This window comes from Ambystoma mexicanum, chromosome 5q (genome assembly GCF_040938575.1).
Source record: "Ambystoma mexicanum isolate Mex_15411 chromosome 5q, UKY_AmexF1_1, whole genome shotgun sequence".
In the NCBI taxonomy this organism is placed as follows: Eukaryota; Metazoa; Chordata; class Amphibia; order Caudata; family Ambystomatidae; genus Ambystoma; species Ambystoma mexicanum.
Window position 1 is genome coordinate 568166281 of NC_090933.1, and position 288358 is coordinate 568454638.

Sequence of the window (288358 nt, forward strand, 5' to 3'; positions counted from 1 at the left end):
AGGTTTATTCGTTATTGTGCACAAACTAGGGCAAACATATTAGCTTGGGAGAGCCTGAACTAAACTGAAGTGTTCAGGATGTTTAATCTCCAGCATGTGAGAAGTCCTTTCTGAGAACTCAAAGTTAATGTCCTTTGGGGAACTACAGCAATGTCTCAAAAAAATGTAATAATAAACAAAACAGTGAATTAGTTTCTTGTTTTCCAAAAAGTAAAGTTTCCAAAACCGAAAGTCCCTCAGGATCTTAATGGTATACAACATTGTGTAGTAATTGGCATTTTTGCCAGGTCTGGAACTTTGGAGAAAAGGAGATAACATTAAGCTGCTCACAAGGCTCTCACTGCATCCCCTTAATATGTCTCCCCCTTCTCTGCTTATCCTGTACCTCCACAATGTTCCACCAGAATCACATCTCTCTGTCTGTCCCAGGGTTATTCCTTAGGGCCCACTGGCCTTATCTCTTCATTACTAATTTCCTTCTTCTCACCCAATATAAAATCTCCCTCCTCCTCCTAAATGCCACTCCTCTCCTTATTCACATCAACCTCTTCTTTTATATCTTCCCATGTATATCTCTACTTCTTTGATTCCTCCTCTTCTCTTCTTCACTGCCTTCTGGCACCCCCACATTCACATCTTTGAAGAAGAGGAAAGTGTCCCCTCTACTTCTCTCTATCACCTCCTTCTTAAAATTCTGGATATTTCACTACTTCACCAACTCACTCAGTTACTCTTCTAAAAACATGCTGTATCCAAAGGTATGGTACGAAGGAAGGTGTGCGCGAAGAGCTGAGACAGGTGGAAGATGGAGTCAGAAAAGTGTTGTGGTCAAAGAGAGGGCAGTGTGTTAATATAGCAAAAGTGTCACCATATTGAAAGTTGAGGCCTGGTACATTATGAACAGAGCAGAATGCAGGCCCTGATGTGGAGCTGCTGCTCTGTGCAGCTTAGCTCTAAAAACAAATCCCCTTTACCATTCCCCAGGAGAGAAGCCAAGGTAGGAGTCACCTGTAGTGTGCAGATAACTGGTAATTCAATCCAGCTGAAGAGCCTGAACATGATGGAAATGGAATGTGAGCTGGTAGGGATGTGCTCTTTGAAGGACAAACTCACGAGAATAATGTTTTGTGCTGCCAAGAGACTAAGCAAACATTTGAGCACTGCACACTCCCCAATGAGTGGTCATTCCATATGAATTACAAATAGGCACATAACAAGAACAAATAAATCCCTAAAATTCAGACTCAAGAGCGGTGCACAAGTCACGTCATTACTGGGCACCTGGGGTTTGAAGGAGATAAGGTTGGAGTGTTGTCTGGAACATCCTGCGATTTGGGATAGCAGGAGCAGATGTGATGCCAGTAAAGTAAGTACAAGGTTGGGTAGGCAGCTTGTGTGTGCAGTGGCGTCTGGTATAATGAAAAGGCCTATTGTCTTATCAAAGCAGAGTAGGCCGCACCAGTTCACTTCAGCTGCATCTGAAACGGAGGGATGCACATCACACGGCAGTCTCGATTTACTAATCTTTCAATACATTTCTTGCAACCAATCCCGTACCCGGATGTATGATGTAGGAAACCATGTTTTAGCGGAATGGGTTTATATAGTGTCTGGCAATCAGTCCAGGCACTATTGGGGGACATTAGCATGTTCTATAGGTGGTAACACTTATCTGCATTTTGTACAGAGCCTGTCATTTCTGTCCCATGGAATATCTGTGTTTCAAAATACTCCTCAGGTGACTGATCTGCATCCGCCTTTTGGGCAATTTTTTCCGCTATGTGGATATCAATAGTATTTTGATTATTAAGTAAAGATAATCTATCTGTTGATCTTAATTCTTCGTTTTGTGTTTCACTTTCACATTTGATATTCTTTTAAAATCTGATTCTCTGTTCTTCATCTTCACACACCTGAATAGTCTGGTTCAACTCTAAATTGAACCACACTCCCTTTTTGTGTGTGTTGAAATTCCCTGTCTCATTTTCATTAATTTGTTTTCTAATTTTTAAATGAGCAATCAATTCGGTATTTTAATTCAAAGGAGATTTATAGGCATGTGTTTTGTTCTCATCAGGGCAGAGGTCATTAGCTAGTCAATTGTTGTCGCTATGCCCAACATCACTCCCATGGTCCTCTGCACCTTCACTTGGCTGTTGCTTTTGGACTGCACATAATTTTCCAATCTGTTCACACAACATTTTGACTTGGGCCTCTAAGCATTGAAACCAGTCCATGTCTCTGAAATCCTCTCTTTGTGGCCTGGGCCAGTAACAATTACTCTAACCCTGATTAGGTCTGTTCTGATATCTCTCAGGATATTGATTTCTATTTGTGTTACCTCTGAATTTACGTGACACAGGAGGAGGAGAACGTGGAGTGACCATCCTTTGAACATGGTCGACCAGTGGTGGTGATTGATTATATTGGCGAGGGACATAATTCACATTTTGTCTTTCATTTGGTGGGAATTGTTCCCTATGCTGGTTTCCATTTTTAATGAATCTATCCACATATCTTGACCTTTCCTGGTGGCCATATACCATTGTATAAGGGTAAAATCTACTCTGGACCCCCAGTGTCTGGTATGGGCCATTGTACGTTTGATTTTGATTGTTATTTAGGCCTGGAATATCATGGCAAAATCCCACTCTGAGAGAACTACCAAGATGTCTACGACGAATGTAAGAACTTCTATCGCTGGGATGAGTGGATTGGAATATAGGAGTTTGTGGTGATGTCCTCTGTGGAGGCACGCCCCTTTGGCTAGGTGTTATGTCGTTCTTTGCCTGAGTTTGTGATGATTCTAGCAGCATCTTTACCAATTTTACCTCCAAAATCTCTGGTGTGGATTCCTTAGACTTTGTTTTTGTCTCTTTATTATTAGGCCCCTCCTCTCTGACCAAATATCACTTCATAAAGTTTAGTCCCCTGTTCTATTTTTCATTCCAGTGGTTTTTCCCCTGTCAAATTCACTGATTAACTGGGAGTCAATTTCTTTTTGGAGCCCATAAAAGTATGCAGTTTTAAATTCTACAGAGTTAGGGTTAAAGGCCACATCAAAGCGTGAAAATGTTCTTTTTAAATGCTGAAATAATTGACGTGGTGACATGTCTGGCTTTGCTGTCATAGTAAAAGTGGCTTTTTTGGTGTCCTGTATAGACTGTTAAGTTGAGATATGATGTCTAACCTCTTTCTCAAAGTCTGCCCATGACAAATATTCTTGTTCATTGAGGCCACGAATAATACTAGCAGATGCTGCATCTAGAGTGAGTTGAAAGTACTGTCTATATTGTTCCATAGGGATATGGAGGGCTTTGAATATATCATGAACGGTCTCTAAGTGGTCTTCCATGCAACACTTGCCTCCCTTTTTGAATGGTTTAATCAAAGTCTTGATAGATTTCATAATTTGTATAGGACTACATGGTGTATTCTGGTATGTGTCATTGTGTCACTCCTTCCGGTTCTCTTGTGGGCAAGAATGTGTGTGAATATTTGCAGCTGATTCAGACCCCACCATTGGGCTATAACCAGGTCTGGCTGAAGGGACAGCTGTTGGTACATTGTTTCTTTGGCCAGAGTTGTGATTGACTTCAGCTCCAGTGAATGTGGTACCATGTGGCTTTTCCAGAGATTTGAAATTAAATATTTGCTGTTCCAGGTTATTGCAGTGTTCATGAGGCTGTTCTGTCTCATGACAGAGATGAGAGTTCTCATCCCTGGCCTTATTGATTATATTCTGCAAGCCATTGATTTGTGACTGAGAATGATAAAGTGCTTTGGCTTTTTTGACATTTTCTTCCAGTAATTTAAATATCTCCTGGTCCATATCATTACGTTCTTTATCTTTCTCCATGCCATCTTCCCCAAGAGCTTGTATTTTCTGAAATTGCAACATCTTTATCTTGTCTTATATCATCTAATATTGCTATTAAGTGGGTTCATTTGTGCTCACTTTCAATAAATTGTATCTTTCTCTGAGCCAATTGAGTAGCAAGATAGCTGCATTTGGCTTGCAATTCCAGGTCTAGCTCTCTCTGCTTTAATTCCACTTTTAATTGAGGCACCTGATCACATTCATTGTCCAAGCTGTGCTGTAATGTGTTAATGTCTTCACTGTCTTTCCCTTGCATCTTTCAGGATCTAGGTAGCAGAAACCACAGTTGTGTGCACTGTCTGATGATGTCATTTTTCTCCTCGGTGTGTTCTGTCGCTCAGAATAACCTAACGAGACACACCTGCACAATGATTCCTTCATCAAAATTATTTTCAAATGCCTCTTTTTCTACTTCTGTGCCAATCCTGTTTTTCCATATTGTCAAATTTCCTGGGGCCCAAACTGCATGGGCATAAAGCTTTACCTCGACGTAATCTGACAATTCAGAAAACTCAGCCTGAATCTGTGACACGGTGGCACTATTGCCAATGAGCCTAACAATAAGAGTCAAGTAAGCACACAGTACTGCACTACCTCACAGCACTAATGGTTATGCTTTAGAATGCAAGTCCATGCCCCGTAATTATTTTAAAGGTTCCCGGCCAATTCACCAACTCTGGCCAATGCAGAAGGCTAATTGCTGGGCTGACTGTCTGCTTGGCTGAAGCTGTCTCTCTCCTGTGGGTTGGCAATCTTTAGAAGAGCTTCAAAGTCTCTAGCTACCTTAGATGTGAATGACCCTAGATCACTGCCAAGATGAGTCTGGGAATATCGCTAGTTTAACCTAGGTAATTATGAGGTTAATTGAGGTGCGTGTGAAGTGAGTGATAATATGTAGCACAGATTAGATAATTCAGTTAATTTGTAGGTGCTACATTATCAATGAAAAGTTAAATGTGCATGTAAAACTGTGTTTGTATTTTACTAAGCTTTGCTGCAAGTCAAAGTATATTTATCCTGTCAACTTTTGGGGCGAAACCAAGGTTAATTTGGCAGAGCTTTGCACATTATCGCAGATAGAGCGTTAAAAGCATTTGCAGGAAAAACTTCACAAATGCTGTGAATTATAACGTGGTGCATGTGTAACTCTGTGTAACTTGCATATTTCTAGTTTATGATACAAAATATACATTCAAAATGGTAATTTAGTCTCATTGTATTTTTTTGCATTTCAGTCTCAACGATTTTGCATTTATAGGGAGTTAAAGAGTGCGCTAAGAAATCTAAAAGCAAAATGAGTCACAATAAATAAGAGAGGCTGGATGAATATTTTGCATTTTATTTGCATATTTTGTATATATTACAAAAAAAGCCAAAAGGGCATACAAGTGATGTTGTAAATAAAAAAATCACAGGAGAGCATGAACCATTTATTCAGAGTGTATTAAGTCCAGTGTTTGTTTACTGTTGAAATAATTATTAGGCAGTATTCTGAAATTAGTCTCACCACTATAGAAATACCACCATAGCGAAATGCTACAAAATACTTGATATAACCTCAAAATATTTTCTACACACCCTTTACTTATGGCCTGCTGCTGTCGTGCTGCTCTTTCCTGCTGTCATCTAAGTTTTAAGTTGAAATACTAGACTTTCACCAGTGAGACTCCCATCCATGGTGATGTCATTCTGTGAAATGTGCCCATGAAAATCCCTATGACTCTCAGGGCAGGATTCTCCAATTGTGCCCTACCATCTGCATACACAAGCAGGACACCATGCTCTTCTTTTTGTGCCCCTCACAGGTTCATACCAACTCAAGCCAGCCAGTGCATTTTGATAATCAAAGTTGCTGTTATGCTCACCTGGTATCCACGGGGGTGCCACATGATACTGGATGGAGGTCTAAGCGCTATCCCAGACCCCTCTCTGCTTGGTTATGTGCCAGACGTTGGGTAGCACCTATAACAGGAGAATGGAGGGTTAAGATACTGGTTCTGTGATGGGTGGACTCCCACCTCCCTCTGGTCCAAATCCCCTCCCTTGGGGTTATTGCTAACCTTAAGTTTTTGTGTGTTGAACTCTCCATCCTGCGTCTCTGTGCAGGGGCGCGTGTTAGGTGCAGGCGTTCTGTGGACTTAGTTGCTTCACTGGTCCGTGTGCCCTTATGTCGGGTCAAGACCGGCTGTGACTCCGACTCTGCTTGCTGTCTTCCAGGTGTGTTATAATGTCTTTTCCGTCTTTATTCTGTCTCTTTCTTTCCCTCCGTTTTCTCTGTCATCTCGGCGTCTTGCTCCACTACGCTGTTCCCTAACAATGTCTCTTTTTGTTTTCACAGGGATGGTTGCGATCTCTGAGTTACCGCGCCGATGGCGAAGACCATGGTGAGTTATTGATGCGCGGAGTGCTGCACTGTTTGTTGATGTTAATTGCTAACCTGTGTTGTCTTGTCTTTGTACAGGTTGTGGTGATGTTCCAGAGTGATGAGCGATCGAAGCGCTTCTTGCCCAGGTAAGTGCTTTGTTAATGCTGACCTTGTTCCTTCTCCCTTGCAGGTTGCAGTGAAACGCGGAGATGGGCGAGGTAAGAGAAGCGCAGGGTGATGCCAGGACTCGCTGCTTGTCCAGGTGAAAATTGTTATTAATGCTGTCCTTGTTTCTTTAACTTTGCAGGTTGCGGCGAACTCCGGAGATGGGCGAGGTAAGCGAAGCGCAGGATGGATTCAAGACCGGTTACTTCACAGGTAAGTGTTCTTGGTCGCTAATGTTGTTCTTGTTCTTCCAGGTTATTGATGGAATCCGGATCTAGGGCTTCAGGATTGGGCCGCTGGAGAAGCAGATGAGCAGGAGCTGGACATGGTGAGCGTTACGTTGCAGGAGTGCAGAATAACACGAAGCGTGTTCTGCTGTTTAGGTGTGGTTTAAATAGCCCAGGTAAAGTAGTTCCAGGCCAAGTAGTTCAAGGCCAAACCACACCCAAAACACTAGACCACATGGCTTGGTTCTAAAGAACTAAGCTGTGTAATAGGCCTCCATGTTGGATTAAGGTCCAAAACTGGTATTGCTTTATTCCTGATAATGAGCATGGCGCCATAGGCGCCAGGACTGACTCCATGTATGTTTCTGATGGAGTTTTAAGGCCCTTGGGGCCAGTGTGAAGGGCTTTAGCCCCACTGCTGCGAGGGGGGCTGTTATACCTGAGGGGGTCAGGGGCATTCCCTACATGCCTTTTCCAAAATGGTAAACTGGTTTTAGAAGTTCATTGGTACCATACAACAAGATTGTGATTACCCTTACAGCATGGAAATTAATTCACACAATAGGCCACAACCTTCCTAACACATCAGGACAGAAGCTTAGTGTAGCTGTGACCACATTTGGCTAGATGCATGAATGGGTGCCTGTGATTCCCATTGTTTTGATTGCAGAGGAAGAAGTCCAGGAAGGTTTGTATGTAGGGATTGCAGATTAAATGACCACCATTTGTGGGAATGGCTCAGTGCACCTAATTGGAATCTCAATGTGCATTCAGCTTTCAAGAGTACTATAAAGATACGAGGTTCTGCACCATAACCTTGTAAATCGCAGTGACTCATCCTGGAGCATTTGAATAAGAAAAACACTTTGCGGAGGCTTCTACTGTAAATCTGCAGCTTAAGGCAAAGTACGTATTGGCTCTGCACATTCCAGCAATCTTTAGCAAAATCAGAGAGTACTAGAGTCACACTTCCTTCATCTGAGCCAGTGGGCTGAGCTAGGATACCTAACTATAGAACAGCCAATTCCCTGAAAATCACCTACAGGATTCAGGGCATGTAACCTTTTGTCTCAAGCACAAAATTGCCTGAAAGGACTGGTAGTCGGTGGGATTTGCAACCTACAACTACCAAGACATGTACACCGTATTCAACGATTGCCAAGAATTCCTGACATACGTGCGGACAGACTGCTAGATTGCTTCTGAACTGGTGTGGCCATTCAGATTTTCTTCCAATTATCTAAGTAGCTGTACCATACCCTAGTATCAGATGCATCCTTCCTCACTTCAACAATGTCATCGAGGTTGCTTGATCCATCTTCCTAGGCCAAGGATTGCCACCTGCACACCCTTTCCTCTTTGCCGAATGACAACTACAACAACTCTCTGATTGTATATCCCCAATATTAGTCCCATTGGGTGGCATTGTCTTTTAGGACAAATGTGGTTGCAAGCTGTGGAACCTCTGATACTTAATGATGATAGTAAACGTTCACTGTTCTGCTATGCCTTAACCGTGGGGCTTTCCTATTAACTTTATTTCATTGGATAGCATTGGGCTTTGCTTGTGATCTAAAAACCCAGTTTCTAACATTGGATTTTGATCTCCAACTGAATCCCTGAACATGGGCATAAATATAGATGGGCTCATTTTCCAAATACCCACAGCATCAATGATAGTGCTAAATACAGGCATAAATGTGTTACACTTATCGTAACACCTTTATTTACCTGCCGGGGGTTTTGTGGTTTTTAAAGGTGAGCGATGGCTGCAGGGAAAAAGAGCTACGTCTTTGCATCCCTTTTTGACTGCAACTCGAAAAATCACTTGGTTTTAAGCCAGCAGGATATTTTCATGCTGGGTTAAAAAAAAATGTATTCCTATAGATTAGACCAGCATTTTACTCCACCAAAAAGCAGACAGATTGCATACGATTTCTTTTATAAATATTGCCTGTGATGCATCAATAGCAGGCAGCATTTGCACTCCAAAGTGCAAAAGCAACAGAATACTGGTGTTTGCAGAAGCATTAACACATTTGTTTTGTTCTTTTCAGTGCAAATTAATAAAGTGCAAACATAACTGTTCCGATCCATGTAATTTATACATTGGAGGACAGTTGACCACCAAAGTGTCTTTTAGGAAGTTGCTGAATTCAAAATGTGAACTACCTGTGTTACACTAGATTTGCCGACCTGCTTAAACCTATGCAAACAATATACTTGTAGAGAAATATTGTTTGGGCATTCCTTTTGTGTATACCTTTTTACCACCCTTCTCCCTCCTACATGTTTGTACCTAGGAGAGATAGGAAACACTTGCAGGGACTGTTGTTCCTTTGTTTTATACATAGATCTTCTGAAAATCCTTCTAACATTCTTTGTCCTGTTTGCCTTATCCTCACCACTGTTGACTGGGTCTGCATACAATATCCCCAGACTCAGCAAATGCTAGTCGGTCATATGGGACATCATAATTTCCCTTCTGGCTATCAAGGTGCATCGCTATCAGAACTTCCTCTATAATCACTCAACATGATCTCTGTGATCCCCCCTTTTCTTATCCTGTGGCGTAATGAGCCATACCATGTCCTGTTGTCACAACAATGTCTGGGTGTTGGTTTCTCTGGTTTTTCCTGGTCCTGGTTGGCAGTTCACTAGTGCAATAATGTACAAATAACCTGCTCAGTTGACATTTTCCTCGAAGTTAGCGAAGCAAATGTCCCTTTCAGAACTAATACTACCTCGTGGTTAAAATCCACTGACCACTAATCTGCACGATGCACTATCCATGCCTGTGTAAACGAAATGCAACTAGTAATACCTACCTGCTAACACCATGGCGGTAACTTCATTTTGTGTACAATGCCTGTAATATCTGTAAATATCTGTATATCCTGTTTTGTAAAGTAATGTATTTCATTATATAATTCACTGTAGCTAAGCTTCGCATATTCTTGTAACATATTCTTGTAACTGTTGCTCCCTGATACCCTTGGGTCTGGTGCGCATTACAAATAATAAAACAAACATATGCGCACAACTCCTGCGGCTTAAGGTTTAGTAGCTTACCTGTTTGCCATGACTGCACTGCTGCATGCTGCATCAAAGACATACTTCTGAGTGAATCTTTAGTTTTCCAATTTCTATTTTCAATAGTAGTCACTCACCTGTTTTCTAAGACACTCAAATAAAGTGAAAGAACTAACAGGTCATAATAGTGTGGCCAGTCCCATTTCAGAGAATTCATTGCCAGAAGGCTTCCAATGAGAGGATAAGAACTAGAATAGTGGGCCAGCATGCAGGTTGCTGTGCATGGGCGGCACTGGCATTACCAACATCATCGACCTGCCATTGTGGTAATTATCATCAGTAGCACCTGTGATTCTACAATGTAGCTGCAAAAACCATTATTCAATTACAATTAAAAAGAAGACAACCCATGGGTATCTGTAATGCTGTGGGGCAATTAGCAAGGGAGGCGAGAGGGAAAAAGTAGAGAAGCAAAGGGTCTTGAGAAGCTTCTGGAACTTAAGGAGATCTGAATCAAGTCAGAGAGGGGCAGAGAGGCCATTTCACAGGGAGGCACCTGCTGAAAAGAGAGAGATCTCCCCCCAAATCTCTGCTTGGTGAAGCGTCTGATCTGCGGAGAGTTGGAGTTAGAGGATCGAAGGGCTCTAGCCAGGAGATATTTAGGGAGAGAGAGTTGGATGTAGTGGGGTCCCAGCACCCAGATAGCCTTGTGGATGATGCAGGGGGTCTTGAATTTGGTTCTTGCTGCCACCTGGAACCAGTGGAGAGATTTTAAGGCTGGAGAAATGTGTTCCCTGGGCGTGAGACCAAGGATAAGTCTTGCAGTCTTATTCTGGATAAGTTGAAGGGGGGCGAAGAGAGGAGAGAGGCAGATTGCAGTAGTCTAGTCGAGAGAGAAACAGCTCTGGAGACGTTGAGTTTCTGGGGGAAGTTAAGGATGGGGAGAATGCCTCTGAAGAGGTGAAGTTGAAAGTGGGCATTCTTGGCATGGTCCATAATGTGAGGGGAGAAGGAGAGAGAGGAGTCAAAGAAAACACATAGGTTTTTAGTCTCAGAAGTTGGTGCAGGTGGGGCCCAAGTAGGGCGGCCAGATAGAGGGAGGGAAACAGTGGGCAGGGGACCCAATGAGAAGGATCTCAGTCTTGCTTGCATTAAGCCAGAGATCATTAGCCATGCAGCATGCCTGAATAGCGATCAGAAAATCGGGAATGAGAGAAGAGGTAGAAAAGGTAGTGGAGGGAAGTTTGAAGGAGAGCTGAGTGTCATCAGCATAACACTGGACATGCAGAGAGAAGGATGAAATCAATTGGGCCAGAGGTGCAAGATAGATGTTGAATAGCCACGGCTATATGATAGAGCCCTGAGGGTTGCCACTGGTTGAGAGTGAGATGAAGGAGAGGAAAGTGCCAAGTTGAATCTGGGAGGGGTAATTAGAACGGAAGGCAGTCAACCAGTCCAGTGCACTGTCTATGATACCAAGGGTATCATGGAGCCATTTTATGAGGGTGCCATGATTGACCGTGTCAAAGGCAGAGGACAGATCAACGAAGAACATAAGGAGAATTGGAGTGAAGGTTTTAGAGTAGGTTTTCACAGGTGTTCAGGAGAGAAGTTTCTGTTCCTTGGGATGCTCTGAAGCCAGACTGATGTCCATGGAGACAGGCAACAAATTCAGTGTGGGGGATCAGTTGGGAGATGACCAACTTCTCCAAGAGTTTGCCCAGGAAAGGGGTAATGGAGATTGGGCAGTAGTAAGCTTGGCAGGAGAGGTCGGATGATGGATTTTTTAGGAGAGGGTGCACAAGAGAATGCTTGATGGGAAGGTGGGAAGAAGCCAGTGACAAAGGAATGGTATCAGAAATCGGTCAAAGGAAGGTGCGAGAGAAGAAATGTCCTTGATAGTTCTGGAGAAGCTGTGGAGCACCTTTTTGGAAGAAATTTTCATAGAGCGGCCAGCTTTAAAGACCTTGTTCAGAGCTATGTGGGAGAAGGAGGAGAGAATGGGAGAGAGAGGGGCCAAAGGATGCCTGAATCAGGAGGGAGAGTAGGGAGGAGGTAGAGGAGAGAGAGGACAGGATGTCCCCGATTTTGGTTGTAAAATGAGAAGCCAATGCAGTACAGAGGGCCTGGGATGGAAGAGGAGAGGAGGAAACTGCAATAGGATTGTCGAGTTCCTTACAAGATTTTGAAAAGTTCAGCGGTAACGCTCGTGGGTGCGAGGTTGAAAATGGGCCTTTGTTTTGAAATGGATGGAAAGATGGTACTGCCTTTGAGGCAGGTGACAGGCTAGTTGTCAGTGTATGTGTTTGAGACCTACCGTTCTCGTTCAGCAACAAAGAGGATGTCAGTGATAGTTTGCCTTGAGAAAGCATTGACATAGGTGTTAGCGATGGGCAGGCCTGGGTTGGAGACCGGGTGTGCTTTCTTAAACTATTTCCTTCCAGGCTTTGAGAGAGCAGTAGAATAGGTGATATCATAGCAGTTGGAGTAGATAGGGGAGATGGAGAGCACCAGGGAGGCAGGAGGGGGGAGAGAGGATTCATAGGGAACTGCACTGTGCACGAGAAACAGACCAGACGGCCTAGTAGCAAGACAGGTGAAAACAAATCAAGGGAACAATAACAACAAGTGTCCAGGAACGCACAGCAAAAAAAAAAAACACACATCCAGGTAGATTTTTTTTAATTTATTTAGTTTACAAAAATGCTTAACAAAAGAAAAAAGAAAGATCAAAGATATGAACACAATACCTATCATTATAAAAACAGAATAATTGGTACTTATTAACTTCAAAAGAATCAAATACGATTCATAAACATATAACACATTCAAAACTTCCACCAGGTTAGCAGCATCATATTATTTCCCACCAAATTGCAAATTGCTAAAAAGGTGAATTGCCCCCTATAGAACAGTTAGACAGGATACATTCAAGCATACGTTCAATAATAAAGCATGATTCTTCATACACAGCCATTCCATCATAAAATCGCAGATAAATATAGCTGCGTCTATTTTACCCACATTCAGAGATTTCAAAAATGATGCAGCAGCAATTCCATTTAAAATGTGATTTATACTAATACATCGTGTCCATAGGGACTCTGTTTCCATCCAATCCATGGAGTACAATAATTTCCCAAACAGGACTACACTCTTTGCCTTTAGAGCATCACACTTCAATAATAGGTTCAGCATAGTTCCTAAGGCATCTTTCACACCACAGAAGTGACATGCAGCATCCGTCTCAGAAATTATTATTCTTTTCAACAAAAACTCATTGGTTATAACAAGTTCCAATGTAGTCTTAGCAGCAATGTTCAATAAAATCGGTTTGGAAATGGGTTTAAAATCATAGAGATTACGCCTCGCATTTTATGTTCATGTGAAAGATGGTACAGCCAGGATACTGATGAAATAGATCAAGTATCACAGTCCATCTCTGTCATATAAAGTGTTCATGTGAAAGATGGTACAGCCAGGATACTGATGCAATAGATCAAGTATCACAGTCCATCTCTGACATGTAAAGTGTTCATGTGAAAGATGGTACAGCCAGGATACTGATGAAATAGATCAAGTATCACAGTCCATCTCTGTCATATAAAGTGTTCATGTGAAAGATGGTACAGCCAGGATACTGATGAAATAGATCAAGTATCACAGTCCATCTCTGACATATAAAATGTTCTTTACTTTGTCTGGGTTTAGTATTAAATGAGACCAATTCACTGAGAGCTCAGTCAGAATGTTATCACAAGTTCTTGCAATGGATTCAGCCGCATTACTCGATTTACCCGATTGAAACTTGTAAGCAAAATGTACCCCCAAAACCTCATACAATGAGTCTGGAATACGATCAATCAGTTTCTGAAATAATGCTAAAACTCTCCAACACACAAAAACACTAAGTGAAAGCAAACCCAACACAAAGCTATTAGCAGAGACTGGGATATAATTTGAAATGTTTAAAACCATTCTCCATAGTTTAGCTTCAATCACATCCAGCCGTTTCATAATTACATGAGTCTGTAGTTCCAAACCATAGATTAGTTTGGGCACAATCTTGCCTGCATAAAGGTTAACTGCAGGTTTAATTGAGAATCGACCAAAATTCCGATCAATTTTAACCAATTGGTTAGACAAAGCAGGGGCTTTGTTTTAAAATTTCCCAAACATTTTTAAAAAAGGCTGCGCATAAACATTAAAGCCCAAATAAAAAAATCTATTGGAGCACTCAATGAAAGTCTTCAGAAAAAGCCACTGTCGGGGCCTCTGTATTCTCCCCCTCAACAGCACCGGGATCTTTGTTTCACTGGGATAAACCTTTAATTCACGCACACTGGTGTAGTTTGAACCCACCCCCCGCAGAAGTCAATATAGACAAATCTGTGTGTTGTCGAAGAGGAGAAAATCATCAGAATCATCAGCATATGTAATCCATGGTAGCCCAGCATTGACCAATTTTGATGAGACAAAAGCCAATTTCTTCAAATGCTCATCAACATCGAAAACATAAAGAATGAAAATCCAGGGGGCCAAAACGCACCTTTGCCTGAGCCACACATGGGCCTCAATCCTACGTGATAGATCTCCTTCTTGTTTAAGTCTCACCCAATTAGAGAGTTTATACCAAAGTCTATTATGATTTACACTGTCAAATGCTGCTGAGAGGTTAACCGAGGCTACCAAGGTTTGACCGAACAACCGTGACCAAGCCTGTTCTTGGATTACCCTAAGAGCCAGGAAATTTAGAGTTGTTGAGTGGCCTTTCCTAAAGCCTGTTTGTAATTTGTTGAGTCTGTGTGAGGTGACCACCCATTCTTCTAGATGAAGGAGAACCACTGAAGTGAAAACCTTACAGTCAGCATCGATCAGCGGAATAGGCTGGTAATTCTTCGGCTCAGATCTAAAAACACGCTTATAAATAGGGACCATGTTAGCCAATTGCCAGGAATCTGGAAATAGACCTGTAGAGATTATATTCTTAAATAAGAGAGACAGGACCTTTTCCCAGTTATTCTGCCTTAAAAGTGTTATTAGTCAGTCCATTTGGACCTGTTGCTCTTGAAATTTTACATTTTTTAATAAGACCCAAAATAGTTTATGTCTCATTTGGCACTTCCCACTCCGTTTCTATTATGCAGACACCGATATTCGGTTTCTCAGCAGGTACATATTTTGTATAGTCATAAAGCTGTTGAAAAAATACCACCCACTGTGGTTCTGAAACCGCATTCAAATGCATGATTGAACAATTAGTCTCAACAATGTGGGAGTTTAACACAGCCAAAAATGCCCAGAAATCAAATTTTAGCAGGATTGGTAACATTAGTTCAGCATCTTTCTATGCTAGCAGGATTACGGAAGCAGATTGCTGCTCTCAGGAGCAATTTAAAGTGGTGATAGAGCTCTCCTCCCTTCCTAAACTAACTATCAATTGTTCACTAAATCCACAAACTCAATGTGATGCAATTGGTGCGTTCTTCTCAGCAAAGATTCCAAGCTTAGAAACGGTTTCTCTGCCATTGGCAAGTGGATGGTCATTAACTGGCTTAAATTAAATAGGGAGAAAACTGAGGTACTGAGGGTCGGTTCACAGAATGATGCAAGTTCGTTGGGTTCTCAGTTCTGGCCTGACTCCCTTAAATCTGTCCTTGGGCTTTAGTTCGTGCTCTACAAGTTCTGTTACATTACATTACATTACATATTTCTGCAAGAGAATAGCCCAATGAGATTTACCAAGGTTTTTATTCCGTTGCTTTACTTATTTTTACTGCCATTAGTTTAACTACACTATCACCTGAGCGATTATTGAGTGCCCTATTTGATCTCTGCATTCTGCACTTTTCCTCAGCCAAGGCAGCATCATACACATGTTGGCGCCAAACAGTTTTCCTATTCAATTTGGGAACCTGATCCCAGAAAGCATATTTCCTCAATACAGAGATAAAGGCATCTGATATCTCTGCATTAAAGACTTACATTTCCACTCCAAATTGCTTTTGTTCATCACATCAGACAAGGCCTCATTTAATATATTAATATTCCCAGGAGACCAATGAACAGTCCCACCCGAATATGTACTTAAGGCTACTGGGCCACATGGAGATGTTGAGCTCCATGTGGCATACAAGTTAGCTATTACAAACGAGTGGTCACTCCAATCATTGCATTCAATCAATAGACTCAGACAGTTGTCAAACATCTCTAAGTCCACAAACATGTAATCAAGAGTGGACTTACTGTCTCCCCTCTCCTGCCCAGTGGGATTAGCTACCTCATCCCCAGATACATTACCATTCAGAGTTATTAGCCCTATGGAAAGCATTGCAAGAAATCACTTTCTACCGGCTTGTGTTTTCGCATCTTGTCTAACCATATCTTATGTTATTTCCCATGGTTCGTGCTCTATTTCTGGGTTAAAACAGTTTGCATTCAGGTCCCCGGCAAGAATAATATTCCACTTTTCAGTGTTACTTTGCCAGTTGTGAATACATTGAAGAATATTTGATAAAAAATCATCTCAATCTGAAAGACTAGTGTGCCAATAGATGTTTATAAACAGGAGGTTTATAGAAAGTTCAACATTGGAGGCTGAAATGACCAAGGCACCAAAAGGGAGATATAGCAAAATCGCAAAGGAGAAACCCTTAGTTGATTTAAGTGCTGTTATAAGACCACTTGAGGGTCTACCATCCCTATTTGGCTTTGCAGATTGACAAACAACCTGGAAACCATTGAGCACTGGTGAGTCTAATAACCAGGTTTCTTGCAGCATTAAGCATTTGCAATCCATCAAGTGTTTCATAAATTGAATATTAGCGAACAGGTGCCGGTTTCCCCTTGAGTTCCACAAAATGATCTTTATGTCTACAATAGGAACATGCGTCATGGAGCTGATCTTTCCCAAAGTGCAGATGTAACAGCAGCACAATGGTATTCATTCCATTGTTAGGACCCAGTAATGTAACTTCTCTAGGACACTTACCCACTAAGTTCAGGGTGATGTTATAGTCTTTCTTATGAACTCCACCTTTGTGGTCAAATCTTATACTATCAAAACCAAGATTGTTTCGTTTCTCTCGTTCAGAGAGTACCAAATCGAATACAAATCTTGAATCAAAAAGCAAAATACAATTATCCATGGACTTGCAGTCCTGAAGCTCAACCCTGCCCACATCAACAGACGACAGTAATTTCAAGGACAGGATCTCAGAGAAGATGGTTAATATGTTACCCAGATTCAGACATATTGGGTAATTCCCAACTAGCAGGTATGTCATCTTTAATTTATATGCATGCAGATGCGTATTTAGGGGGACCCTAGTGCTACTAGGCAAAGTATTTTTTTTAAAAGAGAACTTTTATACATACTAAATTCCAAACCCACATCGTTGTTCCTAGCTTGTCTCAAAATACTGTATGGTTTGTATGTGACAACCTCTTTCATGATCTCTCAATGTTCGTATAGGATTCCTTTGCACTGTTACCTTCCTTATTGTTAAATCTAAAGTGGCCTTCATTCTGGGTCAGTGCCGATCCCAATGTTCGAATTGAGTCACAATATATCACCATTTTAGGGGTATAAGACCTACCCAGTAGACGATCTACATCGTTGCTCAGAGGTTCACTCATGGGTGCAGGAGAAAACCCCTGCTCATTCTCGTTCACCACTGCAAGGACTATTCCACTTTTCCCTGGTTGTGCAAGGTGTTGACCAGTATTTTAATGATAAGGTGCAATTGTTCGACAAGGCCCTCTCTGGGCCTAGTAAGACAAAAGGGCAATTAAAAAAATACTCTGTTACAACCTATAGCAGAGTCACAGGAGATAAAACCAAGACCAGAGACCAAACATTTAGCATCCAATCTCTCAGAGATTCATTGACCGGAAAGGTGTAGCCAGTATAGCTAGAAGTTTTGATTTTCAAAAGAAAAGGAAAAAGGCATAACAATTAAGTACTTCCTGGGAAAGCACACACGTGACCCTGTACTAGCCCGAAAAAAAGAGGGAATTTCCTGGGCAGTCCATTACCATTAAAGTAACTTTCTGACCTGGCAAAGCAGAAAGAAGGTAACAGGATAAGATGGCCTAGGAACAAATGACAAATCTTGTGGCACAGCAATGTTGGGAAGCTAGCCACTGTTAGTAGCCAAATGCCATAAACAAGTGAAGGCTAACAAAAAGTACAGGACAAATAATCAAAATGTAACTAATACCACCAGTTTGTCCTTAGGCACATCTTTTTATTTATTTATTTTTTATTTGGATTAGCTGATAAAATCAACTTTTCAAATACAATTTTTGTTTTGTTTCACAATTAAATGATATTATTATCTTTACATTTGTTTTGTAAATAAAAATGAATTAAGTCTTAATTAGAATTACATGATTATACATTATATCAATTTCTAAAATTCAATAAAATATTTCTTTAAAAAAACTAGCAAAACTATAAACAATTACGCTGTACACTCAATTGGAGGCACAATATCACTATATGTTGTAGTGTTTCCTTTTCAGTTGCAACATTACAGTGGCGGCAAAAATTAATATCAGACGATATTCTTTTCCCAGAGCTAGAATGTCCCTTGTGGGCCACAAATTAACAGGGTAATTCATAGAATTTCGCACAAAAGTGGCGCACACGGCTGGCGCACAGTGTCCCCGTGCGATACACTGCGCCAGCCCCGTGCGATAAAATCCTTTTCAACGCACAGCGTATTCATGGATTTTAGCCTCAAAAACCAGCCGTGATGCAGAGTGGCGCAGCGACCCTGCAGCAGCGCCAGTTACGCCCCCAAGAACGCCCTCACGCAAGGAAAAGCCTTCAAAATTCCCAAATCATCGCAAAGGGCTGCGCTAACCCTGGACCAGTTCACAGAGCTGCCAAACAGCAAACGCCAAGCGGGGAACGTATATTTCAGTGGTTCGCGGGAAGTTTCACACGCGATTGTCCTGGGTACGTGTACATCAGGGGTGCGCGGGAAGTAACACACGCGATTCCATCAGGGCATGTGTATTCCAGGGGTGCGCGGGAAGTATCACACGCAAAAACAGCAGGGTATGTGCATTTCAGGGGTGCGCAGGAAGTATCACACGCGATTCCATCAGGGTACGTGTATTCCAGGGGTGCGCGGGAAGTATCACATGCAAAAGCAGCAGGGTACGTGTATTTCAGGGCTGCGTGGGAAGTATCACACACGATTCCATCAGGGCACGTGTATTTCAGTGGTGCACGGGAAGTATCACATGCAAAATCAGCAGGGTATGTGTATTTCAGGGGTGCGCGGGAAGGATCACACGCGATTCCATCAGGGTACGTGTATTTCAGTGGTGCGCGGGAAGTATCACACGCAAAATCAGCAAGGTACGTGTATTTCAGGGGTGCGCGGGAAGTATCACACGCGATTCCATCAGGGTACGTGTATTTCAGTGGTGCGCGGGAAGTATCACACGCAAAATCAGCAGGATACGTGTATTTCAGGGGTGCGCAGGAAGTATCACACGCGATTTCATCAGGGTACGTGTATTTCAGTGGTGCACGGGAAGTATCACATGCAAAATCAGCAGGGTACGTGTATTTCAGGGGTGCGCGGGAAGTATCACACGCGATTCCATCAGGGTACGTGTATTCCAGGGGTGCGCGGGAAGTATCACACGCGATTCCATCAGGACACATGTATTTCAGGGGTGCGCAGGGAGTACTACACGTGAATTGGCCGTGTGGGTCCTCCCAGCTGTTCCCTCCACACCCTCCACGGCCCCTGCAGGTGGCCCACACCACAGCGGACTACCCTGCACCCCTGCACATGTCCCGCAGGCAGCCCATCCACCATGGCCATGCCCCCCAGCCAACCCACATGTCACCTTGCACTACTGCCCACCAACGCATGTCTCCCAGCACCCCCACCCCCCAGCACTGTGGGGCACCCTTCACCAGGCCCCCACTCATGTCTCCCAGCACCCCCACCCCTCAGCACTGTGGGGCACCCTCCACCAGGCCCGCACTCATGTCTCCCAGCACCCCCAACCCCCAGCACTGTGGGGCACCCTCCACCAGGCCCCCACTCATGTCCCCCTGCACCCCCACCCCCCTGCATCCAGGGGCACCCTCCACCAGGCCCCCACTCATGTCTCCCAGCACCCCCACCAGTCAGGGGCACCCTCCACCAGGCCCCCACTCATGTCCCCCTGCACCCCCGCCCCCCAGCACTGTGGGGCACCCTCCACCAGGCCCCCACTCATGTCTCCCTGCACCCCCACCCCCCACCAGTCAGGGGCACCCTCCACCAGGCCCCCAGTCATGTCTCCCTGCACCCCCCACCAGTCAGGGGCACCCTCCACAAGGCCCCCACTCATGTCCCCCTGCACCCCCGCCCCCCAGCACTGTGGGGCACCCTCCACCAGGCCCCCACTCATGTCTCCCTGCACCCCCCACCAGTCAGGGGCACCCTCCACAAGGCCCCCACTCATGTTTCCCAGCACCCCCACCCCCCAGCACTGTGGGGCAGCCTCCACCAGGCCCCCACTCATGTCTCCCAGCACCCCCACCCCCCAGCATCCAGGGCCACCTCCACCAGGCCCCCACTCATGTCTCCCAGCACCCCCACCCCCAGCACTGTGGGGCACCCTCCACCAGGCCCCCACTCATGTCTCTCAGCACCCCCACCCCCAGCACTGTGGGGCACCCTCCACCAGGCCCCCTCTCATGTCTCCCAGCACCCCCACCCCCCAGCTCTGTGGGGCACCCTCCGCCAGGCCCCCACTCATGTCTCCCAGCAACCCAACCCACAGCACTGAGGGGGACCCTCCACCAGGCCCCCACTCATGTCTCCCTGCACCCCCACCCTCACCAGTCAGGGGCACCCTCCACCAGCCCCCCATTCATGTCCAACTCATGTCTCCCAGCACCCTCACCCCCCTGCATCCAGGGGCACCCTCCACCAGGCCCCCACTCATGTCCCCCTGCACCCCCATCCCCCAGCATCCAGGGGCACCCTCCACCAGGCCCCCACTCATGTCCCCCTGCACCCCCACCCCCCTGCAGCCAGGGGCACCCTCCACCAGGCCCCCACTCATGTCTCCCAGCACCCCCACACCCAGCACTGTGGTGCACCCTCCACCAGGCCCCCACTCATCTCCCGCTGCACCCCCACCCCCCAGCATCCAGGGGCACCCTCCACCAGGCCCCCACTCATGTCTCCCAGCACCCCCACCCCCCAGCACTGTGGGGCACCCTCCAACAGGCCCCCACTCATGTCTCCCAGCACCCCCCAGCACTGTGGGGCACCTTCCACCAGGCCCCCACTCATGTCTCCCAGCACCCCCACCCCCCAGCACTGTGGGGCACCCTCCACCAGGCCCCCACTCATGTCCCCCTGCACCCCCACCCCCCTGCATCCAGGGGCACCCTCCACCAGGCCCCCACTCATGTCTCCCAGCACCCCCACGCCCCACCAGTCAGGGGCACCCTCCACCAGGCCCCCACTCATGTCCCCCTGCACCCCGCCCCCAGCACTGTTGGGCACCCTCCACCAGGCCCCATTCATGTATCCCTGCACCCCCACCCCCCACCAGTCAGAGGCACCCTCCACCAGGCCCCCACTCATGTCCAACTCATGTCTCCCAGCACCCCCACCCCCCTGCATCCAGGGGCACCCTCCACCAGGCCCCCACTCATGTCTCCCAGCACCCCCACCACCCAGCACTGTATGGCACCCTCCACCAGGCTCCCACTCATGTCTCCCAGCACCCCCACCCCCCAGCATCCAGGGGCACCCTCCACCAGGCCCCCACTCATGTCTCCCAGCACCCCCATCCCCCAGCACTGTGGGGCACCCTCCACCAGGCCCCCACTCATGTCTCCCAGCATTTGCGCTCCGAGCGCGTTGTTGTGCCTGCTCTCCCCTCCCCTACCACTTCCTGGTCCTCCTCTCCCTCCCGCCTCCCTGCCCGCCCACCCCCCTCTGATTGGCTGTCTGGCTGCCTCCCTTCTGGGCTACTCGACTCCTGCTCCCCTGCTCGCTTCTTTGTTGAGCTGAGCGTGGGAGAGCGGTCGCCGGTAGCCAAGAGGGAACTGCAGGCCAGGAAGCCCTGCCTGGCCCTAGCGGGCCTCTGTGAGTGATTTCTGTGTTTTTTAAAAAAAATAATTTTTGCATTAGCGCTCCGAGCGCGTTGTTGTGCCTGCTCTCCCCTCCCCTCCCACTTCCTGGTCCTCCTCTCCCTCCCGCCTCCCTGCCCGCCCACCCCCCCCTCTGATTGGCTGTCTGGCTGCCTCCCTTCTGGGCTACTCGACGCCCGCTCCCCCTGCTTGCTTCTTTGTTGAGCTGAGCGTGGGAGAGCGGTCGCCGGTAGCCAAGAGGGAACTGCAGGCCAGGAAGCCCTGCCTGGCCCTAGCGGGCCTCTGTGAGTGATTTCTGTGTTTTTTTTAAAAAAAAAAAGAATTTTGCATTTGCGCTCCGAGCGCGTTGTTGTGCCTGCTCTCCCCTCCCCTCCTACTTCCTGGTCCTCCTCTCCCTCCTGCCTCCCTGCCTGCCCACACCCCCCTCCCCTTCCTCTATTCCCTCTTCCTATTACCACCCCGCTCCTGGGCAGCCCTCTGCCCGGCAGCCCCCTGCGGCTAAGGGCCCCAAGGCCAAGGGCGACTCCTGCAGTTGCGGCTCCCTGTGTGTCTGCAGGTGTCCGCAAGGCGCAAGTAAATTTCGCCTTCTCCACCTTCTTCCTGCCCACCCCCACCCACACCTGGCCACTGCATTCGCACGGTGTCTTCACCTCACTGTGTTCCACAGTTGTGGTAACTAGGGTTTTTCTCTCCTTGCAGGATTCTCAAACTTAGGTGGCCTCTCCACTGTGTTCCTAAAACACAATACTGTTGTTGTTCTGAAATGTGGTAACCTGTCTTGCCGTTCCTTCCTGTCTGTGGGCTCTCGCATCATCTGTCCCCCCCCCTCCCACTCCATGGTGCTCTCTATCTCGCCTATCTTCTCTAACTGCTTCTCTATTGACTATCCTGCTCTCCTCAATAAATCTGGTAGGAAAAAGTTTAAAAAGGACATCCTGGTCTCCAACCCAGGCCTCCCTATCGCTGACACCTACACTAGTGCCTGCTCTAAGGAAACTCTCACTGACATCCTCTTTTTCGTGCCTTCACCTGACCTATGGACCCTTCATATGGTCTCTGTGCTCTCTCCTTTTTCCTCTTCTCCCATTAATGGTGGCACCCGTTGGGATGTCCGCTTGGCCCCCTTCCGCTCCTCTAAGGCCATCATTAATGTCTACGCTAATGGGACCATCTTGGTCCAAGGCCCTCAGGCCAACCTTCACCTCTTTGATAGACGCTTCCCTCGCCTCATCAACTTCCTTTCCTCCCCTGCTGTCCCCCCCCTTTCTTCGGCTACCTTGCCTCTACCCTCCCTCCCTGCCCCCTCTCGCACTCCCTCTTAACCTCCTTCTTCTACACCTCCGCAGGGCGTACCTCTGATCTGTACCCCTCCCCGGAAGTCCTTCAAGGATGGCAACCTTCTCCACTTTGCCACTCTTAACTCTCGCTCTGCCATCAAGCATTCCTCCGATATCTGTCGCCTTCTTGAGGAACTGGACCTTGACGTCCTCGGTCTCACTGAGACATGGTTCACAGCCAGCTCTGTCACGAGCTTTGACACACTCCTACCTGAAGGTTACAAGATCCTCTCTGTGCCCAGGCCCAACCGTGCAGGGGGGGGTGTTGCCCTTATCTTCCCTGAGTGGATTCCTGCCACTGTCACTCCTACGCAGACCTACTCCTCTTTTGAATGTCTTGTCTGCCGACTCTCTCTCTCTCCTAGCCATTCCCTTACCGTGGCTACTATCTATCGGCCACCTGGTCAAATTTCCTCCTTCCTCTCTGAGTGGGCTGACCTCTCCTCCTCACTCCTGTCCTCTACCACTCAACTCCTCTTTCTTGGGGACTTCAACATCCACCTAGATGCCTCCTGTCCCCCCACTGGACTCTTTCGTGACCTCTGCGACTCTCTCTCACTCTCTATTCTCCCATCTGGGCCTACTCATTCTGCAGGGCACACTCTTGATGCTCTGATCTCTTCTGACCTTCCCCTCTCTGTCCCTCTCTCCACTCCTCTCTCCTGGAGTGATCACTTTCTCCTATCCTCCCACCTCACCCTCCCTACCCCACAGGCAAAGCCACCCTCATCATTGCCACCCACCTTCTCGGTCATCCGACCCATGAAGCGCGTGTCAGTTGCGGCTTTCGCTGCCACCTTCTTGCCCCCCCCCCCCCTTCGGCTGTCTCCCACCCTGACACAGCCCTCTCCTTGCTCCACTCTGCTATATCTGATACTCTTGATATCCTTGCCCCTGTCATGAAAATCCGCCTGAAGTCCAAAGCCATATGTAACTCCTGGTATGATTCGGATCTCGCCACCCTAAAACGCAAGTGCAGGGTGGCAGAGAGGAAATGGCGTGCTTCATGTTCATCCTCTGACAAACTGGCCTGCCGCCTGCTCCAAAGTCAATACCGTCTCTCTGTTCTCACCAAGAAGAGAGCCCTTATCCAAGCCTGCATCTCTGCGGCATCTAACAACTCGGCTGAACTCTTTAAAATCTGCAAGGAGCTTGCCAACCCTGCTGCAGTCTCTACCTCTCCTGTCCCCTCCCAGGCCCTCTGCACTGCACTGGCCTCCCACTTCATCTCTAAAACTCAGGACATCCTGTCCTCACTCTCCTCCTATCACCTCCCACCCTCTCTTACCTGCTCTTCCTCTGGCCCTTCTGCAGCCACCCCTCCTCCCTCCTTCTCTGCCTTTCCCCTTTTTTCTGCTGACGAGGTTTCCAGACAAGTCCGATCTATGAAAGTCTCGTCTAAACAGATTCACCCCTGTTCCTCCAAAACTATCAAGGACCACATCGACTCCCTGGCTCCTGCCCTGGCTGACTTTTGCAACCACTCCTTCGCCTCTGGAGTCTTCCCATCCCCCCTCAAGCACTCCCTTGTGCACCCTCTCCTTAAGAAACCATCTGCCGACCCCTCCTGTGAGGCTAACTATCGCCCAATCTCCATCACTCCCTTCCTGGGCAAGCTCCTGGAGAAACTGGCCATCTCCCAGCTTAACCTCCATGCTGAAGCTGTTGATAGTCTCCATGACCATCAATCTGGCTTCAGAGCGGCCAGAAGCACGGAAACTGCTCTCCTGAACATCCGTGAGGACCTGCTCTTGAACCTCGACTCCAACACTCCGTGTGTTCTCATTCTGCTCGATCTCTCTTCTGCCTTTGACACTGTCAACCATGCCATCCTGCTCAACCGTCTCCGTGATAACCTGGGTATCACTGGTCAGGCTCTGGCGTGGCTGACCTCTTTCCTTTCCAATTGACCCTCCCAGGTCCATCATGGGTCCTTCCTCTCTGACATCTTTTTCTCCACCTGTGGCGTTCCCCAGGGATCTAATCTCTCTCCCTGGCTGTTCAACCAGTATCTGGCACTCCTTGCCCACCGCATCGCCGCCCTCTGCCCCAACTTTCAGTGCTGTGCGGACGATACCCAGCTCATTTTCAGGCTACCCTCGGCCTCCTCCTCTCCCTCCCTCATCTCTGACTGTCTGTCTGCTATCCAGGAATGGTGTGCTGCCAATGACCTCTGCCTTAATGCTAGTAAGACTGAGATCCTACTCAGCGGCACACCCATTCCCTCCTTCCCTGCAGCTCTCTGGCCGGCCTCTCTTGGCCCTCTTCCTGCTCCTACCTGCAAGGCAAAAAACCTCGGGGTCATCTTCGACTCCACACTCTCCTTCTATCCTCATATATCTGACGGCTCTAAGAAGTCACATTACCAGCTGCACCTCCTCAGAGGTATTCTTCCCTTCCTCTCCTTCCCCCAGAAGCTCACTGTCTCCGGAGCCCTGGTTCTCTCGAAGCTGGACTACTGTAACAGCCTCTATCTTAATCTGCCTGCCTCCACTCTCCGCCCTTTGCAACTCATCCAGAACAGAACTGCGAGACTTGTCCTTGGCCTCAAGCCCAGGAATAGTATCTCTCCAGGACTGAAGTATCTACACTGGCTCCCAGTGGCTGCGAGGATTAAGTTCAAAACCCTCTGCATTGTCCACAAGGCCTTCTGGGGCCTGGGGCCTAAATACCTTCAACTCTCTCTTCCTAAATATCTTCCTTCCCGAGCCCTACGCTCATCCGTCTCCAACTCCCTCAGGGTCAGCCGCTTCTCGAAGCAACGAGCTGGGGGTAGATCTCTCTCCGCGGCAGGGGCCTCCCTCTGGAACAGCCTTCCTGCCTCCCTGAAACTTGAGGAGAACCATCTCCGGTTCCGGAAGCACCTCAAAACCTTCCTCTTCACTTCTGCTTTCTCTCTCCCTCTCCCCTGCTAAATTCTTCACCTAAACTGCACTGATTCTGCAACTGGGCCACTCTCACCGACCTCGGTCCTGGGCCCAGTCACTCTTCACTTGCACTGCCTCCCTGGCAACCCCTGCACTGCGGGACTGTCTCTGTATCCCTACAGCCCCCCCCCCCCCCCAGCACTTGTCTGCACTTACCTTGCACTTGCCACCAGCTGGCCCTATTTATTTATTATTTTAATTCTATTCTACTTATTTGTACTGCACCCCCCCCTCCCCCTTCCCCTTGCACTTTTTCCCTTACCCCTACCCCTGCACTTGCGCGGTCTGAATGACACCTGGCCTAGTAGGATCGTTGTCTGTCTTCCCCTTGTTCCCCCCTCCCTGCCTCGTCGCATCTTGAAACACTTGTGTATAGGCGCGTTACAAATGCCATATCATATCATATCACCCCCACCCCCAGCACTGTGGGGCACCCTCCACCAGGCCCCCACTAATGTCTCCCAGCACCCCCACCTCCCAGCACTGTGGGGCAGCCTCCACCAGGCCCCCACTCATGTCTCCCAGCACCCCCACCCCCCAGCACTGTGGGGCACCCTCCACCAGGCCCCCACTCATGTCTCCCTGCACCCCCACCCCCCACCAGTCAGGGGCACCCTCCACCAGCCCCCCACTCATGTCCAACTCATGTCTCCCAGCACCCCCACCCCCCTGCATCCAGGGGCACCCTCCAGCCGGCCCCCACTCATGTCCCCCTGCACCCCCACCCCCCAGCATCCACGGGCACCCTCCACCAGGCCCCAACTCATGTCCCGCTGCACCCCCACCCCCCAGCATCCAGGGGCACCCTCCACCAGGCCCCCACTCATGTCTCCCTGCACCCCACACCCAGCACTGTGGTGCACCCTCCACCAGTCCCCCACTCATCTCCCCCTGAACCCTCACCCCCCAGCATCCAGGGGCACCCTCCACCAGGCCCCCACTCATGTCCCCCTACACCCCCATCCCCAAGCATCCAGGGGCACCCTCCACCAGGCCCCCACTCATGTCTCCAAGCACCCTCACCCCCCAGCACTGTGGTGCACCCTCCACCAGGCCCCCACTCATCTCCCCCTGCACCCCTACCCCCCTGCATCTAGGGGCACCCTCCACCAGGCCCCCACTCATGTCCCCCTGCACCCCCACCCCCCTGCATCCAGGGGCACCCTCCACCAGGCCCCCACTCATGTCTCCCAGCACCCCCACCCCCCAGCACTGTGGGGAACCCTCCACCAGGCCCCCACTCATGTCTCCCAGAACCCCCACCCCCAGCACTGTGGGGAACCCTCCACCAGGCCCCCACTCATGTACCCCTGCACCCCCACCCTGCTGCATCCAGGGGCACCCTCCACCAGGCCCCCACTCATGTCTCCCAGTACCCCCACCCCCCACCAGTCAGAGGCACCCTCCACCAGGCCCCCACTCATGTCCCTCTGCACCCCCACCCCCAGCATCCAGGGGCACCCTCCACCAGGCCCCCACTCATGTCTCCCAGCACCCCCACCCCCCAGCACTGTGGGGCACCCTCCACCAGGCCCCCACTCATGTCTCCCTGCAACCCCACCCCCCAGCACTGTGCGGCACCCTCCACCAGGCCCCCACTCATGTCTCCCAGCACCCCCACCCCCCAGCACTGTGGGACACCCTCCACCAGGCCCCCACTCATGTCTCCCTGCACCCCCACCCCACCAGTCAGGGGCACCCTCCAGCAGGCCCCCACTCATGTCTCCCAGCACCCCCACCCCCCAGCACTGTGGGGCACCCTCAACCAGGCCCCCACACATGTCCCCCTGCACCCTCACCCCCCTGCATCCAGGGGCACCCTCCATCAGGCCCCCACACATGTCCCCCAGCCAACATGTCATCCCAATCTAGATCCCTGGCCCTTATGGTCAGCCTCCAAATGCCAAACACCCACCCGAGTATTGCATCCACCCACTTAGAAATGGCAATAACATGATAGAACCCCAAAAAAGTTTGGAAATGAACACATGTCTCTCACATACACCCAATGGTTGTCAGTGAATGTCAAAACCCATATCATGATATGCATGAAACCAATGAGATGATACTACACATTGAAGTTTGAAGAAAAAATATGTATTAAAAGCAACATAAATTGAATCAAAAATAAACAAACAAAAATGGGAATTTAAAAAAAAAAAAAACAGCATGTCTGTGAAATAATGCAAAACCACAAATCATAATCCAAAGGAAAGGTGTCCAAAGTCACAGTCCGAAAAAAGTAAATCCAATGGAAAATAAAAATCGAAAACCATTGCTCCATGGGTAAAGCATAAAAAAAAATGAAAATCCAACAGTCAACTATATACAGACAAAAAAATCCAAAAAAAATGAAACCTATCTAATAACACTACCTAATAAAAAAAAACTATATACAGAAATGTGGCCCATTGTCTAAAAGGTCCAAAAAAAATGCAAAACCAAAGGGAACCTAACACTAACTACAGAACTATTTACAAGGGCAGCGGGCTAGTCCGACGGCTCACTTCGGGATGTTCCGGGCCAGGGCATCATCGAACTCCTGCTCAATGTCCCAGAGGCAGTCCTCCTCCATGGCCCTGAGGGTCTGCAGGGCCGTCGACATGTTCACCTCCAACTCCCTGCGGATTGCTTGCTTGATGTTGCGGGTTGCTACCCCCTCCGCGTTGATGGCAACCACAAAGTCATCCCAGATCCTGTCCCGTCCTTCCTTGTTGGTGCGTGATGATCCGAAGAGGGCATCATACTGCCCCAGGACTTGCTCCACCAGGACACCAACTTCGGTGGCAGTGAAGCTGGTGCCCCTCTGCCTCTCTGGCCGGGGGTTGCCAGTGGTGCCAGATGTTGCAGTGCCCGACATGGCAACCCCAGAGGCAGGAGTGGGTGGGCAACTGGGTCCTGGGGCTGGGCTGTGGAGCGATGATATACCAGTCGGGAGTCTTCTGTTCCAGCAGGACGGGAAGTGTCTTCCGTGTGGCAGCGGTTGGGCCACGCCATAGATGCGGAGCGGCAGCGGGCGGAAGAGGCACGGCTCACGATGGTCAGGGCGGAGAACTCCATGCGGAGGGCCCTGAGGCGGGCCGAGTGCCTCGAGGCAATCCGCAGGGATTTGGAGGAGAGCATGTCGTCGTCCCTGCGGAACTTCGGGGCCATGGAAGTGGACCGCCTCCGGGATATTGACCAGGAGTTCGATGATGCCCTGGCCCGGGACACCACGGAGTGAGCCGCTGGACTTGCCCGCCGCCATTGTATATAGTTAGTTAGTTAGTGTTAGGTTTCCTTTGTTATTTTTTTTCTTTTGGTTGTGCTTGGACTATGCACCACATTTTTGTATATAGTTTTTTTCTTGGGTATTAGTTTTTGGTAGGTTTCATTTAGTTACTCGGGGTCATGGACCCTGGATTGTTCATTTGTACATAGTTCAACATTGGATTTATCTTTTCCTGATTATTTTTAGTTTCACCATACAGCAATGGTTTTGTTTATGGTTTTTCTCTTGGATTACTTTTTTTTTTAATTTGATTTTGGACTACATTCATTTGGATTCTGATTTCTTGTTTTTGATTTCAAAAGGGACAGGCAGGTTTCATTTTTTCATTCCCACTGTTGTTTTTTTAATTTCATTCCCATTCATGTTTTTTTAAATACATTTTTTGGATTCATACTTTGATGTGTGGTATCGTCTCATTGGTTTCATGCATGTCATGATATGGGTTTTCACATTCACTTGCAACCATTGTGTGTGTGTGACGGACATGTGTTCATTTACATACTTTAGATTGGGGGTGTATCATGTAATTGCCTTTTCTATGTGGGTGGATGGGATACTTGGTTGGGACTTTTGGCTGGGGAGGCTGGCCATAACAGCCATGATTGAGGATTGTCAGGACCTGGGTGCAGGGGGACATGAGTGGGAGCCTGGTGGAGGGTGCACCACAGTGCTGGGGGTTGGGGGTGCAGGGGGACATGAGTGGGAGCCTGGTGGAGGGTGCCCTGCACTGCTGGGTGGTGGGGGTGCAGGGGGACATGAGTGGGACATGAGTGGGAGCCTGGTGGAGGGTGCCCTGCACTGCTGGGTGGTGGAGGTGCAGGAGGACATGAGTGGGACATGAGTGGTGGCCTGGTGGAGGCTGCCGCTGGATGCTGGGGGTACAGGGGGACATGAGTGGGACATGAGTGGGGGCCTGCTGGCAGGTGCCCCACAGTGCTGGGGGTGGGGGTGCTGGGAGACATGAGTGGGGGCCTGGTGGAGGGTGCCCCACAGTGCTGGGGGTGGGGGTGCTGGGAGACATGAGTGGGGGCCTGGTGGAGGGTGTCCCACAGTGCTGGGGGGTGGGGTGCTGAGAGACATGAGTGGGGGCCTGGTGGAGGGTGCCCCACAGTGCTGGGGGGTGGGGGTTCAGGGGGACATGAGTGGGGGCCTGCTGGCAGGTGCCCCACAGTGCTGGGGGGTGGGGGTGCTGGGAGACATGAGTGGGGGCCTGGTGGAGGGTGCCCCACAGTGCTGGGGGGTAGGGGTGCTGGGAGACATGAGTGCAGGCCTGGTGGAGGGTGCCCCACAGTGCTGGGGGGTGGGGGTGCTGGGAGACATGAGTGAGGGCCTGGTGGAGGGTGCCCCTGGATGCTGGGGGTGGGGGTGCAGGGGGACATGAGTGTGAGCCTGGTGGAGGGTGCACCACAGTGCTGGGGGTTGGGGGTGCTGGGAGACATGAGTGGGGGCCTGGTGGAGGGTGCCCCTGAATGCTGGGGGGTGGGGGTGCAGGGGGACATGAGTGGGACATGAGTGGGGGCCTGCTGGCAGGTGCCCCACAGTGCTGGGAGACATGAGTGGGGGCCTGGTGCAGGGTGCCCCTGGATGCTGGGGGGTGGGGGTGCTGGGAGACATGAGTGGGGCCTGGTGGAGGGTTCCCCACAGTGCTGGGTGGTGGGGGTGCTGGGAGACATGTGTGGGGGCCTGGTGGAGGGTGCCCCTGGATGCAGGGGGGTGGGGGTGCAGGGAGACATGAGTGAGGGCCTGGTGGAGGGTGCCCCTGACTGGTGGGGGGTGGGGGTGCAGGGAGACATGAGTGGGGGCCTGGTGGAGGGTGCCCCACAGTGCTGGGGGCTGGGGGTGCTGGGAGACATGAGTGCGGGCCTGGTGGAGGGTGCCCCACAGTGCTGGGGGGTGGGGGTGCTGGGAGACATGTGTTGGTGATCAGTAGTGCAAGGTGACAAGTGGGTTGGCTGGGGGGCGTGGCCATGGTGGATGGGTTGCCTGTGGGACATGAGCAGGGGTGCAGGGTAGTCCCCTGTGGTATGGGCTGCCTGCAGTGGCCATGGAGGGTGTAGAGGGAACACCTGGGAGGACCCACACGGCCAAATCACGTGTAGCACTCCCCGGCACCACCGAAATACACGTACCCGGCTGAAATCACGTGCAAAACTTCCCGCGCACCTCGGAATACACGTATCCTGCTGAAATTGTGTGTGGGACTTCCCGAGCACCCCGAAGTACACGTACCCAAGCCAATCGCGTGTGGAACTTCCCGCGCATCCTGAAACACACGTACCCAGGCCAATCGCGTGTGGAACATCCCGTGCACCCCGAAGTACATGTACCCAGGCCAATCAAGTGTGGAACCTCCCGCGCATCCCGAAACACACGTACCCAGGCCAATCGCGTGTGGAACTTCCCGCGCACCCCGAAGTACACGTACCCAGGCCAATCGCGTGTGGAACTTCCCGCGCATGCTGAAACACACGTACCCAGGCCAATCGCGTGTGGAACTTCCCACGCACCCCGAAGTATACGTACCCAGGCCAATCGCGTGTGGAACTTCCCGCGCATCCCGAAACACACATACACAGGCCAATCGCGTGTGGAACTTCCCGCGCATCCCAAAACACACGTACCCAGGCCAATCGCGTGTGGAAGTTCCCGCGCACCCAGAAACACACGCACACGGTATTTTTCACACAGCGGGTGTCCGTGTTTGTCAGTACCCCTTTGCACCTTATTTTTCCTAGAGGGCCACTTTATGGGTCATTTATCATGGCTGTATATGAGTGCTTTTTGTTAGCGCACATTTTGGCGCACATTTATTTCAGGCGCAGGGACGCTACCGCCTGCTTTCTTGTGGCGTACTTGTTTGGCCCTGTGCGTTTCTTTCACCGTGCGCTGGTTTGCCCTATTCTATTCCATGAATACGGTTGTAGGCGAGCGTGTGGGCGTTCCGCGCACTTTTCTCCTGTACATCCCCCGTGACACCCATATTTTCACACGTTGTTTCCCATTCCGAGTGTTAGGCCCCGTGTTCCGCCAACTTTTGAAATGTGCGCCACGCTATGTGCGATTTCCGCAGTGGCCGTGGCGCACGCTGTTGGATGACCTGTGCGCTGGCGTGCGCCGCACACTTTTTCAGCGCACATCCAATGTTTTTCTCGCGCACGGACTTCCATGAATCGATGTGCGCTGGTTTACCTGCGATTTTCGCAGTTGCACTGCGATTTTCGCACTTTTACTGCGATTCGCACGTTTTGGCACCTCTGCGCGGGAATTTTCGGCGCACATTAATTCCATGAATCGACCAGTAAGTCTAAAGCGTAAATATTTGTTCCTTATGTCTGGAGAAGGACGTTTCAAAAAATAGCCTGAACTTTGTCATAATCTTTTGTAGCCGAAACTAAGCGTATCAAAATCCTTATAATTCATGCATTTCTCTCTGTTTTTTATCCAGTCCCATTGGTCAAATTTAATCTTGGCTCGTGTAGGATTCTCAACTAAAAGAGCTATAGTAATGTCTGCTTCTACCAAGGCATCCAATACACAATTGCGCCATTTCGATGCAAAAATGTGGTTTGATTAAGTTAATTGGTATGCTAGAATACTCAGAAGGTTATTAGCTTCCAGGCCTAATAGGCATTTTCGAAAGAAGGTACACATTCGCCATAGGACATGCCCAGCCAAGGACACTAGGCCCAATTCAAATTGTAAAATCGGCATCAGGGTGCAATTTGGAAGTCTTAATGCTTTCTTCCAAAAGCGAGCTTCTATTACATTCCACATCTTGTGTTGAGTATACAGCATAGTTTCAACTCCATAAATCAATGCAGGAATGACTTTTTGTTCGTAGAAGAGAAGTATGTGTTTGTACGTGAATTTCCCAGATTTAAAAATTAAGATCTATGCTTGCGAAATCATGGCTGTCACTTTAGTTTGTATATTGGCTAGAAACAGTGAGTTGGATATGCTGTTCTGTACCGTCAAACATAAATATTTATATTCAGAGACAATCTTCATGGTCACATTTCGAAGAGTCCATGTGTAATTACTGGATTTGGTCTTCCTTGAATTTTTACATACCAGTACTTGTGATTTCTCTAAATTGACTACAAGCTTATTTGTCTCAACATAACTAGCCAAGGAGGATAGTACATTTTGCAAGCCCTTTGGAGTTTGAGATATATGTACTAGATAATCAGCGTTCAGCAACCAGGCTATACGCTGATTCCCCAGTTTAGGAGCATCAGACACGATGTTAAGAAAGGATTCCCCCATAGCCAAGATGAAAAAATGAAATAGAATCGATGCCATGATACACCCTTGTTTGAGACTCTGAAAGGTATTAAATGATGTCGACAGGAGCCCTTCTAAAGTCAAACGGACTTGCATGGTTGTATCGGTATGAATGTTAGGGAGAATTCTCTGTTTAGGCCGAATTTCCTAACCTAGTGAGTCCCCCAGCAGCTTTGCTGGATTTCTGGGGTTTGGTTTTTCCATCCTGCCAAGAGTGAGACTCTTTTCCCCCACTCTTGGACATGAATGTGTGTAATTCCTTTGAATGTCAATGTGTTCTATGGGCTATGGGGTCTTTTACTCCATAGGGTCTCATATGTTTTGCTATGTGTGTTACACTGCACCCTCCGTGCCGTAGCACTGGGGCGTCCTAGCGGACCTCCATCATAGACTCCATACCCGGGGACTGACTACTGTCTCCCCGGGCATGTAAAGTCACCATTGGCTTTACTAGACCTAAATTTACTAACAGAACTAGTACAAACCATCCTATTGTGGACGTATTAGTAGGGGTAATTCGATTACTCCTGGGTCTGTTATTCGAGGGGGCACTGTCCCGTCCCTCCTCGTCGAGTTTTGGCTGGTGGCAGTGGAAACTACTTGTTATATTCGACCCCGAATGTAACCCTATGGGATTCGTCCCATTGTTAGAGATTGATACTTTTTCTCGTTAATCTCTAACATACCACCGGTTTACTTATCTTAAATAAGTCTATCGGATGGTATTTTCTGCCAGAACTCGGCTTTTTAAAATGGCGTCTGTGTTCGTCTCTGTGACTCCTAAACCAAAGGTTGAGCCCTTTGTTCCACTTTTGGCGGGCTTCTGTACAGAGGCCCTCCAAAGTGGTGCCATTCTGTCTGGGTTACCACAGGTGTGTGGGAGGGGGTTTAGGCACCCTGGACCGAGTTGCCTTGCCAACTCCAGTCGCACTCTGGTGTGATTGGCCCAAGTGGAGAGCCTCCCCGCTCACCACTTAGCATGTTATGAGTGACAGCTAGGCTGAATGAATGGGGGTTTTCTGCATAAAAGCAGGGCTTTTGGGACTGGATCTTCAGAAGTCGCCACAGGACCTAAGAATCCGACGAGGGTAAAGCTGAGCCGACCTGCAATGACGACACCTCTGGTGGAGCCCTGCTGAACCGACTCACCACTTACCGACGACAGAGGAGATCTCCCTGCCAGAGAGTCTCTTCCCCTGACTGGTGGGAACAACCAGTCCCCTTTGCTTTTTCTTCGCCTCAGGACACAGTGGTCGAATTGCCCGTGCAGAGCACCTCCGTAACCGGATAGCCACTACCCCTGTACCGCGACCAAAAGGGGGTGCCTTGTGACGGAGCACTCCGCGGCTGGTCTCTTCCCTGGTGGTGCAACGATCTTCAACTTTCCTTCGACGACGAGATCATCTCTTCTCTTGGCAAATACCGGACGTGCATCCACCACCAGGAACAACTGCCCCCGCCGGAGCTGTCTGTCCACAATCAAGGTACTGTGTCCGCCTGGCTTCCCTTGTTGCCGGATAGAGTGAGGTGTCTTAATCCTCGCCTCTCCATAGGGTCGCCTCCAAGCTTTCTCAAGCGTGTTGTTCTGAACTGGTCCAATCTGCCGATAACAATTTGCTACAAAGACTCAAACGCATTTCCACTAAGATACTTTTTGGGACATATCGCCTTGCCTCTCTCCGAGTGGGCCTGGCCTCTGAACTTTGGAATCTGCAGTGGTTCTTGTCTTCTTGCCTTGCATCTTTGTTCTTACACGTATTGGTATCGAGTTGATTTCTTAACCCGCCTTTTTCTCTCCCAACCTAACGAATACTAGAGTGCCATCTAGGTTAAAGCATACACCTCTGTCTGCAAATAAGTGATGCCGTTGAACCTAGACTTGTCGAACTATTGTTAGAGGGATTGATCTTTTTCTTATAGTAATTGCGATTGAAGTTGTTTGCCAAAATAGTGCCAGAGTGTTTTTATATAGATGTGTCGTTAGAAATAAATACCTTTATATCCTTACACCGAAGCCTTGCTGCGTGTTTGCTTGTCTTACTGTGTAGAATTGCCCTATTTTGTATACTCCACATACTGCCTAACTCTTCTTGAGTAAAGTCTGACTGCTCAGCCACAGCTACCAAGTGAATCTGTGTGGTACAGACTGGTACCAAGTGGGTTTACTGCCAAACACCTGTAGTCCTAAATCTTTTGCAGTGGTCCCAGAGGGAACTGCACAGGTTTCCGCCTAACAATGAAGTTGTTTTCTCAGAGCCAGTAATGATTACGGGCAGCCAAAAGATTTCAATTTTTTGAATAGCAAATTTCTATCTATTGAGTCAAATGCCATCTGGAAATCAATAAAAGCTAAGTACAAAGGTTGTTTCGGGATGGCACATTGTGCCTTTAGCATGTTTAAAGCAATCATGTTACGAACGGTACCCAACCCACTAACAAAACCTGACTGAAAAGGATCTCTCTTAAAGTGTTTAACAGACCAATCATTTAGATCTCTTAGGATGATGCGACAAAAAATCTTACCAGGAGCATCTAATAAAGATATTGGTCTGTAACTAGCTGGATTTGCACGCTCACCCTTCTTGCATAGAGGAATAGTGATCAAATGTTTCCAAGAGGTTGGGATTTTTTGAGAAGATATTATGTTAGTAAAAATCATTACTAAAATATCTGCCCAAATTTCAGGGAATTTTTTCATGATCAAGTTAGACAAAACTTCAGGTCCAGGTGCCCTATATTGGCTGACTTTATGGATATAATACAATATATCATCTCGATTAAATTTTAACTGAAAAACAGCCTGCTCTATAGGCGACTGAACACTCAACAAAGGGTCAGGTAAGGAGTATAAGTTTTTATAATACTTGATCCAATCCTGCTCTTTTACACTATTTGATTGTACTGCTACCTGGTGTCCGTCTGTTACTTGATTAATGATATTCCAGGATTGAGAGGAATTTTTATTGGACAGTATTTTTAACATGTTACTACCGTCACTTTGATAGAGCTCTGATTTCATTCCCCTTAACCAGTTTTTATATTTTGTTCTAATACATGTAAGGGCTATGACTCTACAATCATAGGGTAATTTCAGTCCTTCTCGTTTTTCATACCTGATTTGAGTTCATTTTTTTAATTTCTTGATTGGAGTTTGGCTGAAACATTTGCATTAAATCTGGGTAGACTACTAAAAGCTTTAGACTTGCACTTTCGACATAGTTTGTCTGTAAATCATAATGATTTCTGAAAGCTTTCAGTGAGGACTCTGTCCAAATTAATCTGTTTTGCGCAGTGTTTACGCAAACTGAGCCTTGATAATAACCATTCTTTACTGCCATAGGCATACACCATTTGGGCACCCAAATCATGTTTAGAATATTATGATCACTCACATCAGAGTGGATAACTTGAAAACATAATATTTGAGTCAGAAGAGCAGCAGTCACATAGATATAATCAATAATCCCGGTACTAGAGCCTCTATGCCAAGTTGGTTTCGGTGGGAGGTCTGACAAAAAGGATCCGTTTAGAATGAAGAGATTTCTGAACTTGATAAATGTAGATCATTTTAATAGTCGAGTCCGTTCAGTTTGTCTATTTGAATCCAAACAGTGCAAATTTAGATCTCGAGCTATTACTATATGACGGATTTTGCTGTCTTGTGCTACCATATCTAATGCTTCATTCATGGATTCCAGAAACTTGTCATCAGACAACCCCAAAGGGTTCCAATATACATTAATGAGAGCGTAAAGGGTTTAATTCCAAGACAATTTAAGCATTTATACATACGGGTTTGGAGAAAACCATTTTTCTGATTTTATAAAGGAGCTCTGTTTGATAGCTATTAATAGTCCACATATCGGTCTACCGTGACTACCTTTGTTTGCTGGAACCAAATGAATATCATAATTATTCCAGGATGGCTTGGTCATGAGCTATGTTTCTTGTAATATGACAATGTCATGAGACTCCAGGTTAGATGTGTTATTATTAATTAAATGCCTAAAACCTCTAGACTTCCAACTGACCAAGGACAACGTGGTACATTCCACAAGAGATAGTTAATGTTGGATAGTTCTCTGACCACAGTTGCAGGCTCAATTAAATGCTACTTGCTTTTGAGTTGTCTGATTTGCCAAAGGTTGATTGGACAGGTCAGACGGACTACTATCTGAAGGACCGGGACCTGCTAAAATAACAAACCTCAGATCAAAAAGTTATGATTTAACAGCCCAAATGGTGTTCAATACTGCGCTGGAATTTATCCACAGTGTCACTGATGTTCTTTTGGACACCTCAGTAAATTTAACCTGTTCAATATCAATTGTGCCAAAATCATCTAGGGCAGAAATCTCACCAAATATTGACAAAACCGATGCTCAGTTTAAATTATACTGAGTCGCTGGAAGTGGACGACATACCGTAGTCAGTAAGTGTACTGCTGGGCGTTTTATTGTCCGAGTCATTGCCTTTGGTTTTTGTAGATTATCTGGTAGAGCTTGATTTATCTGGGTATTTGCAGTAACTCTTTCTTCTAAAATTTGTGATATAGTTGTTTTTATCAGGTTTTTTATTTCAGAGCCTGTTATCAGTTGACCTGTTGGGTCTTCAGAGTTGTTTCCCTGTCGCACCTTAGTCAGATCTTGGACAGAGTTTTCTATATCAGGCACTTGAGTAACTATGTTTTGTTGGAGCCGTTGGTTAAACAATTGCAACTTATCTCTAATGGGGTTTACATCTTCATTCTGTGCTTTCTTATCATTCAAAGATACTTTCAAACATCTTAATGCTGGTTGAGCTGCCATATACTAATCCACCGCTTGTCTTATTGCACTACGACAAGTGATTAGTTTTTCTTTTTCAAGATCAATTATACTGTTCTGTGCCGGTGATGTTACCTGTCTCTGTGCTGTTACTTCATTTAGTTGACCCTTTGTACTTTCAGCAGGGTCAACCATGAACGCGGCCACCAATGTATCAACGGGGCCATATGATTGTACATGTTTGTTCTTGTCTAATAATGATTGATTTCTCTTAGAGTGTGTCGGTAACATATAATTTTTGGCAATTGCCTTAGACGCCGTGACGGCAGCAGTTCGTGGTTGATTACGTTTTTTAATAAATTGTTTCATCTGTGATGACGAAGTTGATCTAATGTTTTTTATGTTTTGGGTTTTCTTTTTTAAATCAACCTTTATGTGTTTAGGTTTAGCTTTTACTTCTTATGCATGAGCACTACCTCCTGCAAATAAGGCATAATTCAGTTTTCCCTGCAAGACAGTTTTTACACCTATTCCGGAACTTTGTAGTGGTTCAATATTTATATCACAAGCTAGGTCAACAATAAGCTCTGGGATAAAAGGAACAGGATGAATACACAGCTTACTTCTATTGCACACCTCTGCTTGGGTATCAGTCTGGGAATTTACTGAGACCATTATGGTTTTAGAGCTAAATTTGGTCCCGAAAGTTCACACTTCTTTGGCAATTGTTTGCTGCCATGTTATAATATGGTCAAGTTGCAGTGATTGATTATCTGTTTTTGTACTTAATGTTTCAAACAGCCTTGCCAAAGAATGAATAGCAGAGTTCATTGATGTTAGTGCTATTTCAAATAAACCTTTTGATGTTATTCACTTATTCAATGTCACCTGGGGGTGACAGATTTAACTTTAATTTCAGAGGAGTAGGAGCTGCAAAAGAGAGCTCTTCAGTAGAATTTGAAGGCCATTGGTAAATAAATCTGGTGATTTAGATACATTTTCTGGCAATGTATGTGACGAAAAACACGACACATTCAAATCTATGTCCATAACTGCCAAATCGACAGAAGCATTCATATGAAATTCCTTTGGTGGTGGGGCTCCTGGGCCAGTTAAAACATTGCAAAGCAAAACACTATCTGTAAGGGAAACATTTTCACTAGCAAATACAACGGGTAAACCAGCTATAACGTTTTTTACCTGGGCATTCTGTACCTCCTGATCAGAAATGTTTTGTCTTTCTTTAACTTCTAGCATATCATTCGAAGACACATTTTGGGAAGAACAGACAGTTCCCAGCATTTTTGCTGGAGATAACACTGTAGATATAAGCCCGCATTCTTTGTCCATTTGGGAAGCTCCACCATTAGCTGTCTCCTGGCAAAATGAGTGAATGTCCATGCCCATTAACTTTTTAGTTCTTTTAGTCTTAACTTTAGAAGTCTCTGATCGAGGTGTGGAGCTTATCCGGGTTCTTTTCAGAGGGCAATCCGGTGAAGGTAACAAAGTAGCAGCGACGTTAGTGTAATGCACAATAGTTACCGGAGGCATGCCTGATTTCAGCGACACCAAACCCTGCTTCATTGTCTAATGCAACAGCAACGATTTCCCACTGAGAAAAGGCTGTTTTACATGGGAACAGGCACCAGGAAGCACAGCCCGCTGCGATTGACTTGTGACAAGCGCAGCAAAGCGGCCAATCAGTACTTCCTGGTACTTGCTCCGGTGCGCACGGTCGGTGTGCATGAGTTTCGTATTTTATAGCCCCGCCTCCTCAGACCGAGCAAAAGCCTTGTGGGCTATGTAGTCCAAAGTAAGCAGAATAAACAGTATAAACGCGATTTGATTGCAGAAACTTGATCCTCTGAAGATAGAAACACGGCCAAGTGGTACTTCCTGGTACTTGCTCTGGTGCATTAGGCACATCTAAAGTAACCAGAAAATCCCTTTGAGTGTAGTCTAGGGTCATAGAAAAGAAACTCTATTGCACTGCATTAGAAGATGCATTGTGCAATGATAACAAATTTACCCAAAACATAGATAACATGTAAAAAGAAAAGTTTCCTAGTACTGACAGTCAAAAGGACTGGTCAATTTCCCCATAACAATGAGAAAATGTGCAGTGGAGTTAAGCTCAAGGCAAAGTACACAAAAAAAACAAAAGGTTTTTTTATTTTTTTATTGTTGCATTAATGGTTTACATAAAACCTTATACAACCTTTCATACACAATACAGGTATACATTTCATTTATTTTTTATACAAAAATAAATCACACAAATACACAATTGTTCCTAATAAACATTTCAATAAAATCCTCTCTCAGCCCTTAATTAATATTATTCTCTATTTACTTTGTAAATTTTTGCCTATTAAATTCTTTTTTTCCAATTTCTCTATTATATTTTGAAGCAGTAAATTCAATGCTAAAATTAAAGAGACATTTACTCCCCACATACAACAACTCCAGAACAAATGGCTAGACATCTCACTATTAAATCTATCTTTAAGACAGAATGCTCGTTTGGACTCAAAATGGGTACAGGATAGAACAAGGTGCTTTAGAGTTTCCAACATGTAAATTTTTCCACAGAAGTGACATGTTAGACTAATTCGATTTTGGTTAAGCACCTCTTCTTTGTGTCCCCAGTGCTGAATCCTTTCTAAAGTCGGCATCTGATTAAACCTAAAGCGCATATATGTTAATCTAGCCTTATCACATGGGAATCTTTGTAAGTAGAGAGGAATACATTCCCTTGCATGACCAAAGTTAGCATACTCCTTATATGAGGAGTAAGACTCTACTCTGTTTACTGTGTCCACCCAATCTGCCTTAAATAGAGATCTCTTGACTAATCCGGGTCACTCTTCCAGATCTTCTAGACAAAGACCTAGACTGTCTAGTAAACAATTCATTTTATCACCGAATTTTCTGATAGATTTTACTGACCCGGATTTAACAACCCTATTCAACAGTTCATAAAGGGTGTTTACAGGTGGATCATTTATCTTTCTATACAAGGATAGCTGTCTCCATAAGTATCTTGCTTTGAGTGAAGTAAGACAAAACTCATGTCGAATAATGGCATTGGGGACTGCCATAGATAGGCCAAGTACTTCTTTCCACATTTCCCCCTGAGCCACATTCAAACATAAGCTCATATCATGGGTACAGATGTCCAAACCATACAAAAGGACCGGCTCACATTTTGCAAGATAGAAACGTTGTAACGGTAGGAACGAGAACTTACATACCCTGACCTTCAAAAATGTCATTTGACCCTTTAATTTAGACACTTTCTCTTCCAGGTTCATTTTCCACATCTTCAGAGTAGATTTGTTAGTAAAGTTATAGCCTAGATATGTTATTGCCTTGTCCTGTTCCACCTGTTCATCTCCCATCTTCCAAATATAGGACTTTTCTTAGTGACCACAATCGTTCGAGATTTGGATGCATTCGGGGAGAGGTTATTCGCTATTGCGTACTGATAGAAAATATCCATCTTTCTACGCAGGCCAAGTGGAGAACGATCAAAAAGAATAAAATCATCAGCAAAGGCCATTCACTCAATAGCCAAGCTCCCCAACCTAACCGGCGCAATGGAAGGGCCCTGCCACATGTCCTCCACATCGCTGACGTATAGGTTGAAGAGCGTGGGAGCAAGTGAACAGCCCTGCTTAACCCCAACCTTAGTGTCGATGGCATCAGATATCGTACCTTCCTGAGTCAAACGAACCCTGACCGAGGTATTGTTATGCAGCAAAGCCAGGAGTTGGACAATCTTACGAGGAAAATTCATTCTTAACATTTTAGTCCACAATCTTGTTCTGATAACCCCATCAAAGGCTTTGGAGAGGTCCAAGGATGCCATAAAAACTTCACCCATGTTAGTTTGATGGACAATATCTCTCAAATGGGCCAAAATGTTCCCATTTAAGTCAGTTCCTAAACCCTCTCTGAAGCCAGCCTGAAATTTGCTAAAGCAAGCATTCCTCCTAATCACTTTATTAAGATCCCTTAAAAGAAGAATGCCAAAAATCTTGCTAGCTGCATCTAAAAGTGCTATGGGTCTATAGTTCTGGGGGTAGAGGACATCTCCTTTTTTTAAATATGGGTACAATAATACTTTGAGTCCAAGATTTCGAAATGGTATGGTTTTTAAAAATATCATCAAATATGGGTTTTAACAATTTAGGCCACATTTCAGGTGCTGTCTTTATTACAAAAGGAGGAATACCGTCATGGCCCGGCGCTCTAGATGGTTTAAGTTTGTTAATAGCCCACATGATGTCCTCAAAATCCCACGAGCAGTCGCCCACCTCTGGAGGACCTAAATCCATATCCTGTTCCCCAGAGAAGGCGAAAGGCAATGCAAACTTTTTCTTGTAGTAAGAGCACCATACCTCTGCTTGGAAAGGGCAATCAAGTTGATCTTTAGTCGGCCTCAACATGTTGTTAACAGTAGCCCAAAATGTAACCTCTCTGCCCTTACAGAGATTATGCATCCTCAACTGATGAACTTCAAGATGGTGTTCAATTTTCAGGGACTTAATCAAATTTTTGTGTTTCATGATAATTTTTTTCTTCCTAAGCTGAAACTCAGCAAAAGAGATGGGTAATTTCTTCAGAATCTTTAGATCCCTATTTTTGATGCACTTGGATCTTTGGACTCTAGAATCACTAACCCTCTCCCCAAATTTCAGCGTCTCCATATCACCTATCCTACTAATTTTGTAGACACATGACAATATAATATTATTGTAATAAAATCCCCCAGATGAGGGATTCTCTTCCCCACTAATTCGGTGCAACTCTAGGGTGAAATTTTCTAACAATAAAGTATTACATTTCTTAATCATTGTCTTGTTCCATACAATCCTTCTCCTATTAATTGTCACCTTTGCGCCCATGGACATAGGGCTAATGTGCATACCAAGACCTGAAAGCAATAAAGAAAAACACAGGGGGATGTGATCACCCAACTCTACCTCCATGAGTGCCAATTTTCCACATGCTTGTTTCCAGCTATTAAAACAAAAGGTTTGTGGGTCCTTAGAAATGGAGATACATATGCTAAAGAGAGAAATCTTTCCAAACACACAGCACTAGAAGCATGGAAACTGCTCTCCTGAACATCCGTGAAGACCTGCTCTTCAACCTTGACTCCAATACTTCCCGTGTCCTCATCTTACTTGATCTCTTTTCTGCCTTTGACACTTCAACCATGCCATCCTGCTCAACCGTCTTCGTGATAACCTGGGTATCACCGATCAGGTCCTGGCTTGGGTGACCTCTTTCCTCTCCAATCGACCCTCCCAGGTCCAACTTGGGTTCTTCCTCTCCTCTACCTCTATCTCTACCTGTGGTGTTCCCCAGGAGTCCAACCTCTCTCCCTTGCTGTTCAACCAATACCTGGCACTACTTGCCCAACGCATTGCCGTTCTCTGCCATAACTTTCAGTGCTTTGTGGATGACACTCAGCTCATTTTCAGGCTCCCTTCCGCCACCTCTTCTTCTTCTCTCAACCCTGACTGTCTGTCCACTATCCAGGTGTAGTGTGCCTCCAATGATCTCTGCCTTAATGCCAGTAAGATTGAGATTCTTCTCATCGACACACCTGCTCCCTCCTTTCCTGTCACTCACTGGCCGGCCTCTCTTGGCCCTCCTCCTGCTCCCACCTATGCTTCCCCCAGAAGCTCACTGTCTCCAGAGCTGTGGTTCTCTCTAGGCTGGACTACTGCAACAGCCTCTTTCTAAATCTGCCTGCTTCTTCTCTACGCCCTCTGCAACTCATCCAGAACAGGACTGCGAGACATGTCCTTGGCCTCAAGCCCAGGAATAGTATCTCTCCAGGACTGAAATCTCCGCACTGGCTCCCAGTGGCTGTGAAGATTAAGTTCAAAACCATCTGCATTGTCCACAAGGCCTTCTGTGGCCTGGGGGCTCAATACCTTCAACTCTCTCTTTCTAAATATCTTCCTTCCCAAGCTCTTCTCTCATCCGCCGCCATCTCCCCCAGAGTCAGTCACTGGTCCAAGCAACAAGTTGGTTGTATATCTCTATCTTTGCCTGGGGCCTCCCTCTGGAACAGCCTCCCTGCTTCCCTGAAACTTGAGAAGTACCATCTCCAGTTCCAGAAGCACCTCAAGTCCTTCCTCTTTGCTTCTGCTTTCTCTCCTCCTCTTCCCTACTGAATGCTTGACTGAAACTGCACTGATCACTTGGCTACCCTCTGATATCGGGCCCAGGTCCCCTCATCCACCAGTTGCCACATTGCACTGCCTCCCAGGCAACCGCTGCACTTGGGGGCTGTTTCTGTTTCCCTACAGTCCCCTACCAGCTCTTGACACTTGATGTCTGCACTTACCCTCTGTACTTGCCACAAGCTGGCCACACGTTTTATCTATTGTTTTTATGTATTTCTTTTGCACTGTTGATTCTATGTTTTGCACTGCCCCCTCTCTCACTGCCCCCTGCCCCCTGCACTTTTCCCTGTCCTCCCCTCCCCTGCACTTGCTCGATCTCAATGTCACCTGGCCTAGTAAGATCACTGTCTTTGTCTTCCCTCTGCTCCCCCTCCCTAGCCTCGCCACGCCTTGAAACACTTGTGTATAGGCACGTTATAAATGCCATATCATATCATACCATATCATATCACTACTGGGTCCAAGTTAATCCTGTTCTTCCTCAAGAAGCCTTTCGGTAAAGAAAAGCCCCAGAACTGCACTGTCTGTTGGCTGTGATCTAGTTCATACATGCCAACCCTCCCGATTTAGGCGGGAGACTCCCGATTTTCCTGTGAAAAATGTTGCTATTTTTCACGTTCTCCTGCCTAAAATAATCCCAGCCCCAATTAATTCCAATGGGAAACTTTATGTGTCCCGATTTCGGTGACTAAATATCCCTCCCAGGTACCTCAGAATGTTGCCATGTATGCTAGTTGTGCTCCCCAGAAGAGCAAGGAAGTGTTTTAGCTGTGCCACAGTTTCACCTTGTAAACAACGCATTGCAAATTTGAGAGGTGCCGGATTGACCTTTTTTGGGCACTTTTCTTCGGCAGAATACTGGCAGAGCACGAGGAGAATATTTTCGCACAATGCCTGTGACACATTTGGCAGTTAGTAGGGCTGTTTCCAGGCCGTAAAGCATAGACAACCAGTACAAACAAAATGCGGCAGATTCCTTGGGGACTGCCTCTTTTGAAAATGTAATAATGAATGAGGTGCAAATAAGAAATGTGCCATTACACCGTGAAGCAACACTTTTCTTATTTTACACAGAGAACAGGATTGGGCCCTGAATTGTAATTTTAAAAGGGTAAAGACTCACGAACCCAAAACAAACTGACATATAAAATGGCCCTTTACCGTTGCTGTATTTTGCCCACAAACAAAGGCTATTTCTTGATAGAAGGGAACAACCTTTGATAGAAACTTCTGCATTTACGACTCAGGTTGCACAATACTCCTTTGGAATGTAATGTATGTCTTTTTTCTAAAGTATTAAAGCAAACTACATCTCGAATTACTCTAAATGCCCGCCATCTCCTTTCAGGAGGTGTATCTTCCTTCAAACCAAGTGTTGATCCTGCAAGTCTGGGCCCAGTTATGTCAGGGCAATGTGGATTCATGTATCGCCTGGCTGTCTCCACACAACCCAGTGAGACAATAGCCAGGAGATGCCTTTATTGCTTCCCAGGAAGAAGGAAAACACTGTCCCTCAAGGCCCTGGACCTGTCTATAATAGATCACCTAGTAGTCAGTCTGTCAAAGATAGCACTGGCATAAGAACGCCAGCCTCACACCAGGCCCTGCATTACAGAGGGCCTTTGGGTTCAGCAGGCATCGGAAAGGGGAAAAGTACACAGAGAGGGAAGGGAAGCGTGAGAAGGGGTTTCAGCATTTTGATTTTTTTTTAAAATGCTCTCTACCTTCCTATCCCCTCCATTTCCTGCAGAGCAAGGCTCTCTGGGTATGCAAGGGTCACTTGTTATACCAACAGGGATTAGTTTCCTTATAGCAGGCTTGCTTGGGACCAATCCCCTGTGACATCCTGCCTTTATAAGGAATGCAGTCTTGAAACCCTTCATTGATTCTACTTTGGACACCAAGAAGAACAACAATATGACTTATGACCTCTATTGGGAGTAAAGCTCATTGCAGAGTCCCCTGCAATAGAGGTGATGGTAGATGCCATCCACGGCACAGGTAACGGTCTGCCGCCTAACCATTCTCAGGGAGCAGTCTGGGTGAATTGCTGTACCCCAATGCGAGCTACTCTACCAGATCCACTAGAACCAGGCTCATCACTGGAGGTGGGGGAACCTCTCTAAATACCAGTCAAGCTCCCTGGATTGGGATTGAAGAACACAAAGGGCTCAACTCTTGCTAGAGCTTTTGGATTGGAACTCACTGTCACCTAGGAAGCCCAAGAGCAGATGAAAACCTTTTTATCAGTTTCAAACCTCCTATGAGCCTCTTTGACCAGGTTCAACACCAATGGAAGACCTTGAGTTCACCATCTCGAATGCTGACTAGACTCATTACAAGCCTGGTCCTTCTAACTGACTCCATGCCAGCTGTCAGAGGGATCACTTCCATTCGGACCATCTTGGCGTTAGACCGCAGCTAAACTGCCCAGAAGCCTGATTTGACACTGTCAGTCCTCCTAAAGACAACAACAAGGTACTGTTATGATGCCCTCTCCTTCTGGTCCACTTTCCTGGACCCCAGTGACTTGTTAGCCCTCCTTGCTGCCTTCTTCTTAAAGCATATCCTTTGAACTGTGACATTGCTGCTAATTTTTGCCTGAATACCCCTGCTCAAGTACATAGGGTGTCATACCATCTTCATCTCCTGTGTTCTCTTACAGTGGTGAATTGTTATATCATTATTTGCAATGGTATTGTTAAATTAAATGTTTATATTTGTACAGCACCTTCATACAATCAATGAAGGTGCTTTTTTTCTCTTAAAGGAATAAACATTCTTTTATTTTCAACCAATGTACTTAAGTTGTTTGGGTTGCCAATGCTAGTAGCTTACACCACACCTGAGAGTACAGCCTGCCCTCAGACCACGTTAACAAAAAGGTGAATACACTCCTCGGCTGTGTCTGCTTTACCATTATGATTGGAATGGCTGCTGATTTAGTAGTAGTGTGGGTCTGTACTCCTGCATCGCACTTCCTATTAAGCAGTTGTAAAAATGCACTGCTGTGTTGTGTGTGTGTGTAGGTATGGTAGAAAGAAGTCTCAATGCATCTCGCTGCCGCCCATGATATGGGAACACTTGATAAAAATACCTGAATGAAAAAGCCAGAAATGTCATTCTTCACTTCATCCAGCTGTAGCTAACCATGAAGTAGCCGTGGAAGGGAAGTGATATTAAGGGCCTGATTAATTGAAATAGGCGCATTGACCCCGCAAAGTTCACGCCTCAATTAGGCCTTTGCGTGTCCCAGTGCAATTAAGAAATCTGCACACTACGCGTATTTGCAGACTTTCCCACGCAAAACAGCTCTATGTGCAAGGAGCGCCTAAACGCCCATGACACCCCCCCACGTATATCAATTCCAGCCTCACATACAGACCTGTGTACACTCCTCGACTGAAAGCAATGCACGCCAGAAAAACAGCATGCAAACCTTCAAAACCAAGGCAGAACACCAGCGGCACAGTCCCTCGTAACTATTCCAAGCACCCTATCAACATGCGTAACATGTCTCGTTGAAGTTGTCATTTCCCTGTAAATATGTGTGCAAACCCCTATAAACCGTTCCTGCACTGCGCTATACTGCTTACGTGTACTGCTAACTTCTATCAGCAGCCCAACTGCATGCACCCACCCCTAAATCCAACATGCAATTTTACCTCTGCGCAGTGATTCCTACGTGCAAGTGTCTGTACGCCTGCCTTCGGTGGCAGTTACATCGAGAGCTTTGCATGGTCATTTCCCAAATGTGAGGTTGCCCGGTCATGACCATGAATACGATTTTTCTCGGAACTCAAACAATTTTCCTTGTTCTTCCTCATTCTGCATGTTCCATCCCCTGCTCTGTTTTATGCGCAGGCCACGCCCACGCTCTGCGAGGTGTCTCACGCAATGCAATCTCCTGCATGCAGGGAAGCGCCTGACCTGCACGAAACCCCTGCAGCGTTCTGATTTTTTCTGCACATTAGATTCAATGAATCGATAAATGGGGTTCATGCAGGGTTTGGCATGCAAAGTAACTATTTGCCACACATGATTCAGGCCCTTAATGTGATAGGGGACCTCATGGGAAATGGGGAAAAGGAAAAGTGTGGTAAGAGAGTGCTCAAATGATATGATATGATAGATTATTTATAACATGCTTTATACCCAGAGGTTTCTACGTGCGGACCCGAACCTGTAGTGCTCCGTGTCATCTTGCTTCCAAGGCGAGCATGTTGCCCCTGAGCTATCCTCCTGAGATGGTGTAGATCACGTAGGTCTGGTGAATCAGAAGAGTTATTACTGAATTCATCTTATCCCCTAATTGATTTCCGTCACCAATACTCTACAATCACATTTGAATATAATCGCTCTGGCAGCCCATCATTATAAATGAAACTTCTTCATAGCATATTTAAACTTTGTAACATCTATTTTGCTTTCCTGCGACATACTTGAAAAGTAAAACACCTTGCTATTTCTGTTAAGAATTACACCACTAACTTAATCATTTAATGGGTATGTTTTGCATTTGCGTAAGTGAAATGTGTTTTACACAACATTTGCAGTCAGTATAACAGGTCCTGTCCTGCATTGATTAATTTTAAATGCCTTCAAAATCCAAATGCCAAACTATTTTAGTCTCAGTATGTTTATGTGATGTGTGTGGCATTCATGTGCAAATGAGCAAATGAAGCATTTTCTGTTGGTTATAGTTTACACATCGCTTTTCTTAGGAATTATTTAATGGTACCTCACATTCTACTTATATAACAATGGAAGCCTGAAGTACACTAGACTTATGTACTGGAACAGGGATTGCCTGATGTAATTTTCATTTATTTTGGATATATATGTATGTATGTATATATCAAAGAAAATACTTTGTTAAAGGGGTGTTATGGTTACAAGTAAAACCGAAAAAACCCCAGAAATTCACAAGTTATGATAAGCTAAGCAACCATAACTCACGCCACCACTGTGCATTGCTAAGAATAATGTTCAGGACATGAAAGATGACATCACAAATGTCAGTGATGATATCACTGATGACATCACATTTCTGGGCCACATGTGTTTACTGACATTATTAGGCTTGTTTTTGTTTTTTACTGTCAATGAGAATTTCCAAAATGTAAAAGGTGATATATCTACACATTAACCTTTTTATATGTCCTTAAATCACTTTCCTTACAGTTTAATCTGAGCTCATAGTCCACTACTTTGCACTGATTTTGTTGCCTTTAAGTGATCCAGCTTTTGTTTAGAACTCTGCGCTACACTGCTCTTTGGCCCTTCCAAGATGGCCTCAACTTTATTGCTGGCATAAGGCTCTTTGCCTGGCCTGCATTTCCTCCCCTCATTGGTTGCCTGGACCCTGACAGCCCAATCAGCGTAACTGGGAGACGGGAGCCGGCACACCAATGAAGGCCCACGACGAAGGCCCCTGTATGCTCCCTGTCCGCTACCAGCAAGCTACTTGGGGTCCTCTATGCACCCTAGCACCTTGAGTTCAATGATGCTGCCACCTCACTCTCTATGAAATCCAGACTGCCTTGAAATTATCTCCTCCTGAACTATGGGTTAGTCCCCTCCTTTCTGGACTCATTCCTACCCCCTTTTATGACTTTCACTGTCCCGTCTGCTTGTTTCTCCCATGTTTACATCCTGATTTGCACTACGTGTCTAGACCCTTCGCTAACATCTGAACCCAATCGGAAAGTCAAATCTTGCTGTTTTTGCTTTTTGAATAAAAGTCAAATCTTGCTGTTTTTGCTTTTTGGTAAAAGTCAAATATTGCTGTACCTTGCTAACTTGCTCTGCACTTCGCTTGGAACTGTTGCTTCTCTGTAACTTGCAGCCCAATGACTTCACTGCTCTCTTTGGTCTACTCCACCTGCCTTCCCCCTGCTTCTCCCTCCTTTCCTCGGTACCACTCCCATGGCGCTTTCTGTTTCTCCTATCTTTTTAAACTGTTTCTCCATTGACTATCCTTCCCTTCTCACTACATCTGGTAGGAAGAAATTCAAAAAGAATATCCTGGCCTCCAACCCAGGTCTCCTCATCGCTAAAACTTATTCCAGTGCTCCCTCGAGAGAGACTCTCACTGACATCCTCTTTGTTGTTCCTTTGCCAGATCTATGAACTCTTCATATGATCTCTGTGCTCAGTCCGTTCTCCTCCTCTCCCATTAATGGTGGCACCCGCTGGGAATTTCTCATAGCTTCCTTCGACTCCTCTGAAGTCATCATTAATGTCTACCTTAATGGCACCATCATGGGTGCCATAAGGGTATCCCACGGGTCCGTTCACCAAACCAAAAGAGAGAGAGCTGCACCACCAGGAGTCCCACATGAACTCCTGTGCGGAAAACACGACAGAACACACGATAAAAAGCAGTAAAGGACAAGGATACGGAGGCCCTGTCCCTCCGATGCATTTCCAGCATCACAATCGTCTAAGGCCTTCAGGCTAAAATCCTCCTCTTTGATATGCGCTTCCCTTGCCTCATCAATTAGCTTTCATCTCCTGCTGTCCCCTCCTCTTCCCCCTTGGCTACCTTGCCCTCTCTTTCCTCCTCCTCTGCCCCTCTTCAGGCTCCTTCTCCTCGCCAGTGCGTACCTCTGATTTGCACCCCTCCCCAGAAGGTCTTTAAGGCTGGCAACCTCCTCCATCCTGCCACTCTCAACACTCGCTCCACTTTCAAACACTTCTCTGTCATCTGCCACCTCCTTGAAGAACTTGACCTCAATGTCCTCTGTCGTACCAAGGCATGGTTCATAGCCAGCTCTGTCACAAGCTTTGACACTCTCCTCCCTGACGGCTACACACTTTCTACTTGCTGGCTGCACTACCATTATTTGTTCCTTTTATTATTTATGTATTTATTTTATTATTTCTCTGTTTTTCCTTTGCTCTGCACTTTCCACCTCTCCACCCCTCCATTCACTTTTTTCCCTTTCCCTCTCCCATGCACTTGCGCGTTCTCAATGTCACTCAGCCTAGTAAGATCATTGTTTTTGTTCACCCTTGTCCCCCTCCCTTGCCTTGTTGCACTCTGAAACACTTGTGTATGAGCGCGATACAAATAAATTATCATATCATATATCATATCACATACATGGGCAATAAGTAGTCCTCAAACACACAATTAATTTGGTTACATGATGATTAACTCTAATGTTATTGTCATTTTTTGGTCCTGTTGTTTCTTTCTTCCTTTCTTTAGTTTCCCTGTATGTGCCTCTAATTTATATGCATTGTGGGTTTTTATATGCATTTTTTCTACTAACTCAAGTGTGTGGTAAATTTTCAATTGTTACTTATTTATTCCATGTTTAACATTACTCAAAACTCCCATAAGGTAGCATTTATTATTTTACTATCGGAAATTACCATATAAAAATATTGTGCTTCTATGGTGCATAATGCAAACATTGTAGTAGTTCCTCCATTAACAACAACACTCGAATATGATGTTTTGTTTACATGAGTACCTTATTTAAAACATGAAGTAGTTCATGATAGGTCTCCCAATCACCCCTAACATTCTATTGCGAACATTATAAACACAACCCCTTGTAGGGACTTTTCAGCTAAATTAATTTCATATGTGAAGTCATCAGTGATGTCATCAATGACATTTGCAATGTTATCTTTCATGTCCTGGGTGTTAGTCTTGGCAGTGCACGATGGTGGCGCGAGTTATGGTTGCTTAGCTTACCATAACTGAGGAATTTCTTTTTTTTTGTTTTACTTGTAACCATAACGTCCCTTTAACAAAATGTTTTCATTGGATTTGATAGGTTTTTATTATTGCAACTTAACCATAATATCCCTTTAACACATTTTTTTCTGTGAATTTCATGGGTTTGTACCAGTGGGCCCTAATTTCCTACAACTTACTAATATCATACTTACACGAATATAGCATCATTTGTGTACAATTTGGAAAGTTTCATCTTAAAACTGTGCCATTCCCTAACTTCTAGTATAATTGCTAACACTTATATACACTTTTTGCAACTTTTTCCACCGAATTTGTGCTCATCAACGCTTGCGAACGTCTGACGTAATCGCAGACTTTACGGGCAGTGTCACGTGACAAAACATGCCCACGGCATGATGATGTGTTCGCAAACGTATCTGTATTTCTTGGACGCGTACCTGCTTCGCGAACAGTTCGGAACTGCTTTTTTCAGCTCATCTAGGGACTTTGAAGGTTAGAATGCACCCTTGCACAGCTCTTACATATACTCTAACTAATTATCCATTAACAATCTAGCACACAGCACATACTTAAAAGAATATAAAACAAAACTGATAGTTATCTTAAAAATGGCATCAGTTATTGTCATCAGTCCTCCCCAAGAGCCACCACCACCAGCTGGAGGACCTACACAATGAAAGAAGCGCAATACTTCAAAAGACAGTTAACATGACTAGGACGATGAGGTAGAGGAAGTGTCTACCTCTAGCACCCAGAGAGAATCATGGGTATGGCAGTTCTTTACCACTGTTGGGAATGTACCAATAGCTAAAGCTACCAAAGTGAAATGGTCTGAGTGTACTCAGTCTTGGACTATCTGGGCAGTACTCCTACGGGACCACCTCCAAGCGCCGCCACACCAAATCCAACCACTGCAATGCTCTCAGAAAGGCTGTTCCTTCCTTAGGAATCTTCCTCAACCAATACTGTAACCACACAGCCTATTTCTGTGGTACACAAAATCCCACCAGCTGCCTTGCAAGTGATAAAAGAGGCTGTTTATCCATATCTTTCAAAGACAACAATGCTCTGTATATACTGCAACACACCATTCTGCACGGGGGAGCATTTTTGAAGTGCTTTTGAAGCTGTAATCAAAGTGCATATGAGAAACTCTGCCTCCTACCTTAGATGTAACACACACGCAACATCCTCCCCTGTCACCTGCCCCTCCATATATGTGGTTGGTGCCCATTCCCTCATTTCCCTCCCCACCTTACTTTCTGGCCTCTCCTGCAAATAAAAAAAAGTTCCTTTAGGAAACACTTTTCACAGTTAAAAAAATAGAACTAAAAATATAAACTTATAGACTCCATGTACTTTACATTTTGCAGTGAAGTATTTAGATTCAATAAGATTATCAAACATACCCATTAGCAGGCTTATACAAAAAAACTATACATAGTGCTCCTATAAATGCACTAATGCATTGTGCAGTGAGAGAAATCCATAAATAAAAGGGGCAGTGCGGATCAGCAAGTGCTCATGGGAGCCGAGGAGGAAGGTGCCGAGGGATGTCAAGGTGGCAGACTTGAAACAACCTAAGTTGGCTGAAAATGCTGCATGCAGCAATAAGTAAATCAGAGTAGGCATTCATCCTTTCTGAGGGCTAGGCCCATTGTCCATCCACCAACTTTATGTCACTAGTTGTTGTGTTTACATTTGGACACTTTCAGGTCCTTACTTATGCTGCACGCGCAGGTTTGTTGTAATTCAGTACAGTACTTCCGGCTGTAACCACAAGCAAAATATGTTTTTCCTATTCAAACCTACGGCTTCAGCCATGCTGCATGCCCAAATAACCCAATATTCAATTATCAAGTAATTGCAGGGCTTTAGAATGGGTATATCACTGCGCTTCGGATTACCCTACTGCTAGTGATGGAGTTCTTTTATGAAGCCTTCTTAAAGTATTAGGTTTCAAATAGGAGAGTGAAGCCTGTTCACCTTAGCGTTGGGTTACTCAGTAAGCAACTATTGTCGTAATAAAGCAGTCTTGACACCCATTGTTGGTGCTATACTTATTGTTAGAAGTCAGGCGACACATGTTTCTACTCGCTGGGGTCTTTCTCAATGCATGTGGGTTGTTGGCCAGTCATTGCTGCGAGGTTGTGGAAATGAGTCAGGCATACAATCCCAACATCTTGTCCCGGGATGGTCACAAATAAAGGCGGTTAAGGATTTGAAGTGGTGGCGTGGTGACCATGTGGGCACCTGTTTCAGCGTCCTCTGTAAGTATCTGCTGATTAGGGTTTATGGTAATTCCATCAAATTTTTACCATCGAATGACCATTCCATCTAAAAAAAACATGTTTTTTCTTTTTTTTTTTAATGGGGGGGGTCCCAACCCCCCGTTTGTTACCCTTTAGAACCTGTTATAAATAACACTAAACCATTTACCTTGAAAAAACATGCATTCAATGCATATTTTTTCAATGCAATTTTGTCAATGAACGGCTTTCGATGGTAACGCTTTACTTGAAATGACCAGATACCGCTGATTAGCATTGTCTGAGAGTGTATGCAGCGGCAGTCACAGCGATCTGTTGATGCAATCCTGTGCAGCTATTCGAGCTGTAACCACAGCAGGAATTTTAGCAACAGGCAAACACCTTTTTCCCATTCAAACCTATTCTGATTTTGAAAAACCTAACCACATATCCATTCCCTGGTGGCCATGCCCACTTTAACCCCATTGCCAGTCCCAACGTGGTCATGGCCAGTAGCCAGACTGTCCGAGTCATGGTCTTTCGCCATGATTCGGACAATCCAGCCACTGCCCATGGCCACAGTCGATGACTGGTACAATCTGGCCGCTGCCAAGGGCCACACGCTATACCTCAGTCACCAAAAGTATATCACTATTTTTTGTGCATACAATATGACACTTTTCCAAAAATAAAACACAGACACATTTGCAAAACCTTGCTTTCAGGTCCTTGACAAAGCTCCTTGCACAGCTTTGCTGCAAAGCTGTGCATATTTTATTTTCTGAAAAGTGTCAAAATATACATACATAAAATAAGCATATAACTTAGTTCCCACTTGACAAAATCCATTCAGACTTTGCACAAACATTCGAGGTTGAGTATATTTCTAAAATCTTTTGTACACATTTGTCAAATGGCAACCCATGTAAACATTTTCAAAACCTCCCTCTAATTTTACCCTCTCTTCACAAAATCCCACCAAACTTTGCAAAACATTCAAATTTGGGTCTTAAATCTTTTTGCAAACTTTTGTGCTGATTTGTGAAACGGCAGCAAATTTATAAGCCCTTTAAATATTTTTTGACCCCCCCCAGTCTAATTTTGTTCTGTCAAACTGTGCAGAACCATTCAAGGGACGATCTAGAATGATATCACAAAATGTCAAGCAGTTTCATTCAATTATGCCACAGTTATAAGCCATCCAAAAACTGCTTTTCACCAACCCTGTAATGCAAACATATGTATGGATACACCCAAACATCTGAGATGTTCGTGAACATTAAAGGGCTGTTCCGAACTGTTTGTGAACTTCGAAGGTGGGAAACCACCATTTTGTTTAGCTTTTTAAGGCCATATCCCATCCCATCCGGATCACCCCTCATCACCCAGAGATTGTTTAATTAGTTTGACAAGTGCAAAGTGGTGTTTTCTAATATGTTTTTAACGCCATGTCCACGGACATTGGTGGCTGTCTGCAAATGCAACATGGCGACCATTTCAAAATATCTGACACAGCTCACGTTTTTCACCATCCAATCAGTGGACTCGTACGATTTCCGCGGACATCACGCTGTTCTCTGATTGGCCCAAAAACCAGATATGACTATATATTTTTTGCATAATTTTGGCCGTTTTAATAAAAAACTACTGCACAAATTTACACCAAATTTACAAAAGCAAGCTTTCTTGACCAATCCGTTGCTCCCGTCACAAATTTGGTGAAAATCCGTCCAGCGGTTTAGGCTGTAGTTGTGAGCAACATTTTTTGCCATTGCGTCTATGAGGAACACCAAACATTGTAGGAATCCCTCTATAACTTTGCTCCCCCTGGACAAAACCTAACCAACCTAACCAATCAATCTGAGGGGCCATACACTTTTTTTTATAAAGTTTGGTGAAAATTCATCCTGAGGGTGGGGTTATAAACCGCCCAAAAAGCGTTTGTCCTATGTGTTGAGCAACTTAACCATAACTACACGGCCGCTACTGCAAGCCTTGTAATATATATTTGTATATTGTGTGAACCAGACACGAGGGTATTGGGGCACAGATCAATCATAAAATGAAAATTCGTAGTCAACATAATTACATGTCAGATATAGAAAAGAAACATAGCTCCGTTATTTTGGAAACAGATAGGTTTTCATTTCTCAACAGAAGCACTTGAGAGATGGAGCCACACACGAAAATTGAGGAAAATATCCAAAATTAGGGAAGTGCCATAGAAAAAGCATGATCTGATGTCATGTCTTTGGTAACTTTTGCAATACACAGTCCAGGCGATTTTTATTTGAACCTCCGTCAATCTGCAGTTAATCTGCAAAATAGGGAGGATGATGGGGGAGCAGCGGATTATATGCTAAATAAACAATTTTGATTTGTACATGGGCTCCCAAAGGGAGCCAATGGAGTTCAGCAAAAATCTGAGAACTGCGGTCAAACGTTCTTTTTACAGTCATCGGGCGTGTAGTGGTGTGCAACCAGACTTTACAGGGTGATAAATACATTTGGAAACACTGATAAAGACGGCTTGCTTGCAGTAATATGGCAAACTACCATTCCTTCCTGAACCACCATTCTAGGGAGAGTCAGCTTTAATCAATGCACATCCAAAATTAATAATTGTAATGCATATTAAAATGTTTAGAAAACAAATTCCTCTGTGTCTGTTTACAACAAGTGCAGCGGGGATGCTCAATGCATGACAGGTTAATTTCTGACCTGGCCATGCATTTGGAACAACAGTGGTTCATACCACTACTGCCCTGCTTGCATTTCTAACCCACAAGCAGGCCTAGAAATGCCTTTTCATTTATTTTTGCATTTCGCAACGACAGCCCCTTCAATGGCCTGCCGCTGTGAAATGTGCTCCCAGCTCACAAGACATGTAATGTAAAGTGGTCTTACATAGAAACCTCTTCCAATAGTGTTGTCCTCGCTGCAAATGGCTCTGTAAGAAAGGAGGGCAGGGTGTGTTAGTCGGATAGTGAGAAGGCAGATACAGAATCCTAAGATGTTGAGGATGGAGGTCAGATGTACCCATTACCTGTGTGCCGATATGAACATCGGCCTGTTGTTTGTGCTTGGTACTGACCAGGCAGGTAAGACCTATGGGCAGCCCCTGAATTGTGGAGTGCAAAAATTGACGTCAAGGGAGCTCATAGAAATAGACAGGGTCAGAATAGTTTAAATACTCTAGACCTGGAGGTCACCTGAAGGAGTGTTGGAGGTGTATGGATGCAAGAATTTAGTAGTGAGGAGTTTGCTGTGGGATGAGAGGGTGAGGGGAGTGAGGGTGGTCTCGCTTCCTGGCGGTAGATTTCCCTGCAGACCGGTGTCAAGCAGCAGAGGTTCAATGAATCAAGATGGTCGCCGGAGAGAGAAGGATGTGAGACAAGAAGCTCCGTCCTCACCGGCCGACAATTAGGCTACATAATTAAGCTAAACACCGAAACTGGAATCTGAGAGCCTGGCGAGATCCCACCATAAGGCCAGGACATAAAGAAGGCTGGGCGCGCAGGGGCTACGGCATCATAGCACAAACCGGTGAGAGCAGAAGGTGAAGGATGAGCAGAGTCCGCGCCTGAGGCAGGGACATCCCACAAGCAGCGGAGCAGCATACCCGGTGCTTGCAAGGCAGCAAAATCCAGGTCACAGCCAGGAGCTGGGGGCATAATCCATTGCAGCAGTATTGAACCAACCCTCACTGAGGGGTCGGTGAGGAGAGGCTGCCTGAGCCGGGGGATGGGCTCACAGGTGGTGCCTGCATAGGGATCCCGGGCAGCTTGCTTCATGAAATGGCCAGCATGGATGCACGCCCAGGAACATTGCACCAGTTCGGAGGACACAGCATGGACCACAGTGGGCCAGCCACACATAGCACTAGTGCCACTGCGGTATCCACAGGTCTATGCTCCGTGCAGGCACAGTGACCCAACAGGAATCTCAGCACCAAATGAAGGTAATTTAGAGCCTATATACTAGCTATCACAGTGTTGAGGAGCCAGGCACGGAGCAAGTCCTGATACCGGCCAAGTGTGAGGAATATAGGCACTCAAAGAAGAAGCTGCAAACTGGATCTGTGTAGTGAAAGCACATAGAGGTGTGCTAGAATGCTGCAGGTGCATTGAAGGGCCAGGCCATCGGCAGGTGAGTGGGCATGGGCTAAGGCAAGCAGTGATTCAGGGGAGACACCGCACTGTGGCTGTGGAGGGGTACATCCTTTCTGTGGTGGTGAGGGAAGGCTGCAACAGAGAAGAAGGGGGCACCCCAAGAGAGATCTACCCGGTGGGCTGACAGGGAAGCCTTAAGCGGAGGTGGCCAACAGAATAGACTGGTGAGAGCCCCCTATTTAAGGCAGGGGTGCGCAAGGGTTCCCAAAGGCTGTTATTCTACACTACTGTGGGGCTTCTACATACTGCCTCTGAGCCCATTTCTGTGGAGCTGCATTTACTTTTGGCCTTTTCCATCATGGCTGCCTCTTTGTTCCAGACCAGCTGATCCTCCTTCTATATTCTCCAGGAGGTCTGCCTGATTGACTGTCATGCCTCTATCATCAGCCCCTGGCCGGGGAGCTGGCAGGCGATGCTGGTCCCCTCAAAGGGCCACCTATAAGGGCGTTCTACAATCTGTGTCTGGGCTCGGGGGGCACCCACACCTAGTGCTTACTGAGCCCTACCAGTACACATCCATCTACTGCATGCCGTGCAGAGCTGATAAATCCTGCCTACACCCCTTCCTCCTCACCCACCCCCTCTGACTTGATGCCGGCTCTCCTGACCCCCACACTGCAGTTGAGTTCCCTACATTGCCTCTAAATCCCCCTCTTCATTCTTTTCTGAGCCCCAAGTGTGTGCCCCCAACTGTGATCGCCTGGAGTTGCACTGTGCTGCACCTTTGCATCTGAACCTCTCTCCCCATCATCTTCTTGCTCCTTCATATTGGCCAGCTATTACTTTATTGACTTCCTGCCTCATCAATTTCCTTCCACGGACCTAACTTCACTGGCCTCCACTGTTTTATTGACTTCTCCTGCACTGTGTTAAGAGGCCTTCTAACCTAATATGCATCTAGGGTTCTCCTGCCTCCACCCCAAAATAGCCGTTCAGCTTCCTTGTATTGGCTGTAACCTGTTACTGATTCCAGCATATTTCCAATTATGTTTGTATTTTCCAACTGCTTGTGCGCTTATCAATTTGGCCTTTTGCCGTTTCCCTTGGAAATTCAATTTTGCTTGTTTTTGTATTTCTGTGTTTAACAATTGGGTCTTCCCCTCTTCTCTTTGAAACTTACATCTGGTTGGTTTTGCATTGTTGTGCTTAATAATTGGGCCTTGCCCTCTTTCCTTGGAAACTCAGACCTGCTTGTTTTTGCATTGCTATTCTTAATAATTGGGCCTTCCCCTCTTCCCTTGGAAATTTAAATCTGCTTACTTTTGCATTACTGTGCTTAAAATGTTGGCCTTCCCCCTTTCCTTGGAAATTAAAATCTGCTTGTTTTGTATTGCTGGCTGTGTTCGGTTTTATCCCCCTTTTTATCCCTTTTGTTCTGTTATTGTTACTTGCCTTTAGTTGTTGTGTCCATCTACTGTATGTTGCAACCTAGGCCTCTTCCTTCACACACCTGATTGTTGCATTACTGTGTGCTGGTGTGTTGGTGCTCAGCAGTTCCTCCCTCTCTCTCTCATCCTTCTCTCTGCATTCTTCTCAATGGCGCTCTCAATCTCCCCTATCTTCTCTAATTGTTACTCTATCACCTATCCTATCCCTCTGTCTAAGTCGGGAAGGAAAATGTTTAAGAATGATCTCCTCATCTCCAACCCAGGCCTCCCCATCACTGACACCTATGTCGATGCTTCTTCCAGACAGACTGTCACTGCCATCCTCTTTGTCATTCTTTCTGTGGACCTTTGGATTCCCCACATGATCGCCACACTCTCCCCTTTCTCTTCCTCTCCCATTAATGGTGACACCATTAATGTCTGTTTAAGTGGCCGTGGCATGGCCCAAGGCTCTCAGCCCAACGGCCTCCTTCTTGATAGGCATCTCCCGCCTCTCATAAACTTCTTCCCCTCTCCTACCAAAACTCCTTCTATCTTCGCTATGGCTCCTCTGCCAGCTCTGACGGGTGTAAGACACCCTTGTACCCCTCCTCGGAAGACCTTCAAAAGTGGTAACCTGCTCCACTTAGCTCCCTTCAACTTTCGCTCTGCCGACAAACGCTCCTCTGACATCTGCCACCTCCTTCAGGATCTGCAACCTCTGTCATGTGTTTTCACACTCTCCTCCCTGAGACTTACAAGATCCTCTCCAAACCCAGGCCTAATCGGTACGGCGGTGGAGTGGCCCTGCTCTTCCCTTAGTGGGTCCCTGTTACTATCATATGCATTTAGGCCTACTACTCTTTTGAATGCCTTGTCTGCTTGCTACGTGTCCCCCCTGGCCTTTATCTGTCTGTGGCCACCACCTACATGCCCGCTGGCCAGGTCTCCTCTTCCTCTCTGAAAGGGCGGAACTCAACTCCTCTCTCCTGTCCTCCTCCTCCAAGCTTCTCCTTCTAGTAGACTTCACTATTAACCTTGACTCTCCTAATGTGGCCTCTGGGCTCTTCTGCATCCTCTGTGACTTTTTCCCTCTCCATTCTTCCCTCCAGTCTGACACACTTGCTCTCATTTCCTCAGACTGCTGCATCTCCAACCCTCTAATTACTCCTCTCTCTTGGTCTGATCATGCTCTCCTGTTCTCCCACCTGGGCCTCCTTGCGCTCCCGGCTGAGCCTCAACCCACACTGCCAGCCTCCTTCACCTTCATTTGACCAATGAAGTGAGTGTCCGTTGCTGCTTTTACCGTCACCCTCACTCCCACTCCTATTTCTGATGCTGACTCTCACTCTGACTCAGCCCTTACTAACCTTTAACTCTCCATTTTCAACACTTTGGACATCCTTGCCCCTGCCATGAGGATCTGCATGAAACCTGCCTCCACGTGCAACAACTAGTAATATTCCAACCTGGCCATTCTGAAATGCAAGTGCAGAGTGGCTGAGCAGTAGTGGCAGGTTTCAAGCATATCTCTGCCACATCTCTGCCACACTGTCCTGCCACCTACTCCAAAGGTAACACAGACTCTCCGTCAGTGCAAAGAAGAGGACCTATATCCAACCGCTCATCTCCCCGGCCACTAACAACTCAGCGAAACATTCCAAAATATGCAATGTACTCGCCAACCCTACTGCAGTCTCCACGTCCCCCATGCCCTTCCTAGCCCTCTGTACTTCTCTGGCCTCTCACTTCATTTCCAAAACTCAGGACATCCTCTCCTCCCTCTCCTCTACTCCACACCCTTATCTCTCACCTTCTCTCAGGCCTCCATTTGCCCCCCTGTCCTCTCCTTCTCCCCTCTTTCTCTCCCACAAAACCTGATCAGGTGTCTAGACAAGTCAGCTCTTTGAAAGTCTCTTCCAAACAGATGCTTCCTTGTTCCTCCAGAACTATTAAGGACAACATTGTCTCCCTTGTTCCAGCCTTGACGGAATTTCTGCAATCACTCCTTTGTCACTGGATCCTTCCCCTCAGTCCTTAAGCACTCCTTTGTGCACCCTATCCTAAAAAAGCCTTTAGCCGTCCCTTCCTGTCTGGCTAACTACCCCTCACCCCATCTTCACTACCCTCTTCCTGGGAAAACTGTTGGAGAAGTTGGACATCTCGAAGCTGGTCCACCACACTGAATCTGTTGGCTGCCTCCATCACCACCAGTCTGGTTACAGAGCGACCAGGGGCATGGAAACCGCTCTCCTGAACACCTGTGATGACTTGCTCACTAATCTCGATTCCTCCTCTCCTTCTGTTCTCATCCTTCTTGACCTCTCCTCTGCCTTCAATATGGTCAATCATGCCACCCTGACAAAACAGCGCTGCGACACCCTTGGAATCACTGACTTGGCTCTGGATTGTTTGACCTCCTTCCTCACGGACTGACCTTCCTGTGTGCAATTGGGACCTTTTCTTTCATCCATCTCACTCTCCACCCGTGGCGTGCCTCAGGGCTCTATCCTCTCACCCTGGTTCTTCAATACCTACCTGGCGCATATAGTATATTAGATCTCCATCTTCTCTCCTAACTTCCAGTGCTATGCAGATGACACGCAGACCTCCTTCAAGCTACCCTCATCTGCCTCTTTCTCTCTCATTCCTGACTGCCTGTCCACTATTCAGACTTGGTGCACTACTAATGATATCTGCCTTGAATTAATGAATACTTTTACATTAACAAATACAAACACGTCTGACCCATCTGTTAATCTGCAGCTGAACGCATAGCTCGCTCATCACCCGTTTAACCCACCTTGCTCCCGACACTCAATGCATACTGTGCACACACCCCTGTGCACACTCACCTGCGCATGTAACCACGCATACTAACATCACTCACTGTTGATACACCCTGTAACCTTCCTGAAATGTGTAACTGTAACATGTAAGCTTAAAGTATCCTTGAACACGCGCCCGGATACCCTCGGGTCTGGCGCGTGCTATAAATAAATAAACAAACAAACAAACAAACATTTTCAAACCGAAACATCAAGCATAAAAACAAGTACAAAAACAACACAGCCCCATTACAGATTAAAAGACAAAATCCACCAACTCATCCACCACAAACCAAACCCAACCAACAGCTGCCAACCAAAAAAATTAAATGGCTTACTTAGAACGTTTCTCACCTGCCGGGTCAGAGCCAGTTTCACATAATTACAGAATGTATAAAGTCCATATCCGTGCAATTCAGGATGAAGTAAAATGACCCCCTCGCAATCCTGAATATTCTTTTTTTTTTAAACAAAAGGCCTTAACACAGGGACGTCATTTGGGGGTCGCCAGGGCTTGCAGTTGTGACCTCTGAGGTCTCTTTTGCTACCCCTGTGGTATCCCTTGCTACCCCTAAAAAAATGTAAAATTAATATTTATTTATTTATTTTAAAATCTAAGCTCCTGCCTGTGGCCAGCGCCATGTGGCTCTTTGTTTCTGGAGTGGTCAGCTTTCTTGTTTAGGCCTCTTAAAAAAACAGGAGGTTTCACAAGTGTAACACATTGAGCAGTGACCCTAAATTACAAAGAATAATGACAAATAATGTGTCTTTCTGGAATTCTATACAATAATTGCTAGCCTCTTTAAGGGTTTCTTTCAGGCACACTTCAGGGGGTGACTCACTGATTTAGTCTGTTCTTATACACCTCAACTCAGCCTTTTATGCTTCTGACGTCGATAGATGAGTACCAACACAGTTTGGGTGATATTGTATGTATATGTGTTCTATATATAGCGTTTAAGCGTAAGTGCTATATAATAACACATATGGGCCTATACACACTGATATTAACGATGCATATGGTGATCCATTCGTGTATGAAATGCGTATCACATTATAGTGATTTTGTAACCATATTTTTTGTAGTGTACTCATGAACAATGCTATGTGATGTCACTTCCTGTTTGGTCAAGGGATGAAAGGTTGTTTTGCAATGCTTAAAGTGATGTCACTTTGGGATGGTGTCAAATAACATCGCAGGTCAAGGATTGTGTGATGTCACTACCGATACCCCTGGCATTTTGGTGAAATGACGTCCCTGCCTTAACATAACCCTCCTCAAATCCAAGTACCACTTACAGAAAATGGCACAGATCCACATTTTCTGCAAACCCACAAGAGCATAATTTTACTGGATCTTCCTTTACCCGGTTAGTACAAGCCTTCATAACCCATGTTCGATTCAATGTAGCCTGCATAAGTGAGAGAGGCAATGCAACCAGACAGTTTGGCCACTGTTCAAGAGGGTGAACAAAACAGCAGCAACAAAAGGGCTACACATTTTTATTTTTTTTATTGTTTTAATCAAAAATAAGATTTTTACAATATGATTGTCTCTTTGTGTGTCTCAAAGCTTGCCTCCCATGCTTGAGTTCATGTCGATTGGGCGAATTGACTATACGCCAGCGAGTATCTCTGAGTCACTCTTTATCTTTTAGTACTACACATTTTGTTTGGGCGTGTTCTCGTTCATGATGACTCCAGAACTGAGATTCCAGGTAGTGGGAGAAACAGTTTTAGTGTGTCCTGCCGTGCATAAGCATGCATAGCATTGCTGGCGCATTACTTTGGGAATCTTGGGAAGTGAAAGCGGTCGACTTTGTGCCGAGACATTTGAGTAGCATATGACGTGAATCTATCCGCACATTTTATCATTTAACATACCTGGCATATGTTGTACAGCCACATTTTTTGTTTCACGCTTATGGAATAAGTTTCAGAATGGGAGCCGCCCAAGCCACGCTATGCAAACCACAATAGACTATACATATTTATTTCTCTGTATTCACTGCGTGGATTACTGGCCTACTGATCGGATGGCACTTACATTGGTACTGGGTCATTGAAAAGCTGTTCGCATTGGAACTGGGTTTGGAGGGGCGGTATTTGAGCCCAGTTATTCCTTGCCAGTACAGACTGTCAGACCCCAATCACAGTACACTTGTCCTGGATTCACATGTACTTTGAGCTAGGGAAAGGAGCACATCCGCATGGTTGCTTTTCCTGCTCATACCATAATGGACCCAGCGCCTGGAGGCTTCGTGCCTTGCAGCAGGGCAGATTTTGCTTTGTTGATTAAGAGCACATTTCGTTACAGCCTTTAGTGCCCCTATCATGTTACTGGCTTCAAAACACTTACGGGTCAATTTCCATGTGGTGATGCTGCAAATGAAGGTTCAGTGTTTTTATGCCTTCAGTTGATGCTTTTATGCTTCAGTTCCAGGTCGGACCATTTTCTAGTGCTCTCACAAGGAAGTGAAGACGCAGGATACAGAGTTTCGATCTCTTTAGTGCGTAATTTGTCGCGGTATTTGGCAGGGCACAGCCCTGCCACTTATTTCTGCGCCCGGCACATATTGTCTCAGGCTCACTTTAATTATGAAGTGGTGATAGTCATTGCACCCATCAGCCACAATGAGCAGGTGAGCGCTGTAAGGTCCCCTCAAATATGTCGACCCTGTGGGGAGCATGTATGGGTAGTCGCATGAGTATTGAAGAACTGCCCACCCGCGGTGTCACAGGAGTGCTCTGCGTATTGCAGGTGCACTTCGCTTTGTTCCTGCAAGTCATTTTCATGCAGACCCAAAATGAATAGATTCTTATGGAATCACATTCGTTTAGCATTTCTGAAAAGCAGGTGGATTCCATGGGCATCCATTCGTACATTTTGTCTGCAAAGGGTCATGTGCAGGTGGAATTTACTCTTTGTCAAGACGAAGTGTGAACGTGATGATTAAAGGTGGTGTCCTCCGCTTTTACTTTTCACGTTTACACTACGCCTTAGAAACCTTTAACATCGTAGGCAGGGGCTCAATATCGTGTGGGGCAAATCAACATTGTTAAACAGAACTGAACATGAATCCATTACAAAAGAGTTTTATGGATCCGATGAAGACTAAGAGGGTAATTATCTTCGAAGTGCAAATTGCATGCAGGGGATCCAATATCATACAAGTGAAAACGTTGGAAGTCCCCTGCATGCAATTTGCACTTAGAGGGAAATGTCCCCCTCTTCATCGCATCCATAAAACTCTTAGGTAATGTCCTTATGTTGAGTTCTGTTTCACAACATTGATTTCTGCCATTCTGCCCTGGCTCTGCATTTGTATGACTTTATTCTTCCACTAGAATTACCTGTGGATAACAGCAGACAGAATGTGATCATTAGAATTGCCAGTTCTTATAATGTTCACTCTTGCTCTTCTGTGCTACTTCATGGCAGTGTTCCTGCTTTTATGTTATTTACTTATTTTATGGTTCCGGGATGCTAGATTACGCTCACTGTGGCGTGGCTGTCTATATATGAAGCCTGGGTGAACCTTCTTGAAAGTCATTCACAGACTACCTTGAAACTCGTACTAAGATTCAGGTAAATTCATGCATTCTTGGAGTTTGTTCTACCAGCCTGAATATGTTCAAATCACCTTTAAGAGCCGTGGATCTGGAAAACATAAACACAATAACTTAAAAGGCTTCAGGGAGGGAAATGTTATGGCAAAGGGAGGGAGGAACAGGTGAGGGTGGGCAGGGGGTTTAGCTAGAGGAAACAGAGTCCTGCAGATCTGTGAATGTTTTGCAAGTCGGAGGGCATACTGAACTCTGCAATAAGATGTCTCAGTGGATTAACAAACCTACCCTAGGGATCGGATCTTTGTGTAACCTGCAGATCCCAGGTTTGAATCTGGATAAGAATAACTCAGACTTTCATCCTTCTAAATTAGAAAGGTTGAATTGGATAATTGTAGGATTGCATGCCATACCAGCAGCCAGTCCCTGTGAGGCATGCATACCTCTGCTTTTCATAATTCAGACTTTAACATATTGTGTGTTATTGAGATTTATAATATTACATTATGGGGAAGCCATGAGAGACATAATGGGCCCATTAAGTGGTAACGCAGTGTTAATCCTGAAATACCACCATACTTGTAATGAGGACCACTGACCTTTTAAAAAGCCTATACTCCTGAGAAATAGTCAGTCATTCATTTGGGATGCAGGCAGTTTAATTCTCTTGGGTTTGTTTCTCAGATTACTACCAGGGGAATTTTTAGAATAAGCAGAGTCCATGGGTGCAGGTCAACAGTCTCAGAAGGGCCAGCTCGGCCGAGGCAGAGTTACTCACATGTGTAGAATTTTAGCCAGGTCAGCATTTCAGCAAATATGAAAACTGATTCCTATTGTCAGAAACAGTGTGAGTCTCAAGTGTGAGATTCAGGGCTGAATCTAGTGTAGGTCAGTATTGTGAATGCACAGAGCACAAGTCAACTAAAAGTGGGGTTTGAATTTGGCACTGATAACAGCTGGTGTTATCATTTTGCACCACACCACAGTAGTTATAGACTGAGTTGCAATGAAACATAAAGATTAACAATTATTAACCCCTAACCACTAACGTATCACATTAATAATATTCAAGGGAGATTAGTACATATCCCTGTGGTGCAAGAATATTAGAGCAATGTATTGATGGCAAGCTGGCTTATTTCAAAAGAGAATAAAATGTGCAAAATAAAAGTTGCTCTGCAGTGAAGACATGAGCAATGTGAGCTGGGGAATGTAGAGCCTGTTTTAGTCAAACTAGCCCATTGTTAATGTCTCAGGACAGAAAGAACAGTTTGAAGAAATGTAACACTCTCATCTGTTGCTGCCTTTTAAGCAGCCAGGCTAATCACATGTTTTCTAGGACATTCTTGTGGGTTGGTTTGTCAAAGGGAGGTGGTTCTGATGGATACATGACATCACCTTCAGAGGCGGTAGTTTATTATATTTTACATACATTGATGGTAGATGATATAGAGAGGGTTAAAATAATTACAGTCAGAAGGCTGGGTCTCTCTGGGTGGCTCTCTCTATGGCTGGGGCACTGTCTCTTGCTCTCTAAACTTGAGCACTGCCCGTCCCTGGGAGAAGTGTGCTGCACTCACATGCAGGAAGGCAAGCACAGGGCGCAAGTTGATATCTCCTCCTGACAAGTGGATTAAACCAGATAAAAGGAATTCTCCAGTGCAGGCTTTATGCAGACGGATGGAGGGGGTCCTGGCTTCACATGCAGTTCTGGGGGGATACATAAGCAAGCATTATTAATTGGCAAGTTTCAGTACAATTGAGGAGTGTGTAGTTTGAAGAATGTTGACATAAACAGGCCGATTCATGGAATAAATGTGCGCCGAAAATTCCGGCGCAGAGGGGCCTATACGTGCGCTGCGCCGAAAAATAGTGAAAAGCGCAGGGAAACCAGCGCACGTCGATTCATGGAAGTCCGTGCGTAAGAAAAGCATAGGACGTGCGCTGAAAAAGTGCGTGGCGCACGCCGGCGCACAGGTCAACCAACGGCGTGCGCCACGGCCACTGCGCTATCACTCCGAGCGCAGCGCACAGCTCTAAAGTAGGCGGAACACAGGGCGGGACACTCGGAATGGGGAATAAAATGGGGCACAACACTCGGAATGGGGAAGAATGTGGGCGGCACGGGGAAGTACAGGAGGCAAGTGCGCGGAACGCCCACACGCTCTCCGGCAACACGTATTCATGGATCCGAACAGGGCAAAACAGCGCTCGATCAAACCAGCGCACAGGCCCAAAAACATACGCCACAAGTAAGCAGGCGGTAGCGTCCCGACGCACTTAACGAAAGTGCGCCAAAACCTGCGCCAACAAATACCACCCACATACAGCAATGGGCCATACCGTGACCCCAAAGGACAAATGAGGTGCAAAGGTGTACGCCATTAACACGGACACCCACTGTTCAAAAATTCGCGCATGTGTGTACAACGGGTTGCGCGAGAAGTCACTTGCGCGATTGCCCTGGGTACGTGTATCCCGGGGTGCGGGGAAGTCCCACACGCGATTGCCCTGGCCACGTCGATATCAGGGGTGCGTGTGAAGTTCCACACGCGAAAAAGCCAGGGTACGTCAATTACAGGGGTGCGCGGGAAGTTTCACACGCGAAAAGCTAGGCTACGGGAATTCCAGGGGTGGGCGTGAAATCCTACACGCGAAAAACTAGGGTACGTCATTTACAGGGGTGCGCGGGAAGTTTCACACGCGGCTCTGCTGGGTGGGTCCTCACAGGTGTTCCATTCACACCCTCCACGTCCCCTGCATGCAACCCACACCACAGGGGACTACCCTGCACACCTGCTCATGCCTCCCACCACCACCACCCCCCCGCAGTCAGGGGCACCTGCCAGAAGGCACCCACCCATGTCTACCACCATCCCCACCCCCCCAGCAGTCAGGGGCACCTTCCAGCAGGCCCCCACCCATGTCTACCACCACCCCCACTCCCCCAGCAGTCAGGGGCACCTTCCAGCAGGCCCCCACCCATGTCTACCACCACCCCCACCCCCCCAGCAGTCAGGGGCACCTTCCAGCAGGCCCCCACCCATGTCTACCACCACCCCCACCCCCCCAGCAGTCAGGGGCACCTTCCAGCAGGCCCCCACCCATGTCTACCACCACCCCCACCCCCCCAGCAGTCAGGGGCACCTTCCAGCAGGCCCCCACCCATGTCTACCAGCACCCCACCCCCCCAGCAGTCAGGGGCACCTTCCAGCAGGCCCCCACCCATGTCTACCACCACCCCCACCCCCCCAGCAGTCAGGGGCACCTTCCAGCAGGCCCCCACCCATGTCTACCACCACCCCCACCCCCCCAGCAGTCAGGGGCACCTGCCAGAAGGCCCCCACCCATGCCTCCCACCACCCCCAACCCCCAGCAGTGCAGGGGCAGCCTCCACCAGGCCCCCACCCATGCCTCCCACCACCCTCAACCCCCAGCAGTGCAGGGGCAGCCTCCACCAGGCCCCCACCCATGTCTCCCACCACCCCCACCCCCCCAGCAGTCAGGGGCACCTGCCAGAAGGCCCCCACCCATGTCTACCACCACCCCCACCCCCCAGCAGTCAGGGGCACCTTCCAGAAGGCCCCCACCCATGCCTCCCACCACCCCCAACCCCCAGCAGTGCAGGGGCAGCCTCCACCAGGCCCCCACCCATGCCTCCCACCACCCCCAACCCCCAGCAGTGCAGGGGCAGCCTCCACCAGGCCCCCACCCATGCCTCCCACCACCCCCAACCCCCAGCAGTGCAGGGGCAGCCTCCACCAGGCCCCCACCCATGCCCCCCACCACCCCCACCCCCCCGCCACCAGGGGCAGCCTCCACCAGGCCCCCACCCATGTCTCCCAACACCCCCACCCACCAGCACTGTGGGGCACGTGGCCAGCAGGCAGTCAGGCAGCAGCAGATGGCAGGTGGGAGCGTGCTCAGGGCTCTGGGGGGCAGTAATTTGGCCTCCTGGCCAGGAGCGTGGTCTCTCGTGTGTGAACGCGTGGACAGCCTGATAGGGAGTGAAATCCCACACGTCAGCGTGTGAATCGAGGAAAAGCCCTTAGCGCGTAAACCCGTCAACAGCATATGCGCGCCTATAGTCACCTGCACGTGCAGGAAATTGTTGCATGACACGTCCCAGTGTCAAAGCGTGTGATTGGTGAAAATGGATCTACACGCAGAAGTGACAAAGCGTGTGATTGGTGAAAATGGATCTACACGCAGAAGTGACAAAGCGTGTGATTGGTGAAAATGGATCTACACGCAGGAGTGACAAAGCGTGTGATGGGTGAACGTACACGCCGCGTAAGTGACGCTGTACGTGTGGGCCTGTATATAAGGTACATGTAGAACACCATTTCCTTGTACGTGCTTTTTGTGGAGAGCGAGTGGGTGAATTCTGTACTTCTTGTCGTTTCACACGCGATTTACTTCACAGCGTTTCCAGTTCGTACTCCCTGTTACCTCTGACAGCTTTTTCTCTATTTTTCCTCTTGTACTGGTTTACCTGGGCCTGTTCCCTCAAACAGTGTCCCCTTCTACTGTTGTCCTGTCTTCTCAGACAGCGTACACATCTTCTTTTGGCGGGGGTTTAGCCAGCCAAACGCGCTCATTTTTCACGCTCCTTTACCTGGCAGACGATGAGTCACGCACGTATCCAACTTCTGTGCTTGCCCCCTGTGTAGCCTACCCCTTCAGAGGTCATTCTAGGCTGCGTGTGACACGCATACGTTCATTCTTGTGTTACTGGGTGCCACAGCGTAGTGCAGGTTTTTCTTTCTGCACACATGGTCTAGGAGGGGTTGCGTGCACGTCATCTCCCTTTTTTGGGCCTCCTGTGCGTTGCGTGACCCGTCATCTTTCCCCAGGGGTTACAATCAGCCGTGCTAGAGCACTAATGTACAATTACCATCTGGTACCCAACCCCTTTGACCCCCAATTGCCCAGGACAATTGTCTACAGCCACTCCCATACGCACATTAATATCAGTGCCATGGCTGGGAGGCGAGGATTCCGTAAGGGTGGCAAAGGTGGAAGAGCCACAAGTGGTGGCCGTGGTGGATCCGGTAGGGGACGTGGTGGTAACTTGCAGGGTGAGCCTGTCCCCCCATGTGTGGAGGACCAGTCAAGGGCACCCATCATCCCCCCCCTCCCGTTGAGGCTGAAGTGGCTGACACCATCCATGCTCAGCCCTTGTTGGACCAGCCCATTGTGGCACCAGACCTGGCTGACTCCATGGCTGACTTCCAGGTCAGCAGGGCTACGACACGTGCGCTGGTGCACGTTGATGCTATCATGCCACGTGGATCTGGGGCAGCAAGGTCATCTGCTGCCCCAAGTAGGCAGGGCGGAGAGGCTGCAGGGGCAGCTGCAGCTCCATCCACCCCAGCTCTCACACACCCAGCCAGGACAGTGTCCGTCCTAGTCCATTCTGCTGACATTCCCCATGACACCATTACACTTGAGCCAATGCCTGCACCAACTCCCATGCTGAGTGTGCAATCCCACACACCTGATACAGAGCCCACCAGGGCTCCTTCCCCTAGTGTCCAGAGCGGCGCAGGACACTCAGGATCACCACCACCTTCCAAGCGGAAGAGGAAGAGTGCTCGTCCGGCACAGGCTGATGCCCCCGACACGGCTACACAGTCCGGTCCGTCGAGGAAGCCCAGCTTCACGGATGTGGAACTGAATGCACTTGTCGAGTATGTGTCCGGACATGATAACGAGATGGTCATTGTTGCAGGATCCAAGACCACACCTGCACAACGCCAGGCACACTGGCAGACCATTGCGGACATCGTAAGTGCCCTTGGAATCGTGAGGCGCACAGCCAATGATTGCTACAAGCGCTGGAATGACCTAAAGCGCAGGGCAAAGAAGAAGCTGGCCTCAAGTTATGCCGCAACTCTAGTGACTGGAGGTGGGTCTCCAGTAGAAGACATGGAACTCACTCCACATGAGTCAGTCGCTGGGACCTACGTCACGGAGGAACAGATCCAAGGCGTGGGAGATCTGCCTGATTACGAGGCATTGTCCGGTGAGTGCACATGCATGTGTGTGTCATCCATGTGCATGGTGTGTGTGTGAGGGCATCTGTTTGTGTGCCAGGTGAGAGTGTGTGCGCCTGAGTCGAATGGGTCAGCCATGTGCTTCATGCAAGACATCCTGGCCAGCTGCATTTCGCCATTGCAGTATCCCTTCTGCCAACAGTAGACATCTAGCCCAACAGCACCCAAGTTGGCCTTGAAGTGTCACCTTGCCACTACATTGTTGATTATTTTCCTATGTTCAATCAGACAGATTGTATGCATTCCACCACTTATACTAGGCATTCCTCAGTCCTCTAGTCACATGTATGGCATGGCCATGGTAAAGTGGAGTTACTTTGTTACCTGGATATCATATGTTCACACATGTCCCTGTGCAATTGGACCATATTGGACTGGCAGCTCCAGGTGATAAAGTAGACCTGTCAGAATTAGAAAAGCTATTGCATGTGGGAACTGGACAGAATGAATAAGTGCTGCCCTCCTCTCCATCTACACTCAAAAGCAATGGCACATGCCATCTGTGTGATGGCATGTGTGTGTCACCTGGCAATCACAGGGCAATGTGTGATGCCACTGCCAGGCAGCATGCATGAAATGTGTTCATCTTCCATCTTTGTGTAATGAGTGTGTGCCATTTGCCTGCCCTTCATACGCAGTGAGGGTGCATGCATGGGAGGGTCTTAGTCATGTGGGACATGTGTCAATCAAGTACTGGTTCTCTTGTTTCACAGCCCTCATTGTGTGCCATGGTGCTAATGCGGGTTTCCATTTCTTTGTCATTATGTCATTGCAGGGGAAGACGCACCTGATACTGCTGGGGTTGTGGAGATGGTGCAGAGCCAGGAGGGGTCCGAGGGCCGACCAACCACCAGTGAGGGACGTGGTGTGCTGGTGGGTGAAAACCCACAAGTGCTGCAGGTCGTGCTCTCAAGGGGTGTCTCTGGCTGCACCTCCCCCGAGCTGTACTCAGCTGTTGACTCGGATGATGAGACCTACGTGCCGTCGCAGGTGAGTGTTCCAGGGAGGGAATCTGTTCTGTCCCACCCACCTGCACCAGGGTCAGAACCCTCAATGGGGATGTCAGTGTTGGCAGCTAGGCCTTTGGTGGTTACGGATGCAGGGTCACACTCTGCGACATCTGATCCTGTTCCTGGGCCAGCAGATCAGAGGGGGAATGCAGTCCTGCAGCCTCAGGCAGTGCCGGCACAGCAAGGGGCAGTCCGCCTTGCCCCAGACAGGTGTGGTGCCCGCCGACATGGTGGCCGTACGCCACCTGGCAATACCGTATGGGAGCAATCCATTTACGGTATGGCTACCCAACAGGCAGCGTCATCCGAGATGATGGCTCAGGCCATGGATAGGGTGGCCACTTCCATTGTCCCCCCTGAAAGGCTGATGGAGCGACTAGAGCAGGCAACCGACTCCATCTGCCAGTCACACAGGGAGGACATGTTGGCGTCCAACAGGGACAGGCGGGCGGCACTGGCGACTCTGCAGGAGGCCATCTCCATAGAGTCCCAGGGCCACAGGGAAGCCCTGAGGCAGGAGCTACATCAACTCAGGACGACTCTTGTTGAGCTAGAGGCTTCAACACACCAAAGGACAGAACAGAGCTGGAGCGTCTCACCCGTACGCTCTCAGCTGAGATGCAAGCAACGAGGGCGGAGGTCCGGGCATCCCGTGAGTTGTTGCATGGGGACCTCCGCACCCTCATCCTCCAGAACGAGACCTACCACACCTGCATGCTTGCAGCCATGGAGGAACAGAGTAGGGCCTTGCGTGGGCTGCCTCCCATAGTGCAACCACCTCCGGATGCAGCTGCACAGGGTGATAATAGCGACAGCAGTGATACTCCCACAATAGGGTAGCCGTGTGGGCCATGAGCCCATGGAGGTGTTTTTTTTCCCCAGGATCCACACAGGTGGTTTCTGGTGTGCACCCTGACCTCGGACCTCCTGGGTGGCCTCCCCAACCCCCCCGGGCCCTTTAATGGCCATTTTTGATTTTCTTTTTATTTTTATATTTTTTAAATTTTTTATATTTATTTTTATTTTTATATTTTTCCCAATTTTTTGGGGACACATTGTTGGCTTCCGTGGTTCCTGTGGGCATACGCTGCATTGTGGCTGGGCACACGCAGGCTTGTCATGTATTAGGTTCAGATGCCTGGGTTTGAGTCACACACACCCCTCCAGCTTCCCGTTTCCATGGGCTTGCAAAGGGTGTGCCCAAGTGACATTGAAGTACATGGTGACATTGGACTCCCACTACATGTGTGGGTAGTCTAGTCAATACTGTGTATACATTCCTAGTGCATATTGCTGTTGTGTTGTACACTGCATGTTGCATTGATGTGTAACTCATCATCTGTGTCTGCCTCCCAATTTGCAGGTCCCTTCCTCATGTCTACACAAGGCCCTCTAGTCTGGAGTTGGGGTCCTTGTTGGCAGCAGTGCACCTACAACTCTACATGGCACCAACACTGTTCAGTTGGAAGTGGTGGGAGTGCAGGCATATCCAGGTGGTGAGACAACTGATTTATTACATTACTGAAGTCATGTTAATGGTAGTACGTGCTCAAGTATGTTGTTTGTCCTGCATTACAGTGAGCATTTCAGGTGTAGGAAGTTTCAATTGGGGACACTGTACATCGCAACACTTGTCACGTTGTGGGGATTACTTTGTTTACCTGCACATAGCATGACATGGCATGGTGTGTTGTGTGGCGGTGCTGGGGATGGGTTGGGTGACATGGCACTGTCCTCTTGTTGCATTTAGCAAGTGGGTATTAATTTTGGCCGCTTGAATGTGTTCCTTCACAAAACTGCATTGGTGTTGTGTGTGGGTAGGGATGCACACATTGTAACACTTCCAGGTGAACAATCTCAGGCTGATATGCTTTTCACGGTTGAATCTCCAGACATTCAGGATCAGTGTCAGGTTGAGTCATCATTGATTGTCAGATGGAATGTGCCAGGCCAGTGTGCACTCCACAGGGGAGTGAATACTATGTGAAGTAATTAGCCACTAGCTGTGTACGGGCTGCCTCCCCTCGTGCCCTTTCCCCTCCCATGCGCAGCAGCTGTGCATGTGGTTGGGGATGTGGGGCCACCACCATGTCCACGGGCAGGCCCCGGCGTGTTGCAACGTTGTGCAGGACACATGCTGCCACTATGATCCTGCACACTACTGGGGGAGCGTATAACAGCTGCCCGCCAGAACGGTCAAGGGAGCAAAAGCGTGACTTTAGCACTCCGAATGTGCGCTCCACTATGCCCCGGGTTGTAATGTGGGCTGTGTTATATCTTACCTCGGGTGGCGTGGTGGGGTTCCGAATTGGCGTCATCATATGGGGGCTGAGAGGGTAGGCACTGTCCCCTGTGGAGGTGGTGATTGGTATCATTGGTGGGGTTGTGACCTTGCTCAGTATCAACATGCATGCATGTGCAGTGGCATACATACTCACCGAGAAGCCATGTATCGCCATGCCGCCCAGCATCTATGTCCTGGCATAGGGTGGACATTCGGTAAATGAAGCTGTCGTGGGTGGACCCGGGATAGTTGGCATATACTGAGGTGATGATTCCCTTGGCATTACATACTACCTGCACGTTGATGGAATGCCAGTGCTTGCGGTTCCTATAGATGTGCTCTGATGCCCTGGGGGGACGTAGAGCCACATGGGTGCAGTCGATGGCACCTAGCACTTTGGGGAATCGTGCCACTCCGTAAAAATCCAGGGCGGCAGCATGCCTTTCAGCAGGTGTTCTGGGCAGGTATATGTGCCTGCGGACTGATGGGCGTGCAGTGATGATGTCCAAGACCTGGTGTAGGCAGCGTGACTGGGTGGCCTGTGACACCCCACCCACTATGGCACTTGTCCGCTGAAATGATCCAGTGGCTAAGAATTGCAGTACATTGAGGACCTTCTCCAGGGGGCTGAGTGCTTGAGAGCACAGGGTGGGTGTTGTGAGGTCATCCTCCCACTCACTCACCAGGTCCAGTATTATGTGTGGTGGAAACCTGTACCTTCCATACACCTGGTCATCAGGCATCCCGAAAAGGCTGGTTCTGGGTGTGAATATTCTGGCCCTGACTCTCCTCCTCCTCCTCCTTTGGTAGCCCACTGCCACTGCTGCTAGGAACGGTATGTTCATCCTGGCATCTGGCTTGTTATTTGAAAAGTGCGCAAATTAATGCTTTGCGCGTGTTCTAGGCGAGCGTGTGACCCGCGCACCCCTGGAATCTAGTTCCCACTCCAATAGCGTGTGGAAATTCACACGCAGCAGCCATACAGGTGCGCTGATGTACTTGCGTGTGTAAGTGCCCGCGCACCCCTGAAATACACGTACATAGGCCAATCGCGTGTACGCGCACTTTTGTCCAATTACACGCAATGAAATACACGTACATAGGCCAATCACGCGATGACACTCTGACGTGCAGTATTTCCACGTGTGTTCCGTCATCACGTGCTGAGTGGGGAACGCCCGTGCGGGTCACGTCAGACGCGCTTACGCGCTGAGGGACTCTGGTCCAATAGAATCGCGTATGCGTGCTGACGCGCTTACGCGCTAAGGGCCTTTCCTCGGATTTCACGCTGACGTGCAGGATTTTCACGTGCCAAATCACTCCGTATCAAGCTGGCCACCCGAAAACACACGGAACACCACGCTCCTGCCCAGAAGGCCGAGTTACTGCCCCCCAGTGCCCCAAGCAGCCTCCCACATGCTATCTGCTGCTGCCTGCCTGCCTGCCTGCTGCCACCGTGCCCTGCCATTTGGTGCCTGCACATCAGCCATCTGCAGGGGTCCAGTTGCTGTGTCCACCCCTGCTGGAACTGAAGACTCCCAACTGGGATTACATCGCTCCACAGCCCAGCCCCAGGACCCAGTTGCCCACCCACACCTGCCTCTGGGGTTGCCATGTCGGGCACTTCCACATCTGGCACCAGTGGCAACCCCAGGCCAGAGGGGCAGAGGGGCACCAGCTTCACTGCCACCGAAGTTGGTGTCCTGGTGGAGCATGTCCTGGGGCAGTATGATGCCCTCTTTGGATCGTCCCGCGCCAGCAAGGAAGGACGGGAGAGGATCTGGGCCGACTGTGTGGTTGCCATCAACGCGGAGGGGGTGGCAACCCGCAACGTCCAGAAGATCAAGAAGCGCTGGGAGGACTTGAGGTCCAGGACCCTTGTGAAGGCCCGGCGCCTCGTGGAGGGGGGCCGGGGCCGCATGAGTTCCATCCAGAAGAGGGTCCTGGAACGCGTACGCCCAGCGCTCCACGCCCAGGTCCTTGAGAGGGAGGCCCGTCTGGAGTTGAGCGGTATGTGTCCAAGCATTACTGTGTGAGACAGGGCATGTTGCGGTGTGCTGGTTCTATGATACTTGCCTGTATGTGTGCCATGGGCCATGTATGCATGTATGTGTGCAGGGACATCATGGTAATGCATGTGCGACCAGTGATGTGTGACCCACATGGTTGTTGCATGTGTTGAAATGCGGCATGGGGAGCCCTATGCAGATTTTGGACATGAGAGCATGCCAGTCTCTGTACCTGGACATGGATGGGGGTGAAGGATGGGTGCTGATGCCAGGTACATATATGGTAGCCATGTCTGTGTGCCTGACCTGCGTGTCTGTGACTTGTGCATGCCATGGATGCATGACACATGTGTGTGACAATGCACAGATTCAGTGACGCACCCAACTTACCCTTGTTTCGCCTGTGTTCGGTGTGTTTGGGGCCAGATGGATGTGACTGAGGTGAAGTGTGTGCATGTGATATGCATGAGCCATGATGCATGTGAGTTACATATAATTGAATGTTTCTAGAGTCCATTGGACATGCATGGAAATGTCCATGGCATGCACCATGCCTGTTACTGTGTGTGTTTTGCCTGGACTGACCCATGTGTTGTGGAGGGACATGATGGAAGTGTACTTTGACAGTGGTGCTCATCTGCTATTGCTTCCTGTCTAGGGGACCATTGTACAGTAGCCTGATGCTTGTGTCCTTTGTTTCCCTCTACGCAGCGGCTAGTGAAGAAGAGGGCGGAGACGGCGCTGTGGAGCAAGGCGGCGGGGTTTCCCCTCACGGCTGCAGCGGAAGGGGTGGGTGAGCCCCCACAGGGGCCTGCTACGGCGGGAGACGGTGAGGAGCCATCCAGGTTGGTGGTTTGCACAGAGGAGTAGGAGGCCGACACTGGTGCACACATGGGGCCTGGTGGGAGCATCCTTGCTGGTGCAAGTGGTGCAGTCCAGGGCCAGGGGCAGGAGGCAGCACAGGTCACCGTGGAGGGGCCTGTGCATGTCACTGTCCCTGACCCTGTGAGTGCACCACCATGCACCAGCAGGGATGCCCCGTCCCAGGCCCGTCGGCAGGTAGAGGGGATGTCCATGTCACCTGACTCCCCTCCACCTGCGGACGTGGTAACCCCTGGCCGCGTGGAGAAGGTCCTGATTGGGGTCGCGATGCGCACGGCTGTGATTCGTGATGACGTGCATGCTTCCCGGGAGGAGCACGCACGTCATCACGAAGTGCACCGTGCCGACGTGGCCCAATTGGGATCGGCCATGTTCGGGGGTTTCCTGCATGTGTTGGCCAATCTGACGGCCCTCTCCTCCTCTGTGCAGGCTATCCACCGGTCGTTCTCCTTGCCGTCTTCCGGCCCAGATGCCACCAGGGCCCCCTGTGGACCTGCCCCGACCAATGCAGCCAGCTCGGTGGGGATCCCATCCCTGCCACAGTTGAGAGTCGGAGGTCCAGCAGGGATGGACAACACAGCAAGTGGACCCCAGCAGATGGAAGATGTGACGGCATCATCGGGCAGGGCACGTGCACGACGGCGTCGGTGGTTTCCATCAGCCTGGATGCCGTCGTGCTGCCAGAGGCAGTGGCGTCGGAGGCAGCAGCGGGCTCGACGTGGGAGGCATCATGGCTCGGGGCCATCAAGATCAGAGGGGCAGGCATCGGCCGGAGGGCAGGGCAACCCTGGGATGGTGGTGTGTTCCGTGTGGGAGGAGTTTGGCCAGCGGATAGGTGCGGAGCGGCAGCGGGCGGAAGAGGAGCGGCTCGCCATGGTCAGGGCGGAGTTCTCCATGCGTCGGGCATTGAGGCGGGCTGAGTGCCTCGACGAAGCTCGCAGGGAGTTTGAGGTGGACATGGGGTTGTCCCTGCGAGACCTCGGGGCCAGGACAGAGTCCCGCCTCCAGGACATCGACATGGAGTTCGATGATGCCCTGGCCAGCAACATCACCAAGTGAGCCGCAGGACTTGCCCGCTGCCTTTGTATATAGTTATTTAGTTAGTTAGTGCTAGGTTTCCTTTATTGATTTTTATTATTTTGGACCGCTCGGACAATGGCCACTTTTTTGTACATATATTTTCATTAGTTAGTGGTAGGTTTCATTTTTGGTGTTGGGCTCATGGACCCTGGAACATTCCTGTATATAGTTTGTTTTTTTGGGAGATACATTTTTTTAATTTCTTATTATTTTCACCATGACGTAATGGTTTTTCATTAATTTCCTATGACATGATATTGCTTTGGACAAAATCATTTTAATTTTTTATTCCTTTGTTTTTTTGTTTATCACTTTTGTTCTCGGTCATGGGCCATTTATTTACTTAGCCACATCGTTGTATGTTTGAAAAGTTCACTTATTTTTGGTATTTAATACATTTTTTATATTTTCTTACACTTGTGTTATTTTCTCATTGGTTTGTTACATGTCATGATATGGGTTTTGACATTCACTTGCACCCATTGTGTGTGTGTGTGTGACAGACATGTGTTCTTTTGCATACTTGGCATTGGGGTTGTGTCATGTGATTGCATTCACTATGTGGGTGGATGCAATCCTTGCCTGGGTGTTTGTGCTGGGTATGCTGGCCATTACTGCCATGATTGTGTATCGTCAGGACCTGGGGCCAGGGGGACATGTGTGGGGGCCTGCTGGCAGGTTCCCCACAGTGCTGGGGGGTGGGGGTGGTGGGAGACATGAGTGGGGGCCTGGTGGAGGGTGCCCCTGGATGGTGGGGGGTGGGGGTGGTGGGAGACATGGTTGGGGGCCTGGTGGAGGGTACCCCTGGTGACTGGGGGGGTGGGGGTGGTGGGAGACATGAGTGGGGGCCTGGTGGAGGGTGCCCCTGGTGACTGGGGGGGTGGGGGTGATAGGGGACATGAGTGGGGGCCTGGTGGAGGGTGCCCCTGGATGGTGGGGGGTGGGGGTGGTGGGAGACATGAGTGGGGGCCTGGTGGAGGCTGCCCCTGCACTGCTGGGGGGTGGGGGTGGTGGGAGACATGAGTGGGGGCCTGGTGGATGGTGCCCCTGGTGACTGGGGGGGTGGGGGTGGTGGGAGACATGAGTGGGGGCCTGGTGGAGGGTGCCCCTGGTGGCGGGGGGTGGGGGTGGTGGGAGACATGGGTGGGGGCCTGGTGGAGGCTGCCCCTGGATGGTGGGGGGTGGGGGTGGTGGGAGACATGAGTGGGGGCCTGGTGGACGGTGCCCCTGGTGACTGGGGGGGTGGGGGTGGTGGGAGACATGGTTGGGGGCCTGGTGGAGGGTGCCCCTGGATGGTGGGGGGTGGGGGTGGTGGGAGACATGAGTGGGGGCCTGGTGGAGGGTGCCCCTGGTGACTGGGGGGGTGGGGGTGATAGGGGACATGAGTGGGGGCCTGGTGGAGGGTGCCCCTGCACTGCTGGGGGGTGGGGGTGGTGGGAGACATGAGTGGGGGCCTGGTGGAGGGTGCCCCTGGATGGTGGGGGGTGGGGGTCGTGGGAGACATGAGTGGGGGCCTGGTGGAGGGTGCCCCTGGTGGCGGGGGGTGGGGGTGATAGGGGACATGAGTGGGGGCCTGGTGGAGGCTGCCCCTGCACTGCTGGGGGGTGGGGGTGGTGGGAGACATGGGTGGGGGCCTGGTGGAGGCTGCCCCTGGATGGTGGGGGGTGGGGGTGGTGGGAGACATGAGTGGGGGCCTGGTGGACGGTGCCCCTGGTGACTGGGGGGGTGGGGGTGGTGGGTGACATGAGTGGGGGCCTGGTGGATGGTGCCCCTGGTGACTGGGGGGGTGGGGGTGGTGGGAGACATGAGTGGGGGCCTGGTGGAGGGTGCCCCTGGTGGCGTGGGGGTGGGGGCGGTGGGAGACATGGGTGGGGGCCTGGTGGAGGCTGCCCCTGGATGGTGGGGGGTGGGAGACATGAGTGGGGGCCTGGTGGACGGTGCCCCTGGTGACTGGGGGGGTGGGGGTGATAGGGGACATGAGTGGGGGCCTGGTGGAGGGTGCCCCTGCACTGCTGGGGGGTGGGGGTGGTGGGAGACATGAGTGGGGGCCTGGTGGAGGGTGCCCCTGGATGGTGGGGGGTGGGGGTGGTAGGAGACATGAGTGGGGGCCTGGTGGAGGGTGCCCCTGGTGGCGGGGGGTGGGGGTGATAGGGGACATGAGTGGGGGCCTGGTGGAGGCCGCCCCTGCACTGCTGGGGGGTGGGGGTGGTGGGAGACATGGGTGGGGGCCTGGTGGAGGCTGCCCCTGGATGGTGGGGGGTGGGGGTGGTGGGAGACATGAGTGGGGGCCTGGTGGACGGTGCCCCTGGTGACTGGGGGGGTGGGGGTGGTGGGTGACATGAGTGGGGGCCTGGTGGATGGTGCCCCTGGTGACTGGGGGGGTGGGGGTGGTGGGTGACATGAGTGGGGGCCTGGTGGAGGGTGCCCCTGGTGACTGGGGGGGTGGGGGTGGTGGGAGACATAGTTGGGGGCCTGGTGGAGGGTGCCCCTGGATGGTGGGGGGTGGGGGTGGTGGGAGACATGGTTGGGGGCCTGGTGGAGGGTGCCCCTGGTGACTGGGGGGGTGGGGGTGGTGGGAGACATGAGTGGGGGCCTGGTGGAGGGTACCCCTGGTGACTGGGGGGGTGGGGGTGGTGGGAGACATGAGCAGGTGTGCAGGGTAGTCCCCTGTTTTGTGGGCTGCCTGCAGGGGCCGTCGAGGGTGACAGGACCCACCCAGCCTAATCGCGTGTGTAACTTCGCACGCACCCCTGTAATACACGTACCAAGCCAAATCGCGTGTGATAATTCCCGCGCACCCCTGAAATACACGCGCCCAGGCTATTCGCGTGTGGAAATTCCCGCGCACCCCTGAAATACACGCGCCCAGGCTATTCGCGTGTGGAAATTCCCACGCACCCCTGAAATACACGTACCCTGCTGTAATCGCGTGTGGGACTTCCCGCGCACCCCTGTAATACACGCGCCCAGCCTATTCGCGTGTGGAAATTCCCGCGCACCCCTGAAATACACGCGCCCAGGCTATTCGCGTGTGATAATTCCCGCGCACCCCTGAAATACACGCGCCCAGGCTATTCGCGTGTGGAAATTCCCGCGCACCCCTGAAATACACGCGCCCAGGCTATTCGCGTGTGGAAATTCCCGCCCACCCCTGAAATACACGTAAACTGCTGTAATCGCGTGTGGGACTTCCCGCGCACCCCTGTAATACACGCGCCCAGCCTATTCGCGTGTGGAAATTCCTGCGCACCCCTGAAATACACGCGGCCAGGCTATTCGCATGTGGAACTTCCCGCGCACCCCTGAAATACACGTACCCTGCTGTAATCGCGTGTGGGACTTCCCGCGCACCCCTGAAATGCACGCGGACAGGCTATTCGCGTGTGGAACTTCCCGCGCACCCCTGAAATACACGTACCCTGCTGTAATCGCGTGTGGGACTTCCCGCGCACCCCTGAAATACACGCGGCCAGGCTATTCGCGTGTGGAAATTCCCGCGCACCCCTGAAATACACGTACCCTGGCTTTTCGCGTGTGGGACTTCCCGCGCACCCCTGGTATTCCCGTAGCCTAGCTTTTCGCGTGTGAAACTTCCCGCGCACCCCTGAAATGGACGTAGCCTGGGATTTCGCGTGTGAAACATTCCCGCGCACCCCTGAAATGGAAGTAGCCTGGGATTTCGCGTGTGAAACTTCCCCGCGCACCCCTGTAATGGACGTACCCTGGCTTTTCGCGTGTGGGACTTCCCGCGCACCCCTGGAATTCCCGTAGCCTAGCTTTTCGCGTGTGAAACTTCCCGCGCACCCCTGAAATGGACATAGCCTGGGATTTGACGTGTGAAACTTCCCGCGCACCCTTGAAAATCGCATGGGCCGCTTGCCGTGATGGTCCAGGGTTAGCGCATCCCCTTGCGCTGGTTTGTGATTTTTATGAGATTTCCCAGCGCAAGGGGCGTTCCTGGGGGCGTAACTGGCACTGCAGCGAGTCGCTGCGCCACTGTGCGCCACGGCTGCCTGGGGAAGCTAAAATCCATGAATACGCTGTGCGCCGGATTCGGTTTTGGCGCACGCGGCTGGCGCAGACTATCGCACGCGCACGCTGTGCGCCAGCCGCGTGCGCTACTTGTGCGCTGAATTCTATGAATTACCCTGAAAATGTGTTAGTCGAGGGCGCTGGATGAGTGTATTTTAAATAGTTACAGCCAGGAAAGTAATGTCACAGTTACAACCCTAGACAGATATTTTTCTTGTGTTTTCCATTTCATTTTAAAAGTGTCAAATATAGATGTAGCTTTTTTAAAGTGTTGAAAAGCAGATACTGTGAGTCAAGGTCTTTTTGACATTAATGGTTTGAATTTCAATGCTAGTACAGTGATATGTGGATCCTGTTATGTGGGAGGTGACCATTCATCCCAGAGAAAGCAACTGCAGATCAATTGTATTTTTCAATATTTCATTTTCATTTTTGAATCACAAAACAAGTTATGTGAGATCGCTGGGCATTGCATGTCTTGTGTTGATATTTTGCATAATTCTAATCTTCTATAAAGAACTAAAGAGAAAGATGAATTAGCCTTAGAGTACTTATTATGTGTTCAGATTTCTTGTGTTGGGATACAGATTGATTCAGAACAGGTTGTAAACTCATGTTACCACAGGAGGTAGTTCACTTTATCGCATGTGCTAAAATAAAAAACAAAACTGGTCCCTGTGAATTGGGTCCTTCTCAGGGGCTGTTTATATGAATGTCAGTATTCAGATCTTTCTACTGTGAACAACGAAAAGGATTCTACCATTCCTTTCATTTGCCAACAAAACACTATCACCACTCTCATAATGTCCAGAGTAGATTACGCTAACAGCCTATATGCAGTGTGTTTTGGAGAGCCTGAGACTGCCTGAACTCTTGCTACTCAACCTTGTTGGAGTCTGTATACCATTTTCATCACTGCTTCCTCGAAGAAGCAGCTTAAAACAACCAGCACACACAGAGCGCGTGGTGTGCGTAGTGTGTTTTGAACAGCCTGAGACTGCCTGGGCTCTTTCCTTTGCTACTTGACCTTGTTGGAGTCTGTCTACCATTTTCATCACTGCTTCCTGCAGGAAGCAGCTTAAAATACCCAGCACACACGGAGCGCGTGGTGTGGGCAGTGTGTTTTGAACAGCCTGAGACTGCCTGGGCTCTTTCCTTTGCTACTTGACCTTGTTGGAGTCTGTCTACCATTTTCATCACTGCTTCCTGGAGGAAGCAGCTTAAAACACCCAGCACACATGGAGCATGTGGTGTGCGCAGTGTGTTTTGGCATTTGGGTGTGAGGGTGCGAGGATGCCTGATGCAGGAAGAACTTTGCCTAAATCCGGCTCTCGATGTGATTGCTCCCCTCCCCCTCACACTAGACTCCAAATGCGCCATTGGAATTCTGTTTTGGCAGTGAAATATCTGAGCGCGGAAACTGATCCCGAAATTGAGATGACAAGATCAATATGCTTAAGTACCAACTACAACGCAATCAATAATGACAATGCTTCTATTTGTGCTAAGATTCGCAGTGAGGGTGAAAAATGTTTGGCGCTGAGCCCCGAAAGGCAATTGACATTTGGCGTTGAGGCACTCTGTATCAAGAGCCTTTAAATGTCCTTGCCCTCTCAGCTTTACGCACTGCCACAAGCACTTTGATCCCCCTACTCAGCCCGCTACACTGACTTTACCTGGAGGGGTGTTGCCGGGTCAGGGGTCCAGCGATGAGGTGGGTGATGGCTCGCTAGCGGCTCCAGATATCCTTTCAGTGGAGACGTGGCAGGCGAGGGGTGACGTGCCTGGAGGAGGCTGCGCTTCTGCTGATTCTGTCCCCGGTGATGGTCAGGGGTCTGTCTGTGCTGCAGCGGCCCGGGCGTGTGGAGCGCCTGGGGTGCCGACGTGCGATGAGGTGGATGGAGCAGAGTCACCTAACTCCACTGATATGATTGTCCTTCTCTCGCAATCCAACCCTTTCCACCTGCAGGGGAGCCCTGACGCCTTCGCCACCAGTGAAAGCGGCAACACAAACCACTTGCAAATATTTGACGCTGAAGCTGAAAGAGAGCCCTGGGTGCCAACTGTGCCTCACTTGAGGGTTTTAGCATGGCGCTCACATAAAACGCTGAAAGCAAACAAGACCAGCACGGAGGGCGTTAAATCCTTTGAATCTGCAGCCCAGATCACGAAATCTGTCTCTTGCACAGTAAACTTAGCTAGTGTTGGCTTACAAGTTGACTCAATGCCAAACACCAATGGAAGTCCCCATGCCGTGGATGACGAGGTTTTCTGCCATTCAAATTTGCAGATGCATCTGTTTAATGGGAAAGGTGAGCAACTCATAAGCAACAACAATAGAAGGAACTCCATAGAAGTTGTCAATAAGATTCTGTATGACATATCCCAAATGAACAAGTCCTGTACCATACATAATAAAACTGAAGACGGGGCTTTGGGACTCGGAAAAAAGCCATATGACCCCTATGAGAGAGATGCTGGGGTCAATGGGTTCAACTGGAAAAATCTCACATGGAGACACAGTCTTCCCCTGGAACTGTGATCAGAGCCTTCAAAGGCGGGTGGATTTGACTGCCTCCCCACCACTGTCTTGTTCTCAAGCCCGGCGCCCAATCTGTCAAGGATTTACATGCACTCCAACAATAAAAAAGGGGAAAAAATTAAACTAACGCATCCAACAACTAATCAGAATGAAGGAAGTCACAACTCAAGTTCATCTTCTTTTGAGTCTCATACAACGTACTCCTCAATTATAGAACATGAATATCCAAAAGTCAGACGCTCAAAAGTGCCACAACTACAAAAACAATAACATCACTCAAGACAAACATCTTATAAGAGCCTGATCAAAGAGTTACAACCCTTGTTAATGTCCTCAATGGCAATCACTATTGCACCATTCCTAAAGTTATATGAGCAAACTATTGATCATTTCAAGGATTTAACAACTCTGGTGGCATTAATGAATTAAAAATTAGTAAAAGTGCAAAGAGACATCATCTTCTCCAAAAAGGCTTATGTAGAATGGGAAAAAAATCGAGGCATCACTTGCCACAATTATTGAACAAAAGGAAAATAACAGACTGGACAAAAAACTACTTGCTGAGATTGCAAGAGTAGTGCTGAGCCTTCCTCAACATAAATCGCTGTATGCTCAAGTAAAAAATGGCGTTCAATCTCAAGACTGCATCTCTAATATGTACATATGACAGACAAAAATGTTAGTGGAAATTGCAAAATGGCAGGCTGTCTAGACAAAGTAAAAACCAATGATTTGGGAGTAGAAACACTGCAATCCTCATCAATAACACCTAGCCAAATTGACATTGCTCTGAGTTGTGGTCCAAAGATCTCCCAAATTTCAGCTAAAAGAGACAAAACAAGTGACCATGATGCGACAAAATCCGCTAAAACATCGACTCCACAAATTACATTATGGGTGGTCCCAACAAATGAATAAGTCGACCCAGTAACAATAAAGGCTCAAGAACTTTCAACAAAAACTGTGACATTTGCAAGCATATTGGAAAGCAGCAAAGGAGTTGACAACCTTGCAACCCTGGATCCTCAAAACCCAACAACCTCTGACATTGTATCTGGTCTAACCATCGCCGAAGAGGGTCCAGACTCCCCTACTCCACGATCTACTGGGAAAAACAGCCAAATATTTTATATATTTAAAGGAACCTCTGATTGGAAAGTTGAGGATAGCAATGAAAAGCTCACTCAAACAAAAAAAACAAAAAATCAACGAGCAATCAAACAGCGCAGAGGCAATGGGGGTCATTAAAACCCAGGCGCTAATTGCGCCAACTTTACCACCATGGTGTAAACTACATTTACACCATGGTGGATGGCGGATTTACCGCCCCATTCCAAGGTGAGTGGGGCGGTAAATCCCCATTTCCCATTTTCCCTTCCCCATTCCCATTTTTGCCCCATAGGGCATAATGGGAGTGGGGAAGGCGCTAATTACGCCACCGTAAATTACGGTGGCGTAATTAGCATCATGGCAGGTTAGCGCCATGGATTTTAACGGCTGCTAAAAGCAGCCGTTAAAATCAGAAAAGGCGTTAAGGGTTAACGACGGCGTTAACCCTTAACGCCTGGGTCGTAATGAGGCCCAATGACCTCAAAACGGTTAAGGTCACTGTTCACACCAGTAATAGAGATGAGAGAGTGGCCCTTCCCAAAAAACAAAAGTCTATACCAGCATCCCTGCCTAAAAACTCTCAAATGGTTCCGCCAGCTTCACAAGGCCCCAAGGAAGCCATAATTGACCTAATAGACCTATCAGTGTATGAAGATGACCTAGAAGAGCCGGAATCAGAAGCGATGGCTGCGGATAAAGTCGCACAAGAAGAGCTGGAGAAAGAAGTGACAGCGGTTGAGAAAGCCGACGACAATTTAAATTCCGAACCCGCCATCAACCCCACAAGACAGGAAGACAGTGTACCGATGGCTAAACTAACGTCAGCGGGTGTTAGTAGAATCTGCAAGCTGAAACAAAAGTCCAACAATCAAGTTGCCTTGCCTGCTGATCGATTAAGTCCTATCTTCAAAACGAATGAAGAAAGGTGTATGGCCCTCGACCATGGAATGAGATCCTCTGGATCTCAGAGATTTCCAGAAGAATTTTTGGTGGCTTCACCCCGCTTTGACTTAAAACATCATGAGAAGGTCTCTGAAGACTCCACAAACCAAAATACGAGTAAATCCAGAGCTAAAACAGATGTGCGGATGTGACCAAAAATGCCCCGGGGAAAGAGCCTGGGCCAAAACTCAATATGAAAAAATACTCAGAGAAAAAGCCCAAACTCCTCACAGAGCTCGGTTGGAATGTATCGAGAGTTGCAACAAGTTAATAAGGAATCGCACAAACGTCTTACGCCTATTCCATTGTGTACCTTGTCTCAGGACCATTCAATCTGATGATATTAAAACAGTGGAATTCAATAGAAGAAGAGCAACTGACAAAATCATTCTGCAATTTCGTTCCAAAATTGTATTGAACATTGTGCTAGATGCTGCATCTGCACTTATGTCTTTGGGATTTGAAATATCTGAAGTTTTGGACACTCGAGAAATTGAAAAAGAAAAAAACATACAAAAAAATGTCTAGAAGTAAGATTTTAAAATAGGTCCATCATAAGAAACACTGTCAATGATGTGAAGAAAATTGAAGGGTGCTTGAGCATGAGTGATCCTGTACACCCTGTAAATAATGAGACGGCTTTGATGATAGCATGCGTTAAATCTGCAACGTCGAAAAATTTGATCGAAGATGAGGACATTCAGATCACAATAAAGGGTGGGATTGGTCCAGACCTCAAGTGTTCGGATCCCACATCTCCTAAGGAACCAAACGCAAGGCAAAATGACTGGCGCTGGCTGGCAGAAGCACTAAGTAGACTCACAAGCCAATAATGCCAATTAGGAGAGGAGCCTACCCTCCTAAAGATTGGATCGTGGAATATCAAGGGTCACTCACATTTGAACCCTGGATGGATGGTTTAGATGTGGTATCTCTCCAGGTAATCTGGCTGGACGTTTGTCAACTATTGACAACTATGAATTGGCAATTAACCCGGCATTCAAGAAACTCAAAGTTCGACCTATATCTGGACTGTTAACATTTGCAAAGAAGAGTTCTGTGTGTTGCATTATTAATTCAGCAAGCCCATCAGCATTCATACAAGTTACAACTATTGTTACAACAAAGAACCTGAACAACAATGTGAGTCCCTTTTATATCTTCAACTTATACTGGAATCACTTGGCAGCAGGTACCACGTCTTTCATAGATCAAGTCTCGACATTGGTGGATGAGATCTTAGAGAGCGATAAAACAGCCAATATCATCCTATGTGGCGACCTAAACATCAATTGCTTCTTGACCAAGCAGAAGGACATTGAACTCAGCCTTACATCCAATACATCTGTAGCAAAATGGATGATGGAGATAGACCTAAGAAATCTTTGTATGTTAAATGGAAACACCAGTGATGACATACCGGCCAATCCAACATGGAAGAGGGGCACCCAAAAATCAATCCTGGATTACTTCTTTGTATCAGCCAAAATACAGCAGGATACAACATCGTTACAGGTTATCACTAAGCCTCAAAGTGACCATGAGATGGTAATCTTGTTCCTGTCTGGACCAAGGCAACCTGAAGGCCAATCCTGGAAGCATCGAATAGTGGTTGAATCTAATCGAGTAAAGCTAAAACTCCAGACAGAGGAAGTCACCCAACTGATAAAAATATATATCAACACGGAAACTGGAATTGAATATAGCCACTTATTACAACAATTTGTGGAAAAAAAGCATGGACCTAGGATCCCAGTATATGCAAATAAACACAAATTCAACGTGGCTGTTTTGAGAAAGAAGCTAGAATTGCGAGCCGCACTTAGACATATAAAAACAAAGGAGGCTGCGTGCTATTTACGAGCAAAGACTCCGATAGAAATAACATTTCAATGTTATGAGCTCTATACTTAGGAAAAACAATTAACATATATCTACATTACAAGGCCTTGAGGGAGCACGTAAGGCAGTGATTTCAATAAAATTAGCCAGTTAAATGGGTGCAAGTGGGATTACAGGACAGCACATTCAGTGGGATTAGTGTAGATGCAGAAAAGAGACAGCAAATTATGCAAATTAGTGCATGTGAAGGCAGAAAATTAAAATGACACATTGATCTCCTTATGGCAGTGAACTAGGCTTTCAATGGTAAACCAAATGATTGTCAAAAAGGCTGGAGGTTCAAAATGCACTATGCACACATATAAAGTTATAGGAATTGCCATCTGTGTAAGGTTGCATTGGAGAAAATAACTCAGATTAACTAACTACCCTTATTAAATGATACCCCAGTAACTAAGTAGGCCTCATGAATAACAATGCAATGCAATGTCAGTGAACATGGTTGGAAATTATGTTCTATTATTTATTTTCTCTCTTTTCCTTCCATGTAAAAAAGAAATGTGCACTGTAAAAATGAATGGGCTGTCTTTTTGCATTCTGAGAGTCCTTTGTTTGCGCAGGAAGCAAGAAAGCAACAAGAGATACATACAAACTCACCTAGGTGATTGGACAGTGGGATCAGAAGTCTAGAAGTTGCTAAAATACATCAGAAAGAGGGCAGTTTTAGTTTTGAGTGACAGGCAGGGTAGGTAAATAGGGGTGAGCTGAAGGGTGTGGTCATATACTGTCAGAGTGTAGAGGGAGATAGAATGAAAGAGACAGAATCAAAATCTAAAGACTCCTACCAACGGTAATGGAAATAAGATCTGCAAAAATGCCACTTGAATCAGCCCAAACTCAGGTCAGAAAAAATATGACATCTGATCAGAGAGGCGCACCACAGGGGCTGCCATCCCAAACACTGATGTTTCAGTCACATGATCCGAGCAATAGAGAGAGTTACATTAGTCCTAGGTATATGGGAGACAAACCTAGGGTGGGATACCGGCCTGATATCTCAGGCATAAATAACAATCAAAGATTAAAACAAGATCAAAGAAATAATGGTCCATAACAGACATTGGGAGTGCAGAGCAGATTTTACCCCAATACCATGGTATATCGTAATTAGGACAGACCCTGATATGTGGATCGGTTAATTGTGTTAATTGAAATTGAAAATGAGCATAGGGGACAGTTCCCACAAAATGAAAGACAAAACATGGACTATGCCCCGCACCACTATAATCAATCACCACCACCAGTGGATCACAACCAAAGAATGGTCACACCATGCTCCCCACCTCCCATGAATCAAGAGTTCAGAAACAACTCAAATAAAAATCAATCTCCGGAGAGATATCAGAACAGATTCAACCAGGGTGAAAGCAACCAGTACCGGCCTAGCCCACAAAGAGAAGATTCTAGAGAAAGTGACAGATTTCAATGTCTTGAGGCTCAAGTTAAAATGTTATCTGAACAAATAGGAAAACTCTGTGCAGTTCAAAAACAGCCATCAAATGAGGGGGCAGAAGGTTGCAGGAGCGATCTGGTGCCTTCTGATAATAAGTGACTAAGTACTAATAGCCCCTAAGGTACAGAATCCCATGAACCAGTTTTGTGTAACGGCCCTGAATTGCTTGCTGATTTAAACATGAAGTTGACCACAAATGAGAATGAGGCAGAGGCAACCGCACATAAAAAGGAAGTTTGGTTTAATTTAACTTTGAGTCAAACTGTCGAAGTGTGTGTAAATGAAAAAGATAAAGGAGAAAATGAACAAGAATTTCCAAAAGAGCAGAGAGACGGATTCAAAAAAGACTTCACATGCCATGATAAAACACCTGATAACGAGGTAGGATTAGTTGTTAAAACATTTTCCCTTGATAGTCAAAATGCTGATGAGACGCACACAGAAAAAATGAGTACTCAAAAGGAGGGCACAGGCCTTAAGAGTAAGTACTTCGAGCCACACATCTTTCAAGAGACTAAAAAGACTTATACCGTGCCAGATGCAAATAAGGTGCTCAGAGTCTGAAAATGACAAGTTACCATGTGATGTTTATGAGCATGTTCAGTTAAAGAACTGCAGTGTGAACGCTGTTGATCACCGAACATAGGGGCGAACAGTGGCTACATTCCAGATGACTTCTGAACATGGAGAGATAGACAAGGATTTCCAAAATGAGATGGGCAAAACGGAGGGAACAATATCCTTTCACATAACCTTGTGCTTAGCAAAAAGTGGGAAAGGCCTGAGAAAAGTGAGTCCTGAAATCAGCAGGAATTCACACTTTTTGTGTGTATTGGAGGAAGTTAAAGACAGGTATTATGCTCCCATTACTGTGGAAGGAAAGTGCAATGCGTTTGCAGTGATTGACATTGGTGCACAGGCCATGATTATGTCCAAAGAGTTGGTAAAAAGTGTCAATGAAGGGAGATCCCCACAACATCACATCAAAGTCAGACAAAATGAAGGCCCAGTACATAATTTCAATAGTGAGGAGATACCTATCGAAGGTGTCACAGAGGTTGACATACAGATAGAAAAACAGAGGATGAGACAGGAAGTGTTGATCACATCTGTCAGTGAAATCCCATTCTTGGTGGGAACAGATTGCCTGAAGAAGTTGTCGCTCTTCTTTGATGGGGTAAATGGAATTCTGTGGTCTCTGACAAAAAAAAAACATTAAGGCATAAGAAAGTAAAGTCACAAAACAGTGTAAATTAATGCCATACCGCTGCTAAATCAGATGCACTGGAGGTGTATCTTCAAAATGGCTGTGTGCCTAGTGTCACTGTCATCCTAATGTACCAGGGTGAAATGCAAAGTGAAAAAGAGAAACAATCCATGGAGGTTTATTTGGATCCTAGGACAAAATGGCAAACTGAAATAGATGAAAATACATTGTGCTTCTACTTAAAAGAAGTGAAGTGAAAGCAGAATGTTATCCCTGAAGTAACCACAGGAAAACATATTACAACCCTTTTTGAAATACACATATGAGATGAGCAGCCATGGATTCACATTGGTGTAAATGGTCATTCTGAAATGATAAAAGCCACATTAGTACTTAAACAGGAAAGGGGTTTTATTAATGAGAAACCATTCCAGCAAATAATTGAAAGGGAGGAGATCCCAAAGGTCAGAATTAAAAACCAACACGTATTTGGTTTAGATGAGCCAGACTCAGGGAATAGAGTTGTAGGTAGATCCATTGGCCCAAAAACTATCTGTCACAATGTGTGGATAGTGAGTGGGACACAGAATGATTTTTATTTGAGAAATGACATTTTGCACAGAATGTGTATGGTTTTGGACTTTCTTAATCAAAAACTGTGGTGCCGGCTAGGAGGACCTGCACCTGCATTTGAAGACAGGAGACAAGATTATCATTGTGCACAGTTGGCGCCACATGCAATTGAGCTACAGGTGAAGAAGGATGTTACCATTCCTGCATTCACCAGACAAGTCACTATAACATTAAAGCACAGAAATGGACAGCAGATGATGGATTCTGATGCATGTGTGTGCATAAATGAATCCATGAAGCAGCAAGGAATAGAAGGTGAATATACACCAATGGTGGAGATTGGGGATGTGCCCATCAAAATCATGGTAGACAATAAAGGGTGTCAAGATATTTATTTGCAATAGAATTCTGTGTTAGGAGTGGCAATACAAAAATCACATTACACTGCAGATTTCAACAATACAGTGATTGGGAACATCCCTGAGAGGTATGTAAATGCACAGAGTGTGTTGCCAGAGTTTCAGGACACTCAACCTAAAGGAATATTCAAAATTCAGTCTATGTATCCTTTGATTCCAATGAGACAATGGGCCTCATTACGACCATTTTTGCGTAATGGGTTAACGGGCGCCACTAATGGAAGTTGGACCCGTTAAACCAATTACACAAAATTACGAGGTCCCTTTGCGGGACCCGGGAAGGATGCCTTGTAAAACCAGGGACCTGATAAAACGAGGGGACCAGGGAGCTATCAACGGGCTGGTCGTAATCGGCCCATTGTTAGCTCCCTCTCCCATTCCCATTGAGCCCTATTGGGGCTCAGATGGGAATGGGGAAGGTCCAGGCCCGGGTTCCCAGAGGGAGGGATTACCGGGCCCTCCAGACTCGGAATGGCCCGGTAATTCCCCATTCTGGGAACCCGGACCGGGACCCGGTTTTGGTGGCAGCCATGCCGCCAATAGAGGCATGGCTACCGCCAAAGCCGTAATGAGGCCCAATGTGCTGTCACCAGGAGAATTGCATATTATTTGATTTAAGTGAAAAACAGGAAATCAGTCTATTGAAGTGGAGTCTGATATTCAAAAATATTGAAAGGTAAGAACTCTGCAAAGACATACAGCCACATGACTAGAAGAGAGCACAGAGGTTCCGCCATTGAAGGATTTTCCCGAATGTTCAAATAATGATAGAGGAACAAGTTCTGGCAGCAGATGCATGTTATAATGAAGAGGATAAGAATGAGTTGAGAAGAATATTTATGGAATTTAAAGAGGTTTTTGCCAAGGACGCTTATGATTGCAGCCTAACTGATTTGCATGTTGCCAAATTACCAGAGGGGTATTCGTGCATTAATATTGGTTACGATTGACGTGCCTGGAATAATTGGTGGAGATAATTAAAAAGTTTGAATTCAGAGGAATTATCAGGCCCATTCATAGTACCTCCTGGGTGAGTTAAAACCAAATCGTCAATGGCGTTTATGTGCATACTTGAAAGAATTAAACAAAATAGTACTAGTGTCTAGATGGTCCTATTTATTGATCAAGGCCTAGCACAGGTTCATGGGTCAAAAGAGTTTACCACATTAGACCTTACATCTGGGTACTGGTGTGTGCCATTGGCTGAAGACATAACATTTCTTCACATTTAAATTTGATAAAACTCAATACACTTGGTCCAGAACACCATTTGGGTATGTCAAATCTGGGAGTGAATTTGGTATATTTTTGAGAAAAGCACTCCCAGATGCAGCAGAAATGGGAACAATAGTTTATGTGGATGATGTTTTGATTAAAAATTAAAACCTAAGGAGTCATTTTAATGAGATTAGACATGTGCTTGGCCAATTACAGAAAGCGGGAGCAAAAGTAATTTTGCAGAAGGCACAAAGGTGCAAAAAGAAAGTAAATTTCTTAGACCATGAAGTGACTGAATATGGGTTGAATCAACAAAAGAAAAAGGTGGAAGCAATACAGAAATTGAAAAATCCTACTAACCTGAAAGGATTGAAAAGTTTACTAGGGATGGCAAGATATAACAGGAAGTTTATTGAGAATTATGCCAAGATCACTCAACTAAATTACTGAAGCAGAGTGTGCCCTGGAAATAGGAAAATGAGCAATCTGAAGCAGTGGAGAAATTGAAAGCATGTCTTGTGAAGGCGCCATGCTTGGCATATCCCATAAAGAACCAATATTTCTTTGTGGAAATAGGGTTCACAGACCAGTGTATGTTAGCTGTGTTATCTCAAAAGCATGATTTAAATCATAAAATTATTGCCTATGCGAGCAAGGCGTTTTCTGAGGTTGAAACTAAATTCAGTGAATGTGACCACTGTCTGGGCGTTGCAATGTTTCCGTCCCATTATTCAGGGAGAAAAGGTGATCATTGAAACAAATCACCAACCTTTGCAATTTTTATAAAGTAAAATGATTAGATCAGGTAACCTGGCACAGTCCAGAATTACTTCCTGGACATTGGCATTACAGGGATTCTCTGTGAAAGTAAGATACGGACAGAATAAAAAGAGCCCAATTGCTCAAGGGCTAGCGGATCTGCCTGATTAAACAGCTGAATGTACATCTGATTAAATAGAAGTAGAGCCCAGTCTGAATGAATTCAAACAATCACCACACAAAGCTTTTAATGAAAATGTGTGCAAAGATTTGCCAACGGTGTATGTAGATGGATGTGTGTATCATATAGAAAATGATATTGAAAAACAACTTGTGGCAGGGATAGGAAATGCCTGGTTAAAGTGTAAGGACGTTCCCAGTATAGGAATGAGAATTGTAGCCAGGAATATTCAGATAGCAGAATTAGCTGCCATTTATAAGGCAGTTGCTACTGCAGTTGAAAATAAATAAAAATAAAATGTCCTAGTGACTGATTCTGATTATGCACAAAACTATTTATAGGAGTATGTGCCTGGCTGGAAGGCGAAGGGTTTGCTCACATATAACAAAACGTCCCTCAAACATGGGAAAATGATCCAAGCTATAGGTGGATTAGTATCAGTGAATGGTTTAATAGTACACTGAAGGAAAATGTGTGGACATTTAAAGACACCAGTGGAGGATAAGGATGGAAATGACAAAGCAGATCAATTAGCCAAGATTGGGGCTGTAATTGGAGAGTTATTCCCCGTTGAACACCTGATTGGTGAGATACAGGTAGATGTGGTTACACGCCCAAAATCTCCAAAAGAGTTTGAACAGCCTGTGGTGCAATGGAGTTATGATATGCCAGATCAGGACCTGATTGAAGCACAAAAAGAGGACCTTGTTTTAGGTGTTTTTTATAATCATTTGATAGATCCAGAACAAAATCCTCTATCTGAAAACGATTGCAAAGGAAAGGAAGAGCTGAGAAAATGTGTTAAAGAACAAAAATAGATTTAAGTGACAGGGTGGTTTGATGATTAGGGAATCTGTAACAGGTCAAATGCAGTGGGTGGTGCCTCTTTCATTCAGAGGGCTAATGTTACACCACATGCATGACGTAATAACTGCAGGACAAAGGGGTTCACAAAAAACTTTAGAAATATTGAAGGACTATTCTTACTGGCGGCATATGTACCAATATGTGGAACTATACACCAGGTGGTGCATGGTATGTGCACAATTTAAACCTGCTTCATCGATGCATAGAGCTCCATTAATGAAAAGAGGTTTAACCCTTCCATGGTCAGATTTGCAAATCAACTAAGTTGGGTCTGTAAAAAGATTGGCCAGGGGAAATAGGTATTTGTTAACAGTGGAATGTCTAATGTCGAAGTGGGTGGAGCACATTCCTGCACCAGACTGTAGTGCGCAAATAGCAGCCACATTATTGGTAAATCACATATTTTCAAGGTTTGGGTTACCCCAGAGGATCGAATCAGATAGGGTAAGTCATTTCACTAGTGCCTTGATGAGCAAGGTGTGGCAGATATTGGGGGTAAAGAGGAAATTACACATATCCTAGATGCCAACTTCTTCAGGAAATGTGGAGAGGAGCAAGAGATCTATAGTAGATATACTAAAGAAATGTGTAGCTGAGATAGGTTCCAGTTGGGATCTATGGTTACCTTTAGAATTAATGGCCATTAGGTTGACTCCTGCTAAAGCAACAGGCCTCAGCCCTCATGAAGTATTGACAGAAAGAAAGATGGTACTGCACAACATTTATTGTACAGAACACACAAACAAACACGTGTGAGTGCCTCCACGTTCACGAATATGTAGAGGAATTGAGGAAGCACTTACATCATGCATTAGCATTTGTGCGGCAGAATCTGGAGAGAGCCGCTGATAGTGCAAAGACATATCATGATAGAAAGGCATCCGTTAGAGAATACAAAGTAGGTGACCAGGTGTACAAATACCACTTTGGAAAGAACAGGCACAACAATTCTAAATATCTTGCGGCATGGCAAGGGGTGTTTGAGATTGTAGATAAAATATCCCCTGTTTTGTATAAAATTATCAAGAAGGAGGGTGAGATGGTGACAGAGCAGTTTGTTCATGCCAACCGAATTAAACCGTGCCATCCAAAACATGAGGTGAAAAGGCTTGAGTGAGTGGGGAATAGTTGAATGTAATGATTGCAATGAAAATAGAGCTAATAGTGCAATTAAGGTAATAATCATAAAAGCACAGTAATTTTGCCTACTAGGAGACACATTGAACAGAGACTGATTCATGCATGTGACACAATGATATGAAATCATGTGTAAGGTAACATACACAGGATTTCTCTCCATGAGTACAAACATATTTTTACGCCCTGGTGGGCAGGCAGAAGTGAGCAGAGCCATATGTAATGTTTAAATAGTGGGCATTATTTTCATGAAGAGGCACTGAATCAAACTGAGCTATCATAATATTGTATAATATATGTTTTTACATGGGTTTCGAGTAAGCAATGGGATATAGCAAGGGAGAATGGAGATTTGACATATTATAGAGAAGTGTGTGTTTTGTTGAGAATTGTTTGGATGCATAATGTAAAATATTCTTTTGTTTTTGTATAATATGTATTTAATTGCAGGTATCCAAAGAGGAACATCCAGGGGCCCATAGTGTTTTGAGCATCTAGTTTAATTTTTTTCGGCTTTGTAGTAGACAAGGAATAGACAATTGTTTATCCTATGTACTTAACGTGTTTCTTTTCTATTCACTTTAGATACTACTAATCTATTACTCCGGCAGGGCTGGTTACTTGAGACGATGGACCATTGGAGGCCACGGGATCGGAGACCACAGGACGAGGCCCAGGGAAAGCCACCGGACCGAAGAATGGAGGCAAAGACAATGTCTACAAAACAGAGGGCAATAATGACCAAACCTGAGAACTGGATACTTGCTGTGCTACTCACAGTGGGTGTATTGGGAATTAAAGTCGCAGGAGCAGAAGTCGTCATTCAACCCGGACCAGCATCTGGAATTGCAGTGAAAGAAGCACATGGATTTATCCTGGGAAACAGATGCTGGTAGACCAGATTATGTACATAAATATAAACCCTGATAACATAGTGGAGAAATGTATGAATAAATCGGTGATTGCATCCGATCAAATAAGAGAATAGTTGGAGCTGTGAAAAGAGGATGCCCGGCAATCGATCAGAGATATTGCCATGCAGTTGGAAAAAACATTTGTGAATTCATCTGATGTAAAGAAAAGAAGCGGGAAGCAGGTGGCAGTATTGCTTGTGGCCTCTGTGGGGATGACTATTATCGGGGCTGTAGTGGGCACGACAATGTCCACAGCCAATACAATTTCAGTGGGGACATTGAGTGCCAAGGCGTAACAATTCGACTTATGATTTAGACATAATTTGAAGGACCTTAGATGAAGCCAGAGCTGGACTGAATGATCAGATAAAGTTTATAAATGAGACTGCTATCATATTAAATGAGCAGGCTGACATAATGCAACACAGGACACATGTTGTGGTTAAGCATGACTGGATGCTAAGTTACATCATAAACGTGGTCAATCCTGTTGATAGATTATTGTAAAAGTATATGGGAGAGGTTCAAAATGCAATTTCGCAATTGATACATGGGCATATACCATTGTACTTTGTATCACCTGAGATCATCCATCAGATGATAGCGAAAAAAAATCACACAAAGAGAAGTGGAAATGGTACAAATCAAGATTGCATTCCAGATGGGCAGCGCAATGCCATTGCACATCAATATGGAAAGAATGGCGATTGGGTTTTCGTTATGCATCCCATATATTGCTCCTGAACTCATATACAGACTAAACTAGTACACAATGTGGGATTTTGGCAGAATGACAAATATGTGAAGATCAAAACCCCATAGGTGGTGGCATTTCATTCTTGGGAACCTGATGTTTACTTGATTCCGAAGTTGGATACATGTGTAAAGTTTAAAGAGCAGAATTACATGTGTCCAGGTAAACCATTGGCTCCTGATGCAGCAGATCCTATGTGCGGGTCGAAACTTGATCCGGGAGTGTCGGGGGGTTGGGAAGTGGTCATTAGTAATTCAGGGATTGAGGAACTATCACAAGCTAGGCTAATTAAAAACAGGTGGTTGGTAAGTACTTCTTTGAAAAATTACACAATCACCCATCTGAATCATGGGACTTTCATTGTCAAAAGGTTTAAGTAAACTGTGTTTTACATATCTATTCCAAAGGACACAAGTGTGTCAATATGGGAATTAACCTTATTCCATGTTGCTGATGATATGTGGGAAGGCAAAGTGGAAAATATCGAGTTTTTTCAGAGGAACTTGTTCCCGATCGTCCCAGATGTTGAATTTCTGTTTAGCCACAAGGAAAGGCACACTGTTAGAATTAATTTAAGAAAAAACAATATTACTGTGAAAAGCCTGGGCATGATGGAAATAAACACATTCAACTGGGGGACCTGGGTAGAGAGGAGTATGGTGTGTTTGGAGATCTTGGTTGTGTTAATGGGGGAATGGCTGGTTCCCCTAATCGTTAAGATGAGGGTGTTGGTCATGCTACTGGCGACAATGGGAAAGGAGAGATTTCCTGTAACACATGCATTTTAGTTAATGCTGTGTGGTTCCTCCCACTATGACATCGCGAGCGGTCACTGCTGGCAGAAAGGAGGGTATATGTAGGAGCCAGTAAGGCAGTGATTTCAATAAAAGCAGCCAGTTAAATGGGTGCAAGTGGGATTACAGGACAGAACTTTCAGTGGGGTTAGTGTAAGCAAGTAAGAAATGAAAGGGGAATACAAAAGCAAGCTAGAAAGCCGGTTTGTTGTGTGAGTGTGTTCAGCTATGCATGGAAGCTGAACAGGATCTTTCAATAATATACGCTGATGTCGTTGATAAGTCATCGCCACAATCTATGCACAAACTACACACAATCTATGACAATATTTGTTTTCTTCTAAATGTGTGAAGCCCGAGGTACATGCCTACAGGCAACCCCAGAATAGAGCGTAGTCATAAAAAAGGGAAGGTTTGTCTTATCATATAGGGCAGTGTTATGAATAAGTTCAACCCAAATCTACCACATCACTTACTTACCACTACAATAAGATATTGCCAATTAATGGCCAATATTCCAAGATACTAAAATACTGCCAATTCAGGAAATAGTCCAAAGTTAAAACCCCTTACAGCCTACAGATGTTGGGAGGACCACACATGATCCCAACACTAATGTATGCAAGGGATGTGCCAAGTGCATAATTTGTGCTGCATGCCAGCCCCTTAGATATGCCTTGACCACTTGTGTGAATAAGGTGACCAGCGCACTTCTGAAAGTAATGAAATTAAGAAAAGGAATCCTCTGTGCATTTTTTTTAAATTTGCAAATGTCAGGTAAAAACACACAGTTAATTTATTTTACATAATACAGCAAATGCAGGTGCAAGCCATTAGTCATTTAGACACTTTGGTTTCTTTGAGCATTTCTGTCAGGAAAGGTTCAGAACTTCTGACCTATTCCAATAACTTTATACTTTATTTTCTTTGAATGTGGGTTAGAAGGGAATGGTTTTACGTCTTTAACCCAGTGCTTATAACAACATTTTTTTAGCATGACTTGTCATAAGCTTAACAGAAATCTCTTAAAAGTTTTGTTTAGTCCGAATCACAGAATACAGTGAAAATGTGGGTGTTTTGGGGTGTGGCTGAACGTATTAACTGAGGCTTAGTGTATACTTGGGCTTTGCACCTATACAAACTTTTTCTACCTTAAAATGATTCTGTTAGATTTTATTTTATTGCAATTAAATGAGATGTTTACTGCGGTAACGAGTACTGGTTGTAAACCTTGAGAAAACATCACTAATTAGATGCATGATTTTTTGAATAATCGGATTTTTTTTGTATTCATTAATTGAAATTATATTGATCAATTATTTACACAAATGTATTTGAAATGTCTCATCTTTGTTTAATCATTTTTCATGTATGATAACTAACAGATTAAACTTTATCACATATTACCTATTGATAATGATTTGGTCTGCTTGTTAGGCCTATTCATCTTATCATGTGATTCATATATTTAAAGTTTTATATTCCAGAATTGTAATGAGGCCTTTTTTTAAAAATCATCTCAATACCTGGAGTATCCTTTTTGCTTTAGAGAAAGTAAACTATAGTCATGAGGTTGAATTTATTGAATGCAGTAGCATCCACTGTACAGTGTGGATTCAATATTTTTAAATAACTACTCAATAAAACCACTGTTTGTTTAGGGCTATTGAAGATCAAGCTTTTGTATTTATATTTATTGATTGGGGATATGGTTGTGAAATTGGGTTTATAGTAATGTATCTTGCTACCAGTTTTGTGGGCCTATTACTGAGGTGTCTTTTTAGAATTAATGTCTAGTAAGAAAATATATCTATGTCTTATATTCATAACTCACCACTGTGAGAAACCACATGGCCTCACCCACTAGACCGTGGGGATATTTCTTTCAGGTAGCCAGGGCACGGCCATTGCCTTTGGATCCAGACCCTGGGTGTGGACCAAGGTGGGAGGATACCCTAGGTGAGGGGTCTTCAGGGAGTGGGGGTGAGACAGCCGATGGTGGGACGTGGTATTCCCGCATTTTTGTTTATCTAATCCATTCTATTTTTCATGATTCTCCGAGGTACCAACCCCCCTCCCCCTTTTTACACAAACACTAGGTGGAGGGTGACTGAGAGTAACCAGACTAACTCTCATACATCGTACTGGACATGTCCCATTAATCGGGTCAGGAAAAGTCAGGCACTTGACTTTAAGGGCATAGACCTGATACCAATTAGCTCTCCTCACATGGATAAAAGGCAGTACCTAGAGACACACTCTAAACAAGGAGGAACACGAGTTTGACAAGGCAATCCTACTGGAGCAGAGCAATGGACCGAGGGATGAGAGCAGCGGGTCGAAAACCCAAAGGGTTTCTTACTTGAAGTCATTGCCTCTGACAGGGTGTAAAAGACACTTGGAGAAGGCCAGATCCCACATCAAAAGGCTTTATTGTGTTTCAAGGATGCCAGCGACCCTCCCGGGTGAACGGCAGAGTTGGGGAGGCAAGGCTAAGCCTGTGGTACTAACCTTGACTTGTGAATTGGAAATCGGAAAACCAAGAAAGATACGCACACATCCGGTGTGTTGGCAAGTGACCTGAGAGACCAGTGTGTGTTAAAAGAAAGTTTGAAGTGGCAACATTATATCACAAGTGAAGGCTGCACGCATGCGGATGAGATGCGAAGAAAGCCACACCTGTGAATGAACTTGGAAATAAGGACAGCTGTGAAGTCAGCGATGCTGAATAACGGTGTGGTCCGGCGAAAGGAAGTAGCCCACCTGAAAGTCTCTGTGAAAAGTGCATTGTTTGTAACGATAAAGCAAATTGAACCTTGACATGTTAGTCGAAGTGGTCTTGCGGATCTCTGTAAAGAAAGACACACACATTAGAAAGTCTTCGACATCTGAAAGTGGTCTGAGCCTGACAGAGGGAGATACAAAGTGTAAAAAGCTGGGGGAAGGGAGCCCCCTTGCAAGTCTAGTTGAACTTTATTTTGAGAGGTTTGAGCCTGACACAGGGGGACCTACATGAACTGTGTTTGAGAGGTCTGAGTCCAACAGAGGGGGACCTACGTGAACTGTGTTTTGAGAGGTCTGAACCCAACAGAGGGGAGCCTATGTGAATTGAGTTTTGAGGCGTCTGAGCCCAACAGAGGGGGACCTACGTGAACTATGCTATGAAGAGGTCTGAGCCCGACAGAGGGGGACCCATGCAAACCTTTTGTTGAAACATTGTTTGAAAGTTTAGGAAGAGAGATTTTAACGTGGAAGGCCAGGAGGGCCTTCATCCACGTTTTGGAACTGTTCTTTTGTGTTGAAACCCTGAGTCAGATTGTGTCATCCTGCCTACACAGACTGACTCACTCTGTGTGGTCTAACATGAGGAGGAGAGCTGATTCGGCCCCTTTATTCTTTTGAATACTGATTTTTCCTTTACATACATTTTTCATTTAAACACTTTTTGCTGAAGTGATAGTGCAGGCATTATGTTTTGTTAGCATATGCCATTTTGATTTGTCGGACTCCACTAGGACTGTTTTGTTAATCGTTTGCTGGTTGGAACTACTCCCATTGTAGTTATAAGGCAAAGTAGCAGTTATTCCAATCCCCAAAAAATTCAATAAAGGTTTTACAAATTGTACCTATTATGTCATTGTCATACTTGTGATACCATGCCTCCCCTACACCACCTACATCCGATGTATCCATTGGAATGAATCGGTCAAGCTACAACTTGGGGAATAAAGGAATACATTCGGTATGTGATAAGAATATGATCGATATAGCTTCTGATTATAAACATAGAGGGAATTAAGAGGGTTTTAAAGTGGATGTGAAGTTATCTAGTAAGAATGTTGATTATTTAGACACAAATAAAATCTCACAGGAGAAAATCACAGCCTTCTTCCCTAAAGTAGTGCTGGGGAATGGGAAGCCAGCTGATTTAAAGGAAAGGGACACTTTTCTGCTTACATGGGATTCTCTTTTGGATTTTAATGATCAAACACACCTGCAAAGTATTGCTGTTGGAGATACCCTGAAGAAACAGAATTATGCTCACAACCTATGCAGATAAGAAATGTTGCACATTGCATCGGGTTATGACCTGGAATATTACACCAAAGTACCATCCAGTCATAAGCCTGACCCGGACTGGCCATGTTGCAGTGTTCTTCTTGTTGCCTCTTATCTCACCTTCCCCCTAAATTGTTAATAGCAAAATACTGTACAGAGATAAGTGTACATTAACTGCCAAAAATCATAACTCATAATTGTCCAACATTATTTCCATAATGATTAACAAAGCTTAAATTGCTTATATTCCGAAATTCTACACCAGTTTTATTGCTTGCACTATTAATACTTCTGCACCCATATCTGTATGGTCAATACCCATTCTGTGGGTAATATGTGGTTCTCACCCTGCCTGCTTTACCTGTGTTCTAATCTTAGGAGAATGAAGCACAAGTAGTGGAGAAAGCCCAATGAAGAATATTGCTAGAGCATTGCTATTTCAGTCAGCTGTGTTAGCAGCAAAAAAGGTTTTAATTTCTCATCAAATTGATGCTGTAGCCCAATTCTATGATGGAATTGTTTAAAGATGTGCATAAACTAAAACATCAATGACAAGATTCAGTCATTCTTCCAACCTAAGACTGAAATATCAGAGCGTACATAAGCATTGTCATTCTATCCATGTTATCTTTATGCATACTACTTTGCTTAAACTACTCCAGGCATATGCATCCATGCTACCAAATAGGAAAGTATTTAAATTACTGCTAAGGATGTCAAGACTATTATTCCAAAAACATCAATCCCACAACTTGTCCCACACACCCTTGGCCATCAAACATTATAAGGATTGTATTGGAGCCTTCAGTACCACTAGCATGGACTTCACAAATGCTTCATTTAGATAAGTCGCTGTCCTGAATATTCTCAAACAGACATTGGGTACCTCTCTCATCTAGAAAGCTTTTCTGGATCCTGAGCTATGCCATTGCTCCAGCACAATCTCAAATGTGCCATTCCTTTTGCCGATCTTGGATAAGGTAACTACCCTAAAACTTCAAGCTCATATTTAAACATGTAAATTTCTAGGCATCATCAGTCCAGTTTCCAACCGTCAAGGGGGTAGCACATTCATCTTAATAGATGTCAAGGACTCTATTGTTTAGGTTGTTGATACGTGTAATGGTGGTCTGTTAATGATTTTAGATGTGTTCACAGCCTTAGACAACCTGGATTCCTTCATTCATAATCAGTGTACTACAGAGGTAGTGAGGGTGTCAGAAGTTCTGCAGAATGGATTAACTCACTTCTGAGTGATAACATCTGTAGATTTAATGTTGACAATTGTCAAGGGTTTCGACCCATGTTGAATCAATAGACTGGGTAGATGTGGGGATGAGCTGTCGCCGCCCATTATTCTATCCCAGAACAAACTAAATCAATAGACTGGGTGGATGTGGGGATGAGCTATCGCCGCCCACATTCACGCCAGAATAGGAGAACTGCGCAGTTGGCACGAGACCACTCCAAAGATACAACCTTCTTGTGGGGGGTTGCACATCACCACTCTACTGTAAGGATGCCATCAAAACAATGTTAAGCAAGGGTCCTATACTATCAAGCAAAAGATCACTCTATTGAAATGCAGTAATTCAAGACAACTCAAAAATGGATGCAGTACTGACAAATTCCCCAAGGCGGCGCTAGCGGTCTAAACTCTGACAGGGAAACTGTATTTAGGAGTTGCAAGAGGGGCAGGGACTTCAAAGCTTGTTGGTTAATTGAAAATCTTAGCCACCTGCTGTTCCCAGAGGCCAAGAGGCTGAGAACTCTTAACACCCCAGAGACTCACTACAGGAGGCAGGATATCACATGGCCCTTCTGAGGGAGAGGGAGGGGGTTTCCCCTTCAGCCTGGAGGAGAGAGACAATAGCCCCTTTCTGTTGAATGGGCTATGTTAATTTTGAGTGTTTCCTGTCAACAGCCCTCTGCCAGCAAGGAGAGACATGTGATCACTGACCCACCCAGACTTCTGGAGGCGGACCCAAACACTTTGGGGAGTTGAATTGCAACAAATATATATTTTATAGAAACAGTGATAACTTATTGTAACCAAATGACAGGAATGTACAACTTTGAGAGTCTTAGTTTGAAAAATGCCCTCACGATTTGAGCCCAAACTCCAATTTGTACCATGTTCTGGGGCAAAACCCCGCTAATTATGAATATTGTAGACAATGTGTTTAAGCTAGAGACATGTTACTGGGATATATGTGGAAGGGAAATGTACCTTTGTATAATTTTTGATGAAAATCCCATATTGCACAACCCACTAAAATCGAAAATAAGTTGCCATTTTTGAATGCAAGCTCCTAGAAACGCCAGAGGCGGAACAGAGACTACCTTAAGCAAGGTGTAATATGTACATGTAATGTCAACCATTTGTATACCTGGGAAATATGTATTTGAATCAAATATAGATTTGTGGGCAAATTGACCAGGGGAGGATCCTCTGACCCATAAACAGACCTCATCATGATGACAATCCATTTCCTTCCCCCAATCATGGGAGAGGGGAGAATTGGGCCAATGACAAGTAGAGAGGGGCAGGCTCAGTTATGCCATGCACACACCCACTTCCAAAACACATAACAGAGACTGCTGGGACAGGTAGAGACATTCAATTCCATTTTCTGCGGGACGCTCTGCTGGGAGACTCCAGACTTCACATCCATCAATCTCCAAAGACCAGAACTTTACTTCAGAACTTAAAGCAAGGGCCTAAACCCACAAACTGAGAACTCTTCTCAACAGGCCTCAGCATCCTTAAAATCATCTGCAAACTATTCCACAGCCGGGCGAGCTGTTTGAATTCTGTGCCAAGAACTTTTGCCGGAACCGCAGACCAGACCCAGACCGCTGTGAGCAGAACCAGAGATCCGGATCGCTGTGAGCAGAACCAGTGCCTGATTGACCCGCCGAGCAGAGAGAACCGCCGCTGGACGTGTTGACCAGATCCGTGACGAGGCCCATTCATTTCAAAATTAGAAGTGAGTATCCGCCAGAACTGTGCAGAACCCAATCTCTTAGTTAAAATAATCTAATCCAAACTATTTTAACCTAATTAGAACAGCCTCCTAGAAATCGTGTCATCTGTCATTTGTAAAGCTGCACAACTGTCATCTGTCAATTCTGCAGCTGCAAGCTGTCACTTGTCATTTTGAGTTTTATTTTAAATCCGAAAATCTACCTTCATTAAATCGTCCTTATACTTTTTCCGCAATCTCTCTCCTTCCATTTCTTACATTGCACAGGGGGGGAGTGAATTGTCAAGAAAAAGTGATTACATTGTCTTTTGTTGAAGCCATATCAAGTTATCTTCTGTACTGCATTTCATTCATCAGTGTGTTTCCTTGAGCCATATAAAGCATTCTTTCCCACCTTATTCTTCTGTTCCTATTCATAAGTTACCTCTTGCTGATTACTGCTCATATTCACAAGTGTAATATCCATTATCAATTTATTTATAGAAGTGATATATATATATATATATACAATTTTTGCCCCACATCTGGGTTCGATTATGTACAAACCCGCATTGACTTCGACCAGTTTGTCAGAAAAATACGTCTAAAAAAGTTTTTCGCAACCACCGAGTTCAAAACACGGACAGTCACAGCATGTGAAGGAAGAACAGAAATATCCATCGCTGAAATTGGGGTGTTGTCTGATTTGGTAGAATTACAGAAAGGCACGGAAGTAAATGCCGAACAAGAGCAAAAAGCTATTGACTTTGCAGAATTGGAGATCAGAACGGATTGGACAGTCAAAAGCAATTTAAAACAAAAGTCCAAATTTAATCCGATGATCACTACGGGAACCAACATAGATGCATTTCAAACCTTGGTCATAGAAGATCTAAAAAAACTGAGAAGACGGAAAAGACAGACAATAAAAGATAATCTCACTATAAAGGACAGGCTGGCCCTAAAAGAATTACATGACCTCCCCAATTGTATAATCAAGCCTTCAGATAAGGGAAGAAACATAGTACTCATGACCCGAGAATATTACATTAAGGAGGCATACAAACAGCTAAATGATAAAAAATGCTACGAAAGAGTACAAAAGAATCCCACCAAAGAATTGGAAAAAAAGGTGAAAGATTTCGTAGCTATTTGGGAACACAAGGGCATTCTAGATGAAGACAACTGTAAATTTTTACAAACAACAAACTCCATCACCCCAACGATATATTTTCTCCCCAAAGTACATAAGAGCATGAAAGAACCACCGGGGAGACCAATTGTATCATCGGTAGGCTCTGTTTTGGAGAATATGTCCAAATTGATTGATGAGACACTGTTTCCATTCGTCTCTTCATTACCCTCCTACCTCAAAGACACTAAGGACTTCCTATCTCAAATAAATCACATTCCCTGGGAATCGAACTATATGATGGCCACCATGGATGTGGTGGCATCATATACGTCCATTGATCATGACTATGGAATGAAAGCATGTGAAAAATACCTCAACACTAGATCTCTGAACTACTATGAACATACTCAAATGATTCTCCAAATGATAGATATGTGCCTGACGAATAATGTGTTCATTTTCAACGATGAATTTTTCAGACAGATACAAGGCACAGCTATGGGTACTACCCTCGCCCCATCTTATGCTAATTTGACCATGGGGGCTTGGGAAGCAACGGTGTTTGGGTCCGAACAAAATCAGACCCTTATGGAAGATGTAGTCATTTGGCTCAGGTACATAGATGACCTTTTTATAATCTGGAAAGGAACAGATCAAGGTTGGATGGAATTAGTTAGGTTATTGAATCAGAATGAGAACAACTTACGTTTCACCGAAACACACAGTCGCTCTTTCATAACCTTCCTGGATGTGAACCTTCGCATAGTTGATCAGACTCTGACGTGTGAACTACACAGAAAACCCACCGGCTCTAATACGCCATTACACGCTGAAAGTGGACATCCGAAGAGTCTCATCTGGAGCGTACCTTATGGCGAGTTCATAAGGTTAAGACGGAATAGCTCCACATTGGAAACCTATGATCAAGAGAGTAGAATAACTGCTAGAGGTTTCAGAGGACAATGTTATCCAAAAAAGATTATTGAGAGAGCATACCTGAAAGCAAGAAGTCAAGACAGACAAGCTCTGTTGGCGGATAAACACACAACGACCAATATAGAAAATGAACCGACTCGCCTCATCCTGACTTTCAATAGTCAAATACCCGACATCAAACGGGTGTTACAAAAGCACTGGAAGGTATTAACCATAGATAAGGACATTGGGAGATCTTTGAAAGGGTATCCGGAAATCAGTCTGAGAAGAAATTCCTCCATCAAGGACACATTGGTACATAGTTTTATGCAAAAAGAAGAAGCTGTAGGCGCCAATATATGGCTGACAAGGAAAAAGAGCGGATTCCATAAGTGCACAAGGTGCAATATATGTAAATTTGCCAAGAATTGTGACACTTTCAAGCACCCCATAACAGGAACTACGGTGACCATCAATGAGAAAATTACGTGTGAGACAGAATATGTGGTTTACATCCTGGCATGCTCCTGTAAAAAATGGTATGTTGGGAGTACAAAATGTAAATTAAAATTGAGAGTACAACAACATGTGAGAGCCATCCGACATAAAGATGCCAACTATCCAATGGCGAAACATTTCACAGATTACCATGATAGTGACATGAAGAGTTTTTGCTTTTTTGGAGTCCACACGATTGAGACTAGTCCCAGAGGGGGAGATAGAGAAAGCAAGCTGAGGCAACAAGAGACCCGCTGTATCCTTGATTTTGAAACTAAACAGCCAAATGGACATAATATTGACGAGGAGCTTTACACCTGTATAGGACACTAGAATCATATTGCTGGATACCAAGTACTTAGTATCAATTGGGAACGTAATGTTTTGTTGGACAATGTTTTTAATAGTGATTTTTTAATGTTTTTTAGGGGATCACGGTATATTGTTATGTCACAGATGTGGGGTGGTTGTCTCTGATATTAACATCTCCTTGAGACTTCACCGACTTAAGAATTTGTACATGGCAGATAAGGTTGTAAATATGTTGTATTGGCATTCCCAAAATGCACCAAACTGTGGTTGAATGTATCATAGTGAGAATGAATATGCATATGAAGTTAGCACTTTAGCACCATGCACTTTATAATAATGGCAGCAAGCACTATGCACTTTATAACTGAAGGCTGCGATTAATCGACCAAATGGTTGGTTGATGAAACCAGGCTGCTGGCACTATGCACTTTAAGAAGAATATTGCATGTTCTGACTCTTTTGCACTATGCACTTGATATTTGGAGAATGTTATATTCTTGATCAGAGAAATGATGCAATTGTGGGGGATATGCAATGCGAAAATAAATGAATCACAATGTGAGGATTGTAATTAAAACAGCGAAGAAACTAGAATAACAATAATTATTGCTTTGGCACAATCATTATTTTAATGGTCAAAGGGATAATCATATCACGGGAAGGATATGATTGCACGCTAATGACTGATAGATATACCACCTATTACAAAATGGCCACCACTGTTCCTATGTAACATTAGTCCCTCCTTTATTTTGATCGCTACTATACAGATTTCTTTCTATGTCCATTACCATGCTGCCGGTGTAAGCTAAAAACAAGGAAGTGTTAGAGACACAGTGTTGTGAATAAGCCGCAAGTGGTGCGGCGAAACGCGTCGACTGTCTTTGGGAGAGCCGGTATTGATGACGGCTACACATATGGTGCTATGATGTTGAACTCATTGTTGAGTTAAATAAAGAAGAAATGTTTAATGAATTTGGAGTGCTGGGCGGAGTTTTTATACGCACGGAAAGGCGAGTGCTCCTCACTGACTAGCGAGGCTGCTAAGTCTTGGAGAAGTATATATATATATATATATATATATATATATATATATATATATATATATATATATATATGTATATATATATATATATATATATATGTATATATATGTATATATATATATATTGGTTAAATTTTCAAATAAACCTTTTAATTTGCAAAACAAACCTACTTCTTGGCTCAGTGGGGTCAGGGGGATTCTAAGAGGGGGTGTTATACAAGGGTGTCATCGAGAGAACTGAACTGGACATACAAATACATCAATAAGGGTTTTCCTCAGCATCCCAGACTAGGCATTGACTTAGCTGTAGTGTTGATTGAATATTGCTTACGCAATGCTACATCTAAGCCGGTGTCAGTTAATCACAGCATCCCTAAAGACAGCAGCTAGCTTTTTTTTTATTTAACTTTCATTTCAAACCTCTTTATGATCTGTTTTTCTTTAAATGTAGATGCAAATATTTTCTGCTGATGACACACAGATTATTTTCAGAATTGTTGCCAATAACTAGCATTTCCTGCAGTTATTAGATCTCTCAGCATGTTAAGAAACAGATGAGTGAGAGCTGATTGGACTTAAACCAGGATATAATATAACTGCTGGTGGTCTCAGTACCACATTTCTTGGAAAAACTATGACAAAGTTATTCTGGTATTCCCCTGTCGGGTGCCATGAATAAAATGCAATTCAAAGTCAAATCCTTAGGTATCATTTTAGATGTCATGTTATCTGTGGATTCCTACATTAATTCTATTCATAGCTCTGCCAACAATTACCTCATGCTGCTGAGACAGCTGAACCCTCTTCTCTCAGAGGAACTTCATGCCACCATTACTAGATAGACTACGATGCTCTTCAATGCTTAGCTTAAACTTCACTTACTTGCTAAAGAGGGAGCTACCACTGCCCTCTCCCCATGCCCACTACCTGATTTCACCACTCCCTCCAGTGTTGCTTATTATTGTAATTTTGTATATTTGTAAAGTAATCCCCTTTCGTTTAAATAATTTGCCCCTTAGGCTAATGTTACATGTTTAAGTCAGCTATTGTTTTATATATTTATTTTTCTATTTGCTTCGTCCCTCGAATATGACCCAATTTTCTACAGCCTCATAAACCTGCTCATCACTTGTTCTCATCTTTGTGCTATTGTACAAGAGCCATCCATATTGTAAGTTGTTTCTAACTGAAAGTGACAGTCCTGTTCTTCTAATAAACAAAAATAAAAATTCCAATACATCCAATTTGAATTACTCGGGCCGAATGGACCACATGCCACAGAATGCATATGGCGGGAAAGCAATAGAATGCATTTTGCCAGAACCCTCCATGCCCTCTTCAGATATATTGATTGCCCCAGGTTCCCACGTGGTTACCCTGGGAATAGGAGAGGAAAGAACACTGTCTTTCCTAGTTGTCCACAACATACAGACTTGCAATACACTCTACCGCATGCAGATATCATAAATGCCACAAAGGTAAACTGAAACCCAGCAGAGGCTGCAACATGCCAAGTACTTGAGTAAACCCATTTCACAATATGAAAATCAAACACAATCACCATTTACTTAAGATGGATGAATACCACTATGACCTACACATCAGTGACCAAATGCCATCTACTTGCAGGTTACTCTAGCTACCCAATACTACCATGGCTCACGACCCTGATCTTTAACCCTGGGACACTACAGGAGGTTGCATAAAGTGAGGCACACAGAAGGACCAGGGTGTGCATAGATCACACATTCACAATCTTGAAAGGAAGGTCCTGTTGCCTCCAAGGTATGTGGGATGCTCATGTACAGTCCAGAACATGTTGGTAATATTGTCCTTGTGTGTATGCCCGTCCTTAATATGTGCATGAGGAGGAATGTACCTCTGCATGCTGAGGAGGACCTGGCATCCCCAGAGACAGAGGAGGTGGATGGCGATGACTGGGCCATGAGGCCAGCACAGAATGATCAGGCTGAATGAAGGGGCAACTGCTTGAAACATCAGGAACTAAACGACATTTATTTCTGAAAACATATATTCACATTGTACATGGTAAATAGATAAAACACTGCAGTGAAATCAATGGCACAACCAAACAGACTACCAGCTTGAATCTTGCTGAGTCATGCCCTTCCTCCACCCTCATTTCCCAACAACCATGCCCTCCCTCCCACCCCATTCCCCAACAACCATACCCTCCCTCCCACCCCATCCCCCAACAACCATGAACTCCCTCCCACCCCATTCCGCAACAACCATGCGCTCCCTCCCACCCCATTCCCCAACAACCATGAACTCCCTCCCACCCCATTCCCCAACAACCATGCGCTCCCTCCCACCCCATTCCCCAACAACCATGCCCTCCCTCCCACCCCATTCCCCAACAACCATGCCCTCCCTCTCACCCGCATTTCCCAACAACCATGCCCTCCCAACAACCTTATTCCCCAACATCTGTGTCCTCCCTCCACCCTCAAGCACATACTATACTCCAGACTTTCTGTTCACTTTTTGCTGCACGTTCCCTGCGCCTGCTGCACACATTGCTAATTAAATCAAAACCGTGGTTGTGCTGCAGTGTCAGGAGTAGAGCATATTGCATGGGCTCATGACCTGCAGATACGGTCTCAGTCAGCTCTCATAGCATCTGCCCAACCACATTAGTTGCAGCTGTGGCTTATTTGAGCTGTCTACACTGGCAATCACATTCCCTCACAAACCAGCATGATGCCCCTGCACTACATCCTGCATTGCTTGCATGTGCTGAAGTTGGAGGTCTGAATGGTTCTCCATTCTTTCCTGGGGCTGTTCCATCCTGATGAGCCTTCCCAAACTGCAGTCAGGGTATCTTGAGACACCTCACCTGGTGGGTGGACAGGGAGGGTTGTCACCTAGTAAGGAAATTCCATGTGAAACATCCCATATCAGTAGCAGAGGCCGCATCATCATCTGTGCCAATATCTGTGTCCACATGGGTCTGGCAATGTGGGACCCACGCAGCCGACGAACACAGAGAATCAGACTCAGGGGGCACTGGGCTTGGAATAGGGAAAGGTGCAGGTAAGGTCTCCTCAGGGTTCACCTACCAATGCTCCTTGCCAGTGGCACCTGTGGCCTGACTGCCAGTCGTGGTGGTGGGATGGTCCAACACTGCAGTTGGAGGGATGCTTAAGATCGGGTTCGCTACATGTGACACAGTGACAGCGGGTTTCTCGGCAGGTTTTCTTTGGCAGGTTTTCTGTACTTTGGGCTTCCGGGATGGAGGTGTTCTTTCTTCTGACAGTGGTTTCCTGAGCTTCAGTTGTGGTCTCAGCCTGTGAAGGTCCAGCTGCACAGCTGCTGGCATCATCTGCCTTGCTGTTTAGGGAGTTTGTTAGTAGGAAATATTAGCTGCACTCAGTTGACATGTTAAGTATTCATTCGGGTGCATTCAAACCATATAATTAGGAGGCTGCTCAGGGGAGGCTGCTCAGGATCTCTCTCATATGGACTGGATACGCATGATGGCTCAATTGTGCTTTCTGATTGATACTTTCCTTTGTTGGGGGTTACAATGTATTTGCTTGAGACTATGCCGTCAGACACAATACTGGATACAGAATGGACATGCTCCTGCACCAATGTGGCACTCATTCGGAATGAAGGTTCATATATGTTGCAAGTGTTAATCATGCTGCCTCTATTTCAATTTGTCATCACATAAGTTGATACCTGCATCACCATTTGAGGTCTGGTATTTACAGCAGTAATCATTAAAGGTTACTGGCATCGGCATGGTTCCCATTCTGGGTCATATACCCTGCTAGGGAGTACACAGGCTCTCATACTTAGTCTCATAATATCATTCAACACATCACAGTCATCTTGATGTGGCATTGCACAATGTGTTAGGAGTACGCTTTACACGTGTCATGGAATATATTTTGGACATTCTTCACGAGGCATTCTTCTGCCTAAAAAGTTTCTTTCTGCATCTAGCAGTATTTTTGCAGTATGTCTGTGGTAATAGTGACAGTTGGTCAACAATACTGTTACTCAAAATGTGCCAGATATTCTTATTTATTTATTTATTTATTTATTTATTTATTTATTTATTTATTTATTTATTTATGCATTTGTAATGAGCCGAAAGCATAAAACCAAGACACAAGGTTGAACAAAACAAAAAGTGCTGGATCGGCTGCTGTCTGGATGGAGTTTATATATATTTTTTTATTTAAAGATGTGAGTCTTGTGGTGCTTCCTGAATATTCTATAATTGGGTTCTAGGTGAATAGCCAGGGGAAGCTTGTTCCACTGCTGAGCCGCACTCACCGGGAATGATCTCCCAGTACCCGACCCGTCACTCGATTAACTGACGGCCTCTGCAACCTTCCATGTGCTTCAGACCTCAGTGGCCTGTTGGGTGTGTATCTTGTGAACTTCCTCCTGAGATGTGCCATTGCCACCCCATGCAGGCATCTATGCACTAGCGTCATGGCCTTGAAGAGAATTCTGTCCTCAATCCTGAGGCAGTGGAGTGCTCTCCTTCCTTCAGTCACATGGTCTCTTCTGTTAATCCCTTTGACCATGTGTACCGCGTTGTTCTCCATTATCTGGCATTTCTCAATGCCTTTCTTGGGAGCACCCAGCATCAGTGAGTTACCATAATCCAGACACAACAAGATAATGGCCCTGGCAATAGTGGCTGTGTTCTTTTCACTGAGGATTCTCTCTGATTATGAGTATTGGCATGAGAGTGAGTGTCCCTAATTTGTAAATAATGGCACAGCATAGTTACTCTGACATTTAAGTAGAACATCTATCACAGATTTCTGTGGTGAATCTGTACTACCATTTTCCCCTACAACCACATTTGATGACAGCACTGATTCATCTGCTGTGTGGTCAACAGCTGTAGATCTGGCATTCATGCATTCCCTTCTCCAGTATACCCTGCATGATCATATGTTCTCACCTGAATACACTTAACTGCCCACTGCAAAATCTGCTGTATTGACTCCCTCAATGCCAGCCATGTGTAGTATACTGGTGACTTTATCATGCCAGAGTGTGAGATGTAATAGCTCTACAGCAGCTCCTGTTGTAGTTGTAGCTGTCGCATGGCAGATGTTGGCAAGAAGATTTTATACACATCCTTCAGGTCATTCCAAAGCTTCATGCAGTCTTCTGAATCATGTTGCACTGTGCCCACCCCATCACTTTGTCTCTGATTTTGTTAAAAATGGTGTTCCTGCTTAGGATGGATGTTTTATATTTCTGGGCACCTAACAGCTCCTCCTCATCGGACAGAGACTACTCTGCTAGCACCAGCAGATCCCGCTAACTGAATGTGGTCTTGCATACCCACATTTATGGTGCCTTTGCCAAGATCTTGATTTCTGGCATCTCTCCTGTTGGTGTGAGATCTGAATGGGTACAGGAAGTGACAGATTGTGTGTGATCTGGGGTTCTTGTTCTGGCAGTAATGCTAAATCTTCCAACAATCGGAGCATTTACCAATCAGTATTGTTTTTTGTCTAATTCCAGTGGATGGAATTACCTTTATAGCCAATGGTTGGGACATGCACACAAGGCCTAATAATTTGGTGCTAATTCTGCCAAATGCCATGAAGGTAACTGTCATTCCATCAGGTCAAGTTAACGCCATCTTTATAGCCAAACTTGAGAGTCCCAATGCCATGTAGGGACACTAAAGTTGATCATGGATCTCTGTTCATTTCATGTGATGGAAGGTTCAGTGTAAGAAATTGAAGATAACTGTTCTGGTGTATTCTACTATTCCCATTTATAGAATTAAGATGAACATTGTAACATGGCTCAAAGGTTCTTTGTCAGACACACATACCTTATCCAGAAATAAGACCTGAAAGTAAAAATGCTGCAAAGGTTAAAAAAGGAAATGTGGTTAATTTAAGATCAGCAGCGATGAGGGCAGACATTATAGGCAATGAAATTGATATTTAAAGATTAAATCAAAGTCACAGTCTTCAAGTTCTCTATAAAATTCTCCAATTACAAACATTAATTACGCAGGATATACTTTAAAGATCTCTCCTGTTCAATGGTTTACTTTAAACAGAGAATCTCTAAAATGGATTATGCAACGCTTCCAAATTAAAAATAATCCAGGGAATCGAGAGAGCATTTCCGGTTTATTGAAGAAAATAGCACATTAGCTTCTTAGCAGGTGGGAAACAAGTTCATCGGACTTATCAACATTTCCGACAAGGTTTTCAAAAGAATGGCAGGGACAAAAGATGGCCATGGAAAGTAGTTGTACTGCAGCCAGACAAACTTCAGCTTCATTGATACTTGGAAATGAGACCTTAAAGCAATGCCTTGAAATACAAGTCCAAACTGTCATATTCACAGCAAGGCCGAGTTTTATATTTTATGAGGATACAAGACATACATTCTTGCAGAAAGTTGAATTACTTATTTACTAGGTTTTGAAAATATGACCACATTACTGTCCAAATGTCCACGCAGCCAAAGTTAAAATCAGACATGGTGATACTATTCACAAAATTGTAATCATTAATTTTTGTGAGCTCAAATAAGTTCAATAAGGATTTGTCCCTTTAGGTAAAACCTTACATTGAGAGTGATAATTATACCCACTGCCCGATCCCATACAGGGCTCTATGGAGATACGCCACAAATGCATGTTAAAGGAAAAAACATCATTGCAGAAAAAAACAGATTGCGTGGATAGAGTGGACTATTGCACATGCCAATTTAATGATCGAAGAGGGCATGTTAGATAATTTTAACAGTGACTCTGTTAATGGTAAGATTAAGCCCTTGACTAACTATTCTGGGTTTAGAGCCTCTTAAGTAAAAATACATTAATGTCAAGCCAGGATGCAGAATCATCAGCAAAAGAAGTGATGAACCTTAAAGTCAAAAGGACCAGAGCATAGTAGAAAATAAGAAAACACGTACAAACTCAGAAGTAATTAAGACATCTTTACAGTGGACTTGAAGCTAAGATTGGAACTCCCAACAAAATGTGATAGAATTGGTCACCCTTAAATGAATTACAATTAATTATCAATGGTAGGATATACAACATACACTACATATTAAGAACATGCAGTGCCTGGTTTATCACTGTCCTAAGGCTAGACATCCTTACACATGAATCCTATACTAGTAAATGTTTGAAAATAGTTTATTAGGCATACAATTGATACTTCACCTAAAATGGATACAATTACTTTTCAAAATTTAAAAAGCCTCTGTCTCCATAACATCATGGTAGCACAATTTCAGGATTTCATAGATTATTTTAAATATGTGTGTGCAGTGGGGTAGATGGATTTTGCAAACATTTTTATAATGGGTTCTTTCCATAAATAGGTGCTAGTATTTTAAGACATAGGTACCATTATAGCCAAAACTGGGAACGTTCTGACCTTGAGGCAGGAAAGTATTACTACGCTGATCTGGTGAATAAAGAGGACCCACCAAACTACCATGCAATTCCATTGCTGGATGTTGGTAGTAAGATCTTTGCCGTAGCCTTACTAAACTAGCTTATGGATTGGGCTCAGAAGATCAATGTCCTTTCCATTTTTCCAACCAGTTTTCTGAAAAGTTTGTCAACTGACTGGTGCTTACAATTCTGGCAAAGCATTGCAAAGAAACACTGTTCCTCTGAATGTCACTTTTAAAGATTATTATGCTGCCTTTGACTGGGTAGACAGAGGTACACTTTGGAAGAAGCTAACACTCTATGGCTTAGATGATGGTCTTTTAAATATGATTATAATTTTGAATATCGTGTTTGTTCTGTTTCACATGAACACTATTGATTTGATGCTTATACATTTAGAACTACTCAAGGCCATAAACATGGGTGTGTATTGGCACAATCGTAATTCAAGCTTGATATGAAATACCTTGATCTCAATCTATGGATGCATGGATGGATGAGTTTATTTTATTTTGGATCACTACAGGTATCTTTCAGAAATTACTAGGCACAGAAATTACTAGGCACAGTATATTCCTGTTCTAATCTTAACTGCAAGAAAAGACAAATAATGAGATTAGCAGGCAAAGGGGATAGACGTTTGTGTGGGAGTGAGGGGCCAGTAGGTCCCCCATCCCTCCTTTCCTTCAGTACAAACTTGGACCATGTGCCCCCAATGGTGGGGAGTGCCCCCCGTCGCCCTTCGTCGCCCTTATGTAATACCAGCATCGGCTGGCATTTGCGTAGATGGGGCTGTTGTGCAGGGCACGTGGCATCCATTTTGTGCCCCCTTGACTCCATCTTGGTAACTGGGCCTCACTGCGATAATACAAAAAGGCTTCTCTCCCATTTGCAGCACCACGCACACCGCACACATGGCCCCCACCTTTTCTCTCACTGTGTCTGGAAAACTCTGCGGCTCCATTCTCACGCTCAAGCCGGAGGTAATTGCAACAAAGAACAAATGTAACATCTCACTCTTCCTCTGAGATGACTGCCCCGCATGGGAACCGGCTGGAGCCAGGCCTTGTAGTTCATCCATCGCCACAAATCTGCTCATGCCCCCTCAGCCTCGCTATTGGAAAATTACTGCCAGTCTAACCCTGTGTCCCTGTAAGGTATTCTCTTGATGTACCAGATATGCAACCTCGCCATGATGCCCACCTAACGGGCCCCCAGCTAACATTAAACCTCTGTTGCAGTATATTGTCTCTCACTACTAACGAACGCCAACCTGCTTAGATTCTTTACGAGTCCAGACCCTCGCTTCAATCAATTTTATCATATTGGTCAAGGCCCTTAACCTGATGCCCCATGTAAGCCTCAATAAGTAATGATGTAAATACATGAATGAATGAAGTTTATAGGTTTACAATGATTTGTTCAAAAGAGTTGCAATGATCATTATTTAGTGCATGCTTCACTAAGATGTATTATGTTAGCTTAGTTAGTGGCCACCCCGCTTCACAGCGACCGGACCTTCACCTCTCCTGGACGCTGACAGCCGGACCACATGATGTTCACCCTCCCACCAAAGGAGCAACTAATCTGGATGAGACAGTGCCTCCATGAACATATAGTCCTATAATGTCTATCCAATCCTGCACTGACTTAGTACCCTATGTTAATAGAGTCATCTATGATGATTTTACGCTTTATAATGCCGTGTAAATGAAATGCTTGCTAGGGTTCATAGTCATTTTTTCGAAAACAAAAATGGCGAAAGTCATTTTTTCGAGAAAAAAAAATGTCAAAAAAAAGTCGAATTTCTTTTTCAATACGTTTTTTTTCGAAATGGGGGGGGTTAATTTTTTTATTTTACCCCTTTTTTATTATTCCCAGACCCCAAAATAAATATATAATTTTTAAAAAAAGAATTCGACTTTTTTTTTTCGATATTTTTTTTTCGACATTATTGTTTTTCGACATGTTTTCGAAAAAATCACTGCACACCGTTTGCCAGAGCTCTCTCGGGCAGCAGAGTTCATTGGATGCTAAATCTATATAAAACATTTTGAACTCTCGCAACCTGTCCTCTTAGCCTCATTCCCCATCTGGAGTGTGTCTCATGTATTCTTATTGCACTTATAAAATGGGGAGGGCTCTTACACGTTGTAAAGGAATGTTGTTCAATAGGATAATACATTAAATTAACTGTCACTGCATTCCACCACCCACAATAAGACAACTTATTTAATTACTAGATTAAGGTATTTACATACAGAACTTTAATGAAACTTTTGGAATTCATTGTAGGGTTAATCTGTGAGAAGAGTGGGTAATTATAAAAGCTAGAAGAGGTATGTATATTCAATCTGCATTTTTGTCCATTTGGAAAGCACAGCCATAATGGAATTACTCAAAGGCTACATTTTAATATTGTTAAAGCAATGCTTCATACACAAATGAGCACATTTTGTAATGTATCTGTTATTTTCTCACTTTATTTTAAAAATACAGTAATCAAGAGTGCAACAATTCAAAACATGGGACAGCTATTTGTTAAAAGCAGGAAGTGCATTTTTAAAAGCTTCAATACATACTGTAAAAGAAATACATTTACATTTTGACACAAATCACTTCTTTGTAAATTAAGAGCATTTCAGTGTTAAATGAACCTCTTAAACTAAGAAATTGCCATGTTGAAATTTGGTCGATTCATGGAATTAATGTGTGCCGAAAATTCCCGCGCAGAGGTGCCAAAACGTGCGATTCGCAGTAAAAGTGCAAAAATCGCAGTGCAACTGCGAAAATCGTAGGGAAACCAGCGCACATCGATTCATGGAAGTCCGTGCGCGAAAAAACATTGGATGTGCGCTGAAAAAGTGTGCGGCGCACGCCGGCGCACAGGTCATCCAACGGCGTGTGCCACGGCCACTGCAAAATCGCACATAGCGCGGCGCACATCACAAAAGTAGGCGGAACACGGGCGTAACACACGGAATGGGGGAAGTACAGGAGGCAAGTGCGATGAAATCGAATAGCGCAAACCAGCGCACGGTGAAAGACACGCACAGGGACAAACAAGTACGCCACAAGAAAGCAGGCAGTAGCGTCCCTGCGCCTGAAATAAATGTGCGCCAAAATGTGCGCTAACAAAAAGCACCCATATACAGCTATGATGAATGGTCCATACAGTGGCCCTCTAGGACAAATGAGGTGTAAAGGGGTACTGACAAACACGGACACCCACTGTGTGAAAAATAGCGTGTACGAGTATTACGGGGTTCGCGGGAAGTTCCAAAAGCGATTGCCCTGGGTCCGTGTATTTCGTGGTGCGCGGGAAGTTTCACACGCAAATCAGCAGGGTACGTGTATTTTGGTGTGCAGGGGAAGTTTCACACGCGAATTAGCAGGGTACGTGTATTTTGGTGTGCGCGTGAAGTTCCACACGCAATTTCAGCAGGGTATGTGTACTCCGGGTGCGCAGCAAATTCCACACGCGAATCCAGCAGCCTACGTGAATTTCTGGGGTGCCGGGGAGTCCCACACGTGAATTGGCCATGTGGGTCATCCCAGCTGTTCCCTCTACACCCTCCACAGCCCCTGCAGGTGGCCCACACCACAGGGGACTACCCTGCACCCCTGCACATGTCCCGCAGGCAGCCCATCCACCATGGCCATGCCCCCAGCCAACCCACATGTCACCTTGCACTACTGCCCACCAACACATGTCTCCTAGCACCCCCACCCCCCTGCATCCAGGGGCACCCTCCACCAGGCCCCCACTCATGTCTCCCAGCACCCCCACCCCCCTGCATCCAGGGGCACCCTCCACCAGGCCCCCACTCATGTCTCCCTGCACCCCCACCCCCCAGCACTGTGGGGCACCCTCCACCAGGCCCCCACTCATGTCTCCCAGCACCCCCACCCCCCTGCATCCAGGGGCACCCTCCACCAGGCCCCCACTCATGTCCCCCTGCACCCCCACCCCCCAGCCCTGTGGGGCACCCTCCACCAGGCCCCGACTCATGTCTCCCTGCACCCCCACCAGTCAGGGGCACCCTCCACCAGGCCCCCACTCATGTCAAACTCATGTCTCCTTGCACCCCCACCCCCAGCATCCAGTGGCACCCTCCACCAGGCCCCCACTCATGTCTCCCTGCACCCCCACCCCCCTGCATCCAGGGGCACCCTCCACTAGGCCCCAAATCATGTCTCCCAGCACCCCCACCCCCCTGCATCCAGGGGCACCCTCCACCAGGCCCCCACTCATGTCTCCCTGCACCCCCACCCCCACCAGTCAGGGGCACCCTCCACCAGGCCCCCACTGATGTCCAACTCATGTCTCCTTGCACACCCACCCCCCAGCATCCAGGGGCACCCTCCACCAGGCCCCCACTCATGTCTCCCTGCACCCCCACCCCCTGCATCCAGGGGCACCCTCCACCAGGCCCCCACTCATGTCTCCCAGCACCCCCACCCCCCTGCATCCATGGGCACCCTCCACCAGTCCCCCACTCATGTCTCCCAGCACCCCTACCCCCCTGCATCCAGGGGCACCCTCCACCAGGCCCCCACTCATGTCTCTCAGCACCCCCACCCCCCACCAGTCAGGGGCACCCTCCACCAGGCCCCCACTCATGCCTCCCAGCACCCCCACCCCCCTGCATCCAGGGGCACCCTCCACCAGGCCCCCACTCATGTCTCCCAGCACCCCCACCCCCTTGCATCCAGGGGCACCCTCCACCAGGCCCCCACTCATGTCTCCCAGCACCCACACCCCCCTGAATCCAGGGCCACCCTCCACCAGGCCCCCACTCATGTCTCCCAGCACCCCCACCCCCCAGCACTGTGGGGCACCCTCCACCAGGCCCCCACTCATGTCTCCCTGCACCCCCAGCCCCCACCAGTCAGGGGCACCCTCCACCAGGCCCCCACTCATGTCCAACTCATGTCTCCTTGCACCCCACCCCTCCAGCATCCAGGGGCACCCTCCACCAGGCCCCCACTCATGTCTCCCTGCACCCCCACCCCCACCAGTCAGGGGCACCCTCCACCAGGCCCCCACTCATGTCTCCCTGCACCCCCACCCCCCTGCATCCAGGGGAACCCTCCACCAGGCCCCCACTCATGTCTCCCAGCACCCCCACCCCCTGCATCCAGGGTCACCCTCCACCAGTCCCCCACTCATGTCTCCCAGCACCCCCACCCCCCTGCATCCAGGGGCACCCTCCACCAGGCCCCCACTCATGTCTCCCAGCACCCCGACCCCTCTGCATCCAGGGGCACCCTCCACCAGGCCCCCACTCATGTCTCCCAGCAAACCCACCCCCCTGCATCCAGGGGCACCCTCTACCAGGCCCCCACTCATGTCTCCCAGCACCCCCACCCCCCTGCATCCAGGGGCACCCTCCACCAGGCCCCCACTCCTTCCTACCATACAGTGCGATTCGCCTGTGTACGTGTATATCAGGGTTGTGTGTGCAGTCTGACACGTGATATCAGCAGGGTACGTGTATTACGAGTTTCGCGGGAAGTTCCACACGCAATTTCAGCAGGGTACGTGTATTTTGGGGTGCGCAGGAAGTTTCACACGTGAATTTGCAGGGTACGTGTATTTCGGTGTGTGCGCGTGAAGTTACACACGCGACTGTGCCTGTGAGAGTGGGGTACGTGTATTCCAGGGGTGGGCGGGATTATTTACTTGCAACTGGGCCTGGGAGAGCGTGTTACGTGTATTCCTGGGGTGGGCGGGAAGATTTACACGCTCGCCTACAACGCGCCAAAAAATAAAAGGACCAATCCTGAAACATGTACGCCAGCATGAAGCAGGCGCACGTCCTGCGCAGCATAAAAGAGTGCGCAAACAACAAACAAGCTCAGACACCAGGATGAATATACCATTCCTAGCAGCAGTGGCCGTGGGATACCTGTTAGGGAGAATTCTCTGTTAAGGCTGAATTTCCTAACCTAGTGAATCCCCCAGCAGCTTTGCTGGATTTCTGGAGTTTGTTTTTTCCATCCTGCCAAGAGGGGGACTCTTTTCTCCCGCTCTTGGACATGTATGTGTGTAATTCCTTTGAATGTCAATGTGTTCTAAGGGCTATGGGGTCTTTTACTCCATAGGGTCTCATATGTTTTTCTATGTGTGTTACACCGCACCCTATGTGCCGTAACACTGGGGTGTCCTAGCGGACCTCCACCATAGACTCCATACCCGGGGACTGACTACTGTCTCCCCGGGCATGTAAAGTCACCATTGGCTTTACTAGACCTAAATTTACTAACAGGACTAGTACAAACCATCTTGATTTGGACGTACTAGTAGGGGTAATTCGATTACTCCTGGATCTGTTACTCGAGGGGGCACTGTCCCGTCCCCCCTCGTTGAGTTTTGGCTGGTGGCAGTGGAAACTACTTGTTATGTTCAACCCCGGACATAACCCTATGGGATTCGTCCCATTGTTGGAGATTGATACTTTTTCTCGTTAATCTCTAACGTACCACCGATCTACTTATCTTAAATAAGTTTATCGGATGGTATTTTCTGCCAGAACTCGGTTTGTAAAATGGCGTCTGTGTCGTCTCTGTGACTCCTAAACCAAAGGTCGAGCCCTTTGTTCCACTTTTGGCGGGCTCTGTACAGAAACCCTCCAAAGTGGTGCCATTCTGTCTGGGTTACCATAGGGGTGTGGGAGGGGGTTTAGGCACCCTGGACCGAGTTACCTCGCCAACTCCGGTCGTACTCTGGAGTGATTGGCCAAAGTGGCGAGCCTTCCCGCTCACCACTTAGCATGTGTTGATTGACAGCTAGGCTGAATGAATGGGGGTTTTCTGCATAAAAGCAGGGCTTTTGGGACTGGATCTTCAGAAGTCGCCACGGGACCTAAGAATTCGACGAGGGTAACGCTGAGCCGACCTGCAACGATGACACCTCCGGTGGAGCCCTGCAGAACCGACTCACCACTTCCCGACGACAGAGGAGATCTCCCTGCCGGAGAGTCTCTTCCCCTGACTGGTGGGAACAACCAGTCCCCTTTGCTTTTTATTCGCCTCAGGATGCAGTGGTCGAATTGCCCGTGCAGCGCACCTCGGCAACCGGATAGCCACTACCCCTGTACCGCGACCAAAAGGTGGTGCCTTGTGACGGAGCCCTCCGCGGCTGGTCTCTTCCCTGGCGGTGCACCGGACTTCACTTTTCTTCGACGACGAGATCATCTCTACTCTTGGCAAAGACCCGACGTGCATCCACCACCAGGAACAACTGCCCCAGCTGGAGCTGTCTCTCCACAACAAGGTACTGTGTCCGCCTGGCTTCCCTTTCGATCGGATTGAGTGAGGTGTCTTAATCCTCTCCTTTCCGTTGGGTCGCCTCTAAGCTTTTTCTAAACGTATGGTTCTGAACTGGTTCAATCTGCCGATAACAATTTGCTGCAAAGACTCAAACGCATCTCAACTAGAGACTTTTGGGACATACTGCCTTGCCTCTCTCCGAGTGGGCCTGGCCTCTGAACTTTATGATCTATTTTGGTTTTTGCCTTCTTGCCTTGCATCTTACCCGTGAAGCATTGAACTGTGTTGATTTCGTAACCTGCCTATTTTTTTCTCTCCCTCCAACTAATATTAGAGTGCCATCTAAGTTGAGGTATACACCTCTGTCTGGAAATAAGTGATACCGGTAGAACTTAGACTTGTCGAAATATTGTTAGGGGGATTGATCGTTTCTTCTTCGTAGAGTAATTGTGTTTGATTTGTTTGCCGTGACAGTGCCATAGTGTTTTTGATACATGTTTCGTTATATATAAATACCTTAATATCTTTACACTGAAGCCTTGTTGCGTATTTGCTTATCTTACTGTGAAGAATTGTCCTATATTGTATACTCCACATACTGCTTAACTCTTCTTTAGAGAAGTCTGACTGCTCAGCCACAGCTACTAAGTGAATCTGTGTGGTACAGACTGCTACCAAGTGGGTTCACCGCCAAACACCTGTAGTCCTAAATCTTTTGCAGTGGTCCCAGAGGGAACTGCACAGGTTTCCGCCTAACAACCTGCCAGATTACGAGGCATTGTCCGGTGAGTGCACATGCATGTGTGTGTCATCCATGTGCATGGCGTGTGTGTGAGTGCTTCTGATTGAGTGCCAGGTGAGGGTGTGTGTGCATGAGTGGTTTGGGTCACACATGTGCTTCATCCAAAACATTCTGGCTAGCTGTCAATCAACACTTGCTAAGTGGTGAGCGGGGAGGCTTGGGCCAATCACACCAGAGTGCGACCGGAGTTGGCAAGGCAACTCGGTCCAGGGTGCCTAAACCCCCTCCCACACCCCTGTGGTAACCCAGACAGAATGGCACCACTTTGGAGGGTCTCTGTACAGAGGCCCGCCAAAAGTGGAACAAAGGGCTCAACCTTTGGTTTAGGAGTCACAGAGACGAACACAGACGCCATTTTAAAAACCGAATTCTGGCAGAAAATACCATCCGATAAACTTATTTAAGATAAGTAGACCGGTGGTACGTTAGAGATTAACGAGGAAAAGTATCAATCTCCAACAATGGGACGAATCCCATAGGGTTACGTTCGGGGTCGAACATAACAAGTAGTTTCCACTGCCACCAGCCAAAACTCGACGAGGGGGGACGGGACAGTGCCCCCTCGAGTAACAGACCCAGGAGTAATCGAATTACCCCTACTAGCACGTCCACAATAAGATGGTTTGTACTAGTTCTGTTAGTAAATTTAGGTCTAGTAAAGCCAATGGTGACTTTACATGCCCGGAGAGACAGTAGTCAGTCCCCGGGTATGGAGTCTATGGTGGAGGTCCGATAGGACGCCCCAGTGTTACGGCACGTAGGGTGCAGTGTAACACACATAGAAAAACATATGAGACCCTATGGAGTAAAAGACCCCATAGCCCATAGAACACATTGACATTCAAAGGAATTACACACATTCATGTCCAAGAGTGGGAGGAAAAGAGTCTCACACTTGGCAGGATGGAAAAAACAAACTCCAGAAATCCAGCAAAGCTGCTGAGGGACTCACTAGGTTAGGAAATTCAGCCTAAACAGAGAATTCTCCCTAACACTCACCCCCCCCCCAGACTAAGGGACAGGAGGATTTAATCCACTCCTGGATGAATCTCATACCTCTAGTTGATGACATACATCCTAGAGAGACCATCAGCATTTTTGTGGTGACATCCTGACCTGTGCTCAATGGTGAAATCAAACCCTTGCAGGCAGATCGACCATCTCAATAGTTTTGGGTTTTCCCCTTTCATTTGCATTAACCATCTCAAGGGTTGGTGGTCAGTCTGAATGACAAAAGTAGAACCATACAAGTACGGCCTAAACTTCTTCAGAGCCCACACGATAGCAAAGCACTCTCTTTCGATTGTTGCCCACCTTGTTTCAGGATCCTTCAGCTTGCGGCTGATGAAGCAAACGGGGTGCTCCCTACCTTTCCCATCCAGTTGACTGAGTACGGCACCTATCCCTACATTTGAAGCATCTGTCTGCACAATGAAGTGTTGGCGGTAATCAGGAGCTCTGAGTACTGGGGCTTGGCAAAGAGCCTTTGTCAGGTTTTCAAAAGTCTGATTGCACTCCTCGTTCCATTTAACCTTTTTAGGAAATTTGGGCGAGGAGATGACATTCAGTGGAGAAGCTATGGTCCCATAGTTCTCTATGAAATTCCTGTAGTACCTAGTGAGGCCTAGGAAGGCTCTCACTTGGGTTTGAGTAGTAGGTGTTGTCCAATTTTGCACAGCTTCAATCTTACTGAACAAAGGCCTTATTTCTCCACTTCCTACCTCATGTCCAAGATAGACTACCTTACTCTGTTCAATTTGGCATTTACTCGCCTTTATGGTCAGATTGGCTCGTCCAAGAGCCTGCAAAACATCTCTCAGGTGGGTTACATGTTCTTCCCAGGAATTGCTGAACACTGCGATGTCATCCAAGTATGCCATGCAGAAGTCCTCCATCCCATTCAGAACCTGGTTTACCATCCGTTGAAACGTAGCAGGTGCATTCTTCAATCTGAAAGGCATTACCTTAAACTGGTATAAGCCAACGGGGATAGAAAATGCAGTTTTCTCCTTGGCATGGTCTGTCAGGGCTGTTTGCCAATAGCCTGACGTCAAGTCAAATGTGCTGAGGAACTTGGCGGCGCCAAGTTTATCCACCAACTCATCTGTTCTTGGCAAAGGGTGGGCATCACTCGTGGTGACTGCATTAAGAGCTCTATAATCCACGCAGAATATAAGCTCTTTAGATCTGGCCTTTGGTACTAACACAACTGGGCTAGACCATGGACTAGTAGAGGGCTCTATTACCCCGAGATCAAGCATCTTGCTGACCTCACCTTTGATGTGGGTTTGTACGTTTTCTGACATTCTGTATCCTCTGCTTTTGACTGGCAGACAGTCACCAGTGAGTATGTCATGCTGGCCCCAAGGGGTCAAGCCTGGTGAAAGCGAGAACAGAGAGGCAAACTGATTCAACATAGATTTGCACTCTTCTTGTTGCTCGGGTGTCAGATTGGAGGAGAGATTTACTCCTTCAATTTGTTCGTCTAAAGGTAAGCCTCTGAGGAGATCCGGAAGAGCTTCACTCTCTTCTTCTTCCTCGGATGATGCTAGAAGCAACGCTCCTACATCAGGTCGTGAGACATACGCTTTGAGGCGGTTGGTGTGGAAGACGGTCGGAGCCTCCTTGGGATTGCCCAAGTCCACCAGATAGTTAACCTCTCCGAGTTTACCCACAACTCTGAAGGGTCCCATCCATTTATCTTGCAAGGCCCTCTGCCTTTTTGGGATCATAACGAGAACAAGCTGGTCTTGAGCGAACTCAACCATGTTAGCCTTTTGATCGTGCCAGTGCTTCACCAATGTGTAACGCTCACCTGATTCCCGCAGAGGCGCCGGTCTTGACTGGGTGAATGCCGTCTCTTCAAAGGTGATGTGTAAGACACGGTTGGCTCTTTGGGCTGGACCTCTGTGCACTGTATGTCTGACTCGAAGAGTAAGATGTCTTAGGTAAGTGAACGCCGAGCTCTCCATCTGCCTCGGGGCAGGGTGCCGTAACCAGTTCCTTCACTGGATAAGGGTGCAGGCCTCTTGACCTCAGAGGACTGCTGTCCGTCGTTAACTGCACGAACGGTAAGTTCTGGGCGCTTCAAATGTCTTAAAAGTCTTTTGTAATGATATCTCTTGTTTTGCAGAGTTCCGGCGATGGCGGATGGCGGGCTGATGAGAGTTGAGGATCGAACACGCGTGAGGAATAAAAGCGCCTGGAAGCACGTAGGTAAGCGCTTGTAGCCTGCTTCACGATGCGCACTAACTGTCCCTTTTATCTTGCAGGTACAAGTTCGGAGCTTTAGAGAAGCTGAAGGGTGCTGGAATACCCACTGGATTCGGCGTGGGAAGGAGTGATGGCACGTGAGTAATAAAGTTGCCCAATGTCTTTAAACGCACCTTCTTTTGTCTTTCAGATGCGGGATGCAGCGCCGAAGGCCTCCGGAGCGTGCGAAGAGCTGGTAAGCTTTTGTCTTTCAGATGCCGGAATGCAGCGCGAGGCGTTGGTGACAGCCGATGGACCAGGTAAGAGATGCGCTGCCACTGAAGACCGTAGTGCTAACCTGTTCTTTCTTTGTCTTTACAGGTGCTGCTGAAGACTGGATTCCAGGATGGTAAGCCTTTGTTTCCTTAGGCCCAGGATCAGAAGCAGAAGACACGATGAGCGTTCTGCTGCAGAGAATGCAGAATAACGCAAAGCAAGATTCATCCATCGAGTGTGGTTTAAATAGCCTCCTGTAGTGCTTAGGTCCCTCCTTCCACAGCCACGCCTAGGTAAGAAAAGAGTTCCTGCTTTCCAAAAGAGTTCCAGTGTTCTGAACATAGGGAGTGGCTCCTGCCCCACCCAACAGGAAAAGTAGTCCCAAACAGAAGAGGATCAGGGGCTCAACTGGCAGGTAAGTAAGCAGCATGGTCTGCTGCAGGTAAGTCCACCCAAGCATTATGAGCCCGGCGCTTCCAGCGCTGGGACTGGGCATCTTTATGAGCCTGGTGCCACTGGCACCAGGACAGGGTCCAAAAGGTCCCAATTGGGACTGGCTGGCACTCGGAACCGGGGTTATGGGTCTGCTTCCAAGGGAGTCGGGCAAGTCCTGATCTTTTGGAAGCAGAGATCATGACAGCACTCCCCCTCAAGGCCCCTCCCAAACCGGGCTTCTCCGGGGGTTTGGGCTTGTTAGGAAATGTTCGATGAAATCTTTTGATTAGACGAGGCGCGTGGACATATTCTGCAGGTTCCCAGGATCTTTCTTGGGGACCGTAGCCTTTCCAGTCAATCAGGTAAAATAGTTTAAATTTGGAGATCTTGGAATCCAGGATGCTTTTGACTTCAAACTCGAGTTCTCCATCAACTAGAATAGGTTTTGGAGATGTAGTTAGTCGGGTTTGAGGTTGCACAGGTTTTAATAGAGAGACGTGGAAGACCGGATGTATCTTCATGTGAGGGGGCAAGTCCAACTTGACCGCTACTGGATTTACTATGGTAGTGATGGAATAGGGACCAAGGTATCTTGGGTTGAATGTGCGTGGTCCTTTTAGAGGTAGATATTTGGTGGATAACCAGACTTGATCTCCTACTTGATATTGGGGGGCTTCCTTCCGATGTTGGTCTGCTCCTTTCTTGTATTGTTCTCTAGCCCTTTGAAGGTGAGAAACGGCTTCCTTAAAGGCTTGGGTGATTGTAGAATGCAGGTGGTCTACTGCTGGTGTTCCAAGATCTTGGAGTGGATCCAACTCCGAGTTTGGAGGGTGACTACCGTATAAAAGAAAAAAACGGGTCTTCCCAGTTCCCGAGTGGACAGAGTTATTGTAGGCATATTCGGCTATCCAAAGGATATCTTTCCAAGTTTTTTCAGTTTGTTGTAGCATGCAGCGCAAATACTGTTCCAGAGTTTGATTGGTCCTCTCGGTTTGTCCGTCGGTTTGAGGGTGGTGGCTGGTCGAAAGTCTCACATCAATTTGAGCCGACCGACAGCAACTTCGCCAAAAATTAGAAATAAATTGACTACCTCGATCCGAAATTAGAACTGAAGGAAAACCGTGCAGTCGGACGATGTTTTCGAGAAATTCTCGGGCCAGAGTTGCTGCTGTTGGTAAGCCTTTGAGTGGAATGAAATGCGCCACCTTGGAGAATAGGTCCACGATTACTAGGATCGTATTGTATCAGGAGCATGGAGGTAGGTGGGTGATGAAATCCATAGAAAGCGTATGCCAAGGGCGAGGCGGGATGTCAATAGGGCGTAAGAGGCCGGCTGGTTTTTCCTTTTGACTCTTGTTTTGGGCGCATACTCCACAGGACATTATAAAGTCTCTGATATCTTTTTTCCAAGACGGCCACCAGAAGTAGCGCTTGATCTTTTCCGAGGTCTTGGTCATACCAGGATGTCCTTCCATTAAAGAATCGTGATAACAAGAGATTACCTTTTTCTGTAAATCTGTGCTGGGCAGGTATAACCGTTCTTGGAAATATAATAGGTTGTCCTTCACCGTAAAGTCCTTTCTCTGCAGATGCCAATTCTGTATGTCTGCTGGAGTTACCAGTAGCCTGGCTTTATCCTTAACTTCCTCTATGGATTGTGTGGCGATTACACCTAGAATTCTTTGTTCGGGAATTATAGGTACAGGTTTAGGATTGATCAAATGTTCTTCCACTCCCATCCGAGAAAGGGCATCAGCTTTACCGTTTTTTGTACCAGGTCGATAGGTAATTATGAAGTCAAACTCGGCAAAGAATAGTGCCCAACGGAGTTGCCTAGAGGATTGAGCTTTTGCGGTTTTCAAGTATTGCAGGTTTCGGTGATCTGTAATCACAGTAACGGTGTGTCGGGCCCCCAGAAGATAATGCCGCCAAGCCTTAAAGGCGGACTTGATAGCTAGAAGTTCCTTATCAGTAATAGTGTAATTGATTTCAGGAGGTGAGAATTTGCGGGACCAAAATGCCACGGGATGCAACTGATTGGTTACTGGGTCCTTTTGTGATAGGACTGCCCCCATGGCAAGGCTCGAAGCATCAGTTTCAACGATGTAGGGGAGTTCTGGGCGAGGATGTTTTAAGATTGGTGCAGAGATAAATCTAGTCTTCAAATTCTGGAAAGCTTGTTCCGCCTCGGTAGACCATTCAAAACGTTTGTTTTTCTTTAACAAGGAGGTGATGGGCTGGACTATTCGAGAGAATTCGGGGATAAACCTGCGGTAAAAGTTAGCGAAGCCTAACATGCTTTGAACACCTTTTACGGAGGATGGCGATGGCCATTTGAGAATTGCATCGACCTTCTTTGAATCCATACGCACTCCGCTAGGTGATAATATGAATCCCAAGAATTCAACTTCAGTCACGTTGAAAACACATTTTTCCAACTTAGCGAAAAGTTTGTGTTGACGCAATCTCTCGAGGACCATTTTCACGTGTTTCCAATGTTCAGTTTCCGATGAAGAATAAATGAGGATGTCGTCAATGTAAACAACAACACACACATCTATGAGCTCTCTGAGGACATCGTTCATAAAATATTGAAAGGCGGCTGGGGCATTGCAAAGTCCGAAGGGCATGACCTGATATTCAAATAGCCCATACTTGGTGCGGAAGGCCGTCTTCCATTCATCGCCCTCTTTTACTCGTACCAAGTGTTAGGCTCCTCTAAGATCCAGCTTTGTATATATGCATGCTTTTCTGACTTGGTCCAGGAGTTCAGGGATCAAAGGTAACGGATATCTATTCTTAACGGTGATCTGGTTCAGGGCGCGATAATCTGTACAAGTTCTAAGGTCCCCTTCTTTTTTTGGAACAAAGAACAAAGCTGAGGAAGCAGGGGACTTGGAAGGACGAATAATCCCATTCGCTAGGTATTGATCCAGGTATTGTCGGAGGTGAAGATTCTCAGGCTCGGTGAGGGCATAAATTCTACTACAAAGAGGAGTAGATCCAGGTATCAGGTCTATCTGGCAGTCATAAGACCTATGAGGAGGTAGAGAGTTAGCCTGATCCTTCCGGAAAACATCTTGGAATTCTAGGTATTCAGGAGGTAACTGGGGAGCCTCCGAGGAAATTGCTACCAGTGCAACACCAGGTCGAGGGTGACAAGTAGAGACACATTCTGGAAACTGAACCGTTCTTGCTCGCCAACCGATCTGAGGATTGTGCTTCTCTAACCAAGGAATTCCTAGAATAATCTGGAACTGAGGGGCCTTGATCACATCGAACACGATCTTCTCATGGTGTCCATCTTGACTTACTAGCGTCACTTCTTGGGTGGTATGCGTTACTGGTCCGGAGGCTATCTCCGTACCATCCACCGTAGTAATGACGTCCTTTACAGCCTTTGGACAAAGAGTCAGATTCATCCTCAAAACCATTTCATGATCCACATAATTGCCAATGGCACCGCTGTCGACGTAAGCTTCAATCGCATGTAATCGAACCGGATGTTCAGGGCTAATGAGGATCATAGGTATCACGAAATGCGAGGTCACGGAACTGGTTTTAACGCTCGGCAAGAGGACCTCTATTCTTGTCGGGCGAGGTCGTTTCCCTGCTCAGAGTTTGTGACCCTGGTAACTGCAGCTCCTACTGCCTTCTTGGCTGGTTTCACCGGACAGTCTCGAAGAAAGTGCCCCGAGTTTCCGCAATAGAGGCATAATTGCAGCTGTTTTCTCCTTTCCCGCTCCTTTTGTGTTAGTGGTCCTTTCAGGCCCCCTATTTGCATGGGTTCCCCGGAGTCTACTCCTTTGGTAGGAGTTGGTGGTTTGGAAAATACTCGAGCATCAAACTTGGAACGATCGGCCTTCCTGTTCTGCAGTCTGTGGTCAATTTGAACGACTAAGTCAATATAGTCCGAACAGTCTTGCGGGGGATTCACTACTTGGGCTAACACATCTTTGAGCTCTCCACGTAGACCTCTATAAAACAGCGTAATCCTTTTGTCCTCATGCCATCGAGTTCCCACTATCAGTCTGTTGAAAGACGCAATATAAGCCAAAAGGTCTTGATTACCCTGTCGCAATGAAAGGAGCTCATTGTCCAAGGCCTGCCCCTGTGAATGTCTTGCAAACAGATTTTCCATACTGAGCTGAAAAGCTTGAAAATCATGGAGAACCGGATCATCTTGATTAACTAGAGGGATCGACCAGTCTGCCGCATTGCCACTAAGGTACGAAAGCACGAAAGCTACCTTAGCTTGATCAGTTGGAAAGGCTGCTGGCCGGCATAAGAAGTGCAACCGGCACTGATTAATGAATACTGCAAACCTCTTTGCGTCACCAGAAAATCGTTTGGGCGGAGCCAGAGGTACATTCCCTGGTAGGTTGATCTGCACTGGGTTCGTAGAGGATGTTGAAGTAAGATTTACCCCTGATGCGGGTAACGGAGTTTGTCCGGCTTGTGACTGTAGCAATTGTCTAGCGAGATCGTCTGTTCGCTCCTTGGAAATAATCAGTTCCCTTCTTAGAGCATTAGTTTCCTGACGAGCTGCATGCACTTCTGCTCTTAGTTCCCCAAGTAACTGGGCTAGTTGGTCGGTATCGGAGGTTTCCATAGCGCCTGGGTGGGAGTTTTGCGGTAGGCTTTGCGTTCTGTAACGCTCACCTGATTCCCGCAGAGGCGCCGGTCTTGACTGGGTGAATGCCGTATCTTCAAAGGTGATGTGTAACACACGGTTGGCTCTTTGGGCTGGACCTCTGTGCACTGTATGTCTGACTCGAAGAGTAAGATGTCTTAGGTAAGTGAACGCCGAGCTCTCCATCTGCCTCGGGGCAGGGTGCCGTAATCAGTTCCTTCACTGGATAAGGGTGCAGGCCTCTTGACCTCAGAGGACTGCTGTCCGTCGTTAACTGCACGAACGGTAAGTTCTGGGCGCTGCAAATGTCTTAAAAGTCTTTTGTAATGATATCTCTTGTTTTGCAGAGTTCCGGCGATGGCGGATGGCGGGCTGATGAGAGTTGAGGATCGAACACGCGTGAGGAATAGAAGCGCCTGGAAGCACGTAGGTAAGCGCTTGTAGCCTGCTTCACGATGCACACTAACTGTCCCTTTTATCTTGCAGGTACAAGTTCGGAGCTTTAGAGAAGCTGAAGGGTGCTGGAATACCCACTGGATTCGGCGTGGGAAGGAGTGATGGCACGTGAGTAATAAAGTTGCCCAATGTCTTTAAACGCACCTTCTTTTGTCTTTCAGATGCGGGATGCAGCGCCGAAGGCCTCCGGAGCGTGCGAAGAGCTGGTAAGCTTTTGTCTTTCAGATGCCGGAATGCAGTGCGAAGACCTCCGGAACATGCGAAGAGTAGGTAAGCCTTTGTCTTTCAGATGCCGGAATGCAGCGCGAGGCGTTGGTGACAGCCGATGGACCAGGTAAGAGATGCGCTACCACTGAAGACCGTAGTGCTAACCTGTTCTTTCTTTGTCTTTACAGGTGCTGCTGAAGACTGGATTCCAGGATGGTAAGCCTTTGTTTCCTTAGGCCCAGGATCAGAAGCAGAAGACACGATGAGCGTTCTGCTGCAGAGAATGCAGAATAACGCAAAGCAAGATTCATCCATCCGGTTTGGTTTAAATAGCCTCCTGTAGTGCTTAGGTGTCTCCTTCCACAGCCACGCCTAGGTAAGAAAAGAGTTCCTGCTTTCCAGAAGAGTTCCAGTGTTCTGAACCTAGGGAGTGGCTCCTGCCCCACCCAACAGGAAAAGTAGTCCCAAACAGAAGAGGATCAGGGGCTCAACTGGCAGGTAAGTAAGCAGCATGGTCTGCTGCAGGTAAGTCCACCCAAGCATTATGAGCCCGGCGCTTCCAGCGCTGGGACTGGGCATCTTTATGAGCCTGGTGCCACTGGCGCCAGGACAGGGCCCAATTGGGACTGGCTGGCACTCGGAACCGGGGTTATGGGTCTGCTTCCAAGGGAGTCGGGCAAGTCCTGATCTTTTGGAAGCAAAGATCATGACACAATGCTTGTCCAGCTTTCAAGTTATCGCTTGCTTCCTCATCATGTGCGACATTCTCCTCCGGAGACCTACCACATAGTCAGTCACTCTGACTGGCTTGGGGGAAGGAGCACTCTCCAACCCCTCCTTAATCAGGGCCAATGGACCTCTGATGGGATGACCATAGAGAAGTTCGAAGGGAGAGTAACCTACTCCCTCCTGAGGGACTTCTCTATAAGCAAAGAGAAGGCATGGCAGTAGAAGGTCCCACTTACGCTTAAGGGGTTCCTCTAAAGCTCCTATCATGCTCTTCATGGTTCGGTTGAACCGTTCTACCAACCCATTGGTTTGGGGGTGGTAGGCCGTTGAGAACTTGTAAGTAACTCCACAGGTTTTCCACATGGCTTTCATGTAGTGGGACATAAAGTTTGACCCCCTGTCAGAGATTACTTCCTTAGGAAACCCGACCCTAGTAAAAATACCAAGGAGGGCCTTAGCCACAGCCGGAGCTGTAACAGTCCTCATAGGAATTGCCTCAGGATACCTAGTAGCATGGTCTACTGCAACAAGTATAAACCTGTTGCCTGAGGAGGTTGGAGGATCAAGGCGACCAACAATGTCAATCCCTACTCTCTCAAATGGGACTCGCACAACTGGGAGAGGCACTAAAGGTGCCACTTTCTTGGAGCCAACCTTACCAGAGGTCTGGCAGGTGTGGCAGCTCCTGCAGTGTTTTTATACTTCGGCCCCCATCTTTGGCCAATAGAAGTAGAGAGAGAGCCTTTCCTTAGTCTTCTTGAAACTCAAGTGACCAGCCAAAGGAATCTCGTGGGCTGACTGCAAGAACTGTGGTATGTTCTCTTGGGGTACTACAAGTCGTTTGTAGTCTCCAGGTGCAGACTCGGTCGGTTCACTGTAGAGGAGGCCATCTTCCCAGTGCAACCTGTATTTCCCAGGCTCTTTCCCTTCAGCCTGAGCTTCTGCCTGGTGGCAAAGACCTTCCAGAGTTGGACATTCTCTCTGAACCTTACTGAAGTCTGCCCTGCTGGGTCCACCTTCTGCCAGTAAAGACTGCAGCTCAGGATGGTCAACAGGATCCAGATCTCCAATGTGTTCCTCGCCTTCCATTAGCTCTTCCTCAGAGTCTAATTCTACCACACAGGGTTGTACCTCCCTCTCAGCCTCAGCTGGAGGTGGAGTTACGGGTGTAACTTTGGACAACCGCGGGGAAGTCCGTGTTGGCTGCACTGAAATGCTGGCTGCTGGTTTCGGGATAGAAGTCTTAGGTTTCCCTTTCGCTTCTGATTTCTTGGAGACAGCTGCCGACAATTCTAGTGGAGCAGGAGTGATTTCTGTCTTCATCATCTCCTGGAGAGTACCGTGCATGGTCCTCTCTCTTGCGGGTCTGGTTAGCTCCTGTAACCGTTTACTAGGAGGTCTGGGAGTATGCGATACAACTCCGAGAGTTTTCAAATCATTACCCAACAGTATGCGTCCTGGTACCTCACTCTGTATGCTGACAGGTATCTTTACAGTCATGTTGTTACACTGGATGAGAACTGGTAATTGGGGAGGCATCTGCACAGGCCCTCCAGCTAACTTGGTGAGGCGTATGGGTGCCTTAGCAACATCCTCAGCCTGAAAAAACGATTTATCCACCACGGTTATGCTGGCCCCCGTGTCCCTAATGGCAGGAGTCTCCTGACCATTCACCTGGACACTGTCCTTATAATACTCCTTAGTATTATCGGGGATAGAATTATAGACATCTAAATTCTGTTGTTCCCACAACCCCAGTGATACTAAAGAAATGCCGGCTGAGACTCCAATGGGTTCGTCAGCTAGCAGTAGAAAGTTTCCACTTGCCATTTGGACTTCCTCCTCTGGAGCGAAGGCTAAGGAGACAAGCTGGACCCCTGAAGGTTTACCCTTACATCTGGGATCTCCTTTCACGTGGTCAGTCGAGCCACAAACAAAGCATTTACCGAATGCTTTCTGGAATGGTGGCTTGTTCTGACCTCCTTCCGGTTTGGCACCAGAAGACACACTATTCTGCTGTGGTTTTCCTTGTGGCTTACCCTTCTGGTTTTGTTTGGGGCCCTCTTTGGAATGTGAGTTATTAGAATTCTCTTTTGAGTCTTTTTTAGCCTGTTTTCCCTCATCCTTTTTCTGAGTTGCCCCAGAATCCTTATGAGTAGCCCTGTTGGCAACCCACAAGTCAGCAGCCTTAGCTAGCGTCCGGGAATCCAATTCCTTCGAATCACCCAAGTGCTGTCTGAGCTCAGGAGAACAGGCATCATAAATCGACTCCAACATAAAAAGATTCTTCATACCCTCATAAGTGTTCACTTTGTAACCCTTAATCCATCCCTCTAAGTTTTTCAACCCTTCACTCACCCAGGTAGCCCAAGGGGTACCATCATGCTTTTTGAGGGTTCTAAACCTCTTAAGATACTGGGAAGGGGTCTTCCCGAATCTAGCTATTAAAGCTAGTTTCACACTTTTGTAATCCGTCTTATCCGCCTCCCCCAACTCCATTACCACATCAGTCGCAAAAGGAGGGAGCCTAGAGAACAGCCAGGGAAGTAGATCATTCCCAGTGATGTCCTGGAGCCCATGATTGTACTCAAACAGTGTTAACCAATCCAACACATCCAATCTCGGTTCATACATACCCACTAATTCCTTCGGCATCCGGGGTCTTTTGGGACTGGAGCTCCTAGAGGAACCAGAGGAGAGAGAAGCATTTTCGATAGACAACTTTTTCATTTCTAATTCATGATTAAATTCTATTTCCCTGAGTCTTAACTCAGCTTGCTTCTGCTCAGCCTGGGCATTCATCCGTCTGAACTCGAGCTCTTGGTTTCGTTCAGATTGAGCCAAGAACCGTTTGTATTCTAGTTCGAGCTTCATTTTTTCAAGTTCAAAATAAGCAGGGTTACTTGTGGGACCTGGTATGGGCCCCGTAGGTACAGCTGGTAAGGTAGGTAGAGGAGCAGAGGAGACAGTTTCGTTAGCCTCTCCGTCCTCGTCAGCCTCTTCATCGCTATCATCAGAATTACGATTTAGATCAACACCATCACTGTTATCTACATTTGCTGGAGAAATTGGTTCCTCTGAACCAGTACCCAGACTTTGGTTCGTCAGCAATCTCTCTATTAGTTATAACTTCTTGCCTCTTACAGAAAGATTCTCTTGCCTACAGAGAGCTCGCAAACTCTCAGTATTTTCACCTGACAAGGATTCTTCACTGTAAGTTTCCATCGTAGACATGTTTGTTGAAAGTTGCTTTTTAGTGCTAAGCTTTGTGGTTAGTTATCCTAAAGTGTCGAAAAGCACTCTAAACTGTATACTCGATACAAATCCCACCACTGCCACCAGTGTTAGGCAGAAACCTGTGCAGTTCCCTCTGGGACCACTGCAAACGATTTAGGACTACAGGTGTTTGGCGGTGAACCCACTAGATAGCAGTCTGTACCACACAGATTCACTTGGTAGCTGTGGCTGAGCAGTCAGACTTCTCTCAAGAAGAGTTAAGCACTATGTGGAGTATACAATATAGGACAATTCTTCACAGTAAGATAAGCAAACACGCAACAAGGCTTCAGTGTAAAGATATTAAGGTATTTATTTATAACGGAACATCTATGAAAAACACTATGGCACTATCACGGCAAACAATTCAATTACAATTACTCTACGAAGAAGAAACGATCAAACCCCCTAACAATATTTCGACAAGTCTAGGTTCTACCGGCATCACTTATTTACAGACAGAGGTGTATACCTCAACCTAGATGGCACTCTAATATTAGTTAGGACGGGAGAGAAAAATAGGCCGGTTACGAAATCAACACAGTTCAATACTTCACGGGTAAAATGCAAGGCAAGAAGCACAATAGATCATAAAGTTCAGAGGCCAGGCCCACTCGGAGAGAGGCAAGGCGATATGTCCCAAAAAGTCTCTAGTGGAAATGCGTTCGAGTCTTTGTAGCAAATTGTTATCGGCAGATTGAACTAGTTCAGAACAATACGTGAGAAAGCTTGGAGGCGACCCAACGGAAAGGAGAGGATTCAGACACCTCACTCGAACCGATCGAAAGGGAAGCCAGGCGGACACGGTACCTTGTTTGTGGAGAGACAGCTCCGGCGGGGGCAGTTGTTCTTGGTGGTGGATGCACGTTGGGTCTTTGCCAAGAGTAGAGATGATCTCATCGTCGAAGAAAAGTGAAGTCCGGTGCACCACCAGGGAAGAGACCAGCCGCGGAGTGCTCTGTCACAAGGCACCACCTTTTGGTCGCGGTAGAGGGGTAGTGGCTATCCGGTTGCCGGGGTGCTCTGCACTGGCAATTCGACCTCCGCGTCCTGAGGTGAAGAAAAAGCAAAGGGGACTGGTTGTTCCCACCAGTCAGGGGAAGAGACTCTCCGGCAGGGAGATCTCCTCTGTCATCGGGAAGTGGTGAGTCGGTTCAACAGGGCTCCACCGGAGGTGTCGTCGTTGCAGGTCGGCTCAGCGTTACCCTCGTCGGATTCTTAGGTCCTGTGGCGATTTCCGAAGATCCAGTCCCAAAAGCCCTGCTTTTATGCAGAAATCCCCCATTCATTCAGCCTAGCTGTCAATCAACACTTGCTAAGTGGTGAGCGGGGAGGCTCACCACTTGGGCCAATCACACCAGAGTGCGACCGGAGTTGGCAAGGCAACTCGGTCCAAGGTGCCTAAACCCCCTCCCACACCCCTGTGGTAACCCAGACAGAATGGCACCACTTTGGAGGGTCTCTGTACAGAGGCCCGCCAAAAGTGGAACAAAGGGCTCAACCTTTGGTTTAGGAGTCACAGAGACGAACACAGACTCCATTTTAAAAACCGAGTTCTGGCAGAAAATACCATCCGATAAACTTATTTAAGATAAGTAGACCGGTGGTACGTTAGAGATTAACGAGGAAAAGTATCAATCTCCAACAATGGGACGAATCCCATAGGGTTACGTTCGGAGTCGAACATAACAAGTAGTTTCCACTGCCACCAGCCAAAACGCGACGAGGAGGGACGGGACAGTGCCCCCTCGAGTAACAGACCCAGGAGTAATCGAATTACCCCTACTAGCACGTCCACAATAATATGGTTTGTACTAGTTCTGTTAGTAAATTTAGGTCTAGTAAAGCCAATGGTGACTTTACATGCCCGGGGAGACAGTAGTCAGTCCACGGGTATGGAGTCTATGGTGGAGGTCCGCTAGGACACCCCAGTGTTACGGGACGTAGGGTGCGGTGTAACACACATAGCAAAACATATGAGACCCTATGGAGTAAAAGACCCCATAGCCCATAGAACACATTGACATTCAAAGGAATTACACACATTCATGTCCAAGAGTGGGAGGAAAAGAGTCTCACTCTTGGCAGGATGGAAAAAACAAACTCCAGAAATCCAGCAAAGCTGCTGGGGGACTCACTAGGTTAGGAAATTCAGCCTAAACAGAGAATTCTCCCTAACACAGGTCTCCAACGCCTTGTATCTGTTCCTCCGTGACGTAGGTCCCAGCAACATACTCATGTGGAGTGGTTTCTATGTCCTCTGCCGGAGACCCACCTCCAGTCACTAGAGTTGCGGCATGACTTGAGGCCAGCTTTTCCTTTGCCCTGCGCTTAAGGTCATTCCAGCGCTTGTAGCAATCATTAGCTGTGCGCCTCACGAATCCAAGGGCACTTATGAGTTCCACAATGGTCTGCCAGTGTGCCTGACGTTGTGCAGGTGTGGTCTTGCATCCTGCAATAATCACCATTTCGCTGTCATGTGTGGACACATACTCCACAAGTGCATCAAGTTCGACCCGATTGAAGCAGGGCTTCCTTGGTGGGCCGGACTGTGTAGCCGTGTCTGGGGCATCAGCCTGTACTGGACGAGCACTCTTCCTCTTCCGCTTGGAAGGTGGTGGTGATACTGAGTGTCCTACGCCGCTCTGGACACTAGGGGCAGGAGCCCCGGTGGACTGTGGACTAGGAGTGTGGCAATGAACACTCACCATGGGAGTTGGTGCAGGCATTAGCTGAAGTGTGATGTGGTCAGGGGGAACGTCAGCAGGATGGACTAGGACCGACACTGTCCTGGCTGGGACACTCAGAGCTGGGGTGGATGGAGCCGCAGCTGCCCCTGCAGCCTCCCCACCCTGCCTACTCGGGGCAGCAGATGACATAGCTGCCCCTGATCCACGTGAGCTGGTGACACCAATGTGCACCGCCACACGTGGCCTAGACCTGCTGACCTGGAAGTCAGCCATGGAGTCACCCAGTGCCAGGTCTGGTGCCACAATGGGCTGGTCCAACAAGGGCTGAGCTGGGATGGTGTCAGCCACGTTACCTTCAACCAGGGGGGGGGCATGGGTGTCCCTGACTGGTCACCCACACATGGGGGGCTAGGGGCACCCTGCAAGTCCTGGCCACGTCCCCTACCGTATCCACCACAGCCATCTCTTGTGGCTCACCACCTTTGCCACCCTTACCACGTGCTCGCCTCCCAACAATGGCACTGATGTTGTTGTGCGTATGGGAGTTGCAGTAAACTATTGTCCTGGGCAATTCGGGGTCAAAGGGGTAGGGTACTAGATGGAATTCGTACCCTAGTACTCTAGCAAGGCTGCATGTGACCCCTGGTGGAAGATGACGGGTCACGCAACGCACAGGCACCCCGAAAAAAAGGGAGATAATGTGCACACAACCCCTCCTAGACCATGTGCGTGGAAAAAAAAACCCCTGCACTACGCTGTGGCACCCAGAAACACAAAAATGATCGTATGCGTGTCACACGCAGCCTAGACTGACCTCTGAAGGGGTAGGCAACACACGTGGCAAGCTCAGATGTCAAATACGTGCGCAACTCACCGTCTGCCAGGAAAAATCGTGTGTAAAATACGCGCGTGTGCGCGTTGGCAACACCCCCGCCAAAAGAAGAATTGTACGCTGTCTGAGGAGACAGGACAACACGAGAACTGAACGCTGTTTGAGGAAACAGGCCCAGGAAAAAGACAAGAAGAGAAAAAGCTGTCAGAGGTAACAGGGAGTACGAACTTGGAACGCCGTGAAGTAAATCGCGTGTGAACCGACAAGAAGTACCGATTTCACCCACTCGCTCTCCACGAAAAGCACGTACAAGGAAATGGCGTTCTACACATAACTTTTAAACATGCCCACACGTCCAGCGTCACTTCCGCGTGTACGTGCTAAGGCGCCATCCTCCAATTACACGCGCTGACACTCTGACGTGCAGTCATTGGACGTGTAACATGCACCCGTGTACAGGGAAATGCCTGTGCACGCACGTCACAGACGCGAATACGCGCTGTTGGCCTTTGGGCCAATGAATTTGCGTACGTGTGCTGACGCGCTTACGCGCTAAGGCCCTTTACTCGAATTACACGCAGACATGCTGGATTTTCACGTGCCAAATCACTCCGTATCAAGCTGGCCATGCGTAAGCACACGGAAGACCACGCTCCTGCCCAGAAGGCCGAATTACTGCCCCCCAGAGCCCCGAGCACGCTCCCACCTGCCATCTGCTGCTGCCTGATTGCCTGCTGCCCACGTGCCCTGCCATTTGCTGCCTGCACATCAGCCAGGGGTGCTGTTGCTGTGATCACCCCTGCTGGAACCGAAGACTCCCGACTGGGATTCCATCGCTCCACAGCCCAGCCCCAGGACCCAGTTGCCCACCCACTCCTGCCTCTGGGGTTGTCATGTCGGACACTGCAACATCTGGCACCACTGACAACCCCCGGCCAAAGAGGCAGAGGGGCACGAGCTTCACTGCCACCGAAGTTGGTGTCCTGGTGGAGCAAGTCCTGGGGCAGTATGATGCCCTCTTCGGAAGTTTGCGCGCCGACAAGGAAGGACGGACTCGGATCTGGACGGACATCGTGACTGCCATCAACGCGGAGGGGGTGGCAGTCCGCCACTTCCAACATGTCAAGAAGTGCTGGGAGGACTTCAGGTCCAGGACCCTCAACAAGGCCCGGCGCCTCTTGAAGGCAGCGGATGCTAAGGGGCGCCGGGGCCACTTGTCGGACGATCAGATGAGGGTCCTGGAACGCATATCCCCAGCGCTCCACGTCCAGGTACTTGAGAGGCAGACCCGTCTGGAGTCGAGCGGTAAGTGTACATGCATCATGATTGTAAGCTGTGCGTGTGGTGATGTGCCAGTAGTGTGTAGGTTGCACATCTGTTTGTATGAGGCTGAGTATGGGTGGGGGTGTACAGGGCCATGAGGCTAACACATGCAAGGGCTGTCATGTGTGAGACATGGATGGTGCTTGTGTGTGTAGGCTTGCATGCCAAATGCAGTTGTGTGGACACACATGTTTGGATGAATGTGTATGTAAGTAGGCATGTTCGTGATGTCACACATGGATGTTGTTTTCAGCTGCATGTATCAGCACTGTGTACATGTGCATGTGTGTGTATTTGACAAGGGTGCAACAGTGATGCAACATGGATGCATGTGACAGCGGGATGTGGAAGCCTGATTGGCATATGTGACATGGATGCCCATCTGAACACTGCGACAGTTGGCAGTGGTGTACACATGCATGCAAGTATGCTGGTGTGTGTGCATGTGTAGTGCACTCCCTGTGTTGCATGTGATGTCTGGCTCACCTTTGCCTGCTCATGCTGTTGTATGTGTATGGATGGTGCTGGCAGTTGTGATATGGCTGTGGTATGGCTCATGTGTGCAAGTTGAAATGACATGTGTGTTGGCGATTGTGATGCCATGTCTAAGGTTTGCCAATGCCACTCATGTACAACTGTCATGTGTGTATGTGTCCATTGTACAGTGCCCTGATGCCTGTGTTTTATTTCTCCCTGTCTGCAGCGTCAACTAATGAAGAGGGCGGAGAAGGTGCTGTGGAGCACAGTGGCGGGGATCGCACCGCCAGCCGGAGACGCAAGGCCCGGCTCCCCTCCCAGGTTGTGATCTTGTCAGGGAGTGAGGAGTCCGGTGCCGCGTCCCTGGCCGCAGCTGCCGGGGGGAGGTCCAAGAGGCGGAGGTCGGAGTTGGACTCCTCGGCAGCAGAAGGGGCAGCTGGGACCCCACAGGGCCCAACAGGGGAAGATGGCATGGAGTCATCCAGGTTGGTGGGGAGTTTGGTGGAGGAGGAGGCTGTGCAAGCAACAGAGACGGGGTCTGGAGGTGGGGATTTCACTGGTTCTAGTGGTGCAGTGCAGGACTAGGGACAGGAGGCAGCACAGGCCGCCGCGGAGGTGCCTGTGTGCAATCCTGTCCCTGATCCTGTCACTGCATCATTTTGCACCAGCAGGGATGCCTACGTCCAGAACCGCTTTCAGGCAGGGGATGAGCTCACAACAACTGGCCTTCCTCTGCCTGCAGACGTGGCTATCCAGGTTGAGCTTGTCCTGACTGGTGTGGCGTTGCGTCAACGGGCCATGCAAGGTGACCTGCTGCCTTTTCATGAGGAGACTGCACGTCATCTCGAATGGCTCATTGACCGCGTCGGCCTACTGGGACAGGTCACCCAGGCCGGATTCCTCCATTTGATGGGGCTTGCTCAAACCCCCTCCTCAACTGAACCCCCTTTATGCCAGTCGTCCTCTGTGCCATCTTCCCACCCATTAGTCACCTGGGTGCCCTGTGGAGCTGCCTCTGACGGTGCGGCCAGGCTGGTGGAGGAGGCATCCCTGCCACAGTCGGGAGTCGGACGTCCAGCAGGGGTGGCCACATCAATGACTGCACCCCAGCCAGTGGAGGATGTGCAGGCAGCAGGAGGCAGGGCACGGGCAGAGGCACAGCAGCAGCAGCAACGAGGTGAGAGCCATGATGGCTCGGGGCCTTCGACATCGAAGGGGCATGCATCGGCCGGAGGGCAGGAGGACCCAGGACGGGAAGTGTCTTCCGTGTGGCAGCGGTTGGGCCACGCCATAGGTGCGGAGCGGCAGCGGGCGGAAGAGGCATGGCTCACGATGGTCAGGGCGGAGAACTCCATGCGGAGGGCCCTGAGGCAGGCCGAGTGCCTCGAGGCAATCCGCAGGGAGTTGGAGGTGAACATGTCGACGGCCCTGCGGACCCTCGGGCCATGGAGGAGGACCGCCTCCGGGACATTGAGCAGGAGTTCGATGATGCCCTGGCTCGGAACATCCCGAAGTGAGCCGTCGGACTAGCCCGCTGACCTTGTAAATAGTTCTGTAGTTAGTGTTAGGTTTCCTTTGGTTTTGCATTTTTTTGGACCTTTTGGAAAATGGGCCACATTTTTGTATATTGTTTTTTTTATTAGGTAGTGTTAATAGATAGGTTTCATTTCTTCTGTTGGGATCATGGACCCTGGATTGTTTATCTGTATATAGTTGACTGTTGGATTTTAATTTTTTTTTATGATTTACCCATGGAGCAATGGTTTTCGATTTTAATTTTCCATTGTATTTACTTTTGTGGACTGTGACTTTGGACACCTTTCCTTTGGATTATGATTTGTGGTTTTGCATTATTTCACGGACATGCTAGTTTTTTTTTTTTAATTCCCATTTTTGTTTGTTTATTTTTGATTCAATTTATGTTGCTTTTAATACATATTTTTTCTTCAAACTTCAATGTGTAGTATCATCTCATTGGTTTCATGCATATCATGATATGGGTTTTGACATTCACTGACACCCATTGTGTGTATGTGAGGGACATGTGTTCATTTCCAAACTTGCAATTGGGGTTCTATCATGTTATTTCCATTTCTAAGTGGGTGGATGCAATACTCGGGTGGGTGTTTGGAATTTGGAGGCTGACCATGAGGGCCAGGGATCTAGATTGTGATGACATGTTGGCTGGGGGACATGTGTGGGGGCCTGGTGGAGGGTGCCCCTGGATGAGGGGAGTGGGGGTGCAGGGGGACATGAGTGGGGGCCTGGTGGAGGGTGCCCCATAGTGCTGGGGGGTGGGGGTGCAGGGAGACATGAGTGGGGGCCTGGTCGAGGGTGCCCCTGGATGCAGGGGCGTGGGGGTGCAGGGAGACATGAGTTGGACATGAGTGGGGGCCTGGTGGAGGGTGCCCATGACTGGTGGGGGGTGGGATTGCAGGGAGGCATGAGTGGGGGCCTGGTAGAGGGTGCCCCTGGATGCTGGGGGGTGCGGGTGCTGGGAGACATGAGTGGGGGCCTGGTGGAGGGTGCCCCTGGATGCAGGGGAGTGGGGGTGCTGGGAGACATGAGTGGGGGTCTGGTGGAGGGTGCCCTTGGATGCAGGGGGGTGTGGGTGCAGGGGGACATGAGTGGGGCCCTGGTGGAGGGTGCCCCACAGTGCTGGGGGGTGGGGGTGCAGGGAGACATGAGTGGGGGCCTGCTGGAGGGTGCCCCTGGATGCAGGGGGTGGGGGTGCAGGGGAACATGAGTGGGGGCCTGGTGGAGGGTGCCCCACAGTGCTGGGGGGTAGGGGTGCAGGGAGACATGAGTGGGGGCCTGTTGGAAGGTGCCCCTGGATGCAGGGGGGTGGTGGTGCAGGGAGACATGAGTGGGGGCCTGGTGGAGGGTGCCCCTGGATGCAGGGGGTGGGGGTGCAGGGGGACATGAGTGGGGGCCTGGTGGAGGGTGCCCCTGAGTGGTGGGGGGTGGGGGTGTGGGGAGGCATGAGTGGGGGCCTGGTGGAGGGTGCCCCTGGATGCTGGGGGGTGGGTGTGCTGGGAGACATGAGTGGGGGCCTGGTGGAGGGTGCCCCTGGATGCAGGGAGGTGGGGGTGCAGGGGGACATGAATGGGGCCCTGGTGGAGGGTGCCCCACAGTGCTGGGGGGTGGGGGTGCAGGGAGACATGAGTGGGGGCCTGCTGGAGGGTGCCCCTGGATGCAGGGGGGTGGGGGTGCAGGGGGACATGAGTGGGGGCCTGGTGGAGGGTGCCCCACAGTGCTGGGGGTGGGGGTGCAGGGAGACATGAGTGGGGGCCTGGTGGAAGGTGCCCCTGGATGCAGGGGGGTGGGGGTGCAGGGGGACATGAGTGGGGGCCTGGTGGAGGGTGCCCCTGGATGCAGGGGGGTGGGGGTGCAGGGGGACATGAGTGGGGGCCTGTTGGAGGGTGCCCCACAGTGCTGGGGGGTGGGGGTGCAGGGAGACATGATTGTGGGCCTGGTGGAGGGTGCCCCACAGTGCTGGTCGTGGGGGTGCAGGGGGACATGAGTTGGACATGTGTGGGGACCTGCTGGCAGGTGCCCCACAGTGCTGGGGGGTGGGGGTGCTGGGAGACATGCGTTGGTGGGCAGTAGTGCAAGGTGACATGTGGGTTGGCTGGGGGGCATGGGCATGCTGGATGGGCTGCCTGCGGGACATGTGCAGGGTAGTCCCCTGGATGCAGGGGGGTGGGGGTGCAGGGAGACATGAGTTGGACATGAGTGGGGGCCTGGTGGAGGGTGCCCCTGACTGGTGGGGGGTGGGGGTGCAGGGAGGCATGCGTGGGGTCTGGTGGAGGATGCCCCTGGATGCAGGGGGGTGGGGGCGCAGGGGGACATGAGTGGGGGCCTGGTGGAGGGTACCCCAGAGTGCTGGGGGGTGGGGGTGCAGGTAGACACGAGTGGGGGCCTGGTGGAGGGCGTCCCTGGATGCTGGGGGGTGGGGGTGCTGGGAGACATGAGTGTGGGCCTGGTAGAGGGTGCCCCACAGTGCTGGGGGGTGGGGGTGCTGGGAGACATGAGTGGGGGCCTGGTGGAGGATGCCCCTGGATGCAGGGGGGTGTGGGTGCTGGGAGACATGAGTGGGGGCCTGGTGGAGGGTACCCCTGGATGCAGGGGGGTGGGGGTGCTGGGAGACATGAGTGGGGGCCTGGTGGAGGGTACCCCTGGATGCAGAGGGGTGGGGGTGCAGGGGGACATGAGTGGGGGCCTGGTGGAGGGTGCCCCACAGTGCTGGGGGTTGGGGGTGCTGGGAGACATGAGTGGGGGCCTGGTGGAGGGTGCCCCTGGATGCAGGGGGGTGGGGGTGCAGGGAGACATGTGTTGGACATGAATGGGCGCCTGGTGGAGGGTGCCCCCTGACTGGTGGGTGTGGGGGTGCAGGGAGGCATGAGTGGGGGCCTGGTGGAGGGTGCCCCTGGATGCCTGGATGCTGGGGGGTGGGGTGCTGGGAGACATGAGTGGGGGCCTGGTGGAGGGTGCCCCTCGATGCAGGGGGGTGGGGGTGCTGGGAGACATGAGTGGGGGCCTGGTGGAGGGTGCCCCTGGATGCAGGGGGTGGGGCTGCTGGGAGACATGAGTGGGGGCCTGCTGGAGGGTGCCCCTGGATGCAGGGGGGTGGGGGTGCAGGGGGACATGAGTGGGGGCCTGGTGGAGGGTGACCCACAGTGCTGGCGGGTGGGGGTGCAGGGAGACATGAGTGGGGGCCTGGTGGAGGGTGCACCTGGATGCAGGGGGTGGGGGTGCTGGGAGACATGAGTTGGACATGAGTGGGGGCCTGGTGGAGGGTGCCCCTGACAGGTGTGGTGTGGGGGTGCAGGGAGACATGAGTGGGGGCCTGGTGGAGGGTGCCCCTGGATGCTGGGGTTGGGGGTGCTGGGAGACATGAGTGGGGGCCAGGTGGAGGGTGCCCCAGAGTGCTGGGGGGTGGGGGTGCAGGGAGACATGAGTGGGGGCCTGGTGGAGGGCGCTCCTGGATGCTGGGGGGTGGGGGTGCTGGGAGACATGAGTGTGGGCCTGGTGGGGGGTGCCCCACAGTGCTGGGGGGTGGGGGTGCTGGGAGACATGAGTGGGGGCCTGGTGGAGGGTGCCCCTGGATGCAGGGGGGTGGGGGTGCTGGGAGAAATGAGTGGGGGCCTGGTGGCGGGTACCCCTGGATGCAGGGGTGTGGGGGTGCTGGGAGACATGAGTGGGGGCCTGGTGGAGGGTTCCCCTGGATGCAGGGGGGAGGGGGTGCAGGGAGACATGAGTTGGACATGAATGGGCGCCTGGTGGAGGGTGCCCCTGACTGGTGGGGGTGGGGGTGCAGGGAGGCATGAGTGGGGGCCTGGTGGAGGGTGCCCCTGGATGCTGGGGGGTGGGGTGCTGGGAGACATGAGTGGGGGCCTGGTGGAGGGTGCCCCTCGATGCAGGGGGGTGGGGGTGCTGGGAGACATGAGTGGGGGCCTGGTGGAGGGTGCCCCTGGATGCAGGGGGGTGGGGCTGCTGGGAGACATGAGTTGGGGCCTGGTGGAGGGTGCCCCTGGATGCAGGGGGGTGAGGGTGCAGGGGGACATGAGTGGGGGCCTGGTGGAGGGTTCCCCTGGATGCTGGGGAGTGGGGGTGCTGGGAGACATGAGTATGGGCCTGGTTGAGGGTGCCCCACAGTGCTGGGGGTTGGGGGTGCAGGGGGACATGAGTTGGACATGAGTGGGGGCCTGGTGGAGGGTGCCCCTGGATGCAGGGGGGTGGGGGTGCTGGGAGACATGTGTGGGGGCCTGGTGGAGGGTGCCCCTGGATGCAGGGGGGTGGGGGTGCTGGGAGACATGAGTGGGGGCCTGGTGGAGGGTGCCCCTGGATGCAGGGGGGTGGGGGTGCAGGGGGACATGAGTGGGGGCCTGGTGGAGGGTGACCCACAGTGCTGGCGGGTGGGGGTGCAGGGAGACATGAGTGGGGGCCTGGTGGAGGGTGCCCCTGGATGCAGGGGGGTGGGGGTGCTGGGAGACAGGAGTTGAACATGAGTGGGGGCCTGGTGGAGGGTGCCCCTGACTGGTGGGGTGTGGGGGTGCAGGGAGACATGAGTGGGGGCCTGCTAGAGGGTGCCCCTGGATGCAGGGGGTTGGGGGTGCTGGGAGACATGAGTGGGGCCTGGTGGAGGGTGCCCCTGACTGGTGGGGGGTTGGGGGTGCAGGGAGACATGAGTGGGGGCCTGGCGGAGGGTGCCCCTGGATGCAGGGGGGTGGGGGTGCTGGGAGATATGAGTGGGGGCCTGGTGGAGGGTGCCCCTGGATGCAGGGGGGTGGGGGTGCTGGGAGACATGAGTGGGGGCCTGGTGGAGGGTGCCCATGGATGCAGGGGGGTGGAGGTGCAGGGGGACATGAGTGGGGCCTGGTGGAGGGTGCCCCACAGTGGTGGGGGGTGGGGGTGCTGGGAGATATGAGTGGGGGCCTGGTGGAGGGTGCCCCTGGATGCAGGGGGGTGGGGGTGCTGGGAGACATGAGTGGGGGCCTTGTGGAGGGTGCCCCTGGATGCAGGGGGGTGGGGGTGCAGGGGGACATGAGTGGGGCCTGGTGGAGGGTGCCCCACAGTGCTGGGGGGTGGGGGTGCAGGGAGACATGAGTGGGGGCCTGGTGGAGCGTGCCCCTGGATGCAGGGGGTGGGGGTGCTGGGAGACATGAGTGGGGGCCTGGTGGAGGGTGCCCCTGGATGCTGGGGGGTGGGGGTGCAGGGGGACATGAGTTGGACATGTGTGGGGGCCTGCTGGCAGGTGCCCCACAGTGCTGGGGGGTGAGGGTGCTGGGAGACATGCATTGTCGATCAGTAGTGCAAGGTGACATGTGGCTTGGCTGGGGGGCATGGCCATGGTGGATGGGCTGCCTGCGGGACATGGGCAGGGGTGCAGGGTGGTCCCCTGTGGTGTGGGCTGGCTGCAGGGGCCGTGGAGGGTGTAGAGGGAACACCTGGGAGGACCCACATGGCCAATTTACGTGTAGTGCTCCCCACGCACCCCTGAAATACACGTGCCCTGATGGAATCGCGTGTGATACTTCCCGCGCACCCCTGGAATACACGTACCCTGATGGAATTGCGTGTGATGCTTCCCGCGCACCCCTGAGATACACGTACCCTGCTGATTTTGCGTGTGATACTTCCCGCGCACCCCTGGAATACACGTACTCTGATGGAATCGTGTGTGATGCTTCCCGCGCACCCCTGAAAAACACGTACCCTGCTGATTTTGCATGTGATACTTCCCGCGCACCCCTGGAATACACGTGCCCTGATGGAATCGCGTGTGACAGTTCCCGCGCACCCCTGGAATACACATGCCCTGATGGAATTGCATGTGTTACTTCCCGCGCACCCCTGGAATACACGTACCCTGCTGATTTTGCGAGTGATACTTCCCGCGCACCCCTGGAATACACGTGCCCTGATGGAATCATGTGTGATAGTTCCCACGCACCCCTGGAATACACGTGCCCTGATGGAATCGCGTGTGATAGTTCCCGCTCACCCCTGGAATACACGTACCCTGCTGATTTTGCGTGTGATACTTCCCGCGCACCCCTGGAATACACGTGCCCTGATGGAATCGCGGGTGTTACTTCATGCGCACCCCTGATGTACACGTACCCAGGACAATCGCGTGTGATACTTCCCGCGAACCACTGAAATACACGTTCCCCGCTTGGCGTTTGCTGTTTGGCAGCCCTGTGAACTGGTCCAGGGTTAGCGCAGCCCTTTGCGATGAATTGGGAATTTTGAAGGGTTTTCCTTGCGCGAGGGCGTTCTTGGGGGCGTAACTGGCGCTGCTGCAGGGTTGCTGCGCCACTCTGCGCCACGGCTGGTTTTGGAGGCTGGAATCAAAGACTTGCAAGTACAGGTTAATTTATCTGTGGGCACAGGTCAGAGTATAACCATAAAATGCAGCACTTGATCTATTGGTAGGCATCTAAACTGTATGTCGATACAATGCAAGATGTTTTGGCTAAAGAGGTGAGGCTTTTGAGGTCACTGCATGGTCTGGAATGTCCATCAGATAAACAACAAAGAGGGCTCTACATCTAAGACTGGAATTACACTTTAAAAAAGGTCACGAGTGGCACATACTATTGTGGACATAAATCTCATTTTGGGGGGTTAGTGGTCGGTACTTCAAATATCATTAAATCTCTACGAATCTCCTTTGACACCACAAGGGGAATCGAAACACCTTTGCGGTACAATTCCGTTGTTGCATAAAGAGACAGGGCCTTCAGAAACAAGTTTTACATATGGGCTCCTTATAGGTGGCTGATTACTCTACATTCTGGTTACATCTGTTTAAAGCATATTATAATTCTATTGGGCTTAATATCCTCATTGTTGCCAATCTCATTAGGAAAGTAGATGTATGCCAGGGTTAGTGTCCATTCTTACACTAAACAGTTCATGGTTCTGGTTCTGCACATGTGGCCTTAACACATATCGTCATAATGTGAACATTCTAGTCACAGCAATTGGCTGCAGTGTTAATTTCACATAATATCATTCATGTAATAACAGTTAAACTAAAAGATGAGGTGGCTTTATGCTGGCGTGTACAGCGTTATGTTGGCTATGCATATCGTTACAGCAATCCATTTCTATTAGCAGCATCATACCATATGTTACTCTACATCACACTTTTAAAATTGAATTCTAACGTTAGGGCTTTCTACTACACACACATTAAATAGTGCGTTACCATACCTCTTATTCTACTACAATCTTTATGCTATTTTGCATGAGATAAAAACCGGCCCATGAGTGACATTTTCTGACCGCATGGAGAAAGACACTTTGGCTCTCGTTTTACTAGGGCACGAACAAATATACTTGGGGGTTGCTTCAACTGTTTGATCTTTGTATTAATGAGTGTGGGACAGTATTCTTTATGGCTAGAGTCTGCTGGATAGGGGCAGGTTCATAGAGATTCATGACATTTATGCTGACTCTTGTGCTGGGCCATGTCAGGGTCAATGAAGTAAGACGGAAGGCAGGAGATACAGTGTAGAGTTTGTTGCATTCTCGTGGCTAGTCTCTCATGAGAACCAAACAACTGCAGAGACGGCAGAGGGGAGGAGGTGGGGGGAGCAGCTTTCTCGCTGTGCGCATCTACCTAGGAGAACTAAGGGCCTGCATTTTAATTTCATGACTGTCTTGCCATTACAAAATGGAGTCAGTAACTTACAAAATGGAGTCTCGTTCAAATCTGATTTCATGTGTCTTGAGGGGGGGTCACAGTTCCTAAGGGTGTTCCCACACAGTTGCTCCATGCTCTGGGTGTAAAATGGAGGGGGGTTCCGAGACCCTCTCCTCCCACACATTCCCCCCTTTCGTTACTTAAGTAATGAATATTGTAACTGTCCCAACCTCTTACGCTCTTCCTCCTCAGCTATTGCTTCATCCCATGCTGGTGTTCCCTTTATTGGTATCCATGCTCTGCATACCGCTTTAAGGCTTTCCCCCCTCCTAGCATACTCTCTGGGGTACAGGTCATATAAATACACCCGCCATCTCCCTCCAGATCCACCCATACCTCCTTATACCAATGTAAATCCCTGCGCTCCTTAATGGTTGTGTGATACAGATTATCTACGCTATGCCCCGTATTGTATATATCAGTCATTCTGTATTTAGGCTCCGAACTATCTCCTGTTTGCACTTCTGCCTCATGTTTGATTTGCGCCACTCCATTTGTATGACCCATTGTTACCATCATCAGCGCACAATTAGAAACTGCATTGGCGCGGCACCTGAGTCCTAATTGACGCACACAGAAAATGAGGAGCAAAAAGACGATGATCGATATGAGGAGCTTCACTGTCATCCCAAGCCATGATGGTACCCAAGAAAAAAGATTGTGAAACCAGGTGCTAGACTGGGCTCCTCCTTCGTCCTTCATACGTTCCCCAAGGTCATATACTGATGCTATCATGTGTGAGAGTGAGCCATTTTCCACATCTGCAGAGGTTAGGAAAGTGCAACATGTGCTCACGATTTTTCGGCAAACACCTCCATCGATTGCTGTTAACAGGTCTAGCACATAACTGTTCTGCATGGTCATTAGTCGCAGGGCTCCAAGTTCCACTTTGATAACGTTGAACCCTCTTCAGTGTATTTGTCCAGTTGGTTGAGCTCCTACCTGGTGATCTGGAGCCACTTTGCAGTCACTCTCGCTTGGATACTGGAAAAGAGAGACGCGAAGAATGTTTCAAAAGAGCTGAACAACTTGAAACGATCGGGAATCTGTGGCAAGAGCTCTGATGATTTGGTGGAGATATAGTTTGATGCTCGTTTCTTCCTCCGCATTGTGCTGTGCAATCCTTCTTTGTCCACTGTATCCACGGGAACTCCTTCAGACAATGTTGAGGAGGATTTGGTCAACGCTGCTACGTGCGTGCTTCCACCTCTGATATGGCTTTCTGTAATTACCATCAGCACGGAATGCAGTGTTGCCAATGAGCATGTGCTCCTCCATGATTGCGGGAGGTGCATATATGCCATGTTGCCACAAACCCAGTACGCATCCATCATGGCTGCTGTGCCTTTCTTCATGTCCTGTATTATGAGAGTTTTGCTGCAATTTTGGTTTTCTCCCATGTTCTTTTTAACTTCCACATGGAAGCAGAGTACGTAAGAAATGTCTTTTTGCAGTTTGAAGGGTTTCTCGATGGCAATAACCCAAGTGAGCTTCATTATATGTTCAGTCCATATCAGAGCGCATGTTCTTTGTACCCATTATTTTTTTTCTTCAGACAACCCTCGCAGTGCTTCTGCTTTGCATAGTATTTCTTCATTCTGCCACCTATTGTCCGAGTGCAATGTTCCTTTTATCACCAAAAAAGTCTCCTTTACACACATTACTCCTTGTGGCTGGGAGTAACATGTTCGCTCGTTTTGCAACAGTTCAAATGAGACGGTGTGTGCTTGAAAAGTATTTTTGATTCGACATAGCGCAAGATGTAGGAGACTCTGAGCCTCTGCAAATGGGATTTATTGTGGCAACAGAACCTTTAGGGTGCCTGAAGCATGGGTATAAGTGAGCACACATAGCAACTCTCGTTAGTTGTTTGCTTTGCCGTGTTGCTCATGTCAGCATAACATTTGTTTGTTTGGTGTGGGTGCTGAGTATCATCGACTGTGTCTAGGCCAAATTTATAGTGCTCTTCCCATGTTTCCTGTTGTTTTTCTCTCTTTTTCCTCCTAAGTTCAACTCCCTCACTCCCCTGGGCCGTTTTGCCATCCTCTTTTTCCCTCCCACTCTGTGTACACGCTATAGTAGCTGATGGCCATATCTTCCTTATTACTGCTCTCTTCGCTAGTGGTTATATTACCTAATGGTACAGTTTCTGGCACCAGCATTGTGGTCGGATAGGGGTGATTTCGTACCCACGTGAGCTCAGAAGGGGTTTTGTCATTCATTTTATAAATGCTACAGTCAGATTCATTTACATATGGGGGCTTTTGAGTGACCTGTTTAGGTTTGGCATTTGAAGTACCGTTGTATTCATTCTCTTCACTCCCGTGGGCACAAATTAATTTTACACCATCCCAAATTAAATGGGTTCCATTTATGATTGTTTTCATGCCCACAACCCCCTGGCCCACATCAATTGAAATATAGGTTATTGTCCAATACAAGAACACGCCAAATAGTGTCGAAAAGAATACCACTGTGCACACAAACAACACACACTCATACGAAAACTAGGATACACATGTCCTCGTCATCTGTTCCTATCTACACTACTATTTGTTGCTGCTGGGCCTTCTTCAATGCCCATTGTAGCTCCTAACAAACGAGATACAAGCATTTGTTAATCATGCATATTACACTTTCAATATATACTCCGCTTGCTCGTAAATTGTTTCAATTTTTGATTTTTCTTGCACTTGCTTCGCATATCATAGGATGAAAAAATATATTTGCATCCCTTCCTTCTCCCCCCTCACACCTTGTGTCTGGGGACGAGGAACCAAGGGAGGCGATTTGCTGTCAACTCAGAATCAGTAATAAAGAAAATATGCTCATATGGGTGCATATGTACATAAAAAAAGGAAAAGATAGAAAGAGAAAGAAAGAAGAGAAGAAAGAGCATGAAGGTACACCTATTTTCATTTATTTATACTTCAATAGTTTGTTTTGTATCATCCTGTCACACTTTTTATCATTATTCATCAATGTTGTGCATCCTTTTAAACATTCCCGTTTTACTCTTTGTTTTGTCTCTGTTATGTGCTTACTATTGATTCTTGTACTCCTGCTTCTTTGCTTTCTATGTTTGTGCGCTTTGCTCATTTCTGTAGTCTGCATAATATGCGCAGTCTGTACTCCCATGTGCTTTGTGAACATCTGTCAAGTGCACCCAATACCTTAGGTCCTGCACCTTTACTGCTGCTGGCGTGCAGTATATTACCTTATATGGACCATAGAACCTCGGCACGTTCCACCATCGCACAAAACTCCTCATGTATACCTTATCACCTGTCATCAACTGGCAGTCTGGGCTATCTGTGGCTGGGGTGGTTGTATCTGTGGCGTTCTCCTGTGTAAAGGGTGGTGCTATTTGCTTGGCTATGGCTTGTGCAGCTCTTGTCATGTTCCTTAGATACTCATGGAATTCCTCTCCTAGGACTGTGGCACTTTGGTGTGCATCTGATTGTCTGTGCATGAGTGAGTGGGCTGTGTGCATCCTCCTACCTGTCACAATCCCATGGGGTGACAGGTGGTGGTCCTTGCTGGGCTGATTCCTCATTTCAAAAAGTGCCAAGGGTAAACAATATACCCAGTTTTTCTTAAGTGTATGACACAACTTTGATAATCTACTCTTGAGCAGTCCGTTCATTTTTTCAATAAGTCTGTTCGATTGCAGATGGTAAATCGTGCAGAGCTTATGAGTTATTCCTAGTATCGCAGTGATGTGTTTGAACATGTCATTCACAAAGTGTGTCCCGTTATCGGAATGTATGACATCACAGATGCCCCAATGGGGGGACACTTCCCTGACCAAGAACTTGGCGGCACACCGAGCATCTGAATGAGCGCATGGGCCTGCTTCCACCCATTGGGAAAAGGGGCATACCACAACAATCAATATCTGGCCCCATTAAACTTCTCTCCCATGCCTGCATAATCTATATGCAGTTCCCTGAACGGCCCTTCAGGATTCGGTTATGTTCCTCTGAGTGTTCTTAGAATCATGCCCGAGTTGTACATTTGGCATGTGATACATTCTATTATCAAGTTTGTCACATGTTCCTGCAGTCCTGGGGTGAACCAATCTTCTGGTATGTCTGCAATAATATGCTGCTTTGCATTGTGGGCTGGGAAGTGCAACTGCTTGAATGCCACCTTACCAGTGTTATTCTGTCTCCATAATAGATCAGTGGAGGACTGGCTACACCCCTTTTTCACCCATGTTTCCTTTTCCTCACTGGGTGCATCTTACTGAAGCTCAATGATTTGGGAGACTGGTAATAAGTTAAATCCTTCTGGCTGAATCTCCTCTACCACCTTTTGTAATATGTACTCACCTGTTGCAGGTTTTAATAAATAGGAGGCTTCCTTGGCGGCAGCGTCCGCTGCCACGTTTCCCAATGAGATGACGTCATCACCTTGTGTGTGTGGGCCTGACATTTCATGACTGCTACGAGTGTAGGTTCTTTTATTGCATAAATTAATTCCCCTAGTAACGTTGCATGTTGCACTGGGGATCCGTCTGCCCTCTGGAACCCTCTCCTCCCCCATCTTGCTAATCCTCCATGTACTGTTGTTGCCATGTAGGCAGAGTCACTGTAGATGGTGACCGCACACCCTTTTGCTGTATGTAATACTTCTATAAGGGCCACTAGTTCTGCTGCTTGGGCTGAGAAGTGTGATGGTAATCTTTTCTGTACAATTACTTAAAATTTCCCATCTTCCACCCGTACTACCGCAGCTCCCACATGTTTTGTCCTGTGTCACAATCTATAGAGGCAGACCCATCTACAAAATACATTTCTCTGTCTGACAGTTTGGTTTCATGTGCTTTGGGCATGTCGTCATCATCTCCTGTGTATGTGGCACAGTCGTGCTGCTGCATATCTTCTACTCTGCATGTTTCTGTGATAAACACGGCAGGGTTTACACTTTTGTACTGTACGATATGAATGTTCATGCTGGATATGATCAACTCATATGCTGTGGCTCTTTGGGTAGTTAATGTGCTTTTTGATCTTTCTAGGATGGCAAAAGGAGAATGTTCCACGTATAACGTGACGGAGCATCCCATCACGATTGTAGAACTCTTTTCGATTGTGAATGCGGCGGCTGCAAGAGCCTGTTCGCTAGCAAAATATCCTTGCATTACGGCATCCAGTATCCCGCTGTAAAATATAAGGGGCTTGTACCCATGGATGTCTTTTGTGTCAGTACAGCCTGTCATGAGTGTACCGTTGCAATGTGAGAACAAATAAAATTCCTCCTCATAATAAGCGTTGCAAGAACTGGGGCAGTGGATATCAATTCTTTGAGTGTGTCAAAAGCTGTGTACATTTCTTGTGTCCACTGTAATTTGGTGTTCTCTTGATGCGCTTCTTTGAGTGCTTGCAGCAGGGGTCTTGTGTATGCTGCATAATCTAGTATCCACGCTCTGCAATAATTACACATGCCAAGCAATTTCTGCATCTCTTTCACTGTGTTAGGCTCTCGTACCATTTTTATTGCTGCTGCTCTAGTGGGTATTATTCTCTTACCATCTTTAGATATCAGCTGGCCTTAGTACACCACTTCTGTCAAGCAGTATTGCAGTTTTTGTCTGTCTACCTTGTATCCTTTCTGTGCCAGGTGTGTTAACAGGGTAATAGAATCCTCTCTGCACTCTTTTTCATCTTTTCCGCAGACCAACAAATTGTCCACGTACTGAATTATTGGACTTGTTGTATGTATGTTTCCAAGATCTTCATGCAATACCCTATTAAAAATACTGGGACTTTCACAGTACCCCTTGGGGCAATCTGCAGTGCTCAACTATTTTTGCCCCTAGCGTGAATGCTGTCAAGTACCAGGAACCTGGGTCGAGAGGAATTGAAAAGAAGGCATTCTTCAGATCCACTACTGTAAAATGGGTAGCTTCTGTTGGGAAGCTGCATAGTATTGAGGCAGGATTTGGAACAAGAGGGAACTATTACTGTACTATGTCATTGAGGGGGCGTAGGTCCTGGATCATCCTCAACGCCCCTCCCTTCGCTTTCTTGATCGGGTAAATGCACGTGTTACAGGGCGAGTTGGATGGCACTATTATTCCCTGTTTCATTTATGCACATATTGTGTCTTTTATACCCTCTTTGGCTTCTCTAGATATGATGTATTGTTTCACTCACGGTAGGATATTTCCGTGCTTGAGCTTTATTTTTACAGGTGTTGCTTCATGCAGCTACCCTACATCATGTGGGCCTGTGGTCCACAATTGCTGCGGTACTTGGGACATGTCTGCCTCAAGGTGTTCTGATGGTGCTTTGATGACAGCTACGAGAGGTAGTGGCACTTCCCTTCTTTGAATCGTTACGTCACAAGGGATTGCTATTTCCATCACTGTATCCCCGTTATCTTCGGTGTCACTAAAGAGTTCTTCGTCTGTTAGCTCCCGCAGAGCCATATTGGAATCAATGCACAGCACTGTTCTCCACTGGTATCCCTGCATGTCCATTGCTATCACTGCTATTCTTTGTGACAACACCTGTACTGCATGTATGTCTAAGGATACTATTGAGCCCGGCACTATTTCTGGGTCTGCGATGGGGCGGAAAATAAATTCTGAAGGCACCCTACATTTTTCATTTTTCAATTCTGGCACCACTCTCGCTAATATTCTCAATCCTTGTATGAACATGTCAGGATTTACAGGTATGCCGCGTGTTTGTGGAAAGTTGGCGGATTGTACATATGCCTGGTGTAGAGCACACTATTCCTCTGTCTGTGAAGGATATAGTCATGTTAAATTTGCTGAGAAGATACCTTCCCAGCAAATTAATGGTGACTCTTCGTAATACAACAGGGGTGCCCACACAGTTTTTCCCCCCACCGTTATGTCTAACTCCTCAGTATATGGAACCTCGACCACCGCTCCAGAGAATCCTTGCATTTTCAAAGTCTGATTAGAAAGCGGGAACCTGCCTTCCTTGAGGCATGATTTTTCTGCTCCCACATCTACCATAAAAATGAATTGTTTGTTTCCTATCGCCGCCCCTACATTCTGTTGTTCATTTGTGTATAAGTTACTGGGTCTGCTTCGACATTCTCTCATGAAGTGTCCCCACCTCCCGCAATTGCAACACTGTACTTGCCCGCCTTCTTGGGGCCCCCTGTAGCCGGCACCCCCTCCGCTTGGTTCCCTGAATCCTCCTCTATTGCACCGCCCGCCTCTCGACAGCCATTTTGGTCCTTCATACTGGTTATCCCCGAAACATGAATCCTGGTTGTTACCTGTCCAGTTTGCTGTCATTTGTGCCGGTATTCCCATTTGCCTGTCATCCTCCTCCCGCTCCCTTCCTGCCGTTTTGGTTGCTGCTACTGTATTAACCTTCAATAGTTTGCTTTGTACTAAGTTAGCCTTGTCTGACAACTGCCACTGAGCTATCTCCTTTTCCATCTCTTTGATCCTCTTACAGTGGTGCACTATTATGCTTTGAATTTCAGGCCATCCCTTGGCTTCTATCCCAGCTATTTTATCAAGGGCCTTCTGTACTTCCTTTGGGAGCCCTCTTTTTATAATAAAGTAGAACAGGGAAGTTGATTGGACCCAGGCTGTACCCGTTTCCGCTCTCCACATGTCCTACACCCGAAGAATGAAAGACATTGTGTCTTTCTCATCTCCCATTGTGCACTGCATGACTGACTGTAAATCTGGGGTGTCTGGAAATGTTTCTCTTCGGGCATCCCACACTCGTGCTCATACTGTGTTGAAGGAGGCCCCATCATGGTGGTCGCAATCTAGTGTTATTCCAGGAAACCCTGCCGTCGCCCAGACCCTGTTTGCCTGGTCTCCCTCTGCAGATACCAGCAAGCTTTTAACATCCCCCACTGGCAGGGGCACTCCTGCCGTGTGTTTCTCAAATGCATATATCCACTTAGTGGTGCCTCCGGACAGTGGGGGTAACTGTTTGAGCAAGTTCGCCTTATCCAATTGGGCCCACGGTATGTAGTTGGGCCTCCCTGCCCCCTGTGTATTAGTGGCAGCTGTAGATGTTTTCCCCTTTTGCTGGTACTCACCTTCTTCCCTTTTTTCCAAACTACCGCCATGCGTCCCATTCTGCTCCTTTACCTCCCTCTCCATTCTTCCATGGGGGACAATCCCTCCCCAAATGCAGCCCCAACATGGCAGTTCCCAACCTCCTTTCTTCTTCGTCCTGCTCCTCTATGTCACACCAGTATTCTTCCTCTCTCTGATGCCGCCCCTCCCTCTTCTAACTCGCGTTCACTGTCAGCTGTGTTTATTTCTATGATTCGTGTGGGGGTGTCATTTATTCAGAATAGTATTTCCCCCTTTTTCCATCCATCTTCCGCTACCCCTTCTCTCGGCCGAGACATTGCGCCTCGTTCTGTTCGGGGGGTAAGTGACCCTCCCTGTTCCCCCATGGCCCTAAGGCGGGACAGCTCAGTCTGAGCCATTGTTAATCGTGAATCTAAATCTTGTGCAAGCTTCTCAATATCAATTGTAGGGGTACTTTCTTGTCCTGCTACTCCTTGACTCTCATATGTGGGTGGTGCTGTGGCAGAAGGCTTAGGTATGGAGGGTGGTGTGGGCTGTGCTATGTACACAGGATCACTATATCTTATTGCAGGCACTGATTTTGCTAATAAATGGTATACACGTGTGTCCTCTACCTTATTCTCATCCTGTGTGATTTGCCCTTCACTGCCAGTTGTTGTCAGGGAAGAAGTGTTACACTCGCCATTTTTCTCTGGGGCACTTCCTTGAACAGCCACCACAGATCCAATATCTCCTTCCTGTTTTGTAGCTGTTTACTTTTGTATTTAATGAACAGACAGGTGGCAACCATATCTAACACCGCTTTATCAAAAGACCCCCCTTGTGGTCAAACTTGGGGCAGTCCTTCTCCCTTCAGATCCGTGACCCACTGGTCATGGTACATACTGATTTTCTCTGCGTATCCGGGAAAAGGCTTACAAATATGGGCTAGGGGCGTCTCTGCACCCATTATACCCGACTGCACGTGTTACTCAACTGACACCCCTTCCCTAGGCCCTTACACTTCTTATATGACCTACTCAATATGTTATGTAACCTTGTTCAAAGCAATGAACTTTTACTTGTTTTCAGCAGTTCCAAATCACATCAATTTAAGCGCCACACTCTTGTCCACAATGTCAGTCCAATGTCATTAATGTTCTCTAACAACAAACAATGCTTACATAAAGAGATCAACACCTAAAGAATTTCACAAACAACAGAAAACATAGACAACATAAATTGTACTTCTCCTACCCTAGTGCCCCTTCCACCCCTGCTTAATCTACCCAAGAGGGAGAGAGAGAGAGAGATAGATAAGATAAAGTTGGAAAAAGCATTTCTAAATACTACTCCGGGTTTTCCGTTGAGACCCCTACGTTTTCTTCTTTTACCTCAGTTTTTCCATATCCACTTATCCTGTACTAGTCGAGATAGCACTATGCGGCGCCGCCTCCCACCCCCCAACGGAGATAGGATCCCTTTCCCCTCTTCTCACCTTGTTCTTGGTTACCGTCCTAATGGCCATGAGCGATAGATAAAGGTAGAATGGAATACAGAAAAGACCCCGACCCCCCATGTTCCCCTCTACACTATAAGTCTCTGCATCCGTCCACCCCAAATTATGTTATTTGTCACAAACCCTTCTAATCTGACTCCCACCCTCCTTTCAATACCACCTGCACTTGGTACTCACGTGTCCGTCTTGATCCGAGAACCACTTGACCCGACCGGTCAGTGCACCGCTCAAAGCCCACGCCCGGCTCCGGTGAGTGGTATGGTGGGTTATGTAAAGGGGGATCCCATACCCTTTTGCCCTAATGCGTGCGCACGTCTAGGTGTACCGGTTGCCGTTGGCGGGTAGGTCCTGAGGGATCGTGCTCCCGGTCATAAACAGGGGGATGTCTCGTGCCAGAATGACGGAAAGAACGATATCATGTCGGGGTCACCAATGAAAGTGAGAGGCCCCCAAAATTACAGATCCATGAACACACACATGATGGGCAAGAGAATCTTTTGCAGGGAGCTTTAAAAAGCTTTACCTGTAATTGTTTGCCTGTGACTGTAGATGGCTTTTATGTTGTTTATATTTAACTGACCAAAGAAGCCAGGGACTTTGACAGAGTTTTATTTTAATTCTTTCCATCTAATGGGTTATTCAGAGGTTGGTCTTGAAAGTGAGAGGCCTCCAAAAATACAGTCAATTCACTCAATAGAGTCAATCAGGACACATCCCTGGAGGGAATAAGACCAAGAGCAAGTGCTGGCGTTAAGGAAAGTCTTTTATCTAAATAGGGCAAGCAGAATCTACTCTGCTCATGCCGAGAGCGCATTACAGAAAACATGTTACAACTTGCTTTTATACAACAATATCGTCATCGAACAGGGGAAAGACCTAAGTGGCACATAATCGATTGGGATTGGTCACTAGGGACGAACACCTATAGGGGCAATAGGGCTGGAGACGCTTAGTTGGCTTGAAGACACGTGGTGTTGCGATGACACTTCTCGGGTCATTCGGTCAGCTGGGCTCATCGAATTGGCATGTAGAATTGGCAATATGTTGTGCTGGGTACACATTAAATAACAATTTGACATTTGCACTTGTGGCCACACATTCCCATTCATTCACTACCATGAACTGCTTGTACAGTTAACTCAAAGACTTGCAAGTACAGGTTAAATTATCTGTGGGCACAGGTCAGAGTATAACCATTAAATGCAGCACTTGATCTGTTGGTAGGCATCTTAAACGTATGTTGATACAATGCAAGATGTATTGGCTAAAAGGGTGAGGCTTTTGAGGTCACTGCATGGCCTGGAATGTCCATCTGATAAACAACAAAGAGGGCTCTACATCTAAGACTGGAATTACACTTCTTTAAAACAGGTCAAGGATGGTACATACCATTGTGGACATATATCTCATTGTGGGGGGTTAGTGGTCGGAAGTTCAAACATCATTAAATCTCTACTAATCTCATTTGACACCATGAGGGGAATAGAAACACCTTTGCAGTACAATTCCGTTGTTGCATAAAGAGACAGGGCCTTCAGAAACAAGTTTTACATATGGGCTCCTTACAGGTGGTTTAATACTCTACATTCTGGTCACATCTGTCTAAAGCATATTATAATTCTATTGGGCTTAATATCATCATTGTTGCAAATCTCATTAGGAAAGTAGATGTATGCCAGGGTAGTGTCCATTCTTACACTAAACAGTTCATGGCTCTGGTTCTGCACATGTGGACTTAACACATATCGTCATAATATGGACATTCTAGTCAGAGCAATTGGTTGCGGTGATAATTTCACATAATATCATTCATGTAATCACAGTTAAACTAAAAGATGAGGTAGTTTTATGCTGGAGTGTGCAGCGTTATGGTGGCTATGCATATCGTTACAGCAATCAATTTCTATTAGCAGCATCATACCATATGTTACTCTACATCACACTTTTAAAATTGAATTCTAATGTTCGGGCTTTCTACTACCCACACATTATATAGTGCGTTACCATACCTATTATTCTACTTCAATCTTTATGCTATTTTGCATGAGATAAAAATCGGCCCATGAGTGACATTTCCTGACTGTATGGAGAAAGACACTTTGGCTCTCTTTTTACTAGGGCGCGAACAAGCAAATATACTTGAGGGTTGCTTCAACTGTATGATCTTTGTATTAAGGAGTGTGGGGACAGTATTCTTTATGGCTAGGGTCTGCTGGATGGGAGGCAGGTTCATAGAGATGAATGACTTTTGTGCTGGCTCTTGTGCTGGGCCATGTCAGGGTCAATGAAGTCAGACGGAAGGCAGGAGATACAATAATAATAATAATAATAATAATAATTTCGCATTTATATAGCACTACAAACCCTCAGGTATCTGAGCGCTGCTTATTATTACCCACAGTGTGTGGTGCTCATTTATCGACCTCAGAAGGATGAAAGACTGAGTTTGGCCCTGCCGGGATTCGAACCTGTGTTAGCAAGCTCTGCACGGATGTCAAAGTGAGCAGTCTACTCGCTGTGCCACGTGACCGGATACGGTGTCGAGTTTGTTACATTCTCGCGGCTAGTCTCTCCTGAGAACCAAACAACTGCAGAGACGGCAGAGGGGAGGAGGTGGGGGGAGTAGCTTTCTCGCTGTGCGCGTCTACCTAGGAGAACTGAGGGCCTGCATTTTAATTTCATGACTGTCTTGCCATTGCAAAATGGAGTCAGTAACTTACAAAATGGAGTCTCGTTCAACTCTGGTTTCATGCTGTCTTGAGGGGGGTCACAGTTCGTAGGGGTGTTCCCACACAGTTGCTCCGTGCTCTGGGTGTAAAATGGAGAGGGGGTTTTGAGACCCTCTCCTCCCACACATTCCCCCCTTTCGTTACTTAAGTAATGAATATTGTAACTGTCCCAACCTCTTACGCTCTTCCTCCTCAGCTATTGCTTCATCCCATGCTGGTGTTCCCTTTATTGGTATCCATGCTCTGCATTCCGCTTTAAGGCTTTGCCCCCTCCTAGCATACTCTCTGGGGTACAGGTCATATAAAAACACCTGCCATCTCCCTCCAGATCCACCCATACCTCCTTGTACCACTGTAACTCCCTGGGCTCCTTACTGGTTGTGTGATACAGATTATCTACCCTATGCCCCGTATTGTATATATCAGTCATTCTGTATTTAGGCTCCGAACTATCTCATGTTTGCACTTCTGCCTCATGTTTGATTTGTGCCACTCCATTTGTATGGCCCATTGTTACCATCATCAGCGCACCATTACGAACTGCATTGGCGCGGCACCTGAGTCCTAATTGGCACACATAGAAAATGAGGAGCAAAAAGACGATCAGTATGAGGAGCTTCACTGTCATCCCAAGCCAGGATGGTACCCAAGAAAAAAGATTGTCAAACCAGGTGCTAGACTGGGCTCCTCCTTCGTCCTTCATACCTTCCCCAAGGTCATGTACTGCTGCTATCACGTGTGAGAGTGAGCCATTTTCCACATCTGCAGATGGTAGGAAAGTGCAACATGTGCTCCCGATTTTTCGGCAAACACCTCCATCGATTGCTGTTAACAGATCTAGCACATACCTGTTCTGCATGGTCATTAGTCGCAGGTCTCTAAGTTCCACTTTGATAACGTTGAACCCCTCATCAGTGTCATTGGCCAGTTGGATGAGCTCCCACCTGGTGATCTGGAGCCACTTTGCAGTCGCTCTCGCATGGATACTGCGAACGAGAGACGTGAAGAATGTTTCAAAAGAGCTGAACAACCAGAATCGATCGGGGATCTGTGCCAAGAGCTCTGATGATTTGGCGGATATATAGTTTGATGCTCGTTTCTTCCTCCGCATTGTGCTCTGCAATCCTTCTTTGTCCACTGTTACACGGGAACTCCTCAGACAATGTTGAGGAGGATTCGGTCAACGCTGCTACGTGCGTGCTTCCACCTTGGATATGGGTTTCTGGAATTACCATCAGCGCGGAATGCAGAGTTGCCAATGAGCATGTGCCCCTCCATGATTGCGGGAGGTGCATATTTGCCATGTTGCCACAAACCCAATATGTATCCATCATGGCTGCTGTGCCTTTCTTCATGTCCGGTATTATGAGAGTTTTGCTGCAATTTTTGTTTTCTCCCATGTTCTTTTTACCTTCCCCATGGAAGCAGAGTTCATAAGAAATGTCTTTTTTCAGTTTGAAGGGTTTCTCGATGGCAATAACCCAAGTGAGCCTCATTATATGTTCAGTCCATATCGGAGCGCATGTTCTTTGTACCCATTAATTTTTTTCTTCAGACAACCCTCGCAGTGCTTCTGCTTTGCATAGTATTTCTTCATTGTGCCACCTATTGTCCGAGTGCAGTGTTCCTTTTATCACCAAAAAAGGCTCATTTACACACATTACACCTTGTGGCTGGGAGTAACATGCCCGCTCGTTTTGCAACAGTTCAAATGAGCCGGTGTGTGCTTGAAAAGTATTTTTGATTCGACATAGCGCAAGATGTAGGAGACTCTGAGCCTCTGCAAATGGGAGTTATTGTGGCAACAGAACCTTTAGGGTGCCGGAAGCATGGGGTATAAGTGAGCACACGTAGCAACTCTCGTTAGTTGTTTGCTTTGCCGTGTTGCTCATGTCAGCATACCATTTATTTGTTTGGTGTGGGTGCTGAGGATCATCGACTGTGTCTAGGCTGAATTTATAGTGCTCTTCCCATGTTTCCTGTTGTTTTTCTCTCTTTTTCCTCCTAAGTTCACCTCCCTCACTCCCCTGGGCCGTTTTGCCATCCTCTTTTTCCCACCCACTCTGTGTACACGCTATAGTAGCTGATGGCCATATCTTCCTTATTACTGCTCTCTTCGCTAGTTGTTAAATTACCTAATTGTACAGTTTCTGGCACCAGCATTGTGGTCGGAGGGGTGATTTCGTATCCACTGAGCTCAGAAGGGGTTTTGTCATTCATTGAATAAATGCTACAGTCAGATTCATTTACATATGGAGGCTTTTGAGTGGCCTGTTTAGATTTTTCTTGCACTTGCTTCCCATTTCATAGGATGAAAAAATATATTTGCATCCCTTCCTTCTCCCCCCCTCATACCTTGTGTCTGGGGACAAGGAACCAAGGGAGGCGATTTGCTGTCAACTCAGAATCAGTAATGAAGAAAACATGCTCATATGGGTGCATATGTACATAAAAAAAGGAAAAGATAGAAAGAGAAAGAAAGAAGAGAAGAAAGAGCATGAAGGTACATCTATTTTCATTTATTTATACTTCAATAGTTTGTTTCGTATCATCCTGTCACACTTTTTATCATTATTCATCAATGTTGTGCATCCTTTTAAACATTGCCGTTTTACACTTTGTTTTGTCCCTGTTATGTACTTACTATTGATTCTTGTACTACTGCTTCTTCGCTTTCTATGTTTGTGCGCTTTGCTCATTTCTGTAGTCTTCATAATCTGCGCAGTCTGTACTCCCATGGGCTTTGTGAACATCTGTCAAATGCACCCAATACCTTAGGCCCTGCACCTTTACTGCTGTTGGCGTGCAGTATATTACCTTATATGCACCATAGAACCTCAGCCCGTTCCACCGTCACACAAAACTCCTCATGTATACCATGTCACCTGTCATCAACTGGCAGTCTGGGCTATCTGTGGCTGGGGTGGTTGTATCTGTGACGTTCTCATGTGTAAAGGGTGGTTCTATTTGCTTGGCTATGGCTTGTGCAGCTCTTGTCAGGTTCCTAAGATACTCATGGGATTCTTCTCCTAGGACTGTGGCACTTTGGTGTGCATCTGATTGCCTGCGCATGGGTGAGTGGGCTGTGTGCATCCTCCTACCTGTCACAATCTCATGGGGTGGCAGGTGGTGGTCCTTGCTGGGCTGATTCCTCATTTCAAAAAGTGCCAAGGGTAAGCAATATACCCAGTTTTTCTTAAGTGTATGACACAACTTTGACGATCTACTCTTGAGCGGCCCGTTCATTTTTTCAACAAGTTTGTTCGATTGCGGATGGTAAATCGTGCAGAGCTTATCAGTTATTCCTAGTATTGCAGTGATGTGTTTGAACATGTCATTCACGAAGTGTGTCCCGTTATCAGAATGTATGACATCAGAGATGCCCCAATGGGGGACGCTTCCCTGACCAAGAACTTGGCGGCACACCGAGCATCTGAATGAGCGCATGGGCCTGCTTCCACCCAGTGGGAAAAGGGGCATACCACAACAATCAAATATCTGGCCCCATTACACCTCTCTCCCATGTCTGCATAATCTATTTGCAGTTCCCTGAACGGCCCTTCAGACTTCGGTAATGTTCCTCTGAGTGTTCGTAGAATCATGCCCGAGTTGTACATTTGGCATGTGATATATTCTATTATCAAGTTTGTCCCATGTTTCTGCAGTCCTGGGGCAAACCAATCTTCTGGTATGTCTGCAATAATATGCTGCTTTGCATTGTGGGCTGGGAAGTGCAACTTCTTGAATGCCACCTTACCAATGTTATTCTGTCTCCATAATAGATCAGTGGATGACTGGCTACACCCCCTTTTCACCCATGTCTCCTTTTCCTCACTGGACGCATCTTACTAAAGCTCAATGATTTGGGAGACTGGTAATGAGTTAAATCCTTCTGGCTGTACCTCCTCTACCACCTTTTGTAAAATGTACTCACCTGTTGTAGGTTTTAATAAATAGGAAGCTTCCTTGGCGGCAGCGTCCGCTGCCACATTTCCCAATGAGATGACATCATCACCTTGTGTGTGGGCCTGACATTTCATGACTGCTACGAGTGTAGGTTCTTTTAGTGCATTAATAGATTCCCCTAGTAATGTTGCATGTTGTACTGGGGATCATCCGTCTGCCCTCCAGAATCCTCTCCTCCCCCATCTTGCTAATCCTCCATGTACTGTTGTTGCCATGTAGGCAGAGTCAGTGTAGATGGTGACCGCACACCTCTTTGCTCTATGCAATACTTCTATGAGGGCCACTAGTTCTGCTGTTTGGGCTGAGAAGTGTGATGGTAATCTTTTCTGTACAATCACTTAAAATGTCCCATCTTCCACCCGTACTACCGCAGCTCCTACATGTTTTTCTCCTGTGTCACAATCTATAGAGGCAGACCCATCTACAAAATAAATCTCTCCGTCTGACAGTTTGGTTTCATGTGCTTTGGGCATATCGTCATCATCTCCTGTGTATGTGGCACTGTCGTGCTGCTGCTTATCTTCTACTGTGCATGTTTCTGTGATAAACATGGCAGGGGTTACACTTTTGTACCGTACGATATGAATGTTCATGCTGGATATGAGCAACTCATATGATGTGGCTCTTTGGGTAGTTAATGTGCTTTTTGATCTTTCTAGGATGGCAAAAGGAGAATGTTCCACGTATAATGTGACGGAGCATCCCATCACGATTGTAGAACTCTTTTCGATTGTGAACGCAGTGGCTGCAAGAGCCTGTTCGCATGCAAAATGTCCTTGCATTACGGCATCCCGTGTCCCGCTGTAAAATTTAAGGGGCTTGTACCCATGGATGTCTTTTGTGTCAGTACAGCCTGTCATGAGTGTACTGTTGCAATGTGAGAACAAATACAATTCTTGCTCATAATTAGGCGTTGCAAGAACTGGGGCAGTGGATATCAATCCTTTGAGTGTGTCAAAAGCTGTGTGCATTTCTTGTGTCCACTGTAATTTGGTGTTCTCTCGATGCGCTTCTTTGAGTGCTTGCAGAGGGGTCTTGTGTATGCTGCATAATCTAGTATCCACGCTCTGCAATAATTACACATGCCAAGGAATTTCTGCATCTCTTCCACTGTGTTAGGCTCTCATAACATTTTTATTGCTGCTGGTCTGTTGGGTATTATTCTCTTACAATCTTTAGATATCAGCTGGCCTAAGTACAGCACTCCTGTCAAGCAGTTTTGCAGTTTTTGTCTGTCTACCTTGTATCCTTTCTATGCCAGGTGTGTTAACAGGGTAATGGAATCCTCTCTGCACTCTTTTTCATCTTTTCCACCGACCAACAAATTGTCCACGTACTGAATGATTGTACTCATTGTATGTATGTTTCCAAGATCTTCATGCAATACCCTATTAAAAATACTGGGACTTTCACAGTACCCTTGGGGCAATCTGCAGTGCTCATATTTTTTTTCCCCCTAGCGTGAATGCTGTCAAGTACCAGGAACCTGGGTCGAGAGGAATTGAAAAGAAGGCATTCTTCAGTTCCACTACTGTAAAATGGGTAGCTTCTGTTGGGATGCTGCATAGTATTGCGGCAGGATTTGGAACAAGAGGGAACTATTACTGTACTATGTCATTGAGGGGGCGTAGGTCCTGGATCATCCTCCACGCCCCTCCCTTTGCTTTCTTGATCGGGTAAATGCACGTGTTACATGGCAAGTTGGATGGCACTATTATTCCCTGTTTCATCTATGCACATATTGTGTCTTTTATACCCTCTTCGGCTTCTCTAGATATGAGGTATTGTTTCACTCACGGTAGAATAGCTCCGTGCTTGAGCTTTATTTTTACAGGTGTCGCTTCATGCAGCTACCCTACATCATGTGGGCCTGTGGTCCACAATTGCTGCGGTACTTGGTATACGATTACGCACACGCGGATACCCCAAAAGATTGGTCAATACCGCAACTAAGAGGGCCAGATTTACCAACAGGGACTCTCTTTTAACACCAAGGTCAGAATCGAACACACAGAAAGATGTAAGACTAACTTTTGATCTTAAAAAGTGATCCGAAAATACTGGCCCATAGTCAAGTTACAACTAATTGAACAACCTATACCCAGATTTGCCTTTAAAAGAGCAAGGAACATCAGGGAATATTTGGTTCACTCTTCATTTACCAGAGCCCCACCACGCACAGGCCTTTGGAACTTGCGCAAAGTCACTGGCCATTACCCTGCGGGTCCTGCTCGGTGTGCAAATTCACTAAGAAAATATTAACATTCAACATCGGCAACAGACAGTGGGTTTTAAACAACTTATCCAATTGCAAGAGCAACCAAGTCATATACTGTATCGAATGCCCATGCGGCCTTCGATATGTGGGACAAACCATGCACCCGGATCTCAGAGCATCACTCCAGGATCCTCTGTAAGAACATTACCTCTCCATTAGTCTCGCATTTTTTGGCTAATCATCACACTCCGGATGATATTCTTTGGTCGGTCCTTGACAGGATCCAAACCAGTCAGAACATACAAAATAGACTTTTGGAGTTGGAAAAGAGATGGGTCAACAGACTTGACTCCTTGGAACACGGACTGAATGAACAGTCCCCCTTTCAAAACTGTTTTCATACATGTGGCATTCCATCTGCACATTTTTGAACCACCTGACCTATGCTCCTTTTGCTCCTTCTACACTAGGGACCCTCTTCACCCAGAAATTAGGGTCCCTGCTTTCCCTGACCCGAACTTATGTCCTACCCGATCCATTTCTGGCTGCAGGTGTCCGCATCACACACCACTCTGTGATCCACATTAGGTCGCAAGTGAGCCTGACCTACTTTGGAGTTTCAGGCCGGCACAGTAATTCATCTTTGCAGCCCAGCCGGGGATTTTCAGGCTAGATTGGTGGTTCCAGGCTTAAACATCAATTCACATCCATTAGTTATTGTGCCCTGACTGGGCCCGCCCAGCTATTTACACTTGCCGTAATCGACATTACCACAGCACACCACGATACTTATCGACTCCAGGCACCCACCGTTCTACATACATTTTCCAGAGGTGAGCCATCTACACACACTGACCGACACTGTGCGGCGGGTTTCTACCTTCGGACTCACACTAACCGTTGATTCTCTCACACGGGACCCCGCTGTTTTTCCTCCGGCATTCCGGACCACTCCATCTAGGCGGTGCCTCTCCTTCCCGTCAGATCTCCCCGACTGCGCTTTGAGCAGCAGGCAGCTCTCTTAGGCGGTCGATCACCTGCCTCTAGGGTTGGCAACAACTATCTAGGAACGGCACTGTTACGTACCTCCCATCTCCTATTCCACTTTGCCACCATTGGCCGGTTGGGACACACACCCACCCGTCACCTCTCACTGGGAGGGACCCCATTGGTTGCCTCAGACACCGCAGGCACCACCCCACGTGCCGCAGCCAAACTCGTCATACTGTTGCTCTAACAAGCATGTGCCTCGTTTTTCTTTTCTGCGCTTTCACCTTTGCTTGCAGCGCAGATCTCAGCGAGGGACGAACACAGTTGACACACCGTTTCTCTCTCCCAGACTTAAACCACAGGCTACGGAGCTTCATTCTCCTAACCCACAGGTATCATTATACAGCTCTCATTACATCCGCGGCTGATGCCTTCGGCACAGCCGTATACACAAAAGATTGGTTTCTCACACGGGCACTAATTTTTGTCTGCCACTTATTCTTCCTTTGGGTTTTTGTCTGTCTCTTTTCAGCATTACCTACCGGAACACCTCAGTGGGGATAGGCAGTTTGATGATCTTACTACCTATAGCTGATACTAGACCGGCACAGACGTCCCACTATTTGCCCTAGCGGCTACATTTCCCTACTTTGAGCTTGAGAGGACTTAGTGCAGGTAATTTTTCTTGCCATGCCGCTCCCTCGTTCATGATATTATATCATACATGGCCACATCACGTGGTCCCGCCAAAATCCTATTAAAAAAAACATTTTCCCCCCTTCACTCCCCTCCCCCTTTTTCATTGACACTCAAATGGTCACATCTCTCTTTCAGGTTCCAGGCAGCCTTTTTTGTATGATGATGATGATAGCTGTGCTACACAAGTTTTTGGAACTCAAGCTCAACTTAACACATGTGAACAAGTGGATATACCACACACATCTGTTATTGCTAAACCGTTAGCGGTTCCATCCTCCAACACTTTTTTAGAGGTAAGTGATTCATAGCCTATCACGCCCTCTCTGAATCCCTCACCTCATTTGTGGTTTTGGGCCCATTGGTTTGCATGGGGCCCCATGCGCTACACTCCCAAAGGGGACCCAATGCCATTATCTTTTATTTCCCAAAAGGGGGGGGCCCATCGGCATTGTACCAGAGGATACCCTACCTGTATGGATATTCAGACATGGCAGTGAGATAGGGCCTCATTACGACCCAGGCGGAGGACCATGGTGCTATTAGCACCATGGTCCATGCCGGTATCTGCCATGGTGGAATGGGGAATTACCACTCCATTCCAAGGTTGGTGGGGCGGTAATTCCCCATGCCGCCATGGCCCTTCCCCATTCCCATTTTTGCCCCATAGGGCTCAATGGGAATGGGGAAGGCGCTAATAACGGTACCGCAATTTGCGGTACCGTTATTAGCACCAAAGTCCCTTTGCGGGTCCCTACTTTAACGGCTGGAAAAACCAGCCGTTAAGGTCGGGTTCCGCAAAGGGACCTGGTAATCAGGCGTTAAGGGTTTAACGGCGCTGACACCTTTTACGGCACCATTAAACCCTTAACTCCAGGGTTGTAATGAGGCCCATAGTCTGCAGACATGATCATGTTCATTGATCTGCATTTAGACAATTGCATTTTGCTTACATGCAATTCTTTGTGTATAGATCATTCCGCACCCCTTGTCAATTCTACATATGTTTATCTCTTTGATTATTTATTCTCTTTTTCTCTTTTTCTATTTTTCCTCCTCTTTCATAACACAGGGTCCTGCTATTACTGCCCTGATGAAGGCGGAGTACTTTCCTCAGTTGTGAAGAATATCTTTCCACTGATTTCTTCATGCCGAAACGCATTGCCGCTCAGAGGGGATTAGAGGTCCTTTATGGAACAATTCACTCAGTTTGGACCTCAGTTTTTATGTGGCACTGTCCACCGATTGGCAAGGATACTTCGTTCTGGAGCTCCTTCTTTCTCTATTTTCTTTCCCCCCATGCGTTGGTAGACCCAATCCCAATACACAATAATTTTGGTTTTGGGATTTCACTTCAATTGAAAAGACTCAAAAGAATATTTGTTACTCACTTAACTTTTGATTTTTCAGCAAGAATACGGTCAAACACATTGTAATTGATTTTCAGATCAACTTTATTTCCTGTTGTGTCCCAAATAGAGCACTAATGTGACAAACAACAACTTTTTGTTAATGTTTAGATTTGCTTTATGTTTTTCTTTCATGTATTGTTCCTTATCCATGTTTTGAAGGACTTCATACTCAATTTTTTGAATGTGTAAATTGTGTTATTGACTATATATGATTCCACATGTTGGGTTTTACCATATGCACAACTTTTTGATATAAAATTTTGTTTCAATTTCAACAATCTTTTATGGTTTCTTTGGAGGAATGTTTAGATATATACTATTGTATGTAGCATTCATAACCCATGTGGTTATATAGGCTTGGACCGGGTGAATGGTTCTAATTCATTTATACCTCACATGGGCCAACCCTTGATGTACAAGTACCCTTTTCCGTTGTGAATATTAGTTACTTTGGCCCCCCACTGGTACGTCACCCATGGTGCAGACCACTGCCTCGACATAATGGCACTCTTCTTTGTAATACGGCCATGTCAGGGTCAATGAAGTCAGATGGAAGGCAGGAGATACAGTGTAGAGTTTGGTGCATTCTCGCGGCTAGTCTCTCATGAGAACCGGACAACTGAAGAGACCGCAGAGGGGAAGAGGTGGAGGGAGTAGCTTGCTCACATTGCACGTCTGCCTGGGAGAACTGTGGGCCTGCATTTTAATTTCACGACTGTCTTGTCATTACAAAATGGAGTCAGTAACTTACAAAATGGAGTCTGGTTCAACTCTGGTTTCATGGTGTCTTGAGGGGGAGGTCACTGTTCCTAGGGGTGTTCCCACATGGGTGCTCCGGGGCCGGGTCCCTGGACCTACAGCAGCCGCTGCTGGGCCTAACCAGGAAGTGTGTAAAATGGAGGGGGGGTCCCGAGACCCCCTCCTCCCACACAGTCTGCACAACCTCACCTAACGCAGGCTTGCCAATCCACAGCATCACAATAGTGTGTATGATTTGAAGATTTACTGTGTGACAATGGCTACTAACAAATAACCCATTGATTCTAGGTACTTTTAACGTTTATGAAGCGAATCTAAGAGTATGATGCTGGGTATCTGCTCAACTACTTTATTCCTAATATTAGGAACAGCGTATTGTTTGGCTATACTATTGTTACTACTTATATATTATCTGCAAGAGAATAAAAATAGAACCATGCTAAACAAGTGAGTGAGATCATTACTAATGCATTCATATTCATGAGTATAAAATACACCTTATTTGAAGTGCAAATACTTGTTTGTTTAATGATAAAACTGTGTATGTAAATATATTAAAGTGAACACCTGCACCATTTGTATTTATGTACATGTCCACCTTTCAGCTGTTTTCACATTCCCTTGTTCAATAATAGTATCCATAGCTTCCATAGCATCCATGTCATATTTTGCAATCTATGTGACTGGGACATTTTGTTAGACTTTGTCACTGGCGGATATGGGCACAATTGCAGGAAATGTGATGCTAACCGAGCAGTATTACTACTACAAGTATGCTTGGGTGTGGTAAATTGAAAAACCTGAATGTGAGAGGGTGCAAACGCATGAAAAAGAAAATGAGAATGAGAGAGGTGTGGGGAAATTGGCCTTCTCCCAACTATCAACTAGCAAAAACCCTTTGGGACTCTATATTTATCAAACATTTGTACTTTCTGGTGTTAGTATGGATTTACCATATCTTTTATGGTGAGCTTACCAAGAGATGGGTTTTGATAACCTTTTGTAGCAGAATATGTAGTTGGTGTCCCAATGTTTGCGTGAGCAAAGGTTGGCTTGCAGGAATGCCAGTCCTGCTAGTAACAGGTGAACACACCACAATTCATTGCTATGCTGATAGTGTGGTGCAGCTGACACTGGTATGTGTAGTGGTCAGAGTAGAGGGGAAAGTGTTCCAATGCTAAAGGGACACCTTGATGAGCCAATAACATCTTATAGTTCAACAACTTGTTTTAGGTTTTACCACTAGAATGTCATCACAGCAGCTTCTAAATTTTGATTTTTAGAAGTCAGGCCACATTTGCATTGTTGATAAAAGATTGTGGCACTTAGATTTCTCAGTGATAAAAATTTAATTCTATAGTGTATAATTTTCTTCCAAGCATGCTCCTAGGTAGAGTCACAGCCTCTCGAAGGATATTGCCTCTGAAAAAAGTAACCATCTGCTTCAAATGAGAGAGATCAAGTGGCTGAGGGTTGCCACCTCCATAACCTGTATGGCTGCCTCACCAACTGGCAACTATTATAACATATTTAAAAAGTGGTGGAAATTAGTTAAACCACCGATCACATCACATTGATAAGGCTTTGTGTTGTTAATAAAGGTGTTCCAGTTTATACAAACCTTATTTCCATCCCATCACAACGTCTTGTGTGAACCCATATTGCAAAGACTTTCTGGGATTCAAATTTGTGGCTAACAGGCCCACAAGTCTTTCATCTAATGCTAATCACTTTGGCAACTTCAGGTCCCTTTTTGGAAACTCCTGGATCATAACATTCAGAGAATCTGCAAAACAGGACCACTAGATATTCCTGTTATCATTGTTATATTATTATATAATAATATTGTTATATTATTGCATGTGCAATATTCGAGCCAGTATCCGAGGCAACAATACCCACATTCAAATCCATTGTTTGAAATAATTCCATACGTGTCATGTTAAACAGCAGTATGTTGGTAGCTGTGTGACAGATTTCCATGTTGAACGTCACTTAATGCTGATACCCTTGTTGGCATTGATCATGGTGGTGCTTCATCACAGAAAATCCTTCATGTGATCCAAGATGTACTGGCACAAGTTTAGTCAGTAGCTTGACAACTGCTCAATAGGACTTTTGTAAGATGGATATTGTGTACCGCTGACTGCCTCATTGCCTTTGTAAAAAAGTCAATTAGCATTACAGCCTGGGGTATAGGCAAATCATTGCCTGATTATTGGTGTTTGTTACTCCCCATTTGAGCTCCCATATGACTTCAGTTTAGAGTGGTGAGATTGCCCAAGTAGTAATACTGCCAATACCACTAACACCGCTTTTTATCAGTGCAATACCTCCGAAGCAGTTTTCCTGCATATGGGATTTCCAGTGAATAATTAGGTGGATTGGTAAATTAGGCACTATTTGGAAATAATCACTATTATATAGTTTCTGCCATACTAATCATTAGGTTGTATGTGGTCATTTTGAATATTTAAAATTACCATCTCACCATCCATCCTCAGCATTGCCTGTGCAATTCTGGACACTTCAATAGTCTTGATGTTTGTGCTGGTTCCTCTATCATTCTAGCATTCACAAAAGAGCCCAGCCTACCTGAAGGTGCATTGTGTCTCTTATCTCAAGCCTTCTAATTGCGTGGCCAGTGCTCATTTATCATGGATGCTTCCATGCCGATAGAAAACAAATCATGGACAACAGTGCAGTCAACCAGGGGACCTACGTTTTAATCAGACCAGCACTTTTATGGGGTTACTTTAAAAAAACAGTATCCTGTCATAAACCTTTTGTAGAATTGTATCTCAAATTTATATATTTTAAATTATGTTTGTAATGTGCATATTTTTATTTGGATCACAAGGCTAGTCAAAGGATGCATGTAACAAAAAACTACCCAAGCTCTTGGAGTTGCTTGTGTTGCTGTACAGAAGAAAAAATGCAGTGCAGTTCAGGTTAAAATGCTCCATTCGTGGCTTGACCAGAAGTTATTTGCAAATGGCTGGTCCTCTTCTAAGACCTGTAAAACTAGTTACCTATGCCTACAAAAGACTCTAACTGTCCTTAGTGTGTGTGCCTTGCCCGCTCAAGTGGTGGGCGGCCTATGTAGTTCTGAGAGAGATGGAGACATTTTTGATCATCGTATTGTGTGTTCCTAAAACACACCATAACAGTTAAACAAGTATGTCAGGACTGGTATGTTAACAATGTATTCATTACTGCCCAAACCATTTGTGTAAAAACTTGAGATAAGAGAAACAATTTTAACATTTGCTCGAGATTTGGACGGCTTTCAGATATTTTCGTGAATATATCCAACTGGCAAAAAAATAGAGTTATGTGAAGGGTAATTTTTACTTTCAATGAATGTCTATCTTCAATGTATTGTGATTGAGCACATCCTCACTAGTTAACCGGTTTCAGTAGAACTTTTCTGAGGTAGCCACCTTCTTCAGGGGGGATTGTCCAGTGTCACTTCCGTTCCTTCATGTTGCTCATTCTTTCGCCAGAAAAATGTATAGCTTGAAAAGATTCTTCATGTGATAAACCCACAGTCTATAGGGGCATACAAGAGAGGCACATAATGGTGCTTTCATCAAATCACTTATTTTGAGGTCATATGGATCAATAAATATATTGCAAATACTTTGTGCCTACTTGTTATATATCTCAAAATTCGGGCTTAATCTCACCGTTAAAGAACCTCCATTCCGGTACTAGCCATGGATAGCTTGGCTGGCAACATCTCTCTGATTCCACAGAGTTGTGTATTACTTTGTTTTTCAACGTCTTGACTGAATTCTAATGAAGGAACACAAGATATTTCTCATGGCTATTTCCTGATGTTATCCTTATCATCTGTTAAATACTGGGACATCTGAGTAGCCTGCTGGCCCAAAAGGTTCTGCATGCTACAAATCAGTCCAGAACAACATCAAACATGGCTGTCCTGATGTGAACTGTCATTTGCTTACTGGTGTTGTACTCTTTATGTGATGAAGTTCATGCCTGTTCTGTCTCACCCCCATTACGTGATTTTTTTAGAAGTAGCCCGGGGTCCTCAGTATACGCTGTTACTGAATAAGCTGAGAGACTTCAAATTAATTCTATCAACCCCTTATCTCTTTGTTCATATCAAAATGCGGTAGCCCGTATTACGGGTTGTTAATGACAATGGCACACATCTCTGATGTCTCCAAAAAATCTAACTTTTTACTCCACCTCCTTAGAGGTACTCTACATTTCCTCTCCTTCCCTCAAAAGCTCACTGTCTCCCAAGCTCTGGTTCTTTCAAGACTGGATTACTGTAACAGCCTCTTCCTAAATCTACCTGCCTCCACTCTCCACTCTCTACAACTAATCCAGAACAGGACTTCAAGACTTGTCCTTGGCCTCAAGCCCTGGGATCGTATCTCTCCAGCCTTGAAATCCCTTTTTGGCATTGGCTCCCAGTGGATGCAAGGATTACATTTAAAACCCTCTGCTTTGTCCACAAGGCTTTCTGGGGCCTGGGTCCAAAATACTTTCAACTATCCCTCCGTAAATACCTCCCCTCTCGAGCCCTTTGCTCCTCTACTTCAAACTCCCTCAGGGTTAGTCGTTTTGCAAAAAAACAAGCTGGGGGTAGATCCCTGTCTTCGGCTGGTGCCTCCCCTTGGAACGGCCTCCCGGCCACCTTGAAACTTGAGGAAAAACATCTTTGGTTCTGGAAACTTCTCAAGACCTTCCTCTTTGCCTCTGCCTTTGCCCCCCTTCTCCCCTGATGATCTGTTTCTTCTCATGGCATTGTGCACCTGGCCACCATCTGTTCCTTCGGGCCCAGGTATCTACTCACCCTGCCACCCTCCTGCACTGCCTCCAGGCCACCATCTGCACTAGGGTTTCTGTATCTGTACCCATACAGTCCCCCTCCCACGTTTCTTCTGCACTTATCAGATATACCTTTCTGACTAACTTTCACCTGTCACTTGCTGGCTCCACTACCATGGTTTAAAGCCCTTATTTATTATTTATTATATTTAATATTTATTTATGTTTTTCTCTCCTCTGCTTTGCACGTTCCACTCCCCCCCACCATGCACTTTCCCCCCATTTTCCTTTCCCTTGCATTTGCGCTTTCTTAAATGTCACTGGGCCTAGTAAGATCGCTGTTTTCTGTTTTTTTTTTTATCTCCCTTGTTCCCCTCCCTTTCTGCCTGGTCATGCTCTGAAAAACTTGTGTACGAGCACAATATAAATAAAATATAATTTCATTTCATTTCATTTCATTTCATGCGTAATCCCATCTAGGTAAAAGGTCTTCGCTTTGTCTGTTTTTGTGTTTACTAAAATGGAAGTCCCAGTGCATTGTTTGCAATGGAGCACTCTCACATTAACAGTTCTGGCATGATCCTATCGCATATCGGACCCCTCTGATGGATTGGGTCTTAGGAGAGCTAAATCATCATGCACGCTTATGTTACAATTTCTGTAATTCAATGATTTTCACAGGTGCGAGTACGAGCAGTGTTGCTGTGTGAAGTCACGCTGCCTTGAGCATTTTGACCATTCTCACGTCTGTGTCCATGTCAACAGGCAAAAGCGATTTCAGCATGAATATGCTGCGAATCCGGTGGCCATCTTTGAAAGGACAATTTATATAAAAAATGGATATAATCCTCTCTTGTTTTGTGTTTCACATAACCCTGTTGGGCATCAGAGAGGAAATATATATTTTGGCCACTAGGTCTTTAGTGTTAAAAGGGCCTCTTCTAGGACCACCTAAACAGGAATGGACCAACTGGGCCTTACTAAACTGAGAAAATGGTATTGCAATGTTTCATCCTCAGGTGTTTTTTCATGTAATTGTTTTCCAAAAAATTACATTGAAAACTCTGCAAAATATTTGTGGGATAAGGGGTTACAACTGGTGGGCAGGTTGGTCGGATGAGGTTTATAATTAAGGGAAGCGGTAGTTTGGGGGCCCCAAATAAAAATAATTTAATTCATTTTTTCAGAATATTTTCTTCGAAAATAATTATTTTGGAACAACTCATGTCTATGTAGGGACATAGAACTGAGAAAATTACACTGATAGAACCATCCATCTAATCTTCATCAGGTTTTCATTCATTCACCTCCCAAAACCTTATCTCCACATTCAATTGCAGTAACCCAGCAGGCTCTCCGGTAGACCCTTGCACCCACAACATCGACAAAATGATAACTAAACAAGTGGGACTAGCATCCACATTCTGATCCCTGGTCAATGCCTCCGTTAAGCATGGGACTGGCCAGTTCAACCTTAGGACAGCCTTCGTTAAAACGACACTTAAAGAACCCATGGATGACAAAAATTACTATCAACAGTTTCAGGAACACGTCAAGATCAAACACCTAAATCATGGGTCACAGCATGGTTAAAAACCAAAGAAAGGAACATAATACCCACTTTTCTAGATATGGGATATGATATTTAACAATATAGATAATGTCTCATCCAGTATGCATCCCAATAGACAAGTCTGCATTATTCAACACTATCACGCATGAGACTAGAGAACAGTGGGGTAAAGTGAATTCCCCAACTATTCGGCATTGACTACTCTTTTTAAAGAGATAATGGAAATACCTCTAATGACCCAATTAGGATTACATCCTAACAACCTGACATACAGAGTACCACAAGTATCCTGCACAGACTCCTGGATCGTATCAGCAAGAAGGCCTCACATGATTCGGTTATGTAGAAGACATGCAAATCATCTACAAATTCCTAAATGACCCAATATTTAATATTCTAATGATTACTTTTAAAAAAATGTTTAGCCAACCACACCTCTGAAGAAGGTCTGATGACCAAAACCCATCAAGTGCCAAGTCTATTTGTTGAGTTCAGTTGTTATCAGGACTCTCTTCCAAATACATATCATAACAAAGTTTTTATGTACATTTGTAAATACATGCATATATTCTTGGAATATTCACAGGGAGGATGCACCACTGATTAACCATTCCTATGATTTAAAAGATTCATTTGTACACAACTCTTGAGATATTCGTTTGTCCTTTTCCTATTCATATTTGGTCAATGTGTTGTTTTCCAAACAAATATACACAATTCCAATATGTATGAGTTGATCTTTGATGATCCCGTAGATCATTCTACGTGCCATATTTTTTGTGACCAATATTTTACATGCCAGTCTTCAATCCATGCGTAACACACGTGGACACGTGGATGATCTCAGCAGATTTAAGAACAACCCAACCAAAACAGAACTAATAATCTGTGGTGCGACAACGTTTTATACCACATAATTTACTTGACTGTACATAATGGGCCCCCTGCCTGCTGCCCTCTTCTAACAGGAACTTTGGAATCACAGTTGACAGCAAGCTGACATCGGAACCACAGGTTAAAGCCATTGCGAGGAGCTGCTTCTGCCAACTCTGCAGCTATCTGGCACATCATGCCCTTACCTTATGAGTTGCCACCAAATTAATTCTACTGAAAACATATAATAAAATACCTGGTCACTCCACTGGGCAGCACATAATACTGCACTCCTTAAAGAGGCTCAACATCTTCTCTGCTCTCCCATCTCACACACGCCTGTATGTTCTAGTTCCCACCGCTTCCTGATTAACCTACTCCCTTCTAAAATCTACTTCTTTACCCTGCACAGAGAAATTGCCTATAAACAGCCAACACAGAGCTAGCTGATATTATTTGAACATTAATTAAATAGTAATTTAGCTGTCCTCTCTAGTTTCAACTCACATGCCCATTTAGATGTTGGGTTCCCTTATCAGGTTAACATATTCCTAAGTAGCTCCACCAAACCAAGAAAATGGTACAGGTGCACAGGACATAGGTACTTCCAGCTCACCTATCAAGAGAACAGGCTTTGCATTTACCTCTCCTGCTATTCACTAACAACCCCTGCCTTGTCGTGCAAAGCCATATTCATCAAAGGCAACGATATGGCATAAGGCCACTCTAGAAAACCCTGCCCCCCTCCGTAAAATTCTGTAGTGGTGTATCTAGGCATAAATGGAAGGTTCCCTACAGCAAAACCATCTATATTTATATAAGTGAAAATGTGTGGGTTTGTGGCTGATGTGTGGCTTGGCGAAGTATTGTTCGTAATATAAATCCACACTGTTTCACCAATCTGCACCAAATGTTCCATAGTTATCTGTTAGGACCCTCCAGACATTACCTGCTACTTGACATTTGGACACTCCACCCTGTTCCCCGGATTTCATAAAAGTCAAAATTTGTTTGTAGGTTTTTGGCTTGGTGGAGCGTTGTTCCTTATATAATTCCACACCGTTTCAACAAACTGCAACACATGCATAGTTATCCATTAGGACCCTCTGGACAATACATGCTACTTGATATTCGGACACCCCAACCCGTTCCCTAGATTTCAGCAAAGTAAAAATGTGTGTGTGGGTTTTTTGCTTGGCAAAACGTTGTTCCTTGTACAATTCTACACTGTTTCACCAGTCGACACCAGGATTTACATAGTTACCTGTTCAGACGCTCTGGACATTACTGACTACATGACATGTGGACACTTAACCTATTTCCCCAGATTTCAATACAGTCAAGATGTGTTTGTGGCTTCGCAAAGTATTGTTCCTCATGCAATTCCACATCAATTCATCACTCTGCACCAAACTGTGTACAGTTACCTGTGATTACCCTCCGGACATTACTGGCTATGTAGCATTTGGACACTGCAGCCCGCCCCTGGATTTCAGCACCTTCACACATGAGACGGTTGCCTGAAATCGGGCAAAACCTCAAAGTGGTCGTAGAAGGACCAGTCCTACACCTTAGAATGCACGGTTTCTGGGACATTTGCACCGAAATGCACTGCAATAGACTGCACCATGCAATGGTGAGGCACCAGGTGGGGAGAGAGCACAGTAGGTCCCAGTATGAAGCAGAACTCCAACTCTTGCCACCGCCCAACGTCTGCTCCGGGGTATGTTAGCCAGCCACACTCGCCCATTCTCAGAGCAGTTCACAGGGTGAAAAGAACATCAGGCTATACGCGGATCAGAACAGCACGCTAGAGGATCATTGACGATATTAACAATATTTTGAAAAGGCTACACATTGATTTGGCTGTTCTTTAAAGATAACTCTGCATCCAAAATGTTTACTGTAGCTGAAACTGGTGAAACAACTCAATTAATGCACTCATGTCTAGTGTTGATCCACATCAAAATCTATCAGTTTTGAAATACTGTGATTGGTTAGTTTAATGTGCTCTTATACTGTGCCCAATCATCACTATGGATGTATCAGAGCACCTGCACATTGTCTAAAGAGGAGAGTAATGTGCCCCCGCCAGGGGTTTTCAGACCTTAGCCTGCTGAAAGTAAATGAAAAAGAGCAAGCAAATAAGCATTATCAGAACAATGAGCATTATCAGAAGAAAAACAATATATCTGTCAGTTTTTTATTTGTTTAACTTTATGGTTGGTTTTTATATAGCACCTTTTGGCAACCTCAGAGTGCTTAGTGTGAAGGGTTACGAAGTGGATGGGGCTGGTGTTGCCCATTAAATAGGGATTGATTTAAGGCAGGTTGGTATCCTTTGTTTTAAACAAACCTGGTGAAGTCTTTCTCAAAACATAAATCATAGGGTTCAGAATCCAAATGAATAATCTTCGTGTGTGTCGATACCTACCCTTGAAATGTGTGCACATTTCTGGGTGGTGAATAACTTTGCAGAGACTACTGATAATAGAAAATTAAGCATTTATTATTGACATCTTTCACTTCTTCAACAATCAAAAACTCACTTAGCACTTCCCACCGCTTGTCACCTCTCCCCCATGCTCATTCTTCTACACCTTTCTGTTGCCTTTGACACTGTGGATCATCCCCCAATCTTTCAAACACCTTTCCTAGTGGGGCTTCAATGAGGCCACACTTGACTATGTGTCATATTATCTTTGTGATTTCTCCTTTTCCATCTTGTGGGACTCTTGCACCTCCTCCCTGACAGCCCTCCTTAAGGGTATTTTTCAAGAATCAGTCCTAGACACCCTCCTCTTCACCATGGTGTACAGATGTATCATCAAAGTGAATTATTTCCTGAAAATTCACTTCGATTAATTTTCTTCATGGGGAAGATAAATGTATTTTATGGAGCGTTAAGCTGAGTCGGCATCCCATAGGAAATCCCAAGAATTCACTGCTAATATCTTTTGACTCGTACAACGGATTTGGCTGAAAGTGTACAGACAATTTTTTAAGTGCAGGCCACCCCAGATCTTGCTTGACTGCACAGCCTAAACCATTGGATAGATTTGGACCAGGTTTTGAAACAACTAAGGGTACTAAGCGTTGATCCTTTTGTGGGTTGGGGTTATTCGCTCCAGTACTTTTTTAAATATTTGATGGAGAAGGGGGTGCCCCATTCTGTTGAGAAAATAGCAGGGTGCTCTGCAGCAGAGAGGCTGAAAGAAGCATGACAGAAATGAAAAATCATCCATTTTATCCCAGAATTCTATTGCTAATAACCTTTGACATGTTTGTTTGACAAGCCACCCCGCACAAACTGCAGACTTTGGGAACAAAACATTATAAAATGAAACATTTATTACGAAAACAAATCCCCAGACTTTCACAGTTTTCAGCCCATTCATTTCTCCATACAGAAAATGTGCAGTTCTTAAACAGCCGTATCGCGAAAACTACTGGGCAGATTTGAACTACATAAGAAATAACTTGGGTACAAAGCATGGACTTGCATTTCTTGACTGGTTTGGGTTAAATCCATCCTTTAGGTCTCAAACTATTCGACAGAGAAAGGGTACACCGTCCTCCTTAAAACCTTTATATTGGTCTTGGAGCTTTTTACACTAGAGAGGCTGAGCAAGGCTAATAACTTTTGACTTTTGCTTGATGGATTTGTATGGAATTTCTCAAACAAAATGAGTGTCAATAGCCCCACTAAACTGGAGATTTTGGGAACAATTTGAAAATGAAAACGTTATTGAGAAAATATAAAAAACACTGTATGCAGCCTCCTCGCTTTCATTTTCCCATAGAGAAAAAGTGCAGTTTTTGGATAGCCCTAGCTTGTAAACTGCTTGGCAGATGTGGACCAAACAAGAAACAAGTTTGGCACAACACGTGAACTTAATTTCCCTGACCTGTTTGGGGTAAATACATCTAGTAGTTTTTTAAATATTTGACAGAGAATGGGGTGCCCCCTGCACCTTCAAATCTTCGTGTGAGTCTTGGTGCTTTGCAGCAGAGAGCTTGAGAGAGGTTAATAACTTTTGACTTGCTGGATGGATTTGGATGACATTTTCTAAACCAAAGCTTTGTCCAGGGCCCCCCAAACTGTATATTTTTGGAACAATTTGTTAAAAAATGAAAAGTTATTAAGAACACATAAAAACTGTGTTTTCTGCCTACTCGGATCTATTTACCATCAGAGAAAAAGTACAGTTTTGGAAAAGCTGTAGCTTGAAAACCACTGGCTATATTTGGACCAAATAAGAAACAATTTGGGCACAAAAACAAAGGGCCTCATTACAAGTCTGGCGGTAACCCTGCCGGTGCTACCGGTGAGTTGCCACCGGACTTGTACGATTTACCGGTGACTAGCTTGCTGGTAACACCGGGGGATTACAACCCCGGCATTCCGGAAAGTCAGGCGCCGGTAAATTTTAATTCCCATTCCCATTGAGTCCCATTGGACTCAATGGGAATGGGGAACACGGAAGCACCGGCAATGTGCTTCAGTTACGGCTTGCTTACCATGGCCGCTGTGTCCAGCAGGGTCTGCCCTGTTGGGCACAGCGGCTCCAGCAGGCAAACCTGTAGAGTGCTGGTCCAGAAACAACAGTGCTGGTAGGCTTACTGGCACTGTTGTTTCCGGACCTGCACACTTGTAATGAAACCCATTGACTCCATTTCCGTGACTGGCTTGGGAGAATTCCATCCAGTAGTTTTAAAAATATTTGACAAAAGACATGGGGTGCCCCTCTGTTCCTTAAGGCCCTTATATATATCATCCTTCCACCTTGGAGAACAAAAATACTTCACACAAACCAAGCAGTGATAGGGGGTAATGACAGTAGAGGGTCAGAGAGGAAATATGCAATTGAGGTGAGTGGGGGGAACCATGGAACAAGGATGGGGGCACTTTGTGACTGCCTGTGAGAAGAGGGAAGAGTTTGGGATTTTCAAGCATTATACCGGGGAAATTCCACAGGCCTGGGTAGTTCAATGTCACTGTATGTGTAGTTTGTGGCACCTACTGGGTCCAAAAGAAACATATCGGGGAACATGTATAGTGGGTTCGGCTGAAGGCTAGTGGCCTGGTCGTGTTTTAAAATAGACAGTGGGCACGACCGAATGCTGTGCTCAATGGCCTGGTTGAAGGCCTTGGCTAGTGGGCCTCAAAGACATGTATGGTTGTCATGGCCAATCACATGGGTGTGTTTTAATAGATATGTGCACTTGGGATTTGCAACGCGAACGCGCTGAGCTATGCCAGTACTGAGTTTCTCAATGCACTGAACTTCAAGGGTTTTGATGTATTATGTTTACTCACCTTAACTGCAATATAACTAATGTTTAATTTTCCTTGAATTTTAAGGTGTTTGTTATTCCATAGTCTTTTCCGCAAAGGCCATGGCTACTTTATATTTTGAAACACTTCCAGTGGTTGTGGCTGTGCGGTCAAGCAAAAATGTATCTTTTTTTGTCTATTGGAAAATGACTAGGGAGTTGGCTGAAATGATGTTCTTTTTTTTTCTTAATTACTTTTTATTTTTTTAACACATCTTTTGAAAAATGTGCAGTCTGAGGTGAGTGGGGACACATGTACAAAATTGTCTACAACATGTCAACCAAATTCATCAGTCAAAAGTTATTAGCAATTACTTTTTTTTGGGTTTCCTATGTCCAACTCATCTTAACTAAAAATGTGGGTATAATTATAATTAGGGTTTCCCGTTTTCAGTGTTTCATTCCTTTACTTCTCGTGGTGTTTTTCCAGTGTTTCACAAACATTTCAAAATCTGCATTCATCAGTGTTTGCCCGCGTGCCCCCTTCAATCAATCTCATATAGCTGCTTTTTGTAGTGTAAGCACACACCTATACTTTTATTGTTACATTGCATACAAAAGTAGGGTAATAATAGCTCTCATGACCAGCTACAAGAATTACACATGCCCATGTTTGAGAGGTTAACCTCGAAATTCACCCAAATGCAACCATCACTCAAAGACGTTCATCAATCACAGACTGATTTTGACCTGTTTTGACACTGGTATTGTTATGTATAAAAGATGGCAGGCTTTGAGAACTCACAATTTGTTTGGGCAAAGCGCAGTGTGATAAAATGATTTGCCAAGGATCACACACTTTGGTTTAGTATGGTTCTATGGTTCGTCTCTTGGTGACTGCTGGGATGCATTCCATGACCTGAACTAGCTGCATTTAGGCAGCACAGAAAATGGAATAAAATGACCAGCTGCACGAATCACATATGCCCAGATATGTCTGCCCTGATGGTGAAAATCAAAACCTTGCACCAATGAATATACAAATAGTAAGTAAACATGTCTCTTAAAGGATTTCATGTTACAGCACTTGCATGATCCGAATGTCTCAAGGCCTAGTAGGAAAGATTTTGTTTTCCTTCATTCTTGTTCCTCCCCCTCCTTGTCTTGATGCGCCTTGAAACACCATTTGTGTATAGGTGTATTATAATTACCCAATAAATAAAATAAAATAAATAAACTGTAATGCAGTTCAATTGACTTACCGCTAAGAAGAAAGTGTGCAAGACAAAATAGTATTGGACTTTAAAAAAAAGAAATGAACACTAGAGAAATAACCTGAGAGAGGAAATGTTCCAATAAATATGCCAGGAAAGTAGAAAAGGTGCTCATCTTTTAAACCCAGCAATATGTTCTGAAATTTTCCCTTGAAAACAAAATCCCAATACGAGACAAGTGCTTATGGTATTGTTGGTAGATGTCTGCACTGGGAACCCGACAACCTGAGTAAAATCCTGGTAGCCATATACTTGAGTAAGCTTGCCAACCTAAAAAAAAAAGATGTTGCGTCTGCCTTGGATTATAAAGCAAGTAAGACGGCTTAGTTGGAAGTGTGCCTGCGCCAGATGTATGCTTATAATGTTTCTTACAATATCGAAACATAGGTTCCAATTCCTGCTCCCCAACTATCTAATATTGCTAAAATTAGCCCCTTTGAATTGAGTAAAATTGACAGATGTTACTAAACAAAGTGGTTATCTTTTTATTTAACCAAAATTCCCCAGTTTGTTGAAGCAGAAATATTCCTCCAACATAAGAGAGTTAAAAAGAGAGGTATTTGTGTAATAAAGACAAGGAGATACAAGTTTACAATTTAGAAACATTGATCCAAATGGAGGTACAAGTGAAAAAAATAAGTAAAATCAACATGCATGTGCAAATTAAAGATCTGAAAATCGGCACTGCTCCAACTGCACATGCCCAGTCAAGACCCATGGAGGTAAGCATTCCCTATACATTTTTGTCTGTTTTTGTACACAACAAACATACCACACCTTAAAAAGAAAAGAAACATACTATCTATTAGAGAAAATCTTTTTTTTCAAATACCTCATCCCCTCTGAATACCACAGGGAGAAAACATGACTTTAGCATCACAAAAGTTTGTATTCAGTAGCACGTCCCCAGTCAGCAGGGTGCTAATTGATGTAATCACTCCTTTTATGTTTCAGTGCCTTGATGGAGCCAGAAGGCTTAAGATGGTCAGACCCAAAAGCAGCATTTGAAATTACAAGTAAACACATCCCAGTCTATCCTGACAGTGATCACATATATACATACTATACACTTGGGCTAGTCTAAGTTACTTGGGCCCAGACCAACAAGCAACATCTATGATTGCACACAAATACAAACTGAGCTGTTATTGAATATTTTATTTTCTGATAATGTATTCCTTTTAGGGTTTATACAAGCATCTTCTGCATACAGCACATATATTAATGCAATAGAGTATGAACATATACATTCTAAAGTGTATTTTTTAAATTGACAGAGTGTTTCCTTGTCTACATAACTTTATCAAAAAGGCAACTATTCGGCTGCGTATTCGGACCGGTCGAATACTTGTCCAACTATTTTGTATTCCCTTAAAATAGATGAAACTCCAATGAGTATGGTTGGTATGTTGTAGCAGGTGTCATGGTGTCAGACACATCTGACTTGCAACATCGTAGAAGTCGTGTCATGGTTCATGATAGCAGCTCTTCTGGTTGACTGTTCGGAGGGATACACACGTTCATTGGCATCCATCTGGTGTGCCAGGCAGGGACCAAGCCATGCATTATTCTGGAGGTCTGGGGTGGACGGTTATTGCTTTTAAGTGTGCACCTGCATTTGGCTATCACCAAGGTGCATTTGGGCCCTGCATCAAGGACGTCGATAAAATATATGTGCATGGACTGACATACCAATGACCATCTGAATGTTGCGATATATATTTTACAATGAGCAGCACGATGGTGGGTTACTTTTTCATTTGTGTGTTAGTGGCACAATGAAAGGGAGTATTGTGATTTATTTATTTTTTCTGCTCCATTTTCTGAATGGAAGTTATGTTAGGACTTTATATACCAACTGGTATTTGTAGTGCAACCTGCAACATTTATCTCAGCGTAATTTAAGCAAATTTGGCAATCTCTTTGATGCTGCTTATTGGTGTAGGGTTGGAATTGTTCTGTTTATAGCTGTGGATGTGGGGGCTGTTAACATCATTATTTCTTCCCAGTGGGGTGGCTAGGTGGTTCCGCTTAAAGTTAAGTCCCTCTGGGCTTTGGAAATGGTATACCTATTGCATTGCATGTTTGTCGCTTCCCTTTTGTGCTATGTGGTAGGTAGGCATATTTTGTATATGTTGGATTGTGATAACGGAATGTGATTAGAATGTATGACTTAGTATTTAACAGGGAATGCCTTTCAGAAATAAACTTCTGTTTAGGGGGAATAAGAGGGATATGCCGGTTTCTAACATGTTACTAGCTCGTATATGGGTTAATGTGATGTGATTGCTTGGTGGAACCAAACTGTTAGCACCAGTTCCTACTTCTTAGTGAGCCATGTATGTCTAAGCTGAGGTTAATCAGGCATCTGTAGATGTGCATGTTTGTCAGTCATGAGAGATGTTATTGTTTGGATGTGTGAGGACACTTATGAGGAGTGCATGCTCTGTTATGTTATTCAAATGTATTAAGCGCAACATTCGCCAAACAAACGGCATCTTGGCACTACTCCGGAAGTCAAGGGTACGAGAGAAGAGGTGAAATTAGATAGGGAACGTTTTCAGGGCACTGCGGAAGTTAATATGATTCGCAGTAGCATGAAGTGCTATGGGGAGAGCGTTCCACACCTTGGCCACATAAAAGGTCCAGCTCCCCAATGTGTGTTGGTTGAACATGCAAAACTTGAATAGTAAGAGAAGTTCGAGAGCATAGGTACTGTGACGGTGCGTACGGGCAGAATTTGAGTTGAAGGCACTGAGCCCGGTCTTAACGAATTCCCAGTGCACAATGCACAGGGACTTAAACTGACTTTGCTTATCAACTGATAGTCATTGCAGTTTGCACAGAGTTGGAGAAGTATGCGCCATGCAAGAGACATGTGCTACAGCTTTCGCTGTTGTATTCTGTAGCAGCTGTAGCTGCCGTAACAAGTAGGCCGACTCGGCGAGGTATAGAGAATTGCAGTAATCCACCCCACTCTTGACTAACAAATTAACCTTCGGGGAATTAAATTGAAATGGAAAAGCAGCCTCCTTTTGCAATGTCTACTCAATGTCTTTCACCTTCTTTACTGCTGAGACAGGAAGAGGGGCTTGGCCAAGAGCATTCGGGCAAAAAACAGTAGTCCTAAAAGAGGAAAGAGAGAGAAAAGAAGAGGAGGGTAAGCCCATAACCAGTACCTTTGCCCAAGCAATCCTGCAGCTGAGATACCATGTTCAGCTGAGCAAGATCCAGCTGAAGGATGATTTGGGTGTCATCAGCATAGGGGTAGTAGCGAAGGCCATGGGAGTGGATAAGCCCAATCAACTCTGAATGTGCACATTAAAGAGAATGGGGGACAAAGCAGAGCCTTGAGGGACCCTGCAGGTAAGATGTACTGGTTTGGAGTGAAAAGGAGGAATAGGGATAGATTGGGCACAATAAGTCGGGAAAGATTTAAACCAAGAAAGAATCTGACCAGAAAGACCTGCACTAGCCAGGCGGATTGATGGTGTGAAGTTGTCGACAGTGTCAAAGGCAGCTGACAGATTTAACAGTATAAGTGCCACCATTCTGCCCGGATCCACCAGACACACCAGGTCATCAACCACAGAGAATGACATACTTTCCGTGCCTCGGCCAGGGTGAAATCCTGAATCAAAGGATTAGAAGAAATGAGTATATTCCAGAAAATAACTGAGTAGAGTAGAAATCAAAGACTCTAACAGTGTCATAGGAAAAGGGAGAAGTGAAATGGGTTGAAAGTTAGATAAGCCAGTGAGATTAGACGAGGATTTCTTTAACAGAGGGATGGCCAAGGCATGTTTCAAAAAGTTAGAAGGGGATGCTGTTTGTTTGATGGCAGCCCATATGCCTTCGGCAGAAAAGGAAGGAGAAATGGACCAGGGTGTTTTCAAACTAGAACAGGAAATCTTTTCGTGAATGTCCACAATCTCTTGATCAAAGAACTCTGAGTGGCTAATCCAGGGGAGTTTCTAGGTCTGGAAAAGACCAGGGGCTAAGCTGATGTTGGAACTGTTGGGACTGGGGGCTAGCTAGTCTTTTGGCTGTAGCTCCTGAGATTCTATCCGGGGCTACAACCAAAAGATCAGGGGCTATAGCCCCCTTAGCCCCCCCTAGCAACGCCCCTGGGCTAATCGCTGATACATCGGAAGAAGGAGTGGACAAGGAGCGCACTAGATCATATAGTTCTTTGGCTGATTAATTGCATATTCTATTTTATCCTCAAAAAAGTTTTGTTTAGCCATGTTTAGCCATAGAATTCGCCTTGTGGTATATAGCTGTTGGTGGATGGAGTAGTATTTTATCTGACTGACAGTACAAGATCCTCCATTTACGTTCTGCTTGTCAACGCTCAGAGTCTCAGAGACATAAGGTCCATATGAAACCAGGGCTCGGGACGGCACTCTTTTTGCCTACACAGTTTCCGTGGTGCGACATGGTAAATCGCACTTATATAGGCAGAGACATGGAGCAGACTTTCATAATCTCACAATACAATTTAAGCCCTGCGGAAATAGCAGATATTGGGGCAGAGTGCCATTTACTTTTCCAGATCTCCAGTCTGGCAGGAGCGACTGTTGGAGCCATCAGCCTTATATAGAAAGGGATAATAAGATGGTCAATGCAGCTGACTGGTAACACAGGGAAGACTGATCAGTGAGAATAGGGCAACAATCAGACTGTCTCTTTAGGCCCACATAGCGAGAGAAGCCTAAATCGAACATATTAGCAAAAAAGCGGGATGCCAGTTCATCATTGCCATTATTAATTGCCAATTTGAAATCACCAAAAACAATCAAATAAAAGTGTTTCTGCTGCTGTTCAATTAAATATTCTGAAAAAAAGATTGCAGAAAGAGGAGTCATAAACTGGGGACGATAGATAATAAGAACATTATACTACAGGGAGGCAGTAATCACCATACGAGTTAAAAGTGCCTCCATATTAATATGATGATCGAAGGGCACAACTACAATCGAAGTGAGGATTCAAAAATGAAAAAAATGAATGTGATGCCATCACCAGGTTGGGAGGCAGCGTGATCACAGCAAACACTACCATAACAAGCAGGAAGTGCATGAGCCCCTGCTGTGCCATAGTGCTCACCCAGTCAGGTTTCTGTACTGTATAGTAAGTCAGGTTTGTGAACATCCAGCAGATCACGACAGAGAGAGCACAGGTAGAAAGCACGGATTTAGCAAGATGCAAGGAAGGGATTCAGAAGGCGGCCGTGTTTCTCCCCACTCTGCTTCAAAAAATGTTGATAACCCAGTAGAGAATATGGTGTCTTTGGGAGCAAGTGAGAGCAGTGTTGCACGTGGTAGCCCACGTGGAGCCCTGTCCACAACGTTTTCTCTGTTGGAAGTCCTTTGGATGCTAGAGAGGCTTTTTGGTGCAATTCCCTTGTATGTATGCATGCAGTGCATTGTACTTGCTTGTGGGGCTTGCACATTTGAATGAGTCACATGATTTAGTGGTATGTGAATGTATTTTGAAAGCTGACGAGGTATGTGAGATCCAGGTTAGCAAGGAATTTGCATGGATTTAAAACAACACTTGCTTGTGAGGCATCATCATTTGAATTCTTCATATATTTGCGAGTCATCAGTGGCAGCTGGTGAATTTGTGAACTGGAGGGGTGTAAATGTATGCGTCTAATAGGCCAGAGCAACCAAGTGCGGCTAGGGAAGGGGTGTTTGCAGGGGTTCTCCCCTGAGGAAACCTTTAAAATAATGGGTTGAAATTGTACATTTTACAACACACTCTGTGAAAAATCGGGTATAAAGGCACGCAGTTTGCAATTATTTTTGTGTGGTTGCAAATAAAAAACATAATAAAAACGAGTCACCACCAGTACACAGGACCATTTTGCAATACATGATGCCTTTGCACACAACATATGCCAGTATGTAAAACATTTTCATTCTGGCTGTGGCCATACATGTCCATGCTTGCTGCACGAATATATGCAAGTATTACCATTTAAGGCATCCCGGCCAGTAGAAAATGCCAGGCAAAAGAAAGAAAATATACCTAGACTGACTATACCAAGCTAGGCTAGTGTACCACACTATAACACTTATGTTTGATTTACCCTTGATGCAAAGTGCAAAAATGCAATGACATACAACAAATATTTGGCTAGACGTGATCCACCAATGTATGCCAGTCTACCCAGGTAATTACATTCATCACATCTTCTTTACCGTTGATGCCAAGTAAAAAGCTCCATGGCACTTTAAGAAAGCATTTTTAAGCATATGTAGACTGACAGTAGTAGTGCCAGCCTGCATATACTTTCTTAATGGACACAGAATTTTGTACTTGTATGCAAACAAAGAAAGTTGTCCCCTTTCCCATATAAAGATTTAAAATGAAGCCCCTCCTTAAGTGATTTGAGGCACAAACTTGTTCCTACCTTGTCCTTGCACATACTGCCACATAGTATTAGACAAGGGGACTAACGAGGAACTGGTCACATTTCTTTGTGTTAGTTAAGTCTGAATCTGATTGTTAAGACGGCTTTAACCAAACGCGTAAAAATGTGGACTCTATATCTGCCGTACAGAAGAGTAGAGCAATAAAAAGATAAAAGCAGAAAGTGTGTATATTGCAAAGAACAGTTTATACAGTCAAAGTGTGTGATGCAATAACACTTATTAACAGTAGCACATGTGTTCATTGTGAACAAGAAAAACAAAATCTCTTTCAACTTTTTGTGCAAAATACCGTAATCAAAGAAAGAAAAAACATATATACACCCCTAATTAGTTACAAAGACATATTTACAATAACATAAAATTAATCAATTGAATCAGAAAGATGTGTGAAAATTACACATAGGTTCTGTGGAGCAATCTCTAAAACGATTTGCAGTTAGACAGGGTTTATGGACTGAATAGTTTCTGGAGGTAAAAAACAAAGCCAATCTTATGTTGCTTTCACCGATTGTTACAGTCCCTAAACTCCAGTTCAGGCTGACCTTTAAGGTCTGGGTCTTGGACTTTCAAGATATCTCAATATGTAGCCAACGTGTTCAAGGTAAGATAGATTAACACACTACTAGAAGGAAGGATTGGAAATAATATGTCCATAGTCATCTTCTATATGCTGACTAGTGTGTTCACGTTTCGGTGTATGTATGTACTTATAGTACAAAGCACCTTCTTCAGGGCGTCCAGTGAGCAGACCCTGTTTCAAATTTAAGAAGAAAGAAAAAGAAATGTGAGAGTTCCTCAAATTATCAATGGCTGATCATTCAGCATGTTTATGCGAGTGTAGGTGCTCATGTTACCGGCTATGTTTCAAATGTAGTCGGTAGCAGAATCCCAAGTCCCCTGGGGAGTCCGAGTAGATTGGGACACTTATGCAGGGCAGTAGGCAGTAATCTGATGAGTGCCGGCTAAAGACAGAGGTATAGCTTCCTTGTATTGATTGCCCATTCGTCAATGCTGGTGGTTCTTTATTCAGACATAATGTGGGAGTGGGGGAAGGGTGGGGAAGGGAAAGCAGAGAAAGAAGGCGAGGGTGAGATTATGAACTGCCCGCATATGTTCAAGTTTGAGAGCTGTGTACGCTTGTCCGTATATATATAGGTCACCTTGGTATGTGGGCTCTATTTGTTAGACATATTCTTTTGTAGTAACAGGTTTTCCATCTTATGGCTTGTCTGGAAAGGATGGGGGGAAAGCAGCTTCTTCTCTTTTGAAACTTCTTCCGGTGGGCAGTTGATGTCTGTATGCGAAAAGGAAAATATCTCAGAGTTTGGACTAGATTCCAAACGTGGTGTTGTATGTGGACAGACAATGGGGTGTTTTTTGTACGGCATGTGGCCAAGTGGGCGGGCATCGAGGGAGTGCATTACTACAAACATTTTAGGGAGCAGTCCCTCTGGTGTGTCGAGGAGGGAAGGAAACAGACAGGCGAGAGAACATGTGCCTGAGGTCAGCATGCATTGTGGAGAGGGCTTGGAATAGATCTTAATCTTGTGTCTCCCTCTCTCCATCCTTGTGTGGTGCATTTAGGAGAACACCCATACTTTGGTGCGAGCCCCGTGCTCAAGCCCACTATGCGTTGTCTATAAAGGAAAACCTCCTTTCAACACTTGCTCACCTTACTTATTGCTCTCAAGTGCTCCCTTTTGTCTCCTTGTCCCTACGTGTGCGTCCTCGGTCTGAAAGGGAGCTACGCGAGCTGTTCTTGTGTAAGGGACGCCGACAGGTAGTTATGGTGACCACTGTGACATGTGCTTTGCTGATTGGTTCTCTGTATACTTGCTGGGTTGCATGGGTATCAGCGTGCATCCCGAGTGGCTGTACAGCGTACGGCTGTACGGCGTAGTCTAGGAAACAGCCAAAGCTAGTGCTACGCGGAATTGGAGCAGGTCTTCTTTTATTAGGATAACACAGTTTAAATGACCGAGTCTTGGCGAAATGACGTGCCGAAGTGCAGCTCACTCTGGGATTGTGTGTCGGGTGAGGCAGCAGGGCATTGAAAAATAAAACTATAATTGCGCCTGCTTGCTAGTAGAGAAATGTATGTTCCAGTCATGCTTCGGTGTGTTGAATCCTGTGTGAGGGTTGCAAAAAGGTGAATGAATTAATAGCCTGGGCAGGGAGCAGTCCCATATGTCTGTAAGAAACCTAGGTGGAAATTTGCCTGTAGCCTGGATATAGTACCATGGATGTGCATGCTGTATGCAATGTGTAATGTCAGCGCATAAATGTATAGTATGCAGTGGGGTACCATCTCATAGGATTGCAATGTAAAGGTTAGAGAAGTGAGGTGATAATGGAGGATCAGGGAGTGTAACTTAAGCCCTCTCATGAATGAGGAGAGGCACTATGTAAGATATAGAGTCAATGCAAGCTGGGTTGGAAGGACTTGTTCAGGCCATTATAGTACGTATCCAGATGGTGTATCCATCTTGATTCTCTGTGTGTTAAGCTTTTGGATATATCTGGTCCTTCTTTCACTTTCTCCAGTACCCACCAGGTGAGATCATTTGGTGTATGCCTTGCCTCCATATAGTGTGTGACCAGGGGGGCTGTTAGGGTCTTACATCTAATCTGCGAGCGATGTTCTGATATCCTCAGGTTAACAGCCCGTGTTGTTTGGCCCACATACTTGAGCCCACATGGGCACTGCATGCAGTAGACCACAAATTTGCTCTTACAGTTAGTGAGATCTCGTAGCGTCCATTCTCGTTGGCCTATTTTGAATGATTTCAGTTTGATGGTGAATTTGCAGGTCACACAGTTGCCACATGGGTGATGCCCTTGTAGAGGTCGTAATGTTCTTTGAGCCTGGTGTCTCAGCTCTGGTTGGAAGAGGGAATGTACCAAGGTCTTTTTTATGTTCTTCCCTCGTTTATATGCAAATTGAGGTGGTGGATCATCCAGTAGGTTCAGTTTGGCTATGTGCCAATGTCTCCGTATTGCTTTCTTCATTTGCGATGTGTGTAGTCCATGGGTGATTACACATGTGATGCGATCGTCTTCATCTCCATCGTGCCTGGTTGGGTTCTGCTGTTCCAGTAGGATATCTCTGTTAGTGTTGAGGGCTCTTTTTGCTGCTTGTTTCAGTATGGATTTTGGTTACCCTCGAGTTGTTAGTCTATGGGTGAGGTCTTTCGAGTGTTTTTTGAAATCTTCTTTGGATGTGCAGTTCCTCCTTATTCGTAAAAACTGTCCATAGGGTAAATTTGCTTTGGTGTGACTGGGATGGTTACTTGTGTGATGTAATAGAGTGTTGCGGTGAGTCGATTTGCGGTACAGGTCTCATTCCAATTTTCCATCTTTGTGCTGAATAGTCAAGTCCAAAAATGTAATTTGGTTGGTACTGTATTCCATTGTAAAATGGATATCTGGATTGCATGTATTTATCAATTGCCAGAACTGCAATAGATGCAGAAGGTCTCCTTGCCATATAAAGATGACATCATCTATATAGCTAAACCAGGAGCTCAACTGTGTCTGCCATGGGTTCGTCTGGGATAGTACATGTTCTTCAAAAGTGGCCATATATAAAAAGGCCATGCTTGGGGCGAAGGCCGCCCCCATCACCGTGCCTTTTGTTTGTAGATACATCTGGCCGTCAAAGGTGAAGAAGTTCTTTGTCAGGGCTATGGTCATTAGTTCGAGAATAAAGTTGGTCGGTACCCTTTGTTGTAACAGGTTCTTGGTGAGCCACTCTCGTATGCATTCTATTTCCGCATCCTGTGGGATGTTGGAATATAAAGCTTTAATGTCTATAGTAACCAAGATCTGGGTTTCTAGGTTAAAGTCTTTCCCCACAAAGATCGTGATGGTGTGTTTTGTGTCACGTAGATATGTGGTAATTTGCATGCTCAGGGGTTGTAGAAAAGTATCTACAAATTTGCACAGTGGTTCCAGAATTGGGACGCATCTTGACGCTATTGGTTGGCCAGCTGGATTTATTGGGTTTTTGTGGATTTTTGGTAATGTGTAAAAACAGGGTGTGCGGCCCCCCTTCCTGATCAAAAATGTTGCTTCTTTTTCTGTTACCCACTCTCTTTGCATTGCAAAATCAACTGTTTCTGAGATTTCTTGTACCAGATTTTTAGTGGGATTGGTTCGGAGGGTGGAGTAGCATTCCCTGTCGTCCAGTATTGTGAGTACCATCTGTTTGTATTGGGTTACTGACATAATCACTATAGCCCCTCCATTGTCTGCTGGTTTCATTATTATACCTTTGTTATTCTGGAGTTGCATGAGGGCTTGCTTCTCCTTCCAGGTGAGGTTGTGTTTTGGTTTCACTTTCCTTGTTTTCAATTTTTCTAGATCTTTAAAATACACTTTTCAAAGGTTAACAGTTCTGGTGGTACTTGGTTGTCCGTGGGGGTGAAGTTAGATTGTAGATGTAGACCTATGTCTGCCACTTCTTCCTGTATGTTTTGCTCATGTTCTCTGAAGAAGGTCTGAAGTCTGACTTTTTGTAAAAAAGTTTGAATCTCCATCTTCAGATCGTAACGGTCTGTCTGTTTAACTGGTACGAATGTGAGTCCTTTATTAAGAACAGTTTTTTGTTCTTTGGTAAATTCAATACCCGCCAGGTTGAATACTGGAGTAGTTAGTAATGTTTGCTTTACCCTTGACAACAAGGGTAAAGCAAACATAAGTGTTATTACTGCATTCAACGTATTCCAGTCTAGCCAAGGGATTACACTTATGTTTGCTTCATCAAGGCCAAAGCAAACATGACTCTTTTATCCTTGAAGCACAGTTACAGTGCATCAATAATCATAACGCAAACATAATTGTTACTACCAGGCTAGACTGGCCTACATGCAATGTGAGCCAATGCCAACACGTATGTTTGTTTTACCCTTAATGCACATTATGTATGCATCAAGATTCTGAATAAGTCTTATTACCTGACTAGACTGGCCTACATTCAATATAGGACAGTCTAGCCAGGTGATAATACTTATGTTTTTGCTTTACCCTTCCTTGATACACAGTACCGTACATCAGGGGTAATGCAAATGAGAAGAGACATGTTATCAGGTGGCTAGACGGCCCTACAATCAATGTAAATCAGTGAAGACATGTGATAACACTTCACATATTACATTTTCTTTACCCTTAATGCACAGTACTATGCATCAAGGATAAAGCAAAAGAAACAATGCCATGTCCTCAGTATTTGCCACCCCTAAATGTAGGGTTGGGTGCTGACACACACACACACACAGACAACATTTCCATCCACACATTCACACATCATTCATACAACACCTTGCCTGCAATCATTAATAAAAATCATTATACATACATATATACAAAGATACACATTTACCTGCATGCACCCTCCATATATGTCCGTGCAACCACGGCAGTGTAAGCCACTTGGGTACCATTCTCGGAGCTGGTTAGGATTAACCAGGGGGAAGGACACCAGCTTTTGTGCATGAAGAACAGCAACCGGAATCGAAGATTTACCAATTTGTACCAGAGGACCGAATGGTCCTCCAATGCTCTCTAGGAAATAGAGACGCTGCCTGACAGGAGAGGAGACCTTTCCTGCGAGTCAGATTTTCACTTTGCAGGGACCCATTATGTGAACACGCTGACTGACAGGAGACAACTCCTTTCCTGTCAGACAGCCTGTCTATGCCGCTAGCCGCTAGCACAGAACGATGGGAGCCAGCGACACCAGTCTAACCTCACCCTACCAGCTCCCATTATTCTGCACTAGGTTTGTCCACATACAGATGGGAAAAAAGCACAGCAAGGTATGTAGCCCTGCTAAGAGGTAGGCAACACAGTCCCCGTGAGAATAAAGCACATGGGGACTGTTCTACCTGCCACTCAAGTGAAATGGCGGCCTGCCATAGTGGTGGGCTTCCACAGTGAGTCACGTGAAGGTATGGTGCTGGCTAATGAAGCAGGCGGGTGAGATCTATCTGCTAGTGAGGTATATGCTTTTCTTTTGCATGCTAGGGGAGGCCGTGTGGGCACATTTTCTGTTCGTATGAAGATGAACAAAATGTGTGGCTACCCTCCTTGTTTTGGTGTTCAGTTTGTTAAATTACATTGCTGTGTGGATGAATGGAGTGTTAATGGCTGCCAAGTTTTAGCTTGACCCTCCTGATATGCAAGAACCCGTATCACAATGACTGAAGATTAGAAGTATGTAGTTGCCTTGAATACCCTTATGCTTGTGCCTGGTCTTTTCTTTCTTTAGGATGGAAACATGTGGTGCTCTGTACCTGGTGCCTCTGATCTTGCAGTGCATGGACTGTGGTTTGTTGAGTGGATGATGCGTGTGTGTGTGCCTGACACACTATTCCAGGATTAAAGGTGTGGTGCCTGAAGATGTTTGTGTCTGTCGGTCCTGGAATTACTTACCTGTTGAAGAGGTCTACTTACAAATAACCTGGCAACATGGACAGCTTGTGGACTTTTCTATAGCTGAGGTCTGCTCTACAGTCAGCATTTTTCATTATAACATTTTTCTCTAAATACTGGTTAAATATGCCTTCAGAAATTACAAGGTGCCCTGTAGTTTCTCATGTAAATTCCTCAACACGGAACAATTTTATATTGCACTGCACAACACCAGGGATGGTGAAATGGCATATACAGATATTGCTTTAATAAATATTACATTTATTGAAACAGTGTATATTCCTCATGCCCGTACCGTTCTTCAATTTAAACGTTTCTGGAAAATAAAATGTATTTTATGCAATGCACTTTAATGGATTCCTAGAACAACACGCGCCTTACGTGTTTGCCTCTCACTTTAGCTCTTCACAAAATGTCAACGCCGCTCAGCCTTCCCAATAGGTATGGATTATGTCATTATCTTGGCCTCTCTGCGCTTGCAAATATCCATATATCAGAGCAGCATTAGCTTTAGAAAGTCCGTTTTCATGCATGAAGCACGCACACTGAAGATGAACAATGTAACACATGGCATGTGCGCAAAAACTATGCTGCATTTACTCCTATGGGGAAAACAAAAAGAATGATTACATTCGAGCAGATGGCGAGGTTTTTTTCAGATGGCCTAAAGCGACCTCCAGAGTGCAGCCAGAGTGCAGTAGTCACTGTGGGTCAAATTCTTCACACACCTCATACTATTTTCAAAAAGGCTAGGTGCGTCCACTATTTAAACAGTTTTCAGAACATGGGTATGTATTAGAACAAAATGCTTTCTACGGTTTTGGAGACACCTGCACACAGCAGTAATTCCACATTATTTATGTGTCAGTCTAGTAATTCGTATCTGTTTTTTTTTATTTAGACGAATCATGGAGTGCTAGTTCATATGTGTATTTGCTGCATTACAAGTTCTGCAACACCCAATTACAGTGAGTGATAGATATGCATGTGAACTCTTGGGAATGAGTAAGCCATCACATATTGACTATGTTCAAGGGACTCTAGAGAGAGTGGGTTATTTCATGGTTTCAGAAAACCATCCTTCTTGCCTACCCTTGGTCTGTCTGTAAATGTGCATTTACCCACCTCCGCTATTCATGCACCAACAAATGCAGCAGTGCTTAGTTCACCAGATGCAATTGGTGATGCATTCATGTTCAAATGTGGTATGACGTTGCGCCTCCTGTAGTCTCTCTAGATACTGCATATTGATCCTGGACAAAGGGTGTGTTTCTTGCAGACAGCAACATGGCTGCCGATCTAGAAGGCTCAGCTGTGTATTCAATTTCTCCTCCTTCTGTTGTTAATTGAACAAGACCAAGACAATGTACAACATCCAAAGCAGTGAATCTCTTTAGAAAGACAACGCACCCTTGTAGATATCAACATGAACAATAAATGTTGTAATTATGTAGGGAATTATTGAAAAACAATCTGTACGTAAGACATCACTCAAATTGGAGAAAGCACAGATCTTGCTGAAGCACACAGTAGGTAAACGGATACCAGGAACCAGAGGAAGAACACTTGCCCTGGAATTTCTCCCCATGACTGCTAAGTGTACACTTGTAATCTCACAATCCACAGTGTTGCCAGACTGTGAGAGGTAAGTGGGAAGCAAAGTTCCCAAAAGTGTCCTGCGGGACTCCCACATTTTTTTTGTGGGAGTTCGAAGCATTGCACAAGCCATTCACAAAGCCCTCAATCACATACAATCTCCACAAAATACACAAACCTCAAGACATTTGGGGAGATTCAAGGGTTTGAAAGGAAAGACAAAAATGACAAGTGTGAAAAAATGTGAAACAAATTATTATGACATGTAGAACAATGTAAAATTCCTTGAATAATAGGCTTTCCATTTTATTTACTTTACATTTGAACCATTTAAAACAATGGCGATATTAACAATTTATAATTAAACAAGTGACACTATTAAAGCACAAGCTTAGTAACATGTTGCAAGATGTGTTATAATGTATAAACATATTAAAAGTATAGTTATTTGATTTCTTTTTAGAAGTTGGCTGCAGAGTTGCAGTCTGTGGCAGTCACTCCATTTTGCTCCTCTGAGACCGGACTATCTCTACAGTTTCCTGCCTTCCATTTGTGGGTGGACCCATAAAACCCTCATTCAGCCGCGGTGCGGCCACGGAGTTGGCTGCAGAGTTGCAGTCTGTGGCAGTCACTCCATTTTGCTCCTCTGAGACCGGAGTCTCTCTACAGTTTCCTGCCTTCCATTTGTGGGTGGACCCATAAAACCCTCATTCAGCCGCGGAGCGGCCGCAGAGTTGGCTGCAGAGTTTCAGTCTGTGGCAGTCACTCCATTTTGCTCCTCTGAGACCGGAGTCTCTCTACAGTTTCCTGCCTTCCATTTGTGGGTGGACCCATAAAACCCTCATTCAGCCGCGGAGCGGCCGCAGAGTTGGCTGCAGAGTTGCAGTCTGTGGCAGTCTGTGCATGGCTGAAATGGCTTCAATGTCAGTGTGCTTGCCCTGTATGGACATGGACCACGAACCCGTGGAAGCAGAGGAGGGCCGCCTGCTCAGAAGCGCGTGCCCACGCCTCGCTGCGAAAGCCTTACAACAACGTGGTGCACATTTACAACATTTGCCGGGTCCGTCACATAAACATCTAAAGACCCCAACAGCAATAACAGTGAACGCCCGCTTAAAACGGGTGGATTTTATTGACCAATCTGCAGCAAAAAGTTTCAAATCACCAACCATCTTGTCAAAAACAAGCCCCACAGAAGCAGTGGACACGCGTCAACACGCACCTGGTCCCCTGCCTCCAGCGTCGGATCCGGAGCCTCTCTGCACCTCTCCAGTGCTTCTTTGACCGTGGCCCCCACCCTCACAGCTCTGGGACCCGATGGCCTCCGGAGGTAGGATCGAGGCCCGTGAGCGGGGGGGGGGCTCGCGCTTGTGAGGAGCGCGGAGCAGACGCCGCAGTCTAGCCTGGGGGTAGAGCAAAGTCCAGCACCCCCGCCCTCGGCAATGGCTGCCCCGCGAAAGGACCTGTGCGTGGCAACGCAGCCACGGGTCATTCTGGGGGAGGAGCCTGGTTTCATCTCTCCTCCCCCAGCAGCACGTGACCTGCACTTGGATGGGCTCGTCGGACCCAAGGTCACGCCCCCCTCCGAGGAGGATTCCCACCTAGCGATCTCACAGGCAAACGGAGTGCAAGAGCCCTCTGGGGACAAGAGAAGACCAGAAAAGCATTCAACAATCCCCACGGGAAATCCAGGACTCAAACACACGCTACAAATAGTAGCTCAAGTGCACTCCAGCCCACCACTCAAAGCTCCTCAAATCCCAGAGGGCTCCCCTTGTCGTCCAGAAATCGACTGCAGGGTCCTGGTTACCCCAGGAAACGAAGTTCAGGTCCCTGGCCTGGGAAATTCCCCACCCCCCGTGCCCACCCCCCTGGCAGGAGTGCCAAATAACAAAAAACGTAGTAGAAAAGAGGTGGAGTCCCCCGACACCGAACTCTCTAGAGCTTCCAGAAAGAAAGTACCCCCAAAAACGGCTAACAAAAAACAAAAACGCACAAACAGGCTGCAGGTGCCCAAAAATAAAACAAATGGTCAACCACCTAAGAAACCTTGGATCCCAGAATCAATAAAACCATCGGTTGCTAGCCTCGTAACAGACTTCTTTCACGCATTCTCCCCAGGTTCTCATTCCAGGCAAGCTGATCTTACCGATGAGGAAATCTTGGAAGCGATTAAAACCTGTCAACCTCCAGAAAAAGCAAGAAAAATAGGTTTATCGTCAGATCAGCGTGTCCAGTCCCAAAATTCCGCAAACGACAAACAAGACCCACCATCTCCAAATCGGCCCTTGCAGGTGGAATCACCAAAGCAATCTGATTCGGCCCCCCACCTTGGCCTGGCGCCCCGGATTGCATCTGGAAAGGAGAAATCGTCAAAACAAACAGACACGGGCACCAACATCGGTCAGGGGACTCAAACCGCACTAAAAAATGGCCGAGACATTTTACCCTCTGACAAGCTTACCAGTGAGATGACAACAGCCTCTCCTTTGGAAACCCCAGCACCTGCCAAACCTAAAGCAATGCAAGCCCACATTGAAGGTTCCTTGAATTCAATCCTGCCGACAACCAAAGACCACCCCACAACTTCAGGGCAGGCAGGGGCACAGTCCCCTCAGGCACCAGCCCTTGAAATCCAGAGGCCAGCAGAGTCATTAAATGGACAGAAGCCCGAAACTTCAACTCACGACGCAGGCCCATCCCGGATAAACAAGGATCATCCAGACGGCCCCCGGCAGGAAGGCGCTCCAATTGACCACCACCTTAAACCGCAGCCCGCTGGGCGACCCAGCCGTGGCCCACCAGACCTATCATCTTCGCCTGTAGTGAGACAGCTCCTAAACGAGAGCTATTTACCTTCACCAGCTCCCAAACAGCGCCCCCTCCCTCAGGGTTCGCCAATGGACTCTCCAGCGCAACACAAGAGAGACCTTCTATCAATAATGTCAGCAGTCACAATCGCAATGAACCCATTCATCAAACTTTACAAAGGCATTAACGAAAATCTGAAAGACAACACCTCTATCCAAGCATCAATGCTTTCAAAATGAACTTTTCTCGAAGGATACATCACAGCCTTAGATGATAAATTCAAAGGCCTAAGGCTGGACGTGGAACAAGAACACAAAGAACTTGCGAACATCCTCTCAGCGTCCTTTATGGGGGTTAAACCAGGAGGTCTAAACCCGCCAATGCAATTCCAATCTCCTCCTTCCAGCGCCGCCGTCCACATTCATCGGGCCTCGGCTCGGCAAATCCCAAAATTCACAAGGTTATCGACATCACAGATGACATTTTCAATGCTCCGTTAACCCTGAAAACGCCAGTGAGGGTGGAAGACCCTTCCTACCCCCTGTTTACAGGTCTAAGATCAGATAAGTCAGCACCAGGGGGAGAACCTAAAACCCAGAAATCTAAACCAGTCAAGCAACAAAGCACATGCTCAACCAAAAGAATCGAGAAAGCGGGAAACCCGGCTCAAAGTCCGGTTTCCTACCAAGCAAAACCAAAGGCGACAAACGTCTCTCCCAGAACACCAGATGACTTCCTGGCAGACAAGGTCCTGATGAACATCTCTCAGCACCCAGACGATATTCAAGACTCATCGCCGGACAAAAGTGGGAAAAAACACCAGCCATTAAATTCGCCGGCCCCTCTACTTGACTGCGGAAACAGACTCGAGAAAGAAATCATCGATGAATCGTCAGAAGAGGAATCTGCTCACAAATTTACCACTCTGGAAGAGCGCAGGAAAATTCTCCAACGTCGGAAACCCACCAGCCCACGGAGCCCTCCTAGTTCTCGAGTGGTGTCGTTTACATCACCAACAGCCTGCGAGAGGCCAACTCGTAAAAAGTCAGCCTCTAGTGATCAACACCTCCAACAGTTTGGGAGACGAAAGCAGGACCACCACTCAAAGCCCTGAGGAGGCTCACCTTTAGAGCTAAAGTCAACCGACAAAAGGGTGCAGCACTCGCAGCCCCACTTCACCTCAAGAACTGAGCAATACCGAAAAGGAAATTACTCCTCAAGGGAGTCCCCCATCAAGCTCAAACAGCATTCTGAAAAAGATGACACATAATACTGAACAGAAGAGGGATACTCTCGCTATTCAGCCTGATCCCAGCCCTTTGGGAAATAAAGTCTTCAGACTTAAAAATAGTGCATCCATACCATTCAAATGACAGAGCGAAAGCCTACATCCACGCAGCGTCAAAGCGCATAAAAACGGAAATTGCTCGAGCAACTACTGATCTGGCTGCGTTAGGATACATCGTGCAAATCGAACCTCACAAACTCCAATGTCAGGAGAAGGGCCATTCGGAAAGGAACTTGGCTCGCAAGGACAAAACCCCAGAAAAAGAGAAGGGAGCGGATCGTAGAAGAACCACTGAATTCCCCCGAACCGTGGTCAACTTACACTCCAAGCCACAGGCAAGCCCCTGCGTCAAACTACAAGACAAACCCAGGCGTGACAAGCCGATAAAGACCACCGATCTCAAGACTCCTAAGACCCAACAGCCAAATCCAGGCTCGCTCAACTTGAGCACGACTGTGCTCACTGTGCAGAGAAACAGGGCCACAACCCGAGAATCCAAAGAGAGTGTTAGCACGTCTTCAAAATCAGTGCCAAACTACAGGGGTTATGGGCCTGGCTCCCAAAGGCTCTGTCTCAATCGAAAAAATAGCAACCCGCAGGTCGGCTTGCTGCGTCCTCGGACTATCGGAAGGTCGACCACTCTTCATCTTCTCTATATTTCTGCTCATGGAACACGAGAGGTCACTTACACCTCACAACAACGGGCGACGCAAATTTAGCCTCATTTGACATCATTTGTCTCCAAGAGACCTGGCTCAGACAAACTCCAGCTATGGATGGCTACGACACCATCTTGGCCCCAGCCAACAAAGGGGTGCTGGGACGTTCGACATCAGGTCTCCTTTTGACCTGCCGGCAGGGAATTGGTCTGACACTCAAGTCCACTCTCCAATCTAACCTCTCAATCTTGGCAGTATTACTTGATTGGGTCGAAAAACCCTTTTCCAGTCCATCGCAAATAGCGCTGATCAATACCTACTGGAACCCAGCTGCCATCAACCACCAAAATTACCTGTCAATGATGGAAAATGTGGTTGATGAAATTCAAGCAACATACCAGGTCTCTTCAATCATAATCTGTGGGGACCTGAATGCCAAATGCACAAATGAGCCTTGAATACCAGATGCAACATCACAAACAACAACAGCAGTGAAAAGAGGGTGTCTATGGTCTTCTTCAATGTCCTCAAGAAAGTTCGAAAATCTGAATTTTGTTTTCCCAAATGACCAGCGTCTGCCAACCTGGGAACAAGGATCACTAAACGCGACCATAGATTACATTTATGCATCCAGACCCCTCCTGGGAAAAGTAAAATCATTTGAAGTCCGAAAAACCACAGCCAGCGACCATAACCAGCTGACGATGTCCCTGGCAAACCACTTCGAAGAGCCCACACCGTACGCCATGGAAGTGGAACCAAATGCCCGTGGAAACCGCCTAAACTTGACAACCCGAGCGGTCACAGCTTTGCTGGCTAAATATAACGGGGATGGAATTGCTGAGGGCCTCAATTCCTTGGACTACGTGCCCTTGCTGCTAAACACGTGGTGAAATCAAAACAAAAAGTTCCGTCCTCCATGTCTCCCAACCACACCTACGACATCACACTGGTGGCAAAAAGACGTGAACGCCGCAAACTCAAGAGACAGCTGGGAAACCATCCGTCGAACAAAGAAAAACTAAAGTCAGCAATCTCAACCTATAAAACTTGGGTGAAAGACCATCGACACCGACTTTATTTACAAGATGCGGAAACCATGTTAAAAGCTATCTGTGGCAACAAAGTCAAAGAATTTTGGTCCTTGTTGAAATCTGTGGCGCCTTTGCACAAAAACTTGACCATCAATGCTATGCCGGAGCATAAATGGAGCACCCATTTCACTACTGTCTTCCAAGCCCTTGCCCCAACTGTTCAATTGGACAATCCATCCCAGATGTCAGACTGGCTCAAACTGGATGATCAACAAGAAATCAGTAATCACATCAAAAAATTGAAGACCTCTAGAGCAGCGGGCCCGGACGGGATCTCAAATATCGACCTGAAAGCAAACTGACCGGAATGGGCCTCGCTGATAGCGTCCATCTTCAAGAATGCTCCGAGCAGAAATCTCTGCCGCCTTCATGGACAAAATCCATCATTGTCCCAATCTATAAAAAGGGGGACATCACTGATCCTCCAAATTACCGTCCCATAGCACTTTTGGACTGCATTGGCAAAGTCTTCGGGAGTCTTCTTCTGAATCGTTTCCAATCTTGGGCAGAATCAGCCCCGTGCAATGACAAGTTCCAATCGGGCTTTAAAAAAAACGTGGGTACGGCGGCAAACATTTTAGCAATCAGCACCCTGAAAAGCAAGGTCTGGGAGAGAAAATCTCTGATTTTCATCGCCTTCATTGACCTCTCCCAGGCTTTTGACCTAGTTGATAGGTCCCGCTTATAGAAAAAACTGGAGGGGTGGAGTTGCCCACAGGAGGTACTGCAACCAATTAAAGCCCTTCATACGGACACCACTCTCAAGGTTCGTTTATCCCAAAGAGGCACCCTATCAGTTGAGATCCAGATAGGAAGGACGGGGGTAAAACAGGGATGCCCTCTAGCTCCAGCGTTGTTCCTCGCATACATTGGTGACTACGGGGCCTCAGAAGATCTGGAGCACACATTCCCACCGTCACTCGAGTCCTCGAAAATAAGTCATCTGTTATACGCCGACGACCTAATCCTACTGGACCAGACCCAGATCGGCCTCCAGAGACAGTTAGCCAATCTCTTGAGCTACACTGCTGTAAACAACTTAAAAATAAACAAAGAGAAAACAAAAATCATGATACTGGAAGCCGGTCAGAAGAACAAATGTTCAGAAAAATTCAAATGGTTCCTTGAGAAAAATGCGATCGAGAGGGTCACCGACTACAAATACCCAGGCGTCCAGATAGACTCCTCGAAAAATGAGTCTTCTATGCAGAACGCACTTCAAATCAAATTAAAGAAACTAGCCTCGCAAGGAAAGGCTATCGATCTAAAGTTTGGAAAATTCTCTTGCATCCCTGTAATTGAATTTTACAAGAAAAAAGTTGTCCCCTCGATCACCTACGGAGCCGAGGCCATGCCAACGATTCCAGCAAGAACCTGGCAAAAACTAGAAAGCATGTTCTGGAAGACGGTCCTTGGTCTGCCGAAATCCACATATATAGCCGCAATCCGCCGGGAGCTAAGTCTAGTGTCACTAACAGCAACAGTCAACTTAAACGCTCTTAGGCTATTTAGGAAATGCATCACGGATGAGAGTGACCAAATTTACGGTCTGTTAAACAAAGAACTCCAATCTGGCAAGGTAAAAATGCCAACTATCTGGAAAGAAAAAAAATGTTCCTACTCGAGTCAGACACGTGTTCGAAAGCTGATCTCATTACAAATCCGTCGAGAGTCTATAAGAAGCTGAAAGAACTAGACTGGATTCATACTCAAGATCTAGCAACCAACAACAAACTTCTTCTCCATCTGCCTCCTTTGTTTTCCAAACTCAACGAGCCGATGCAGTACCTCCAAAAATTCCCAAGCAGGGGGCTCGAAACTTCATGCTGAGGACTAGGTTGAACCTGCTTGAAACCAACAAAATCCGAAACATTAGAGGTTTATCAGACTCCAGCACGTGCCGATTGTGCAAAGCCAAGACGGAAACCATCCGGTATCTACTGCTGTCATGCCCGAAAACTTTAGATTTGAGATTGGCCTACGTAAAGCACCTTAGCCTAGACGAGTGTGGGTGGGACGAAGATATTTGCTGGCAAAGACTGATCAGAGGAGACCGAACCACCTGGCTCCTAGCAACCACCAATATACTCCAACATACTTTGATGAGGATAGCGGGATGAGGGTCCCACCCTTGTGTAGTTACTGCACTTTGTTTTTTTCTTGTAAAGTTCTTTTGAACATATACAAATAATAATACAAAAAAAAATCAGTAAACTATTTTAATATATATATACATATATGGGTCTGATTTACTGAGCCAAAAAAGGTGAAAGTATGACTTATGCCAAAAACATGGTGTACCTCACGCCAAAATAACTTACATAACTTGCTGATATCTACAGCACCAAACTTAACGCTAGGATGCAGCTACCACCTGACAATTACATCAGTTGAACACATATTTGTTGCAACCATGCACCCTATGACACTATCTCTCTCTACTGACCAGAACTACAGTTCCCGAGGGCATTCAACTTACCAGTGCTTTGAGGTCATAACAATGATATATAGAGCGCTATGTAAATGCTGAGTAACCTAAAATAATATAACACCAATTCACTAACAGGGTTTACACCTTTTTAATGCTATGCCAGCAAGCTTAGGAAATTTGAGTATCTTCTTGCTCTGAACTTACACAGGGGATCTTCCAATGTGAAGTAACCTACCTGCAATGGGTGTTTCAGGTGGGTGTGTCCAGGCTTTTGAGGATGCACCAGATGTGTGTAGGTGTGCATGGCAGACACCCCCCAGCCACACGTCTATGTTTTCTGGAATTCACCAGTTTCCAGCGTCATAAGTTACACCTGCAAAATCATGGTTCAAACGTGTTGTTTGAAGTGCAAAAATAAAAAATTGAGGGTGGAAGTGAGTTGGATAGATAGAGTGTAGAAGTGTATGGGAAAATGAATGTGTGAAACAAAGTAAAAAAAAATTGAGAATTCTAGTACAGCAATTTGACTTCCACATTCAATTGCAGTGCTGAAACATCAACCTATGGAATTTGGACAGGATATTTTGAGGTGTAAGTGTGTTTTCTTAGTGAATCAGGTGCAATTTACACTGGAATGTGTGGAACGTGTAAATTCCACCCGATTGCAGTGCCTGGTTTAGTGAATACCAAATGTACATGATACCATAACTGACAATTAACTTAAGGCATAAGCAATGTTGGTATAAATTAAAGAATAAAAAAGTGTAGTTAGTAAACCAGCCCCATATATATTACAGGGACTGTAGTAGCAGGCCTGTAGTTATGGTTAAGTAGCTCAACCCATTAAAAGAGCAATTTTTGGGTGGCTTATAACTTCGCCCCCCCCCCTGGAAGAATTCTCACAAAACTTTGCAGTAAATGGATATGGCCCCGTCAGACTGATTCTGCAAAGTTTGCTGAGGTTTCGTGCAAGGGGGGTAAAGGTTTAGAGGGGGTAGGTGGTCCAAAAATGTGTGGTTTTCCCCATATACGCAATGGAAAAGAAATGTTGCTCACACCTACAGCTCAAATCTCTAGACAGATTTTCACCAAATGTACGCCACGAGCGTCAGCTTGGTCCTGAAAGCATACTTTTGTAAATTTGGTGTAAATTCGTTCAGTAGTTTTTATGAAAATTGGCAAAAAGTAGGTAAACAAAAATGTGTGATATCTGTGTTCAGCCCACAGACTCACTTCCCTGTTCAGTCCGCAGAGGGCCTACGATTTATCCAGCGGGCAGCATGATGTCAGTGGTCATCAGACACACCCGCTGATTTGATGGTGAAAAGCGTGAGGTGCACCATATTTCTGGGAAATGCCGACTGTGATGCTGGAAATGCATCGGAGGGACAGGGCCTCCGTATCCTTGTCCTTTACTGCCTTTTATCGTGTGTTCTGCCATATTTTCCGCACCGGAGTTCATGTGGGACTTCTGGCGGTGCAGTTCTCTCTCTTTTGGTTTCGTGAACAGACCCGTGGGATACCCTTACGGCACCCATGGGTGGGGGTACAACCCTGTGCCCCTAGTGTATGTTTTTGAGCACCTGTGGGTGGCCCGCAGAGCAGGGTATGGGCTGGTGGCAGCGCCAGGCTGACTTTGACAGGTGCGCTGAGTATCCTCCATTTTGGGATCCCCAGGCCCTGCCATTGGAATCAGTTGATTCCTGATGGAAGACAAGATGGCCCCTGTGCCCTCTTGCTTTCTATTACCTGTTACCTTGTTTTCCCAAAGTCCTGGGAAGCCCTGACTCTGTCCCTTCCCCCTGACTGGCTGTTGGGTGGAAGGTCCATATATGGTGTTGTTGTGAAGTCCAGTCCAGACTGACTGGAGCCTTCCCAGTGACTGTATGTTGTGGGTACACCCTGTGGGTGGGACCTGGGTGAATGGAGTGTGTGACCAATATGCACTTCTTGTTGTGGCTGTCTGGTTTCTGGGATGAGAGACAAAGACTGAGACAGCCCTACCCGAAAATGGCCTGAATGCAGTGTGTAGTGTTGAATGGCTGGGTACTTGTCCCAATCCACATTCCTTGTTGTGAGTGTCTGAGAGGGAGGAGGATGGCCTGAATGCACTGTGTGTTCGATTGGCTGACTGACTGCATGAATGCTCTTCTGTATGATTGGCTGCTGAGAGTGACCCAGCAGTGTGAATCAGAGACAAGATAGTATATCTGGGGACCTCTTACCACTGGAAATTGTTCAGAAGCTGTGTCTACACTTGAAGAGTAACTGGAACTGCTGATCCTCGATGCCCAGCTGGAAGAAGAAGACTTGCTGTTGCATTTGCTTCGATCTGATCTGAAAGCTGCCGAATTCGTCAAGGACTGATCTGAGAGAGGACCTGGTAAGGCGCCCTCTTCCCGTGCTCCGAGGGACCATCGAGCACCACTAACCTTCGCTGAAGCTCCCTGGAAGTCAGACCCTCGAAAGGCTGCCGACCCGAGACGGGACAGCTGTGGAGAACGAAGCAAAGCACCCGGACTTCGCCGCTGTCGAAGTCTATTGCCGTCGACCAGGGTTCGCAGGTTTGTGTAACCGCTGGAGGCCCGTCGAAGTTGTGTTGCCCAGCCGTAAGGACCACTTGATGCCGTGCCGCCGACGACCGGAGCTGCCCGCTCCTTTGCCTAAGAACATTTGAATCCAAGGACTCCCTTGCCCGCAACGTCGACCGCTTTGTCCTGCCGGAGAAAGTCGAGGACGACCAACGTGCCGAGAAGAATCCGCCGGTGAGTTTCCCGCCACCTGAAGGAGACAAAGACTTTGACGACTCAACGCCCTTGTTGGGCCACAGTTCTTCTGAAACTCTTTGCGGTCCTGAACAATCCATCGCCGAGGTGCCCCACACACCTCATCCTTGCAGGACGTCGCTGACGAGCACTGCCTGGATCGACATCGGGGTCTCGGCATCCTTGAACTTCTCATCGCCGCCGTCGATGATCCGTGGCTCCTGCTTTAAAGGGAGTCACTCAAGAAGGATCCTTCGACGTGTCCTCGAAGAATTCTACTCCACCAGGTACATTGGGGGATAAAACCTTAATAGGAGGAAATCAGGCTATTGAACAATATATGGACTGGGCTTGTGCTATATATCTTTATTTTACAGGTTGCCCAGGTGGGGGGATCTCCACACAGAACTGTGTCTATCGGTATAGGCCAGCATTCTGCCTATTGTTTCAACCATCTTACGTTCCTTCCTATCTCTATTGCTGGTTTCCTCGTTATTGATCTATGTGACATTTTAACTGTACAGTTGTGGCACTTTAATGAGATTCGATAATATTGGTGGTACCACTTTAGAATTGTATATATTTATCATTGTTGATTTCTGAGTACAAAGTGCGTTATTGTGATAGTGTACATACCTTTGAATATTAATTATATAAACACTGTGTTTTCAGTAATACAGTGTGTGGACATTCCTTTGTGGGGGTTCGGGGACTACACTGTACTTAAGAACCAGGCTGCATCACCTCCTGAGAAGCTAGGCCTTGATTGCTCGACTACGTTACCAATAATAGAGAATCTTGGCTGGGGTCCGCTGTGCCTCTCCTCTGCCATATAGAGAGCAGAAGTACAGACACCCCCCTCCAGTCTTTACACCGACCATGTTGGATTTCTGGACAGCGCCCGTTGTCTGCGAACATTGTGGTAAAAAAAACATATAAAAACACAACATTGCACGTGTAAAACTAATTAAAGAATATCTGGGTAGGTCAGCGGTGATGAGGATGGGATGAGGTATGGCCATAAAAATCCCCAAAATGGCCACTTTCTCATCTCCCGTGTAAACAAACAGTTCGGGGACCTCCCTGTGATGTTTCGAAAATCTCAGATGTTCGGTGACATCCATTCATATTTTTGCTTTGCACAGCATTACAGGGCAAGGCAGTTTTTGGATGTTGTATATCTCTGGCGCCACACAATGAAACATTGACATTTTGTGATATCATTCAAGACATGACCTTGAATGGTTCTACTATGTTTGGTGCTGTTTTGCCAAGAGGGAACAAAATAAGAGGGGTGACACCAACATATTTGAAAGGCTTTTACATTTTGTGGCATTTCACAAATCTGCACAAAAGTTTGCAAAAAGATTTAAGACACATATTTTAATGTAGTTGCAAAGTTTAGTGGGATTTTGTGAAGGGGGGAACATTAGAGGGGGGTTCAACATTTTTGTATGGTTTATAATTTTGTTGCCATTTGATGAATGTGCATAAAAGATTTTAGAAAGATTACAGACCGAACCTTCAATTTTTCTACAAAGTCAGAATGGGAGCTAAGTTGTGTGACTGTTTTATATACGTACATTTTGACACTTTCAAAAATAAAGCATGGCTGGATTTGCAGGACAGGTGTGCAAGGAGCATACATGTTCTACCTTTACCCTTAAGGGATTCCAGTCTATTGGTTCCAGCCCAGTCCATCCATCTTCCATCACGTGGGTGCTGCAGGGCTCATCTTCTTCTCACATCAAAGGTGACAAAACAAATTAAGTATACTCCTGCCATACAACAATTTTATCACTCATACTGTACACTTGGCAGACCTTAAGATGGACACAAAGGAGGTTATGTGGCACTCGAACCTTCACACACACATTTCACTCACTCCCCTCCCGCCATCTGGCTCCAAGATCTCCACCCTCATTTTGAACTATAATTTAGCCCTCCCAGCACCTTGTAATACAAATCACACAATTGTAGCTTCAACAATGTGCCCTGTCCATCCTCTTTGAACATCTCAGGACTTGTTACTTTGGGGTTGGATGTCAAAGGGCACCTGGTGCCTTGGAATTCAGAAGTCTTAAGTTTTAGTCAGTTATATGTGCTATAACTCAAGGTCCACTGGGGATGTGCCAGGTTCTGCTTTGGTCAGTGTGAGATAACATACACACCAGTTGCCGGTCTGTGATCGCGGCCTTGTATGGCACATTCCTTTTGAACATCTTTGCAACAATGTTAGAACAATGAATAGGCATTGTGGTGGTTGGGGGTGTTTTGTCCTCATGGGAGCTCTGGCATTGCTAGGGATTTCTCTTGTCTCGCAAATATGGGCCTAGTGCATGCAATTCCGCATTTACCGTGAGGGCTTTCCCTTCTACCTATGGTACTAATATCAATAGCAATGCTGCTCATGCCTTATGTCGTATTAAGCGGAGAGACGACATTTGGTTATATTGGAGTAAAGACATTTTCTAATGTGAGGTGGACCGTTCCTGCTCCCCCCTGGCCCATCATAGTGCTTTGAAAGCATCTTGCTTCACTCTAAAGCGCCTAAGGGGGTGGGATTGGGGCTACCTCCTTCCGAACAGTAGTGGCCAGATTGTGTGAGTCATGGACTGTGGCCATTGGCGGTTGCCAGATTGTCTGACTCATGTCCAAAGGACATGACTCAGATAATCTGGCTAATGGCCATTACCACGAGGGACTGGAAATGGGGTTAAAATGGGCATGGCCACCAGGAACTGGCTATGTTGTGACATTTTTGTAATTGGGATAAGTTTGAATGGTAAACAAAAATCTGCCTGTGGCTAGAATTCTGTCTGTGGCTACAGCCCGAAGTGCTGCACAGGATTGCATCAACAGATCACAGTGACTATCACTGCATACACTCCAAGACAATGCTAATCAGCGGATAATTAGCAAACACGCTTAACTACATGCCCACACAGTCACCGGACCACCCCTTGAAATCATTAACTACCCGTATTTGCGACTATAGTGGGCCAAGAGATTGGAATTGGAGGCCGGACTCATTTCCACAACCTCACAGCAATGACTGGCACACAATCCACATGCCTTGAGAAAGATCCTAGACAGTCGAATCACATGTCGGCTGACGTCTAACAATATATATAGCATAAAAATTGGCTTTGAAGACTGCTTCATTATGGCAACAGTTTCTTATTGAATAACCACGTGCAGAGGTGAACAGGGGTCACTATCCGATTCGAAACCTAACACTTGAAGAAGGAAGGGCACCTTCACAAAAGAACCCCATTACCAGCAGCATGGTAATCTGTTTAAAGTTCTAGATGAAGCACAGTGATCTACCCATTCTACCACCCTGCAATTATTTGATAATTGTGTACTCTTGATTTGATTATTGGGGAATGCAGCACGGCCGAACCCTAGGTTTGAAAGGGAAGAAATATTCTGCTTGTGGCTACAGCCTGAAGTGCTGTACTGAATTACTACAAACCTGTGCGAGGAGCATCAGCACGGACCTGAAAGTTTGCTTTTGGAAATCTGTCCTGTGTTTTACTTTTTTGAAATTGTCGAAACATAAATATAACAAATTGTGATGTAATCTTTCTGCCTTTGGCAGAGGGTCTGGCCTTCGGCAAGGACAAATGTCTACTCTGATTTGCCTATTGGGGTTTGTGCTGCTGATAACGACTCACATATGCATGCATTGCAATACATATGTTTGTTAAAGGAGGTTTATAGATATTTCATAAATGTTAAAAGAGGATTTATTAATAACTTATATACAGTGATGTAACATTATGAAACATTTTCACTTATAAAAACATATTCAATTGACAGAAAAAAAACATTGTTAAAGGGGCGTTACGGTTAAGATGTACACCACCTTAGGGATTCCTCTGCCCCAGCAGTTAGCTAGTGGTCTCCCACCTTGACATCCATTGGCACTTCCCTCCTGGACTCCAATGAGCACTTGCCCTTCCATACTGCCCCTTTTATTTATTCACTTATGTTACTGCACAATGCATATGTGCATTTATAGGAGCACTATATAGATTGTGTTGGTATAAGTATGGGAAATGTAGATGTCAACTATTTGTAGAACATTGTTAAGTGGCAGTTGGTGGATGGAAGTTTAATATGTTGATATGTTGATAGGCTATATGTAGATATGTTTAAGTGATTGGTGGATACATGTGTGAATGGTTTAAAGCAGACAATGAGGGAGTGTTACAAACATAACAGTAAACAGAGTAGAAGGGCTGTTTTGAATGCTGGTGTGCATTTACAATCTGGATTTTCTAATAAGGCATGGGCTAGACAGGGGAATGCATAGCCTGTGGATAGCTATACATGGCAATGGATTATGGTGTTTATTTTATGCTAGGGAGAAGAATTTTGGGCAGAAATGTGTTTCTGTGCCTTTTTATTTTTCTCTATTATATAATTGTCCATTAGGGCCATTAGCATAGAAGAAAATGCTAATGGGAATGTTGGAGAATCTTATTGAATCTTACTACTTTACTGAAAAATGTAAAGTAGATGGAGTCTATAAGCTTAATAGTTTAGTTCTATTTTTTAACTGTGAAAGGTGGTTCGTAAAGGAACCTTTTTATTTTATTTGGGAGGGGGTTGCAGGAGAGGCCAGAAAGTAAGATGGGGAGGTAAATGAGGAAAGGGTCATCAACCACAGATATGCATGGGGCAGGTGGACAGGGGAAGATGTTGCACATGTGTTAAATCTAAGGCAGAGGACAGTGTTTCTCATGCTCCTTGATTACAGCTTCAAAAGTACGTCCAAATTGCTCCCCTGAAGTGGTGTGTTGCAGTATATACAGAGTACTGTTGTTATCAAAAGATATGGATCAACAGCCTCTTTTATCACTAGCAAGGTAGCTGGTGCGATTTAGTGTCACACGGAAGTTGGCTTTGTGGTTACAGCATTGGATGAGAACGATGACGTAGAGGAAGACAGCCTACTACTTCCTAAGAAAGAAACAAACTTTCTGAGAGCATTGTAGTGGTTGGATTTGGTGTGGTGGCGCATGGAGGTGGTCCCGTAAGAGTACTGTCCAGGTTGTCTGCAACTGAGTGCATTTCACTTTGGTAGCTTTAGCCTTTGGTACATTTCCAACTGTGGTAAAGAACTGCCACAACCATGATTCTCTCTGGGTGCTAGAGGTAGGCATTTATTCCACCTCATCTTCCTGGTCTTCTTGATTGTCTTTTGAAGTATTGCACTTCTTTCATTGTGTAAGTCCTCCAGCTGGTGGTGGTGGTGATGGTGGTGGCTCTTGAGGAGGAGGGATGGCAATAGCCAATGCCATTTTTAAGATACATAGCAGTTTTACTAACATTCTTCCAAGTATGTGCTGTGTACTAGATTGTTAATGGATAATAAGTAAGAATAGGTGTTGGAGCTGTGCAAGGGTACTTTTTGCACTTTAGCATTTATGGATGAGCTGAAAAATGCAGGACACATCATGATGCCACGCTCGAGCCCACGGTCACGTGACGCTGTCCGGATAGTCCATGATGATGTCACACGTTCGCAAACACCTGTGATCACAAATCCGGTGGAAAAAGTTGCAAAACGTGTATAAAAGGGTTACAAATTATGCTACGAGGTGGGGAATGTCAGAGCTTTACGGTGACACTTTCTAAATTGGACACAAATGTTGCTATATTGGGCTAAGTATGATATTAGTAAGTTGTAGCAAATTAGTTATGGTTAAGTTGCACTAATAAAAACCCATGATATTCAATGAAAAAACTTTGTTTAAGGGATGTTATGGTCAAGTTGCGCTACTAAAAACCAATCAAATTCAGTGAAAAAATGTTGTTAAAGGGACGTTATAGTTACAAGTAAAACCGAAAACCCTCTGAAATTCCCTGGTTATGGTAAACTAAGCAACTATAACTCGCGCCACCACTGTGCACTGCTAAGACTAATACCCATGACATCAAAGATGACATCACAAATGTAATTCATGACATCAATGATGAACACCTGCCCTGACCACATGTCCGCAAAGCTGTGATGCACCTTTAATTAGTCTGGGGACCCTAGCCCTGTCCAGCGGACACTTGTCGACATGTGCATCCCACCCTCGAGGTCCTTTGAACATGCACCTGCCTGGAACTGTCCGCTGCATGTGTGTCGCACCTTTAAATAGTTAAGGGACCCAAACCCTGTCCATAGAACATCCGTATGCATGTGTACACCGATATCACCCAATAGGTGTCCTACGGACAGCCGTCCCATTCGCAAACGTGTCTGCAATGTCATCATGTGACCACATCCACGCTGACCGTACGCCTGTGACTGCGGACCGTGTCCCGGCCCCTGGAAACCAAAAAAACACTTTTTTGAGCAATCCAATATGTTTTTCAATAAAATATCACCCTTGTAGAGGTCCCAGAACATGCCCCTACTGATCTGGATACTGTTATGAACTTTTTGAGCCCTTTTTGGTGTTTGAAGTGTTCGCTTTTGCTCCTGCCTTAATTCCTTTTGGAAAATACCAAGAATTCTTCTGGCACCTTTCTGCTGATCAAAACTATTCAGCTTTTGCTATTCCTCATTCCTGACAGCTATCCTGATGGCATCTATGGTGGCTGCTGCTGCTGGTGCTACTTCTGTGTTAGCACCACCCCCACCCCCCTGTGGAGATGTAGAGAGGGATGAAGAGGAAGACGAGGATGAGGTAGTGGAAGTCCTTACTACTGCCAGCCAGCATGAGTCTTTGGTTTGGAGGCTGTTTACCACCGTTGATGGGGTACCCAAGGCACGTGCACAAAAGGTGCACTGAACTGAATGCCACATGGAGCTCAGTCGTGGCAAACCAGATTTTTACAGCTATGGGACCACTTCCATGCAGCAACACCTGAGGTCGTACCACAAGGCGGCAGTTCGGAGAGTCGTCCCCGTCGAACAAGGTAGTAGGTTGAGTTCCTCTACAACATCCTCCAATTCTGTTCCTGTCACCACAAAAGACACTCCTGTGGGACAGCCCATCCCTGAACCAGCCTCTCAGGCTTTACGTGACGCAACAAAGTAATGTATATATATATATATATATATATATATATATATATATGTACAATGCACATATGTATAAACACATATTTGTATATTGTTTTATATATTATTATTTATAGCCACGGCTACAGCACCAGCCAATGAGATGCGCATATATGCAGGCGTGGCTAAATTGAGCAATGACTGGAGTGATTCTACCTGCAGCTACATGCCCTCCTGTTAACTTTGTAGCCACGGTTACAGTAAACATATTGGGGGCTTTTAGACAGTCAAATTTCATTAAAATAATTACAATAGATATTGCAATATATTTGTGTGGTCTATATTCAATTTCATCTACTTTTGTGACTTAAAGGGTGGGCCAGAAAATTGATGTTTTGAAGGAAGGAAAGATGAGGGTGGAACAGTGAAGGCAAACACATAAGGATGGAACATATAACAAAGGGAATTAAAATAAAAAAGGGGGGGAACAATTGCCACTTAAATAAAAACTAAAGATGACAGTGAATTTCGTGTTTAGATATTAAGTTCTCCCATTCTTCCATATGTGGCATAGTTCACACATGACTCTCATAACTGAGATATTGGGAGCCAGTAAAATGGAAACAAGTGCAGTTGACACTGCTGCAGAAGTTGAGGCTTCATTCATTGTCAGTGATATTCCATTGTTGGATGGAGGAGCTGGAGGTGGTCACGTAATTCATGAGCACCATGCATTTGTATTTTGTGGTGCTTGTGCGATTTCCAATACGCATCATCCACATCACAGTGGACTTGCACCTTATGATTTATCATGATTGATGTTCCCAGGCTTTGTGATGGAACATTAGAAGGGCCACCTCTTAGTGTGTTCATGCATAATGTGCATAATACATTCTCTGCCTCTTTTTTTAGAACAGTGTTCTTTCACTTTGAACTATTGTCAACTGTCTGCAGTGGTCTTCATGCTAGTTGCTTTCATCCTGGGTGGCGACAGATCGCGGACCGAGATGACATTGTCATCGCTGCTGCTGCTATCTTGGTTGGTCGTGTTGGAATATCCAACTGGGGCGGAAAATGTAAAACAACAAAAATGACAACACTAAAAAGAAAATGCCACAAAAAATGAAAACATGTTTTTAAGAAAAGAAGAACAAAAGGTACAACAAAAAATAGACAAACTGAACAACACATAAGACAATGGAAAAGAGGATTAGGTGAAAAGTGTGAAAATAGAAGAAGAATTAAATGGTTAAAATATTTGTTGTGGGCGGGGTGATTATTCACAGCTACACACTGCCACTCGCTCTGATTGGACACTTTCGCATGTGAGGATGGCACCATATGGCTTGGGCATAGCCGCGTTAATACATATCAGCGTGCAATTGGGACTTTCATTGATGCGGATATAAGTCTTGTGTAGGAGTGGAGCCACAGCGTGTGATATGATTGTCTGACACGTCAGGCACGAAGATGCATAGCCGCATTGAAAGAGCTTGATGTCCTATTGGGTCGTTTTGCACATGCAGATTTCGTTAAACGGCGTGGGTGTAGCCGCATGAAAACATTGCTACTTGTGATTAGATTATTTGTTATTGCAGATAGGAGTCATGTGTCTGCGCATAGCCACAGCGCATGATATCATTGACTGGTACATCAGGCGCAAAGAAGCGTTACTCTGTTGAAGGAGCTCGACATCCCTTGTGTCATTGGCTCGTTCGTTGATGTGGCTAGAAGGGTATCACAGCCCATGATGCGACAGGTAGTCTAAACAGGAGCAGAGCCGCTTAGCCAAGTCAACGTAGCTTTCAAAGTGATTGGGCCTTCCATTGATGTGGCTACTGCCACGTGTAGGTGTGCCCCTCATTGGGCCATGCACTTGGTGAATAATTTAGGCGCAACCGTGTCATTGAACTTGGGGGCACCCACGCTTATGGAAAACACAATCTGGGTGTCTATATCACGTAACCGTAGTTACACACCTCTCCGAAACAACTTTTATGTGTTTTCGGTCATTGCTTTTTGGCTCTTGGTGGGCGAACTTCATTGTGTGCCTTCAGGAACTTTTAAATGCAGTACCTTGATGTATCCATTCCTTTTTTACCGTTCTTCTTCCTATACCTTTGTCCTTTGTGTTGTGCTTTGTAGTTTGTCCGTTTTTGTTGTTTTAGCTTGTTATATCTTTTTTGGTTTTGTTTTTTATATTAAAAGTCCTTTTTGTGTTGTGTATTTTTACAGTTTTTATTTTTCCTCCATGGTCCTGCATTTCCAAATGACGACGACCAGCAGTGATGATAAGGTGGTGTCGGCGGCTTCCGCTTTACAGCCACGGAAGAAGCAATGTGCACAAAAAATCATAGCTATTTCAGCGTAAAGGATAAACACAGCAAAAAAGAGATCGAGGAGGTCATGTTTAATTTCTCTGGTAAGGTTTTGCGGAAGGGACCTTAACACAAGTTAGTGCAAAGCTTGTGGATATCCACATTAATTCAACTTCTTGTCTGTGTTCATTAGGACGAAGTGCATGAATCCTTTAAGAAGGCTAATGTGAAACATAAGGTCAGAGCATGTGGAGCAAGATCAGCACAGCAGTATTTACCATCTGTGCCACAGACTTCCAATTAGATTAACAGCTATGTTACACCAACTAACACCCAACATTAGTCCATCATGCCTGCACCCGATCTTTCTAATTTTATTGTGATATGCAAAACTTGTCACAGCTTGATCAAGGTGGGAGGTGGTACCCTATACACTTGGGGCAAGGTTCTTTGAGATCATATGGCCAATTGCCAATGCTAGGTATATTTTTTAGTGCCCATTTTTTTTACCCAATTGTTTAGAAAATAAAACACAAATAAATGTACAAAATTAAAAATATATCAATCCTAGTGTTTTTCCCTTCCCAGTTCCTACCGCATTTTTCATTATCCCCTAAAATGTTCCTTTTCAGGGCCAACCTTTCAGTTATAAAAATAGACACTAAAGACACATACATATTGATCCTTTCAATACAGTGTGCGTTATAAAACTGACATATCCTTATGTATTTTATATAGCCACGGTTATCCATTGTGAGAGCCATGAGTAGACCCCCAAGTCATTGCTGCCTTTAGCCGTGAATGCATTTTGATACCCGCAACTATAAAACCATTAACAAAAGAAAACATATCTACATATATGTATATATATGGGCAGTAGTCTTGTAGAGATTTATTTTAAGATATATTCAGTGTAGTCTTTGTACACAGTTACTGTAACACCTTAATAACTTTCTATTAATCAACAGTACATATAAATCTAAACACTTTAAAAAGTTAAGTACATACGCAAACAAAGTTGTTTAACAACAGGTTTCTTTGGGGGAGATGTGGTTGTACATTTCCTTTCTATTTTACTTTCTAGACATGATATCTTGTTTTAATTAGCCCAATTGTCTGTATTATTAATGTCAATTATGTATGAAATAACAAACCCTGAAATTCAAGGAAAAAACATTAGTTGCAGGGACATTAAGGTGAGAATTTAACACAACAAAACCCCTGAAATTAAGCTAAATACACCTTAACTTTGTGCCCCCTGTTGCACAGCCTATAACCACAATGATGACATAACACATCACATCACTGAGGCCATCACTGCAGACAACACACATTACATTGTATATAACCAATTACATCAATAATGGAATTAGACATAATATCATTTATTAGCTAGCACATGACAACTTTGATTACCTTAATAAAGATGTAGGCCATGGAATTGACCATGACAAAGGCTGGCATGTCAACAAAATGTTTACCCCATAAAGAAAAACTTCTGGCTCTAATGGCATTCCTTGCAGAGTCATTTTCCCTGTAAACGCAAATATAAACGCGCCCACGTTCATATAATGTATCCCTGGAATTGAACACACTATGCCTTCATCAGTGAACAAAATTGTCATTTTTAGCTTCATCATTAAATCTCGACCTAGAATATTAATCGGTATCTGCCTTGAATATAATAATGGAACAGACATTTCACACTCTCCTATGTAGACTGGTAATTCATCAATAAAAGGAACTCTGCTTGTAGCTCCAGAGAAACTTTGCGCATTCATTGCATTTCCCGACATTGGATATTTGACCTCTCGTATACATTAACGAGTAGCCCCAGTGTCTACTAAAACAGAAAACAATTTGCCTCCTATGGTCAAATCAACCCTTGGTTCCTCTTGGGGGTCTGGTGTCACCGATGGTACTGAACACATCAAGTCACCCTGTGAGCTGTCTTGTTGTGGGTACAGGCTTATCCCCGTACCTGTAAAATGACTTCCTCCCACCACAGTGACACCCCCTACTCTATGTGTCAATAACTACCCAGTGTTTGCATTCTGCTGTATTTGCATGGGTGCATGGCGTGACTGCCATTGTGGTGGATTCAATGGTGCTTGCTGTGGTTGCAATGCTTGTTGCAATTGCGGCACTTGTGCTTGATACACTGTCTGATTTTGGGCAAATCCATCCCTAGTTTGTGAGCTATATGCTGGAGGATAAGATATTCCCCCCTCTTGAGGATTACCCATTCTGTACATATCCTTGGTTTCAACGTGTTTGCTTCAAGTGCCCTGTCATCCCACGTGTCCAACATAGAAGAGGAACTCTTCTGACTAGCCCCCCTTGATTAAATCCTCCTTGCACATTTTGATTATCATTCTGCATATTCTTGGTTATTTTGAAATCCACCTCTTCCTCTGTAGCCCATTTCTCTGCTTTGCAGCATAAACCCATTTCCTCCTTGATTATTCGCCAGCGAAGTGCCCACTGCTTGTCGCATTCCTAGTCCCTCTCCGCTTGTCACAAGTTTCCACAAGTTTTCTAGCATCTTCCTTCTTATTATTTTTCTCTTGTAACAAGTGATGCGCTATAGTCAACTGTATCTCTGCCCATGGCTTCACTTCCATTCTCACTAATTTCTTGAGTTGTCTCTGCATCTGTTCTGGTAATCCCAGACACATAATGTGGTAAAATGCTGCCACTGATTTCCTCCACGGCTCCCTCGTTTCAAGAGTCCAGCGTTCTAGAATACTTTGAATGTAAGCAAGCGGATATTCATCATCTTTCCTCTTACATGCCATAATCGCACCCGTATCTGACGTATATGGATACTGTACCCTGAGTGCTCTCCAAACATCTGCTCTACAATTGTTAAATGGCATTCCGTCATGTGGTGTGTTCTGTGCCGTGACACTTGAGAAGCCTGCTCTTGTCCAAATGTCATCAGCCCTTTCTCCAAAAATGATTGTTAGGAGACCCTTATTGCTAGAGTATTTCCTCCTGTCATTTTTTCTAGCTCATTAATCCATTTCCCTGCACCTGCTGTTAAGCTGGGAGGTTTACATCTCGAGTTATCCATATCCATCTGGGCTTAGAGAATATACTGCGGACTGGCCCCTCCTTTCTCCAATAAAGGGAACTGCGTGAACCCGTATCCGCAATCGGCTCCCATAATCTGCCTATTCATAGCGGGGGAAATGGTTCCTGATCGTCTTCTACCTCACAATGACCTCAGCCTGCTCGCATATGGTGGCGATTATCCTTTCTCAGTACGCAATCGTTCTTTACGGTGCTCTGGATATGCAATAGGATCTTGCGTCCTATTCTTAGGCTGCTCTAAATCAACCCATCTCACTTCCTTGTCTGTCTGTAGACATCCCACGGGACCACATGCACTTCCTCCCTCCTCCCCACAAAGTCTGATAGTCTTTATCGATTCTCTCCCCGATACTCCCTATATCAAAATTCTCCTCTAGAATTATCTTAGATGGTCATGCTGTTGCTCCCTGTGACGGGAGGAACTTCTCCATATGGCTCCATCGTATTACCTAACTCGGCTCCATTAACTCTTTCTGAATGCGATCAATGTCGCGTTCCCTTTGTTTTCTTTTTCGCTCCATTTCTTCATCTAATTCTCTTTGCTTTCTCACTTCCTGCCAGACCCTTTCCTCTATTTGTCATTTCTCTTCCCTTCTTTCATTCTCTCTATGCTCTTCTTCGTCGCTTCGTCTTTGTATTCTTGTATCCCTTTATTTCTGTGCTTCCCCCTCTTCTCTATTCTTTTCCTGCCTATCTCGTTCTTCGATTGCTATCTGTCTGTTGTTATCCTTCCTTTGCTCCTGTGCCCTTTCTTCCTTTCTCTGTTGTTTTTCATGATAAATCTGTTCTCATTTCTGCCTATTCTTTCTTTTATGCTCGTCTTCTTTCAGTTTTTTCTCTCGTTTCCTGTCTTTTCTGTCCTGTTCATCTTGATCTTCTCTTTGCCTAACTTCCTTGATACTTTTCCCATCAAGCTTGAGCAATATCTGTCCACCCATCCATTCGTTTTGTATGAGTGTTACATTTTCAGCTTTATCCTTCTGTCCTTTCCATCTCTTAATCTCTCGTTCTATGTATGCGGATATATTTGGTTGTTCACTTTTCTCCTCCTTGTCCTGTAAGACCTTAAAGATCTCTCCTTTCCTTAAATTTCTTCTGGGCTATTGTCACTGCTGTGGGCAGGCGGTTCATATATCGGATTACTATATCATGTTGCCGCTTTCAGTTCCTTTAACGGATACAATCCTACATCTTCTGTACTTTTGCTGTTTACTTCAGGCGAGATCAGGGGAGCAGAAGGCTCAACACCTTCCTCCCTACACTGATTAAGCATCCAATCCTCAGGAGGCGAGTCTTCCCGTTCCTCCTGGTACTTTTTCCAGGGCTCTATAAAAAAGCTTACCTCTTTTCCAATTTCTTCCTTGTGTACGCAGCGTGCAAGTAGGTGGTCTTGTGTTGCAAAACCACTTTGACAGCGATCCTCCTTTTGTTTGCTGTGCCCTTTACCCACTCCGCCCGATAATGTCTGAGCGTAGGCGCATGTTTTGGTAGCGTCTTGCATAAATGCATCAGTGGAGTAACATCCCCCATTGTGACAAGTCTCATTTGATTGTCAATACTTACCGTTAGTAACACAGATCCGTTTCAGAAAAACAACAAATATGAGCGCGCTCCAACCTCATGCTTAAAGCCTCTACAATGATTTATGAATAGATAACAACTTTTTATCTCTTCTTTAACCTCACAGTTTTACTCTTGTCGCTCTTTGACACTACTTTTCAATTTCAAAATAGACAGACTAGTCGACTTTCCACAAAAACACTGTCATACTCCTTTTCTGCTAGACCCTGAAATACCCTGATTGGAGTTTCAGTCATTCCCTATCATAAACCTGTTTATGTGCTGCCTAATTACCCCCTTGGGGTTCTGAAATGATCAGGCTCTATAGCGCGCTCCTAGTTCAAACACTTCTCGTTTACACTAAACACCTCTGTTACTTTTCTTTATTACCACAACCCCATCCCCTTTATTTTTCCTGTCCCCTCAATCTACTCACCATTTGTTCTTCAGCTCAAGGCCCTCGGTATCGAGACCTCCTCCAATCAACCAATGGCCCCTTCAGTCCGCTCAGCGCCTGTGCAAACCAGGAGGGATTTCGTCAAAGACGGACCCATTCCTCCAATATCGATTTTCTTGAAAGCGTTCTATATCCGTCGCGCTGCACAGAAAACCTTGCGATCCACCGGCTAGATGGCGGAGGGTGTCCAATTATCCAAAACCAATTAAAGACCTACTAATCGATGGGCCTGAGCCATCCTGACTCTGCTACCAGGTGAACCCGCAGATCCTTTTAAGCTAGGTAGCGCTATCTGGGATGGATGGGGATGCAGATTTTACTCTGACACCGATAATCAGACCAACTCAGGAAATTGGCAAATCTTTAGCTGTTTTGTTAACACGTATCTTAAACAGGGAGTATAACAGGCATCAACGAACACTGCAGAAGTATTCTCAATGTTTCACATGAAAAACATATTTATAACAAATATTCGTCATATGTGATGTCATACTACGTGGCAAAATAAGAACATCTACTTGGGGTTGTGATAAGCTTAAGGGGAACCTCTAAGTATACTTTCTATTGGGAACAGGACTATGATCAGGTAAGGTGGGCAGCTATGCCCACCGCTAGTGCAAGTCATCTTCAGTGTCATAAAAATACACAATGTTTCATTGGCTTTCAAACTGTAGTTCTCCCTGCTATGTGGCCCTCTACAATTGATTGGCACGCTTGTACCCTTCTGCAATATTCCACTCGTTAGCAGCACACAAGCTGATAGCCCAGGTACTGGAGGGTTGGACTTGACCATGCATCCCCACCAAATTAACCCATCATCCATCATCACTCCTGCTGTCTGCCATTCAATTAGTCCTTTGAACTCGGCCTTGCAAGTATCACTGTGCCTGAGAATAGAAGGGAGTGTGAGCATGGTCTTATCTTCTGGTCTCGGTGTAGCTGGCCCAAAGTCTATTTTCCACTTGACCATGTGACAGGAGACCATATTTTGAGCTCCTTCTCATTTAACACTATTAAATTAATAAAACCTTGCACTTCTAATGTTTTTCCATTACACCTCAGCAAGAGCTCGCCCCGCATCTCACGTTCATTCTATCTTCTCGAATAGATAATCAATGTGTTGGATGCCCCAACCCTTGACACTGGGCCATACAACCTTTCTTGAATCTTCCTTTTCCGTCATCTGTTTTCTTCAACAGCACCACACTTTCAGCTCTCCTGTTCATGGGGTCCTAGTTTTCTAAAATGAGTCGTGGAACATCCAGAATTTATACACACCTATTTAAATATGTATTGGCGGTGCCGCCTGAAATCTATTCACTACAGATAGCTAGCATTATGATTAATTAGTCTACTTGCGTTTCAGCATCTGTACAATTATAAAGTGGCTTGCTTTTTCTTCATTGCTTTCCGCATGTGCAATCTTTATTTTGCTCATGAAATGTTGCTCAATTCTTTACTTCACCATCAGATTCTATAAGGTCTATGTACTCTCCTCATTGGCATCTCTTCTGGGTGCGTCATTCCTGCTTCATGTGATTTCACCAGTCTTCTCTTTCATTCATATTCACACTTCTTCTGGGAACCTCCTTTAAAAGGCTGCCATTTCGCTGTGGGTACATCATATAGGGTTTTCTTAATACATAACTTGTTTCGAGGAATCTTTGCTGTACAGGTACCATTACTGGCGTTGTGCATGTCACAATTTTCGGTTTCAAACGTATAGGAAAAATGGTGCTGGACTTTCGGTAGAGGCACTTGGCTCCTCCTCTACAAACCTTTCAAATATTTTTACAGATTTATTATTAACAAGAACATTCTGAAAATATCCCTGCTTAAGTGCAATTGATAAAGGCATGTGAAAAAACTTAAGAGATGTGGATCAAACCCCAGCACCCTTTGATGCTCACTTTCCCCGGTAGACTGTTTAACATTTCATGCACAAACGGTCTGGCTATCAGACATGTCAGAATGCCTATGTGCTTGAAAGGGATATTGCTATGCACATTGTGGAATGGTTATGAATCTGCAGGAGCAAAAGCACCTGTTAAATTAAAAGGAGAACCATAGTAGAAAAAAAGAGACGTCAAACACTGTTACCCCAGGCATGTGTTGGAGATATTTGAAGACCGAATAAGTGGAAATAATTGTCTGCGAAAGAGCATTTTGAGGTGAGAAAAATAAGTGGTATGTCCAAATGTACTCGCTAGCGCAGGATGCATGCCTTGCATTTCAAAACACCAGCTAAATGAATACAGATAAAAACATTGCATCTGCCATAAAAGATCAATTTTTAGTGAAACATATGTGTTTGAAAATCTGGGATAAAGCTACTTTTTTGGCTGCTATATTGGAGCCTTGAAACGACATGAAGATTTTCGAAGTTTAGAGTATATATGTTGGCTGATCAGGCAGCAGCTGAATGCAGCAGCTCCTGCTCCCTCCCTGTCTTGATGATTTTTGTTTTGATTTGACCCTCAATATGAGCAAGAAAAAGATTGATGTCCCCGGAAACCCCATTCCTAAGAAACCAAAACAACTCCCTGGTGCTGAGGAGGAGAATCCTGGAACTGGTGACATTTATAACCTAAAGTGGCACAAGATGTTGGTGAGATGTAAGTGAGATGCACCTCTCCTGTCTTTCTGATCTTTCTTCCAAGGTTGGTCAACTGGAGTCGATGATAATTAAAGTGGAGAAAGATACCAAGGATCTGACCTCTGAGGTTAATGGGAGCTTCGGGGCTTACAAAGAGCTGCAAAGAGAAGTGGCTTCCCTCAAAGCTCAAAACCTGAGATTGGAGTTGATGTCTGCACTTGCACCTGTTGTGTCTGCCTAAACACCCAGATCTGCACAACACCTTGGCTCAGAGGGTCCTAAAAGTACTTCAGGAAGTTTCTGTTGATGGCTTGGTGGAGTCTACAGATTTGGATTGCACATACAGGGTGGGAAAACTCATCAGTGACTAACCCTGGCACATTATTTTTATTTTGAACAAGTCGAAAGGAGAACATCCTGCGATAGGCAATGGAGATAAAGAATATTTCCTATCAAGGAGCAGTCTTAAACATTTATCCAGACTACCCACCGGAGATCATGGAGAAGAGAAGAGCCTTCAAAGAAGCAAAGACTTTAGCCAAGGAGAAGGACATCTGTACAATTCTGACTAAATCAGCTTTGAAGATCTTCTTTGAAAAGGGGACACAGAGTACAGAGAACCCTTTTGAGGTGGTCCAGTGGCTAAAGGATAGCTCAATAAAACATTGTTTGGAATTATCTAAATGAACCCTTTTTATCCTCAATTATTATTAGGTTGTACTAACTTGCTTTGGTTTTTGATTTTCAAATGTGTTCATATTTAAATATCAGGCATTCTTTTAGACTTGATTTAATTCAGAAAAAAGATTTTTAAGTGTGTTATGTAATACATTACAGATGCAGTTGTTCAATTGCTTCATTTGAATTGAATGTTTGCACGAGCAAGGTTTCACGGAACTACATGACTAAATATAGGTTCTTTACTCGTAGACACGTGTTGCATGCCGTGATATGCTTGCTGGGTATAGGGGTGGTGTTCCCTTCTCCTTCAGGAGCTGTTCAGTGGGACACTGATCACTAGGTAAATCAGGACGGGCTAACGTGCATCTAGTTTGCATTTACTAACAGAATTTTGGAGCATGTTACGAAGTGGCATAGCTTCATGCTCTGGTGAAGGACGTGTGTGTAAGATACATTGCTGTCATTGCCATGTGTTGCACTTATTCACTTATTCTACAAAGAGGCCTGTTGCGGATAATGTACATAAGCAACATGTAATATGTGTAGTCAATATGTTAGTGCTTTCCGAGGAGCTGTGTCGGAGAATCATTCTAGATTGTTTTTCTTGGTTGTTTAAAGGGGGCTAAATTAGCCTGTTTCCTTCTGTTATGAGCATCCAGCTTGACTTGAACGGTTTCTCCTGGAATGTATGCTCAAATTTGTGACCATGCACCTATAGAATTCATGTGTGAGTGGTGACCACATACAGGACATTTCAAGTCGTATTTCCAGTGCAGCAGCAGTGATTTATTTTATCAGTTTATTTCTTATTGCCCTCTTGTGCTTAGAATTTTAAATACTTTGATATAAGTGGATGCTCTTAACAGTATGCATGGAGTGGAGCTGGTGAATGTTGGCATGGTGCAAATACTCTCTGACAACAAACAGACCCTCTCAGGTGTTATCTGTTTCCGGGCAGACCCTCTGGGCCTCTTTGCTTTCTGGTAGGTGCTCGTGACCTAAAGTGAGTGAAATATGACCATGGGAGTTCACAAGGTAATTAGGGAACGGAAGTAGAAGCTGTCTTAGAGTTTGCTACTGTTTGGTCCGTCCAATTGTGATTCAATGGTTATCACTGATACTATCCTTCTGGTTGAGATTAGACCCTTATCTATTGATAATGCTGTTGAAAGGAGCTGGAAAGGAAGGACATTATGCAATGTGATGCCGAGCAATATTAAAGCGGCACACATATAGTAAATCTTAACTACAAGGGACAATAATTAGTAGTCAATTCAACAAATGCTTTGGGCATACAAGGAAGGGTGGGTGAGGTGCTAAAGATTTTAAAAAAGGGAATTGTTACTGGACTCATGTGTATAGTAATATTGGGTGGTGTCATGTTGTGAGAGGCGGATAAATTACACACTATTATGAAATTTGGCATGTCACTATCTGAACAACCATGTTCTAGAGAATGGCGTTACGTCACTTCACAGCTCTGTGTGCAATTCAGATGGAAGGCAAAGATGTGGGAATGTTACTTTGAGCCTTTAATGGTTAACCCAAATGATAAATGTAACTTTACTTATTTACCTTCCAGTGAGAGGGTTCATCACACCATTGACTGATTTTAGGTACGAAGCTTGGGAGGGGCTGTTGAAGGTGAATGATGGGAATGTTACATTCTCGTGTTCGTAGTGTCCCAACATCAACTTCAACAGTTCAAAGGAATACACACACAATATGAAGGGATAATTGGAAAAGGGTTTGATATACGAACACAGACCAGTAAAGATGCAATGCAGTGATAATTTAGATGTATTGAGCAGGATAGTTCTTTTTTTGTAGGGGTGACGGGGTGCATATGATGTGTTTAAGTTTGGGGACGTATCACTTTGATTTGTTTATTGTGGGATTTATAGGGGAGAGGGCAGGGATTAGGTTTATTTCAAGCACAATTGTAACTGTGTGGAGCTTTGAAGCCTGGTACAATAAAGTCAGGAAGTGCTTTTGTGTTTTTCTGTTGTTAATTGTAAGTTTGTGTGTTTGTCTGTCTGGTGTTGTCAGTCTGGCAGGGGAAATTAACTTTTAAGAATGTCGTCTCAGGGTAAGCACAGTCTAAAGGTGATTTCATGGATTGTAGATGCAGTAAACGATATGAATGAAACAAGAATGGTACTAGATAATTTGAGACCTTTTTGGTAGATGCCAATGTACTTCTATTGAAAAAAAGGTGAATAGGCTGGGCCTATTCCTCCTTTTACTGTTTTAATTTGAGAGCTGTTTGTATCCTCTTGAGAAAAGCTTTCCCATTAGCAGTCCTCTCTAGCAAAAAGGATGATGTGGGGGGAATTATCTTTGTCTCACTAAAGATACACAACTCTATTATAGGGATATGCAATGTTTATGCACCAAATGGGGGGGAAGGGCTCCTTTTTCAAAACTCTTGCCGAGTTTTTGCAGGGGTCAGGACAAACTGACTTGATTCTGGGTGGGGATTTGAACGAAACAATTGATCCATGTATAGATCGAACAGGGGCTACAACCAACTGCATCGATGAAAAACATACGTATTTACAAGCCTTAGTTGGTGAATTCCACTTAATAGATGTATGGAGACTGATAAATCCAACTGTAAAAAGATATACTTACCACTCAAAATGTCAGAGATATTATACCTGGAGTGGAAGCACATCTCATATCCATCATTGATCTCTGGGCAGGGTTTTGTCTCGCAAAATAATTCACCTTGAAATTATTAACTGAAAGGGCAGCAGGACTATTTTTTTAGGACTAGGTGTAATTATTATGAGGGGGTGAGAAGTGTGACATACATTTGGTGCATAGATTGAAGATACAGGAGGGAGACCGTACAATTAGTGCCACTGAACATGCCGGGGGAGTGACATTTGACCCTGCAAAGATAAACAAAGAATTCAAAGATTTCTACTTGGCCTTGAAAAAAACAAGCTACCGGAAAGTTAATACTTCACTGTTAAATGATAATGTGCTGGATGACAAAATCGTAAAAGAGGCTGAGTTCTTTGTATCAGTGAATTGGTCTCCAGAGGTATCTGTATTATCAAACTGGGAGGCCTTTAATTGCTATATGCGTGGGATGATAAAAGGTCTGTCAAGCAAGTGTAATAAAATGATGAAGAACGATTTAAATGCATTGCAGTCAGAGATATTATACCTGGAGTGGAAGGGCATGTCATATCCATCATTGATCTCTGGGCAGGGTTTTGTCTCGCAAAATAATTCACCTTGAAATTATCAACTAAAAGGGCAGCAGGACTATTTTTTTAGGACTAGGTGTAATTATTATGAGGGGGTGTGAAGTGTGACATACATTTGGTGCATAGATTGAAGATACAGGAGGGAGACCGTACAATTAGTGCCACTGAACATGCCGGGGGAGTGACATTTTACCCTGCAAAGATAAACAAAGAATTCAAAGATTTCTACTTGGCCTTGTACACCTCTGATGACCTTCCAGATGATGAAAGGCTAACAAGTTACTAGATGGATGTCATTTGAGGAAGGTACCGTCAATGATGAAAATTGAATTGGACTCTGTAATCACGGTGGAGGAACTAATGAAAGCAGCATCACGTTGGAATGGTGGAAAATGTCCAGATCCAGACAGGCTACCAGCAGAATTTCATAAAATCATGTCAAGAATACTAGAACCCAGGGAGATGCGTGTTTTTCCAAAAACAACCCAGTATGCTTCTATTTATGAGTTACTTAAACCTGGGAAGCAGCCTACCACTGTGGGCAATTACAGGCCAATCAGCCTAATAAATATTGACAATAAGGTGTTGGCAAAAGTGATTTCGTTTAGGATGGAGAAAAGCTTGGAAACACTAAAAAGGAAGAGGAACATCAACTGATATAAGGAAATATATACTCACACCGGAGGAATGCAAAAAGTTAGATTAAGAAACAGCTGTATTCTCACTCGATGCTGAGAAAGTATTTGACCGGATTGAGTGGTCTTACCTGTTTGCTGTGCTAAGGAGCTATGGTTTTAGATCTGAAATAATTGACTGGCTCTCTCTGCTCTACTCAGGACCAATTGCGGAGTAAATACTAATGGATGGCCATCCGGTGAGTTCCAACTGGGCAGAGGAACCCGACAGGGCTGCCCATTGTCACCTCTGCTGTTTGTACTGGCGATGGAGCCACTAGCTCTGAGAATCAGGAATGTGTGAAACAATTGAGGGAGTTGAATACAGAGATCTGTCGCAGAAGGCCTGGTTGGATACAGATGACATGCTGTTAGTACTACGGAATTTGGACACGTCATTGCCAGCACTATTGTGACAAATAGAGAATATTCAATCTTTCTCTGGATATAAAATGAATTGGGAAAAATCAGAAGTGATGCTAGCCTTATCTGTGTGCACTGATGCATGTGTCAAGAATCTTGGATTTCGAAGGTGTACAGAGAAGATACAATATTTGGGGATATGGCTGAATAGTGAGGTGAATTGAATGGTTGAAGTCAATATGAAGGAAGGCATCTTAAAACTGAAAAGAGATATGACACAATGGAAAGAATTTAGATTATCACTCTGGGGAAAGATCAATGCAATCAGAATGTCTTCAGCGTTGCAAATCAATTATGAACTGGGTATGTTACCAAAGCACATTAAGAAGACTTCAAGGAGATCAAAGGACTATTGCAGAATTTCATATGGGAAAATAAAATACTGTGGCTTAAATTGTGGTAGCTGCAGCTTCCGTGTGAGAAGGGAGGTCTAGGAGTTCTGGATTTTGGAGCATACCATCTTGCATTTTCGGCAACTCATTTGATACCATTCCTGGAAGAAAATCCCACTGGTTGGGCAAGAAAGGAGTCTAGTATGAGCACTCCTCTGTCACCAGAAGCTCTGCTGTCAACAAAGAACATTAAGGGATATACAGCATCAAAGGTGACAGATTTCCTAAGGCAAGTATGGCAAAAAATGGAGAATGTGCTTGGGGAGGAAGGCTCTTTCAGAACGAGGTCTTCCATTTGGATGAACACAAATATACAAATTGATGGCAAACCAACATTCTGTCCTGAATGGTTCCTGAGCGGGATATGAAATGATAGGTTATTTATAACATACCTAATACCCAGAGGTTTCTAAGTGTCAACCTGGGGATCAAACCTGTGTTGCTCTGTGTCGTCTTTCTTACAAGACGAGCACGTTGCCCCTGAGCTATCCTCCCGATACAGTGGATGAAAGACCTAATCAAAGACAATAAATGGATTCCGTTCAAAACTCTACTAAAAACCGGGAATCTGAAAGGTTGCAACTACGGAGAAAGGTTGCACCTACGGAGAATACCGCAAATTGAAGATGGCTTTTGGAGAACTAAACACATTGGATGATGAAACCCTGAAAGGACGTTTTATAACTCTAAAATCAATGGGTCATTGTGCCTCTGGAGTGTACAAACTGTTGTTGACTTTAAACAGAACAAATGAGCAGCTTCTCAGGGTTTGATCAGGATTGGGAGAATGTGTGTAAAAATGTTGCGCTGACATTTTCGAACATTGGGGAGAGAGTCCACCAGGTGAAGATAATTAATTATGTCTATTGGACTCCGGCTAAAATGTTTGCGAGGAGAGTGAGTGATATGGACGAATGCTGGGGATGTCGCCGCAGGGAAGGAACATTTGACTGCATGATCTGGGAATGTTTGAAAGTGAAGTATGGTGACATGCTGTATATCATTCTTCCCCCTCAGAGGAGTGCCTCTCTAAAGCAAGATTTTGTATCACCTTCAACTTTGCACATAGAGGAGAGCACAGCAGGTTTCACATTACCACTGATCTCGACTGCCCTAGCCACTGGCTCCTGCCTCAGAATATGGCTGTAATATTTTTGGCTACACTATTTCTGTGCGTTCCGCAGTAGGATTCTGTATGTTATACCAGGAAAAATACATTATTTGATTGTTGGCTGGTGCCCCGTGCCAGTATGGAACTCATATGTTAAGAGTAGTCTTCATGGCCTGAAGTGAGGCTATGTTCTTGACATCTGTGGGTAGCGATTTCCAGTATTGGGGAGCAAGAAAAGTAAGGCGCAGGAGACATCACTGATGGATGGGAACAGTCAGATTAAGCAGGGTTTGAGATTGCAGGTTGAAAGAGGGGGCTGAAGGGTGAACGAGTTAGCAAGCTGCAGAAGGCATTCCATGAATAGATTTTAAATCAATTAGAATCAATTTAAAGTGGGAACTACATTGCTTAAAGAGACAAACATGACAGGTGTACGTGCACTGTTTAACTACAGGATGGGATGTGTCTATTAATGTGAACAACTGTTCATGAATAGATATATATTTTTAAACTTTAAGGGGCCGATTCATGGAACAAACGTGTGCCGAAAATCTTCGCGCAAGCAGGCGCAAGCGGAAAAAAACAGGTGCACGCGCACGCGTGCGATTCATGGAAGTCCCTCGCATGGCGCACAAGTCACTGCAACATCCCGAAAGGCGTGCGCGACGCGCACAGTGAAAGCGCACAACCTCGGCGCACACACCAGAAAGTGGGCGGGACACGGGGCGTAACGCGCGGAATGGGGAACAACTCGCGAAAATAAGGGCGTAACTGGGGATGAACTGCAGGGAAGCAGACGGAACGCCCACACGCACTCGAACCACACGTATTCATGGAATCGAATAGGGCAAAGCCACGCACAGCCAAAGACACGCACAAGCTGAAACACGTCCGCCACACGAAGGCAGGCGGTAGAGTCCCAGCGCATCACAAAAGTGGCAACATACAGCAATTGGGCCTGTGCGAGCGGGGTACATGTATTTCAGGGGCGCGCGGGAAGTCACACACGCGATTGAGTGGGGTACGTGTATTTCGGGGGTGCGCGGGAAGTTACACACGCGATTGAGCGGGGTATGTATATTTCGGGGGGCGCGCGGGAAGTTACACGCAATTGAGCGGGGTACGTGTATTTCGGGGGCGCGCAGGAAGTTACACACGCGATTGAGCCGGGTACGTGTATTTCGGGGGTGCGCGGGAAGTCACACATGCGATTGAGCGGGGTACGTGTATAACAGGGGTGCGCGGGAAGTCACACACGCGATTGAGCGGGGTACGTGTATTTCGGGGGCGCGCGGGAAGTTACACACGCGATTGAGCGGGGTACGTGTATTTCGGGGGTGCGCGTGAAGTTACACACGCGATTGAGCGGGGTACGTGTATTCCAGGGGTGCGCCGGGAGCAGCACACGTGAATTGCACGTGTGGGTCCTCCCAGGTGTTCCCTCTACACCCTCCACGGCCCCTGCAGGTGGCTCACACCACAGGGGCCTACCCAGCACATGTCCTGCAGGCACACCATCCACCATGGCCATGCCCACCAGCCAACCCACATGTCAACTTGCACTACTGCCCACCAACGCATGTCCCCCTGCACCCCCAGCCACCAGGGGCACCCACCACCAGGCCCCCACCCATGTCCAACTTATGTTCCCCACCCCCCAGCAGTGCAGGGGCACCCACCACCAGGCCCCCACCCATGTCTCACACCACCCCCACCCCAGAGCAGTGCAGGGGCAGCCTCCACCAGGCCCCCACCCATGTCTCCCACCACCCCGACCCCCCAGCCACCAGGGGCAGCCTCCACCAGGCCCTCACCCATGTCCAACTCATGTTCCCCACCACCCCCACCCCCCAGCACTGTGGGGCACCTGCCAGCAGGCCCCCACCCATGTCCAACTCATGTTCCCCACCACTCCCACCCCCCAGCACTGTGGGGCACCTGCCAGCAGGCCCCCACCCATGTCCAACTCATGTCCCCCACCACCCCCACCCCCCAGCACTGTGGGGCACCTGCCAGCAGGCCCCCACCCATGTGCAACTCATGTTCCCCACCATCCCCACCCGCCAGCACTGTGGGGCACCCGCCACCAGGGCCTCACCCATGTTTTCAAGCATCCCCACCCCACCCACCAGGGACAGCCTCGACCAGGCCCCCACCCATGTCTCCCACCACCCCCACCCCCCCAGTCACCAGGGGCAGCCTCCACCAGGCCCCCACCCATGTCTCCCACCACCCCCACCCCCAGCACTGTGGGGCACCTGCCAGCAGGCCCCCACCCATGTCCAACTCATGTTCCCCACCACCCACACCCCCCAGCACTGTGGGGCACCTGCCAGCAGGCCCCACCCATGTCCAACGCATGTTCCCCACCACCCCCACCCCCCAACACTGTGGGGCACCTGCCACCAGGCCCCCACCCATGTCTCCCACCACCCCCACCCCCCAGCCACCAGGGGCAGCCTCCACCAGGCCCCCACCTATGTCTCCCAGCACCCCCACCCCCCAGCCACCAGGGGCAGCCTCCACGAGGCCCCCACCCATGTCTCCCACCACCCCCACCCCCCCAGTCACCAGGGGCAGCCTCCACCAGACCCCACCCATGTCTCCCACCACCCCCACCCCCCAGCACTGTGGGGCACCTGCCAGCAGGCCCCCACCCATGTCCAACTCATGTTCCCCACCACCCCCACCCCCCAGCACTGTGGGGCACCTGCCAGCAGGCCCCACCCATGTCCAACGCATGTTCCCCACCACCCCCACCCCCCAGCACTGTGGGGCACCTGCCACCAGGCCCCCACCCATGTCTCCCACCACCCCCACCCCCCAGCCACCAGGGGCAGCCTCCACCAGGCCCCCACCCATGTCTCCCAGCACCCCCACAGTCACCAGGGGCAGCCTCCACCAGGCCTCCACCCATGTCTCCCACCACCCCCACCCCCACAGTCACCAGGGGCAGCCTCCACCAGGCCCCCACCCATGTCTCCGACCACCCCCACCCCCCCAGTCACCAGGGGCAACCTCCACCAGGCCCCCACCCATTTCTCCCACCACCCCCACCCTCCCAGTCACCAGGGGCAGCCTCCACCAGGCCCCGACCCATGTCTCCCAGCACCCCCATCCCCCAGCCACCAGGGGCAGCCTCCACCAGGCCCCCACCCATGTCCAACTCATGTTCCCCACCACCCCCATCCCCCAGCACTGTGGGGCACCTGCCAGCAGGCCCCCACCCATGTCCAACTCATGTTCCCCATCACCCCCACCCCCCAGCACTGTGGGGCACCTGCCAGCAGGCCCCCACCCATGTCCAACTCATGTCCCCCACCACCCCCACCCCCAGCACTGTGGGGCACCTGCCAGCAGGCCCCACCCATGTCTCCCAGCACCCCCACCCCCACAGTCACCAGGGGCAGCCACCACCAGGCCCCCACCCATGACTCCCACCACCCCCACCCCCCAGCACTGTGGGGCACCTGCCAGCAGGCCCCCACCCATGTGCAACTCATGTTCCCCACCACCCCCACCCCCCAGCACTGTGGGGCACCTGCCACCAGGCCCCCACCCATGTCTCCCAGCACCCCCACCCCCCAGCCACCAGGGGCAACCTCCACCAGGCCCCCACCCATGTCTCCCACCACCCCCACCCCCCCAGTCACCAGGGGCAGCCTCCACCAGGCCCCCACCCATGTCTCCCACCACCCCCACCCCCCAGCACTGTGGGGCACATGCCAGCAGGCCCCCACCCATGTCCAACTCATGTTCCCCACCACCCCCATCCCCCAGCACTGTGGGGCACCTGCCAGCAGGCCCCACCCATGTCCAACGCATGTTCCCCACCACCCCCACCCCCCAGCACTGTGGGGCACCTGCCACCAGGCCCCCACCCATGTCTCCCACCACCCCCACCACCCCAGTCACCAGGGGCAGCCTCCACCAGGCCCCCATCCATGTCTCCCACCACCCCCACCCCCCAGCAGTGCAGGGGCACCCACCACCAGGCCCCCACCCATGTCTCCCACCACCCCCACCCCCCAGCCACCAGTCACCAGGGGCAGCCTCCACCAGGTCTCCACCCATGTCTCCCACCACCCCCACCCCCCCAGTCACCAGGGGCAGCCTCCACCAGGCCCCCACCCATGTCTCCCACCACCCCCACCCCCCCAGTCACCAGGCGCAGCCTCCACCAGGCCCCCACCCATGACTCCCACCACCCCCACCCCCCAGCACTGTGGGGCACCTGCCAGCAGGCCCCCACCCATGTGCAACTCATGTTCCCCACCACCCCCAACCCCCAGCACTGTGGGGCACCTGCCAGCAGGCCCCCACCCATGTGCAACTCATTTTCCCCACCACCCCCACCCCCCAGTACTGTGGGGCACCTGCCACCAGGCCCCCACCCATGTCTCCCAGCACCCCCACCCCCCAGCCACCAGGGGCAGCCTCCACCAGGCCCCCACCCATGTCTCCCACCACCCCCACCCCCCCAGTCACCAGGGGCAGCCTCCACCAGGCCCCCACCCATGTCTCCCACCACCCCCACCCCCCAGCACTGTGGGGCACCTGCCAGCAGGCCCCCACCCATGTCCAAATCATGTTCCCCACCACCCCCACCCCCCCAGCACTGTGGGGCACCTGCCAGCAGGCCCCCCCATATCCAACGCATGTTCCCCACCACCCCCACCCCCAGCACTGTGGGGCACCTGCCACCAGGCCCCCACCCATGTCTCCCACTACCCCCACCCCCCAGTCACCAGGGGCAGCCTCCACCAGGCTCCCACTCATGTCTCCCACCACCCCCATCCCCCAGCAGTGCAGGGGCACCCACCACCAGGCCCCCACCCATGTCTCCCACCACCCCCACCCCCCAGCCACCAGGGGCAGCCTCCACCAGGCCCCCACCCATGACTCCCACCACCCCCCAGCCACCAGGGGCAGCCTCCACCAGGCCCCCACCCATGTCTCCCAGCACCCCCACCCCCACAGTCACCAGGGGCAGCCTCCACCAGGCCCCCACCCATGTCTCCCACCACCCCCACCCCCCAGTCACCAGGGGCAGCCTCCACCAGGCCCCACCCATGTCTCCCAGCACCCCCACCCCCACAGTCAACAGGGGCAGCCTCCACCAGGCCTCCACCCATGTCTCCCACCACCCCCACCCCCCCAGTCACCAGGGGCAGCCTCCACCAGGCCCCCACCCATGTCTCCCACCACCCCCACCCCCCCAGTCATCAGGGGCAGCCTCCACCAGGCCCCCACCCATGTCTCCCACCACGCCCACCCCCCCAGTCACCAGGGGCGGCCTCCACCAGGCCCCCACCCATGTCTCCCAGCACCCCCACCCCCTAGCCACCAGGGGCAGCCTCCACCAGGCCCCCACCCATGTCCAACTCATGTTCCCCACCACCCCCACCCACCAGCACTGTGGGGCACCTGCCAGCAGGCCCCCACCCATGTCCAACTCATGTCCCCCACCACCCCCACCCCCCAGCACTGTGGGGCACCTGCCAGCAAGCCCCACCCATGACTCCCACCACCCCCACCCCCCAGCCACCAGGGGCAGCCTCCACCAGGCCCCCACCCATGTCTCCCAGCACCCCCACCCCCACAGTCACCAGGGGCAGCCTCCAGCAGGCCCCCACCCATGTCTCCCAGCACCCCCACCCCCCAGCCACCAGGGGCAGCCTCCACCAGGCCCCCACCCATGTCTCCCAGCACCCCCACCCCCAGCCACCAGGGGCAGCCTCCACCAGGCCCCCACCCATGTCTCCCAGCACCCCCACCCCCACAGTCACCAGGGGCAGCCTCCACCAGGCCTCCACCCATGTCTCCCACCACCCCCACCCCCCAGTCACCAGGGGCAGCCTCCACCAGGCCCCCACCCATGTCTCCCACCACCCCCACCCCCCAGCAGTGCAGGGGCACCCACCACCAGGCCCCCACCCATGTCTCCCACCACCCCCACCCCCCCAATCACCAGGGGCAGCCTCCACCAGGCCCCCACCCATGTCTCCCACCACCCCCACCCCCCAGCACTGTGGGGCACCTGCCAGCAGGCCCCCACCCATGTCCAACTCATGTTCCCCACCACCCCCACCCCCCAGCACTGTGGGGCACCTGCCCGCAGGCCCCCACCCATGTCCAACTCATGTCCCCCACCACCCCCCAGCACTGTGGGGCACCTGCCAGCAGGCCCCCACCCATGTGCAACTCATGTTCCCCACCACCCCCACCCCCCAGCACTGTGGGGCACCTGCCACCAGGCCCCCACTCATGTCTCCCAGCACCCCCACCCCCCAGCCACCAGGGGCAGCCTCCACCAGGCCCACACCCATGTCTCCCACCGCCCCCACCCCCCAGTCACCAGGGGCAGCCTCCACCAGGCCCCCACCCATGTCTCCCACCACCCCCACCCACCAGCACTGTGGGGCACCTGCCAGCAGGCCCCCACCCATGTCCAACTCATGTTCCCCACCACCCCCACCCCCCAGCACTTTGGGGCACCTGCCAGCAGGCCCCCACCCATGTCCAACTCATGTTCCCCACCACCCCCACCCCCCAGCACTGTGGGGCACCTGCCAGCAGGCCCCCATCCATGTGCAACTCATGTTCCCCAGCCAACATGTCATCACAATCTAGATCCCTGGTCCCTATGGTCAGCCTCCAAATGCAAAACACCCACCCGAGTATTGCATCCAGCCACTCATAATTTGCAATTACATCACAGAACACCAATTGCAAGTTCCGAAACAAACATATTTCCCTCACATACACCCAATGGGTGTCAGTGAATCTCAAAACACATATCATGAAATGCATGAAACCAATGAGATACCACACATTGAAGTTCACCAAAAAATAATATGTATCAAAGGAAACATAAATAGAATAAAAAATGAAGAAACAGAAACGTGAATGTACAAAAATGAAAAGAAGCATGTCCGTTAAAAAAAGCAAAACCAAAAATAAAATTCCAAAGTAATGTAGTCCAAAGTCCATGTCCACAAAACAAAATCCAATGGGAAATAAAAAAGAAAGCCATTGCTCCATGGTTAAAAAGTAAAAAAAAAATACAATCCAACTGTGAACTATGTACATGGGAACAAGCGAGGGTCCATTATCCCAACAAAATTAAGGAAACCTATCTAACTACACTAACTAATAAAATAAACTATATACAAAAATGTGGCCAATGTCCGAAAGGTCCAAATGAAATAAAAACAAAAATGAAACCTAACACTACCTACATAACTATGTACAAGGGCAGCGGGCTAGTTTCACAGCTCACTTGTGGATGTCCCGGGCCAGGGCATCATCAAACTCCTCCTCAATGTCCCGGAGGCGGTCCTCCTCCATGGCCCCGAGGGTCCGCAGGGCCGTCGACGTCTCCACCTCCAAACCCCTACGGATTGCCTCGAGGCACTCGGCCCGCCTCAGGGCCCTCCGCATGGAGTTCTCCGCCCTGACCATTGTGAGCCGTGCCTCTTCCGCCCGCTGCCGCTCCGCATCTATGGCGTGGCCCAACCGCTGCCACACGGAAGACACTCTCTGTCCTGGGTCCTCCTGCCCTCGGCCGATGCCTGCCCCTCCGATGTTGAAGGCCCCGAGCCTTCATGGCTCCCACCACGTTGCTGCTGCTGCTGTGCCTCTGCCCGTGCACTGCCTCCTGCTGCCTGCACATCCTCCGCCGGCTGGGGTGCAGTCGTTGATGTGGCCACCCCTGCTGGACGTCGGACTCCCGACTGTGGCAGGGATGCCTCCTCCAAAAGCCTGGCCGCACCGTCAGAGGCAGCTCCACAGGGCACCCAGGTGACTGATGGGTGGGAAGATGGCACAGAGGACGACTGGCGCATAGGGGGTCCAGTTGAGGAGGGGGTCGGAGCAAGCCCCATCAGACGGAGGAATCCGGCCTGGGTGACCTGTCCCAGCAGGCTGACGTGGTCAACGAGCCATTCGAGATGACTTGCAGTCTCTTCATGAAAAGACTGCAGGTCACCTCGCATGGCCCGTTGACGCAACGCCACACCAGCCAGGACAGGCTCAACCCGGACCTGGATAGCCACGTCCGCAGGCAGAGGAAGGCCAGTTGACGTGAGCTCATCCCTTGCCTGAAAACGGGTCTGGACGTAGGCATCCCTGCTGGTGCAAGATGATGCAGGGACAGGATCAGGGACAGGATTGCACACAGGCACCTCCGCGGTGGCCTGTGCTGCCTCCTGTCCCTGGTCCTGCACTGCACCACTAGCACCAGTGGGATCCCCACCTCCAGACCCCGTCTCTGGTGCTTGCACGGCCTCCTCCTCCACCAAACCCCCCACCAACCTGGATGACTCCGTGCCATCTTCCCCTGTTGGGCCCTGTGGGGTCCCAGCTGCCCCTTCTGCTGCCGAGGAGTCCAACTCCTACCTCCGCCTCTTGGACCTCCCCCCGGCAGCTGCAGCCTGGGACATGGAACCGGACTCCTCACTCCCCGACGAGATGACAACATGGGAGGGGAGCCGGGCCTTGCGTCTCCGGCTGGCGGTGGGATCCCCGCCGCTGTGCTCCACAGCACCTTCTCCGCCCTCTTCATCAGTTGACGCTGCAGACAGGGAGAAACAAAACACAGGCATCAGGGCACTGTACAATGGACACATACACACATGACAGTTGTACATGAGTGGCATTGGCAAACCTCAGACATGTCATCACAATCCCCAACACACATGTCATTACAACTCGCACACATGAGCCATACCACAGCCATATCGCAACTGCCACCACCATCCATACACATACAACAGCATGAGCAGCCAAAGGTGAGCCAGACATCACATGCAACACAGGAAGTGCACCACACATTTACACACACCACCACACTTGCGTGCATGTGTACACCTCTGCCAAGTGTCGCAGTGTTCAGACGGGCATCCATGTCACATCTGCCAATCAGGCTTCCACATACCGCTGTCACATGCATCCATGTTGCATCACTGTTGCACCCTTGTCAAATACACACACATGCACATGTACACAGTGCCGATACATGCAGCCAAAAACAACATACATGCGTGACATCACGGACATGTCTACTTACATACACATTCATCCAAACATGTGTGCCCACACAACTGCATTTGGCATGCAAGCCTATACACACAAGCACCATCCATGTCTCACACATTACAGCCCTCGCATATGTCAGCACCACAGCCCTGTACACCCCCACCCATACTCGACCCCATACAAACAGATGTGCAACCTGCACACTACTGAATAATCACCACACGCACTGCTCACAATCAGGATGCATGTACACTCACCGCTCGACTCCAGACGGGTCTGCTTCTCAAGGACCTGGACGTGGAGCGCTGGGGATATGCGTTCCAGGACCCTCATCTGTTCTTCCGACAAGTGGCCCCGGCGCCCCTTGGCATCCGCTGCCTTCAAGAGGCGCCGGGCCTTGTTCAGGGTCCTGGACCTGAAGTCCTCCCAGCGCTTCCTGACATGTTGTAAGTCGCGGACTGCCACCCCCTACGTGTTGATGGCAGTAACGATGTCAGTCCAGATCCGAGTCCGTCCTTCCTTGTCGGCGCGGGAGCTTCCGAAGAGGGCATCATACTGCCCCAGGACTTGCTCCACCAGGACACCAACTTCGGTGGCACTGAAGCTGGTGCCCCTCTGCCTCTCTGGCCGGGGGTTGTCAGTGGTCCCAGATGGTGTTTGCCCCGACATGACAACCCCAGAGGCAGGAGTGGGTGGGCAACTGGGTCTTGGGGCTGGGCTGTGGAGCGATGGAATCCCAGTCAGGATTCTTCGGTTCCAGCAGGGGTGGTCACAGCAACAGCACCCCTGGCTGATGTGCAGGCAGCAAATGGCAGGGCACGTGGGCAGCAGGCAGTCAGGCAGAAGCAGATGGCAGGTGGGAGCGTGCTCGGGGCTCTGGGGGGCAGTAGTTCGGCCTTCTGGGCAGGAGCGTGGTCTTCCGTGTGCTTACGCGTGGCCAGCTTGATACGGAGTGATTTGGCACGTGAAAAATCTGCATGTCAGCGTGTAATTCGAGGAAAGGCCCTTAGCGCGTAAGCGCGTCTGCACGCATACGCATTTTCATTGGACAGAAGGCCCCTCAAGCACAAGCGCCCCTGTGACGCGTACAGACGTGCATGGGCATTTCAGCGCGCGTGAAAAACTGCACGTCCGCGTGTAATACGAGGAAAGGGCCCATGCGCGTAAGCGCGCGTGGAAAACTGCACGTCCGCGTGTAATACGAGGAAAGGTCCTTAGCGCGTATGCACGGCAGCACGCATATGCGATTTCATTGGACCAAAGGCCCTTTGCGCGTGAGCGCGTCTGTGACGTGACGCGCGCAGGTGTTTCCCTCATTGCACGTGATGACAGAACACACGTGGATTTCCACCAATCGCGTGTGAAAGTTCCCGGCACCCCGGAACACACGTACCCTGGCTAATTGCGTGTGGAACTACCCACGCACCCCGAAACACACGTACCCAGGCCAGTTGCGTGTACGCTCACTCCCCTCCGATCACACGCGATGACACTCGGACCGTATCTGAATACGGGAAACCCGCAAACGGCAAAAGATGTGCACAGGCGTCAACGCGTCCGCCCACACGAAGGCAGGCGGAGCCGTCCCCGCGCACAGCATAAAAGTGCTTGCAAACAACAAACGCGTATATACAGCTACGATGAATGCCCCATTTGTCGCTGCACTGATCGTGGGACACTGCAGGAGGAGGAGAATAGCCAGGGCACGCATTTTCGCACCACGGACAAGCCTTTTTGGGATGCCTGACGACCAGGTCTATGGCAGGTATAGGTTTCCACCCCATATCATCCTAGACCTGGTCAGGGAGTGGGAAGATGACCTCACATCCCCCACCCTTTGCTCCCAAGCATTGAGCCCCTTGGAGAAGCTGCTCAATGTCCTGCATTTTTTGGCAACTGGGTCATTTCAGCGGACCACTGCCATAGTGGGGGGGGTCTCACAGGCCACGCAGTCACGCTGCCTACACCAGGTACTGGCAATCATGACAGCGTGCCCCTCAGTCCGCAGGCACATATACATGCCCAAAACACCCGCAGAAAGTCAGGCCGTTGTCCTGGATTTTTTCAGGGTGGCACACTTCCCCAAAGTGCTCGGTGCCATAGATTGCACCCATGTGGCCCTACATCCACCTAGGGCCATTGAGCACATCTACCGAAACCGCAAGCACTGGCATTCCATCAATGTACAGGTGGTATGTGATGCAACCTCTGTCTATGCAAACTACCCTGGCTCCACCCATGACAGTTTCATATACAGAATGTCCGCCCTGAGCCGGGCCCTGGAAGCTGGGCAGCATGGCGACACATGGCTCCTAGGTCAGTACAAATGCCCTTGCACATACATGCAAGTCACACACAGACAAATATCCAAACCCTAATAATCTCAACTATTATCACCGCCCCAGGGGACAGTGCCTACCCTCTGAGCAACCACATGATGACGCCAATCCGGAACCCCACCACACCACCCCAGGTAAGATACAACGCCGCCCATATTGCAACCAGGGGCATAGTGGAGCGCACATTCGGAGTGCTCAAGTCACGTTTCCGCTCCCTTGACCGCTCTGGTGGGCAACTACTCTATGCACCACCAGTAATGTGCAGGATCATTGTGGCAGCATGTGTCCTGCACAATGTTGCAACACGGCAGGGCGTCCAGGTGGACATGGTGGTGCCCCCACATCCCCAACCACAGGCACAGGCGCTGCCCATGGGAGGGGACAGGGCACGTGGCGAGGAAGCCCGGACCCAGCTTGTGGCCACATTTTTCACCTAAACTCCCACCCCTGCGGAGTGCACACAGGCCTGGCACATACCAGGTGACAATCGATGATGACAAAGAGACAGTCAACTGTCACAACCCTACCACCCTGAGATAGTTGCCATGGAAGTGCCACATCGTCTGCATCCCTAGCTACTTAAACACAAGCTATCCTGTGTGACCAAAAGGCACACATATGACACATGACATGATATGGGCCATACACAAGTATTCCAAGGCGCAATGAGGCAGGGAGGACGGAACCAGGGAACACAGAGAACGGTACTACTAGGCCAGGTGCCATTGAGATTGTGCAAGTGCAGGGGTAGGTGGGATGGGAAAAGTGCAAGGGGAAGGGTGGGGGGGAGTCCAGTACAGGGGAAGTAGCCCAAAAAAATAATACATAGGTCGCCTGGTGGCAACTACAAAGGTAAGTGCAGACAAGTGCTGGGAAGGGAGGGCTGTAGGGATGGAGAGACAGTACTGCAGTGCAGGGGTTGCCAGGGAGGCAGTGCAAGTGGAGAGTGGCTGGGCCAGGGACCGAGGTCAGTGAGAGTGGCCCAGTTGCAGCTCCTGTGCAGTTCCAGTGGAGAATTCTGCAAGGGAGAGGCAGACAGTAAGCAGAAGCAAAGAGGAAGGTCTTGAGGTGCTTCCAGAACTGGAGATGGTTCCCCTCAAGTTCAAGTCAGGCCGGAAGTCTGTTCCAGGGGGAGGGCCCTGCTGCGGAGAGAAATCTACCCCCAGCTAGTTGCTCTGAGAAGCGGATGACCCGGACATGCAAGGTGTGCATCACACACACCTGCAAAACAGGCCATGGCCATCACTGTCATGTCACTCAAACCCTCCCAAACATCAACATGACATGGCAAGCAATACCCATACACCAATGCAGTAACGATAAGGTACACATTGCCATGTCCTAAATGTACAGTGGCATCGGACACTGCTGCCTGACCCGGAATCAGATGAAATGACAGATCAACAAAATCTCCCACCCAAAATAAGTCATTTCCAAATGCATTACAACAGTCGTAGACGTAACATCACAATGAATGCCTGTCTACATGCACATCATGCATTGCAAAATCAACACTGCAGCTCATGTGTGCAGTGTCCTACTCCTGCATCACACTGCTCAGCGCACAGCACAGTGAACAGCCATTGTGTGTGATGCACACCCTGAGCATCACATCTAAGTGACAGACCACGTCAAACATCAAACTAGGCATGTACTGGATCCATGATCGGTCACAGAACATGTGCTGCCGGGACACAGTGGGCACCAGAAGGCAAACAGTGTACACGTGGATATGCAAGGGTGGGAGTACATGTAGTGCATCAGAGTGCAAGTGTGTGGTTCTGCAAGGACATGCACTCCACATATGCATGTGCACTCAAGTGACCATCAGTGTTCCCTACACATCACATGTGAACATCCACCATGTGTACACCCCAGCATGTCAAACCACAACTATCCCCTCGCACCTGAAAGGAAAACACATCACATGAACAGGCATTGATCAGCAGAACACAACATGTACATAGGATACCACCATTACTATGTCAGAGTTCCCATCACACTGCAGGGCAAGGCAACTATCAACAACAACCCCCCCCTCACAAATGACCATGACCCACTGAACAACTGCAACTGGGTCATGGAGCCTCCAAACCTCAATTCCACCTGGCCACAGGATCATCTTTACCCTTCGTCACCATCTCCCACCTTGTGTGTAAAAAGATGCCTGAACCCTCAGAATCCACACTCATTTCCAAAATCACAAAATCCAAGGCAAAAAAACGAACCCGAACACCCTCCAGTAGATGACTTGACGTAGCAGTACCTCACAAAGGCCAAGTACTACCACAATGATGCAACAACCAAGGTAGCACAGCAAAACAATGTCATGACAGGATGTGAGACATGTGTGGTACATGACATAGGATGATGCACCATGAATGGATGTGTACTGTCACAGGTCCCCTGTACAGGCGCGGGAGTGTCACGAAACAACCACCCCCACCATGTCCCGGGTGCCTGCAAGGTCAAACTCACACAGGCCCCTGAGACCCTGGTGGGGAATGAGGTTCAGGGATATGCAGTCGGGACAGGTGTTGACACACTGGTTGACTGGAATGAGTGGCAGGAGAGGGGAGGAGGAATGACACATGAAACTAGGGAATGCACGAAAATGTACAACCTGTATGAACACATACACAATCCAAACAAACTTGGACATCATTGTCATGGCCTTCTGTAGTACAGGCTCAGGAGTGGTACGAACCAACCACCCCCTCTAGGGTTTTGGCGCCTGCAAGTTCGGGGCTTACACAGGCATCCGCAACCCCAGTGGGGAAAGAGGGTCAGGGAACGTTGCTTGGATAGGCACAGGAAGCAGGAACACCAGGTAGAGGGTACAGGTTTCAAAATTGCATAGGATCACGTGTGATTAGGGAGAATAAAACATACCAAATTGAACCACACAGACATCCATGCATCAGTACACTCCACAGCAAGCCTATGCAGAGCAGTTCGTAAGAAAAACAACAAGACACTTAGCTCTGGTTTTGAGTGCTGACCTCCTGCCTGCGCACTCTCAGGTCCGGTTACAGGAGCACTGCAATGCTGCAAAGAGAGCCACAGTCAACAACCTGTACGTGCCAATTACACAAAAACGCAACACCAAACATGCCCCATAGCAACAAACTACTCTACAAACAGACAATCTGTGGTTGATGCTTCGTACCCATATATAACATCACCCCTGTGACGGGTCATACACAGTCAATGCAGTAAGGCAGCCGCTGGTGGGTGCGTGGCAAATGGAACACCAATGTGTCACAATTCACACAACATGCAATGTTCCCTGGGTAAGCAGACAGACCCACATAGCAAGCCATGACTACAGAGCAAGTTGTGTACCACCATGACCGAAACAAAGTTGGCAGTGCATTTATCATGAAGTACGTGGAAAAGACATGCACTGCACCCGAGTATGTCCCTTGCTGTATGTCCCTGTGAGCTGCCCCTTTCCATGTCTCGGAAGGCTACATGGTTGATACAAGTGCCTCAATGGACCTTGGTGTACCGGAGGGTATGTGCCACTGCCCCTGCATGTGTCCCAGACAACCCTACTATCAACAGCCATCAGTCCACAAACACATCTGAGCTGCATTGTGTGCTTCAACACCAATATTCGTCTAAGCTCACCCTCAGTGCTGTGACTAAGCCTGCATGTGCAACTCGCCTGGTGCAAGCTTTGCTGTGTCGTGGCCCCCCTGTGATGCTCACCTTGCCTGGAGTTCCTTGGAACATGTCAGCAGTTCTAGGATGTGGGTCTGCAATCACTGTGCCTCTGCTTGTGCACACATGTGCATGTGGGCACCAACAAACGGGTCCAGAATTCCTTCGTCCAGTGGGCCATGTCTGCTGGCAAAGGTGCTCTGGAGGCTCATCCCCCTGCAGAAAGGGCATGAAACACGTGATTAATGCTTCAAAGTCATCTGTGTGTGTCTCATCAGGCATCTCATTACTTGACCATGTCAGAGAGTCACATCACAAATCACACCATCAGTCCGTCTTTCACCTCCAAAGTGTGGAACACTATCTACAGCATAAATTGCAACAAGCACATGTACAGGAAAGATATGAAACATACTACACAATGCATAGCAATCAATGTCCACATTAATCATGACACACCCCATCTAGCAAAAGCTGAACAGTGGACAATGACACCTAAATCATCCCCACTAGGGGTGTCAACACAAGTCACACAACACCAGACATGCCACAGATATGACCGTCCAATGCCCTTGTGTAAAATGCTGTAACACCGAACCATCCTTGCGAGCCCATGGATAAGGGAGGCAGGAGTGGCATATGTGAGTCAAGGACCCCAAGCAGCAAACACATACACAAGATAACCATGAAGGGCCAAGCTGGAACAGACAGTGGATGCCTTCAAAAACCACAAAGCACCGCACCGTCACATGAAAGCACAATAGACTAGCAATTTTAAACTAAATCAACTATTAACTAATTACACTAACTATGGAAAACCTACATTACCTATTTAAACTAACTATCAAACAGAAACTTAACTAACTAAACTAAAAGAAAAATCAAAAATGGCTACATACGACACGGGGGGAGGGGAGGCACCCAGGAGGGGGGAGGTACAGGGTGCTGCTCAACATCCACATGCGATGATGCTGAGCCAAAAAAAATCCTCCATGGGCTCAACGCCTGCACAGCACGACCTATGTGGGAGATAGATGGTCGTCCGTGTCTGGCTCATCCTGGAAAGGAGGACGTGGCACAGTAGCCTGGCCACGCCTAGCCGCAGCTTGCCCCTCGTCCGCAGCAAGTCTGCCGGACGGGTGAGCCTGGTTCTGTGTGGCGATGTGACGTAGGTCTGCATGCAGAACCTCACGTGATACACGTGCTTCCTCTTGCAAGGTAGCACGTGTAACACGGAGTTCCTCCTACAAGGCCTGGCTGGACAACCGGTGCACCTCCTGGCAAACCTGTAGCTCAGCCGAGATGGTACGCTCAAGCTGTGCAAACCTCTCCTGTGCCTGCTGCCTCTGGGACATCATAAGGACACCCAGAGTGGATCTGAGGGAAGCATACTCCTCCCTCAGGGCATCCATGTGCGCCTCTGCGTGAGCAGCAATTGCTTGACGCAGAGACGACATTTCAGCCTGGCGTGCCCTGTCTGAGGCCACCATGCCCAGCCTGAGCGAGCGGGCCGTGGACCGTGCCGCCTGCTGCTGGAGAAGCACCTGCCTAGCAGTGGGGAGCACAAATCTGGCCAAACGCCCCATGCTCTCAGCGATGTTCTCCATTGCTGCCCCCTGCCGTTCTGAATTGGCAGTCATGTCTTGCTCCCACTCAGTATACAGCGGTTGCGCGCGGCGACCGCGTTGCCGGGCTTGACCCCTGCGGGACCCAAGGACCGGGGGTCCTCGCTGTGTTGGCACCGCCTGCCGCTGCACGACTACATGCCCCTGTCGACGTGATGTCCCAGGCACATCAGTGACAGGTGTGGAGGGTGACCCTGCGTCCCGATCCACCACGGGCGGAGGAACCAAGACTGTCTGATCCCTCAGTGCAGGTGTCGCAGACAGAGGAGTGTCCACATCAGAATCACTCACCCCTGACACATGGACTTGATGCTCATCCAACTCAACATGGACGTCAGAGTCGTCATCAAGGCTGGACTCATAGGCAGCCAGAGACAAGATGGACTGCAGCACTTGGGAGTTTTCGTGGCCTACCACCCCACGAACCCCACTAGTGCTGGGTTGATGTGGTGTTACCAACCCTGTGTCTGGCATGACAACACCATCCTCCGCCTCCATTGCGTCATCACCTGAAAAATAGAGTGAAAAAGGTCAATACACATGTCAGAAGCACACGACACACACACACACCGACAGCAAAGGCATCCGGCAGACATGTGACACACAACATATGACCTGGCGTGCATGCTGGGTATACTTTGAATAGCTTCTGTGATCAGACCTGTTGAAAGGTGGCAGTTTCCATGGAAGTGGGTCTATGCAGTGCAGAAAATGTGTACGCCACTCACTACCTACATGTACAAGCACTACATGGTGTGTGCCAGGAAATGTGAAGGCAGTGCAATGTCAAATTCAGACATCACGTGCATTGTGCATTCAATGTGTACCATGTCTAGAAGCCAAGCACCCCTCCACCCCAGTACCAAAGCAGGGATGCCTAGCATGGTATCAAAAGGTTGACCATACACCTGTGTATTGACAGGCAGTGTTGACTGGCATCAACAGCTTAATGTGATTCAAATTACAACACTGCAAATGATGCTGGGACAGTGGGCAGGACACATGATGGAAACTCCGGAGGCCGCCCACGTGTGAAGAAGACACAACAAGAGTTGGACAGAGTCATTGGCCATTGAACAGGCTGAGGCCTGTGAACCACACAGATTGTCAGAGCCTAAACATGTGTGCAACACAGGACTGAGCCACAGTTGACATGGGAAGGCTGATGAGATGGCAGGCAATGTATGTAACCAAGGACTTATATTACAGTGATCATCCAGTCAAGGACACATAGGGGCATGCGTGCAATGCACATGGAGCATGAATGGGCACTCATGTCCCTGCGGGACATCTGACCCATGCACAGTACAAGTGAGATACCCTGCATCGAGTACTAAGGATGTACCACACGGCATATGTCTGGCAGATTCTACGCTGGAAGTTAGCATCTACACTGGACACATGAACAAGAAAGTACACATTGGCAAGATTGAAGCAGACCAGTGCAAAGGTGGAACTGGGGTGCAGAGTGGCGGAGGAGGGGCAAGGGAGCATGCCTACATGGAGTCGCGCATGCAGGCAGAGGAGACATGCATGACGGTAGCATTGCATTACTTACACATCAGAACCATGTACACGTCACATGTAGCAGCAATCATGCACAACACATCCCACAAGTGAAACACACACGTCCTCAACAAACACGCATCAACACTCACTGGACTGGGCATCAAAGTCCAGCTTCTCTCCCACTCCTTCGACCAATTCAGGTGGTATGAACTCCGCAACGAGAGCCTCATGCGGAGTGAGTTCTTCCTCCTCTGGTGCAGGCCCACCGCCAGTCACCAAAGTCAAGTTGTAATTTGAGGCACGCTTGGCCTTAGTGCTGCGCTTGATGTCATTCCAACGCTTTTTGCACTCCTGCGCCGTGCGCACCTCATGGCCGAATGAAATGACATGTTCCGCAACATGCTTCCAGTGGGTGTCACGTTGGGCAGCCGTAGTCTGACTATTGGCACCCACTAGCATGTCACGGCTGTGGCCCTCACGTAGTCCACGAGGAAGTCCAGTTCCTGCTTACAGAAAGGCTTCTTCCTCGACGTGCAGGAGGTCGTGGCTGTGTGTGGGGTCCCAGCCTGTGCTGCAGGTGCAACCTTCCTCCTCTTGGACTGTGGCGCAGACCCTGGCTGGCTAATGCCGCCCTGACCAGTATGGTCAGTGGGTTCGGTGGATTGAGCCAAGGGAGTGTCAGGTGGAGGGATGACCAAAGGCCTGAGTTGGACTCCTCGGCAGCAGAAGGGGCAGCTGGGACCCCACAGGGCCCAACAGGGGAAGATGGCATGGAGTCATCCAGGTTGGTGGGGGGTTTGGTGGAGGAGGAGGCCGTGCAAGCACCAGAGACGGGGTCTGGAGGTGGGGACAGGAGGCAGCACAGGCCGCCGCGGAGGTGACTGTGTGCAATCCTGTCCCTGATCCTGTCCCTGCATCATCTTGCACCAGCAGGGATGCCTACGTCCAGACCCGTTTTCAGGCAGGGGATGAGCTCACGTCAACTGGCCTTCCTCTGCCTGCGGACGTGGCTATCCAGGTCCGGGTTGAGCCTGTCCTGGCTGGTGTGGCGTTGCGTCAACGGGCCATGCGAGGTGACCTGCAGTCTTTTCATGAAGAGACTGCACGTCATCTCGAATGGCTCGTTGACCACGTCAGCCTGCTGGGACAGATCACCCAGGCCGGATTCCTCCGTCTGATGGGGCTTGCTCCGACCCCCTCCTCAACTGGACCCCCTACGCGCCAGTCGTCCTCTGTGCTATCTTCCCACCCATCAGTCACCTGTGTACCCTGTGGAGCTGCCTCTGACGGTGCGGCCAGGCTGGTGGAGGAGGCATCCCTGCCACAGTCGGGAGTCGGACGTCCAGCAGGGGTGGCCACATCTACGACTGCACCCCAGCCGGCGGATGATGTGCAGGCAGCAGGAGGCAGTGCACGGGCAGAGGCACAGCAGCAGCAGCAACGTGGTGGGAGCCATGAAGGCCCGGGGCCTTCAACATCGGAGGGGCAGGCATCGGCCGGAGGGCAGGAGGACCCAGGACAGAGAGTGTCTTCCGTGTGGCAGCGGTTGGGCCACGCCATAGATGCGGAGCGGCAATGGGCGGAAGAGGCACGTCTCACAATGGTCAGGGCGGAGAACTCCATGCGGAGGGCCCTGAGGCGGGCCGAGTGCCTCGAGGCAATCCGCAGGGGTTTGGAGGTGGAGACGTCGACAGCCCTGCGGACCCTTGGGGCCATGGAGGAGGACCGCCTCCGGGACATTGAGGAGGAGTTTGATGATGCCCTGGCCCGGGACATCCACAAGTGAGCCGTGAAACTAGCCCGCTGCCCTTGTACATAGTTATGTAGGTAGTGTTAGGTTTCATTTTTGTTTTTATTTCATTTGGCCCTTTCGGACATTGGCCACATTTTTGTATATAGTTTATTTTATTAGTTAGTGTAGTTAGATAGGTTTCCTTAATTTTGTTGGGATAATGGACCCTCGCTTGTTCCCATGTACATAGTTCACAGTTGGATTGTATTTTTTTTTTACTTTTTGACCATGGAGCAATGGCTTTCTTTTTTATTTCCCATTGGATTTTGTTTTGTGGACATTGACTTTGGACAAGATTATTTTGGAATTTTATTTTTGGTTTTGCTTTTTTTAACGGACATGCTTCTTTTCATTTTTGTACATTCACGTTTCTGTTTCTTCATTTTTTATTCTATTTATGTTTCCTTTAATACATATTATTTTTTGGTGAACTTCAAAGTGTGGTATCTCATTGGTTTCATGCATTTCATGATATGTGTTTTGAGATTCACTGACACCCATTGGGTGTATGTGAGGGAAATGTGTTCGTTTCGGAACTTGCAATTGGTGTTCTGTGATGTAATTGCAAATTATGAGTGGGTGGATGCAATACTCGGGTGGGTGTTTTGCATTTGGAGGCTGACCATTGGTACCAGGGATGTAGATTGTGATGACATGTTGGCTGGGGAACATGAGTTGCACATGGGTGGGGGCCTGCTGGCAGGTGCCCCACAGTGCTGGGGGTGGGGGTGCTGGGAAACATGGGTGGGGGCCTGGTGGAGGCTGCACCTGGTGACTGGGGGGGTGGGGGTGGTGGGAGACATGGGTGGGGGCCTGGTGGTGGGTGCCCCACAGTGCTGGGGGGTGGGGGTGGTGGGGAACATGAGTTGGACATGGGTGGGGGCCTGCTGGCAGGTGCCCCACAGTGCTGGGGGGTGGGGGGGTGGGGAACATGAGTTGGACATGGGTGGGGGCCTGCTGGCAGGTGCCCCACAGTGCTGGGGGGAGGGGGTGGTGGGGAACATGAGTTGGACATGGGTTGGGGCCTGCTGGAAGGCGCCCCACAGTGCTGGGGGGTGGGGGGGTGGGGAACATGAGTTGGACATGGTTGGGGGCCTGCTGGCAGGTGCCCCACAGTGCTGGGGGGTGGGGGGGTGGGGAACATGAGTTGGACATGGGTGGGGGACTGCTGGCAGGTGCCCCACAGTGCTGGGGGGTGGGGGGGGGAACATGAGTTGGACATGGGTGGGGGCCTGCTGGCAGGTGCCCCACAGTGCTGGGGGGTGGGGGTGGTGGGAGACATGGGTGGGGGCCTGGTGGAGGCTGCCCCTGGTGACTGGGGGGGTGGGGGTGGTGGGAGACATGGGTGGGGGCCTGGTGGAGGCAGCCCCTGGTGACTGTGGGGGTGGGGGTGCTGGGAGACATGGGTGGGGGACTGCTGGAGGCTTCCCCTGGTGGCTGGGGGTGGGGGTGGTGGGAGACATGGGTGGGGTCCTGGTGGTGGGTGCCCCTGCACTGCTGGGGGGTGGGGGTGGTGGGAGACATGGGTGGGGGCCTGGTGGCAGGTGCCCCACAGTGCTGGGGGGTGGGGGTGGTGGGGAACATGAGTTGGACATGGGTGGGGGCCTGCTGGCAGGTGCCCCACAGTGCTGGGGGGTGGGGGTGGTGGGGAACATGAGTTGGACATGGGTGGGGGCCTGCTGGCAGGTGCCCCACAGTGCTGGGGGGTGGGGGTGGTGGGGAACATGAGTTGGACATGGGTGGGGGCCTGCTGGCAGGTGCCCCACAGTGCTGGGGGGTGGGGGTGCTGGGAGACATGGGTGGAGGCCTGGTGGAGGCTGCCCATGGTGACTGGGGGGGTGGGGGTGGTGGGAGACATGGGTGGGGGCCTGGTGGCAGGTGCCCCACAGTGCTGGGGGTGGGGGTGGTGGGGAACATGAGTTGGACATGGGTGGGGGCCTGCTGGCAGGTGCCCCACAGTGCTGGGGGGTGGGGTGGTGGGGAACATGAGTTGGACATGGGTGGGGGCCTGGTGGCAGGTGGCCCACAGTGCTGGGGGGTGGGGGTGGTGGGGAACATGAGTTGGACATGGGTGGGGGCCGGCTGGCAGGTGCCCCACAGTGCTGGGGGGTGGGGGTGGTGGGGAACATGAGTTGGACATTGGTGGGGGCCTGCTGGCAGGTGCCCCACAGTGCTGGGGGGTGGGGGTGGTGGGGAACATGAGTTGGACATGGGTGGGGGCCTGCTGGCAGGTGCCCCACAGTGCTGGGTGTGGGGGTGCTGGGAGACATGGGTGGGGGCCTGGTGGAGGCTGCCCATGGTGACTGGGGGGGTGGGGGTGGTGGGAGACATGGGTGGGGGCCTGGTGGCAGGTGCCCCACAGTGCTGGGGGGTGGGGGTGGTGGGGAACATGAGTTGGACCTGGGTGGGGGCCTGCTGGCAGGTGCCCCACAGTGCTGGGGGGTGGGTGGGGTGGGGAACATGAGTTGGACATGGGTGGGGGCCTGCTGGCAGGTGCCCCACAGTGCTGGGGGGTGGGGGGGGTGGGAGACATGGGTGGGGGCCTGGTGGAGGCTGCCCCTGGTGACTGGGAGGGTGGGGGTGGTGGGAGACCTGGGTGGGGGCCTGGTGGAGGCTGCCCCTCGTGGCTGGGGGGTGGGGGTGCTGGGAGACATGGGTGGGGGCCTGGTGGCAGGTGCCCCACAGTGCTGGGGGGTGGGGGTGGTGGGGAACATGGGTGGGGGCCTGGTGGAGGCTGCCCCTGGTGACTGGGGGGGTGGGGGTGGTGGGAGACATGGGTGGGGGCCTGGTGGAGGCTGCCCCTGGTGACTGGGGGGGTGGGGGTGGTGGGAGACATGGGTGGAGACCTGGTGGAGGCTGCCCCTGGTGACTGGGGGGGGTGGGGGTGGTGGGAGACATGGGTGGGGGCCTGGTGGAGGCTGCCCCTGGTGACTTTGGGAGACATGGGTGGGGGCCTGGTTGAGGCTGCCCCTGGTGACTGTGGGGGTGAAGGTGCTGGGAGACATGGGTGGGGGCCTGGTGGAGGCTGCCCCTGGTGGCTTGGGGGTGGGGGTGCTGGGAGACATGGGTGGGGGCCTGGTGGAGGCTGCCCCTGGTGGCTGGGGTGTGGGGGTGGTGGGAGACATGGGTGGGGGCCTGGTGCTGGGTGCCCCTGCACTGCTTGGGGGTGGGGGTGGTGGGAGACATGGGTGGGGGCCTGGTGGCAGGTGCCCCACAGTGCTGGGGGTGTGGGTGGTGGGGAACATGAGTTGGACATGGGTGGGGGCCTGGTGGCAGGTGCCCCACAGTGCTGGGGGGTGGGGGTGGTGGGGAACATGAGTTGGACATGGGTGGGGGCCTGCTGGCAGGTGCTCCACAGTGCTGGGGGGTGGGGGTGGTGGGGAACATGAGTTGAGCATGCGTGGGGGCCTGCTGGCAGGTGCCCCACAGTGCTGGGGGGTGGGGGTGCTGGAAGACATGGGTGGGGGCCTGGTGGAGGCTGCCCATTGTGACTGGGGGGTGGTGGCGGTGGGAGACATGGGTGGGGGCCTGGTGGCAGGTGCCCCACAGTGCTGGCGGGTGGGGGTGGTGGGGAACATGAGTTGGACATGGGTGGGGGCCTGCTGGCAAGTGCCCCACAGTGCTGGGGGGTGGGGGTGGTGGGGAACATGAGTTGGACATGGGTGGGGGCCTGCTGGCAGGTGCCCCACAGTGATGGGGGGTGGGGGTGGTGGGGAACATGAGTTGGACATGGGTGGGGGCCTGCTGGCAGGTGCCCCACAGTGCTGGGGGGTGGGGGTGCTGAGAGACATGGGTGGGGGCCTGGTGGAGGCTGCCCCTGGTGGCTGGGGGGTGAGGGTGGTGGGAGACATGGGTGGGGGCCTGATGGTGGGTTCCCCTGCACTGCTGGGCGGTGGGGGTGGTGGGAGACATGGGTGGGGGCCTGGTGGCAGGTGCCCCACAGTGCTGGGGGGTGGGGGTGGTGGGGAACATGAGTTGGACATGGGTGGGATCCTGGTGGCAGGTGCCCCACAGTGCTGGGGGGTGGGGGTGGTGGGGAACATGAGTTGGACATGGGTGGGGGCCTGCTGGCAGGTGCCCCACAGTGCTGGGGGGTGGGGGTGGTGGGTAACATGAGTTGGACATGGGTGGGGGCCTGCTGGCAGGTGCCCCACAGTGCTGGGGGGTGGGGGTGCTGGGAGACATGGGTGGGGGCCTGGTGGAGGCTGCCCCTGGTGGCTGGGGGGTGGGGGTGGTGGGAGACATGGGTGGGGGCCTGGTGGTGGGTGCCCCTGCACTGCTGGGGGGTGGGGGTGGTGGGAGACATGGGTGGGGGCCTGGTGGCAGGTGCCCCACAGTGCTGGGGGGTGGGGGTGGTGGGGAACATGAGTTGGACATGGGTGGGGTCCTGGTGGCAGGTGCCCCACAGTGCTGGGGGGTGGGGGTGGTGGGGAACATGAGTTGGACATTGGTGGGGGCCTGCTGGCAGGTGCCCCACAGTGCTGGGGGATGGGGGTGGTGGGGAACATGAGTTGGACATGGGTGGGGGCCTGCTGGCAGGTGCCCCACAGTGCTGGGGGTGGGGGTGCTGGGAGACATGGGTGGGGGCCTGGTGGAGGCTGCCCATGGTGACTGGGGGGGTGGGGGTGTTGGGAGACATGGGTGGGGGCCTGGTGGCAGGTGCCCCACAGTGCTGGGGGGTGGGGGTGGTGGGGAACATGAGTTGGACCTGGGTGGGGGCCTGCTGGCAGGTGCCCCACAGTGCTGGGGGGTGGGGGTGGTGGGAGACATGGGTGGGGGCCTGGTGGAGGCTGCCCCTGGAGACTGGGGGGTGGGGGTGGTGGGAGACATGGGTGGGGGCCTGGTGGAGGCTGCCCCTGGTGGCTGGGGGGTGGGGGTGCTGGGAGACATGGGTGGGGGCCTGGTGGCAGGTGCCCCACAGTGCTGGGGGGTGGGGGTGGTGGGGAACATGGGTGGGGGCCTGGTGGAGGCTGCCCCTGGTGACTGGGGGGGTGGGGGTGGTGGGAGACATGGGTGGGGGCCTGGTGGAGGCTGCCCCTGGTGACTGGGGGGGGTGGGGGTGGTGGGAGACATGGGTGGGGGCCTGGTGGAGGCTGCCCCTGGTGACTTTGGGAGACATGGGTGGGGGCCTGGTTGAGGCTGCCCCTGGTGACTGTGGGGGTGAAGGTGCTGGGAGACATGGGTGGGGGCCTGGTGGAGGCTGCCCCTGGTGGCTTGGGGGTGGGGGTGCTGGGAGACATGGGTGGGGGCCTGGTGGAGGCTGCCCCTGGTGGCTGGGGGGTGGGGGTGGTGGGAGACATGGGTGGGGGCCTGGTGGTGGGTGCCCCTGCACTGCTTGGGGGTGGGGGTGGTGGGAGACATGGGTGGGGGCCTGGTGGCAGGTGCCCCACAGTGCTGGGGGTGTGGGTGGTGGGGAACATGAGTTGGACATGGGTGGGGGCCTGGTGGCAGGTGCCCCACAGTGCTGGGGGGTGGGGGTGGTGGGGAACATGAGTTGGACATGGGTGGGGGCCTGCTGGCAGGTGCTCCACAGTGCTGGGGGGTGGGGGTGGTGGGGAACATGAGTTGGGCATGGGTGGGGGCCTGCTGGCAGGTGCCCCACAGTGCTGGGGGGTGGGGGTGCTGGAAGACATGGGTGGGGGCCTGGTGGAGGCTGCCCATTGTGACTGGGGGGTGGGGGTGGTGGGAGACATGGGTGGGGGCCTGGTGGCAGGTGCCCCACAGTGCTGGCGGGTGGGGGTGGTGGGGAACATGAGTTGGACATGGGTGGGGGCCTGCTGGCAAGTGCCCCACAGTGCTGGGGGGTGGGGGTGGTGGGGAACATGAGTTGGACATGGGTGGGGGCCTGCTGGCAGGTGCCCCACAGTGCTGGGGGGTGGGGGTGGTGGGGAACATGAGTTGGACATGGGTGGGGGCCTGCTGGCAGGTGCCCCACAGTGCTGGGGGGTGTGGGTGCTGGGAGACATGGGTGGGGGCCTGGTGGAGGCTGCCCCTGGTGGCTGGGGGGTGGGGGTGGTGGGAGACATGGGTGGGGGCCTGGTGGTGGGTGCCCCTGCACTGCTGGGGGGTGGGGGTGGTGGGAGACATGGGTGGGGGCCTGGTGGCAGGTGCCCCACAGTGCTGGGGGGTGGGGGTGGTGGGGAACATGAGTTGGACATGGGTGGGGTCCTGGTGGCAGGTGCCCCACAGTGCTGGGGGGTGGGGGTGGTGGGGAACATGAGTTGGACATGGGTGGGGGCCTGCTGGCAGGTGCCCCACAGTGCTGGGGGGCGGGGGTGGTGGGGAACATGAGTTGGACATGGGTGGGGGCCTGCTGGCAGGTGCCCCACAGTGCTGGGGGGTGGGGGTGCTGGGAGACATGGGTGGGGGCCTGGTGGAGGCTGCCCATGGTGACTGGGGGGGGTGGGGGTGGTGGGAGTCATGGGTGGGGGCCTGGTGGCAGGTGCCCCACAGTGCTGGGGGGTGGGGGTGGTGGGGAACATGAGTTGGACATGGGTGGGGGCCTGCTGGCAGTTGCCACACAGTGCTCGGGGGTGGGGGGGGAACATGAGTTGGACATGGGTGGGGGCCTGCTGGCAGGTGCCCCACAGTGCTGGGGGGTGGGGGTGGTGGGGAACATGAGTTGGACATGGGTTGGGGCCTGCTGGCAGGTGCTCCACAGTGCTGGGGGGTGGGGGTGCTGGGAGACATGGGTGGGGGCCTGGTGAAGGCTGCCCCTGGTGACTGGGGGCTGGGGGTGGTGGTCGACATGGGTGGGGGCCTGCTGGCAGGTGCCCCACACTGCTGGGGGGTGGGGTGGTGGGGAACATGAGTTGGACATGGGTGGGGGCCTGGTGGCAGGTGCCCCACAGTGCTGGGGGGTGGGGGGTGGTGGGGAACATGAGTTGGACATGGGTGGGGGCCTGCTGGCAGGTGCCCCACAGTGCTAGGGGGTGGGGGGGTGGGGAACATGAGTTGGACATGGGTGGGGGCCTGGTGGAGGGTGCCCCTGTACTGCTGGGGGGTGGGGGTGGTGGGAGACATGGGTGGGGGCCTGGTGGAGGGTGCCCCTGGTGGCTGGGGGTGCAGGGGGACATGCGTTGGTGGGCAGTAGTGCAAGTTGACATGTGGGTTGGCTGGGGGGCATGGCCATGGTGGATGGGGTGCCTGCAGGACATGTGCAGGGTAGGCCCCTGTGCAATTCACGTGTGGTGCTCCCTGCGCACCCCTGTAATACACGTAGCCTGATGGAATCGCGTGTGGAACTTCCCGCGCACCCCTGAATTACGCGTACCCTGCTCGCACGGGCCCAATTGCGTGTGGAAATTCCCGCGCACCCCTGAAATACACGTACCCTGATGGAATCGCGTGTGGAACTTCCCGCGCACCCCTGGAATACACGTACCCTGCTGAAATCGCATGTGAAACTTGCCCTGCACCCCGAAATACACGTACCCTGCTGAAATCGCGTGTGGCACTTCCCGCGCACCCCTGAGATACGCGTACCCTGCTCGCACGGGCCCAATCGCGTGTGGAAATTCCCGCGCACCCCTGAAATGCACATGCCATGCTGTAATTGCGTGTGGAACTTCCCCCGCACCCTGAAATACACGTACCCTGCTGAAATCGCGTGTGGCACTTCCCGCGCACCCCTGAGATACGCGTACCCTGCTCGCACGGGCCCAATCGCGTGTGGAAATTCCCGCGCACCCCTGAAATGCACGTACCATGCTGGAATCGCGTGTGGAACTTCCCCCGCATCCCGAAATACACGTACCCTGCTGGAATCGCGTGTGGCACTTCCCGCGCACCCTTGAGATACGCGTACCCTGCTCGCACGGGCCCAATCACGTGTGGAAATTCCCACGCACCCCTGGAATACACGTACCCTGCTGAAATCGCGTGTGAAACTTGCCCTGCACCCGAAATACACGTACCCTGCTGAAATCGCGTGTGGCACTTCCCGCGCACCCCTGAGATACGCGTACCCTGCTCGCACGGGCCCAATCACGTGTGGAAATTCCCACGCACCCCTGAAATGCACGTGCCATGCTGTAATTGCGTGTGGAACTTCCCCCGCACCGTGAAATACACGTACCCTGCTGAAATCGCGTGTGGCACTTCCCGCGCACCCCTGAGATACGCGTACCCTGCTCGCACGGGCCCAATCGCGTGTGGAAATTCCCGCGCACCCCTGAAATGCACGTACCATGCTGGAATCGCGTGTGGAACTTCCCCCGCATCCCGAAATACACGTACCCTGCTGGAATCGCGTGTGGCACTTCCTGCGCACCCTTGAGATACGCGTACCCTGCTCGCACAGGGCCAATCGCGTGAGGTACTTCCCGCGCACCCCAGTGATACACGTAGCCCACTTGCCGTGCTGGTACAGGGTTAGCGCAGCCCTTTGCGCTGGATTGGGTATATTGATGGCTTTTCCCTGCGCGTGAGGCGTTCTTGGGGGCGTAACTGGCGCTGCTGCAGGGTCGCTGCGCCACTGTGCGCCACGGCTGGTTTTGGTGGCTGGAATCCATGAATGCGCTGTGCGCGGAAATGGATTTTAGCGCACGCAGCTGGCGCAGGGATTCGCACGCGCACACTGTGCGCCAGCCGCGTGCGCCACTTGTGCGCTGAATTCTACGAATTACCCCCTTAGGGTCGAATATATGTTTAGCACATTTAATTTAAATATTGAAAGTCTTTGTGATAAATGTATATTTGAAGAACCATTGTAGGTGTGCTATCTGATATTGGAACCACATTTTGGCGTTCTCCATCTAAATTTTAGATTGCATTGCAATTAATCTATATTATTGTTAAGGAGTGATCTTGTGCACATGTATTACACATCACTACATTTGTTAATGTAAATTAAGTGTAATTTCTCGGAAACCCCTTGGTCATTTTCCAACAATATAGCATTGTGCACCATTTCACGGCAAGACATATCTGTGTGTGAAGGTTTGTGATGACTAAATAGAGTCCTATTTTAAGAAATCTGTCCTGAAATCAATTACTTGAATGTACTAGAAATAAAATCTTGTTTACACATCCCTAAAATGTTTGCAAACCGTCTCCAATGTTTACCAGGCTTTATAAGGCACACTACGTTTTTTTTACCTACAAGTTTGGAATGCAGAACTTTGGTGGAAGATTTTAAGAGATAGAAATGTGAAATGTCTCATTGCATATGCTTCTAAATAAAAACATGATAATTATACTACAACCGCGAAGCAGAATATTATATAAATGCCCTACTGTTTTCTAAACAATTACATTGTAAGTTAGAATGCCATGCCACATTTACATAATTTCAATTGACAATAATATTAAAGCTAGTTACTGTTAGTTTCCACTTAATGGCACCCTCCTACAGACACAACATGTAACCATTAGCACACCACAATGCTACTTTTGTGGGTAATTGTTCAACTGTCTTCTGCTAAATGAAGCATGGTGCAATTAATTGCATTAGTAAATAGTTAGCAGTGAAATGATAATATATCAAAAAGATATGCAAGGGAAGTGAGATTCTGGAAAATGTAATACAAATATTATCTATGTGTTGGCAAATGAAACAAAAACCGATTTGAAAAGTTACTAAGTAGTCATGGCAACTCAATGCAGCTGACAATGGTAAGTAAATATAGTGAAACTTGATTTACCAAAACCTATCTTTGATAATGAATACGGTGCCACAAAAGTGTACTGCGTGGACAACTTCCATGCTGGAGGCTCCCCGGTATAATGTTGACACTTCAAGAACAGTACGTGAAGGTATCAAGTGCACATAATTTGTTTGCTCACAATAGGGAACTACAGTACAATGCCACGAAAAATACGTGTGTTCTATATTGTAATCATTTTTCAAAGCAGTCTTGCCTATTTCTGTTTCCTACTGAAGATGGACACTGGAAAACAAATGCTATGGATTGATGATTTTAATGCTTCTCCACTTCTGACATTGTTCACCTGGTCTATGCTATGGGAACCTTCTCTTGCTTGAAGATGTGTAGAGATGATTTTTTATGTAAGGACACACATGTGGCCCCTAGAGCCTCCCATTTGAGGTGGTCCTCTAGGAAAGCCTTGTTGTAAAACCCCCTGCACGCAGAGCCTCTTCTGGTAAAAAAATGAAAGAAAAGTGTTTCATTAGCTTCACTAGCAATCTCCTATTTTTTTTTATTTTTTTATCTAGACCTAGCCTTATTTGTTTAGCACATCGTTTTCTTTACGTTTTTCCTTTTTTATGAAGTGGATAGCTCTAGTTAAAAAAGTACTATTATGCATAATCTTTGCAACAATGTTGAAGTAATCATCAATGGCACCTTGCGGAACAGCAATAGTTTATATACACACACCACCAAAATGAACCATTACATTGATTGTTGTGTGAAGCCATGTTAGCACGAATCGTTGTCATTCAGCAGCAACTGATTGATGAGTGTCGTCCTGACAATGTTCAGCTGGGACTACATCTTACCTGAATGTTAACACAGATCTACCTGTGTTGCTGCAGCACACAGTGCAACATATAATTTGAAATAGTCAACTTAGATGCATGAACTAATCAGTGGAGGAAGAGAGAGAGAGAGAGAGAGAGAGAGGAGAGAGAGAGAGAGAGAGAGAGAGAGAGAGCAGCAGACCACTGGTTTACTGTGTAGTGCAGTGAAATAGTGTGACCCTGTCAATACTTTCAAAGATAAAATAACCACAGCTTAATGATGCCAAGCTTCCAGACAAGCAAGCATTATTGTTATTTCATAAATTCTGCAGAGTGGCATAGCTTCATTCGAAAAACGTCTCCCTACATGTATGCATAAGAGTCCATTTTAGTGCTCATTTTGGGGCTAGCTTACATATTAACATATAAACATAGGGCCTGATTCACAGAACGTTTTCCTTTGGGATTGCGCCATTATAAAACCCTTCTGTGGATCAGGCCTATAAGCCGTATTGCTATTCTCCATGATTATTTTAAATGATGTACAATAGCACACTTTTATTATCGTTTAGAGTCACCAATTCGAAAGTTCTATTGGGAAACCCATGATTTCGACCTGAACCTTGAGAAGAATATAATTTTAAAATTGCTTATTTTTAACGCTTAATACACAGAGGTTTATAAGCACGGAACCGGGGATCAAACCTGTGTTTTTAAGCACTTCTTGTGTGCTGCCAGATTATAATACTAATGTTGCTCTTTAAATGGCACATAACACACAATTGGTGGCCTCCTTGCAGGCTGGCTAATCTTAATGCGTTTGTGCTGGCTCTGTGGTGGAATGAGCAGTATGCTTGGTGTTGTTTGTGTACCAGGCCCCCACTGTAAACACCTGCACTGGCGTGAATATTGTATGTAAGTGGGGGGATGACATGTGAATGATTTACACCATATGGAGCAATTTTGGAAACTGATTCTAAAGCGTGAAAATTGAGGAAAAATACCGAGCATCATACATGTTCTGGGTCTTGTATATGAAAATCTTTTGTCACTCTTATCCAACAACTTGTGTGGAAGGGGGGCATATGGAATGCCAGGATTAGTCTGAGAGTGTGGAAAAGAACGTGAAATATTTGGCTAGCTGACTCAATCTCCTTGGGGCCCGGATTACGTTGCATGCAACTTCATGCGCGGTGCGGATTTGGAGGGGTCATGGTGCACCTTCATGCCTGCTTTGTGCATATTATGCAATATGGACTTATCTTGGCCGGCATGAACCCGTGTTTGTTTCTATGCCTGTCATTGGCCTGATACAGCACCCCCTGGGCCATGGAATATGCTGTAATTTGACTTGGAGGGTGATGTTCATTGTTATGCTCTTGGGGATTGGGCTGAATTAGTTTTGGCATTGTCGGGCTATGTTAGTGTTTAACTATATGCAATTCTGACAGTGTCTGGGCTGATCTATCATAATGATAATCTACTGCATTTGTAAAACCTTGATTTGGGTGGCAGGTCATCTTTCAGTCCGAGTTTCCATGACAAGAGTCAATATTTACGAAGCTGGGTGGAGACACTTTGACCTATTGGGTGGCTCATGTCTGGCCTAACTCGGTTCTCAACTAGGTTTATTAGATGTTATGTTGTAGATGATACATTCAACTGTTAAGTTGAATAGCTGGTCAACCTGAAGTTGAGAGTTGCGGTATAGTGGATGACTTCAATTAGTATATTTGATGGGGTATGGAGACTTGTTGAAGTGCTGTTTGGGATTGGGGATGGAGGATTGGTGACAATTTGAGACTGATTGCATGGCCTGATTGATGCAGGGGTGGATTGATACCGCCGGGTATGATATGTGTTTTTGTATATATATATATATATATATTCAGTGAAAAAACTTTGTTAAAGGGACGTTATGGTTAAGTTGTGCTGATAAAAACCTATGAAATTCAGTCCAAAAACTTTGTCAAAGGGACGTTATGGTTCCAAGTAAAACCGAAAAACCTTTGAAATTCGCCAGTTATGGTAAGCTAAGCAACCATAACTCGCGCCACCACCGTGCACTGCTAAGACTAACACCCAGGACATAAAAGATGACATCACAAATGTCATTGATGACAATTTGAAAGGTTTTTAGCAGCGCAACTTAACCATAATGTCCCTTTAACAAAGTTTTTTCACTGAATTGCATTGGTTTTTAGCAGCGCAACTTAACCATAACGTCCCTTTAATGAAGTTTTTTCACTGAATTTCATAGATTTTTAGTAGTGCAACTTAACAATAATGACTTTGACTTTATATACATATCATATGGAACTGACTGAATCTCTTCTACTGTACTTGATGTCCGCGAACTCATTTAATGTTCGCGGACATTTTCGAAGAACAGTATCACTACCTAAAAACTCTGGGGGGTAGTTATATCATAGCATAGGAAGATTTAATAAATTCATAAAGAAGCACACAAACACATTATATGTACTAATACATAAGAAATGTAACCCATATATACAACACACTAACCATTCATTCTAATGCACTATGTTCTAAAATGGAATATACCACAAGAAAATAAATTGGCTTCCAACATAATTCACAAACACGACAGAACTGAGAACAAGAGCAGGCCCACTGAGTACATAGGACATATCTTACCTGAAATAGTAAGTGTACTTAATTTTATTCATATATTTATAAACATTCTGTATTAGATAAAAAAAATATATTATCTTTTTTTTTTCTCTCACAGAAATGTCTAGTACTCTGGAATGGCTAGAGGATCATTTCCCACATGAAGAAATGTCACAAGATAGTGAAACTATTGGTAAACACTTTATAATATATAATATAAACCTTTTAATTATTATTATTTTGTATACATTTAACATATATATATATATATATATATATATATATATATATATATATATATATATATATATATTTTTTTTTTTTTTGTACAGAGCATACCAAAATAGAAAATACTTCAGAAAAACCTGTTATGGATAACACTTTTCACAGTATAGAAGAAAAAATGGATTTATTGTTGACTAATTTTAATAATTTGAAAACTTTTGTGGAAGATCATTTTAAACCAAAAACCTCGTACCATTGCCCCACATGTACTTGTCCCTCAATTATCCCCAAACCCTCTCCATAATCCAAAACGTTTTGATGAGACTTCCATCCCTTCTTCACCTAATAACAATCATGTTGAAACCCCTAATTCTCCTGTTTTTGTTTCTGTTTCTGCCACACCTTCTCTGTCATAAATTATTAATATATGTTAAATAAAGTTTAATTTTTATATTGTGTTGTAAATAGTTTCGTTTTTTTTTTAAAAAACAATGTAGGTGTCCACGGACAGTGCAGGTGTTCTGAAATATTCGTAAATAAACGAAAATGGAGGTGTCCTGAAGAACACTATACCTGTTTGTACTGTTTACTAGCAAGATGAAACTATTCTAAGAACACACACGGTGTCCTGAAATGTTCGTAAAAAAAATAATTAAAGTGTCCTCAAGAACACTATATCTGTCCATAGTGTTCGCTATCAAGTTTAAACTCTTCTAAGAACACACGCAGTGTCCTGAAATGTTCGTTTCACGTGCGACGCAATTTTAATTAGTTCAGGACCCGAACAGTGTCCGTAGAACATCAACGCGCATGCGCCAGCCAATCTCCGTGCATTTGGTGTCCTGCGGACGTGCGCTTCCTTTGCGGACTTGTTCGCGAACAGATCATATGACGGCGCCCATGCTGATCGCGTTTTCTGAATGCGGACACTGTTCGGGTCCCTGAACAAATTAAAAGTACATTTTCAATCAATCCATAATATTTTTCAATAAAATCCCACCATGGCACAAGTCCCACATAGTAATCCTGAGTTTCTACATACCTTTTGAAACTTTTCAAACATTTTTTTGTGTTCGATCTGTCCGCGGACAGTGCGCATGTCCGTGGACTGCGCACAAGCACCCCTATAAAAGACCACGCCCTAGAGCTCATTCTTTTTGTGTTTCTGGCTTTTCTACAGAGCACATCGAATTTTGCTGCCAACTGCAGATTTCCATCGCATCTTTGATGGCATCCCTGGCTGCTGAACTGCCACCTGGTGCTGTACCTGCTTCAGCACCACCCCCACCCCCTCCACCACCACCACCTCCCCAAGGGCCTGAAGAGGGGAACAGGAGTGAGGATGCAGAGGAGGAAGAGGAGGATGATGAGAATGAGGTAGAGGAAAACCCTACTACCAGCACTAGGTGTGAGTCTTGGGTGTGGCGGTTATTTACCATTCATGGGAATGTTCCTAAGGCTCGTGCGAAACGTGTTACCTGCAATGAGTGCAAAATGAGACTCAGTCGCGGAAAGCACGGTAAGTACAGCTTTGCGACCACTACTATGAAGCGACACCTGAGGTCATTTCACTCTGGGGCTATTTGCAGGGTTGTACCTTGCGAAGAACGTAGCAGGTTGATTTCCTCTACTTCATCCTCTGTTTCTGATCCTGTCACCACAAGGACCACCTCTGTGGGACAGCGTCTTCCTCAAGCTGCCTCACAGGCCATACAGAATGCTGATGACCCTTACCTTTCAAGGGTCACAGTTGTATGTATGTACTGTGACACAGTACTCTGCAGGGGGGAGCGACTTCGTAGTGCTTTTGAGATTATCGTCTCAGAGCACGAGAAGATCTGCTCACTACCCAAATAAAACCCACTCTACATCTTCCTCTCTCAGCTCGCCCTTTCTTATCCCTGTGGTTGGTGTCCCCCCTTTACCATCCTTTCCCCTCCTCTCCTAGTGTGTCGTGTAAAAAAAACCAAAAAAAATACAAAATATCAAAAATCAAAAAAAAAAATAAGGCTCTTTTCAGAGCCGCCTTTCACAGTTAAAAAATAGAAGTGAAAATAAATGAAGCAGGGCCCTTTGTATTTTTTAGAAGTCCGCGGTCAGTTCGCAAACATTTAAAAAATTGGGTTGCTACCCCATCACAAACATTGCAATTTTCTCTGGGAGGAAGTGGTGGCTCTGAAAAGAGCCTTTGGGAGGTGTTTGTAAGTCAAAAATTATACATGCTTAACACCTACTTCAAAATGGATGTTGTAATTCCAAAAAAGGTTGCAATGCATTTTGTACATTTCTCAGAAAAATCTGATTGCCACCATAAGTAAGATGGACTCCATCTTTGCGAAAAATGTTTGTACTATGAAACAAAATATTTTTATTGTGAAAAGAAGACATGCCAAAATCTTTTAAAAAGGCACAACCAGCTTTATTAACATTGCGCCTTGCTTTTTCCATTTGTGGACCAAATGAAGAAGAACGAAGCCACATTTGTCTCTGTGCAATCTGTGAAAATATCACTTGTCCATAAACTTCCCAAGTCCTTCTTTCATAGCAAATTGAAAAAAAAATCCAGTCACATGTCCTAAACTGTTCCCCCCACAATGAATTACAATTATGTCTGGATGTTGCTCTGTCTCCAAAGTAGCACAGAGAGGTAGCAAGTCCAACCACTTCATTCCACGTACTCCATGCCAGTGTACTTCCACATGTGGGAATCCAAGATCTACAGCTACTCCACAGCTTTCTGCATGAACTTTCAACAAGTTTATCCATGAATCTCCCAAAACCATACAACCTTTTTCCTAAAATACAGAGACATAGCTGTCTGTTGTTCTCTCAGCAAAAACAGTATATGAGAAACTCTCTTCTGGCACAATACACCCACTAAACTTTCCTGACCAATCCCTTTTAGTACTCATTCTCATTTGCATGACTTCTGAACCCAAAAATCCCCGGATGTAACTCCCGATGTCCGCGAACTACCGCCATGTCCGCGGACATATCGTAACATGAACAGCCCTTCTACCATTTCCACTTCACTCTCTCTGCCATTCCCTCATTGGATGTAGCTAAGAAATCACATGACCATGCACCAATCACATTCAAGACCTCTACATCTAACTGCATCATCATAGATCAGCACTGCAAATGTACTGTGAATCTCTCTGAGTACAAGTGTCATATCATTGGCAAGCACCATCTACCAGAAATACTGTACAAGTCTCCAAGATTTCTACTTGCAGCTCCATGCATATCCATATGCATGAACACAAACTTCAGGTATGCATATTTTCTGTACAGTAGATGAACACATTTTCAAACAGACTTTTAGCTTGTGTAATCTGTAAAATGAATTTACTGTATTTTTTTCAATTTCCTAAAATCAACTATCACTTATAAACCTTTGTACTCTTTACTTTCTTTATACGCACACACTCAAATCATGTTAAACTAACATTTTTTAAATTAAATATATAGACTACATATATTCAAACAAAATTGCATGCAAGCACAATCTATGTTTAAATCTTTAAAAAAATACTTATACAATTTCATATTTTTTTGTTTTTATTTGTTTATTTATTTAATTACTTTAATCTAGACATGACATTGAGGCGCTATTACCTAGAACAGCTTAGTTACAGAAATAGTGGTATTCACTGGTATTTAATAAATTTCACAAGACATAAAAAAGATATTTTTTTTGCTACAGTTAGTCATTCAATACAATTTGATAGTTAAGAACATATCATATGTACTGAACTGATGCAATGTATCTTATGTAAATAAATTAATTTAATGGTTTTAAAGAAGGCACTGAGGATTTCAATTAAAGAAATCAATATCTAAATTAAAAACAGCGCTATATAAAAACAAAGTTACTAATTTGAAGCTTTTACAATTGCAGTGAAGACCAGTCTCCTGAAAAGAAGCAGCCAAATTCGAAGAACAAAGAAAAACTAAGAAGTTACCTGTTAATTTAAGAAAAAAGTAAGTAGAATATCACCATAATATTTGTATTATTACTCAAACATACTACAACGTTAATACAAGCTATTTCTGTGCCTAAAAATAGAGATTGTGTACCATTTTGTCCAGAAATCTCCATGTCTTAAACAGCGATTTACAGCCAGAATGGCCCACAAATTCCTATTTTTGGACACACAAATTACCCAACTGAACCGCTACAATTTTCATATTATAGAACAAACAACTGTTTTAATTGTATACATTAGATTTACTATTTGTACTTTTCCACACCACTAGCTTACTTTTGTTTTTGTTATCTGAACCCCAGTTTAGTAACACATAAATTCAAGAATACCTATCCCTGCTAGTTGTAGTTCCCAATGCACAATCACACACCATTACATACATCTTTATCATCTTACTTAAACACTCATGCACACAGCACACATACATTCCAGAACACCCCAACCCATATCTTCTTTATTTTTTTCAACAGACCCTAAAGAATGCCTACCAAAAGTCAAGTCCGTAGAAACCAACGCAAAAGTAGAGCAAATGAAAATAGAAGTGTCCAACATAAGCATCCATCAATAACAGAATTTGTAAAAAAAAGTTGAAACAAAACAGCTAATACAGTCATTTAGTGAAACACAAGAAGTTTCAAGTACAAAAACTTTGCCTCCTCTGTCAAAATGTAAAACAAACCAAAAAACAATTAACAGAAAATCAGCTATCACTACAGACAAAACTACTTCTTCAAATTTTAATATAGTGCAAAGTAAGCATACCAAGAAAAGTATATTAGCCAAAATGTACCGTCACAAAGTCCTTCAAAATCTTATAAAAACAGGAGAGAAATCAGGGTCAATGCTTAAAACCTATCGTAGGAAATTAATCTTAGAAGCGTTGATGGACAGTGCAATTCTTCTCAAAAGAAAGTTATTTATTTTACTGTAAACAAAATGAAACCACTAACAAAACTAATGACTAAATTACAAAAAAGACTTCTCAATAAGCGAAATGTCAACAGAAAGAACTTCTTAAGTATCGGCGGAGGTGAATGGAATCACACTACGAGCACAGAACCATATTTTAATGAAGAAGCGTACAAACAAAAGCAAACAAATACAATTGCCATACATAGCAGTGGTCGAGGGTATGAAAAAGTGAATAATACCATAATGGAACAAGAAGTACTCCTTACAAAAATATGCCCTGAAAACTTAGAATTACCCCTCCATTCAACTGAATCAGAACGTCTAGTGTACAAATGGCCATGCACGTCAATGTGTAACATTCCCAAACTATGTTTCAAATCTTTACGCCAATTCCTCAATAAATATGTAAAAAGCAAACACAAAATCAAAATTAAATTACTGCAAAATATGGATACCTGTCCAGTGCGCAAGTACACAGGACTACAAGGACATTCATTGGCCTGCATTACAAGACCTACTTGTAAAACCACTTTCCATGATATCAAAAGGATATCGACACATCATTCAACTATAAGAAATCTATTCTATAAACTGTACTATGCTAAAAGTTCTGCTTTAGCACTAGCAAAGTTAAATAACATCCTTCTACATGGTACAGCAAAAGACCTACTTGAAGAAATTCACTATATCCAGAAAACATATTTTGCAAGTGAAAGCCATTTACAGAATGAAATAGCTTTAAACCAATTAAGCAAAAATTCTACACATGGCAAACTTTTGCTAAACACATACAAAAATGAAATACTAAAATTTAAAAGTACATCAGCTGAAGTACCAAACCATGTATGTGTATGTTGCCGTAGAACTTTTTATAAAAGTAACACAAAAACTGTAGACCTATCATACAAAATAGAAGATAACAAAGATTCTAAATGGTTTGAATTAGCTCTCTACCTTGTAGCAGAAAACAACTACGAAATAACTGAGCCCTTGATACTTTGCAGTTACTGCACTACAAAACTTGACAACAACCAAACTCCTTCACGTGCTATCACAAATAATTTGGAATTATACCCAGTACCAAAACCCCCACAACAACTTAATTTATATGAGAGCATCATAATTCAAACAGTACACCCATCTAAAGCAATAATATGCCTTCAACCAAAAACAGCAACATTACCTCCCTCTGAATTGGTAAAAGGCATTCGAGGAAAAGTAGTGTATTTACCATTAGATCTAAAAGAAAATGTGCATACTCTAGGAGTGCAACGTCCAATGCAGCAATCTTTAATTATCTTAGTAAATGGAGCACCTACAAAAGACAAAAAAATATGGCAACAGCTGGTAGATTTGTATAAAGTTAGACAAGCCTCCCAATATCTTAAAGGGAATAATGAATATTACAAAGAAATTAATATTGAAGACTTGAAAGATACAACTGAAATAATTAATGAAACACAAGAAGCTGGTCAATTTGAGCTACTAGATCCTGCTACAATATCAAATACTTTAGACCATTATACAATTCATCCTTTGCACTGTAATGACACCGTAGAAGATATACTGGAAACTTACCAAATGCGTCAAACAAAAGGATTGCCAATTAGCATATGGGAAAAAAGTATAGAAGCACGTGCTTTTCCTCTACTCTTTCCTACTGGCAAAGGAGGAAGGTATGATGATAGACCTATTCAAATATCAGCTTCAGAATACCGCTCATTACGGATGTATTCTGAAGATCCCAGATTTAGACAAAATGTGGAATACATATTCCACCTACTCTTTGAAAGTGAACTAGCAACTTTATGTTACGGAGTTACACACATATTAAAATCAGGATCACACTTTCAAAATATGACAGCTACACAATTATTAGAAAAAGTGCAACAAAAGGATAAGGTTTTACAATCAAATATTACAAATCTATTAGCAAATATGCGTGGTACTAAAGAGTACTGGTTTCAACGTCATGGAGATGTACGTTGTATGATCAGAAACCTTGGCCCACCCACTTGGTTTGTTACATTAAGTTGTGCAGAATATGCATGGGAAGATTTACATGATTTCCTACGCATATCAAATAAAAACAAAACAAACATAGATATACTAACACCTGGAGAACTTTGTTCTTTGGATCCTGTTAATGTTTCAAGATATTTTCACCATCGCTTCATTGCTATGCTACATTTTATTTGTAATAAAACTGTTCCTCCCCTTGGAGAAGTGCAACACTTCTTTTGGAGAAAAGAATACCAAGCCAGAGGAGCACCACATATCCACATGCTTTTATGGATTAAAGAAGCTCCTAAATTTGGTCAAGACAGTGATGCCACTGTTTTACAGTTTATTGAAAAATATGTCACTTGTAAAATTCCATCAGAAGCCACAAATAGTGATCTTCATGCACAAATTTGACAATTTCAAAGACACAAATGTGGAAAATATTGTCGTCGCAAATACAAAAACAAAGGGAAATACTACATCAAATGCCGATTTGGTTTCCCTAGACCAGTTACAAATACAGGTCAAGTGAACAACCTCATGTCTTCAGTTAGACATAGTGTTAAGGGTAAGTCACCTAAAAATACATACGACATAAAAAGAAAAGAAGAAGAAAAATATATCAATGATTATAATGCAATCATTGCTCACTTATGGAATGCAAACATAGATGTGCAGTACATTGCAGACAATTCTACTGCAGTTGCACGATATGTCACAGAATACTTAACTAAAGCAGAAAAGACAGAGCTCCAAGACCTCTGGAATGACCTGTCATCAGATAAAACAGTATCTCAGAAATTATACAGCTTGGGCATAAAAATGCTCACCCATAGAGAATGCGGATCATATGAAGCAGCTGATTGTTTAACTAGTACTGCACTGTATGGTAAATCTGAAAATATAGTATGGCTAAGTCTTGGTCCAGCTAAATCTAGAAAAATAATTCTAAAATCATATGAAGATATAGAAACAATAGCCAAACATGATCCCAACAGCCAAGACATTTTAAAAAACAATTTATTGGACACATGCTACCCAAACAGAAGTCATACTTTGGAAAACATGTGTCTATACCACATAGCCCAAAACTACACATACAAAAATAATATGAAACCTGATGAAAAAAAAGGTTAATATAGAGTGACAAACTGTGAAGGCAGCTTACTTAAACTCACTAAACCAATTTTAATTAATCATATCAAATTGTCATTAAAGACTCCTCAACATAAAGAAGTATATTACATGTCCCTGCTACAACTCTTCAAACCATGGAGAAAAGAAGAACAATTACTAGATAACTATGACTCATATGAGGATGCTTTCAAAGCAAATGAAAGCACTATAACTGATGTTAACTTTACACAGTACAAAACAATGTTGCACAATGAACAGCAACACGAAGAAAAACTCCAAGCCCAACTAGATAAGGACACTCCTGACAGTAGTCAACCTTCTGTAACAGGAATCCAAGAACCACTGGGAGAACCACTAATAATAAATGAGGCAGAATTAGCTATGATAGAAGTAGAAAACACCATGTGTCAGTATGAAGATAAAGAATACTTAACTATACTACAATCAAAACTAAATAATGAGCAAAGTAGCATTTTTCAAGAAGTAACAAAACAAATTGCACATGGTGTAAAACATGAAAATAAAGAATGTTCCTGCCATAATTATAAACCTATACTACTGTACATCAGTGGTGAAGCTGGTTCTGGCAAAATATTCCTAATCAAAATCATTAGTAAGTTCCTTCAACAATTGACAAACAACAAACGGTTAGCTGTTGTCACTGCCCCCACAGGTTTAGCTGCCTACAACATAGGTGGTGTTACATTACACCGATTACTACTATTACCAGTAGAACACCAGAACAAATTACAAACTATTACAAACTTTCTGCAGAAGCTGCAATGGAATTACGCAGAGTATTGAAACAAATGAAAATGCTACTAATAGATGAAGTGAGCATGGTCTCCAACCTGATGTTAGCTTTGATTCACCTCAGATTACAAGAAGTACTCAAAACAGACTATGAAGAGCTCTTTGCAGGAAAACACATTATTGTTTTTGGAGATCTGCTTCAATTAACACCAGTAAAATGTGAGCCTATTTTTAAAACATTAGGACACAAACTATGCCGTAAAACTGTTGGCAGCATTGGAAATGTCAACCTTTGGCAACATTTCCAATACAGATTTAACAGAAAACATGCGGCAATCTGCAGATCTCACTTATGCCAACATTTTAAAAAGTATCAGAGTTGGTATACTTTCTGAAGAAGCAGAAGCAATATTGAAAACCCGGCACATTAATGCACGTTATGGCGATAATGCATGTGCTACAGATGTTATGGAACAATTAGCCCACAAAAATGTCAATTGTATGGCCTTAATGCAAACTCTTGCAAGCTGTTTCAAATTCAATGAAATCATGCTAAGTAAAGAAATGCAACCAATCATGGAAATTAGCGCCACAGACAAACTAGATGTACATGGTATGACACTACCCATGTGTGACCAAGCCACAACAAGATTAAATAGTTTAGAAAAATCAATCTCAAACACAGCAGGCTTAGAAAAGATATTAAAATTATCCTTAAATTGCAGAGTAATGCTTAAACGTAACCTTGACGTGGACCAAGGACTAGTTAATGGAGCACTGGGTACAGTTGTTGGCTTTCAAACATACCCACATGACAACAAAATTCAGTTTGTCAATATACTCTTTGACAAACTTTCAGAAGTAAAAAGGATAGGACGCTCAACAGCTAGATTCCTTCTCTTCAAAGATATGTATGTACGCAGAGAACAATTTTCTCTAACTCTTGCATACGCAGTCACGATTCATTAATAACAAGGTCTTGCCCTAGACAAAGCAATGATAGATATTGGTAACACAGTCTTTAAAGAAGGCATGAGCTATATAGCACTATCTCGCTTACGTACACTTGACGGTCTATTTCTAATCAACTTTGATGCAAGTAAAATAAACGCTGATATTCCTTGCATTTTAGAATACAATAGACTTCGCTCACTATACACCCCCCACCTAAACACATATTCTGTTCCACAAAAAGTAAAACGTTATAAAAGAAAAATAAATCAAACAGAAATGCAACAGGGTGTCACTGCAAATCCTCCAAAGACAGTAAAAGAAACTAATACTTCATCAAGTATCACAAGCACAAAAGAATCAATTAGGGAAAGTAAACGAGGTACTTCTTTAAAGAAGGAAGACAAACTCCAAAAAAGCAGTTAGATACAGAACTACCGGGACCATTTTAATTCTCAAATATAGTTGGTGTAAATTGCTACGCAAATGTAGCAATGAATATTCTATTTACATTACCACCAATTGTTGACAACATTTACTTACACAGTACAGACCCATTGTGTTTGCAAATGTTAGTACTTCACAGAAATGCAGCAAACAATCCTGACAACATAGTGTTTATGGAATAAGACAACAATTGGACTACTGTGCTGGAATGGTGAAATTCACTATAAACTCACAGGAAGATCGATAAGAATTTCTAATGTACTTACTACAAGTACTGGAAAACAAAAACATACCTATAAATGAAATCTTTCAGATTTCATACATGTGGAAACATACATGCACTCTCTGCAACAATGTGACACAAGAAGAAATCCCCAATGAACGCTTCATATATATATCAATACCAAATTGTGAATCGATTCCATTTCAGCGACTTGTAAAAAATGCAAACCATGGTAGATTATGCTCTACCTGCAATTCAGATAATCGCTCCACGTTAGTAATACAAACACATAGTAAATACATAATACTAATACTTCTACGTTACAATGCAGATGGTACCAAAAACAACTGCAAGCTGACTGGATTCACACATGGTCAAATATCACTTGGTAAGAAAACCTTCACAACAATAGGTATAATCTACCACGCAGGATCCACAACCAATTCAGGGCACTACACTACATATATAAAAAAGAAATGTGGATGGTTTGAATGTAATGGTAGTACCATTACTCTAAAGCAGAGATTACCAGGAAATCTTACAAACGCTTATTTGATGTTCTTAAAACCAAAATTTAATAACTAAACTGTATTTAAACCCTAAGTAAACTTGTGTTAAAAAATATAAACTGTTAGAATACTCCAAAAGCTATCTAACTGCTCAAAGATTCTACAACAACTAATCAGATAAATGAATACCACTAAAATAGATCAAAAAATAGACAGTTAGAATACGCCAATTGGTATCTAACTGCTCCAAAATGTTATAATATCAAAACAAATAAATAATATGTTACTGCTCCAAAAGAATACAACAAGCCAAAGTATAAAGCATTAGCCAGAAACAAAAGGTTTTTTTTTAATCCAACATGGATTTTTTTTCTCCCACAGACCCAATGATTTTAGCAACAAATACAGAAACTGAGCAAATTGCACAGTACTCTGATTTGTAATGTACTAAATATGAGGGTCCAAAAAAAAGTATATTGATTATACAATGTAATAAGTCATTAAAAAATACTAATACTAACATGCTATTTTCTTTTATCACAGAAATTAACAATAAATACATGTACTCCGGTTACTAGACCAAACAGTAAGTATACAATAATAAGAAGAACCATAGCAGCATATCACATCCATAGTATCTAATACCTTTGTTACTTATACATTTGTTTTTCACCCAAAGTTATAAGCAAATATGAATGTGATATGCTGCGGTGGTTGTTGCCAGGGCATAGAGTCTTGGGTATACCTTAGAACACTTTCAACTTGCCAGCAAACAATACGGACAGCCTTTTCAGGACACCCCCTACGAACATTTCAGAACAACGCAATAGTTCTTAGAACACTTTCAACTTGACAACGAACAATACGGACAGTGTCCTCAGAACACCCCCATTTCGTTTATTTGCGAACATTTCAGGACACCATGAGTGCTATAAGAACACATTCAACTTGACAGAGAACAATACGAACAGCATCTTCAGGACACCCTTTACGAACATTTCAGGACACCGCGAGTGTTCTTAGAACACATTCACTTGTCAGCCACAACCCCCATTCATATTTGCAAACTTTTCAGGACACAGCAAGTGTTCGACAACGTCTTCAGAACACCCCCATTTTGTGTATTTGCGAACATTTCAGGACACTGTGAGTGTTCTTAGAACATATTCAACTTGACAACGAACAATACGGACAGCATCCTCAGGACACCCCCATTTTGTTTATTTGCGAACATTTCAGGACACTGTGAGTGTTCTTAGAACAGTTTCAGCTTGCTTGCGAACAAAACGGACACATATTGAGTCCTCAGAACACCCCAATTCAGTTTATTTAGAACATTTCAGAAGACCTGTGATGTCCGCAGACAAATCGAACACAAAAAGAACGTCGAACACATAGAAAAACACAACTTTCATCCTATCTCATACACTCCCATCCTCCCCAAACACTCCTACACACCAACGCACTCTACTAAATACAAATTCTGAACAATGTTTCACTGCGCTGTCCGCGGACAACCGCAAATCCAAGATGGCGGGCGCTACCGAAAATCTGACACGCTTCACGCTCCACACCGTCCAATCAGCGAACACGTTGCATGTCTGCGAACATCACGCAAGCCGATTGGCCAATCAGGACACTGTCCGCGGAGCGAACAGGGAAGTGTGTCCGCGGACCGAACACAGATATCTCTAATTTTTTTTACCTACTTTTTGGTCATTTTAAAAAAAAACTACTGGACGGATTTTCACCAGATTTGCAAAAGCACGTTTTCGGGACCAAGCCGCTGCTCCTGGTCCAAATTTGGTGAAAATCCATCCAGCGGTTTGAGCTGTAGACGCGAGCAAAAACTTTTTCCCATTCAGTCTATGGGAAAAAAAAAGTTTTGGGACCCCCCCTATAACTTTGCCCCCGCTGGACGAATCCTCACCAAACTTTGCAAAAATATTCAGAGTGAGCCAAATACTTATTTTGCAAAGGTGAGGATTCGTCCAGGGAGAGCGAAGTTATAAGCCACCCAAAAAGTGCTCTTCCTATGGAAACACCAACTTAACCATAACTTGGTAGTGGCCATGTAATATATGTATAATATATATGTATGAATATAGTATTTGGTCATTGTAGGGGAAATGGTGTTGAGACTGTAGTGTAAAGGTTTAATGGATAAATTAGTTATGGAAACAATGTAATACATTTTTATGATATTGCGCTGGTGTTAGGGTGGATGGGAATTGACAAAGTTGGGGTTTTGTAATGTAGGGGGGAGGGGTTCCACATGGTTTTCGGATGTATAGGGTGGATATTGTTTAAGGTACTTGTTTTGGTTGGTATATAGGGCATAGGGTTTCTGGTGGATATGGTTCAGAATACTATATTTACTGTGTATATTGATGCTTATTATTTGTTTGATGCATATCAGACTCGATTTGTTAGGCATGGCTCAAGTTTTGTGTTTATCTGTCTTTATGTGTGTCTTTTGTTGTTGCGTGTATCCCTTCTTCCATTGTCAGATTTTTTTTTATTGGATTCTCCCTTCAGAGTATGTAGTTTGTCATATGGATATATTTACACTGGGTATAACGACATGGCTCCATTGACTTTTGTTTTGTGGAATGTTAAAGGAATTGGTAATGCTATGAAGAGGCGCAAGGTTTTGGCATGGTTGTGGAGAAGTAAGTCTGATGTGATTTTCCTACAGGAGACTCATTTGAATGAACAGAGTGAAGGCTATTTGTCCAACTCGAGGTATTCTCAGAAAATATCAAATAGTTTTGATTCTAAGTCCAGAGGAGTTAGTATTTTGATTAGGAGAGGTCTGCCGATTAAGATAGTGAGGTCAGTTGCGGATGAAGAAGGTAGAATTGTATTGCTTGACATTCTGCATGAGGGTAAGAAAATGATAGTTGGTACTATTTATGCACCATGCTCTCCAAATGCATTGTTTTTCAGTCAGTTGGGTTCCTTATTGGATGGTATGGAAGGTGAGGCAATTGTTTTTGGAGGTGATTTTAATGTAATGATGGATAGTAAGATTGATCGGAAATCGGATTGTAGATACTATAGTGAAAAGATTAGTGAGGAATTAAGGGCATTTGTGTTTAAATATGGACTGATCGATATATGGAGAGAACTCCATCATAACGAAACGTATTATTCGTTCTATTCGCCTGTGCATGACTCGCACTCAAGAATTGATTATTTTTTTCTTAGTAGAAATCTTAATGATCAAGTGGTGTCCTCAAATATTCTGGAAAGAGGTATCTCTGATCATGCTCTATTGGATATGCAGGTGATATTGGATACAGTGAAGGATAAAACTAGAAGATGGAGAATGCAAGCCAATGCGCTGGAGGATAATTTGGTTATGATTTGATTGGAAGGGTTTACTACTCGTTACTTTGATTAAAATATTGGTTCAGCCGGCATCAGGCCTGTCTGGGATTGTTTTAAGGTGGTGCTAAGGGGAGAAATGATAAGTAGAATGGCTCATGCAAAAAAGAGAACTAAGGAAGAGATTCAGAATTTGGAAGTGGAAGTTAATGAAATGCAAAAGGTATGTGCTAATGATAATCTGAGTCGGAATAGGGTGAAATTCAAGAAGTTAGAGGCAGAGCTGGAAACTCGAGTACAGAACTTGGCAAGTAAAAGCATGTTTTATCCTAAACAGCGGTTTTGGGAGTTTGGGGACAGAAATGGCAAGTTATTGGCTAATAAGCTTAAAGGGATGATATCTGATACGTGTGTTTCTTCTATTCAAACAGAGGAAGGTGATGTTCTGCACAGAAATGGAGAGATTTGTGATTATTTTAGGAAATTTTATGAGACGCTGTATAGGGAGGATCTTAATCCTAATGCAAACAGTTTAGAGGTGTTCTGTGAAAAGATTTCAATTTCGAAATGATCTCTGGAAAAACAAGCCTTACTTGACTCTGATATTGAGGTTTCTGAAGTGTGTACTGCCATATTTCAAATGAAAGATGAGAAATCGCCGGGCCCAGACGGGATGGTTTCAGAATTCTATAAGAAATATGATACTCAATTGGCGCCAATTTTATGTGAACTTTACAATTAATTTATTGCATCTGGACTACTGTGTGATTCAATGAAAGAAGCATTGATCATAGTGATTCCGAAGCTGAATAAAGATCATAGGAATTGTGGAAATTACAGACCCATTTCATTGCTTAATGTTGATTTAA